This window comes from Haliotis cracherodii, unplaced genomic scaffold (genome assembly GCF_022045235.1).
Source record: "Haliotis cracherodii isolate W230 unplaced genomic scaffold, xgHalCrac1.p SCAF_15, whole genome shotgun sequence".
NCBI classification, from domain to species: Eukaryota; Metazoa; Mollusca; class Gastropoda; order Lepetellida; family Haliotidae; genus Haliotis; species Haliotis cracherodii.
The window spans coordinates 34,380,302-34,668,659 of record NW_027266270.1 but is presented as its reverse complement, the minus strand read 5'-3'; the positions used below and the strand labels follow the sequence as shown (position 1 = coordinate 34,668,659).

The 288,358-nt window shown below is 39.9% G+C and overlaps 7 protein-coding genes and 2 pseudogenes across 12 annotated transcripts; 6 read left to right on the top strand and 3 right to left on the bottom strand.

Annotated features, from left to right (window-relative positions):
* Positions 1-8,032: 8,032 nt before the first annotated feature.
* Positions 8,033-10,058, top strand: LOC139462086 (lengsin-like). The gene is made up of 2 exons (XM_071243587.1): positions 8,033-8,183; positions 8,575-10,058. The coding sequence occupies exons 1-2, from the start codon at positions 8,033-8,035 to the stop codon at positions 9,735-9,737; spliced, it is 1,314 nt and encodes a 437-aa protein (XP_071099688.1). The 3' UTR covers positions 9,738-10,058.
* A 6,246-nt stretch (positions 10,059-16,304) lies between these two features.
* On the top strand, positions 16,305-19,458 carry LOC139461663 (glutamine synthetase-like; annotated as a pseudogene).
* Positions 19,459-35,714: 16,256 nt separating this feature from the next.
* Positions 35,715-48,802, top strand: LOC139462085 (lengsin-like). Its single transcript, XM_071243586.1, has 2 exons — positions 35,715-35,865; positions 47,637-48,802. Exons 1-2 carry the CDS (start codon positions 35,715-35,717, stop codon positions 48,800-48,802), a joined length of 1,317 nt encoding a protein of 438 aa, XP_071099687.1.
* A 13,150-nt stretch (positions 48,803-61,952) lies between these two features.
* On the top strand, positions 61,953-64,270 carry LOC139462084 (glutamine synthetase-like; annotated as a pseudogene).
* Positions 64,271-71,812: 7,542 nt separating this feature from the next.
* Positions 71,813-79,326, bottom strand: LOC139462083 (lengsin-like). The gene is made up of 2 exons (XM_071243585.1): positions 79,134-79,326; positions 71,813-73,077 (listed from the first exon to the last, which is right to left on the bottom strand). Exons 1-2 carry the CDS (start codon positions 79,282-79,284, stop codon positions 71,915-71,917), a joined length of 1,314 nt encoding a protein of 437 aa, XP_071099686.1. The 5' UTR covers positions 79,285-79,326; the 3' UTR covers positions 71,813-71,914.
* A 28,653-nt stretch (positions 79,327-107,979) lies between these two features.
* Positions 107,980-111,526, top strand: LOC139462082 (succinate dehydrogenase assembly factor 2, mitochondrial-like). 2 transcript variants are annotated; one of them, XM_071243582.1, is made up of 4 exons: positions 107,980-108,049; positions 108,719-108,900; positions 109,550-109,659; positions 111,053-111,526. In XM_071243582.1, the coding sequence occupies exons 1-4, from the start codon at positions 107,987-107,989 to the stop codon at positions 111,163-111,165; spliced, it is 468 nt and encodes a 155-aa protein (XP_071099683.1). In that variant the 5' UTR covers positions 107,980-107,986; the 3' UTR covers positions 111,166-111,526. The 2 variants fall into 2 exon arrangements, with proteins under 2 accessions (XP_071099683.1, XP_071099684.1); XM_071243583.1 differs by having other exon boundaries at positions 107,980-108,037; positions 111,053-111,525.
* Positions 111,527-113,120: 1,594 nt separating this feature from the next.
* On the bottom strand, positions 113,121-137,368 carry LOC139462545 (lysosomal aspartic protease-like). Of its 2 annotated transcripts, none has more exons than XM_071244356.1 (9): positions 137,216-137,367; positions 132,943-133,078; positions 129,228-129,351; positions 128,383-128,501; positions 127,191-127,390; positions 126,390-126,512; positions 122,433-122,574; positions 121,684-121,782; positions 113,121-113,457 (listed from the first exon to the last, which is right to left on the bottom strand). In XM_071244356.1, exons 1-9 carry the CDS (start codon positions 137,269-137,271, stop codon positions 113,296-113,298), a joined length of 1,161 nt encoding a protein of 386 aa, XP_071100457.1. In that variant the 5' UTR covers positions 137,272-137,367; the 3' UTR covers positions 113,121-113,295. The 2 variants fall into 2 exon arrangements, with proteins under 2 accessions (XP_071100457.1, XP_071100456.1); XM_071244355.1 differs by lacking the exon at positions 113,121-113,457 and adding an exon at positions 115,300-115,680 and having other exon boundaries at positions 137,216-137,368.
* A 13,901-nt stretch (positions 137,369-151,269) lies between these two features.
* Positions 151,270-260,364, bottom strand: LOC139462544 (hemicentin-1-like). 4 transcript variants are annotated; one of them, XM_071244353.1, is made up of 26 exons: positions 260,296-260,316; positions 199,681-199,849; positions 198,380-198,751; positions 190,305-190,408; positions 188,126-188,306; positions 186,773-186,932; positions 185,212-185,423; positions 184,323-184,426; positions 181,910-182,078; positions 180,659-181,048; positions 179,856-179,959; positions 178,200-178,377; positions 176,696-177,121; positions 175,577-175,683; positions 174,345-174,522; positions 173,417-173,797; positions 172,776-172,879; positions 171,791-171,971; positions 168,353-168,535; positions 163,599-163,667; positions 162,111-162,213; positions 160,292-160,413; positions 159,631-159,742; positions 155,712-155,854; positions 154,350-154,424; positions 151,270-153,842 (listed from the first exon to the last, which is right to left on the bottom strand). In XM_071244353.1, the coding sequence occupies exons 2-26, from the start codon at positions 199,715-199,717 to the stop codon at positions 153,760-153,762; spliced, it is 4,278 nt and encodes a 1,425-aa protein (XP_071100454.1). In that variant the 5' UTR covers positions 199,718-199,849; positions 260,296-260,316; the 3' UTR covers positions 151,270-153,759. The 4 variants fall into 4 exon arrangements, with proteins under 4 accessions (XP_071100454.1, XP_071100451.1, XP_071100452.1 ...); XM_071244350.1 differs by lacking the exon at positions 260,296-260,316 and adding an exon at positions 253,342-253,573 and having other exon boundaries at positions 199,681-199,851; XM_071244351.1 differs by lacking the exon at positions 260,296-260,316 and adding an exon at positions 237,799-237,982 and having other exon boundaries at positions 199,681-199,851.
* A 20,307-nt stretch (positions 260,365-280,671) lies between these two features.
* Positions 280,672-283,038, top strand: LOC139461662 (uncharacterized). The gene has a single exon (XM_071243121.1). It carries the CDS (start codon positions 280,672-280,674, stop codon positions 283,036-283,038), a length of 2,367 nt encoding a protein of 788 aa, XP_071099222.1.
* Positions 283,039-288,358: the final 5,320 nt, after the last annotated feature.

Genomic DNA, 288,358 nt, shown 5'->3' with positions numbered 1-288,358 from the left:
CATAGACACCATAGGGAGTGCAGAGTCTATTGCAAGACAGAAACGTCAGTAACGTGTGTATGATCTACGGACATTGACCACAGCTTCAACCCTACGCCTCATACTAATTACAAGTCGTTGAATGCTTCTCTGAGGCATACGGATCGATTCTTCATCAAGTGCGGCTTCAAGTCCAGCGAGATTTTGAACTGCGGGATCACGATGTCTGATTTTCCGGCCAAGAATGTCCCACAGATGCTCAATCGGATTAAGATCCGGACTACAGGCCGACCAAGGAAGAGTGTCAATAGCTTCTTGGCGCAAATAAGCCAAAACTGCCCGAGATCTGTGTGGTCTAGCATTGTCGTCCATGTAAACAGGTCTTGTCTGAAGAGGATGGTTGTCAAAATGAGGGACTACCACTGGACGAAGAACGGCATCTTGGTATTGTTGGCCATTCAGGTTTCCACGAATTGTCACCAGCGGACGTTTGCAGCCGAAGGAAACACAGCCCCATATCATGACAGACCCCCCGCCACATGCTAAGGTCTTCTGGATGTTCCTTGGTGCAAAACGAGTGTTACGTTGCCTCCAAACACGTATTCGACCATCACCAGTTCGTAGCAGCATTCGACACTCGTCAGACCAATGGATCCTTCTCCAGTTGGCCAAGTTCCATCGACTACGGGCACGACATCATATCAGACGATTCCGCATGTGCCTCTCAGTCAGTTGAGGACGTTTTACTGGTTTTCTGGCGTTATAACCAGCCGCTCTGAGGCGAAGCCTCACGGTCATTGTCGAGAGTCTCTGATGGGTAATCCACTGCAGTCTTAAATCTGTTGAAGTGGCAAATGGATTTCGTCTGACTATCCTGAAAAGACGTCTATCCTCTCTGTTAGAGGTCTTTCTTGACCTACCAGACCTATGCCTGTCATTGACATCATTGGTTTGACAATGTTTGACAATCAAACGAGTGATAACACTGTGATGACGACCCATTTGTCTTGCAATGGCCCTGCATGACATGCCTGTCACTAGCCATCTTTCAGCGTTCGTTAACTTTCTCCTCACCATGGCTGATTTTCAACCTCTTTTGGAAGGGGAATAACACAAGAGCAAAATGCAACCAAGTGTCTGAAACTTGAATTTCACTATTTATAGGGTAGGGGAACTGCAGCAACACGTAAAGCACGCTTTCCTTGTGGTATCTGGACAAATTTGGGTTAATAAAACTACGGAAGCCTAATTCAGTCATACATCATCATATTTCGTATTTCTGATTCCAACACGTGAAATCGAGAGACTATGAATATGGTGGCGCTTAACTTTTGTGCATGTGTATATATTGAACAAAAAAGTTAAGGTTCATGAATAATTTTTTTATATATTTGTTTTTGTGAAGACCCGATCACACAATTTCATAATATATCCCTAAAATTATTCATGATCCTTAACATTTTCGTTCAGTATATATAAATTGGGTATTGGGTAGTTTGTTCAGTATAGTTTTACGGAAGTCATTACACACTCCTAATTTATCTATCTGGTGCCATTTCTAAAATTCATTCTGAACTGAACTTAATTACACTCATATCGCTATCAGTGGCAAGGGGGTACAGCATTGATAATATCAACATATGCATCACTGTATGCAAATATACAATATGTTACAGATTTACCGAGCAGTGGCTTCAGTACATAAAGATACAGGACAGGGTTCAGTTACTGGACATACTGATTGGGTTAAATGGCAGCATTATAATTTTACAAAAATTAGATAATTTTCTAAGTGTTCCTAATCCTTTACTATTAAAAAGCAAATTCATTTTGTACATATTCGGTGAAATGCCAAATATTTTCTAATTAGTTGTTTTCTCTCATTTTGAAATAGTGGACAGATAATATAATAGTGGAACTTATTACCGAAATCAAAAGATTTTTAAAATAGAAATTTTCTTTCAGTTAAAGATATTTTTTTCCATCTTCCAGTTTCAATTGGGAGATTGTGATGGGAGGTTCTATATTTTAATAAATCTCGGTAAATACTTACTTTCATATTAAAATTCTTTTCGAAATTCAGGGCTCCTTTGGAAGATTTATCTCGTGTGGCTTTCCAGCATTGTAAATTGATAAAATTTAATTTGGTCTCAACCATTTTAAGACGATTTGGACTTTGAAAACTATGTGATTTTCAAATGAAACTTAGGCCAGGATCGTCGAAGACTTGTTTTAGAAAGGTTATCCATTTTTGTTTGCGTCTTTCAAATAGGTTATCGTTATGTAATAGCTTGTAAATGAGTAAAGATAATTTTGAAGATTTTCCGGATAAGAGATTTGCCCAAAAAGAAACCATTCTGATCTTAACTACATTAAATTCAGAAGATCGTCCAAGTTCGCTATTAATACATAATTTGGGGTACTAGTCCCAAGCGATGTTGGATGTTTCAGAAAACGTAGCTGGATATGCTCTATATTTGATAAAGTTTTGAACCCCCATACTTCAAATCCATATAGAAGAATTGGTAAAACCCCCAAATTGGTTTTTAACCTCCAAAAATCACTACTTTTGTATTCGAAACATTAATCTTAAGGCTCAATCTATCACAAGACTTATTAAAAGAGTTTAACATGCTTTGCGTGTCCTGTATATTTGTAGCCATTTATTTTCAATTCTATCATTGAATTCATTTGGCCTCAACTGGACACCACAACGAGTCGTACAAAAGAGCTTCTTCTAAATCATTTACAAATATTGCAAACAAAAGGGGAGACAGGTTCTCTCCCTGTCTAACACCATTTTTACAAGAGAAGAGTCAAATACTGATATGTTTCATTGTGAATTAACCCAATTTACATTTTCATTAATTCTGTGTTGTTTATCTCAATATTGGCACTCATTTGTTAATAAGATACAAAATTCCCATTATGGTTGACTAACTGGATCTAGAGATGACTTCCAGATATGTATTACGTAAAGAATGAGTGAAATGTGATGGAAAACATAACAGAATGGTATAATTAAAAACAATTGTATTAAAACTTGGAATCCAGAGCAATGTCAATGCTCCAATACCTATCACTACAGACAATTTGCCACAGATGTTTCCTTAAATACAATGAAAACATACAGATATGACAGGGAGGGGGGGGGGGGGGGGTTGATAATGAACAGTTGAGCAGTCGCTGAAAGACACGCCTGGGTAAGGTACATGAATTAACCTAGTCATTCAGAAGTAAGCCTGTAACCCCTCCGAGTGTTTGGTTAAAAATGTAAACACAAGGGAGAGGCTGTTTCCTCTGGGTTATACACCGTCAAAAGAGTTTAATTAAAGCAGAAAATACAATTTACATTTGGCGCGATATAACGAGACAATCGTAAAGCCGAAGGGGAGTGTTTCATCCAACATATGAACCGTCTAAATGCAAAAATACCAGAAAAAATAAGAAAACATCGTGAAAACATTGAATGAAACAATACAGCGTGTCGCGATATAAAGGGAATTCGAGAGAAAGGCCACATGAAGCATGCAGCTCAAAATTACTTTTCATCACCTACCCCGGTGGCTCAGTGGGAAAACAGTGGGTTACAAATCCTTGTGAAAGCTCATTTCTTGTCTTAAAAAGTACAAATTTCATCTCCTACTCAACTGATCAGGTCTTACTAGGAAAAAGTAGCACCTCCTATCCGGTCTTACTGGAAAAACGTAAAACCTCCTACCAGGTCTTACTAGGAAAAAGTAGCACCTCCTATCCGGTCTTACTGGAAAAAAGTAAAACCTCCTACCAGGTCTTACTAGGAAACAGTAACACCTCCTACCAGGTCTTACGAGAAAAAAGTAAAACCTCCTACCAGGTCTTACTAGGAAAAAGTAGCACTTCCTATCCGGTCTTACTGGAAAAACGTAAAACCTCCTACCAAGTCTTACGAGAAAAAAGTAAAACCTCCTACCAGGTGTTACGAGGAAAAGGTAAAACCCCCTACCCGCTCTTACTAGGAAAAAGTAAAACCTCATACCCTGTATTATGAGGAAAATGTAGCACCCCCTACCTTTGCCTTTGAAGTCAAATGTACTTCAGACAATGGTAGTCGTAAATCAGTCGCTATGACAGCTACAATACAAGGGGAAAAGTGGCAGTAGGTTTACAACTGATGATTCTATTGTCTTTTTGATCAAATTATATTGGAAAGTTCTTACATGTACTCACGACAACAGGTCTTCTTCCACCATATGATTTAGAAACTTCAAGAACATTTCGATTATATTTTGTTTGTTGTATGTTTGTTTGTTTGTTAGTCGTCTAACTCGTAGGATTTCTCAGAACTCAGAAGTAAGCCATCATTGAAACTGATCAGGCCAAATTACACATTTTTCTAACACGAAACCCAACTAGAAAGTTCCTACTTGTTCTAAAGACCTCGTGCCTTCTGCTAGATTGTTGTAGTCTCCATTGTATGAAAGAAAATGTATCAAATAACCTTATACACGCATACATGTACAATCAAAATGCTACAAAGTATTGTTGTATTCGTTGTTAAATTCCTATAGGAAACAATGTCAGCATCCTGACATCCACCACACCATGGATGTATATTTCACCATTTCAAGCTGTATCACAGTGAGTGTTTGGGTGAGTGAGTGAATCTTCATCGACAATGTTTCAGCCACAAACTGACATACCTGGGAAAATAACCATTTCATATAAAAATATAAGCGAGAAATCAAACATGTTGATTCCTTATCCAGCTAAACAAAAAAAATGTTTATTCCTTATCAAACTCAATACAAAATGTTTATTCCTTATCCAGCTCAATACAAAATGTTTATTCCTTATCAAGCTAAATACAAAATGTTAATGCCTTATCAAGCTAAATACAAAATGTTTATTCCTTATCAAGCTAAATACAAAATGTTTATTCCTTATCAAGCTAAATACAAAATGTTTATTCCTTATCAAGCTCAATACAAAATGTTTATTCCTTATCCAGCTAAATACAAAATGTTAATTCCTTATCAAACTAAATACAAAATGTTTATTCCTTATCAAGCTCAATACAAAATGTTAATTCCTTATCAAACTAAATACAAAATGTTTATTCCTTATCCAGCTCAATACAAAATGTTTATTCCATATCAAACTCAATACAAAATGTTTATTCCTTATCCAGCTAAATACAAAATGTCAATTCTTATCAAACTAAATACAAAATGTTTATTCCTTATCAAGCTCAATAAATTTTTTTATTCCTTATCAAGTTCAATACAAAATGTTTATTCCTTATCAAGCTCAATACAAAATGTTTATTCCATATCAAGCTCAATACAAAATGTTTATTCCTTATCCAGCTAAACAAAAAAAATGTTTATTCCTTATCAAACTCAATACAAAATGTTTATTCCTTATCCAGCTCAATACAAAATGTTTATTCCTTATCAAGCTAAATACAAAATGTTAATGCCTTATCAAGCTAAATACAAAATGTTTATTCCTTATCAAGCTAAATACAAAATGTTTATTCCTTATCAAGCTAAATACAAAATGTTTATTCCTTATCAAGCTCAATACAAAATGTTTATTCCTTATCCAGCTAAATACAAAATGTTAATTCCTTATCAAACTAAATACAAAATGTTTATTCCTTATCAAGCTCAATACAAAATGTTAATTCCTTATCAAACTAAATACAAAATGTTTATTCCTTATCCAGCTCAATACAAAATGTTTATTCCATATCAAACTCAATACAAAATGTTTATTCCTTATCCAGCTAAATACAAAATGTCAATTCTTATCAAACTAAATACAAAATGTTTATTCCTTATCAAGCTCAATAAATTTTTTTATTCCTTATCAAGTTCAATACAAAATGTTTATTCCTTATCAAGCTCAATACAAAATGTTTATTCCATATCAAGCTCAATACAAAATGTTTATTCCTTATCAAGCTCAATACAAAATGTTTATTCCTTATCAAGCTCAATACAAAATGTTTATTCCATATCAAGCTCAATACAAAATGTTTATTCCTTATCCAGCTCAATACAAAATGTTTCTTCCTTATCCAGCTCAATACAAAATGTTTATTCCTTATCTAGCTCAATACAAAATGTTTATTCCTTATCAAGCTCAATACAAAAGGTTAATTCCTTATCAAGCTCAATACAAAATGTTTATTCCTTATCCAGCTCAATACAAATGTTTATTCCTTATCAAGCTAAATACAAAGTGTATATTCCTTATAGAATATATTTACCTCCCCAAAACGCTCAAGTGTGATAACCTCTCATCATGTCATTTATATAATGTTCAAGATATGTGCTGATCAGTTGACACGTGATGGGATTATAGATGAAGGGTGGCGAAGGCTGTATTATTTCTTCGGAAATTGTACACAACAGGGCGGCGCCATTGATACTCGCTCGCATGTGGTAGTTCCCAGAGTGGGTTGTGTTTAACGCCACTTTTAACAGTATTCCAGTTCTATCACGGCATGTCAGCTTAATGAGGGAGGAAATCCCGAGGTGATACAGGTCATAAACGTTTACCACTTCGGTGAAACCCATGAGCACGGGCATGGTGCTGACAAAACTAGAAACGTAATCGGGGCGAACCGGGATTCGAACCCACAATCACAGGTTTCTGGCATGCCCAAGGGACGCAACTCTGCACAGCGAATACCGGCGCCTTAGAACACTGGAACACCCGTGCCCCCGGTAGTTCTCAGAACGAGGCTATGAATTTGACCTTGTATTACGCATACCGTAATATATAATCAAAAAACACATCAGATTTTATGCATGGACACTACATTACCGAAAGACGGTATTTTCCCGGCAATTAATATTTTACGTTACACTATCAGTTATTAGTCAGTGAGAGTGACAACAGGTTATATAGTTCCAGTTAAAAGTTGTTTTTAGACAGTGGCTTAACTACCATGTAGGCAAAAAGACAATTGCTTTCACATAATTATTCAAGGTATGTTTGAAAGCACAAAACAGCTTTGTCACATGAACAATATTTTGAAAGTACATGAAGCCTCGGATTGAAACCGAATGGGGTACTTGTGATAATGAATATGTCTTGCATGCCTGCATCACTTAAAGATATAGAATCCTATGTAAAGCTTTCCCTGCGCCATCAATATACCATAACAAAAGGGTAAAAAAACCTCGGAATATCACCGATATCTATGGATACATACTGGGCTCTTATATTATTGAAAGGATCTCCACATATCTGATTGCCATCTATTGGTAACAATGTTATAAGGGTTGTGTGACTTTCAAATGTAAAATAAGTTCACTAATGTTCTTCGGCAATACGTAATGTTGTAAGGAACTCACTCTTGCCTAAAAGGACAATGTAAATAGCATGTAGAAGTGGATAATATACAGATTGTGGGGTCAATATAAATTTGTTTGTTTGTTGTTTGACGCCGCACTTAGCAATATGAAGGTGGTATGTAAATAATCGAGTCTGGACCAGACAATCCAGTGATTGACATTATGAGCATCAATCCACGCAATTTGGGTACAATGACATGCATCAACCAAGTCAGCGAGCCTGACCACCCGGTCACGTTAGTCTCCTCTTACGACAAGCATAGTCGCCTTTTACGGCAAGCATGGGTTGCTGAAGACCTATTCTAACCCGGATCTTCAAGGGTATAGGTAACGGGGGAAAATAAACATATGACAGATCCATTTGGTCGCCCCTTACGACCAGTATAAGTTGCTGGTGACATATTCTTACCCAGACTGCCCATAAACGTAGAAAGTGAATTTACAAATTTAATTGCGTACCTTGCTGCAATATTTATGTTCACGCTTTGACGTGTAAATGCCATGATCGATGTTAATGAAGCAAACAAATATATTGATGTACACATGTTGATGTTTCATTATATTAAGTTATGTAAATTGTGTAGAGAATTGATACTCGTCAACAAGACAAATATCATTGTGATGTTAATGAAGTACTTTCAGTTCAACAAATATATATATATCTGTCTGGGGCATACTGCCTTCAGAGTCTGAGGATAGTGACAATGTCGAAGCTGGAAAAAGTCAAGCAGGAGGTGGTGAAATACGACTATGTCCGTTTTTCACTTTGCGATTTGAATGGCACGAGTCGTGGCCACGTCATCAAAGGTCGTCATGCTGCTAAATATTTGGAACATGGTCTGGCTTTCTTTGAGGGTAACTACAATATAAAGCTGAAAATCAATTGATCTTATAATGTGGCGGCAGTGTGTTTATTTGACTGTAAGTCTCGTTGACTGACCTATATTGTAATCAAACTGTTTAGCTTTAGGAAAATTGAGTTGTACCAAGACTATGGTTTGATGTGTTATTTCCGATGACATGTCCATGAACATTAAGGAGATATATTTACATGTTGTCAAAATAAGGGGCGTATATCAAATACATGTCTATGCCAACTTCATTTAATACTGTTTGTTAAGAAATTATAAAATTTAACCTGTTTGTATAGTTAGGACTCTGCGTGTAAGAAACAAAAGCGAAAAGAAAAGATGATTATCTGTTATGTTTTGTACAATATCCTAAATTTAATTTGGTTTTATTGAAGGCACTTTGGCATTTGGTCCCCGAACAGAGGTAGTGATGTTGAACCATGAGAATAACCACTTCTTTGGCAACATGAATATCTTTCCTGACCCCGACACCCTCAGGCCAATTCCTTGGGCTCCAGGGTGTATGAAGGTTGCTGAAATGTTATGCGAGTCTAGGTGGATGAAAGACAACACTCCACAAATGGCATGTCCTCGGTATGCTGCAAGGAAACAATTTCAAAGATTAGCAGATCTTGGATATGATTTCTGCTCTGGTCATGAAATTGAATTTACACTCCTTGACGAAACATTGCAGCCAGTTAATGTTGTTCCTGATGGATACAGCCTAAGGCTAATGAACAAACACAGCAAAATCTTATTTCACTTTGATAAGAACTTTGAAGATTCCAATATTTCTGTTGAAAGATACCATCCTGAATTTAGTCGTGGGATGTTTGAAGCTGTAACAACACCAAAGTATGGAATCGATAGCCTCGATATGGCTTTCAATCTTCAGCAAGGACTTCTAGAAATGGCGGATCTAAAGGGTCTTACAGCCACCTTCATGTCTCAACCTTTTTATAATGAAAGTGGATTATGCGCGCATTTAAATTTTTCTCTCTGGACAAAATCTGGAGAAAACGTGTTCTACGATGCTGATGCTGCAGACAATCTGTCTGTAACTGCCAAACAGTGGATTGCTGGTATCCTGAAGCATAGTAAAGCTCTCCATGCATTCACATCCCCTACAGTCAATTGTTATAGGAACATGGGCTTTTTTTTATTCGCTTCGTCTATCAACTGGGGAATAGAAAATCGCGCCGCATGTATCCGCGTCAAGAACGACGGTCCTTTGAGAACTTACATTGAAAACAGACTTCCCAGTTCCAAAAGCAACGCATATCTCGTGGCTGCGTCTACTATTGCTGCCGGACTGGATGGGGTCATCAAGAAGATGGAATGCCCACCTCCAGGGATAACAGAGCACGATGAACCGCTACCTCGGTCTCTGGCTGAAGCTTTGGAAGAGCTGGAACAGGATGAAGTATTGTGTGATGCCTTAGGGAAGGAACTGGTGACATGGTTTGTCAAGAGCAAGAGAGATGCGGATATCACCATGTTTGAGGGTGTTGAGACTGATGAAGAAAGATTTGCTATTGAGAAAAAGGCCTACCTCTAATCAAATCTTGGTCATGCAACATGTATATTATATCCTCGTAGTTTGCCTTTATTTTGAAACGTTTATGATTTATGAAGATATATATGATTTGTGTGTATCCATGGTGTGGTTTCACAGTAGAGGAAATATGCTATACCGCAACTAATTATGTTTGGTAACCAAGATTAAAATGTATCCAACATACATTATATGAAGAAGATACAGATATAATTATTCAAGTGGCCATATTTCTTCTCGGGTTACGGATTTTATTACCGAATAATTTGGTAGGTTGAGTTATATCATGAAAAGATGCTTTTGTCTTTTATTTGGGTTGACAGGTGGAGGAAAGGAAAAGGCCTGGTATTCTGGTCTTTTCATATAATTAAATAAGTGATAGTTAGTTTTGTCTTTCTGTTTCCGTGCCCTCATTGCACTCATGACAGTGTTTTCATTGCAGTATTTCAGTAAATGCGTGTCACTGGATTTTATGTTCCATCGATCACTTGATTGTCTAGTTTCATTTTCACAGCTATTTTGCTCTCAATATCAAATGTAATCTGTTTCGGATGATATATTTAGAGTCTAATATTTAACAGTGCCTAAAAATAACTCCGTGAATGTAGGATATGAATTGTGTTGAATGTAGGAAACTGATTTTTTACGGTACCATAGGTAGAAGTCAAAAATGGAATGTTTAGTAAGTATGATATTTAAGCATAAATATGAAGACAAGATATTTTTATCTTGACCTTTATTCGACCTTTTCACTCACTGTAAGAAAAGTCCAACTACACAAGCATGTGTATCATTTGGATAGATGAGATTTCCAAAGCTTAAACAATTGTGTATAGATGAGATAGCCAACACCTGAACAATTTAGTATACATGATATATCCAGAAATTGTATTTGTATGTATTGGTAAAGGGGAATGATTGCTATATGTTGTTATATGAGTGTTCTGTAAGTGCAAAACGATATAGTGATATAGTGGAGTGTAACGAGACTGGAATTTGCTGAGTTTCAATTAGTACTCCACTCTGTGAGCGGGATTAATTACTCTTGCAATGATGTTGACAGGTAAGTGATTGAGGAGTCTGGTACTTTTCCTGGCGCGTTGCACGGTATGTGAGTGGACATTCTTGTCGAATGCACACATCGGAGTAGCAGACGGAGGTGATTGCACTGGCGGTGACATCTATTTTATAATCACTTGAAAGTGTTGAAATTGGTTTGTGCTGAGCTTGGTTTGGTTTGTATGCCACTGTCACCAAGTGGACAAGCTCTAGTGTATATAGCCGATTAGCCAACGGAGTGGATTCCACAGGCCTAGGAGGTGAAAGCTTTATCACAATCATTTGAAAGTGTTGAATTTGGTTTGTGCTGAACTGTCGATTTGTACGGAATACAATGTATATGAATAGTCATTATGATCTTATGCAATTCCCGTGGAATTGCGTATATTATTTCTATATTGAAATCATGTTGAGCTCAGCTTGATCTTGATGAGAAAGTCAGCAAACAACGACTGTAAATTTATTAAACAACAGACATAAGAAAATAAATAAAAATGTTACAAATACAAATTATTAACAAGAGGAATAGCAAATACGATGAAGTGAGTTTTTGGACGTGAAAAGCGACCGAGACCTATTCCTAGAGGGAGTGTACCGCATCTCAACATTGCAAGAGTGAGTGAGTGAGTGAGTATGGCTTTACGCCACTTTTAGCAATATTCCAGCAATATCACGGCGGGGGACACCAGAAATGGACTTCACACGTTGTATCCATGTCGGGAATCGAACCAGGGTTTTCGGCGTGACGAGCGAACGCTTGAACCACCGCCCCCAACTTTGCAAGAACTCTACGTTGATAACTATTGGTTGTAGATCGTACATAAGTTGAAATTTCAATTGTAGTTTTAAATAATCTAAACGTTCAAAGTTTATAACAATCTCTTTGTGCAATGTGAAACACGTCAATCGACGGCAAATTCAATGTATTGGTTAAATTAATAACTGTATTTTACCATGATTTACGGAATTTAGAAGACCAAAAGTTTACTAAATTTAGAGAGGGCACGGGTGGCCCACTTGTCTAAGGCACCGCGATTCACTGTGCACAGTTGCGTCCCTTTGGCACGCCAGGAACCTATGATTGTGGGTTCGAATCCCGGTTCGCCCCGATTATGTTTCTAGGTTTGTCAGCACCATACCTGTGCTCGTGGGTTTCACCGATGTGGTAAGTAAGTGAGTTGGGTTTAACGCCGCATTTAACAGTATCCCAGTTATATCGCGGCGTCTCAGCTTAATGTGGGAGGAAACCCCGAAGTGATGCAGGTCTCAGACGTTTACCACTTCGGTGAAACCCACGAGCACGGGCATGGTGCTGACAAACCTAGAAACGTAATTGGGGCGAACCGGGATTCGAACCCACAATCATAGGTTTCTGGCGTGCCCAAGGGACGCAACGCGAATTGCGGCGCCTTCGACAACGGGGCCACCCGTGCCATCCATCCGGTCCCTAAGGAAGATGAGGACAGTGATCCGCGTGACCAACTGTGGTACAGGCCCCTCACCATACTCTCCATCCCCTCCAAGATCTATGCTGACGTCATCAACCACAAGCTATGCAAACACCTCGAAGCCCAGAATATTCTTGTTGACGAACAGAACGGATTCAGAAAAGGAAGGTCTTGTCTCGACCATGTTCAATGTTTATATAGTATTGTTAATAATAGAAAAAATAAACATTTTCATGTTTCATTGATTTTAAAAAAGCGTTTGACTTTGTGAATAGGGAACTCATGTGGTTCAAACTCATGGAATATGGTATTTCAGGCAATATTCTCCAAGCTATCAGATCCCTGTATGGCAATGTACTTTTGCAGTGTCCAAGTCAACCAGTATGAAACTGATATCTTCCCTGTACAGTCAGATGTCAAACAAGGATTTGGGTTATCGCCCACTTTATTCTTGCTACGGAGTGGCACTTTAACGAGTTTACAAGACTGAATGACAGTGTAGTGCAACCTGTGTTATCATACTGCACCGGTCTGTGGGGAATATGTAAATGCCGGGAAGTATATGCTAGGCAGAACAGAACATGTCGTATATTTTGTAGAGCCAAGAAATACGTGTAACGTGGCTGTGCGGGGTGACATGGGATGGCTGGACCCTCAGTGGAAACTGTACATGGAAACTGCCCGTCTGTGGTCCAGCACATGCCTGAAGACAGACTTGTATATAAGATTCACATGTGGTCTCTCGCACGGGGGAAAGCCTGTTTAGATGCTGTTGAAGATAAAAACCAATTCCTACTTCAATGTTCTTTTTATAATGATATCTGCCGTGGTGAACGCCCGACCTTATTCAGTGATTGCTCTGCCACTAACTTGAACATATTGCTTAACGATAATACTGTAGCCCCTTCATTGCGTGAATCGATGCTCATGATGTCATTCACTGGATGGTCTGGCGAGACAACAATAAACCACATTGAACTGAATTTGAATTGAATTGAATTGAATTAAACTGTATTGGGTATTGAAAACATCATATGACATGCCACCAACTGAATTATATTTACATATTATTACACCTAAAGCCCTCCCGGCAGCTTTAGCTATTTTATTCGCAGCAAATGATAAACCTAAGTGCTCTTGTAGCCAAATATTTATAAGCGTGTACAATTTCAATGTTATCAACCTCCATGAAAATTTAAAAATAGATTTTACAGAAGACGGGGCTCTATAATGTACAATTTGTCTTCTTACTATTAATTTGGAGTCGCCACTTCCTGCACCACTGCACGACACAGTATAGCATCAACTGAAGTGAGTGTTCATCTGCCGAGATAAGGGTTATATCATCTGCATATAAACGTAGACTGAGTATAGTGCCGTCGATATCAATGCCACATTGTAAATCATATATTTCCTGAACCAAATCGTTTATATATAATGAGTGAGTGAGTGAGTATGGTTTTACGCCGCTTTTAGCAATATTCCAGCAATATCACGGCGGGGGACACCAGAAATGGGCTTCACACATTGTACCCATGTCGGGAATCGAACCCGGGTCTTCGGCGTGACGAGCGAACGCTTTAACCACTAGGCTACCCGACCGCCCCTTTATATATAATGAGAATAATGTCGGAGATAAGACGGAACCTTGTTTTACACCGATACTAACTGAGAACTTATCTGTATGACGGCCATTAACAGGTACACAAGACTGAGTATTTTCAGGCATAGTTATAACTGCTGTGTAAAATCTTCCATTAATGCCTAATCACAAAAGTTCTTACCACAAACAGTCCCCATTTACTCGTTCAAAGGCCTTCATTTCATCTACATAACAGACAAAAGTTGTAAGTCTCCCCAATTTCCTATTATTAATAATAGAATACAGGGTGTAGATGTGGTGAAAAGTACTTCTTTAGAAGCGAAATCCGTTCTGTTCCTTCGCCAAAATGTCTTCCCCTTCAAGCCATTTAGAAAATCTAGAGTTTAATATATCGGAGTAAATTTTACACGGTATAGATAGCAATGATACACCACGGTGATCCGTATCACATTTCTTAATAGGATAAATAATACTTTGTTTCCAAGCATCAGGACATGAGATATTTTCAAAACAGTATGTAAAAATCTTCAGCAGCATATCAATGGATGATTTATTTTTTAAAGCTTCAGCTGGGACGTAATCTAAACCCACTGCCTAATCACACTTAGCACGACTAACTGCCAACACCACCTCCTCAAGTGTTATCAATGCATCAAGGAAACTAGTGTCAATAGGTATAAAAGAAACTCCGCCGTGAGCAACATCATCTACAATTTTGTTGAAAATGTGTCTCATCCAATAAATTACTATGTTCAACATTATATAAAGACTTCACACTTCCAAGAATTGAGAACTTCATTCTTGTCTGTAATAATACCCCCCCCCCCTCACACACACACACACACACACACACACACACACACACACACACACACACACACACACACACACACACACACACACACACACACACACACACACACACACACACACACACACACACACACACACACACACACACACACACACACACACACACACACACACCTCTCATGAGCATGAATTACCTACCATAGAATAGGGCTACGTTTTTCACTAGCTATACCACGTTAACCTATAGTTTTCCAAAAATCACGGCTTTTGTCTGTTTGTTTACTTTAATCCAAATGTCGCTGCTGTTCTTGAGCCCGCCCACTTTTACGTAACAACTTCAGACACATAGTTCTGCTTTAACATCTTTTTGCTAATGGGCGATTTGCACTTTCGCCATTCCCGCTCAGAAGAAGTTGCCTTCTTTTGGTTCTTTTGTACAATTAGGAGCGACGTTTCAGTGTAGGTTCTAACACTGTTATCAATGGCAAGTAAGTGATAACGGTGTAAGAACCTACACCGAAACGTCGCTCCTAGTTGTAAGTTATTGTAAACAAGAAGTTGTTCATCTGTATATCTTATCCTCACTTACTTAACTTTTATATAATCTATGTCACAGAAGTTTTCGTAATTCGCATTTATTCGAAAAGTGAATGAAAAACGTTTGAAAAAAATAACGCTTTTGAGGAAAACAGTGAAATGTGTTTTGAGATGAAATTACCAAATATATACTAAAAATATATGGTCAAAGAATATCATTATATGAACCCTTTCTTGTATTTTTGCCAGACTACACACACACTGAAAAATCATACATCTATCTACACAGCTATATTTACATGCATGGTACAAAGATTCACATCAATTCTTAATGTTGATCATGTTTGTTTATTTGTACCTTTCGTAGTTATCGTTATCCTGAGGATGTTGTATATAATGTATGTGAGATGTAAAAAAACCAATAACTAATTCTACATGCGTTTATGCTTGATTGCAAACTCAATTTCTTCCTCTGATTAAAAAGGGTTTAAATCATACACATGAACAGGTAATAGGGGAAATATAATTGAAGTAAATGGAGTCAACGTTTTTGCATAATTGAAAACTAGTATCCGAGTGACAAAACGTTTTTCAAAATAATGTTAACCATACACATTTTATATATAATATTACATCGTTCTTATCTTAGTCCATATCAATTTTGAACCATGAAAGAATGATGCAGATTGAGTATATATACTACTCAAAATTTGATAAGGATCGTAGATATTTTTCTTAATAAAAAAACAAAATAACTGCATAACTGGCAATATTGTGTTCAAGTGAAATAAAAAACGTCTCCAACACACTTGCACGTGCATTTCATGCCATGGGAAATGCGTTTCACATCACAGTTCATGCTTTTGCTACCATTGCACGATTTCCAATCAGGCAACGGTGTCTGATTCATTCTGAAACTTTAAACTCAATTGAGTGTTTACACTACGTTTATCTACGCAATGCCCCCTCAACGTGTAAGGCGTCGCCTGACGACAGAACAACTGGGCAGATGTATTGGAATGCTTGATGCTGGCTATTCACAACGTGACGTTGCCAATGCACTAAACGTAAGCCAGAGCGTTGTAAGCAGGGCCTGGTCCCGACAGGAAAATGTTGGTACAGCAGCACACCGACATGGGGGTGGTCGTCAGAGGTCGACAACCCAACGCCAAGATCAGTTTGTAGCTCTTCAGGCACGACGTCATCCCTTCTGGACAGCAACCAGCCTACGTAACGACCTCCTGAACGCCTCGGGGGTGAATGTGTCCACTCAGACGATACGGAATCGTCTTCACAATGCAGGTCTCTACTCGAGAAGGGCATGTGTCCGAATCCTCCTGACTGTTCGACACCGGCGGGAGCGATTGGAATGGGCTGAAGATCATGTCACTTGGACACGGAACGATTGGGTTCCAGTTCTGTTCACCGATGAGTCCAGGTATTGTTTGGACTTTACAGACAGGAGGCAGCAGGTGTGGCGACGACAACGTGAACGTTTCCATGATGCCAACATCAGTGAACATGACCGTTATGGTGGTGGTTCCATCATGGTCTGGGGTGGAATCAACAGAGATGGAAGGACAGATCTGCATGTCCTGGAGAGAGGAACAATGACGGGGGTGAGGTACCGGGATGAGATGCTCGATGTGTACGTCAGACCCTACGCTGGTGCTGTTGGCCCTGAGTTCATCCTGATGGATGATAACGCCCGTCCTTATCGCGCCAGGGTGGTTGAGCAGTACCTTGAGCAGGAGACAATTGTCCGCATGGATTGGCCAGCGCGCTCGCCGGACTTGAACCCGATTGAGCATGTCTGGAACATGCTGCAGGTTGCCCTTTCACGCCGTAGAGCACAACCCACGACTTTGGCAGAGCTCGGACATGCCCTCGTGGAAGAGTGGAACAACCTTCCCATTGGGAACATCCGGGTGCTTATTGACAGCATATCTCGACGTTGTCAGGCCGTCATTGATGCAAGGGGAGGTCATACTCGATATTGACACTTCATCGACTAAGTGTAATGATGGACTTTCCCTCATAACTGTGTAATTCTTTCTCTTGTTTGCTGTTAACATTTTTTAATGAAATGCCCTTTGGTGTTTGCAGATTTCAAACATTCCATATTGATACAAGTTCATGCCGTTCATGAATTTTCATTCATAACATGATTAAACACGTTTCTGAGTCAGAGTCATGTCTTTTGTTATGTTTGTGGTAACTTACACACATATCACCTAGTGATCCTTATCAAATTTTAAGTAGTATATATTCATTCATTCCTAGTTGATCACAGAGGATCACAGAGGATCAGTGAAGAAGAGTGAGTGAGTTAACATTTAACATTTATAATATTTTCTTTGAGAGGCATGTAGAAGTTGGAGTACTAAGTAAGGATATATGGATGAACAACTTCTTCATTACAATTAGGAGCGACGTTTCGGTGTAGGTTCAAACATATTTATTCCATGTTAATTTTCAAAACTTTTCTATTAATTTTGAATTTGTAATATAGGAGTTAGATTATATGATAAATAATTTGATAAGGTAACAGAAAGGACAAATATAAATATACAGCGCACGTCAAACCCACCGAGAACTTTTCGGAGAATGTGAAGACTCCCCAACACTGCAGTCCATTCTGCATTACCCAGATTGTCAGAAGGGCTGTTTTCCTGGGAACAAACCTGGGTACTCTCCCAATGTCAGTCAGTCAGTTGGGAGGTATCAAACCTGAAGCCAGCTATATATCCCAGATATAATCCCATATATATATATATATATATATATATATATATATATATATATATATATATATATATATATATATATATATATATATATATATCTGGGATTGGCATAATGCCTTCAGAGTCTGAGGATTGTCAAAGCAGGAGGTGGTGAAATACGACTATGTCCGACTTTCACTTTGCGGTGTGAATGGCATGAGTTGTGGCCACGTCATCAAAGGTTGTCAAGCTACTTAGTATCTGGAAGAGGGTAACTACAATATAAAACTGAAAATCAATTGATCTTATGATGTGGCGGGAGTGTTGACTGATCTATATTTTAATCATACTGTTTAACGTTAGGAAAACAACAAAAGCGAAAAGAAAAGATGATTATCTGTTATGTTTTGTACAATATCCTAAATTTAATTTGGTTTTATTGAAGGCACTTTGGCAGTTGGTCCCCGAACAGAGCGAGTGAATTTGAACCATGAGAATAACCACGTCTTTGGCAACATGAATATCTTTCCTGACCCCGACACCCTCAGGCCAATTCCTTGGGCTCCAGGGTGTATGAAGATTGCTGAAATGTTATGCGAGTCTAGGTGGATGAAAGACAACACTCCACAAATGGCATGTCCTCGGTATGCTGCAATAAAACAATTTCAAAGATTAGCAGATCTTGGATTTGATCTGTATTCTGGTCATGAAATTAAATTTACACTCCTTGACAATACCATGCAGATAGTGGTTGATGGTATTGATATACTGCCAAAAGGCAATGAACAAACACCACAAAATCTTATTTCACTTTGATAAGAGCTTTTTGATTCCAATATTTCTGTTGAAAGATATCATTCTGAAACTGGTCGTGGGATGATTGATGCTGTGACAACACCAAAGTATATATGGCATAGAAATGGCGGATCTAGAAGGTCTTACACTCACCTTTATGTCTCGTCCTTTTTGTAATGAAAATGAAGTAAGCACACATTTTAATTGTCCTCTCTGGACAAAATCTGGAGAAAACGTGTTCTACGATGTTGATGCTGAGACAAACTGTCTGTAATTGCCAAACAGTGGATTGCTGGTATCCTGAAGCATAATAAATCTCTCTGTGTCCTAAAACACTTAAAGGAACATTGGCTGGGAGTATTTCCCTTTGTCTATTAACTGGGGAATAGAAAATCGCAACGCATGTATCCGCGGCGGTCCTTTGAGAACTTACATTGAAAACAGACTTCCCAGTTCCAAGAGCAACGTATATCTATATGTCTACTATTGCTGCCGGACTTGATGGAATCATCAAGAATATGGAGTGCCCACATCCAGGGATAACAGAGCACGATGATTCGCTCCCACTCTCTCTGGCTGATGCCCTGGAAAAGATGGAACAAGATGAGGTATTGTGTGATGCCTTAGGGAAGGAACTGGAGACATAGTTTGTCCAGAGCAAGAAGGATGTGGAACTCGCCAAGTATGAGGGTGTTGAGACTGATGAGGTAAGATTCGCTATTGAGAAAAAGCCCTACCTCTAATTTTAACTTGGGCATGCCACATGTATATTGTAGCCTTTTTTCGAATGTTGCTGTTCATTTTGAAACGTTTGTGGTTTTATGAAGAAAAATATCCTTTTTTTATGGAAGATACAGACATATAGTTTTTCGTATACAGATGTTACTGAATAATTTGGTCGGTGGGTCGAAACAAATTTAAAATAAAATGAGAACTAATTAGGTCGGTGTTTGGAGGGAATATAAAGGTCTGGTCTCTCTGATCTTGATTATCCACATGGATTTTACTGTGTCGGTGGAATAAACAAAGGTGATTGGGTCACCATTTTGAAAATTGTAATATCTGCGGAACTGCATGTCAAGTATAAGTACATTTAAGGCCTGTAGAGGCATGCGTGAAAGAGTGCGTACAAACGGCTCCGTGGATGTGGGGCAAAACGCCATTTGTAAATGTCAAATCCGACATTGTTCTAACATGCAATACCTCGTAAGTATGAAATTTTTGTAAAAAACGAAGAGAAGATAGGGCATTGCTGAAATGTTATATGATATTTAGAAGATATTCCATGTGTCGAGTTAAATATCTCCTTTTCCCAATTCACGAGATGAGAGAAACGTGATATTGCACTCGACACATGGAATATTCTATTTATTATATACTTTAGTGCAGTGGTCTACAGGAAAATTAAATTAGTTCCATATTTGCAAAATCTGAAAAACAAAAGCAACCAAAAATATTCGAGGTCAATAAAATTCTTTATCATACATTTGGCTATGGTTATACACAAATTCAACTTCAACTAAAAAATATAAACTAAAGTAAAAAAATATTTTGGGTCACAATATTCTTTATCATACAAATAGATATAATTTTATACACAAAATCTACATAAAAAGTAATATTCTTCAAAACAAGACCCCTGTTTGAAGCGAAAGAATACATGCTGGTCATGTAACAAAAAATGTATCCATTGACGAGTTAAATGAGAAATTTACAGTTTATAACATAGCAGTTTCAAGAGAATAACAAATGACAAAAAGCTATAGTAACTCCATAAATGACCATCTGTCGTTATTTTGCCTTGTCAATGTGGAACTAATGTAAATAGGAAGTCAACAGTTTGTATACAGGCGTACTCAGTCTTTCCCACTGAAGTATATATTAAATGATTTCACCGATGGTTTCTCTCGAAAGTGCTGACATAATTCCGATCCGATTTTTAACATGACAGCTACGGCAGCCATATTGTCATGTTTTGCCCATTTCAACAGTTATTCATGAACCACAAATCAACTGTGCTGATAGATCAATTCTTTACGTCTTTAACATTTGCCTCATTAATATTGAGGCTATGTTTTAGATAATTGATATGTCAGTTTCAACATTTGGACACTGCTGTACCGCACAAGATATACAATATTTTTTTCGAGGCTTAAGAGTTATACATCTCGTAGGGGGGGATAGCATGTTTGAAGAAGAAGAAGGAATCACTGCTATTCTCCACCAGAAATATCATTCATTTCCATGCCCCGGTTCCAGAATGGTTATAGGCGCTGCATTTGAATCCCGATCATATTCTAATCCATGATCATTGCTGTATGCATTCAGGATTTATCTTTGGAAATAAAATATCAACCAGGCGTTTTTTTCCCCCTGAGTGAATCATGCATTCAAACATTCTCTGCAAAGGAAACAACGGATTTTGCCTCACCAAAGATATGTAGCTAATACGTGTCATATGGTATTAAGAATTATTTTGACAGGCAGGAGTGAGCGAGTTTGGTTAAACGCCGCTTTTAACAGTACTCAAGTTGTATCAAGGCGGGTCAGCTTAAAGTGGGTCTTCGACGTTTACCAATTTGGTGAAATCCACAAGCACAGGTATGGTGCTGACAAACCTCGAAACATAATTGGGTCGAACAGGGGTTGGAACCCACAATCATAGGTTTCTAGCGTACCCAAGGGACGCAACTGCACAGCGAAAATGCCGCTCCTCAGAGGACTGGGCAACCTGTGCCCTTAATAGGCATGAACAACAGCTAATCACGAGGACAAGGGATTAATTCATGAGTGGGGAAAACATTTACAACTCATAAACTTGGCATATTTATAGAAAATACGTTTATGTCAAATGAATAATTGTTTGAGAACCTAAAACTATAGTGCCCTCTTGGGCAAGAGTGAAGATGTCAGAGTATTGGGTAGGACACCACGCAATAAAGAAATGTAAAAGGTAGGGATTTTGTTATAGTTCACACTAAGACTGTATATCATATAAAGTATATTCATTGAAATACGACACGATAAATGGGAGTGGGCGTGGGATCCGTGAAAAACTGTTGATCTCTAGCAATCTACATTGGACATTAAAACCTTAACACTAGCACCTTAACACTAGCAGGTCTCCAGCACCCCATCGTAATAGGCGACTTACAGGATCGAGTGGTCAGGCTCGCTGACTTTGTTGATGCATGTCATCGTATCCGAATTGCGTAAATCTATGCACATAATATCATTCATTGGATTGTCTGTTCATATAGCTGGAATATAGGTGAGAGCGGCGTTTAACAAACAAACAAACAATGAGCAGGGATATCCTGCACAAAGATGCTGGGACGATGATTACTCGTAAGATACCAACCAACATTCACACAGTGTTGAACTCGAAATCCGGACAGAAACCAAATTTTCTTTTTCAAGGCAACACGCCAGGTTTTTGATGCTGCTCGGAAATATCTGAAAGGAATTAAAGACTTTGGAGTCACTGAAGACCTCACTGAGAGAGTGAGAAAGATACTCTCACGATTGGCTCCCTTGATGATAATGGCACGCGAGGACAACAATGTATCTTATCTCAGCTATGATAAACTGATAATTTACGGCACTGTGTATACGTAGGATGAGGAGACTTCACATATGCACCAGGTTGGGAACCTAAATCAACTGGAAACAGCCGCCTTCTCCCGAACCTTTTTCTTCTCGCCTCTTGCCTTGATTGACAGCTACTATTAACATTGTTTTGATCCTACTCTCAGTTGATTGGCTACTGACTGTGTAGGTGTGTCAAGTTACGTGCATAAATTAAACGATCACCTGATTCATGTATGTATTCATCACTGTCCCGGAACGCCTTATGCACAACATGTAAACAATAAACAACAATTGCACAATGAGCGGAATAACTGCTCTGACAACACAAACACAGCGATGAGCGGACCTTCCAGCTCAGGCATACATGAGGTGAGCGGAGCTCCAGCTCACCTCAGGGGGTTTCCTACGAGCGGCACATCTTGCTCGAGGTCGTCCCTACATCAATACCAAGCTTGACTTACACCCTAGTAACAGTGTAATGGTAGCACATATATAGTAAAGTAATGACGTTGCTCTGGACATGGGACTTCGGGCTATGACAAATGTATTGGTAGAATATTTGAATAAATTTGTTTTGGATGAATGAAATATTCAAATACATGATGCACTTACATCAAATATATTTTTTTCAAAATAAAAATATATTCCATGATTTTGAATGATTAATTAATTTATTATCAATTTGTAAATGAATTTGGTTTTTTATAATTTAATATTCAAATATATAATACATTTACATAGAAATAATGTTTTCGAAAATAAAAATATATTCCATATTTTAAATAAATTTATCAACGTATTGCATGTTTAAATTAATTTGATTTTGTTGAATACCGACTTGTTAGGCTACCCCACTACCCCTGTCATTGGATAAGTATCACGTGAACATTATTTTGAAGATGATTACAGTGACTGTGTCTGATATTTGTCTCTTCATTCCAAGACTTAAATTTTAAGAACATGAAAGATGCATGTATGCCACATTCCAAACATTCCAAACAACAAAAGGTACCTATGTGGTTCAAAGTCAACAATTAAAGCGTGAAAAATATGCTTTTGACTATACATAGAAAAACTTTGCTGTTGATTTAAACTATATATGGACATTAAACACTATTTCCAGGCAGTTTGTAAACAAGCATATGACCTTAAAGTAGTAAAAGACATAATAAGCAGAGGCTGCTAAAAAAAGGATTATAGAGGTTTTTGGAAGTCTCAAAAATCCCTGTGGCATGGAAAAAACATGTCAGCTGAAAATGTAACATCTGCTTGGTCATTTTAAAAATCTGACGTTTCTTTTTTGGTTCACTCCGAGGCTTGGGAGAATGGAGACGTCATTCATGTTTATACATCAACAATTAAGAGTAATTAACTATTGGCTAAAAATATCAAACATGAATAGCAATAGATATGTTAAACATTGTTATTTTCTTATGAAACAATATGACATGGATTACGCAAACTGGGCATCTGCAGTCAAAATATTGTTATTTTCCCATGGTTTTAGTTTCGTTTGGATTTGCCAAGAAGTTGGAAAAAATTAATTGTTTGTGTCAGCATTTAAACAGCCTTTGTTGGATACATACAGCCAAAATGGCATCATGATCTTAACTATTCCACACTTGTATCCGCACATTGTACTTTCAAGTCCTTGTTCAATATTGAAAAATATGTAAAATGTATTAGATCTGTCCAGGTAAAAAGAGCTTTAAACCAGTTACTTTAAAATGACAACTATAAACATGTACAAAATGTTTACCCGATAGACATATTATGTCCATATTGTGAAGTAGGAGACGAATATCATATATTGTTTTCGTGTCCACATCATGCTTTAATTCGAGAACAATATCTACCTACTTATTACTATCAATATCAATGTTGACAAAATTCTGTCAGTTTATTAACAACAAAAAACACGAATGTTTTACTCCGTTTAGCGGTATATCTGTATAGGCACTCGTGAAGAGCAACCTCCCCCTGGTGAGTACTGGGTAACGCTAATAGCTCTTCCCCCGTGTGGACTCGGGGTAGAATTTGTCCACAGCACCCCATTGCTGGTCGTAAAAGGCGACCGAATTGGGCAACCTGTTTGCCGTGGGTTGCGGCCCTGTGTCGGTGGAGGACGGGATTCTGGTGGTTGAGGGCACTGGAGCCAGGAACAGAGTTCCTTTGCCCAACACACCACTTCGACCCTTACTTCACCTAGACGGGTAGTAGAATTGGTCCGTTTCTATCAATCGGCTGGTCACACCATGCCCTGTGCATGGAATACTTGAATGGATTAATTTCGATATATATCAACCAAATTTTGATCAGGATATATCATAAACTTGATCCTGTTAATTTCAATTTTGCCTAGAGTCCTATGCCAGATGGCGGTGGCTCATGGGCCAATCTGGCATTATAAACCTCTGAATTCTGTGTTTCTCCAGAAAAGTGTCATGGGCGAACCAGCCTGGCATTTCTTCTCTCAGATTCCATAGCTATTCACGTATCTATTTGATGGAGTATAACATCTCTGTAGCCCTGGTGGTGCAGGCGGGCTTCCAGTGCACCATCGTCCTTGTTGACACTCCATGGCGGGTGGGGAGCAGAGATGTCGAAACATTTACTTACACCATGGCTCTTCCCATTCCATCTGGTTCATCAAAGAATAAACGGAGACATGTTGAGTCTTTATCGTCTGAAATTGTTGACTCGTGGCCCAGGTTTCTTGTTATCTCATCTTCTGATGAAACACCTTTAAAACTAAACCAATTTGCTATCTCCTTGGGCATTAAAGGCCTCTGTGGAGAAGTGAAGAACGTAGCACGGCTCAGAAGCGGTTCACTGTTAGTGGAATGTGCACGGAGACAACAGTCTGACAATCTCTTGATATTAAAACAGTTTGTGAATATTCTAGTTGTTGTCTCAGTGCACCAGACACTGAACTCCAGCAGAGGCATAGTCAGAGAAAGGGCTCGTTGTCTTTCTGACATGAGTGAGGAGGACATTGCAGCTGAGCTGAAAAATCAAGGAGTAATTGCTGTAAAGCGATTTACGAAAAAGAAAGATGATGTCACAATTAGCAAACTGAACACTTATCTGTTTACATTTTCACTTTCATCAATTCCAAAGAATATAAAAGCTGGATACTTCAACATCAGAGTCGAGGTATACGTACCAAATCCACTCCGATGCTTCAAATGTCAAAGGTTTGGTCATGGGGCCAAGTTTTGCCGTAACAGCTCGGTATGTTCCCGTTGTGGTGGAGCCCATGAGGGCTCTGAGTGCTCCAACAGCATCAAGTGTGCTAACTGCAACGGAGAACACTTGGCCTCATCCAAATCCTGTCCCTTATCTGATCGTGAAGCAAATATTCAAAAAATCAAACACACCAGCAATATTTCATACTTTGAAGTTAAAAGGTTGGTGACTCATCCAACCAATTCTACCTTAACCTATTCAGCTGCAGTTTCCTCTCCTGCTACTGTTGTCAGGCCTACCATGAGAACAACATCGTCTCAAACAACGTTGTCTTGGGTGGATGAACAGATCAGTCCCGAGTCTGTTCATTCTCTATCAAATGTTTCAACATCAGCCTCACAGACAGACATTATAACCCCTTCAGAAGATCCATCATCTGAACATGAAATTGTCCCTGCAATAGTACAGGACGAAGCCCACTTGTCTTCAAAGAAAAAAAAGCAATTGAAAAAAAAGGCCAGGGCCCTCCAGCATTTGGAGGTGCCTTCTACATCTATAAAGGTTCACAATCAGTTTGAACCTTTGGAGATGGAGGTCAGTCCTTCACTCCCAGTTCATGGGGATGGACCTCCCTGCCGCTCACGATCTCCAGTTGAGCCACCATGAGTAGCTCTCCTAATTTAATCCAATGAAATTGTAGAGGTCTTCGGAACAATTTCAATGATCTTCAGCTATTAATTCAGGATTTCAAACCTTCTGCATTTTGCTTACAAGAAACTTTCCTTAAACCAACAGATAATTTTGATTTACGACAGTATGATTCTTACCATTGCTTTTCCCCTCCAGGGAATAAAGCAACTGGTGGGTCCTCTGTTATGGTGAGGCAGGGCGTCATTCACAGTCCTGTTCCTACTATTTTAAAAGTTGTGACACCATCTGCTGTTTCTCCGTCATCACGATGGAATTTTACTAAGGCAAACTGGCCGTTTTATGAAGTCCTTTGCACTGATCGTCTTAAACCTGATGGGTTTTTTTATGTTTCCGACCCTATCAAACTTTTTTCTGATAAACTAAATAAAATAGCTGATGAATGTATTCCGAAGTCCTCTTCAAATCCTCACACACGTAAACCATGGTTCAGCAATGATTGCAAACTAGCTAGGAAAGCGCGGAAAAAAGCTGAACAATATTTCCGTCGCCATCCTATGGTCCACTATTTAAATAAATTCAAAATATTAAACGCTAAAGCACGGCGTACATTTAAACAAAACAAGCGTCAGTCTTGGCAAAATTATGTCTCGAAGATAAATTCACGTACGCCGATATCGAAGGTATGGAACATGATTAAGAAAATAAAAGGTAAGGGTTCTAAATCTAGTGTCCACCACCTTAAAAATGGGAATGAATTATTAACCAATACTTCTGATATTGCTAACAAACTTGGTGAAACTCTGGCCCAACATTCTTCCTCCTCGAACTATGCCCCTAAATTCCAAAAAAATCAAAAGCTGCAGGAAAAGAAACTCTAAACTTGATTATGGCTCCATCATCTATGGTGGAGCCTGCAAAAGTAATCTTAAACTTTTGGACTCTATCCACCATCAAGGTCTGAGACTCTGTCTTGGATCTTTCCGAACTTCTCCTATTGACAGTCTGTACGTTGAGGCTGATGAACCATCCCTCAAACAACGACGAATTAAATTATCCTTACAATATGTCACTAAATTACGCTCTAATAACTCGAATCTAGCATATGACTGTGTTTTCCACCCCTTTTATGAAAATCTCATCGGTTCTCCCCCCACTTGGAATAAGACTTCAAGACTTCAATCTGATATTTCTGCCGCTAAAATTAATCTTGAAGCTATAGCCCCCACGCAGCTTTTGTCTTCTCCACCTTGGCAGTTGGTAAAGCCAGAGGTGGATCTGACATTACCTAAATTAAAGAAATCGGAAACAAATCAACTTATTTATCAACAAAAATACAATGAATTAAGAAACACTTATATTACTTACAAATCTATATTTACAGATGGATCCAAGGATAGTGGCGCTGTTGCCAGCGCCACTGTCATTGGATCCAGGACTATCTCCTCCAGATTACCCGATAATAGTTCTATTTTCACAGCAGAGGCCAATGCCATTTTAACAGTAAACAGTCAAAATATCAGAAGTTTATCCTATTTTCCGATTCTCTTTCTTGCCTGCAGGCTATCCATAACATATCATGTCAACATCCACTTTTAATCAAAATTATTGAATTATTTAATGAACTTGCTACTGGCCAATACGACATCGTCTTTTGTTGGTTGCCCAGTCATGTGGGCATCAAAGGCAACTCAATGGCTGATGCTGCTGCAAAAGCAGCACTCAACAAATCTGGGACACCACTTCTTATCCCATACACTGATTATAAACCTGTAATCAGATCTTATATTTGTGATCTGATGCAAAAGAAGTGGGACTCCCAAGTAGGTATCAATAAATTACATGAAATTAAACCAAATATTGGTTACACCTACTTGGGCTGTCAGTCCAGTTTTGAAGAGGTCATACTACGACGATGTCGTATTGGCCATAGCAGGTATACACATGAGTATTTGTTAAAGGGTGAGGATCCTCCATTTTGTATCCCTTGTGATGAGAGAATCACGGTCAAGCATGTCCTGCTTGACTGCATTGATTTTGCCATCACAAGGGATAACTATTTCAAAGTTTCATTCTTCAAGGATCTTTTTAATCTTAGTTCTCATTTAATCATCGTTTTTTTTAAAGGAAAGTGAATTGTTACATAAATTTTGAAAAATATCTTCTGTATATAATTTGTGTTTTTTAAAATTGGTTGAATAAAATTAAAAATTGTTAGTGGCTGTATCCTCAAAGGGTGTTGAAGTGGTGTAAAATTATTGTCCCCCTGAGAGGGTATGTAAGACCACGTCTTTCAAAGTATATTTATTTGTACCACACTTTTTATCGTAGTATATGTGTTATTTTAATGTACGCTAACTTTATCAATAATCGCCAACAGCTGAAGTGATGATGTAAATCCGGCTGAGGTCCATGCAGGTAGCAAAAGTACTGTAAGTCCCCATGGACCATAGCATGGTGGTTTACCTTCAGCTGCTGGCGATCTATAGCCTCTTTTTATCTTGTATCGTTATGTATAGTGCTCTTCTCTTTTATAATTCTGTACTAGTTTTATATCTCTTTCTGTGATGAATCTAGTAATTTTACTGTCCTTTGTTGACAGGTTTTTTATGAAAGTTTTCAGTATATATATATTGTGTTTAACTATTGATAGTCACGATATGGCTGAAATATTGCCCATGTGACTTAAAATTTAACTCACTCACTCACTCATATTTGTATAAAGTATTTAAGTTACGATAGCCCTATAATCTAATCATGTGCATCACGTTACAAATATTAACATATTTTAATATGCAATCTGCGTTGTTCTATGGAAATTAATGCTTAAATAACTGAATAAACTGGCTGTCTGTATACCCGCGGGACCACATTTTCATTCGCTTGCTATCTGCTTGAACAGCTGAGCCCCGCACGGACAGATACCTGAGGTAAGATACTGCTGCCAATTTACCAGTCGAGACAGAATAATTTGTATTTGTAACTTTGTTGCAACTGGGATTAAAGACTTTTAAAAAATAATTAAATCGATGCATATAGGAGTTGTCTATAATCATTAATACTGGACCAGTGAAGACGCTGTTAATCCGGACGGATCCGTTTACAGTCCGGATAATAAAATGTCCGCATTAACGAAGGGTTAATTAGAGTAAGGCCACTTTTGTTTTATTAAAGGTCGTCTAGAAGAAGGCATTTGAGAGTCAAACTGATCTGGAGTGCAAATAAATGGGTATTATTTGAAGTGGCAAACATGTACCCACATAGTTGTTTTACTAAATCTGGAAATATGTAATTCTTAAATAAATGTGACATAAAGTACAACGAGTGTGGAGTAAATAAACGTGTCAAAACCCTTTCCATTTTCAATCGAATATACGATTCCGACCGCATGAGCATGTGTTCATTATACACTACCAAATCGTGAGGATGCCAGGTGTTCGCGAAAAGGTAAGCGTATCCTGCTCCAAGGGCAAGATTGATAAAAAATTGACTGAAGACAGTTTAATGGATTAAGAGGCAGATGACATAATTGTTTTTTTCAAATGTTAAGGGCTTACACAGTTTCGGGTCAATACCCAAAATGTCAGTCAATACCTGGTGTGACCACCATTAGCATTGATCACTGCCACACATCTCCTGCACATTGAGTGGATCAGACGATTTGTGAAGGCCCTAGGGATCTTCCTGCACACATCCAGAGCAGCTGTGCGTAGTTCATCGGCAGTTGTAGGGACTGGGCGCACATTGTGCAGACGCCTTTGAACCTCATCCCATAAGTGTTCCTTGGGGTTCAGATCAGGGCTGAGGGCTGGCCACGGTAGAGCACGGATGTTTTGTTGTTGCAGAAAGGCCATGGTAGCTCATGCAACATGGGGACGAGCGTTGTCCTACTGGAAAATGTGTTGTTGATGTTGTTAAAAAAATGGAACAACGTGGGGTCTGATCACTTGGTCGATATAGCGCTGAGCAGTTACGCCGTGTCCCCGACCTTGACCAACATTCAGAAAGCACACGGGTCCAAGTCTCGCATTAAGTCCAATCCCTTCCCATATCATGACGCTAGGTCCACCCCATGGATCCCTTTCCACAACGTTTCTGTCAGCGAAACGATCAACTCGACGCCGCCAAATTCTGACTCATCCGTCTGCATGGGAGACACATTTTGGCGACTTTCATCAGAGAAGATGACAAGCCTCCACTCACGATGACGCCAATTGTGATGACCCAGTGCCCACTGAAGTCGTGCTTGTCGATGTCGTGGTTGGAGAACAGGACGGCGACATCTGAGGTTGATGGAGCGGAGACGTCGGATCACAGTGTCCCGGCTAATGTGTCGATTATGTGTTCCTATGGTCTGTCGAGCACTTTCACTAAAACTTAGTCTTGCAGTTAGGAACGGATGTCGCTGGTGTTGACGGGTAATCTGCCGATCGTGTCGAGGTGTTGTGACCCTAGGACGACCCAGGAGACGGTAAATTGTGGTTATGTTAACGTTGAAATGACGGGCAACATCTTGGACAGACTCTCCAGCTTGCAAACGTCCGGTAGCCTGTTTTCTCTGAATTTGAGTTAGATGTGGCATTGTTGACCAAGGAGTGGTAGGTCCAAGAATCGGCCACAGTTTTATACCCACTACAGTTCGTGACAGTTCGTGCATTTTTGATTTCGCAAGAAATGGGTGCACGATACCCCCGTATTCATTGAAATGGTGCGTTTTAGCGAGTATATATATAGCCCAGTATATTTGTACGGATTTTGATGTAGCTTTGGAATACAGTACAAAAGAGGATTTGACTTGTCTTCAGGTTTTAGAGTCAAATAAAACAATGATAGTACTTATGCATAGTTTTGGCAGATTTCTTCCTCAGGTAACATACTGGCCTTATATGTGTCATTAAGTGATATATCACTTATACCAGGGTCTTTGATAAACAAATTAATGTAGTGGTGCTTACATTTACAGTAAACTACGGTTAAAACGAACTCAAAGGGACCACTTATTTCAGTTCGTAATAACCGTAGTTCGTTATAAGCATATATACAGCATATATCAAACAAATGGCCGGGACTAAAAAGTAAGCTCGTTATATCGGTCAGTTCGTTATAAGCGTGTTCGTTATAACGTAGCTTACTGTAATGGTATGTTATTTGAGGCTTAATCAGTGGGAACAACAGCAACCATTTCATGAATGTTTGTTTGTTGTTTAAGGCAAAACTCAGCAATTACCCAGCTATATGACGGCGGTCTGTAAATAATCGTGTCTGGAAAGACAATCCAGTGATTGACATCATGAGCATCAATCTACGCAAATGAAATACGTTGACATGCATCAACCAAGTCAGCGAGTCTGACCACCCGATCCCGTTGGTTTCCTTTTACGGCAAAAATAGGTTGCTGAAGAACTTGTCCATATGCATGACACTACAGATCTGTACCAGATATAATAATGAACGTGGGCATGTATATAAATTGTATATCGTATTCACCATAACTATTCATCACAAAGGTTTAATAGGGCTTGAATCTGGTGAATAAGCTGGAAAACGATATTACTTTGACATTATTCTGAGCACGACACGTGTAACAGGTGTGGCCGAGGATTATCACGATGGAATGTCGTGTGAAGCGGAGAATGTGACAAATGGTGGTCACGTAGTGCGTGTAGTGCGTGTAGTGCGTGTAGTGAATTCTGCACAGCAGTGGTCTACCTGCCCGAGGACTGTCGTTCATTTGTAAGCCCTGCCCTGAAGTGTTGCTCATAACTCTCTCTCAACGTTAACGCTGTGCAACGCCACGCACATATCTTTCTGCATACCTCTCGCGCGTTCATTTAGTGACAGTTTCAAAGTGCCCTGTAGTGTAGCCAACACACACAACGTCACTCACTGTACTCAACATTGGACATTGTTGACAATTTTGCCAAATATAATATTATTGAATCTTTCATCTCTGAAATTGCTTTCCCTAATGTGACGATAATTTGCACTTTCTTACCATAAAAAGAAATACCATGTCAATAAAATAATGCTGACATCTCACATCAAACATATCTCCTCACATAACTAACTGCATCCACACTCGCCTCACACAACAACTCATAATCAATATTTTGGTGAGGATAGTAACCCACTTTTACTGCACATTTGAACTATTGATGAGCGATGACATATTGCCAACACGATAAAACAGTTTCCAGTATGAAGACATTGTACGGACAAATGCAAGGTGATTGGGTTTCACCACCATTATTCTTCCCCGCCCTGAAGGGAAGTATATGGGAAACGTTACCTTTGTAGCATGTATGTCGACATGTTGGTTTAATTGAAATGTCAAGCCACGCATTTACGGAAACAAAACAGACAAATCATGTGCGTTGAATGTTGATGCATTCTTTTCCAGCAATAAGAGATACTTCAAAATCGTCTTTATGTAGTTAATTGATGCATCTGACCATTTCTGGTCATTAGCTGACATTATGAAACCATTCATGTGTAATCCGATGTCCTTTTTTCCTCCAGGACTAATTTTCTGATTTTCACGGTGTATACAAAAGAAGAACTGTCTCCGGACATCGTAAATAACAGCATAATATAAAATATGTTCTGAATATGCTCATCTCAAAACAAATGTAATATGGCTGAATTCCACATTCGACATACCACACTTTTGATTGTTTGGATGCTCATGTTCACTGGAAATATTTGGAATAGTTATATTCCGTATTTTGAATTAACCCAGTCCCATGTGGTTTTTTTTAATCAGTGCACGCATACAGCCACATGTGAAACGTTTGGTAGCAAAGTCAAAGCAAAATCGGAGTATTGTGTCGGCGGATTTGCATCAAGGTTGTAGTATTTTCAACCGTTTATTGGAATTCAATGTACAGCTGTAGCTCTGGTCACTCATATATATTGTGTCCCATGGCTCAAATCTATTTGCGTCTGTACCTTGTTCCACTCACCTTGATAATCTGATGGATGAAGGCACAGCTCTCTACAGTCACATAGTTAACACCGAAGGCTATGAGGAGTATTTAGGTCATAATCAGCTCCAAGCAGCCACTGCCTCAAGCGATATTGTCTACATAACAGATCAGTTTTATGGCTCCGTCACAGGTGCTCCAAATATTTAAGCAGGGAAAACAAATTTCATAGAATCATTTCAACTCTCAGGGCCTGCTGCAATTCTTGTCAGTTGACGGGAGGCTGATGGCGTGCTTTAATCTGTCTGTCAAGATGGTCCCACAGATGCTCAATAGGATTCATATCGGGGCACGGGTGGCCCAGTCGTCTAAGGCGCCGCGGTTCGTTGTGCAGAGTTGCGCCCCTTGGGCACACCAGAAACCTATGATTGTGGGTTCGAATCCCGGTTCGCCCCGATTATGTTTCTAGGTTTGTCAGCACCATACCCGTGCTCGTGGGTTTCACCGAAGTGGTAAACGTCTGAAACCTGCATCACTTCGGGCTTTCCTCCCACATTAAGCTGACATGCCGCGATATGACTGGAATACTGTTAAAAGCGGCGTTAAACCCAACTCACTCACTCACTCACTCTGGCAATTTGGACCTGTGTTGCCCCCATTTCGGCCATACCGATGGCTCTCTTTCTCTGCTCCTGTGACAGTCGTGGCATTTCTTTTGTGTGCTTTCATCACGTGCGGTTATACCCTGCAGACGAACGCATTGATACAGCTAAAATGCACGTGCAGTTTATGCCATAGGCGGGAAACCCGTTTCACCATTTTTTTGTCACCGCACGAGCGCCGTCAAAGGTGGCGCGTTCGGGTGAGGGTTTTTTTGGTACCCGTTCCTGGGCAGTCATATTCCCAACACCCACTTTCCACTAGTTATTGCTGTTTTTAGGAAAATTACAAATTGCCAACCTATACTTTCTTTTGTCGCTTAGTTTATGTGTGTCTTTACTATAACTGTGCTCATGGCTTTCACCAAAGTGGTATACGTAGGAGGAAAGCCCGAATTTATACAGATCTTTGACTGCTTAGGAGGTGAAAAACCAAGCATAATAACCCAACGATCATAGTTGGTTGGCTGGTTGGTTGTTGTACGCCGCACTCAGCAATTTTCAAGCTATATGACAGCGGTCGTAAATAATCGAGTCTGGACCAAACAATCCTGTGTTATATGTCCTGCTTCAACTTGGTTGGATGGTTGGTTTGTTGTTTAACGCAGCACTCAGCAATATTCCAGCTATATGACGGCGTCGTGTAAATAATCGAGTCTGGACCATCAATCCAGTGACTGACATCATGAGCATAGATCCACGCAGTCAACCAAGTCAGCGAGCCTGACCAGCCGATCCCGATAGTCGCCTTTTTTTGCAAGCATGGGTTGCTGAAGACCTATTCTACCCCGGATCTTCACGGGTCCTATATTCTGCAATAAGTCAAATCGATATTAAAGCCGGCTTCAGGTTTTGGTTTAAAGTGTGCATCTATCAAGTCAGAAAGTCAGTGATGTACAAATATGTATAATAATTCTTTTTGACCGCAGTTTTACCATGTCTTGACCCTGTCAATTCTTTTGAAGTTTGCAACTGATAAATACGTTTTGTCACGCCATAAGTTGATAATACAGAGAAGTAAGAAGCTGTCGCGATATAGTAGGATTATTCCTGACTGTTACGTTAAACAGTAGACAACAAACATCATGTACTAGTAGGGCTATATGACCACACACGGTCCAGAATAACATGTCTATGACAGTGGGAATGACCTAACATGACATAACATTATTTCCATTGATAAAATACAGATGGGATTCCTATGTTTTAGTCGGAAGAGGTGATTAAAAAGTTGTGGTAGTTTGACACAGTTCATTTTGTGTCGTCCTACTCCGAATCTGTTTGGCGTTGATCATAATATGGTTTGTTTGTTTGCCACACTCCGCAATGTTCCAGCTATATGAGGGCGGTCTGTAAATAATCGAGTATGGACCAGACAATCCAGTGATTGACATGAGCATCGATTTACGCAAACGAGAAACGACGACATGCATGAAACAAGTCAGCGAGCGTGACCACCCAATCCCGTTAGTCGCCTCTTACGACAGGCATGGGTTGCCGAAGACCAATTCTAACCTGGATCTTCACGGGCATGTTCATAATAACAATAACAATCACTGGTTGTTCTGGTTTACACTTAATTACAGGCCATCGTGATATAATTGGAAAATTGTTGAATACACCGGTGCAAAATATTAAATATGTTATCGTGTGTATATGCACTCGGCAATATTCCATTTACATGAGAGCCTACCCGTGACGATCCGGGGTAGAACAGATCTTCAGCAAACCATACTTGGCGTAAACGGCGACCATGCTTGTTGTAAGAGGTGACTAACGGGATCGGGTGGTCAGGCTCACTGACTTGGTTGATCCATGCCATCGATGTCAGCTGCGTGGATCGATGCTTATGTCAATCACTGGATTGTCTGGTCCAGTCTCGATTATTTTACAGACCGCCGTCATATAGCTGGAATATTGCTGAGTTTTGCAATAATCTTTATCAGTTAATTATTTACTATTCACTTTCGCAGGTTGACCACAGTGACAATGTCGAATTTCGAGCAAGAACATAAGGAGATCTGTAAATACGACTATGTGCGGTTTGCACTCTGTGACCTGAATGGCATGAATCGTGGTCAAGTGATAGCTGGTCGCTATGCCGCCGAATACATGGACGGTGGGTTGGATATGTGCCAAGGTAAGTGCGCGTACATAAGCTTGGATTTAATATCTAAAATATAATATCTAAGCCGGGAGCACATTATACATTCATTACAAATATGTAATATGTAATTACACTATGTCGTCACTTATGGTCACACCTCTTTAAGAACACACTATGTCATCGATAATGGTCATACTTCTAGAAGAACACACTATGTCATCGCTAATGGTCACACCTCTAGAAGAACACACTATGTCGTCGCTAATGGTCATACTTCTACAAGAACACACTATGTCATCGCTAATGGTCATACTTCTAGAAGAACACACTATGTCATCGCTAATGATCATACTTCTACAAGAACACACTATGTTATCGCTAATTGTCATACTTCTACAAGAACACACTATGTCATCGCTAATGGTCATACTTCTACAAGAACACACTATGTCATCGCTAATGGTTTTCTTCTACAAGAACACACTATGTCAACGCTAATGGTCATACTTCTATAAGAACACACTATGTCGTCAATAATGGTCTTCTTCTACAAAAACACAACAAGTCATCGCTGATGGTCTTCTTCTAATAGAACAGACTGTGTCGTCACTTATGGTCACACATTTATAAAAACACACTATGTCGTCACTAATGGTCACACCTCTATAAGAACACACTATGTCGTCACTAATGGCCTTCTTCTACACGAACACACTATGTCATCCCTAATGGTCACACCTCTATAAGAACACACTATGTCGTCACTAATGGCCTTCTTCTACACGAACACACTATGTCATCCCTAATGGTCACACCTCTAGAAGAACACACTGTGTCATCGCTCATGGTCATACTTCTACAAAAACACACTATGTCATCGATAATGGTCATACTTCTAGAAGAACACACTATGTTATCGCTAATGATTACACCTCTACAAGAACACACTATGTCATCGCTAATGGTCACACGTCTACAAGAACACACCATGTCATCGCTTATGGTCACACCTCTATAATAATACACTTCGTCATCGCTTATGGTCATACTTCTACAAGAACCCACTTTGTCATCGCTAATGGTCACACCTGTATAAGAATACACTTTGTCATCGCTAATGGTCACACCTCTACAAGAACACACTTTGTCATCGCTTATGGTCACACCTCTATAAGAATACACTTTGTCATCGCTAATAGTCACATTTCTAGAAGAACACACTATGTCATCGCTGATGGTTACACCTCTACAAGAACACACTATGTCATAGCTAATGGTCATACTTCTATAAGAACACACTATGTCGTCAATAATGGTCATCTTCTACAAAAACACACTATGTCATCGCTAATGGTCAAACCTCCAGAAGAACGCACTATGTCATCGGTAATGGTCTTCTTCTACAAGAACACACCAAGTTATCGCTGATGGTCTTCTTCTTATAGAACACACTGTGTCATAGCTAATGGTCATACTTCTATAAGAACACACTATGTCGTCACTTATGGTCACACATTTATAAAAACACACTATGTCGTCACTAATGGTCTTCTTCTACAAGAACACACTATGTCATCACTAATGGTCACACCTCTATAAGAACACACTATGTCGTCACTAATGGCCTTCTTCTACACGAACACACTGTGTCATCGCTAATGGTCATACTTCTACAAAAACACACTATGTTATCGATAATGGTCATACTTCTAGAAGAACACACTATGTCATCGCTAATGGTTACACCTCTACAAGTACACACCGTGTCATCGCTAATGGTCATACTTCTACAAGAACACACTATGTCATCGCTAATGGTCACACCTCTACAAGAACACACTATGTCATCGCTAATGGTCATACTTCTATAAGAACACACTATGTCATATCTAATGGTCACACCTCTAGAAGAACACACTATATTATCGCTAATGGTCACACCTCTACAAGAACACACTATGTCATCGCTAATGGTCACACCTCTACAAGAACACGCTATGTCATCCCTAATGGTCTTACTTCTACAAGAACACACTATGTCATCGCTAATTGTCATACTTCTACAAGAACACACTATGTCATCGCTAATGATCATACATCTACGAGTGAGTGAGTGAGTGAGTGAGTGACTTTCGGTTTTCGCCGCCTTTAGCAATATTCTAATCAAATGTATATTTTAATCTAAGCGGGTTGGTTTTAACAACGTTTTTAACAGTAATCCAATTCCAGAACGGAATTACTGTTGCTGGAAAGATGGAAGTGATGTAGATCTGAGTGTTTCGCCAATCGAGAAACATAATCGTGACGAATTGGACTCGAACCCACTATTAATATAAGGGCCGATATGTTAATCATCATCAGAGGTGTCAAGAAGGATGTCTCTTACTCTGGCAACACTTGTCTTTGCTTGAACGTCCCTGTCTGTAAAAAGAAAATATAATACAGATGGAGCTAAACGTTACATTACGTGAGAACTGCACACCATACCCTCAAAGTATCTTATGCTTTAAAATATCGTTTATTTTTAAGAGATAGATCATTGTTAATTTTAACCGTCACCCCAACCCTTTAAGAAATATAAGAACCAGGAGGCAAATGCCAGTTGCAAAACATTTTCACAGTTATGGAAAACACTGTTATGTTGACACATTTTAAAATACTTCTTTGCATTGACACAATACTTATACAGAAGTTTTGGCATGTCGAAAAATTGTTTTAAGAATATAAACCATGAACTGTGGAATAAAATTAGCCTTACTGAAGATTTGCTTTAACGACATGTAAGTAAAAAGAAATGTTTGCGATTTATAACAATAAATTAAATAGACTTAGTATGACTAATGTGGAACAATTTAATCAGGCATGTGATATTTCCCTTATTTAATACACGTTGTCAAAATGATGTTTTCTAAGACAATTTTAGTGACAGAAATAGTCATTGGATCTATATGAGATTATTTGTATGAAAAAGAGCACAAAGCTATGAAATTCCCATTGAAGAGTAGTGACAATTCCAATACCTTTAATGCTGGGTTTATTTTCAATCTTAAATATTAAAATATTAAAGTATTAAATATTAAATATTAATTGACACCGTGAAAATCAGGATAGTTTAATACTAGAGTGAGTTGGGTTTAACGCCGCTTTTTACAGTATTCCGGTTATATCGCGACGTGTCAGTTTAATGTGGGAGGAAAGCCTGAAGTGATGCAGTTTACCACTTCGGTGAAACCCACGAGCACGGGTATGGTGCTGACAACCTAGAAACATGATCGGGCGAACCGGGATTCGAACCCATAATCATAGGTTTCTGGCGTGCCCAAGGGACGCAACTCTGCACAGCGAATTGCGGCGCCTTAGACGACTGGACTACCCGTGCCTCCCTTTAATACTAGACATCATAAATTGAATCATAAGGAATAGACGGATAGAACTCTTACAAGTGTAAGAAAAAAGAATGAAACAATATTGTGCTTGTGTTAAGCTTGCAATAAAACTATTTCACAGTCAATTGTTGAGGTAAACAATTAAACAAAAATAACCTACAGTGAACCAGCCAATACGAAAACTGACTTAACCCCGAAAGTCCAGGGAGAAAGTAAATCGTAAAATGATAACAGAATTTAGTTTCAAAAGATGACATTATGTTGTGTTTTTCCTCTCTTGATGATTCTTGAGGTTGGTATTTCATGCAGTGAAGTTGTTGCATATAGTTTTGGAAGAGTAATATTTAAAAAGATGTAACAATCTATATTAAACAAACGTTTAAAAGAAACCTTATTTTTAACTCTTACATGTATAATGATACGTGTACATGCGAAATACATAAATAATTATGAAAACATTTTTTAAAACATTCCAAACTGTAAGTTATTACACTAAACAAGTTTGTGTTAGTCGGCCATAATGATCGAAGGAGCCAAATTGATACGAGTGCTTACGTTCGATTTGAAAACCCGGGACGACCCAGGGGAACCCGTGTTGACTAAGGTATGACCCAAGTTAACCTTGGTTGGCCAATATTAGGTCATGTCAACTTCTTTACGTCACTCTGCGGTTGACCTTGGTTGCCAATACCTTCTGCACCCATGGGGTGCGGGACTTTGGTTTGTTGCCTCCCAAGTGACTGGTAAAGATATTAGTTTCATTTGTTGATTCAATCATGAAAAGAAGGATTTTAATTAATATGATTAACTATGTATTGATCATGTATCTTGGATTTTGTTCATTGTATTATATTTCGAACCATGAAATTATTACTCTGCAAAACACAATTATGAAAAAAATATTAATAACTTTACCACTGTAGAAACATTTTTATGCCATTTAGTCCACCCATTGTGTCTCTGCCAAAATTATGTGTTTAATTCAGGACATATGACGGGAAACAAAAGAGTTTTTATATAAAATAAACATATTCCTCGACTGATTTTAGAAAATAAAAAATATATGTAATATTTTCCTGTATGAATTTGGAAGCAGCTCAAATCAAAGGGAAACCACTCTTATGATAAAAATTTAGGGAGGAGTGTTTAATTATTAATTTGTGATAGTTTAAAGCCCAAAACACACTGCAAATACAAGTGAATATCCTGGCAAAACTGGTTAGAGTATTTATTACCTTGGCCGTGTATAAACATTGCGAAACATATGGACAGTTGTAAAATGGTCATTTTAGAATTAAAGTCAAAGGATGTAGACAAACTCAAATTTAGACATGGAATTTTCATAACAAGTGAAATAACAGGATCTAGTATGACCTTTTGCCTTGATATAGCAGCATCCGTGTGTGATTCCTAATTATACATAGATCCCGGGGCATCCGGAGTCTAGTTACACAGTAATGTTGTAATTTATATGCATAAGTGATGCTATGAACATGATACAACTATGATATTATATTTGAGAGTCCATGGTTGATCGTCACAGATTGTATGGAAATGATTAATTATCTTTTTATTCACGTCAGTCATTTTATTCACTTCAAACTATAGTATATGTTACATGGTGTGTTGCATTTGTGACCAACTCGTCCCATTCCGGGACAAGCCGAATGTAGACAAAGGTTTCCATATTGGCGTATGAACACAGGAACGACTTCAAACAAGGACGGTAACTCTTATTCTACCTGCATCTAATAGCAAAATTAATCATAGCTCGCATATTCCTGTTGTAAAATCATTTCTCCTTAATGATATAAATATATATTTGGAAAGCCATTCAATTCATTCGCTAACAAATGTTCATCTATTATATATATCAAAATTCAGATGACACAACTGACAAGACGAACGCGGTTTTCGGTTTAAAATAACTTCAACGAGCCATTCTGCGGACAAATTCAGTTAAGATTGGCGTCCTGATATTGTCTTTTCAATGGTTGAAACATAAATCTTTAAACAATCATTTATCTTATGACCGAATGTGTCTTTTCGTGCACAGCATTAACAAATGGTACACAAATTTTATATGAATTAATTACAATAACATTATAAAGGAATCCCATATCCTTCTTGTCTAGATATGTATAGAAGTATTTCTAAATATACACCAACAACATTGTGAGACCATGTTATTACTCGAATACCGTGGGGATTCCCAACTAGGCTACGCTTGCCGCAAGAGGCGTCTTAATTGATGGGTTGGTCAGACTCTCTCTCCTACCCAGAGTTCCATGCGGCCGGCAGCCAGCCAGTATTGTACTTGTGTTATGCTGAGTCACCACTGCGCCGGATCGTGGGTCAGACTCCGTAACTTGGCTGATTACGTACCATCATACCTGAACAGCGTGGATAGTTGCCTGCCATGTTAATTACTGGTTTGACTGGCCAAGTCTCGATTGTACGAAGAGCCGTTAAACAACAAAAAAGCTTTAATTTTCAAATAATTTCATACTTTAAAGTTTACACCGTTTCCTTCATGCTGATTGGCTAAATTGGTAGTCACGTGATCTGATATTTGGAGTTCACTGTCCCGTGAACGGACTGAAAAGTTCACACGATGTGAACATTTTTTGCGTGAAATTGATCGTTTGAACTTTTGCCGGAACTACTTTCCGGGGTCTCCCCGAATTCTCGATCGGTGTTTACGATCAACTCGTTTTTCTATTTTCTTTATAATCCCTGCATTTATCAGCAATATAATTAATTTAGTATTTATGCCTTGTCTCGTAACATTTCATCTGACTCATGAATAAATAAATGCTTTGGTCCTGGTGATTGATGTCGTCTAGCTGCTTAATGAAACATGTGGTGATTTGGATATGGAATGGCTATCTTTCAATACTAATAACGCAAGTGAAGAAAAATAATTCTGTAAAATTACTGAGGTGAACGAAATTGATTTGATGAGCGATATTGACTTTGATGCCTTGTTTTCGGAAATGACAGGAATCTAGCACCAGTGAAAACAATGTCGTACCCTGCTCGGATGTGGCCGCTGACACAGAGCAAACGCGACTGCTCCTGATCAATCCCAAACTAAAATTCTATTTACTATCGTATCGGGAAAAACATGTAAGATTTTGAGAAATCATAAAACATAAAAAGGTAAGGAAGAAACTTAAACTAAAGAAACCCCAAAACTTGCCTACCTGTTTTAACGATTGGTCATCGGAGACGAGAAAACGTCCGTAGACGGAATTAGATATCTACTATTCCGGTTTCTGAGTTGGCCGACCTTCTCCGTGCATTCTAGGCCGAGAAGCGGCGGCACATGAGGAGTGACGGAGCACAGTAATGAAGCTGGCGTCAGGTCATACAGCAGGTCCATCTCAGATGACAAGAAACGCCAGCTAAGCAAAGTATTACAGCACACGCGACAAATCCCTAACACCATATATAACACAACCTGACGTTGAAAATTAACACAAAACAGTTTCAGAGCACTCGGTCCAGTCCCCACCAGTCCATTCCGAATAGTCCGAATTGGTTTGCGATTATCCAAACACAAGCAACAATTCATAAATCGGTGATATTCCCAATTTAATAGTGCCACGAGAGGGTTCAGGCGTCGGGTGTTTTCCATAACTTTCCATAAACGTCATTTTCAACAGCAGTAACCTATAACCTATTTTTAGGATTTGACTTATCCCAAATATTGTTTGTAAGTTTGTTCAGAGAATGAAATGATGTTGACATATTTCTACTTTATGTTGTATATATTCAAAGAACTATTTTTCTTAGCGTAACTGAGTATGAGTGGGGAAACGTATGTGACCGAGTGCCGGCAAATACCGACAAAATAACATTGTTGCAATGTTCTTGCGAAACCAGAGGACTTCAAATTTAAGCAAACATAAGTTGCGATATTATTCGGCGAGACCAGTAAACTAAAAAGTATGACATTATAAGAATTGAACGTCAGTTTGGATGGGTTCATTGAAGTGTGAACGATTTAAAAGCGCTGGTTAAACTTTTGTGTGAACCTCCTCGCAAGCCCGGAGTTTACACAGTTTAACTAGCGCTTCAAGCGCACGACGTACACGACAAATGATGACAAATGTCCCGTCAATTCGCCAACTCCTTGAAACAAGTGACCCAAGTACACAATCGCTTTTTTCTCATTGTAACAAAGATGCACTTAGTTCCCCCGACACACACAACACTTGGTACACCTCAGCTTCTGTCAGATAAATATATTGTGAGTGCTAGGTGGTTTACAAAAGAAATTATACCCCTGAGCAATGCCCGACAAAGCCATATTTATAGTTTTTTAACAAGAGTCAGAAATCTGTCTGTAAAGTAACCACAAATAAATGTGCGATTCTGTATGTTATAAGTCAAGAGTTGAATGTTCTTGAAGAAGCATACATTGTTTACCGACAAAAGATCCACCATGGTCGCATCCATATGAAATGGAAAGTAAAACACATGTGTTTCTTTTGGGTTTAATGCAAACAAATGACAAATTACAAGAAACAATAACTAAACAAGCGTATAGTCAACGAAGTCATCTATATGTCCCGTCCGTTATGGTCCCAAACCAGGTAACTGACCCAACATTTCTCTTAGCCCATGTCCAAATAGCTGCAATGGAAATTCTAAATTAAACATTTCTAAAACTCCTTAATATCAAAGGGCACCAGTTCGGAATGTGCTTTATATATGGACATGCAATATTTGGCAAGGAAATTTTTAACAGTTTATTTGTTATACTCCATAAGTGAGCCCACCCTAAATTAAAACTTAAATCCAACTTGTTGCCATGGAAACGTAAAAAACAAAAAAATATAAAATTCCTAAATAGCAAAAGGTACCAGTTCAGTATGTGCCTGGTAGACATGCGAAGTCTTGTAAGAAAGTATTTCACGGTTTTTGAGTTACGCTCCGGAAACGAAATCCACGTGCACCCTTATAGAACCTAAGTCCATCTTGTTACCATGGAAACGTAAAGAATACAAATTTCTATAATTCCTACATAGGAAAAGGCACCAGCTCAGTATAAATTTGATAGACATGCAAAGTTTTGTTAGAAAGTATTGAATGGGTTTTGAGTTATGCTCCAGAAACGAACTATACCCCATAGAACCTAAGTCCAACTTGTTGCGATGGAAACATAAAAAATAATGTGATTTGCCAAGTTTCGATCAAATACACTGAATGATTTTCGAGTTCTGACCCGGAAAAGGAAATGATTACGGACGGACGGACGGACGGACGGACAGACAGACTGGCTGTTCGCTATATCCCCCCGCGTTATATGCCCGTGAAGATCCGGGGTAGAATAGGTCTTCAGCAACCCATGCTTGTCGTAAAAGGCGACTTTGCTTGTCGTAAGAGGCGACTAACGGGATCGGGTGGTCAGCCTCGATGACTTTGCGTGAATCGATGCTCATGATGTCAACTACTGGATTATCTAGACTCGCTTATTTAGAAACCGCCATCATAAATGCTGGAATATTGCTGAGTGCGGCGTTAAGCAACAAACAAACAAACCATTGCGTGGATCGAGGCTCATGATATTAATCACTGGATTGTCTGGTCCAGGCTTGATTATTTACATACCGCCGTCATATAGCTGGAATATTGCTGAGTGCGGCGTTAAACAACAAACAAACCAACCAAACCCATATAGACGTAACCGGAATTTCATGAAGATATTCTTATTATTGCATAATGTTGAACAAGTCTGAACTAATCACGAACACTTAGGGGGCGGTCGGGTAGCCTAGTGGTTAAAGCGTTCGCTCGTCACGCCGAAAAACCCGGGTTCAAATCCCGACATGGGCACAATGTGTGAAGTCCATTTCTGGTGTCCCCCGCCGTGATATTGCTGGAATATTGCTAAAAGCGGCGTAAAACCAAACTCACTCACTAACTCACGAACACTTAGGTCAATTTTGTTTTTTCGTCAAAGCACTGCTAATTCCATCGGGATTTTGTTCTCGGTTAAATAAATTCACGGGCAAATCCCAATTGATGCCTAATTCTACATAAACGTCTTATGTTTATCATCGTTAGGACGTACTTTCCAATGATATGAGTTTTTTTACATCTAGATTTCAAACAAGGGCGCTGACTTGACTTTAATTGGCACAACTTGGTGAATCTATATTACGATTAATGTTGATAAGTAGCAAACTCGATTACCGACACTTATAAATGTTAAATGTATACAAATAATTGAAAGTGACTATGTAATCAATCACTCTTAAATACAAAAAAAGATCGCACGTCAACTGTTTGGTGATCGAAAATTGAACGATCGATGTTGTTGACATCAGTGCTCAGTTTGATTGAAATATACAAAGACCATACTGATATTTGTATTGTTTATATGAGCTGCCACAAGAAAAGGCGAAGTTTTAGAGAATGAAAGCAATGTTCAATTTAAACTACAGCCATCAGTAGTTTTTATGTAGTTGGTGGTTCACTTACTGTCCGAAGACTCATCAACTGTTTCCAGGTGGCTCACAAACATGGTGTTTTCAATTTCTAGAAACAAATTTCTCGTGTTTGTATATCTGAATGTGTAATGGCTCTTTTTTCTCGGGTTCTGTTTGGAAATATACCTGAACATATACAAACACATTAATTGAACTCTTACCGATATATTTGATGAAAAACAGTACTCCGATGCCCGAGCTTGTGTGTCTGCTAATATCTTGTCGTCTGCTCGAAGAGAGGCACGAAAGTCACATTGCTCTCCAGGAAAAGCTGTCAATTAGAGTAGAATCCCTTGAATCACATTCCTGAAATGTTACCCAAATATTGGGCCAACGTAAAAAATCCGACGGCGAAATTGAGAACCATTGACAAGGTGAGGCCAACGTCTGCATGGACGTAGCTGGTGACGGTCGATGTGTGTTTTGAAAACGGCGGTCACTAAACAACACTGTTGTTGGCCTCTGTTTCGAATATCTGAATTTTATTTTCTTTTTACATTTGAAGACATGTTTCAGGTTTGTAAATATAATGTTTTTTCATAATAGGGACTGGATTTCTATGTAAATAATGATCATACAATAGTTTCTTGTTTACGAAACTAATTGTAACGATAATAGTGGTCGTAATACGACGTTGTTATAGCTACTAAACGCTATGTTACAATGTAAAATTTCCACAACTTATCAACAACGTTGTGATAATGTTCGATGGGGACTGCGACTGTGGTTAAAGCGTATATTGCAAAAAGCAACGTAAAACCCATACTCACTCACTCATGCACTCACTCACTTTGAGAAGTATGCCTATTAGAGATGACATAGTATGTACTTGTGGAAGTATGACCATTAGGTCTGACATTGTGAGTTCGTGTAGACGTATGACCATAGGGGATGTCATTGTGTATTCTTGTAGAAGTATGACCATTTGAGATGGCATAGTGCGTTCCAGGGATGACATTCAGTATTTTGATAAAGTATGACCATTAGGGATGTAATGATTTATCGATTTATCGATGTTTTGCAATTTGCCATGGTCGGATGGCACTACATCGATGTCGATACTAATGATAGAGGCATCTCGCTCCAAAAAATATAGCGCAGAAATACTTGTACGTGAAACATGTATATTGGGATTTGTCATAATATTTAGTCATATGCACTGGTTAAGGTAAAGGCACTCATGATATGATCGCAGTCCCCAATAGTCAAAGTAGTTGGAATACACCATTACAATACATGTATTGCTTTATGAGATAAGTATAATTTTAAAATGATTTTGTAACAGAATGTTTATTGAGTTCCTTTCTTGAGATTTTTTTTATCGCAGTGAATGTAACCATCCATTAAACTGCCATCATAATATATCGGTGAGGCAGCAATTTGGTTAATAAATGCCCTCTCCACACCCAGAAGAAATCTCGGCCAAAAGCAGTGTCAATTGAACGACTCCGATTACACCATGAACACTCGCCCACCTGCGTTCGCTTATCACACTGATGGCATTGATTCGTTTCCCAACATGGGTTATTGTACCAAGTCCGTTTCGGGTGTCCTCCTAATGTGATATTTCTGGAACATAAAAGCAGCGTAAAACTCCACACACTCTTCGTTATGTTAGGTCACATAAAACAAATGACCGGAATAACTTTGGGCTTGCCTCACTCAGAAACATGACATTGTATGATGTTACTGAACTATATATAACGTCAGGTCACTCACTCATTCTACGGTTATCATTATTTTAACAATCGCATATGTAATTGAATGTAATTGTAACATCTTTCGAAGTAACCGTCCCACAGAAAGAGTACGTAATGTTAAATTAACATGTTCAGTGTTCCTTTGAGGATCACAAGTGTCAGTCTGTGTCTCACGTTATTGCTTGGACAAATCATAATTTACATTGGTTTCATTGCAGACACTTTGTTACTTGGTCCTAGAACAGAAGTAGTTCCAGTATTTCATGAGAAGAACTATAATGTTGGCAATATGTTGATCTTTCCTGACCCTGACACACTGAGGTCGATTCCCTGGGCTCCGGGCGGAGTGAAGGTTGCTGAAGTCTTGTGTGAGTCTCGATGGAAGAAAGACAACTCTCCACAAGATGCGTGTCCTCGGTATGTAGCAAGACAGCAGCTTCAAAGGTTGGGTGATCTTGGATTTGATTTGTATTCCGGTCATGAGATTGAATTCAAACTCCTTGACAATAACACCATGGAGCCAGTGTTTGCAGGAAGAGATGTGTACAGCAACAGGGTATTTAACAAACATAGCAAATTGTTATTCCACTTTGATAGGCATTTTCAACAATCCAAGATAGATGTTGAAAGGTATTATGTTGAAATTGGACCTGGGCTTTTTGAAGCTGTGACAAAACCCAAATATGGAATCGAGAGCCCGGATATGGCTTTTAATCTGAAGGAAGGTCTCTTGGAAATGGCTGATTTGGAGGGTTTTAAAATCACCTTCATGTCCCAACATTCCTATGATCAGATGGGGATCGCCACACATTTCAATTTTTCGCTATGGAATAGATCTGGTGAAAGCATATTTTATGACGAATGTTCTCCAGACAAACTGTCTACAGTTGCAAAACAATGGATTGCTGGTATCCTGAAACACAGTAAAGCTCTCTGTGCCTTTGCAAACCCTACTGTCAACTGCTATAGGAACATGGGTAAATGTGCCTTTCCGTCACCGATCTATTGGGGAATAGAGGACCGATATGCATGCATTCGCGCAAAAAACGATGGACCTTCAAGAACATACCTTGAGAACAGACTACCTGGCGGAAAGAGCAATCTGTATCTCGTAGTGGCGTCTACCATTGCTGCTGGACTGGACGGCGTCATTAAAAAGATGGAGTGCCCACCCCCGGACAAAACAGAGGGCGTCGAATCTCTCCCGCGTTCCCTGGCAGAAGCTCTGGATGAGCTGGAAAAGGATGAGGATCTATGTAATGCCTTAGGAAAGGAACTGGTGACATGGTTTGTCAAGTGCAAGAGAGATATGGAGGTCGCTAAGTACAAATTGGTTGAGACAGACGAGCAACGCTTTGCTATGGAAACAGTGGCGTATTTGTAATATGACAACATGTTGGGCTTGTCAACAATGTATGATCGTTCAGCACTTTATTTCTGATACTTTATTTTGATTGACTTACCACATCCACGTGCCTCTGATGAGAACAGCCTAGTTGATGAAGCAAACATTTATGGTAAGGTGCTTCCTATCCAATTTAGGTTCAAAAAAGGGATATCAGCAAATGTGGGTTACAAATTGTGGAGAATTTGTGGCGATCTGCGACAGTGTGGACACAAAACGCCTGATGACTCGAACCTTTTTTAAATAGAACAATTTCCAAGTTTGGGATGGTCTTTTATATTTCCATGGCCAGTTGTATAGACGCTGAATGTATAGAGGTTGTTCTATATCATCAATGAACTGTTTTATATATGTTTATGAAAAGACAAAAAAAAGATGAGAAATGAAGTACATAAATGAGTCGGAAAATGTAAAGTTTGGCTACATATATTGTTACACAGTGGTTTTTGCCTGATAATATGATCTCCATTATCTGTCTTAAGATACACCACCTCAAGGCCCCTCTGCATAAGGACCAGCACTGAGCCTGTTAATGGAATGCCATTTTGTTATTTGAAACTCCACAATCTCTGCTCAGATCCGTGTACATTCTGCATATAGTATACAGGTATTAACAATTTCAACGAATTTGTTAGTCAGTCCAAGATTATATGGCATCATCAATAACTATGACAGGATTTTGCATTTGGCTTGATCCTATTTCTGCATAGTTAGTTTCTGAATTATAAAACCGTATGGTTACAACTGACATCAACATCCTCTTTCGTTTGAGCTTTGTACCTATAAACACCATGTGGAAATTATATTTATGTATAATTATAGACAAGAACCATATTTTACTTTGCTTTTATTACTTTCGAACAGAACTGTATTTTCATCAAATCCTTATGTTTACATTGCACATAATTAGATTCTCTAGTTCGACGCACCTCTTTTTCTTTGTCCTCACTCTTGAGTGATATCCGCTAAATAAAGTTTAAATATTTTTTCTTTGCAGCTTCGCCTTTTCTTTTACTTCACTGCTAGTGGTTAAATTTCTCTGCGATTTCACCACCTCCGTGGTCTAGTGGATAGAGTGCGCGTCTGCCCAGAGAGCGGAAGGTCCCCACGTCATACCAAAAGACATTATATGATGAAACTTGTTACCCTGCCTGACTTTTAGGGGGATAAAATAGGTAATAAAATCGGAGTCAGTATATTGTGTGATGTATCCAAGTGTGTTAGCACGATAAAACCAGCATAAGTCCGGACGAGTTCATACACACGCACGCACGTGCCACACAGACACACACGCACGTCTCACCTCAATGTTCATTTCGGCGTGTATTCTGATTTCGTTATGCCCCTAGTTTATAAAAAATATACTTAATACTCATTTATATTTTTTCCACAGTTGGCTGGTTGGTTTGTTGTTTAACGCCGCACTAAGGAATATTCCAGCTATATGACGGCGGTCTGTCTGGACCAGACAATCCAGTGATTGATATCGTAAGCATTGATCCACGCAATTGGGATCGATGACAAGCATCAACCAAATCAGCGAGCGTAGTCACCTTTTACGGCAAACATGCTACTTGCACTTTGCTTTAAGTGGAATCTGTTTCGGCAGAATATCTAAACGGGTTATTCTCGTTCATTTACAATTTATATTTACTTGAACTGGATCGATGTTTCAGCAGGTGGACTGAAGACCCCGAGTTCCATCATAAGCTCAGTCACATTTATCTATGCTGAGTCAACTACAAAAGAAATGTTTGCGCCGACTTTAAAACTGTGCCCAAAGGTGTTGCAAAACGAATATATTTCTTAACCTTTTTCTTTACTTATAAGGAGCAAGATCTCCGCACTTGTACACTGCTGACGTAAGTCAAACTTAACATACCGTTTTCATTTGTTTCAACAAAATCAGTAATGGTACGCTCGTGTCACTGAATTTTCTGGTTCTTCGATATCTGTTTAGCTCAGGACATGCTTACCCTTTTCGCGAGTGACATCACTGTGATCACTGATTTTACGTGGTTCATTAAATTAGTTTCCACAGCTATTTGTCGGACCGCCTCCGTGGTGTAGTGGTAGAGCGTCTGCCAGGAGAGCGGAAGGTTCGGGGTTCGATCCCCGGGCGCGTCTTACTAAAACTGTCTGGCGCTCGGCATTAAGGGGCTAAAACAAGGCCTGGTCGGCTCGGAGTCAGTATACTGTATCTGAGTGGGGTATTCATGTTAAATAAACTGCGGCATGGTATCTCAGTGGGCAAGCACTTTAAATCGGCAGCAGACACACACGCGCGTGCATGCACGTTGCTATGTAAGTGCATAAATGGATTTGAAAATCCTACCGAAATCATCAGAACGACCCTGGTTGTGGAAAGCGGATAACAGTAAAACATTTAAAGCCTTATAAAATCAAATGTTGGATAATACCAACAATAACAGAATCGAAGAAAATATACCAGCTGTCATCGAAGTACCGTCTGTTATTAGATACTGTTAATTTTTGTTGTTGTTTAACGCGGTACTCAGCAATATTCAAGCTACATGACGGCGGTCTGTAAAAAATCGAGCCTGGACTAGACAACCCAGTGACTGACATTATGAGCATCGATCCACGGAATTGGGATACGATGACATGCATCAACCAAGTCAGCGAGCCTGACAAGTCAGCGAGCCTTAGTCGCCTCTAACGACAAGCATTGTCGCCTTTCGCGGCAAGCATGGGAGGAAAATCCTAAATTACATGAAAATGAAATTTACTACAGTAACTCATCTGAGTTTTTCAGTATTTTGTAATGCAACCATTTTCCTAAAAGTACATGTCTCATTATCCTTGTCAAACTGGCATAATGTTTTTTTATGCACCACCATTTTGACAATGTTAAACTTCGAAGATGTCAAGCAAGACATCCTTAAATTGGACAAGGTTCGATTATCCCTCTGCGATCTGACCGGCTGGAATCGTGGACAAGTGGTTGGTCGACGCTATGCTGCGAAATATCTGGAAAATGGGTTGGACATGTTCAGGGGTAAGTTCAGGGGATCAACCAATCAAACATCGGTGTAGAAGCTATCCAGCTATATACAGTATAGATCGATGTATTGTTACCATGCTGAAAATAATGTATTAATTTGAAGTTTACACGATTCATAAGCGTATGAACGACATAATTTGACGTTCATACGTTTTACATGAGACTGTATGCTTGAAATGACATAAACACTGACGGACTACTTCCACATTCCTCGGGAAACCCCTGGGAATTACCTTGCAGGAATACATATAAAAGCGTTGTTTCTGATCATTTAGACCGTTTAATCTTGAACTCAGCGTTTTAGCATACATTGTGAAACCCCAGAGAGGTTGACTGCATGATCATACACTTGTATCCTCACAAGGAGCCCTCCTAGTGAACAAAACGTAGAAATGCACAACCGCTATCGTAGTATCGACTCGATCCGTGTCTGGACTGACAGCTCCAGTGCACAGCAATTAATTGAATTTACCATAGCATCTATTTGACATATGGCTGACTTACAGAGGTAGACCTTTCTCACCCAATGATTATATTATTTGAATACATTTCTTGTAAACAAACTGCAACAAATGTTCCTGTAAAGCAAGTTGAGCATATATACGCTCATGTCACCTCTCATTTTAAGGAACTATTCTATTTCAAGATACAGCTGGTGTGAGTGAGTGAGTTGGGTTTAACGCCGCTTTTAACAATATTCCAGTTATATCACGGCGTGTCAGCTTAATGTGGGAGGAAAGCCCGAAGTGATGCAGGTCTCAGACGTTTACAACTTCGGTGAACCCACGAGCACGGGTATGGTGCTGACAAACCTAGAAACATAATCGGGGCGACCCGGGATTCGAACCCACAATCATAGGTTTCTGGTGTACCCAAGGGACGCAACTCTGCACAGCGAATTGCGGCGCCTTAGACGACTGGGCCACCCGTGCCCGCTCAGCCGGTTGTTGTATGGCTGTCAGTGTAAACATAAAGTCACACGTATATGTCAAGCGCTACATCACCTCGAGGTATAAAATAGTGATATAAAAATTATAAAAATTGACTTTCACTCTGTGTGTGATCATTTAGTATGAACCTTCAAACCCCAATGAACTCACACAAATTAAATTTCAATTCCCAAATAACCACACTGCATAAATAGTGCATTTCTATAAGTCCATCAACGAAGGGTTGACAAAAGGGTCGATCTCTCACATCAGATGCCTGGACTTTATCGTGTGCTGAAGGTGATAGGAATGAATTTAAATCACTTCCACAACAGAATTTTGTCCGCCATGCCTATACAATTTCGGGGAGATGATTGAAAACAGGTAGAAAGGGGAGTCGAAATCATGTTGAACAGGGGTATTATTGAATAAATGTGTGCATGAAACACGAGAACTCATTTCTTTCTTTAAATAGTTATCTTTGATGTAAGGGGGGTTACTTTAAAAAATAGATTATGAAATATGGTCATAACGAATTGATATTTCAGCATATTTTATTTGGTAACTGTACCTTCCATCCTTCAATAGTTATAAGACATAATCATACCAAACAAAGGATGAGAGACAAGAGTCTCTACAGAGTTTGTTGTTTCTAATACAGTTGTTGTTTTTAATATACCAGTTTGAGTCTACATGTGAACACAATTGATGGTTGAAATGTTAGTCTAAGAACAAAACATGAACTAATTCTCAAGAACTCTGATGTATAAAGTTACCTTCATCTTTGACTGACTGATGTATTTTCAATCTTTATTCAGCATTGAAGAGGCCACAGACCTATGTTACGAAGCATTAAGTTTATGAATAATCAGCATTGGTTTTGACTCCATAAACTGTCATAAAGTTTTCATAAAGTATCAGGGGTCATTTCAACTTGCAAAATGATTGACATAGTCCTTTAAAGAGCGAGGATTGGATTATTTTCCTACCCGATTGACTGATATTACAACATTCACATGGTTTAGAATGGAACAATGAATGGTAAAGCATGCAAATTACACTAATACGCGATATTTCATAAGAAAATATCATATCTCCGTTGAAACATAAAACCAATATTTATGAATACACAATGCCATTTAGAAAGTGGTCAAATGTATCTAATGGTATAATTGGGATAACACTTTCTTAGTATAGTACAGATTCTAGTACTTTTTTGGGTTGAGTTCCGTCCGGGATTCGAACCCACACCTGTCAGGGTGAGGCACCTACTCGCCAGCACACAAAGTCAGCGATCTAACCCACTCAACCACCGAGGCTTCCACAAAAATGGAAGTTCGACAACTGGTAGTCTAGATCACGTACTTTGAGTACCCCCCTGACAAGTGTAAATTGGCACGGCTCCCATGGCCGAAAGCTATGAATACACAATGCCATTTAGAAAGTGGTCAAATGTATCTAATGGTATATTTGGGATAACACTTTCTTAGTAAAGTACAGATTCTAGTACTTTTTTGGGTTGAGCACCGTCCGGGATTCGAACCCACACCTGCCAGGGTGAGGCACCTAATCGCCAGCACACAAAGTCAGCGATCTAACCCACTCGGCCACATATACCATTAGATACATTTGACCACTTTCTAAATGGCATTGTGTTATTCATAGCTTTCGGCCATAGGAGCCGTGCCAATTTACACTTGTCAGGGGGGTACTCAAAGTACGTGATCTAGACTACCAGTTGTCGGACTTTCATTTCAGTGGAAGCCTCGGTGGCCGAGTGGGTTAGATCGCTGACTTTGTGTGCTGGCGAATAAGTGCCTCACCCTGGCAGGTGTGGGTTCGAATCCCGGACGGGACTCAACCCAAAAAAGTCCTAGAATCTGTACTTTACTAAGAAAGTGTTATCCCAAATATACCATTTGATACAATATTTATGAGTCTACATATTGATGTAAGACTTTATCACTGTATCCAATTCCATAATTTTAGATATAAACTTTCGGACAGTTCAGTTCAAAATTCTTCAACCTTTAATACATCACATGATTTGTAGCTAGACGACGGGAATCTACAGTCTTGACTGTGTGTTTTCTTTGATGAGAATGTTTCTCACCGACCTTAGCGTATGGGGGTGTGATGTCCTGGGCAGGAAATGACAACATTTTGACTACTCTTCTTTCAGTAATTAACGTGTTGGGCATCCCTAATTAACCTTTACTAATTCATGTTAAACCAACACAGGATGTTTTCTGGAAGTGGACAATCGCGAATGTCATAGGGCTGACACGACACGTGTTAATAACTGTCCTAGAACTTCTAAAGTTACTAAATTCTTTATATCTATACAACTTTATTGTCTCATATTGTGGTATTTAAAGAAAACACAGTGCTCAAAGTGAAGCCATTTTCATTCCACATTCTCAACATCGTCTCTATCAGAAGTGTTTGGCAACTATTGAACTGCATGGCAAGTATCTATAAAACGACCGGGGGAGGAAATATTCTGGGGGGAGACTTTATTTTGTAGGGTGTGGGAGAGTTTATTTCGAGAGGGGCGGAACTGTACCGGTATAAATTCCCCGAGTAGAGATTTTATTCTGGGGGCGAATATATTTCGTGACACCGGCACTCGCCGACCTAAAGAACATGGCACAACACTGATGCCGGTGCTGTGCCCAAGTCACAGACCTGGTGCTGATGTCGGTAACTACATTATCCTGCTACTAACAACAACGTCTCTGTTGGGCCGCGAAAGCAGCTTTTGTGAGTAACTTTAATTTCCTATCCTGTTTTGAGATGCCCCCTAAGGGATGTGCAGGGGAGCATGTGTTTTTATCAGAGTTCAAAATCTTAACTACAGTTTGTTTGGGAAGCTGTAACGCATGAATTGTTCTTTTCATGTACTTTGAAATGCCAAAGAAGGGCGAACGTCCTACACTTTCAGCCTTAAAGTATTTAAATATTTCAACAACGAAACCTTCCGTATCAGCGGAAAGATGCTTGCGCTGAGACGCCATGAAATCTAATGCTAACACCGTATTCGTGCGTGCGTGATTCCCGTGCAACCTTTCGAGTTGAGTTGATAGGTTTAACTGTGTCATATGGCCCTGTGACGCAGGGATAGCATTATGCAGATGGCTGTTACAATGAATGCTCGTGACGAACAGGTCTGGTTGTTGATGAAATATAGTGATAGCTAAATAGAAGAGCTGAAGAGCAATTCTAACCCGGATCTTCGCGTGTTCTTGTCGTAAGAGGCAACTGGTTCGAAGCATAACCCCATCACTGCTCAGTATGTCCTGGTTGAACTTTGTACGCACATCAGATATCCTAAGTCCTACAACGCCGCGGAGAGTCCTGGTTAGAAGAAGTCCGCAGCGAACCTGTGCTGGTTGAAAGAGATGAACTTAATAGATCGGCTTAGTCTCGGTGATAAAACGATCAAGTGTTTGTCTGTCTGATTGTAACAGGTTGGAATAGTGTTTAGCGCAGTGTTAATTGGCTTCACTTCGGGAATTGTTTTATATTGCTTAGGAAATAAGTGATATTGCTACCACATTGAATGTTTTGTTTATTGAAAGTAGTCCACCCTTCACAGGTTCTTGTAAGAGGCGATCAAACGGGAGTTGAGTCTCAGTGATTAGGTTTATAGCATGCGACCATGCCCCAAAGGTGTAGGTCGTTGCTCATGGCGATTGTTTCCAGACGGTCGTATAAAGCTAGAATATTGTTGAGTGAGAAATTCAAGAACAGCTCACACACACGCACGCACGCACGCACACACGCACACACGCACGCAGGCACACGCACACGCACACGAACACTCACGCACACGCACACACACACTAAATCTGAGAGTGAGTTGAACAAAGTACATTGAGCATTTAATGACAGCGAGCTGATTTTAAAGCCACTTTAAACAGTATTTTACTTATATGTCATCTTGGTAGGTGTTGAAAGCCAAGGGCACAGGTATGATGCGGACAAATACTACTGACAGAAATAAGAAGGACAGGCTCCTCGTTGATGATTATCAGTTGCAGTGCAATGTTGGTTGGTTGCTTGGTTTGTTGCTTTACGCCGCACTCAGCAATATTCCAGCTATATGATGGCGGTCTGTTAATAATCGAGTCTGGACCAGAGAATCCAGTGATTAATATCATTAGCATCGATCCACGCAATTGGGATCGATGACATGCATCAACCAAGTCAGCGAGCCTGACCAACCGATCACGTTAGTCGCCTTTTACGACAAGCATAGTCGCCTTTTTACGGCAAGCATGGGTTGCTGAAGACCTATTCTACCCAGGATCTTCACGGGTCGGCAGTGCAATGCGTAGGGAACATCATGAACTAGGATGCCGGGACTATGATTATTCGTGTGCGGTACAACGTCAAACTAGGTTACTGGTGCAGTTTCCAAGCCCCCGACGGTAATGCTTCATTCCCCCGTACCCGCATAACCACATTCCCGTCTTGTTTGTCCTTTCTTATTTATACGTTGTATTCCGCTTGCACAGCAGAGCACCACACGGACAGATCCTCAGGTAAGAAACTGTTGCTACTTTAATAGTCGAGACAGAATATTTTCAGATGTTTCAAATGGGTTTGAAGCTTACTGAATGTTTGAATTGATGCACATAAGAGTAGTTTGTAACTATTTTAGTGGGAAATATAGATCTATATCTGTACCCTGTGTAAAAGAAGATGAAATCGTGATAACAGTGTAGTGGGAAATATAATAAGTCTATAATCATTAATATTGGATACAGTGAAAACCCTGTTAATCCGGACGATACCGTGTCCAGTGAAACCGTCCAGATAATCAAATTTCCGAATTAATGAATCCTTAATTAGAGCACTTTAGTTCTTATTTGTTATATGACATCGTCTGGAAGAAGTCATAACCACGTTTAAGACGTGTCGCTGTATTTGAGAGTCAAAATGATCTGACGTGTAAAGCAATGTGCTATATCATGACGAGTGGTGAGCATGTACCCAAACATGTCGAGTGTTGTTTTACAAAATCTAGAATAATCAAAACACAATGGCATAGCATTAATAAATATGTGACAGTAATCAACACGATAAAACCCCTTCCATAGTCATGAGAAATCGATTTTTACGATTCTGATCCTACCATGAGCATGCTGCTCCACCGGTGGCGCCCGTCACAATCACATGCAAACGCAAGTAAAGTCAAACCAAGTGACAGATTTCCGAATGTGCATGTGCATGTGCATGTGCATGTGCATGAATTTATCTAGTATACATCATATGTCGTTCTCACTATATTTATTCATCACAAAGGTGTTCGATAGGGCATGAATCTGGTGAACATGCTGGCAAACGATATTACATTGACATCCAATACAGACACGAGTCACGTGTGGCCGAGCGTCATCGTGGTGGAATGTCGTGTCAAGGCCGCTGGGCCATGAATTGAACAAATGTTGGAGTAAGAATTTTATCGGTTACCGAACAGCTCTCAGTGGCAGTGTGAAGGTTAGCTCAGCCCAATCCATTGGTGGGGCGGTCGGGTAGACCTTATGTGAAGACCATTTCTGGTGTCCCCCGCCGTGATATTGCTGGAATATTGCTAAAAGCGGCGTAACACCATACACACACACTCACTCACTCCCCAAACCATAGGTGACGCTTCCTATCCTGTCATGTCTAGGTCGTTGAACCATGAATGTAACAAATATTGTAGCAAGAATTTCAAGGGATACCGAACAGCTGTCATGTTGCCATTGACAATGCCATGGTAAGATTGGCCAAGTCCAAAACATTTTGTTCGAACCATGACTCTTCCGCCTCCTATCCTATCCGCACCTGGGTCGCCACTGAAGAGAACGTTACGCACGCACGAATACGGTGTTAGCGTTGGGCTTCTCAACGTGCGTGATTCCCGTGCACCCTTTCGAGTTGAGTTGATTGCTTCAACTGTGTCATATGGCCCTGTGACGCAGGGGTAGCATTATGCAGATGGCTGTTTCAATGCTCGTTCCACCCGTGACGAACAGGTCTGGTTGTTGATGAAATATAGTGATAGCTAAATAGACAGATATTTTTTTCATGCACCGATTGCCTTTAAATGTAATATCCAGTTATGTATGACTGTTTAATAATCTCATACCAGCTTTGACTGGAGTAGGTCCAATAGTTTTTCAGATATTGTAGTAAACGTCGGTACCTTTAATTACCTTCCAGACTATAATTAAAGTGAGTCAGGCGTGACATGAATGTTGACATGAAAAACAGTCCAGATGAATGTATCTCCGGTCGACTGGTTACTGAGTTTTTACTCGGTTGGTTTCAACTTGAACATTACATTAGAGTTACGTTTTTATGGAATTGCTTGAACGGTGGATGGAATATTACGAAAAGCAGCGTAAAACCATACTCACTCAAAAAACAAACTGAGATGCAACGTTAAAATTGCGGAGTTAAACAAATGAGATATACATCAATTTGAAAGGGAAATCCGCGTGATATTTCTGGAATATTATCTAAAGCAGTGTAAAACTGCACACACTCACTTGAAAGGTAAAACAAACTGAGATGGAATGTTTAACCGCGGCGTTGAACAACATTCACTCACACATTTTTATTTTGTTATTGTTGCAATTCGGGCTTTTACATATCCAGTTCATAGACAATTTCAGCATAGTAATGATTACTTGTGAACTGGACAATTAGTAGCCAAAACAGGAAGACCAGATCTCGTAGTGCAGTTAATATTGCTGAACGTTGCGTAGTCATTGTTAATAAATGGTTAATTAAAACAATACTGATTCAAGATAAACTCTTCAAAAAGAAGGGGGATACTCGGAAATATATTAACATTTCCAAAATTGTATGACATATTAGTTTCTAGTAATTGTTATATGATACCAGTGAACGAATTTGGGACATACTGTAACCAGGAGAGACGTATGACAGTAGATGTGAAGACCGTCAACGATCTTGAAGGACGATCGGGGTAAGATAGGAAATTTGACGTCTTTGAATCAGTAGTGCGTTATGCACCACTATTTGTCAAACATTCAGTCATATCCGTATGAGTGTCCCAAATGGCGACTTAAGGGAGTCCCATTCCTTCTGCAGCTCATAGAAACGTGGTCGTTGTCGTTTTCAATGGGGGAAAGTCTGGGATCATTGCTGGCCATGGCATTCTGTGGATGTTGTGCTGCTGGTGAGCATGGACGATTCGGGAATGGTGAGCACGGGCGCTGTCTTCCTGAAAAACAACATGTCGACCCACATACGGTGCAAACGGGACAACAAAGGGTGTCGGTATGTTGTCCTGATAGTACAGTCCAGTAACTCTACCTTGCACAATATGGAGTGGGGTTTGTTTAGCCACAGTGATGCCACCCCACACCATAACCGATGCACCGCCAAATCTGTCATGAGGTCTCATGACGACATCGGTTTGACGCTCATTTGGACATCGCCAGACACGACAACGTCTATCAAGGAAGTGCAAAGAGAATCGAGAATCATCCCAGTTTCGACGTTGCGTACAACATTGGCGTTTACAACATATGACGATTTGCAAAGGGCGGCACAAAACGTGGACGTAGGGTGGAGCTGTGTGTATGCTGTCTGACCTGTGACTCGTACTCCAGTGGCCTGATAAAAGTTTGCAACAATTCGATTCGCTGTTTGAGTTCGATTTTGTTGAGCCTGGTTTCGGAACAGTCGACGCTGTACTTTTGTCGTAGACCTTGAACGCCCTGAACTCCCTGGCGTCGATCGCCTACATTTTGGATCCTTTGGGTACCTGTTCCATAGACTTCTGATCCTAGAGAGGCGATTGCCTTGTTTCTAGTATGCAAATAGCCTGTAGACGCTCCTCGCTTTGCAGACGCCCCATTGCTTATTCATACACAAAAAAATAAATGAAATCAAGTCAATCACAACTGTATGAAAAGCAGAATCAATAAGATTGACAGAACTAATGGTTTACGGAAATTAGTCGACCTTCCTTGAAAGTGTCAAAATCAGGAATGACGCAGGGCACGTAAAATCTATGGGATGTGTTTTGGTGTAAAGTTTTACAGACATAAACGTTCTTGTATAGCATTTTTGTTCTAATACTTGGTATTAACATATTTCATGATCCCCTACTTTTTGTGAAGAGTATGTATTCACATTTAGTCGCATCTCACAAGATGTGCAATAAATTCTTGTACAATTTGAGCACACATTTTATTGAAATATAGCAAATCGTTTCTATGCATGTATTTGTTGTTACTTTGGATGCAATGCGTTCATTTGATGTTGCGTCCCTTGGGCACACCAGGAACCTATGATTGCGGGGTCGAATTCTAGTTTCCCCGATTATGTTTCTAGGTTTGTCGGCACCATGCCCGTGCTCGTGGGTTTCGCCAAAGTGGAAAACGTCTGAGACCTGCATCCCTTTGGGCTTTCCTCACACATTAAGCTGACACACAGTGATATAACTGAAATACTGTTTAAAGCGATGCTAAAAGACCAGTTCACTTGCACGCTAGTCTTTTGAACTGAAACTGCATCAGTTTAATTTCTTATGTCGATAGATTTGGTGTTGTTGCATTCAATGACGGTTGAGCAAGCATGTTAAGTTTTATATGTCTCGGCCCAAACATTTGTTTTGTAATCGTCAATTGATACATGCGTTTTTTCAGGTCATTACTTGATAATACAGAGTAGAAGGAGCAGACTGTCGCGATATAGCTTGAATTGGACGTTGCTCACGACAACAGTCATTGGTGTGTCGGATCTAGACTAAATTACAGGCCTCTGTGATATAAATGGAATATTGTTGAATACAGATGAGCAATATATTCAATTTGTTATCGTGTGTGTATGCACTCATCAATATTCTAGTTAAATGAGGGTGGCCTGTAAATAATCGAATTTGGGCCAGACAAGCCAGCAGTTGATATCATGAACAACGACCAACCGATCCATTAAATAACTCCTTACGACCAGCGCATAGATTGTTTGGGAACCATTCAAACCCGGAATAACTCTTTTGACAAGAAAAGGGTGCTGGGGATACATTCTACCCATCATCCCACGGGTGAAATCTGTCATCAAATACTGATGTAAAAAACGTACATAATACATAATCTCCACCTTTTAATAATATATGATCCACTTTTGCAGGCTAGCCACAGTGGCAATGTCGAAATTTGAGGAAATACAAAAAGAGATTTGTAAATACGACTATGTGCAGTTTGCCCTCTGTGACCTGAATGGCATGAATCGTGGTCAAGTGATAGCTGGTCGCTATGCCACCGAATACATGGACGATGGGTTGGATTTGTGCCAAGGTAAGTACATAACTATGAACGAAAATGTAACGTTGCGTCGGCAATGTCTAAGACATATAGCGACGGGGACAAATTATATATTCATTACAAACATAAGCTGTAACATACTGGGGTTGAATTATGAGCTATGAGGATTGTACTGTTGCGGAGATATTGTGTGTTTGAAGAACAATGTCCATAAGGGATGACATCGTGTGTTCTGGTAGAAGTATGGCCATTAGGAATGACATCGTGTGTTCTGTTAGAAGACAGACCATTGGAGATGCATTGTGTGTTCTGGTAGAAGATAGACCACCGGGGATGACATCGTGTGTTCTTGTAGAAGTATTGTCATTTTGGAATGACATCGTGTGTTCTTGTAGAAGTATGAGTATAAGGGATGACACTGAGTGTTCTTGTAGAAGTATGACCATTAGGGATGAAATAGAATGTTCTTGTAGAAGTATGACCATTGGAGATGTCATTGAGTGTTCTTGTAAAAGTATGACCGTTAGACATGACGTTAAGTGATCTTGTAGAAGTATGATTATTAGGGATGTCATTGTGTGTTCTTGTAAAAGTATGACCATTGGGGATGACATTGTGTGTTCTTATAGAAATATGACCATTAGGGATGACATTGAGTATTCAAGGAAATGTATGACCATTAGGTATGTAATGATTTATCGCAATATCGTGTTTTGCAAATTTCCATGGCCGGATGGCAATACATCGATGTCGAAACTAAGGATAGAGGCACCTCATTCCAAAAGATATTGTGCAGAAATACATGTAAGTGACACATGAATATTGGAAATGATGTTGGGACTTGTCATCATGTTTAACAATGCAAGGAAATATTCATTGACTGTTTAAAGGTAAAGGCATCAATGATAATTATTATCTCAGTAAGCCCCACTCACTTCTAGCTATGCCAGGATACTTAATACTCGTTCAGTGTCCTTTTTAGGATCACAGGCGTTTTAGTCTTTATCGCACAATTCATGATGTACCTTCGTTTCTTTGCAGACACTTTGGTATTTGGCCCGAGAACAGAAATAACTACCATAGTGCATGAGAAGAACTATAATATTGGCAATATGTTGATCTTTCCTGACCCTGACACACTGAGGTCGATTCCCTGGGCTCCGGACGGAGTGAAGGTTGCTGAAGTCTTGTGTGAGTCTCGATGGAAGAAAGACAACTCCCCACAAGATGCGTGCCCTCGGTATGCTGCAAGACAGCAGCTTCAGAGGTTGGGTGATCTTGGATTTGATTTGTATTCCGGTCATGAGATTGAATTCAAACTCCTTGACAATAACACCATGGAGCCAGTGTTTGCAGGAAGAGATGTGTACAGCAACAGGGTATTTAACAAACATAGCAAATTGTTATTCCACTTTGATAGGCATTTTCAACAATCCAAGATAAATGTTGAAAGGTATCATGTCGAAATGGGATCTGGGCTTTATGAAGCTGTTACAAAACCCAAATATGGAATCGAGAGCCCGGATATGGCCTTTAGCCTGCGGGAAGGTCTCTTGGAAATGGCTGATTTGGAGGGTTTTAAAATCATCTTCATGTCCCATCCATACTATAATCGGATGGGGCTCTCCACACATTTCAATTTTTCGCTATGGAATAGATCTGGTGTAAACATATTTTATGACGAATGTTCTCCAGACAAGCTTTCTACAGTCGCCAAAAGATGGATTGCTGGTATCCTGAAACACAGTAAAGCTCTCTGTGCCTTTGCAAACCCAGCTGCTATAGGAACCTGGGTATATTTGGTTATCCGTCAACCATCTGTTGGGGAATAGAGGACCGATATGCATGCATTCGCGCAAAAAACGATGGACCTTCAAGAACATACCTTGAGAACAGTCTACCTGGCGGAAATAGCAATCTGTATCTCGTAGTGGCGTCTACCATTGCTGCTGGACTGGACGGCGTCATTAAAAAGATGGAGTGCCCACCCCCGGGGAAAACAAAGGACGACAAATCTCTCCCTCTTTCCCTGGCAGAAGCTCTGGATGAGCTGGAAAAGAATGAGGATCTATGCAATGCCTTAGGAAAGGAACTGGTGACATGGTTTGTAAAGTGCAAGAGAGATGTGGAGGTCGCTAAGTACAAATTGCTTAAGTCTGACGAGGAACGTTTTGCTATGGAAAGAGTGGAATACCTTTAATATGACAACATAATGGGCTTGTCAACAATGTATGATCGTTTAGCACTTTAGTTGTGATACTCTATTTTGGTTGGCCAACCACAACTACTTGTCTCTGATTTGACTACGGTATCTCCGCTGAAGTGAATGTTTATAGAGAGGTACTTCCTGCCCAATCAAGGCTTAAAATGAGGATTTCAGCAAACGTGGGTTATAAGTCGCGGATGATCTGCGGCTATCTGCGGCGATATGGACACGAAATTCCCGATATCACCCGAATCAAACTATTTGACATAGAACAATTCTGTATAGTTTGTTTGTATGGAGGCTGTCCTTTATATTTAATGAAATATTTTATGCAAGTTTATGAAAAGAAAATGAGAAAAGAAGTACACAGACGAGTGAAGCTCACAAAATGGAAAGATTAGCTGCATCTATTAACCATTTCAGCAAATTTGTCCGTCGGCCCAAGAATACATAGCATCCTAAATAACTATGACAGGATTTGCCAATTGGCTCAATCCTATTTCTGCAGGGTTAGATTCTTAATTAAAAAAACATTTAATTTATTCATTTATGCATGGATATAATTGACATAAATATCCTCTAGTTATTTAATATTTAGTTAGTTTGGATGACTAGTTTATTATAGTATGTAATAATCGGTATGGAATAACATCCTCTGTTACTTCTGGTTTCCATTAGTGAGTGAGTTGGTCAATATTGTTTTACGTTCTGCGGTATATTTGCTTTGTATTAGGTCCCTTTAGAAAACAACCACAGCATTATTTCAGGTACAGAAGATCACCTTTATAAGTGACATATAATTTGAAGAATACCGCAGTGAGCAGTGAGCCCGTAAGCAGTGAGCCCTTATATGGTTCGCTGTATTGTCGTTGTATTTTCTTTGTCAATTCATAACTTATGCAGAGTGTTGGGGTCTTACCTTATGCCCGTTACACCTTTAGCTTAGGAAACATAAGAAAGTTGGTTTACATAGATTCGCAATATCAAAGGTTAGGTCATTAGTTTGGTAACATTAGAACACATTTAGAAAAGATTGCCAGGGATAGAGTTTAAAGGAATTTAGCTTAGTGCTTAGTTGGATCATTTACTTATTTAAAACTACGTTGTCTGGATTGTCATACTACTATTAACCTGGGGAAAATGAACAAAGCTTGACAAATATTTTATCACGTTAAATGTCACATATTGAGAGTTGGGAATTGTGAACTAAGGTAATATTGCTACTACCGACCACGTTCTGTTATCTTTAGACTGCCAAGGGTAAGCCCGATAACGCATAACGGACAGGACCCGCATCTCTCATGGTGCTGGTCAGATAGAGTCAGACGTTAATATCTTTATCATCCACCCTTATCAAACCCTTACATTCGTTGCATACTAGAAACTGGTAATCTATTATTCTTACTATTCTTACTCATAAACACCTTTGTCATCAATGCCTCGGTCAAACTAAATTATATAATTCTGTCCAGATAGCGATACTAAAGTTCGCAATAACAACTTTATCGTCAGTTTTAATCAATCAATGAGATTATCTGTAGTTGCCAGAATAGGTATAAATACGGACAGACAGTCACCAATAATTCTGTGGCTGTCTAATAAACTGACTGTTTATTCACTCAGGTAAGAAACCTTACAATTTTGTACTATGTTAAATCTTAACTATATGCGATTACCCTTGGCAATACCTGCAAGTTTAATTAGTAACTGAGTGTATATCTTAGATATTCCCATTGTACTATTTCTGTGTATAGATTATGCCAACTCGGTTAACTGTACTACGTTGTTTACTGTTTGGACTATGTTTTGTGGCTGAACTGAATGTATCTTGTGTGAATGCTCACTAATGTATTAGCTAGAGTTTGTCGGGTTTACTTTATTCAATCATAGGTAAACTGTTGTATTACGTTGTGTGCCTTTAAATATGTATCGTGACTAACGTTGTACATACGAGGGGCGTTCAAAAAGTTTTGCAACTTGGGCATTTGTGTTACACAAACAATGTCAACTTGTGGCAGGTGTGACACTAGTCCTAACATCAGGTTGACACGTGTCATAACAAGTTCCAGACATAGCATTAAATTAGATGTGATGGCTTCATTCACCTGAGGGTGGTCGCAATCATGGATTCTCTCAAACATGAACAACGTGCTGTAATTAAATTCCTTACCAAGGAGAGATGCAAAGCAAACGAAATCCATGATCGCATGTGTAAAGTGATGGGTAAGGATGCTCCTGACTATTCCACAGTTTGACGTTGGTCTCTACTGTTTAAAAGGAGTAGGGAGTCCATAGGCGATGACCCAAGGTCAGGCAGGCCTTCAGATGCCACCCAACCGGAAACCATTGCTGGTATAGAAAGAAGAATTTTGCCTGACCGACGAGTGAAAGTGTCTGAACTTTCTAGGGAATTCCAAATATTAGTTGGAACAGTTGGAACCATTATTCATGAGCATCTTGGTATATCCAAGGTATCTGCAAGATGGGTACCTAGAAACTTCAGAGCTCAAGATCGCCATCAGTGAACTGAAAGTTGTCGAGACCTCCTGGATCTCTATACTGCTGATGAAGCTGGATTTCTTTCTCGTCCAGTGACAGGTGATGAAACATGGATCCACCACTGGGACCCAGAATCTAAATTGGAATCCATGTAATGGAAGCACGCCAATCCTCCGCCTCCGGGGAAGTTTCGCACTCAACCATCGGCTGGCAAGGTAATGACCACCATATTTTGGGATGCAAGAGGCATATTACTGATTGATTACATGCCACCAAACAATCAATGGACAGTATTATGCAAATGTAATGAAAGAATTGCGAAAATCTATTCGTCAGAAACGCCGTGTGATGTTAACATGTGGTATTCTACTGTTGCATGACAACGCTCTGGTTCACAAGTCGATAATTGCACAGGCCGCCATATGTGAATATGGATTCGAGCCCAGCCCAGATTAGCCCCCAGTGACTATTTCCTGTTGCGGCAAATGAAATCTGCCCTACGTGGAAGACGCTTCCAGGATGACGAGGACATACATGCTGCCACAGAGGCGTGGTTAGAGGGCCAATCTTCGGATTTCTATAAAAGTGGTATTAAAAGCATGTGACAAATGGAATAAGTGTATTGAGGTGAATGGAGATTATATTGAAAAATAAAAGTGCAAAAGATATTGTGCGACTTGGTCTTATATTGAAGTTGCAAAACTATTGAACGCTCCTCGTATCTTGTGTAATGGTTCCATATCATGTTCATCAAATGTTCTTCGCATACTAGTGTATGTACCTCTATAACTGATTGTAAATCTTCTCTAATAAGTGATTGTAAACATTCTATTGTTGACTTATTTTATATACGATTCTGTGGCTGTCTAATAAACGGTCTGTTTATTCACTCAGGTTTTGTGTTGTTGTGTGGGTTGGTCGTGTACAGTGGTACCACTGCTAAGCGAGCTGATTCCACAACTCTCGTTTTAATACTAGTATTTATAAAACTTGTTACACTTTCTGAACTTCAATACTTGTTATCTTGTTCTTGCCTACAATGTTATAGCCAGGAACCCTTATGGAGTTTGTGTGAGTGTCCAACCACATAAATTACAGTTTCATCTAAAAATTACACAACTCGAATTTGTAACTGTAATATTACATTGTAAAACAAACTCAACTGTCACTGGACAGAGGGCGCTTATTTCATACGAATACAATGTACCAGACTATGGTTTTCCTTGTCGTTTAACGCGTGACTAAGCAATACTCCATATATGCGGCGGCAGTCTGTCGACAGATCGATCCACAAACATCAATCTATCAAATCTTCATAGAAAGAGCATTCTCGATATTACCTCATAAGTGATAATATGTAGACACCAAAGTCTAGCGGCTGGAATATCCCTCGACATATAGGTAAAGTTGACAATTGAAACCTTAAAGCCATTCTTTATTGTCACTCCGAATCCTTATGCATAAATTTAAATAATTATAGAAACAGTTGATGAGGTTTCACTTGTTTCTTATATTATAGTTTAGGAAGGTAACCCAGAGGAAGGGAACTGGCTAGTTGACAATTATTGAACGATATCAGCTCATCAATATATATGAGATAACTAGGAGGAAGGGAACTGGCTAGTTGACCATTATTGAACGATATCAGCTCATCTATATATATCAGGTAACCAAAAGGAAGGGAACTGGCTAGTTGACCATTATTGAACGATATCAGCTCATCTCTATATATGAGGCAACCAAAAGAAAGGGAACTGGCTAGTTGACCATTATTGAACGATATCAGCTCATCTATATATATATATGAGGCTACCAAGAGGAAAGAAACTGGCTAGTTGACCATTATTGAACGATATCAGCTCATCTATATATATGAGGCAACCAAGAGGAAAGGAACTGACTAGTTGACCATTATTGAACGATATCAGCTCATATATATATATGAGATAACTCAGAGGAAGGGAACTGGCTAGATGACCGTTATTGAACGATATCAGCTCATATATATATATGAGATAACTCAGAGGAAGGGAACTGGCTAGCTGACCATTATTGAACGATATCAGCTCATCTATATATATGAGGCAACCAAGAGGAAAGGAACTGACTAGTTGACCATTATTGAACGATATCAGCTCATCTATATAAATGAGATAACTCAGGGGAAGGGAACTGGCTAGATGACCGTTATTGAACGATATCAGCTCATATATATATATGAGATAACTCAGAGGAAGGGAACTGGCTAGCTGACCATTATTGAACGATATCAGCTCATCTATATATATGAGGCAACCAAGAGGAAAGGAACTGACTAGTTGACCATTATTGAACGATATCAGCTCATCTATATATATGAGGTATCCCAGAGGAAGGGAACTGGCTAGTTGACCATTATTGAACGATATCAGCTCATCTATATATATGAAGTATCCCAGAGGAAGGGAACTGGCCAGTTGAACATTATTGAACGATATCAGCTCATCTATATATATGAGGCAACCAAGAGGAAGGGAACTGGCTAGTCGACCATTATTGAACGTTATCAGCTCATCTATATATATGCGATAACTAGGAGGAAGGGAACTGGCTAGTTGATCATTATTGAACGATATCAGCTCATCTATATATATGCGATAACTAGGAGGAAGGGAACTGGCTAGTTGACCATTATTGAACGATATCAGCTCATCTATATATATGTGAGATAACTAGAAGAAAGCGAACTGGCTAGTTGACCATTATTAAACGATATCAGCTCATCTATATATATATGGAGCTTAAGTTAAACCTGACTGAAAGTCAAGTGAGCTGATGTCGTGGCTTTTTTTGTAATCTGTCTTCACCTCAGAAAGCTTCACCTCAGAAGATAAACCTTCACAAGCTTGTTTTCACCAATGCTAACACCTCGATTTGTTCAAGAGGTTCAAATGTACATGTACTTCTCATGGAGACGTACGGTACAGCCTTCTGGTTTCTCTGTGTCCAGGCTTATCTTCACTCCTCTTTCAAAATGGAAACTGATGAATCAACGCCTGAATTCCTCCTATATAGGGCTTCAGTGGTAATTAAGTCATCATCAGTCTGCATCGTGCACAATGGCAGGCATGAGTAGCATGGAATAGTTCGCGCATCCGTGATTCAGTTAGAACACGTAGTCGCCATTAATTTGCATTGTGAAAAATGGTTTTGAATTTGTGCAGAATAAGCAGATTAATAGTCATGCACGTAGTTTAGTGCATGTCTATAAAAGAGCTACAGATTACCAGGTACCACTATATAAGATGTTCCCTCTCCTATCTAAATGGTAAATGTAAAATTAAGAATATTTGTGATCATGTGGTATCTGAGCTGTGTTTGTGCGAAAAGGACATTTTATTTATGTGAATTTTAAATTCTGGTCATCTGTGAATAACTGTGCGTGTTTCAGACATCTCGTCGAAAAAAGATGTTGCGTCGTAAAATCCTTAAGGTGCTGGCCCTATATGTCTATGCAGTCTTAGCTTTTTGGGGCACTCTATCACAATGCCTGGATGGCTAGATGGCTGTGACCTCTTGATTGGCTGTGGATTATATCTTGTTCCGAGAAGTTATAGGTACTCTAGTGTCTGTATGACATGTACTGGGTCTTTCACTGTGTCTTGTGTGTCCTGGCTTTAACCTTCCGTTGTCTAACTGTCACTTTCAGGCATTCCAAATATTATCACATTGTTACTGATGATCTATCCTTTTCTCAAGTTGACCAATGTATTCCCACGTCCTTCTGTGTTAACTTCTCCAAATCTAGCCTCACCACATTCAACTCTACCTTATTTACACTTCGTCTCTGTCAGATTAGCAATGGCACCTTCAATGCACAGCATCTTACTTTTCAAGGATTTGATCGCAGCAGAAACTCTTTCCTTTAAAAGATTTATTTGTTGAATCATTGCTGCCTTTCATTCTGCCATAGCATTATTTGTGGGTCCATGGTTTAACTGTAAGACGCCTGCTTGTAAGAGCACTAATTGTAAGTGTGGGTCGGAAAATAGACAGCTAATGTACATATTTCGATCTGTAAAGAAGGTCCAAAACTCTATAAAATGTTCATAAAACTCACTTTCTGCACACACTGGGGCATTTCCGGACTATATATTAATTGGGTTCGGCGTTAAACAAACAAACAAAGAAACAAGCACTGTATTTATGTGTACTAGAACCATGTATAACCATGCCCAGTGACAGTGGAGTGTACCATCTTATCAACCACCAAATTTGCCTGGCTTTGCGTTGTGGAAATTATTGATGACTCTGTAATCCAGGTGGTTGGATACTGACATAAACTCTATAAGGGTTCCTGGTAAAAACAGTGAATGAAAGGACAAGACAAGTACTGAAGTTCAGAAGGAGTAACACGTTTAATAAATAAAGACGGTGGAGCACTGCTGTATACAAAAACTGAAAGGTAGGAATCAAAGGTAAAGCTTACGTAAGAAAAGGTGCTATAAGCCAGCTGAGGAAATTACGTCCATACATGTATGTCTGTCGAAGTAATAGCGAAAGTGCGCTATGATATAAGAAAGCACTTATTATTTCGACTTGTTCCGTTACATGTGCAACTATATAACACAAGGTGACAGAGTCCCGATCCATGAAATGTTCGAATTTCTTAATCCTTTTAAGAACTATAGAGTTACGATATGTCAAACGGCTGCAAACTCAATTTTGGATCGGGACCCTGGTGGATGTAAAAGGTGAATATTTGACAATGAAAACAGGACCATTTCTGCAAACAATTGACATAATTGTCCATTATGTCACAATAGGAAATGTTTCCCTACATTATTTGCATCAATCTCATATCAGTGAATTCAGATGATAAATATATTTGATAGACTCTCGTTATTTAGCGTATATTTCTCTGTTTAAATGTCAAGCAACTTCAACAATATGCAGCTGACATTTCACTTTAAACAATACACTTTAATTACACACATGTGCAGATCAGGAGTATAAGAGTGAATATTGCTTCAGTTCACCAAAACGTAATTTTGACTACACAAATTAATATTTCTTACATAACATACAATGTTTTAGGAAATGATAAAACCTCCACCTCTGAGACAGTAACAATGTAGTTGCATTATGACAATTTTATTTTTAAAGGTAGTCTTCTTTCTCTATTGCAAAACTTTCCTCATCAGTCTCGATGCCTTCATACTTGGTGATTTCCGCATCTCTCTTGCTCTTGACGAACAATGTCACCAGTTCCTTTCCTAAGGCATTGCACAAATCCTCATCCCGTTCCAGTTCTTCCAGAGCCTCAGCCAGGGAACTGGGGAGCGATTCAGCATGGTCTTGTTTCCCCGGGACTTGGCACTCCATTTTCTTTTCAACGCCATCCAATCCAGCAGCAATGGTAGATGCCATCACAAGATATATGTTGCTCTTTCCTGTTGGAAGTCTGTTCTCGATGTATGTTTTCCATGGACCCTCGTTCTTGATGCGGAGACACGATTGTCGATCTTCTATTCCCCAGTTGGGAGTCACAGGTTTAAAAGGATTGATAAAGTTCCTGTAGCAGTTGACCGTTGGGTTCGTGAAAGCAGAGAGAGCTTTACTGTGCTTAAGGATACCGGCAATCCACTGTTTAGCAACTACAGAGAGTTTGTCCGGAGCACCCACTTCATAAAACACGTTTTCTCCAGTTTTGTTCCAGAGGGAAAAATTGAAATGTGTAGCTATTCCCGTTTTATCTTTAGAGGACAAATAAGACATGAAGGTTACTCTAAGACCTTTCTGATCCGCCATTTCCAGGAGACCTTCCTGCAAATTAAAAGCCATATCGGCGCTCTCAATTCCATATTTTGGTTTCGTCACAGCTTCAAAAAAACCTGGCCCTAGCTCAACATGGTATCTTTCAACATCAATATCAGATTCTTGAAAGTTTTTGTCGAAGTGAAATAAAACTTTGCTGTGCTTGTTCAATAACCTTTGGCTTAAGTCTGAATTGTAATCAAAAACTGGCTCCAAGGTATTATTTTCAAGGATTTTAAACTCAATTTCATGGCCAGAATACAAATTCAATCCAAGATTGTCCAACCTCTGCAGCTGTTTCCTTGCTGCGTACCGAGGACATGCTTCTTGTGGAGAGTTGTCTTTCTTCCACCGAGACTCGCACAGCATCTCAGCAACCTTCACCCCCTCTGGTGCCCAGGGAATGGACCTCAGTGTGTCAGAGTCAGGAACAATCAATACATTGCCAAAGTTCTCCTCGTGCTCTATTCCAACAAGCTCTGTTTGAGGGCCAAATGCCAAGACACCTGAAATGATTCCAACTCATGTTTACGATATTGTCCACCAAGCACAAGCATTCTTCTGCAGTGTAAAACTATATTCACTAGCTAATGCATTGAATTTCTTAATCTGACGCAAAGAATGTAATATGATATATTGTATTAAAATGCAATTCGCTGCAGTAAAAGTTACTTTACACAAAGATCACGCTTTAAAATATTAAATTTTCTCATACCACACATTTTTCAAATTTGGAGAAACATAATATGATTGGAATACTTCGTTCAGCTGTATCAAAGAAAATGTTTCCAGGGCCAAAAAAGAAAAAAAAAACATAACCTTAAAATCAATCCAGTGATTGATATCATGAACATCGATCCACATAATTGGGACACGATGACATGCATCAACTGAGCCAGTGAGTCTGACCACCCGATCCCAATAATCGCCTTTTACGGCAAGAATGTGTTGCTGAAGACCTATTCTATCCCGAATCTTCAAGGGTCTAGGAAGTTGTCATATTCAAATGAAAAGCTGTACACCAAATTTTGGTGACAACAATATTTCAACTTAAAGAGAAAATGTAACACAGTTTAGTGAGCAGCATATGTCGGGTGATGTTGAGTGAGTGAGTGAGTGAGTGAGTGAGTGAGTGAGTGAGTGAGTTGGGGTTAACGCCGCTTTTAACAATATTCCAGTCATATAGGAAATATAGGAATATTCCATATAGGAAAAAGATTGATATTTTTACAACAAATGTAGCTCATCAGGCTGACCTCTTGTTTCTCCCTCAAGGTAACACGCAACACATAAATATGCATTAACCGCAGTAGATGCAGCTAGTCGGTACAAAGAGGCTGAACCATTAACCTCAAAAGATTCGACTGAAGTAGCTAATGCACTTGGCCACATGTATAAACACAGACCACTTAAATGGTCTAAGTTATTTCAAGTAGATCCTGGTCGTGAGTTTATGGGATCAGTGACTAAACTATTAACAAAGCAGGATGTTGCAATCAGGCGTGCTGAAAAAGAGGCCCACCTTAGCCAAGCTATTGTTGAAAGATTCAACCAGACATTAGCCGAACGTTTGTTTGAGTATCAATATGGGATTGAAATGAAATCAGATCGATTAAGATCAAGGTAATGGGTGACACGATTATCAGCTCTGTATCAGCGCTAAATAATAAAGTAACAAGATTATTTGGAAAGAAACCATCCGATGCTATTAAAATGAAATCTGTGACTTCCGAATGTTCAGCACCACGAAGAGAACAAACACTTCTGGATAGAGTAAGCGTAAGATATTTATATCAGCCCCTGGACTCGAAGGAGGCCAACGTCATGCAACCGACCCGGTAAGTTCTCTTAAGATATATAACATTAACCGATTGGTTATGAAAGAAGGCGAGCCTTTTCTTTTTTATCTTAAAGATGGCCCGGGCAGGAGATTTGTAAGAGAAAAGTTGCTCATAGTTCCCAACGATACAGTATTACCCTCCTAAGTAACCATTAGCATAGGTAGTTACACCATCCTTATCAATCCACCTCTTTGTACCTAAGGAGAATATTGATGATACATCCTGTGATTGTCACGTCTTAAATTATTCATCTCATGTTTGAATGTTCTACCATTGAATAATGCTTCTTTATAATGTTCGTGTTTGATATGCTTTTTTACCACATACTTCTTAACACCTTTAGCTTTTCTTATCTCCTCATTATCAGACTTTGTTATAGAATACATCGCAGGTCCCAGCACATTCATCCTTCATCTTACCTAATACCTTTTTATTTACTGCGCTGTGCAATGGATTATCTTTTTGGGGTAATCACTAGTATCGTACATATCTATTTTTTCTGCCATATCTGTATACACATCCCTGGTTTGTATTTCTATTAACAAAGAATCTGTATCGGTATATAACACCTCGCATCTATCACTGTATTGCTTCTTAAGTTCATTTTAATAGAAGTCATACATTAAGTGTTTTGGCAAGTCAAGAATACTCATACTAAAGTATACTGGTCTGTTGAATTTAATATTACTCTTCCGCATATGTAATGCTACTAAGTCATTATCAAATATCTTACTTCTGTTAAAAGCTGGACTAGCTATAAGTTTCCTAAGTCTTTCTACCTAATAAGATCTGACCAATTTAACATCAACATGCTTCCTTAGATTTTCCATAGTTTTACCAAATACTGAGTTGCTCATGAGCTTGTATAGGTTCTTTTCAAAATCGCTAGTAGCAGTCTTTCTTAAATCTGTGTTCATCCTGATATAGGGCTCCATCCAAGGACTTTGATCAAACTTAAGAACTCTGTGTATTTTCTTTGGTTTCATGCCTAATGACGGATATAACTGGAGATTTCTATAGTGGACAACATATTTTGTCTTATCCGTCAAATTTGGTAAGAATTTTCTATGTTAGCTAACTTAGTCTTTCCCATCAAGTATTCTGACATCCAAACTGTATCAACCATTAATCTTTTGGGAGCTTGCAGATAACTGTTATGGTCTTTGTGTAACTCTGTTGGATATTCAAGGTCAACTTCTCGTATGTACCCTTTATCAGAATCTTCGGGAATATTATTCACATTGATATTGTTTACCCACTCAAAACCACCCGTGGGTAAAGGTTGACTCACAGCCAAACCGTACAAATTGTTGGCGTTGAGATATAATATGTGTGTAGTAGGTTTACTCGAATCATATCCTTCTACTAATTGATTATTGGCCTTAGAATACCTTTTCGCTGTCATTGATGTACCACATCTGAATCCTTTCTCAACAAACAAATGCATATCATAATCAGTGAGTAATTTTAGTTCTACACCTGTCTTCTTCAACAATGCAACCCACGAGAGTCTGAGACTGGAATAGTACCATGCCTGATCCAAGTCATATTGTCTTAAACATGTCTTTCTAAATATCTCAAATGCATCGTTGAGTAACAGTACATTTGTTTTTAAGTACAGATTATGATAATCGCCTAAATTCTTACAAACTAATTAATCCAAAACATTAAGACCGCTTTTATAATCAGCATCGGTTATTTTTCATTCTGTTTAGTTACTATAGAATGATTCAATGGGTGGTAATTTAGTTTCTTCAAATCTAAACAAATCATCCATATATTCGTAAGGATATACACCTTTTCTTAGCAACAAATGCTGAGTTATCTGATCAGTATATTAATTTTTTATAGCAAAGTCATCGTGATTGTTTGCATGAGCTAAATTGTCCGGAGACAAACATGACAACTCGTTGCCTTCGCATAGCCCCTCCAATCATCCTTTGTACCCATGTTGGGAATCGAATCCAGGTCTTCTGCGTAACAAGTGAACGCTTTAACCACTAGGCTACCCGACCGCCCCTATTTTTTAAGAAGTTATAAATATCGTCTACCTTAGAAACTATGTACCAATCATTTTTTACCATTTTTTATATTATTGTTGTTATACCTGTGATGACTGTACTAATGAACAAACTAAAGTATTGGAAAAAAATAAATAATCATATTTTCGCTTAATAAAAGCTATATACAGTTGTGGAACCACAACCGAAGTCAGCGACATCAAGCGAAACAGCGCGGCTTAACACGGATGCAACATATGGTGAGTGTAGCCCTCTCCCGATCATAACACAGTAGGATCAATCTCATTTAAATCAGATCTTAGTTCTCGCTACCGCTAAACAAAGATCTGAGGACATCCCATTACGGGTCACATCAGACCGACCTTGCGCGAACTTTGACCGACCAATTGAATGACCAATCAGAAGGCAGCTTTCTTGTCCTTTACATCACTAATTTCAAATTGGCGACTATGCTTCGAAACATATTTTGACAAATTCTCGATTACAAATTTGAAACCTGAACAAAAAATCCATTCTGGCCTAGATTGTAAGGATTCAGTCGTTAAACCCGTAACTATCATTCGGATTACCCCATGTTAAAGTTTTCGAGGTTGCATGATGAGAAATCACATTCCGACTGTCACTTTCATGATCTGGTAAGCGACGCTCTGATTGGTCGGATGAAAGGACGTTCTGACGTGACCCATAATGGGAGGTCTTCAGATCTTTGTTTAGCGGTAGCAAGAACTAAGGTCTGATTATAATGAGATTGCAGTAGGATCATCCCTGCGGGTGCAGGAGAAAATGGCCCCGAACAATTTGGAGAAAATGGTCCCAAATTTTGGAGGGAAAATGGCCCAAATTTGGGAGAAAGTAACAACAAATTTTGGCGAAAATGGACCCAATTGTTGGAGAAACAAAACTAACACAAATTTATTGATTGGAACTTTAGTTTATTGATTGATAGGATATTCTGGACTGATAATTATCCCAATGTCACAATGTCACATGGTTTCCACCTCCATCTCTAACTCTTCCTAACGTATAGTTTCATGGATGGCATTGCACTCGTCAGTAGTCGTGAAACCATTTAGCGTTTCGGGATATTTTAACCAGTGTGCGTTTCTCAACTGATCAGTAAGTTTGTTTCAGGTGTTTCAAACATATGTCAAATGTTACTGTTCAGATAGCAAATGTGACATTCATTTTCATGATGTGCACGGTCCTAAAAAAATCCATTGCGGTAGATAAGAATGAGTAATCAGTCAAAGTTTATATTGTAGTACATGTATGGAATCAAGTCACAAAAACGCAACTGCTACAGGAAACCATGCATTGCATGCAAAAGTTGACTTTTATGTAAGCCCCATGCATTTCACTACCCAAGAAAGGGTATAAAACCATGTGCGTTAACGGGATTCAATATGCATTGTTTAGCATCATGGTGACAACAACCACTCAGAAAAACAACAAAAGTACGCAATTACGAAATGCCACGCCTGTCCGAAAATGAGAGTCTGCGATCCATTGGTATGCTTGAAGCAGGATCGATTCAACGTGATGTTGCAAGACACCATTTGGTGTTTATGGCAACGTTGGCAACAGACGAATGCAGTCAGAGACCATCCTCGGAGTGGCAGGCCATGCGTAACCAATAATCGACAAGACAACTGTATTCGAACAACACACCTACAAAATCGATTCCAGCCAGCAACAGTGACTGCAAGAAGCATCCCTGGCCTAGCACGAATATCTTCACAAACCGTACGTCGTCGCCTCAGATGTGCAGGGATTGTCGTCAGAAGACCTGCCAGACGTCCCATTTTTACAGGAAACCACCGTCAAGCACGTCTACAGTGGTGCAGACAGCGTCTACGCTGGGCGGCCAGGCAGTGGGGACAAATTCTATTCATTGACGAGTCTCGTTTTCACCTCAGCCACAGCGATGGACGGATTCGAGTGTACCGACGTCGAGGTGAACGTTACGTCAATCATTGTGTCATGGAAGAGGATCGGTTTCGGGGGCGGCAGCGTTATGGTATGGGATGGGATTACAGCAAGACAGAGGACCCGTTTGATAGTGGTAGAGGGAAATCTCAATGGACAGCGCTACCGCGACGAGATCATCGGCCCTGTTGTTCTACCGTTTTTGCGTCGTCATCCTTTCAACATGACAGCACCAGGCCTCATATTACTTGACTTGTTCAGGATTCTCTTCAACAAAACAGCGTGAATGTCATCCCCTGGCCGGCTCGATCCCCTGATCTCTCACCAATCGAGCACATGCGGGATGAGATGGATCGGCGCCTTCAAAGTCAACCTTCAACGTCAAAATCTTATTCAATGTCACAGGAACGTTTGTTGTTCAGTATAGATACTGTTAGGCTAACAGTGTCTCATCTTTGGGTCCTCGCAGAGGCTATCTGCTACTGATATTGTTTTGCTGCATTAAAAACACTTATGCCTCGATAACAGGATTGGGTTGTCAGCCTCGCTGATGTATTTGATACATGTCATCATATCCCAGTTGCTTGGGTCGATGCTCAAGATATCAATCATTAGCTTGTCTGGTCAAGACTTATTTACAGACCCTCCGTCATACACCTGGAATGTTGCTGGGTGCGGCGAAAAGCAACAAAGAAACAAACACAAGATATGGTTTGCATTTGTTGCATCAATGTATCTGCTTGATAGGACTGGATCTGTAATTTCGATACTTACCCTGGAACATGTCCAGGCCTTTTTCCAGATAGGTCCTAACATGGCGTCTAGCAACCACTTGCCCACGACTGCTGCCGTTCAGGTCGCAGATGGAAAACCGGACATAGTCATATTTGGCGATTTTTTTCTCGACTTCTTCAAACTTATACATTTCTATACAGTGTTTTGGACAAGTGCTTCAATGCTGTCTCGCTATCAGATCGACTCGTTAAATGATTGCTTGAACGTGGGGACTTATAAACCGATTATTTTGTACAATGCATCAGGCGTCACTAATATAATTCTACTACAGCACAAATGAAATTGTTGGACGGGATTAAATTAGGCAGGTGTGGCTAATACATGTACGTCAAATGTCATACTTGATTACAGTTCTGCTCTAGGGTAAAAAGTGACTATATGCTTCATAAACATATGTAAAATTGTTGTTCAGGTTATAATTTATTGCTTAACTCATCCAAAAGTATATTTTATGTCATGCAGCTAATGACTTTCCAACATCTGGGTTCCCAATTATTGACCACGCACCATAACACATCAATCACGGTGTTGCTGGCGAGGAATGTTTAACTCATGACTAACGCGGTTTTAACTGGGCCACCCTTCACTAGGGGCATCACATCATCAAAACTACAGAGAAAGCAACATTCCATTGAACGATGTTTTTGTGCAACATGACAATAAATAATTTGTGCAAAACGTTTTCATATTCGTGTTACAGCTGCCATATCGCCAAGAGTTAACACGACTCATTATGGGGTTGTGATCGGTTTTAGTCAGAAATGAAGAAATGTAGAAACGTGGAAATATAGAAATTCGAAAATGGCCCTGAAACAATTACAACAGTATTGTAACAGCCATAAATTATATCAATTGTACATAAACATCACAAGTAGCTTCTATCAAAAAGGTGTATTGGTACTATGGCATCTTATGACAACACATGTAAATTGTCATTCCTCATAGCTATCAGGAATTATGATAAGATCATAAGATCATCAATGTATATCACACAGACTGATAAATGCAAATCACCTAGACAATCTTGCATGAGACGTTGAAATGTCGCCGGACTGTTGCAAAGTCCAAACCAAAGCCTATTATACTAAAAGAAACTCAAAGGGCCAACTGTAAAAGCAGTGCACTCATTTTGTTCTTCTGCAAGTTCGACTTGGTAATAGTCAGACTTCATATCCAACTTAGTGTTAAACTTACTGCCAGCTAGACAATCTAAAATTTCTTCTTTCCTTGGAAAAGCAAAACTGTCCTTAATAGTGGAACTGTTTAGTTGTCTGAAGTCCATGCACATTCTAAGTTGTCCATTCTTCTTCCTACACAGGACAATGTAAGAGGCCCAAGGACCATGTGATCTAAGTATAACTCCACATCCTAGCAACTGTCTAAGATGATCTTTCAACTCTTGAAACATGACTGGGGGAATACGTCATTAGTTTTATCCATTAACTCGATACGATGTTGTACTGCAGTTGAATGACCAAGATCTAATTCCCCACTTGTACTTTGAGATAAGTTTAACACCTTCATCCAATTCTTCAGGGGACAGTCCTTTATCATTTACATCAATAAGGCCCAAAATGGACTCAGTATTGGACGACTGACTAAGCTTGGACACTTCTACAGATACTGGTTGAATTTCACGGAGTACAGCTCTAGGTGGACCAACAACAGTACGAGTGGTAACATTTGACAAGTGTACCTGGATTGGATCCTGCTTCCTGTACTTGTACAACAAAAGTGAAGGAGAAACATCTATGTCTGATGGAATAGTTGAACTCTGACATGACTGTAATGTCAAATACCATGGGGTATGATGTGATGCTTTTTGAAGAAATCTTGTACCTACTGTTGCCTTATATCTTTCTATCATGGATGACAAGATAAAAGTACCCAGCAAGATTGGCACTGACTAGTTATATCTACTGTCTGTGACAACTAGTAGTAAACAAGGCAAAGTGTCCACTGATTCAAGGCCTGGGGCTAATAACTCGACATACCCCAGGTATGGCAATGTTCCACTATCTGCACACTATGTCCAAGATACGGTCAAGATGATGCCTAGAGAATTATTCAGTAACAGTAGACACTGTGTAGAAATTCGGAAATGGCACTGAAACAATTATTACAGTATTGTAACAGCCATAAATTATATCAATTGTACATAAATATCACAAGCAGCTTCTATCAAAAAGGTGTATAACGACAACACATGTAAATTTTTATACACATTTATCAATTAGTCAGTCATGATGACATATGCTATCACGCCAAGGGAGGTCATTTCCCGCCAAATACCACGTTTTGCCCACATACTCACAATTAAAACAATATTTACACATACCTAACATAGCAATCATTCCACACATAACATGATAAATATGTGGTAACCCTCAAAGGTTACACAAAATGTGTACATAAAGATAAAATATATTTAAACATGATAATAAGCCTTACCTATTTATGGAATTGAGCCATGTAATAAAACGTGGTGACTCACGTAAGATGAACATGGATTGCCTGTAATCATCATACAACATTGTGACAAAGCATTCACCATCACTTAAGGTCTCCACGCACACAATTCAAACAAAACTATTTCCTCTATATGCACACAGCCAACTGACAAAAGCTGACGTTTAATAATTATTTTAACTCCAATCAGAACATTTATTGCAACTTCCTACACTACCAAATGAACTATAGCTTGGACTTAGTTGACCAACATTATATACTTTCGATACTTTTTTCAACATTATCATATTTGACAAGTTACTTAATAACATTAATGTTTAAGAAACAACATATTTATTGAACATATAAAAGAACTAATAAAACTAAACACAATCTAGTGATTAAGTATTTAACTGACCTGTTTAACCCTGTTACCACCTTGTTGTTGCCTCATGAGTTGTGCTGTGATTGTGAGGTGGTTAGATTGGTGCAAAGGGGACTATCTTAGTTTTGAAATGAGCCAATGAGAAGATAAGAATTAGGGTCATGTGATAAACAAGTTTAATCCTGGTTCCAGAATGAGACAATACTCTTGATCCAGCATTATACTTTACCATAGCTCTGACTTCATAACCATTCAGATGAATGAAATTCATATGAAATAATAGATAAACATAACCAAATGTCAATATAATTGACATTCGCTTAAACCCACAAACGTTAGAATACTGCCACCTTTTTATGACTTATATATTACTTTATTCTTATTTTAACTTTAAACCATAAAATATAAAACACCATGATGCATGCAATATTTGTAAAATAGATATGTAAAAACAAAACAAATAAAGCCATTAAATTCCATGAAAATGGCACTTCTACATTCGCTTCATCAATACTTCTGAGAAATAGGGATTGCTACACGAGTGTCTGTCAGATACCATTTAAATACGTTTAGATAAATGGTATCTGACATACACGTGTAGTAATCTGTTTCTTACACAAAGGTCATAAATGACGTCACCCGGCTTACTGCTTACTACTAATAACATCATCTAGTGTGTCCCTCCACAAACAGATTTCAGCCAAATCTGTGCATTATCAAGGCGATCATGATCGTGAAAACTACATAACATCAAAGCACATTTATTGAACACCCCAAACCCATATGAAAGGTTCAACGCAGACGTATGTTGTGCCCTTAAACCTACAATGGTCTTAAGTCTACAATATTCATGAGTAGGCGTGGCTTGTGTATGCACGTGACACTATCTTCCTCAAAGCTGTTGATGTCTAACGAACGCACCGCTGTCTCGGCTGTCATTGCGCGATACGATGTTTCCCTCACAATCTGTACATCAGGTATATAACATGTAGTTTATGTGTCTTTGAATATTGTGCTGGACTATATTTGCGAGCCTCGACTTCGGACAGATCGAAAGTTCCGAGAATTACAGAGTCAACCCAATTCGCCTCACTCCGAAACATTCGGTGGTGTACATTAGCCCTGATCGAAACATTGACATGTCTTTGCTATTACTTGCAGATCCAACACATTAAAAACCTCTTGTCATCATGCTCCATACTTATACAATATACCTTTCTCTACTTGTTATATTCAAGAGCAAAGCAATCTCTGCGTGTGGCAAAAGTTAGTCAACTACAAGATGCAACTATATATTTTTTATTTCCGAAACCCTGTAAAGATTCCAGGGAGTATATTCACACGGTGTCCCAGAAAAAGAGTTATCATGCTTGTGATATAAATATATAAAATAAAATCCAAATAGTGCCTAGAACAATGTTTATTAATCAGGCCCATGGCTCAGGCAATTAGGACTTGCCAAATCAGTCTAGACTTGAGTTGGCTCCCTTTCTCCATTTATTCTAATGTGTCTGAGAGACAGGTTCATGAATGTGCAATCTTCTTTCTGGATAGAAATAACCATATGAACAGATTCTGAACAGAAAATAAAGTAAAAAGTATGAAATTCAATTCCATGTATTAAAGTGACACAACTTTAATCTCCAAACAAAAAATATATGATATGATGCCCTATTTGTATAAAATCTGTTTGGAATTTATTTTTCAAATTCAATATACATCTATGAATAACCATTTGGCAAATAATAAAATTAGATAAAATACATGATCAGTGATGATATTTTCCATTATTCCAGATAATAATAGATGAGCATCTAATTGGATCTAATTAGATATGAGCACATGCAGTTTAATGTTACTCAAGATGGAAGATCTGTCGAAAAGTATGAACAACATGAAATTAAAAAAACCCAGGTAAAATAGACATAACCGCATTGATCATGATCTGACATTTTCATCAGAAATAAAAACAGATTTGTTGGTATCAATCATTGCAGAAGTCTTTACTGGAACTTTCTAAGTCTCAAGTAACTTGAAATGCTTTGACATAAGTTTAGTCCCAGTCAAGACTACTATTTTTGTAAAGGTGCAATTTTTTCATCTAAATTGTTATTATGACATTCACTCTCTCTCCCATTTCAGCAAAAAATGGTGGCTTCCTTGGCGTATCAACGGAAACCCTTGAAGCTACAGAAGGTCTAAAGTCTACAATGATGGGGTGGCCCCTTAGTGGACCCCCCAGGCAGTCATGGGCTGTTGTATAGGCCCCTCCTGATCCCTTTGACCATGCAAAACCCCATCTTGGCTGAAAAATTTCATTCACTCTCTCTCCCATTTCAGAAAAAATGGGCGGCTTCCTCGACACGTCAAGGCGACAGTCAGTGTGCACCTCAGAGGTTCTTCCAGCTTGCCAGGTGAGCTTCAAACAGCCCAAGGCACCCTAGGAAACTGGTCAAAAATCAAATCCACCTTCTTTTGCTCTCTGTCTTTTTTTAAAGAGCTTGTGTAGACTTAAGACTTTCAGCAGGTTTAAGGGCAGCTATAGGAGCCCTTAAAGCTGCTGAAAGTCTTAAGTCTACAATGATGGGGTGGTCCCTTCCTGGACCCCCCAGGCAGTCATGGGCTGTTGCATAGGCCCCTCCTGATCCCTTTGACCATGCAAAACCCCATCTAGACTGAAAAATTTCATTCACTCTCTCTCCCATTTCAGAAAAAATGGGCGGCTTCCTCGACGCGTCAAGGCAACAGTCAGTGTGCACCTCAGAGGTTCTTCCAGCTTGCCAGGTGAGCTTCAAACAGCCCAAGGCACCCTAGGAAACTGGTCAAAAATCAAATCCACCTTCTTTTGCTCTCTGTCTTTTTTTAAAGAGCTTGTGTAGACTTAAGACTTTCAGCAGGTTTAAGGGCAGCTATAGGAGCCCTTAAAGCTGCTGAAAGTCTTAAGTCTACAATGATGGGGTGGTCCCTTCCTGGACCCCCCTGGCAGTCATGGGCTGTTGCATAGGCCCCTCCTGATCCCTTTGACCATGCAAAACCCCATCTTGGCTGAAAAATTTCATTCACTCTCTCTCCCATTTCAGAAAAAATGGGCGGCTTCCTCGACGCGTCAAGGCAACAGCCAGTGTACACCTCAGAGGTTCTTCCAGCTTGCCAGGTGAGCTTCAAACAGCCCAAGGCAACCTAGGAAACTGGTCAAAAATCAAATCCACCTTCTTTTTCTCTCTGTCTTTTTTTAAAGAGCTTGTGTAGACTTAAGACTTTCAGCAGGTTTAAGGGCAGCTATAGGAGCCCTTAAAGCTGCTGAAAGTCTTAAGTCTACAATGATGGGGTGGCCCCTTCCTGGACCCCCCTGGCAGTCATGGGCTGTTGCATAGGCCCCTCCTGATCCCTTTGACCATGCAAAACCCCATCTTGGCTAAAAAATTTCATTCACTCTCTCTCCCATTTCAGAAAGAATGGGCGGCTTCCTCGACGCGTCAAGGCAACAGCCAGTGTACACCTCAGAGGTTCTTCCAGCTTGCCAGGTGAGCTTCAAACAGCCCAAGGCACCCTAGGAAACTGGTCAAAAATCAAATCCACCTTCTTTTTCTCTCTGTCTTTTTTTAAAGAGCTTGTGTAGACTTAAGACTTTCAGCAGGTTTAAGGGCAGCTATAGGAGCCCTTAAAGCTGCTGAAAGTCTTAAGTCTACAATGATGGGGTGGCCCCTTCCTGGACCCCCCAGGCCGTCATGGGCTGTTGCATAGGCCCCTCCTGATCCCTTTGACCATGCAAAACCCCATCTTGGCTGAAAAATTTCATTCACTCTCTCTCCCATTTCAGAAAAAATGGGCGGCTTCCTCGACGCGTCAAGGCAACAGCCAGTGTGCACCTCAGAGGTTCTTCCAGCTTGCCAGGTGAGCTTCAAACAGCCCAAGGCAACCTAGGAAACTGGTCAAAAATCAAATCCACCTTCTTTTGCTCTCTGTCTTTTTTTAAAGAGCTTGTGTAGACTTAAGACTTTCAGCAGGTTTAAGGGCAGCTATAGGAGCCCTTAAAGCTGCTGAAAGTCTTAAGTCTACAATGATGGGGTGGTCCCTTCCTGGACCCCCCCAGGCAGTCATGGGCTGTTGCATAGGCCCCTCCTGATCCCTTTGACCATGCAAAACCCCATCTAGACTGAAAAATTTCATTCACTCTCTCTCCCATTTCAGAAAAAATGGGCGGCTTCCTCGACGCGTCAAGGCGACAGTCAGTGTGCACCTCAGAGGTTCTTCCAGCTTGCCAGGTGAGCTTCAAACAGCCCAAGGCACCCTAGGAAACTGGTCAAAAATCAAATCCACCTTCTTTTGCTCTCTGTCTTTTTTTAAAGAGCTTGTGTAGACTTAAGACTTTCAGCAGGTTTAAGGGCAGCTATAGGAGCCCTTAAAGCTGCTGAAAGTCTTAAGTCTACAATGATGGGGTGGTCCCTTCCTGGACCCCCCTGGCAGTCATGGGCTGTTGCATAGGCCCCTCCTGATCCCTTTGACCATGCAAAACCCCATCTTGGCTGAAAAATTTCATTCACTCTCTCTCCCATTTCAGAAAAAATGGGCGGCTTCCTCGACGCGTCAAGGCAACAGCCAGTGTACACCTCAGAGGTTCTTCCAGCTTGCCAGGTGAGCTTCAAACAGCCCAAGGCACCCTAGGAAACTGGTCAAAAATCAAATCCACCTTCTTTTGCTCTCTGTCCATTTTTAAAGAGCTTGTGTAGACTTAAGACTTTCAGCAGGTTTAAGGGCAGCTATAGGAGCCCTTAAAGCTGCTGAAAGTCTTAAGTCTACAATGATGGGGTGGCCCCTTCCTGGACCCCCCTGGCAGTCATGGGCTGTTGCATAGGCCCCTCCTGATCCCTTTGACCATGCAAAACCCCATCTTGGCTGAAAAATTTCATTCACTCTCTCTCCCATTTCAGAAAGAATGGGCGGCTTCCTCGACGCGTCAAGGCAACAGCCAGTGTACACCTCAGAGGTTCTTCCAGCTTGCCAGGTGAGCTTCAAACAGCCCAAGGCACCCTAGGAAACTGGTCAAAAATCAAATCCACCTTCTTTTTCTCTCTGTCTTTTTTTAAAGAGCTTGTGTAGACTTAAGACTTTCAGCAGGTTTAAGGGCAGCTATAGGAGCCCTTAAAGCTGCTGAAAGTCTTAAGTCTACAATGATGGGGTGGCCCCTTCCTGGACCCCCCAGGCAGTCATGGGCTGTTGCATAGGCCCCTCCTGATCCCTTTGACCATGCAAAACCCCATCTTGGCTGAAAAATTTCATTCACTCTCTCTCCCATTTCAGAAAAAATGGGCGGCTTCCTCGACGCGTCAAGGCAACAGCCAGTGTGCACCTCAGAGGTTCTTCCAGCTTGCCAGGTGAGCTTCAAACAGCCCAAGGCAACCTAGGAAACTGGTCAAAAATCAAATCCACCTTCTTTTGCTCTCTGTCTTTTTTTAAAGAGCTTGTGTAGACTTAAGACTTTCAGCAGGTTTAAGGGCAGCTATAGGAGCCCTTAAAGCTGCTGAAAGTCTTAAGTCTACAATGATGGGGTGGTCCCTTCCTGGACCCCCCAGGCAGTCATGGGCTGTTGCATAGGCCCCTCCTGATCCCTTTGACCATGCAAAACCCCATCTAGACTGAAAAATTTCATTCACTCTCTCTCCCATTTCAGAAAAAATGGGCGGCTTCCTCGACGCGTCAAGGCGACAGCCAGTGTGCACCTCAGAGGTTCTTCCAGCTTGCCAGGTGAGCTTCAAACAGCCCAAGGCACCCTAGGAAACTGGTCAAAAATCAAATCCACCTTCTTTTGCTCTCTGTCTTTTTTTAAAGAGCTTGTGTAGACTTAAGACTTTCAGCAGGTTTAAGGGCAGCTATAGGAGCCCTTAAAGCTGCTGAAAGTCTTAAGTCTACAATGATGGGGTGGTCCCTTCCTGGACCCCCCTGGCAGTCATGGGCTGTTGCATAGGCCCCTCCTGATCCCTTTGACCATGCAAAACCCCATCTTGGCTGAAAAATTTCATTCACTCTCTCTCCCATTTCAGAAAAAATGGGCGGCTTCCTCGACGCGTCAAGGCAACAGCCAGTGTGCACCTCAGAGGTTCTTCCAGCTTGCCAGGTGAGCTTCAAACAGCCCAAGGCAACCTAGGAAACTGGTCAAAAATCAAATCCACCTTCTTTTGCTCTCTGTCTTTTTTTAAAGAGCTTGTGTAGACTTAAGACTTTCAGCAGGTTTAAGGGCAGCTATAGGAGCCCTTAAAGCTGCTGAAAGTCTTAAGTCTACAATGATGGGGTGGTCCCTTCCTGGACCCCCCAGGCAGTCATGGGCTGTTGCATAGGCCCCTCCTGATCCCTTTGACCATGCAAAACCCCATCTAGACTGAAAAATTTCATTCACTCTCTCTCCCATTTCAGAAAAATGGGCGGCTTCCTCGACGCGTCAAGGCGACAGTCAGTGTGCACCTCAGAGGTTCTTCCAGCTTGCCAGGTGAGCTTCAAACAGCCCAAGGCACCCTAGGAAACTGGTCAAAAATCAAATCCACCTTCTTTTGCTCTCTGTCTTTTTTTAAAGAGCTTGTGTAGACTTAAGACTTTCAGCAGGTTTAAGGGCAGCTATAGGAGCCCTTAAAGCTGCTGAAAGTCTTAAGTCTACAATGATGGGGTGGTCCCTTCCTGGACCCCCCTGGCAGTCATGGGCTGTTGCATAGGCCCCTCCTGATCCCTTTGACCATGCAAAACCCCATCTTGGCTGAAAAATTTCATTCACTCTCTCTCCCATTTCAGAAAAAATGGGCGGCTTCCTCGACGCGTCAAGGCAACAGCCAGTGTACACCTCAGAGGTTCTTCCAGCTTGCCAGGTGAGCTTCAAACAGCCCAAGGCAACCTAGGAAACTGGTCAAAAATCAAATCCACCTTCTTTTTCTCTCTGTCTTTTTTTAAAGAGCTTGTGTAGACTTAAGACTTTCAGCAGGTTTAAGGGCAGCTATAGGAGCCCTTAAAGCTGCTGAAAGTCTTAAGTCTACAATGATGGGGTGGCCCCTTCCTGGACCCCCCTGGCAGTCATGGGCTGTTGCATAGGCCCCTCCTGATCCCTTTGACCATGCAAAACCCCATCTTGGCTGAAAAATTTCATTCACTCTCTCTCCCATTTCAGAAAAAATGGGCGGCTTCCTCGACGCGTCAAGGCAACAGCCAGTGTGCACCTCAGAGGTTCTTCCAGCTTGCCAGGTGAGCTTCAAACAGCCCAAGGCAACCTAGGAAACTGGTCAAAAATCAAATCCACCTTCTTTTGCTCTCTGTCTTTTTTTAAAGAGCTTGTGTAGACTTAAGACTTTCAGCAGGTTTAAGGGCAGCTATAGGAGCCCTTAAAGCTGCTGAAAGTCTTAAGTCTACAATGATGGGGTGGTCCCTTCCTGGACCCCCCTGGCAGTCATGGGCTGTTGCATAGGCCCCTCCTGATCCCTTTGACCATGCAAAACCCCATCTTGGCTGAAAAATTTCATTCACTCTCTCTCCCATTTCAGAAAAAATGGGCGGCTTCCTCGACGCGTCAAGGCAACAGCCAGTGTACACCTCAGAGGTTCTTCCAGCTTGCCAGGTGAGCTTCAAACAGCCCAAGGCACCCTAGGAAACTGGTCAAAAATCAAATCCACCTTCTTTTGCTCTCTGTCCATTTTTAAAGAGCTTGTGTAGACTTAAGACTTTCAGCAGGTTTAAGGGCAGCTATAGGAGCCCTTAAAGCTGCTGAAAGTCTTAAGTCTACAATGATGGGGTGGCCCCTTCCTGGACCCCCCTGGCAGTCATGGGCTGTTGCATAGGCCCCTCCTGATCCCTTTGACCATGCAAAACCCCATCTTGGCTGAAAAATTTCATTCACTCTCTCTCCCATTTCAGAAAGAATGGGCGGCTTCCTCGACGCGTCAAGGCAACAGCCAGTGTACACCTCAGAGGTTCTTCCAGCTTGCCAGGTGAGCTTCAAACAGCCCAAGGCACCCTAGGAAACTGGTCAAAAATCAAATCCACCTTCTTTTTCTCTCTGTCTTTTTTTAAAGAGCTTGTGTAGACTTAAGACTTTCAGCAGGTTTAAGGGCAGCTATAGGAGCCCTTAAAGCTGCTGAAAGTCTTAAGTCTACAATGATGGGGTGGCCCCTTCCTGGACCCCCCAGGCAGTCATGGGCTGTTGCATAGGCCCCTCCTGATCCCTTTGACCATGCAAAACCCCATCTTGGCTGAAAAATTTCATTCACTCTCTCTCCCATTTCAGAAAAAATGGGCGGCTTCCTCGACGCGTCAAGGCAACAGCCAGTGTGCACCTCAGAGGTTCTTCCAGCTTGCCAGGTGAGCTTCAAACAGCCCAAGGCAACCTAGGAAACTGGTCAAAAATCAAATCCACCTTCTTTTGCTCTCTGTCTTTTTTTAAAGAGCTTGTGTAGACTTAAGACTTTCAGCAGGTTTAAGGGCAGCTATAGGAGCCCTTAAAGCTGCTGAAAGTCTTAAGTCTACAATGATGGGGTGGTCCCTTCCTGGACCCCCCAGGCAGTCATGGGCTGTTGCATAGGCCCCTCCTGATCCCTTTGACCATGCAAAACCCCATCTAGACTGAAAAATTTCATTCACTCTCTCTCCCATTTCAGAAAAAATGGGCGGCTTCCTCGACGCGTCAAGGCGACAGCCAGTGTGCACCTCAGAGGTTCTTCCAGCTTGCCAGGTGAGCTTCAAACAGCCCAAGGCACCCTAGGAAACTGGTCAAAAATCAAATCCACCTTCTTTTGCTCTCTGTCTTTTTTTAAAGAGCTTGTGTAGACTTAAGACTTTCAGCAGGTTTAAGGGCAGCTATAGGAGCCCTTAAAGCTGCTGAAAGTCTTAAGTCTACAATGATGGGGTGGTCCCTTCCTGGACCCCCCTGGCAGTCATGGGCTGTTGCATAGGCCCCTCCTGATCCCTTTGACCATGCAAAACCCCATCTTGGCTGAAAAATTTCATTCACTCTCTCTCCCATTTCAGAAAAAATGGGCGGCTTCCTCGACGCGTCAAGGCAACAGCCAGTGTACACCTCAGAGGTTCTTCCAGCTTGCCAGGTGAGCTTCAAACAGCCCAAGGCACCCTAGGAAACTGGTCAAAAATCAAATCCACCTTCTTTTTCTCTCTGTCTTTTTTTAAAGAGCTTGTGTAGACTTAAGACTTTCAGCAGGTTTAAGGGCAGCTATAGGAGCCCTTAAAGCTGCTGAAAGTCTTAAGTCTACAATGATGGGGTGGCCCCTTCCTGGACCCCCCTGGCAGTCATGGGCTGTTGCATAGGCCCCTCCTGATCCCTTTGACCATGCAAAACCCCATCTTGGCTGAAAAATTTCATTCACTCTCTCTCCCATTTCAGAAAAAATGGGCGGCTTCCTCGACGCGTCAAGGCAACAGCCAGTGTGCACCTCAGAGGTTCTTCCAGCTTGCCAGGTGAGCTTCAAACAGCCCAAGGCAACCTAGGAAACTGGTCAAAAATCAAATCCACCTTCTTTTGCTCTCTGTCTTTTTTTAAAGAGCTTGTGTAGACTTAAGACTTTCAGCAGGTTTAAGGGCAGCTATAGGAGCCCTTAAAGCTGCTGAAAGTCTTAAGTCTACAATGATGGGGTGGTCCCTTCCTGGACCCCCCAGGCAGTCATGGGCTGTTGCATAGGCCCCTCCTGATCCCTTTGACCATGCAAAACCCCATCTAGACTGAGTGCTCGACAATAAGGGGCTAAAACAAGTACTAGTTGGGTCAGAGTCAGCAAACTGTATTAAAGGTTACACAATTTGCGTTAGCAATCTTTTAACGTCTTTTGGTATGACGCAGCCGGAGATCAAACCCTAATGTTCCTGCTCTCAGGGCAGACAATCTTCCTATAGTTAATGGAGGTGATCAGCTTTTTTTCTTTTACTCTCCAAAAACCTTATTAAGGTATTGATAAGGAACATAAACTGTCATAATATGTAATATTATAATGTCTTTCAACAATACACATGAGGAAGAGAATTTATGTATGTATGTATGTATCTACCTGTTAGAACAACAAAAGTAATAAGATAACAAAAGTGGTAACGTAACAAGGGTAGCCAACTGATAATTGGTGCTGATAGGGGAAGCCAACTGATAATTGGTGCTGATAGGGGAAGCCAACTGATAATTGGTGCTGATAGGGGAAGCCAACTGATAATTGGTGCTGATAGGTGATTAGCAAAGAAAAAATGGAAGCCAACACTTAACAGTAAATTGGCACTGACAGGTAAAAGAATAGAATGTTGCTCATGGGGTACACAGTTCCAGTGACTGTCATGTTCAAATAACAAAAGTCAGTATGAAATGGTCAAATATTTTTGCCTGTCATTGTACCCAGTTAATGTCATGGACTGGTTATCTGTCATCTGAGTAAACATCTTCTCCTAGGGCAGCCTACTGGTTAAGCATTCACCCATCAAGCTGAAGACCCGGATTCGATTCCCCACATGGGTACAATGTGCGAAGCCCCTTTCTGATGTCTCTCTTCTCCTTAGAAACCACATAAACAATGACACTGAAACATCACATACTTGTTCCAATGATGTCACGTGTTAACCAAATATTTCAGTAAGGCTGCAATTTCTGGATATATTCATTGCGTTTTCTTTAAATAGTTCTATGAAAATGAATGAATGACAATGCTTACAACAAATCCTGTTAGATGACTGGCTTTGTTGATATTTCAAACTGTTGCCTACATGTGTTGATGTCTTTGTGAGCTGCAGTGCTTAGTCAATTGTTTTTACATAAACATATGTTTTTTCACACTTCAGAGCTGCCACAGATTACCTGATGTATGTTGGGGTAAAGGAAGCTATAATTCATATTCTGATGGATGTGCTGAATAAACCCTATGAAGAAGTCAACTATGAATGTAAATCAACAGAATTTGATGCCAGTCAAGTTCCAGGGAGGGGTGTCCACATCACTGTGGATGACGAATAATGATGGCTTGGTTCACAGAGGGAGGATTAAAATGCCACTGTTATACAGGATGACTGACTTGCTGGATGTGTTGTGATGATTGTGCTTGCACACTGATATCAACACCAACATATATTATCTTTACAAGAAAAGTAATTTGATGTACATGAACCACAGTGACATGTCATTTTGTAACATTAGTATTTCTTTGTATGACAATGTGGGAATTTATTAGGGCTGCAACGGGTAACTCGGGTACCTGGGTCGGGTGGGTACTGAGTACCCACATGACTGCCTGGACTCATGGTTAGTCATGTGATATATTGTTTAATGACAAAAATTATCGCGAACTCTATGCTTACGCTAAAAGTTCGCATTTCTTTCTGACTATGCACCCATTCCTTCTGACTTAGGCTCTTCTTTTGGCAACTGACAGTAAATCCCATTTCTAAGTTGAGAGCAGAATATGAATGCTATGGGTCAATATTTCTAATTTTAAGAGATTTTTGACTATGTTATCACTCATGTCCCATCGACCATAAATGGGATAACACCTATAAACTCGACAAATAATGGAATCTGAAGATTTTGTTTTGACTACTGATAGTAAGTCCCATTTCTAAGTTGAGAGCAGAATATGAATGCTATGGGTCAATATTTCTAATTTTAAGAGATTTTTGACTATGTTATCACTCATGTCCCATCGACCATAAATGGGATAACACCTATAAACTCGACAAATAATGGAATCTGAAGATTTTGTTTTGACTACTGATAGTAAGTCCCATTTCTAAGTTGAGAGCAGAATATGAATGCTAGGGGTCAATATTTCTAATTTTAAGAGATTTTTGACTATGTTATCACTCATGTCCCATCGACCAGAAATGGGATAACGCCTATAAACTTGACATATAATGGAATCTGAAGATTTTGTTTTGGCTACTTATAGTATATACCATTTGTTACTTGAGAGCAGAATATGAATGCTATGGGACAATATTTATAATTTTAAGAGATTTTTGACCATATCATTACTCATGTCCCCTCGACCAGAAATGGGATAACACCTATAAACTCGACAAATAATGGAATCTTAAGATTTTGTTTTGACTACTGATAGTAAGTCCCATTTCTAAGTTGAGAGCAGAATATGAATGCTATCGGTCAATATTTCTAATTTTAAGAGATTTTTGACTATATTATAACTCATGTCCCCTCGACGATAAATGGGATAACGCCTATAAACTCGACAAATAATGGAATCTGAAGATTTTGTTTTGACTACTGATAGTAAGTCCCATTTCTAAGTTGAGAGCAGAATATGAATGCTATGGGTCAATATTTCTAATTTTAAGAGATTTTTGACTATATTATTACTCATGTCCCCTCGACCAGAAATGGGATAACGCCTATAAACTTGACATATAATGGAATCTGGAGATTTTGTTTTGACTACTTATAGTATATACCATTTGTTACTTGAGAGCAGAATATGAATGCTATGGGACAATATTTCTAATTTTAAGAGATTTTTGACTATGTTATCACTCATGTCCCCTCGACCAGAAATGGGATAACGCCTATAAACTCGACAAATAATGGAATCTGAAGATTTTGTTTTGGCTACTTATAGTAAATAACATTTCAAACCTGTCAGCAAAGCCTGAATGCCAAGGGTCAATATTTATAATGTTTAAGAGAGTTTTGACCATATCATTACTCATGTCCCCTCGACCAGAAATGGGATAACACCTATAAACTCGACAAATAATGGAATCTGAAGATTTTGCTTTGACTACTGATAGTAAGTCCCATTTCTAAGTTGAGAGCAGAATATGAATGCTATGGGTCAATATTTCTAATTTTAAGAGATTTTTGACTATATTATTACTCAAGTCCCCTCGACCATAAATGGGATAACACCTATAAACTCGACAAATAATGGAATCTTAAGATTTTGTTTTGACTACTGATAGTAAATACCATTTGTTACTTGTGAGCTGAATATGAATGCTATGGGTCAATATTTCTAATTTTAAGAGATTTTTGACTATATTATAACTCATGTCCCCTCGACCAGAAATGGGATAACGCCTATAAACTCGACAAATAATGGAATCTGAAGATTTTGTTTTGACTACTGATAGTAAGTCCCATTTCTAAGTTGAGAGCAGAATATGAATGCTATGGGTCAATATTTCTAATTTTAAGAGATTTTTGACTATGTTATCACTCATGTCCCCTCGACCAGAAATGGGATAACGTCTATAAACTTGACATATAATGGAATCTTAAGATTTTGTTTTGACTACTTATAGTATATACCATTTGTTACTTGAGAGCAGAATATGAATGCTATGGGGCAATATTTCTAATTTTAAGAGATTTTTGACTATGTTATCACTCATGTCCCATCGACCAGAAATGGGATAATGCCTATAAACTTGACATATAATGGAATCTTAAGATTTTGTTTTGACTACTTATAGTATATACCATTTGTTACTTGAGAGCAGAATATGAATGCTATGGGACAATATTTCTAATTTTAAGAGATTTTTGACTATGTTATCACTCATGTCCCATCGATCAGAAATGGGATAACGCCTATAAACTTGACATATAATGGAATCTGAAGATTTTGTTTTGACTACTTATAGTATATACCATTTGTTACTTGAGAGCAGAATATGAATGCTATGGGGCAATATTTCTAATTTTAAGAGATTTTTGACTATGTTATCACTCAAGTCCCCTCGACCATAAATGGGATAACACCTATAAACTTGACATATAATGGAATCTTAAGATTTTGTTTTGACTACTGATAGTAAGTCCCATTTCTAAGTTGAGAGCAGAATATGAATGCTATGGGTCAGTATTTCTAATTTTAAGAGATTTTTGACTATATTATTACTCATGTCCCCTCGACCAGAAATGGGATAACGCCTATAAACTTGACATATAATGGAATCTGGAGATTTTGTTTTGACTACTTCTAATAAATAACATTTTAAACCTGTCAGCAAAGCCTGAATGGTATGGGTCAATATTTCTAATTTTAAGAGATTTTTGACCATATTATTACTCATGTCCCCTCGACCAGAAATGGGATAACGCCTATAAACTTGACACATTATGGAATCTTAAGATTTTGTTTTGACTACTGATAGTAAATCCCATTTGTTACTTGAGAGCAGAATATGAATGCTATGGGACAATATTTCTAATTTTAAGAGATTTTTGACCATATTATTACTCATGTCCCCTCGACCAGAAATGGGATAACGCCTATAAACTTGACATATAATGGAATCTGGAGATTTTGTTTTGACTACTTATAGTATATACCATTTGTTACTTGAGAGCAGAATATGAATGCTATGGGGCAATATTTCTAATTTTAAGAGATTTTTGACTATGTTATCACTCATGTCCCCTCGACCAGAAATGGGATAATGCCTATAAACTCGACAAATAATGGAATCTGAAGATTTTGTTTTGACTACTGATAGTAAGTCCCATTTCTAAGTTGAGAGCAGAATATGAATGCTATGGGTCAATATTTCTAATTTTAAGAGATTTTTGACTATGTTATCACTCATGTCCCCTCGACCAGAAATGGGATCACGTCTATAAACTTGACATATAATGGAATCTTAAGATTTTGTTTTGACTACTTATAGTATATACCATTTGTTACTTGAGAGCAGAATATGAATGCTATTGGGCAATATTTCTAATTTTAAGAGATTTTTGACTATGTTATCACTCAAGTCCCCTCGACCATAAATGGGATAACACCTATAAACTCGACAAACAATGGAATCTTAAGATTTTGTTTTGACTACTTATAGTAAGTCCCATTTCTAAGTTGAGAACAGAATATGAATGCTATGGGTCAATATTTCTAATTTTAAGAGATTTTTGACTATGTTATCACTCATGTCCCCTCGACCAGAAATGGGATAACGCCTATAAACTTGACATATAATGGAATCTGAAGATTTTTTTTTGGCTACTTATAGTATATACCATTTGTTACTTGAGAGCAGAATATGAATGCTATGGGACAATATTTATAATTTTAAGAGATTTTTGACTATATCATTACTCATGTCCCCTCGACCAGAAATGGGATAACACCTATAAACTCGACAAATAATGGAATCTTAAGATTTTTTTTTGACTACTGATAGTAAGTCCCATTTCTAAGTTGAGAGCAGAATATGAATGCTATCGGTCAATATTTCTAATTTTAAGAGATTTTTGACTATATTATAACTCATGTCCCCTCGACGATAAATGGGATAACACCTATAAACTCGACAAATAATGGAATCTTAAGATTTTGTTTTGACTACTGATAGTAAGTCCCATTTCTAAGTTGAGAGCAGAATATGAATGCTATGGGTCAATATTTCTAATTTTAAGAGATTTTTGACCATATTATTACTCATGTCCCCTCGACCAGAAATGGGATAACGTCTATAAACTTGACATATAATGGAATCTTAAGATTTTGTTTTGACTACTTATAGTATATACCATTTGTTACTTGAGAGCAGAATATGAATGCTATGGGGCAATATTTCTAATTTTAAGAGATTTTTGACTATGTTATCACTCAAGTCCCCTCGACCATAAATGGGATAACACCTATAAACTCGACAAATAATGGAATCTTAAGATTTTGTTTTGACTACTGATAGTAAGTCCCATTTCTAAGTTGAGAGCAGAATATGAATGCTATGGGTCAGTATTTCTAATTTTAAGAGATTTTTGACTATATTATTACTCATGTCCCCTCGACCAGAAATGGGATAACGCCTATAAACTTGACATATAATGGAATCTGGAGATTTTGTTTTTGACTACTGATAGTAAGTCCCATTTCTAAGTTGAGAGCAGAATATGAATGCTATGGGTCAATATTTCTAATTTTAAGAGATTTTTGACTATGTTATCACTCATGTCCCCTCGACCAGAAATGGGATCACGTCTATAAACTTGACATATAATGGAATCTTAAGATTTTGTTTTGACTACTTATAGTATATACCATTTGTTACTTGAGAGCAGAATATGAATGCTATTGGGCAATATTTCTAATTTTAAGAGATTTTTGACTATGTTATCACTCAAGTCCCCTCGACCATAAATGGGATAACGCCTATAAACTTGACATATAATGGAATCTGGAGATTTTGTTTTTGACTACTGATAGTAAGTCCCATTTCTAAGTTGAGAGCAGAATATGAATGCTATGGGTCAATATTTCTAATTTTAAGAGATTTTTGACTATATTATTACTCATGTCCCCTCGACCAGAAATGGGATAACGCCTATAAACTTGACATATAATGGAATCTGGAGATTTTGTTTTGACTACTTATAGTATATACCATTTGTTACTTGAGAGCAGAATATGAATGCTATGGGACAATATTTCTAATTTTAAGAGATTTTTGACTATGTTATCACTCATGTCCCCTCGACCAGAAATGGGATAACGCCTATAAACTCGACAAATAATGGAATCTGAAGATTTTGTTTTGGCTACTTATAGTAAATAACATTTCAAACCTGTCAGCAAAGCCTGAATGCCAAGGGTCAATATTTCTAATGTTTAAGAGAGTTTTGACCATATCATTACTCATGTCCCCTCGACCAGAAATGGGATAACACCTATAAACTCGACAAATAATGGAATCTGAAGATTTTGCTTTGACTACTGATAGTAAGTCCCATTTCTAAGTTGAGAGCAGAATATGAATGCTATGGGTCAATATTTCTAATTTTAAGAGATTTTTGACTATATTATTACTCAAGTCCCCTCGACCATAAATGGGATAACACCTATAAACTCGACAAATAATGGAATCTTAAGATTTTGTTTTGACTACTGATAGTAAATACCATTTGTTACTTGTGAGCTGAATATGAATGCTATGGGTCAATATTTCTAATTTTAAGAGATTTTTTACTATATTATAACTCATGTCCCCTCGACCAGAAATGGGATAACGCCTATAAACTCGACAAATAATGGAATCTGAAGATTTTGTTTTGACTACTGATAGTAAGTCCCATTTCTAAGTTGAGAGCAGAATATGAATGCTATGGGTCAATATTTCTAATTTTAAGAGATTTTTGACTATGTTATCACTCATGTCCCCTCGACCAGAAATGGGATAACGTCTATAAACTTGACATATAATGGAATCTTAAGATTTTGTTTTGACTACTTATAGTATATACCATTTGTTACTTGAGAGCAGAATATGAATGCTATGGGTCAATATTTCTAATTTTAAGAGATTTTTGACTATGTTATCACTCAAGTCCCCTCGACCAGAAATGGGATAACGCCTATAAACTCGACAAACAATGGAATCTTAAAATTTTGTTTTGACTACTGATAGTAAGTCCCATTTCTAAGTTGAGAACAGAATATGAATGCTATGGGTCAATATTTCTAATTTTAAGAGATTTTTGACTATATTATTACTCATGTCCCCTCGACCAGAAATGGGATAACGTCTATAAACTTGACATATAATGGAATCTGAAGATTTTGTTTTGACTACTTATAGTATATACCATTTGTTACTTGAGAGCAGAATATGAATGCTATGGGTCAATATTTCTAATTTTAAGAGATTTTTGACTATGTTATCACTCAAGTCCCCTCGACCAGAAATGGGATAACGCCTATAAACTCGACAAACAATGGAATCTTAATATTTTGTTTTGACTACTGATAGTAAGTCCCATTTCTAAGTTGAGAACAGAATATGAATGCTATGGGTCAATATTTCTAATTTTAAGAGATTTTTGACTATATTATTACTCATGTCCCCTCGACCAGAAATGGGATAACGCCTATAAACTTGACATATAATGGAATCTGGAGATTTTGTTTTGACTACTTATAATAAATAACATTTTAAACCTGTCAGCAAAGCCTGAATGGTATGGGTCAATATTTCTAATTTTAAGAGATTTTTGACCATATTATTACTCATGTCCCCTCGACCAGAAATGGGATAACGCCTATAAACTTGACACATTATGGAATCTTAAGATTTTGTTTTGACTACTGATAGTAAATCCCATTTGTTACTTGAGAGCAGAATATGAATGCTATGGGACAATATTTCTAATTTTAAGAGATTTTTGACTATATTATTACTCATGTCCCCTCGACCAGAAATGGGATAACGCCTATAAACTTGACATATAATGGAATCTGGAGATTTTGTTTTGACTACTTATAGTATATGCCATTTGTTACTTGAGAGCAGAATATGAATGCTATGGGGCAATATTTCTAATTTTAAGAGATTTTTGACTATGTTATCACTCAAGTCCCCTCGACCAGAAATGGGATAACGCCTATAAACTTGACATATAATGGAATCTGGAGATTTTGTTTTGACTACTGATAATAAGTCCCATTTCTAAGTAGAGAGCAGAATATGAATGCTATGGGTCAATATTTCTAATTTTAAGAGATTTCTGACCATATTATTACTCATGTCCCCTCGACCAGAAATGGGATAACGCCTATAAACTTGACATATAATGGAATCTGGAGATTTTGTTTTGACTACTTATAGTATATGCCATTTGTTACTTGAGAGCAGAATATGAATGTTATGGGACAAGATTTCTCATTTTTAGAGATTTTTGACTATGTTATCACTCATGTCCCCTCGACCAGAAATGGGATAACGCCTATAAACTTGACATATAATGGAATCTGAAGATTTTGTTTTGGCTACTTATAGTAAATAACATTTCAAACCTGTCAGCAAAGCCTGAATGCTATGGGTCAATATTTATAATGTTTAAGAGATTTTTGACCATATCATTACTCATGTCCCCTCGACGATAAATGGGATAACACCTATAAACTCGACAAATAATGGAATCTGAAGATTTTGTTTTGACTACTGATAGTAAATGCCATTTCTAAGTTGAGAGCAGAATATGAATGCTATGGGTCAATATTTCTAATTTTAAGAGATTTTTTACTATATTATTACTCATGTCCCCTCGACCAGAAATGGGATAACGCCTATAAACTCGACAAATAAAGGAATCTTAAGATTTTGTTTTGACTACTGATAGTAAGCCATATTTCTAAGTTGAGAGCAGAATGTGAATGCTATGGGTATTCATGCATTTATCAAAATTGTATATGCCTTCTTTATTATGTGTACTTGCTTTGTTTAGGCTTTGGTTAAAATTATTAAAGGTTAAGGTCTGTGTTCTGATATTTGCAAAACACATTTTAATTATTGTATGAGGCATGGTTTTCTCTGTAGACATGAAACTATATATGTACATCTTTACAAATACTGCCACATTAAATGTTAGTGCTATATATGTCAATGTTCAAGGTGACATTTGAGGTTATTGGGACACATGGTTGTATTAACTGTATTACTTGTGTAATGCAGAGACTGGGTTATATTTGGACGAAGAAATTGTGTGATGGTTTGGACTTGAAATACATGGTAGTTTTTTTAAGACATTTTGAGTAAATGGAAATGTTTCTGATTTTGCAAGTATTTTTAAACATTTGCTAGTTACATTGGTTTGCATTCTGAAAACATTTAATTCCCATGAAAATGATGTGTATAATGGTCTTTGTCATATTTATGTAACCTCCAGGTTTATGTTCATTTGATGTTAAGGAGCCAATGGCTATCATTATTCATCTGGCATTTCTTGTGTGTTAGAATATTTGGCTGACTTATTTCAACAGCCATAAAAATATATTTGTGTCTACCAAATTAAGCGCTTGAATACCACATATGATTATATTTAACATAATAATCATTTAGTCTACCTTGTTGCAATATGGTTTAGACCAGGACCCCAGCAATCTATTCTTGTCATAACAGGCGACTAAATAGATCTGGTTGTTAGATTTGGTGACTTTATTGATTGTGTGTCATCGTACCCCGATGGTGTGGATCGTTGCTCATAATAGGAATGACTGATTTGTCTGGTCTGAATTTGCATACAGGTGGCTGGAACATGGCTGAATATAGCAATAAACAAGAGTGAAAAAAATATCAAAAATATATGATCATGTAGTTTGCATATGTTGTTGTTAGCTAACAATTTGTTATATGTTTGTTTGTTTGTTTCTTATGTGCCTCAGATTTGTCATCAATAATATACATAGGGTGTTTTGTATTTTTGTAATAAAACACCTTCAATGAACTTCATTTCTTTTGTCATGTGAAGTGAATACACCAACAACTAACCCCAGGAGGTGATGGATGTCTACAATCTGACTTCTCACACAATGTCAACCTTGACAAATGTACCTTGAACAGCTCATCTATGTTCAGCTACATACACTTTTTTCTGGTATTAAGTTATCATTGCATGAATGTCCAATCGTGTGTAACAAACTAAAAGCCAATGTGAAGCTTACACCATCTCTAATTACACAAACATTATTTAGTTCCTACATAGGAGTATCCTCTTCTTTCTTCAGATTTGAACACACAATTTAACAGCAGACAAAATGCATGTATAAGTTGATGTAAAGAAGGTGTTCTATTCATGGTAACACACGTGCTTCACATCCTATGTATAGATGTGAGTGTAAAACTAATAATATACACAGATGTAGGGCACAGGTCCTGCTGACTGGTATGTGACTTCACCCCACCCACATGCAAATGTGTACACTTGGTGCCCTCTACAGTGATGTGACTGGCATTATGCTTATAGCAGCATTAAAACAAACTACCTCACTGCTGCCACACTTTACTTTATGTTTTCACGGGACGTCCCAAACACTTACATTAACTAATGATGTCTTATAAACCAACTGAGACATTTGTACTGTTTAATTTGCCTAACCTGTACAATGGGTAGCCTGTTACATTTGCACAAGTCTCGAAGGCAAAACGTATTAGTTTTAAATAATAATTTCTAGATTATGTAAAGAGAAAGAACATTTTGACGTTGGATTCATCTAGACTTGCCCACAATGAGTATAGAATTACAAGGAGCCATACTAGTAGCCTGTATACAATACTTCTAATGCATACCAAAAATGCAAAACTAAATTCCAGTTTATTGATTAAAAAAAATATGCTTTATCTGACCCTAACATGAACACCAATATAAACACCAGTTCCAACTGGTAAAACCTGCAAACAAAACAAAAACGAATTCAATATAATTTTTATGAATATACAATACTGATATTGATCAATCATCTTGTGTGGGGGTGACACATCACTTTCTGGTCCTCTTCAAACTATCTGATGGGGAATGAAAACCACTGACATTTAACCATATATATGTAATGAATATGAACACTACCAGCCTGGATTAGAATTTGAATTTTGAATTTAATGTTATACTGGATATTTAGAAAGTTATCGTGTCCATATTTAGCCCATCCAAATACACCACATCTGAAAACGCTGAAGGAAACAGGGAGTGCACGAGAAGTAGTTGGTATGGAACTTGATATATACGTTGCTATACGGGAGTTATGACACACTGCTAACGAGAAGGAATATTTCCTATTTTAATGCCCATTTCCCAGTGTTTATTTTCCATGAGACAATGGCAAAGTGGAAGGTGATACTGGGAAGAAAATTCCTTAAAATTCCCCACTTGCTTACAAAATACACGAACGTTTTTTACAAACATTTTGATTTATTTCCTCTTAGTTTTGCATAAAATAATGATAGTTTACAGATTGATAAAAAGGAAAGTTTCTTCAGGTTCTGCTGTACCGCAAACAATGCAGTCTCACTGCACGCTGTGTGTTGTCACAACACGGCAGAAGTTCGATGCACTTCCGGGTTCAGTTGAGAAGCAGTGCGTACGAAATAAGTGTCGTGTGCATACACAAGCCACGCCCACTCATGAATATTGTAGACTTAAGACCATTGTAGGTTTAAGGGCACAACAGACGTAAACGATTGCTTCTGAAGCCTTGCAATGAAACTTGTAATCAGGAAAGTAGTAATCTGACCCTAGGTCATTACCCTGAAGTAGCCAATCATAGACCTCGAATTCGTAATTACACACATATGTTTGATACCAGTTACCTCAAATGGATTGCTCACCCATAGGTGTGTAAGAGGCAACGTTCCACTGAACAGCACGTTCCGTATTAATGTAATCGAACATTTCCCTTTCCTTGTCTTTTGTCATAGAGGAAACTAGTTCAATGGGTTTCTCTAAAACTTTCTAAAAAATATCTAATTGCTCAATATGTTTCCAAAGTGCTCAGAATGTTTATATCCTTTGTATTTTTTTAAATATTCGGCGTATGCCCTCTAAGTATAAGCCCCTTCGGACAGGACCCTTAATCATGGTCATAATCTGACCCTAGGTTAGAATAGATGTAAGAGGCGACTAACAGGATCGGATGGTCAGGATCAGTGACTTGCAATTGGTTGATGCATGTCCTCGTATCCCAATTGCATAGACTGATGTTTATGATGTGAGTCACTGGATTGTCTGGTCCAGACTCGATTATTTACAGAGCTCCGTCATATAGCTGGAATATTTCTGAGTGCGGACTTAAACAACAAACAAACAAACAAACAGCGCTATATATGCAGACAGAAAGACAGACGGACAAACAGACATAGACTTTAAACAAATATTTAGTACTCTAGGCTCTAGGCCCATAATAATACAAACAAGGTGGATTTTTATAAAAATGTACATGCTGAATAAACGGTTGGAGAAAAGTACACTTTTATGTACTTTATGTCACGGGGATAGCTGATTTGCTTCTTATCTTTAGTACTTGACAAAGGCATTTAATCATATACCGTATTCGACGTAATAAGCGCCCAGGGCGCTCTCAAAATTAGAAATAGGGGTCTCTTATAAGAATATTATTTTGGTGAAAAACAACAGAGTTGAAAGAGAAATTTCGTGGTTTATGCTGACAGCCTGAAATGTTTATATACGACATATATATTTTTCCAGCAATTTAATTGCCTATAATTAAGGGTGCATATAACACACGAGTGCGTTTTATACGCGAATAAATAAGTCGTGTGTACATTCGAAGGGGTGCTAATTGGGATTGTTCACTAGCCAATATATTAGCAAATATCGCCGTGGGCGCTTATTAGAGCGGGGCGCTTATTACGTCTAATACGGTACTCGTATTTAGATATATGGATATTTTTTACATAAGTCTTACGAAGGTTTTAGTTATTGAAGGATTGATGAGATGATTAGTGAAACATTCTCTTATCGGTTGGGAATAATTGTCACATATAAACAATACATGTACATTTACCCTAAACATAATCAAAGCCTCTAGCATTATGGCAGAAGCCTCCGGTATATGGGGTCTTTGTATGTCTGAAGTCTGAAGTCTGAAGTTATTACACCGAAACATGGTTAATATTTTCCGTTGATAAGTGAGGTCACAAGTGAAATAGGTTTCTACATTTAGTAAGGTTAAAACTGAGAAGAATAAATACTTTAAGATGAAGCTTCGAGAGAGTGGTGCCAATATTTAACGAAGCAGTCATAAAATCACCGTTGCAGATTATCATGAATGATGACTTGCAACTAATGTCTTGAGACAGCCATATTAATCTTATCTGAATAAAGTATTTCAAATATGACATGCCCAAGTATTTTACCATTATCATCAAGAGTTTTAATAATTGTATATGCTCGGTGGAGAATTCTATGCTGTTGTGGGTAAATCCGTATGCACCAGTATTAATTGCTCTGGATGTATAACTATATTGCATGGAGACTTCCACACTCTCCCAGGACAATATTGTAATGAGTATACTTGTTTACTCTCAGAATCTTGTTGTCACACTCTCAATGATGTTGCAATAAGGGGTTCCCCCATATCCCAGATGCATAACACAGAAATCAGCATAAAAAAAGGTTAAAAGATCATTATGACTAATGCATCCAAAATGTTTCTGGTAGTTGTTAATTGAAAATACTGCTTTTCTCGCCTGTGCTGCTAAACATAATTGAGCCTTTGTCCATGACAATTTAGGTGCAAAAACAATACCAAGATATCTTTAAAATGTTGACAACTACTATTTCCACTCCGTTTAGAAGCATTTTAAATTGTCATTTTTGCGGAGGGGACTTCCATTTCTAGATACCATAATTTTAGTTTTGTTGAGATTTACTTTCATCCTAGTTGCTTCACAAAACGTTCCAAAATATTTTATTTTTTTAAAGCATTTAATAATAAAGACACGTCAGACATATGGGATATATAAAACCACCTCTCCCACCTTCCTCGTCGAACAAGCAGGGTGATTGGTGAAAATGATGAAGAATTGGGGACTCAGGATACACCCTTGACGGGGGCCAATGTTACATTTGAGGTGAGGTGAAATTGGGTCGCGTCCAAGATTATTGCACGTATATAGAGACGTGCATGCACGTGTGTGTGTGTGTGTGTGTGGCTGCTTGTACTAGTCCGGACTGATGCCGATTTATAGTGCTAACCCACTGAGATACCATGCCGCAGTTTAACATGAATACCCCACTCAAACACAGTATACTGACTCCGAGCCGACCAGTCCTTGTTTAAGCCCCTTAATGCCGAGCGCCAGACAGGGTAACAACAAGTACCATCTTTTAACGTATTTTGGTATGACGCGTCCGTCATGATTTATGCAGTCAAAAGCTTTGGAGAAGTCAATAAAGAGTCAGGGCGACCGGGTAGCCTAGTGGTTAAAGCGTTCGCTCGTCACGCCGAAGACCCGGGTTCGATTCCCGACATGGGTACATTGTGTGAAGCCCATTTATGGTGTCCCCCGCCGTGAAAATGCTGAAATATTGCTAAAAGCGGCGTAAAACCTCACTCACTCAATAAGGAGACAATAACACTTTCCATTTTTCTTTGATAAATATTTGTTGATCAAAGCTTGCAAAGTAAATATATGGTCCGTGGTGGGATAATTTCGCTTAAATCCAACTTGTGATTCTGTTATTATATTTTTATTATCACCAATGTTGCAGTTTATTATTTATAACTGAAGTCAAAATCTTGCACATGGAGTTGACCAGTGAGATTCTTCTAACATCGAACACTCTGTTCATATGTGCGCCGTGTCACGTGATCACCATTACTTCGACCATTTTCATCCTGTAACAAATACACCTGACTGCTGTCCTCTAAGACTTCACACCTGAGGTTTTGTCTTCAGTGGTCTCAAAGCTACCAACCGAGGGCAAATGCGCAAAATAGTTCTTCTCCCAATATTCACGCTAAACCACAGCATGAATATGTACATACGTATATTAACATTGTGGAGAAATATCAAAACCATGTTTAACTAAATTTAACATATAAATAAGAACAATAAAATCTAAAATCACGTTTAATCAATACTGACGAATGAGGTGAGGTGAAATGGGGTTTAACGTCGCGTCCAAGATCTTTGCACTTATATAGTGACGTGCATGCACTTGTGTGTGTGTGTGGCTGATTGTACTAGTCCGGACTGATGCCGATTTATAGTGCTAGCCCACTGAGATACCATGCCGGAGTTTAACATGAATACCCCACTCAGGCACAGTATACTGACTCAGAGCTGTGTCTGAGTGGGGTATTCATGTTAAACTGCGGCATGGTATCTCAGTGAGCTAGCACTATAAATCGGCATCAGTCCGGACTAGTACAAGCAGCCACACACACACACGTACATGAACGTCGCTATATAAGTGCAATAATCTTGGAATTGTTATTCTATATTAAGGTACATTATTATCGTCATTGATGTTGTTGTAAATATAAACATTAAATAATAGGATGGATATCGGGAAAGAGAGATACTTTGTGTCACAAGGCGTTACACTAGTATCTAAATACTTGCCTTCGTCATTAAAACGTTTTTTCAGTCATATTCTCCAACACACTGAAATACAACGGATTGATCTTGCCTATGACGATCACTGACTCAGTTCGACATCGTTACTCATTCGAGCGGTATTACCTCCCCTTTCAAGGGCAAGTAACTCTAAATTTGTTACATAAAGATAAATATGGCAGGGCTTGCGAAAACATTTCTTGGGATAAGGTGTTTTATCTATCAGGTTCGTCAGCATGTACGTATTACTAGAAGCTACAATTAACACAGATATAAATGCAAATGTTGAGTGTATATATGTTGCCTGTCATAAGAATAGTTTGGACAGCAACTAAACAGCACATTTCTGGAAACAAGTTTGACATTGACATTGAAAATCGTCTTTCGGCTTCGGTATAATGGAGATGGTAAATTGAATTACGTCATTCATTTGGGGATCTTGTCGTTAACCAACGCACTTGAAGATACTCAAACGCGTTACACGTTGAGGAAAGATAACCTCATTAATATTACATCATCAATATTATCCTAGATCTATAATTCTAATAAACGGTGCGCTTGAGCTTAGATCTGCTGACATAGTAGACAGAGAAGCACTATGAGGGGCCGGCCTTAGTTGGGCAGCCATAGCTATGTACCAGTCCGCTTATATTATCGGAGATGTGCTAATTGCTAGCTCTTCAAACAATAGCGTTCTGAGTACACAAAATGTTTCCTTCCAAAATGTATTCTCTTAAAAGTTATGAACCCAAAAATCTGCAAACAAGTTGACTTTCCCAGCCTCAGTTACCATGGTTACTGCTTCTATTTTTAAATATGCTGTTAGGGAATTATCATCCATCAAGGCTTGTGTACTGTAAGACAAATTAGTTGATGCCACAGCATAGAGAATTGTTGCCTGTTTCAGAGATTGCCAACTCCAGTGTTTGGGCGGATGCTGAGTTCCGGCCCTATAGATGCTGGGTCCGACATGGATCCTCCAATACCTGCCTACGTGGAGAAGACCAATGAGGACATTGAACTGAAGAGAGCCAGGTTGTTGTATCAGAGTCGCAAAAGAGGCATGCTGGAGAATGGCCTCCTGCTCAGGTTTGTTAGTGGCTAAGGAGTATAATTTAGTTGATGAATTTTCAGCATTGAACAAATCTTTCATCACAATGGTCACTTTATTACCAGACTGGCAATGTGTGACATTTAGGACTCGTTCACTGGTAAGAGACTCGAATAATGGGTAATGAAAATCCCATGCACTCACATTATTATGACTATAAACATGATAAACCCATCAAGATTTACTGGCTGCTTTTTATGACTTGATGTAAAAGTATTGTCCTTTAGAATATTTAGTATGTTTAGTTGCTCTGGTATATTTTATCTATTCAAACTGCCACCGACTCTAGCTATCAGTTTATTACTGTCTGACATTATATGTGCAAACATGTCAAAGGTTGAAAGTTGTTTCTGCAGTAAAAATTGATGTTGATCAAGAGTCAGCTTGAGATTTTAGATCTTTGCTTGTAGCAAGGGCGTCACAGCTGTCTAAGACGCCAGGGGCGTCACAGAAGTCTAAGACCCTGCAGTTTGCAGTGCAACATTACGTTCCTCAGGCCTGACACAAGCCCGTGACCATAGGTCCGAATCCTGGTTCACTCTTAGTCATTGTTGTGGAATTCACCAACGTAGTAAACATATAAAACCTGCATCACTTTGTTGCAATTATCGTAATACTTTTTTCCAGTACTTTTGCTGCCAAGCATCTGGACAGTCTGAATGAATCCCAGCTCCTACTGTACGACCGACTCATCAACCAACCCACCAATGACTGGGAGATCTACTACTGGGTCACCGGTAAGTCGTGGTATAATTACATGGGTGATCAGAATGGAAACTAAATTGGTCACCTATTAATGTGAACCTGATCTCTTAAGATTGTGTGAGGTTAAAAAAGAATCATGATGATTGAAACATTCTTTGAGAAATGCTTCCCTTCCATCCTGTCCATATGTATATTTTTTCTTTACCACTTTGAGGGGGAATGAAACTCTTCCCAAAACGTTCATTTTATGCCTCTCTTTTGAAAGAGACAGGATTTGTAAACAGATGAACACAAAACAGAAATGATATGAAATTGTAAGAATGAAGTTTTATTGGGTGGTCAGGGCTAGTAGAAACACATTGTCGTCACTCGTGCTTGTGATGATATACAAGAGAAACCCTTACCAATTTCTGTAATTTTTCAACTAATCCTATGTATTCCTTGCGATTCGCTGTGCGTCCCTTGGGCATGCCAGAAACCTATGATTGTGGGTTCAAATCCTGGTTCACCTCAATTATGTTTCTAGGTTTGTCAGCACCATACCCGTGCTCGTGGGTTTCACAAAGTGGTAAACATCTGAGACTTTGTGAATTATTTTATTCAAATTGGGAGTCTTCGTTGTCGTTTACTTGACTTGGGGCCGAATATTGGCCTCTGATAAATTCCCAACTACCATGACTACTTCCTTAAACAATAAGTGCACGGTTTGAACCTGTTTAGTATTTTCAGGGCACTCTTAGCATGATCAGGCCAGACAGGCCAATCGTTTTCTATTTTAAAAAGAAATAATGAAGGTGGTAATAATGCAGGTTAAATGTTATTTCAGATTTGTTTTTTTATTCTTTAAAGTTTAATTTGTGCATATGTTGCCATATGTGAAGTGTTATTAAAGCTTGTCATAACCTTTAACCCATTGTAATCTATTGCCTTGCAGATTTAATGTTGGCAGAATCTTAACCACCATAGATGAGGAATATCCTTCACTTTAGAATAGAACAGCCTAACACATTAGATGATACCACTTGTGAAGTCAATGAAATCCTTTAAAAGTGATTGACGAAATACTTTATTATCCTGAAGACAATCAGTGTATGGAATGAATAGGGCACTTGTTAATGATTGCCATTCGAGTGTCAGTACCCCTGAAGTTCAAGTCCCAATAAACATGATGAAAGACCTGTGAAGATCCGGGTTAGAATAGGTTTGATACAAGTCATCGTGTCCTAATTTCGTGGATCGATGCTCATGATATCCATCTCTGGATTGTCTGGTCCAGACTCAATTATTTATACAGATCACTGCCATATAGCTATAATATTGCTGAGTGTAGAGTTAAACAACAAACCAAAACCAAAATCAAAACGTGATAGAGTGCTTGAATTTTTCATCAGAAGATCTGTATGAAATCTCCTGTTACTGTTTCAGGTGCCAAGCCTACGCCAGAAGAGTTTGACAGTGAAGTTATGACTATGTTGAAAGAACATGCACGAAACAAAGACAAAGCTTCTCGGATACGCCAGCCAGACTTGTACACATAATATACAAGTCTTGCATGAAGACAGTTGAGGTCTACTATCAAGCTGCCAATCCTTTGTATTGTCTTCAAAACAAATCTCCAGAAGAGATTGGATTGTATAAACAATTCATAGCTGTCAACTAGGCCCTAGTCTATTGTACAGGGTGTCCGTCTTTGGTACAAAATCTCCAACAGGTATAAACAGTGACAGGTTGAGATGATATATCTGTAACCCAGTGTCTCTGAAAATTGGTTTTGTTGGAAGGAATATCCTTCCCTTGTGTATATAATGGAACTGTGTGTGGATGAATTTTGTAAAGGATTATATACAACACACTGATAGTCACATGAAGACGTATTTGTCATGCTTGTATGCATGTGCATTGCTACACACAATAAAGTGTTTTGTTAATATATTGATTTTTGGGTGTCTTTTTTAATAACGTTCTTGTCAAAACTGCCACGACAAAGGTTGAACATAAGCAGAATTGCAGTCCAGTAGTCGGACAGAGTGATGTGGTGGTGCAATGGACAGGGAATTCATCCATCACTGTGAATTTGTTTGTTGTTTTATGCTGCAATAAGCAATATTGCAGCGAGATGTCGACAGGCTGTAAATGATCAAGTCTCGACCAGATAATCTAGTGATGGACATCATTTGAATTTTGTTTTCCTTTGACATGTCTGCTTTTCCTTCCTTTGCCAAAAACCAAGGTCAAGCACAACATTATCTTATACTTCATTAAGCTGCACAAACACTGCATCTAGGCTGCACATTTACAGAGCTGCGCCTTGAAGCTTCAAGGATTTATTTAGTTGATGGTTAGAATCCATAGTAACCTATGTGTTATTTAATGATAGCTTACTTTATTCTCAACAAATTTCACCTCAACTGATCGTTGATGCCAACAGTGTGGGAGGTCAAAGCAGCCCAACTGCTTAAAAGAACCCCCACCATTGGTAGCTCATTCAAATACTTTCCAAACGTTGATCTAATAGAGAATCCATTTGGCTTGTTGAAAGGTCCTCCATATCATGTATATATTAATGTTTGTGTTTGATTGTTCAATTTGAATGTATCACTCCGCCATATGACGGACATCTGTATATAATCAAGTCAACAATCCAGTGATTCACATCAGCTTCGATCTATGCAATTGGCTTATGATGACATGTATCAACCAAGTCAGCGAGTCTGAACACCTGATCCCATAAGTCGCCTCCAATAAGCATAGTCACCTCATAAGACAAGCATAAGTTGCTGAAGACCTGTTCTAAACCTGATCTTCTTGGGCTGTAAATGCTCATGGGTGTTCTCCCGTCATCTTATGAATAACCAGGTCTCAGCCTTACAAACAAGATAGAAATGGTTAGAACAATGATCTGCATCGTCTCCGGGATGCGACGGCACGCAATCAGCCGTGTCCCAATGTAAGCACCTAATCCCCATTTTAGTTCCATGCACTGGGGTTTAAATCAATACTAGTCAAGTGGGGTTTTATATTTCTTTTATTGATTTAAACCCCTCTGACTCCATCAGGTGCAGTAGAACCTGAACAATTTCAACTTATCCGGAGGCCCAGTCATCTGAGGCACTGCGATTTGCTGAGCAGAGTTGCATCCATTGGGCACACCAAAAACCAATGATTGTGGGTTCGAATCATGATCAGTCTACCCATTTACTCCTCCAATTTGTTGCATATTTAATCCGTTTAAAGACTGTATTCGCTCTATGAAGCGCCCTCAAACCATCAGCCTTCCTCTCTCCAGATATAAGCTCTATCCACTACACTAAGCTTAAGGAGGCGGTAATATTCAACAGTGTACGGAGGTACATGGATGACTTGGGAGACGGCAAAGGATTTTCACTTCTCTGTCCTTCGTCCTTGGATTAAGTCATCAGTTCCACAAACACTTAATGAAATTAATTACCTACTTGCACAACAATGTGACCAATAAGACATAACAGAAACTTGCTTTTTGTAGAGAAAGTTTATTCCATTCACGCAACATTTTACAAAATATACAAATGCCAAAATCTACACTCGCACAATGTTTGTAAACCACAATGAAAGACTTCCACTCATGTATATTTCCACGACATAATTTACAATTTGATATCGTTACCTCTACCTTTAAGTAGTGGAATAACTTATTTGCTTGTTGCAAATCCAACTCTGTTATTTCCGAGATCAAATTCAGTGTACTGAGGCCCAATAAAGACATCTCCCAGGATCCACAGGGGTCCCCGGGGTGGTGGCACATCAATAGGGGTGAAGCCACTGAGGCAGATGGTGGTACCCCCCTGAGACACCTGGAACAAACACCCACACAGTGTAGGGACAGACAGACAGACAGGAAAGACCACAACCACAAGCAGCCACTAGATGGCTAGTGCTGATCCATTAAGCATGTAGAGATGCATAAGGAAATTTATACTACTCAACATTTGACAGGCTTCCGGGATATTTCATGTGACGTAATGCAACAACTGATTGAACTGTGTGCTTATGAAAGGTTGCACATGCTTCAGTTCCATGGCAATATTGTATACTATTTGTATGACAACATGTCCGATATATCAGTCACATTCAGACCCCACCTGGACACTCCCTATCAAAAGTTGAGTAGTGTATTTTCAAAGTACCTGGTAACCTGAAATAATCACCAAAATTACTTCAAATTGAACCATAATTTCAAAATGTTCAATCCTGTATTAATACTTTTCTGAAATATTAAAAAAAAATATCACTTTGTGAGAACATTTTCATTTTGCAATATAGAATGAACCCTTTTCTCCCTTTTGAATATTGAGGAGTACACAATTTCATTTGAGCTTCCCTCACAATATCAATATGGACTCTTAAGAAATACACTAAAGCTTAATGGATCAAGATGCACAAGGATTAGTACAGTACGTCCAAGGTCTCCGATCATGCTTTTTGACGAGGAAGAGGCTGAAAACATCAAGCTACTGTTGGAGAGAGAGAAAGTGCAAGACAAATGAGTGCTGGACAGTTACGTAGTATGGCAGCTTTGTGCTATTTGTGCCTCACATACTTATTAAGTTGAGTTTAAAACAAGTATCGAGCCAAAGTCATTCCATCTAACACACATGTACTTTGGGCATCATCATTGCAGACTCTCAATCATGTAGGTATTTATCACTAAGTTGTTTAGTCTGAAACTTTACTAGATGGCACAAGCTGCACAATGGAAACCAATGTGAATGTTAATGTTTCAAACCATCCTCCTGCTCCAAGAATGGATGAAAGAAAGAACTGCAACACAAAAGATATTAGCCAAGCCAAGCAGAAACGACAAGCAACTCCCCATGCCAAATGCAGGAACAAGACAAATAGACAGTCAAGGCTCTTTTTAAAAGGCATTCATGCATAGAATCCTCAAACCAGGTCTCAGTCTGCTGCAGGGTTTACCTCTTAAGCAAGACCAAGGCCACAACCAAACGATTATAATGTCTCAACAAGCTCTGGCTGGAGAGAGTTTGTAAATATTCCCTGCAGTTGTTAGTAAGCCATGAAAACAACTCACAACCCAAATATCTACAGTGAGGACTATGTCCCCCGACTTCCTCAAGGAGTCAGTTTGTCATGTGTACAGCTAACATTCCTGACAGTCATGTAAAATTGGATGCAAAGATGGAAGGCATAAAGGAGTGTAGTCTGTCTCTTCATTCTGGTAGTTGACATCCAGACTATGAAAATAGTAACTAAACTTTGGTTTTGTATACATTTTGTGTACCATTATATTTAACATGCATAATTATCAGACAAGGCGGTAGAAACTTAAGCCAACGGTTATGATTAGTGAGTTTCTAGCCAAGCAGTGTTAGTGGACGTCATGTCAAGATTTCATCTTCTAAAAGATGACGATGCTAATTGAAAAACCTCAAACATTCAAAGAGATACACTTGCCAGGTTCATCCTCGGTTCCGATTAGTACATTTTCAGTTTAAACCCCTTCACTGAGACACATAATACCATAATCTGGGCTACACTGCATCAAGATAACTACCAACAACAAACACTCTGATTAACAGGATTAAACCATACAATGTAGTCATTACACCGAGATTCAAATATTTACAAGTGGAATTAACTGAATTGCCTTTAAAATTAAAGACAAGATTTCACATTGATCATCACAAATCGCAGCAGAATAGCTTGTAGATTTATTCCTTCTGTAGCTTGCTCACTTACTCACTCACTGGTCGATATAGCACTATAGGAATTCAAGTTTACCACTGTTTTGATGGTAAATGTGTAAAAACATCTATCATTAAGATCTAAATTTATTTAAAGTATCAATCATTATTCATCTTGATTGCACAGTGTTTTATATATGGAAACAACTAATTTCTTGACGGTGCAAATCCAACACGATTTTTGCCCAAATCAAATTCAGTGTAGTACGGTCCAATGAAAACATCTCCCAAAATCCACAGAGGCCCCCTGGGAGGTGGCACGTCCAGAGCAATGAAGCCACTCAGACAGATGCTCACCCCGCCCTCAGAAACCTGAAAAAGTACATGGCATTATGGGTAATCTTACAGTAAGGATGTAGTTAAGTAAGGGGAGGTAACCAGGGACAATTAAGCAATACATATGAGGGCATGAGCAAAGGTGAAAGCACACATACAGCATACAGAAACATATTGTCTAGTTAACACAATATAACAGTTACAGTGTAGTCATAACACCAAAAGCAGCATTGAGAACATATTAGTAGAATTTACCTATTCGGAATATTCTATAAGTAATACGTTACCACTGTTATACCGAGGCTGTAGTCCCCCACAACTGCTCTTATAGCGAAATCTTCCACAGAGATCTCAATTACCTCATGCAGCACGTGCGTAGCCACCTAGCTGCCATGTGACACCCTTCACTCTTGTCTCTTGCGAGAGCAAGTGCTCGGGGGACGGACGGGCGGGCAGCAGCCTAGTGGTAACGTATTACTTATAGAATATTCCGAATAGGAAAATTCTACAAATTACATTAAGTAATACGTTACCACTGTTATACCGAGGCTGACTACCACAGTAGGCGGTGGGGAGCACCGACAACCCGAAACCTGACTGCTCGTGTTCCTTCCAGCCAGCGGAAGTAAACAACAAGGCGGATGCACTCGATGCGCATGCTCCCAGCTTGGCGTTACCATATAGGGATACCAAAGCACTGTCAAGCGCATACCGTAAGGCTCAATCGTCATTGCCAAAACGATTGGTGACTCCAAACGGCCCCACTGGATAGGTATTTCATCGCCGCAGCGGATGAGAACACAGTATCCGTGTGAGCTAAATCTTAGATCAGGTTAAACAGTCGAAAAGAGGGAAATTAATTTCATTCGGACCGTATATCCCGAGAACAAGCCTACTTAAGCGTGTGTAATAGGCGCGTGACCTAAATTCAATATTGGAAAGCATGTATTACAAGGTTGCAATACACGACAGACAATTAGGTTAATAATTGTCAAATCCAAATAAAGAAACACACAGAAAGCCGCACTCACCTGTGGATGAGCGCGCTGGCTTGTGGGACCCCTACTCCTGTACCCACGGCTGTGGGAACGTTGGAGTAGACCCAGATTGACCACCGTGAAAGGTCTGAAGCCTGAGGAGTTTGGAAATGCGACGGGCACACCCCTTCGATGACCGCTTGTGCCGCGATCAGCGGCCCAAGACGGTGCACACCCTCCACGTCTTCATCAGAGACCTGTCTGAGGTAATGATTGGCAAAAACCGAGTCAGAACGCCAGTAACAATCCCGCAATATTCTGTGAACAGATATATTGGAGTGTAGGGCAAATGTTGCCGCTAGCGCCCTAATCTCGTGCGGGTGTGACCCCGCTACCGGTAACCCCCGAGACCGGTACGCCAGATTGATGACAGAACGAAGCCATAACGCAATCGAGTTGCGAGTTATGTCAACCGTGCGATTAGGGTTACACGATATGAACAGACGGTCACGCCCTTGTCTGCGATCATTCGAAGCCTTAAGATAATACTTAAGGGCCCTAACGGGACACAGCGATCTGTCCTCGGTATCAGCAGGAGGTAAGATTTCTTTGAGGGATCTTACAGTGAATTCTCTCTCCGTTTGGCCAAATTTCTGATTCTTAGCGACGAAGCCCATGAGCAAGCCCAGGCGGACCGCTCCTTCGTCGCCCCTATCGAATCGTACTTTGGTGACATCGAGTGCATGTATTTCCGACACTCGTGCCGCCGTGGCAAAGGAGAGAAGAAATGCTGTTTTCCAAGTCACATGCCGGAACGAAGCACTACCCAAGGGTTCATACGGAGCCTCCGTAAGTGATTGTAACACTAAGGAGAGATCCCAGGCCGGTGCCCGAAGGCGGCCCTTTTTAAGATCTTGCTGTTTGAAACCCTTGATAATACCCCGAATCACCGGCTCTTTTGAGAGACTGGTACCCATAGCAACGTCCCGTACCGTAGCAACGGACGAGACATAGTTGGCAATGGAACCCCCGGAGAGTTTCCGGGTCTCTCGTAAGTGAGACATGAAACGAGCAATATCCTGCACAGATACCTTATCTGGCGAATGAATGTGATGTTTGCAACACCACTTCGTGAAAATAGCCCAACGTGCATTATACACCTTCTGGGTAGAATCACGATGCATACTAACGTATGCCCGAGACGCCCGACGAGAAAAACCTTTACTCCTCAGACGCTCGGTGACAACATCCACGCGTGCAGATTGAACTGCCCTGCGTTTGGCTGAAGCTGACGGGTGTGAGGGTGGATCAGCAGATCCGGTCTCACAGGCAGTGGAAGTGGCGACTGCGTGGCCTGGGCCAGCAAGTCGGGGTACCACGATCTGTTCGGCCACATGGGCGCGATCAGTAACATTCGACAGCGAACTCCTCGGAGCCGGCTGAGAATGAGTGGTATTAACGCCGTCGGCGGGTAAGCATAAGCGTCCATGCCCGTCCAGTCTAACGCGATAGCATCGTGATCGATGGCCCTCGGGTCCGGGACTGGTGATACAAACAACGGGAGTTGATTGTTGGACCTGGTTGCGAACAGGTCGACCATCGGATGACCCAAACGTTCGCACAGCCACTGAAACACCACTGGGTTTAGCATCCACTCCGTGGGGCTCGGATCCCGAGGCCTCGATAGAGCGTCGGCCAGTACGTTCCGCACACCTGGGATGTGACGGGCGCGTACCTGGCACGGGACACTGTCCACCAGAGCGTAAAACTCGAACGCGAGATCGAGTAGCGAGTGACTGTGGGTTCCCCCCAGTTTGTTCACATAGGACACTACCGTCGTGTTGTCGGTCGCCAGCATGAGCCGGGCGTCGACGAGACGATGCTTCCAGTGATTGACTGCGTTTATCACTGCCTTGAACTCGAGGCAATTGATGTGAAGACCTTGTTCGTCTACGCACCACAGCCCCGTGCTCCCCTCCCCCTCTAGATGGGCGCCCCAGCCCATTAGAGAGGCGTCTGTATACAGGTTCAACGTGGCGCGGAAGGGCCGCATAGAGACACCTGATAAGACGTTGCAAGGGAGCGTCCACCACTCCAGATGCGGTCGGAGCCGATCCGGGAGGGCGACGGTCGCACTGTTCTCCTCCTGTGCTAACAACTGGATTAGAAACCGTTGCAGCGGGCGGAGTTGGAGACGACCCCGTTCGGTGCAGTCCTGGGCTGACACAAGTAGCCCTAACAGCTGTTCCTAAAAGTGAACAGTCTGTTGCACTGCTAAGACTTTGGCAATCATCGCCTGAATCTTGTGCCACCGGTCTGGGGGGACAAAGAGGCAATGGGTCACCGTGTCGAACCGACCTCCGATGAACTGCAAGTTCTGTGAGGGGGTTAACTCGCTCTTGGGGAGATTAATAATCCACCCCAATTGCTCCAAGAGCCGACGTGCGAAATCGAGATGGCGTGACAGGGCCTCAGTCATTCGATTGGCCACTAGCGAGTTGTCCAGGTACGCGAAGTACCTGATACCCCTCTTGTGGAGGAACCCCACTATGGGGGTGGTTAAGCGGGTGAACAGCCAGGGAGCGGACGAAAGACCGAATGGGAGTACAACCCACTCGTAGTGCCTGCCTTGAAAGACAAACCTGAGATACTTGTGATGATCCGAGTGAATCGGAACATGCAGATAAGCATCCTTCAGGTCGATCGAAGCGAGCCAGTCGGCCGGCATGATCAGAGCTTTCAGGTCCGCCAAGGTCAACATTCTGAACTTGGGCGGCTTGTGCAGGTAAAACTCGTTGAACGGTTTCAGATTGTGAATCATTCGGCACTGTCTTTCGGCACTCTCTTTCTTGGGAACAAGAAATATCCTGGAGTAAAACCCCGGTGTTATTTCTGGTAGGACTAACTCCCGTACCGCCCTCTTCTCCACCAAACTGCCGATGGCATCGGCGAGGATGGGAAGATTGGCTTCCGAATAGAAACCTTCCAATGGGGCGACGGTGAGCGGCGGATCCGCTTTGAGATCTAGCCGATAGCCGTACCGAATCGTGTTCACCAGAGACCCAACCAGATCCAACGTATGCTGCGAAGCCGCGGCAGACGAAGCAGACTGCTGTTCTTTTAGAACACCAGGGATCTGATTATTAAAAAGGGTCTGCGCAGACCAAGGCTGCGAAAGTAACACCTCCTGGTTGGCGGCGTCCAACCCAGAGGAGGCAAGGTACGCTTGCCGCCTCAAAAAATGGCACGTGCCGGAAAGAAAGGCCGAAGCCCCGGCAACGTACTCAAGGGTCGCATTCAAACCGATCAAACAGTTGTCCGTGGGGGAACCTTCGACCAGACTGGCCGCCGCCGCCAAGTAGGTGTCGCCATGTGACATAGCGAGCATGGAGTGCCGAGAGAGGGTGTCCATCTGCTGTAAAGTCGCTTGAGTGACTGTAGCAGCAGGCGGGGCACGGACACCCAACCTCTCCACATGGGCCTCCGCGGTGGGACTTGATTCCGGGAAGGCCAAGTCATGCACCGGGAACGAACCCTTTCTCCACGACGGAGGAGGTAACGGGAGTCCCCGACCGGAGGCCGCCGCGAAGGCTTTCTCCAGAGGCGGCTTGATCCCGCGCAACAAAGTTGACGCGGGAAAAGCCTTGTCGGCGGACTCGTCAAAAACCTCGGAGGAACCCACCGAGCCGTGGATTCCCCGGGGTACCAGCTGGGGCCGTGGCATGTCCTCAAAGAGGTCATACACCATGACCACACGGTCCTTAGTCGATAACGGGAGTATCGGCTCCGGGGAAGGACCGGTGACTACGGTAGCCGCCGCTGTACCCGTAGACCCCGCGTCCGAACCCGCAGCCACCGAAGGGGCCGGGGACGGAACAACCAGGGCCTTATCCTGAGATAAGGCCGCCAGTTTGGAGTCCACCAATTGCGACAACAAAGCCGCGACGGAATCCCCGGACAGCCCAAGGGCCGCCAAGGGAACCGCCGCCGAGGAGGTAGTGCCCGCAACGGGCGCCCGACCGGACGAACCGGCCACCTCAGGGGTGATAGCAGAACGCACGTAGCGCCTGTATCGCCCAAAATCCTCAGGCCCCAGACCCTCGCACAGGGTGCACCGGGTGTCCTCGCAAGGGACCCGGCACCGCGGGCATCGATCGTGGGGATCCCGGGACGACAAAAACTTCTGACAAGCGCCGCAGCGCCTGGCAGCAGGAGTAGTCGGGGTGCTGGAGAAATCCAATTCCATGTCAGACATTGTTCTTTGAACAAAAAGCAAAACATGGTTACAACACACACACCAAACATATTCACAAACGTAGATTTTCCGAAGAAAAACAAACGATAATAGCGAATACAAAAAATACATATATTATAGATATATATATACTCATAGGTGATGCAAAAAAACACCCCACAATATACCACTAAAGGTAGACGGAAAACACAAAGTGCCGCCGCCACACCCCGTAAGTAGCGAAAAAAAGAAAAGGCGCGAAAATTTAGGCGGGAAAATTTTCTAAGCGCCGTATAACAAACACCCTGTAAATTACAGTTTACTTAGGACTAAGAAACAGTAATAAATATCACCAAGGATAGCAGGTAGAACGCAGAGCAGTCTATGGATACGTCTTGCGAAGGCAAGCGAAGAGACAAGAGTGAAGGGTGTCACATGGCAGCTAGGTGGCTACGCACGTGCTGCATGAGGTAATTGAGATCTCTGTGGAAGATTTCGCTATAAGAGCAGTTGTGGGGGACAACAGCCTCGGTATAACAGTGGTAACGTATTACTTAATGTAATTTAACCAGTTTTGTGACATTCCAATCAAGGTCCCTCTCCGTCAGGGTACAACCAAGTCACTGTAAGTCACCTTCAGATCCAGTCTAGTTACCTGTCATCACAACAGTGCTGCGGACCCCGTCTAACCGCAGGTAATCAGCCTGTCATCCACGAGGAGATGTGCCCAATACTCATCCTGGGATTCCACAGCCCTCCCTAGTCATTTGAAGACTTTACTGGCCACAGTAGGCTGGTGTTAAAAGGCCGACCTATGACAAGACTTACCGTGAGAACATACTGCTGTCCTGTCAGAGGGAATGCTTTTCCTCCAATCGTGAACGTGATAACAGGCAGGCTGGGGATCTTGTTACAGTCGACCATGTACTGTGTATAGAACATACGTCATGTAGCCAACAGTTTTAAGAAACAAACAAGAATTAGTTTTTGTTAAAGCAGCTGTTGCAGCATGGCTGGCGTCATCCTTGACTATCCAGTCCTGGAGAGATGGAGAGAGTGACATCACCTCCCACATGAAGCAATGGGTCCAGGGTATTTATCATAATACAATGGCAAAAACAAACAATATGCTGGATAATCAAGGATGGCCGGCTGGTGGCTGGCTAAAATGACCTTTATCAAACTGAACTAGTATACTTTATAGCATGAAAGTTAATTACACAGAACCTAACTCAGAACAGTAACATAGCAAACATGGCGAAAAAAAATAATAGTGTTGGTTCTCAGGCACCACCTGCATCATCATAAAGTCTGCCGCACGATTTGTTTTTATTTCCATTTTCCAAAATATATAAAAATCCTAATACTTAAACACAATGCACAAAAGAGATGGAAAATGGAAAAAAAAACCCTGCAAAAACGAAACGTGCCATGAACTTTATGATGATGTTGGCAGTGCCTGAGAACCAAGACTATTATTTGTTTTAGCCTTAGTCTCCTCTTAAACATGGAAGAGGACAGTTAGAATCATTTTAACATATTTTATAACTCCAATCCTTCATGTAAGTCTAGTGTACCTCTCCTTTGGCGAGTGGTGTTGCTCCGATGGCCTGGTTCAGCTTGGTGACCTCCGATGTGGGTCCAGCCAGGAGAGAAGTGCCAGTGTCAGCAATAGCCTTGCATCCTCCTTCACAGAATTTTGATGATCCCAGAGTGATCCTGAAATATTCAGCAATAATCAAGCTACATCAATCTGTAACAATGTAAGTACCGTATTCGACATAATAAGCGCCCCGCTCTAATAAGTGCCCACTGCCATATTTGCTAATATATTGGCTGGTGAACAATCCCAATTAGCACCCCTTCCGATTGATCAATGTACACAAGTCCTATTTATTCGTGTATAATACACACTTTTGTGTAATATGCATCCTCAATTTTGGGGAATTAAACGCTGAATAAATATATCTGTCGTATATAAACATTTCAGGCTGTCAGCATAAACCACATAATTTATCTTTCAACTCTGTTTTTTTCACCAAAATAATATTCTAATAAGAGCCCCCTATTTCTAATTTTGAGAGCGCCCTGGGCGCTTATTACGCCGAATACAGTAATTGAGTCTGGACCAAATAAACCAATAACTGAAAGCATGAGTGAGTGAGCATCTTCCAGAGGCAAGGGAATATACTGACTATAGGCTTTCCTCCCACATCAAGCTGACATGCTGTGATATAACTGGAATACTATTCCCAAGTCAATCCGGTGTTACACCACTCACTCACAATCTTCCCGAGGCAAGGGAGTTAACTGACCAATGGCGAATGAGTGGTTTAACAACCAATTTGAATTAGGAATAGTATTCCAGTTATAACATAACATGTCAGCTTGATGTGGGAGGAAAGACGAAAGTGATGCAGGGCTTAGATATTTATGACTTTGGTGAAATCCACTAGAATGGGTATGGTGCTGACAAATGTAGAATCATAATCAGGCAAACCGTACAATGACACAAAATCAGCCAAATCAGTGAGTGAGTATGGTTTTACGCTCCATTTAGCAATATTTCAGCCATACCACAGCAAGGAAAATGAGCTTCACACACTATACCCATTTAATAATCAAACTCCGGTTTTCGGCATGATGTGCGAACCCCAACGCCCCTCCCTGCCAAATCTGACCATCCAATCCTCATGAGTAGCTCTTATAACAAGAACAGGACACTGCCGAACTATTGTTCCCCAGGAAACACGAGCAACAGACCACATCATAAGGACACACAGTCTCACCACATGATCCATGCTATGGGGTGCACTGATACACAATCAGCAACAGACCACATCATCAAGACACACAGTCTCACCACATGATCCATGCTATGGGGTACACTGATACACAATCAGCAACAGACCACATCATAAGGACACACAGTCTCACCACATGATCCATGCTATGGGGTACACTGATACACAATCAGCAACAGACCACATCATCAAGACACACAGTCTCACCACATGATCCTTGCTATGGGGTACACTGATACACAATCAGCAACAGACCACATCATCAAGACACACAGTCTCACCACATGATCCATGCTATGGGATAAACTGATACATAATCAGCAACAGACCAACAGACCACATCATCAAGACACACAGTCTCACCACATGATCCATGCTATGGGGTGCACTGATACACAATCAGCAACAGACCACATCATCAAGACACACAGTCTCACCACATGATCCATGCTATGGGGTGCACTGATACACAATCAGCAACAGACCACATCATAAGGACACACAGTCTCACCACATGATCCATGCTATGGGGTAAACTGATACACAATCAGCAACAGACCACATCATCAAGACACACAGTCTCACCACATGATCCATGCTATGGGGTACACTGATACACAATCAGCAACAGACCACATCAAAAGGACACACAGTCTCACCACATGATCCATGCTATGGGGTACACTGATACACAATCAGCAACAGACCACATCATCAAGACACACAGTCTCACCACATGATCCATGCTTTGGGGTAAACTGATACACAATCAGCAACAGACCACATCATAAGGACACACAGTCTCACCACATGATCCATGCTATGGGGTGCACTGATACACAATCAGCAACAGACCACATCATCAAGACACACAGTCTCACCACATGATCCATGCTATGGGGTACACTGATACACAATCAGCAACAGACCACATCATCAAGACACACAGTCTCACCACATGATCCATGCTATGGGGTGCACTGATACACAATCAGCAACAGACCACATCATCAAGACACACAGTCTCACCACATGATCCATGCTATGGGGTGCACTGATACACAATCAGCAACAGACCACATCATAAGGACACACAGTCTCACCACATGATCCATGCTATGGGGTTCACTGATACACAATCAGCAACAGACCACATCATCAAGACACACAGTCTCACCACATGATCCATGCTATGGGGTACACTGATACACAATCAGCAACAGACCACATCATCAAGACACACAGTCTCACCACATGATCCATGCTATGGGGTGCACTGATACACAATCAGCAACAGACCACATCATCAAGACACACAGTCTCACCACATGATCCATGCTATGGGGTGCACTGATACACAATCAGCAACAGACCACATCATAAGGACACACAGTCTCACCACATGATCCATGCTATGGGGTGCACTGATACACAATCAGCAACAGACCACATCATCAAGACACACAGTCTCACCACATGATCCATGCTATGGGGTACACTGATACACAATCAGCAACAGACCACATCATAAGGACACACAGTCTCACCACATGATCCATGCTATGGGTTACACTGATACACAATCAGCAACAGACCACATCATAAGGACACACAGTCTCACCACATGATCCATGCTATGGGGTACACTAATACACAATCAGCAACAGACCACATCATCAAGACACACAGTCTCACCACATGATCCATGCTATGGGGTGAACTGATACACAATCAGCAACAGACCACATCATCAAGACACACAGTCTCACCACATGATCCATGCTATTGGTAACACTGATACACAATCAGCAACAGACCACATCATAAGGACACACAGTCTCACCACATGATCCATGCTATGGGGTACACTGATACACAATCAGCAACAGACCACATCATAAGGACACACAGTCTCACCACATGATCCATGCTATGGGGTGCACTGATACACAATCAGCAACAGACCACATCATAAGGACACACAGTCTCACCACATGATCCATGCTATGAGGTACACTGATACACAATCAGCAACAGACCACATCATCAAGACACACAGTCTCACCACATGATCCATGCTATGGGGTGCACTGATACACAATCAGCAACAGACCACATCATAAGGACACACAGTCTCACCACATGATCCATGCTATGGGGTGCACTGATACACAATCAGCAACAGACCACATCATCAAGACACACAGTCTCACCACATGATCCATGCTATGGGGTGCACTGATACACAATCAGCAACAGACCACATCATAAGGACACACAGTCTCACCACATGATCCATGCTATGGGGTGCACTGATACACAATCAGCAACAGACCAACAGACCACATCATCACGACACACAGTCTCACCACATGATCCATGCTATGGGGTGCACTGATACACAATCAGCAACAGACCACATCATCAAGACACACAGTCTCACCACATGATCCATGCTATGGGGTGCACTGATACACAATCAGCCAGGTCAGACATTGTGACCAACAAATCTTCACTTGAGAGCTCTTGTAACCAGTATTGGGATCACCATGATGAGACCAATATGGTTCACAAGTTTCCTCAGTTGCCAGTTTGAAAGAGCATCAACAGATTTATTACTAAAAATCTTGTAAAAGTCTTAATAAATGTTAAAAAGTTGTTGTTTTTATATATTAGATTCAAAGAATTTGCAAAATCAGTTCAAAAGTGCAAAATGAAGGTGCTACATACCCGTCCATTTTGAACTCCCAATAGCCCTGCTCTGAGACTGGGACATAGGTGAAGTTCCCACTGTACTTGGCTGGATCACTTCCTCCGAAGATCAGCTCACCCCCTTCCTTTGCCTTAGGGTCCCTGAAAACATAGCAAGTAGCCATGTGGGAAGATGTCTTGCAGCATTACAACATGAGGACATAGAATATCTTTTCCTGAAAGGTACCAAATCTCATTATACTACTGCAAAACAAAAATCTGAGGACATCTCCTTATGGGTCATGTGAGAATGACCTTTCATCTGACCAATCAGAGCGTAGCCTACCAGATCAGGAAAGTGACAGTCGGAATGTGCTTTCTAACCTCAAAAAGTTTCACATGGGGTATTTTGAATGACAGTTACGGGCTTTACGATTGAATCCATACAACCGAGGCCATCTATTAGCCTTTCCAGAAGATTCATTTGCTCAGTTTTCAAATCTTAAATCAAGAATTTGTCAAAATATGTTTCAAAGCGTAGTCAGCAGTTTGAAATTAGTGCAATAAACACGAGAAAGCTGTCTTCTGATTGGCGAATGTCAACTTCTTGTCAGTCATTCCATAGGTCAGTCAAAGTTCACGAAAGGTCAATCTGAAATGACCCATAATGGGATGTCCTGAGATCTTTGTTTAGCAGAAGCGAGAACTAAGATCTAATTTTAATGAGATTGGAAATGTACTAACTGTAGATTATACTGTGTTGGTTGCTGTCCTACTTTTATGTCAAACTGTAGTAAGTGAACTCAGGTAGGAGGAGAAGACGGACTGGGGGACACCTACCGACTCAGGTAGAAGGAAAAGATGGACTGGGGAACAAGTGACTGCTGCACCATGTTGTAGAAGACGGGGACGACCTGATCCACCGAGATGGAAGAATAGCCCAGTCCAAGGATTCCGTCAAACTTGGCAGCAACAAATGTGATCCCAGGCTGTTTTGTGGCCTCAGCAAATGTCTGTTTCTTCACCGTCACTGTGCCAATCTGCAAAAGGTTTCATGGAAAACATTGGTACGAAGGAAATGGCTCTACTGAACCGATCTATGCATTGACCACACAAGCCAGATATCTCAGGACTGTCTCACTAATGATAAATGTATAATGTCTGGAGTGAAATAAATCAATATTCATGTTACTACCTTTCTGGCCGACATTACAGTTTACTTTCTATACAATTCAGGCCTACATTACAACATAATTTCCAACCAATTCATTCTGATATTACAGTTTAATTTCTATCCAAAGTACAGTGTTAACTTTCTGGTTACCTGGGTCACCTGGTACTTTTGTTTGATCTCAGTAACCAAATAGCATAAATGCTTGGCCAGAGGAATTTATTATCATGTATCATGCTACTGGTCAGCTGTTGACACCATAACTAGACTGTCCTGACGATGTGTGAAGTAAACAAACCACAACACACTAGCCTTAGCTTGTTGAGGTGTGGCACATTTTGTTTGTATATTGTTTAACCCCACACTCAGCAATATCGTAGCTATATGATGGCGGTCTGTAAATAATCAAATCTGGGCCCGTCAAATCAGTGATCAACATAGTCAAAAACAATCTATGTCGTCAGGGCACAGGGACACGCTATCAACCAAGTCAGCCTGACCACCCAATCCATTTGTTCGCCTCTTACTGCCATCATAAAATGCAGAGGACCAACCTAACCCAGAAACCCCACGAAGTGTGAAACTGTACTTACTGTAACATCATCAGTGCTGAGGACCAACCTAACCCAGAAACCCCACAAAGTGTGAAACTGTACTTACTGTAACATCATCAGTGCTGAGGACCAATCTAACCCAGAAACCCCACGAAGTGTGAAACTGTACTTACTGTAACATCATCAGTGCTGAGGACCAACCTAACCCAGAAACCCCACGAAGTGTGAAACTGTACTTACTGTAACATCATCAGTGCTGAGGACCAACCTAACCCAGAAACCCCACGAAGTGTGAAACTGTACTTACTGTAACATCATCAGTGCTGAGGAATCCACTGAGTTCACCAGTGCCGTACTGGATGGCGAACTTTGTGCCATTGGCGATATATGTGCTGGACTTGGTGCTGTCATACTTGTTGTGGAGCACTGTGGAAGACAACAAAACAATGTCAGAAACACAGCTGGGCCCGTCAACATATCTCCAAGATTCAAACAAGATTCATATCAGGAGATCCCAACCATTTCATCAAGTATTATCCTCAAAACTACTTTCCTTTACACTTGTTACACAAAATGAGTGAGTTTGGTTTAAGGCCGCTTTTAACATTATTCCAGTTATATCGCGGCATGTCAGCTTAATGTGGGAGGAAAGCTCGAAGTGACGCAGACCTCAGACATTTACCACTTTGGTGAAACCCACGAGCATGGGTATGGTGCTGACAAACCTAGAAACATAACTGGGGCGAACCCGGATTTGAACCCACAATCATAGGTTTCTGGCGTGCCCAAGGGATGTAACTCTGCACAGCAAATCGCGGTGCCTTAGACAACTGGGTCACCCATTCCTCCTACACAAAATGAAGTCCTTACAGAACATATGTAAAGTCAAAATAACCTGTCACTTTTCAAAAACAAAAAGATAACCAAACAAAACAATTATACCTACCTAACAGTTAACAACAGGATTAAACTTCCATTGGATAAACTGTATAGTCACTGAACATGTTACAGAATCCACAATATCATCACATGCTCAACAGCCTCAAAATACACATGTCAGATACCTATCCATGCATGAAAACATTGAAACATGAAGTGACCCTGAAAATGTGCATATATCATCCAGCCCCTCTTCCAGCAATGGCTACTTACAGCAGGCAATATCAGTTAGAGAACATTTCTTGGACGGAACCCACAAGTTGGAGGATCCAGTATCAAAGATAACCTTGAAGTCCTGGGCTGGTGTCCCGATACTGATGGGGCCATAGTACTGGGCCTGGAAGAGAAACACACTTGTCAGCACTGGTAAACAACATCATAGCAACATACAACATGATAGCAACATACAACATGATAGCAACACACAACATCATAGCAACATACAACATCACAGCAACACACAACATCATAGCAACATACAACATCACAGCAACACACAACATCATAGCAACATACAACATCATAGCAACATACAACATCATAGCAACACACAACATCATAGCAACATACAACATCATAGCAACATACAACATCACAGCAACACACAACATCATAGCAACATACAACTTCATAGCAACACACAACATCACAGCAACATACAACATCATAGCAACATACAACTTCATAGCAACACACAACATCACAGCAACATACAACTTCATAGCAACATACAACATCACAGCAACACACAACATCACAGCAACATACAACATCACAGCAACACACAACATCACAGCAACACACAACATCATAGCAACATACAACATCACAGCAACACACAACATCATAGCAACATACAACATCACAGCAACACACAACATCATAGCAACATACAACATCATAGCAACATACAACATCACAGCAACACACAACATCACAGCAACATACAACTTCATAGCAACACACAACATCACAGCAACATACAACTTCATAGCAACATACAACATCACAGCAACACACAACATCACAGCAACATACAACATCACAGCAACACACAACATCACAGCAACATACAACATCATAGCAACATACAACTTCATAGCAACACACAACATCACAGCAACATACAACATCATAGCAAAACTCAACATCAAAGCAACAGACAACATCAAAGCCACAAGTTAGTGACCAGTATATCATGGCTCTTTAGCATGTTAAGCAAATTAGTTTTCATGAAAGCTGAAATATCTTTCAATGGCCTATCTAGGTGTCCTATGTTAACATTGTCAAGGATGGTGACTGTTTAAAGTAAATCCCTCACCTGCAATGTCTTACTGAGAAGAGAACATAATATAATATATAATAAAATAAAATAAAATTCTTAAAAAATGCTTAGCCTTTTATGACAGTTTTTGTTTTACTTCTTACACAACATGCAAAATCTATCTGAACATTCTTGATGGTCGCTTTGTGGAGAGCACCCGGTCATCTACCCGAGTTATCATCAGTCATGACAATTATATACCATGACAATGTTGAAGGACTTTCACAATTGTGAGACTAAAGGAAAGTGATATAACTATCCATATTTACAAAAACAACATTTTGGCTCTGTGGTCACCATGTTCACCAAGCTTGCCGCCTTTACAAGTGTGTCTGCCATAGAATCTTTAACACCACAATCCCATTAGCTGTTTTGAAAATTTGCCAAGGTAAACAGGGTAAAGCTATCATCATGATCATATCAATTAAGGCAATTAATTGAATTCAGAGTAGCCTCCCTTACTTCAAAGACTAAAAACATTGGGGCAAATTGGATTAATTTATTTTTCTATCGGGAACGCAAATTGGGTTTTACCTTGTTTCAAATTTGGAAAAAACTTGATCACAGTCTGAGTTTTTTAACATAGTATTAAAAGATTGCATTCCATGCAATATCATAAAAGTAGGAATTAAACCTTTTACTCTTTATTTATCCTGCGACGGTTGAAATACAGGTTACCTGACTAAGGCCATAAAATTAGTTACTAGTTATTACATGAATTTGGAAATTCATAATTCAAATTTGGGAATTCATAATGACATTTGCTACAGACTTGGGGTCGAAAATCGGCCTCTGAGCAGGTCTAGATAAATCCGTGGGAACGGCCACAGCATGAGTGTATCTCAATACACCAGAACAAAAACAACAAAGGCCATGAACTGAAATACTAGGATGGTTCAGACAAGTGGCAAAGTTCCTTGTTAACTGGGGTTATTATTGTCACAAAAATTAACAAGGAAGTCAAACACCTGATATGTAGGACATGGGCAGTTTTCCTTTAACTTGGGGTGAACGATACAGGAAGGTCTCGATATGATACGTATAGTGATACTCATAAAAGGAGTAGTGAGTACTTTATTTTAGCAAGTGTATCATCTTGTATTGATACCTTAAAAGATGTATCATGTGTCATATTGTCGTGTGAAACTAATGATGCTCTGGTGCATCACTTCACCCCTACTTCAACTCACATTTAACATGTTTCTCCCAATGAGATAGTAATCTTTCGTAAATAAGTAACAAATAAATTTGTTTGTTAGTTTGTTGTTTAACGCCGCACTCAGCAATATTCAAGCTATATTACCGCGGTCTGTAAATAATCGAGTCTGGATCAGACAATCCAATGATTGATTGATATGGGCATCTATCCACGCAATTGGGATACGATACAACCAAGTCAGCGACCCTGACCAACTGATCCCGTTAGTCGCCTGTTATGACAAGCAATGTCGCCTTTTAGGGCAAGAATGGGTTGCTGAAGACCTATTCTACCCCGGATCTTGACGGGTAACAAATAAGTAAATAAAGTGTGTATGTATCGTATGTATCGTATTGAAGACCACATATCATTGTACATCAGTGTATCATTTCACCCTTAGTCTCCACAAAGTACTGGAGATAAAGCAACTGCCAGATTGCGTTTCTGTTATCACAAGAAACACTTGATCCCATCATATCTATGTTTGAGTGTTCTGATACGAACCAAGGACATGTACTTGAAACACTGCAAGATCAGCAAACTTGTGTGGCCACTGATGTACATACTGAAATAACTTCTAAATGCATCTTCCCAAGGCAAATGTGTTAACAGACTATTAAAGTCCAGTTTCCACCCTTGCCGAACAAGGCTGCAACTATGGAATTATATTTTGGCTAGAAGAATGAGTCTATGCTTAGTCCAATTGAGATTGCATAATGAAATCAACATCTAGTTCTTAAGCTATCATGCAGATTTTGGTCGATCGCAGGATTTGCAAAGCATGTGTAAATCCAACTCGACATCAAAAGACATTTTCCAAATCTTTCCATGTTTTTAATCAAGGTGCTCAAGTGATTGGATGCACTTTGAAAAATAAGACCCTTTATGTAACAACAACAATTTTGATTATCGATCGAATCATCTTCACTGAGCATACCTTTTTGATTGAAACAAATGCAAATGATAAGAGAGGTGGAATCTGATTGGTCAATAGGAGGGATCTAGAAGGGACATGACTTGTAATGAACTGATGTTTATCCGAGTGCATTGGGCTAAGGGTAGTAACTCGGTTCATTTGCATCTAGGAGTTTTGCAAACGCCGTGAAACTGCGGACATATGTTCCAGATCTGTTAATTATTGGTTTAAATGAATGTTGGTAAGATACATTCATTGTCAACCCACCCCGCTGGGCATACAGTGTGATGTACCCCGTGTGAGAGCACACAGGTAGGTCACACCATATACAGGAACTCCTCAAGATCTGTTGAAAACATGTTATGTCACACTATTACTTTTAAAATTGGATTGGAATGGAGAGGTTAGGCAGTGTCTGTAGCAGTAGCTCACATGGCTTATTAACCATGGTGTGTGATGGGCCAAGTTACCCCGACAAACAGTGACTCACATCAAGGTAGTTGCTGAGAGGCTCAGGGTCCGGTCCTGTCAACTTGCCGACGTTGTACTTCCTTGACAGACTCTCGATAGACATGCCATGTTCCTTCAAAGTTTGACGGGCAGTCTTGAACTTGGTTAGTGGAATTCTGCAAAGGAAGGTTCATATTATAGTGACATAAGTAACTGACACATCCTGAATATTCTGAGTTATTTATCACACATGCCCATCCACAATGTTCTAAGTTATTTATTACACAATGTTCTAACACACATGCCAATCAACAATGTCCTTTGTTATTTACCATACAAGCTCACCCACAATGTTCTAAATTCTTAATCACACATGCCCATCAACTATGTCCTAAGTTATTCAACATACAAGCTCATCCACATTGTCCTAAGTTACTTACCATACACGCCCATCTACAATGTCATAAGTTATTTACCATACATGTCCATGTACTGAAATGGTCAAAAACTCCAAACCATGCTGACCAAAAAGGCTTCAAAGACAAGTGAGCGAATGCCATGTAAGCTGCAGATATTCCACCTGAATGTTGGCAGCATGTAAAGGGTTAATCACAAGGCAAACCAGTGGCTGAAGGCAGCAAGTTCCATTCAATCGGGGGACACAATGACTGATCCTCATTATCATGGAAAGTCAGCAACAAACTTTAATCTGTATTTACCAATTTACAAAAAGTATGGGGTACTGGGACCTATTCTGACCCAGACTCCTCAAAAGCTTCAAATGCATTTATGCATTCTTGAAAAGCACATTTCATCACTATTCCTTTTGATATTGGAAACTACATATACAAATAGGACTTGTGACATGATCATCACATCAAAGATACTGCATCAAAACATTGAAATAAAAGTGCACTCCCAGCTCAGATATATTTAAAAAAAATAGATCATGCATAGAGGCTACCTTTAAAATATATATATATTATATATTTGAATCACAAGGGGCCCCAGAACCAGCAGATGAAGAAATATCAAGCTTAATGCTTTCATAAACAATCATCAAATACTCAGGGTGATTGCGATAGTTGGCAATTCAGTGCACACTTTTGTTTAATATGTCCTTCTAGAAGTATTGTATACAATCAAATGTTAATAAAAACAGTGTGGGCACTGTACAAAAGCTGCAATTTTAAATTAAATATGCAATGCAGCAGGTAGAAACTAACATTTTTAGTATTCTAGTCCTTATGATGATAACATGTAGCAAAACCCTTATAAAGGGCAATTTTTACTAGTCTTACTGCCAATTTCGAAAGCTGCAATGATATTTTGCAAATGTTTGTCAATTTGAATGCCAGGATGTTCTGCATACTGGATTTTTCCTACCAATTTGAACCTTTTCGCGTACAACTCATTTCTGTCTTTCAATAAATATGCCTATATGTGCGAGGTACATTTTATTTGACTCTGTTTCTAATTGAGAAGGTTTTACTTTAAGCAAATAGGTTTAAAGAGGCACTTGTCTGGAATCACTGGAATATAGTGTTCATTGATATGACTCGAATAGGTCGTGACACACTGCCCCACAGATAGGAAAGCGGGTATATTAACATGATTAATATGATAATGTCTTATAATGTGCATGTGCGCCATTTGAACATGTTGAAAACTTACCTTAAACAGTGTTAAAGAGAGAATTGTGCAATGGTGTGGCCCACTATGGTTATGAAAGGGTGATTATGATACAATCAATACCTTTTAAAGAAAAGTTTGTATGCCTGACCACAAAAAAAACTTTCAAAATGAAATGCATCCAATCCCTACTGGGTATAATTCATGCTAGCTTCATAAACATCTATACCTCAGCTGTAAGTTATACTGTAAGTGTTGATAGAAAGAAAAAAAGTTTCCAAATATTCAGTATTGTGCTAGACATGATGCACATCACAAATACGTACCATCATGTGTATGCCCTGCAATTTAGATCTAGATCATAATGATGACGCCCCAGTCGTTGAAGACGGTCGTGTTTTGCATTACAGTAAGCATGCCTTGCAACCATAAACAAAACAAATATTCAGAAAAATACTAACTACAGTGGTACCTCGCTACAATGCTACCAATGGGGTCCAAATAATTGGTGGGCGTTATAGACGATGAGCCGTTTAACCGAGGCCGAGGCGGGGGAGCGCGCTCGGCAAATCTCAAATCATCAATACATATTTATCTCACGTCACGTCAAAATAGTATATATTTTTATGGACCTAGATCTTCCTGTAATATCATTCATTTATTAAATCTGTCACATTTCACAATGTCTGAAATACGTATTCCATTTCAATTTATCATTTTTTATCTATAAATTATTATTTTTATTGAAAAATTATTCACTATTTCCCGCAATGTTATTGAAAATAAAATTCTCGGACACACATTTCGACAACGGGTCCGCATCGAACATGTCAAAGAGCAAAATAAAGACGTTTTAAGCAAATCTTTAAATTTATTATACAAAGTGATAAATAAAATCAACAAAAATATATCTAAAAGTAATCAAACTTACATCTAAGTTATTATTTCCATCGTTTCGTGCGATCGCGTGTAATGTAAGTCAAATGACATCTCGGCTTTCGTCGTCAGTGGGTTGGACTTTACGCGCTTTTAGTAATACTCCAGCAACACCACAGCGGGGAATACCAGAAATTGGCTTCACTTGTACCCATGTGGGGAATTGAACTCGGGTTTCGGTGCGAACAAGTAAACACTTTAACCACAAGGCTACCCTACAGCCTACAAAATCCAGAAATATATTATCATTATTATCATATTTTATCCTATTTTTTGCTGTTGCTTTTACAATGTTTACATGGAAAGACTACCGTATATTCCCCGAACCTAAACTTCATATATATTTACTTATATAGCTGATTAAAAGTGTGTAAGTACTGTTGTCCTTTCAGATATGAATTTCTCTCAAACATAACCATTGTTCATGCATAGAAACAAGTCAAGACAATAAACAGGCATATAGATCCCAATTTGGACGAGTGAGGTGTTTGTTGGTTGTTTAAGTGCACACCCAGCAATATTCCAGCTGTATGTGCAGACAATCCAGAGATTGACATCATGAGTATCAATCCACGCAATTAGGATACGATGATATGCCTTAACCAAATCAGTGAGTCAGACCACCTGATCCCACTAGTTGCCTCTTATGACAAACATTGGTTGTCTAGTCCAGACTATTTACAGACCTCCGTTACACAAACAACAAACAAACAAAGCAGCCAGCCAGTAAACATGGTAAACATTTTAGCTTGGAACAAGCTATGGCTGACAGCTCCGCCAAGTCATGGCAATATAAACCACTACGTCACACATTTTAACTACCAGATCCTTAGTCAGTGTTTAGTCATCTCTCTTGACAAGCATGGATGCTAAGGGCCTTTTCTGTCCTGGAATTCCCTTTGGGTATTCTTTGTATTTGAACTGAAGACTTTGAGAGATAGAGAATGGGCATGGATGAAGGTGAAGTGAAATGAAATGGGGTTTCACATTGCATTATTGCACTTATATAGCGACATGCATGTGTGTGTGCTTGAACTAGTGAACCATTTCTTTCTTCAGCCCCTGGATGCTGAGCACCAACAACAAGTAGTATCTTTTAATGTCTTTTGGTATGACACGGCCGGGTTCAAAACCCTGACCCACCACTAGTGTAGGGAGGTGGTTGAATGAGGAGCTTGGTTGGGTTCAAACACATTTGGATATTGTTTCAACACTTTGTTGTTCAACACAGCACTCGGCGAGATTGACCACCTGATCCCATTAGTCGCCTCTTACGACAATCACACTCGCCGTTTAAAAAGGCAAGCATGGGTTGCTGAAGACCTACTATACCACGGATCTTCACGGGGCCTTTGGATATTGAGTCATTGACATTGTCAGGTCATTACGTGATTACGTCAGAGAGCCAAAATATAAACCCACGAGCTCATGTTTACTTTTGACAGATCAAGGCAAATAACTGGGACGTATGATAGTTGGATCCCGTCATGTCAAAGGGAAGCAATTCTGCAGCTACATTGATGGGAAAGACTTCCCCCATTCGGGCGGAAGTCCTATCATTGCTTACAACTGTTGACCTCAAAATATGAATTTTGATCATATTCGTTTCTTCACCGTTTGCATATTAGTTGCGCACCAGGACAAATGCTTGACCGGCACAAAAATAACAAATGTCCGTGGACAGTAGGCCAACATATTCTGATTACTCTTCACTTACTACGGCGTGAAATGATAAGTTGTATTACCTGACAAGTCCATAGCAAGTGGCCAATAAGGCCAGGCAGACGATAAATGTCTTCATCACAGTTTTGCTTCGCACTTCGCTCCACAAGACAAGATACTGATGAAAGTTACAAGCAGTCGGCGAGCTTTATGTGTGAGCCCCGGAACAGGTATTTTAGAACGCAATCGACGTATATATACTATCAGAGGCACAACTATCTATCATGACACGTGACGTTCATGCGGACAGTCAGACGAATCGTGTGACATTCCCCACTACATTTAAACATATACATTTCCAGTTGTAATCCAGTGGGTATGTCATACATTTACAGTGTGACAGAAGAGATTAGATCTGACAATAAGCCAGGTTTTCTAAAGACATTATTAAGATGATTATTGAATTCTCACATCCTTGCTTCCTTGCACAGGGTCACGGATAGCCATACTATACTGACTGTACTGATTACATTAACAAAAGACAACAGCTTTTTTTAATGTAATCAGTACAGTCAGTATAGTATGGCTATCCGTGGCCCTGTGCTTCCTTGTATTTGCGTTCTACTGCTGTTGTCAGTGTCGATTGCTATCAACCAAGGAAGTTAAACATATGTTTCAGACTGAAAAGCAATAGAAAAGCCTGACATTAACCTTCTTTCTTGCTTCATATCCCCCTCCTTCATTCTATGGGAAGGTATCCTGTGAACCATATAACCCACAAGGTTATCGAGTCTTTTGTTTGTTGTTCAACGCCATACTCTATTCCATCTGTGACGTCGGTCTGAAATTATCGAGCCTGGACCAGACAATCTAATGATTAATATTGTGAGCACCGATCCACGCAGTGTGTGTGTGTGTGTGTGTGTGTGTGTGTGTGTGTGTGTGTGTGTGTGTGTGTGTGTGTGTGTGTGTGTGTGTGTGTGTGTGTGTGTGTGAACGGTGCTATCAGACCATGCATTATAGACACAATTTTGGGAATCGAACCCACGACCAACACATCGTGCTCTCCGTCGTGCCATAATTTCCCCAGCCTTTACATCGTGGCGGGTTCTATGTGTGGAACAGGTGTTGAATTTATTATTTATCAAGATGTAACGTTAATGCTTTACCGTACTCGACTTTACATTTTAGTTGGCAGATAATAGGTTTTGCCCTCCACCGATATTGGGAACATTTATGTGGAGGTGTATCCAGAATACCACAGTGAAGTCAGTTGGATATTCGACACTTGCCTCTCAATGTTTCTTGGTGCAGTCTCCGTCCATTAAACAAAAGTTGGATAAAAACACGTGCTTCTAATGATTTAGTTACAGCGTGGAAATAAATACACATCTATAAATGTCAATATGACCTTTTGTTATACTGCAGCAAGACGAAGTTACACTTTAAGATGAGTGATAAAGAGACGACGGTGCTAAAATCCCTAAGGTAAAATAAATTGTCTTAATCCAGCTATTTTGCAGAATAACAAAAATAAATGTTTCACATTCAGAACTAGGTTTATATCGTTCATGCTTTTATTTTTATCTATTAAGATAGTATTGCCGTTTATTCACCATGGCATGTAGTCAAAGCCCGCTTATCAGCTTAAGACAAGCAGGAGACGTCGGCTGCTGCGCAATTGCATAGAAAATAAACAGTTGTACTCCATGTAGCACATTTCACACTTCCGGCTGTAGTTTCATTACTAACAGCTGTTTGGGGCTCATGATCTGAAGCATCATGTGACTCTCATGAGTTTTCTCACGTGATCATCTGCATTAATAAACAACCCTCGGGATAATGATATTGAATTTTGCATCTGCAAACGCATGACAAGCCCTGGCATGGACGGGTGTGGTTACTTATTTGAAGTCGTTGACTCACGTGCTGACTGAAACCAATCCAATGTCTTTTTCATATCCGGGGTTCAGAATCAATTGTTATGGATACCATGCATATATAGTAGTTTATCAGTGAGTGAATGTTCGTTATTCCACATTGGCTCAGTAAGATCAAGCCTGGACCAGACAAGCCAATAAACACATCATCACTATAATCATGTAAATAGTGGATCGATTCAAAGACGGGCCTATATATATGTACGTCCGGGGGTCGATTGAATTCTGTATTTATAAGTGCGCCAACAGAATGGATATATGTAGTATGTTCGTTGTTAAACGCCACACTCAGCAATATTCCAGATATATATGACGGCGGTCGGTAAATAATCGAGTCTGGACCAGACAATCCAGTGATTGACATCGTGAGCATCAATCCACGCAACTGGGATATATGTTTGTTTGTTTGTTTCATATAGCTGGAATGTTGCTGAGTGCGGTGTTAAACAACAAACAAACAAAGATAAGGTGTGTCAAACACCCATGTAATGTCCTATATTGTTAATATCTGAGAAGGGGCGGTGTATTCCATACTTAACTCTGGACCAGGCCATTCATAACAATACGTATACATTGGCTTACACGATTTCTTAACTGATGTTGTACATGAGTTGTCGGGGGGAGAGGGTAGGCACTTAAAATGTACACAATACTTAGAAGGGAGGGGGGGGGGGGGGGGGGGGGGGTGTGTGATCCCTACCCCACCCTCCCCACCCTCCCCCCCCACACCCACACCCACCCCACCCCACCCCACCCCAAGCCATACATTGTGTACGGTCCCTTATCGTGGTCAATGTTGTACAGACGCTAATATATCAGCTTGTATTAACAGTGTGATGTCCTGAATTGGAGGAAATAGAAACCTAAGGTCTGGACGTTCCGTCCGTGAAGATTCCATCAAGGAGACTAATACTAATACTGTCAGATAGACGTATTACCAGTGCTGAACTTGAGGAAGACACAGGTCATGGATCCATTGAAACTATTATCCATGAACATTTACAGATGAAGAAGATAACTGCTCGCTGTGTGCCAGCGTCTGAATTCTGATCTTAAGGAAAAAAGAACTGACAGTGCCAGAGAAAATTTAGAGATAATTAAGGAGGATTTATTTCAAATTCAAAAAAAGATGAAACATGAGTGATGAAACATGGGTCTACTACTATGATCCCGAGTCAAAACGTGAATCCACAGAATGACACCATTCCACTTCTTCGGCACCAAAGAAATTCAAGTTTTCAAGATCAGTGAAGAAAGTTATGGCCACTGTATTCTGGGATGCAAAAGGCGTGGCCCGTGTTGATTTCTTAGAAAGTCAAAAGACTATTACCGGTGCCTACTATGCTGATTTGCTGCCTCGCCTGAGAGATTCTATCAAAGTGGCGAGGAACGCTGACCGCTGGAGTTCTACTTCATGACAATGCCTCTTCTCACACCTCTCGACTTCAAAGGCTGCTGTGCGACAATGTGGGTTCGAAGAGCTTCCTCACCCTCCATACTCGCCAGACCTGGCCCCAAGTGATTTCCACCTGTTTCCTAAACTGAAAGAACACCTTCGTGAATAGCGCTATGACGACAGCAATGGCCTCTAAGTTGCCATGTATGGGTTTTTCAGGGTGGCTTCGGGAAACTTCTTCCTGGATGGAATTGAAAAGATTCACTATCGATATGAGAAGTGTATTGAAAAGCAGAGAGATTATGTTGAAAAATAAAATTAGCAACACTTTCACAATTGTTGGTTTTGTTGTTTAGGCTTCGATTTTTTTTTACCAGCCCTCGTATTTGTATGGGAACACCATTGCAAAGTTATGAGTGAGCTGCATGGGTTTAAACCTATTCGCCTGTGTTTCAGTAATTCTACGACCTGTCAGCTTGGATCGGGTGATCAAACACAGTGACTTGGTTGATTGCCTGTCATCACACCTGTTTGCATGGGACGTTACTCATAATATCAACCACTGGTTTGTCTGAGCAAAAACTCCACTGTGTACGCGGATCGTGTTTTAAGAACACCGATATAGCCTATATTTTGGTTTCAATGCAAACAATTTATTTTATCTCGTAGAGTTGTTTTACCTGTATAAATATTTTTCATCTAAAATAATTTATATACACTGAATGTGGGACAGCGGGGTAACTACTTACATAGTGTAGTGAATTCCCACCTGTCGACATGGCATGTTTTGTTTGTTCATTTGTTCGTTTGTTTGTTGTTTAGCGCAGCACTCCGCAGGGTTCGATTCTTATATGACTGCAGTCTGTAAAGAAATTTCAGTGACATTTTGAGCATCGATAAACGCAACTGGGATACGAGGACATGCATCTATGAAGTCAGCGAGTCTGACCACCCGGACCCGTCAGTTACCTCTCACGACAAGCATGGCCTGAATGCAAATTCCAATCCTGATTTTAACGAGGACCAAGCATGGGTTGCTGAAGACCAATTCTAACTCGGATCTTAACTGTGATTAAGCATGGGTTGCTGAAGACCAATTCTAACTCGGATCTCAACGGAGGACAAGCATGGGTTGCTGAAGACCAATTTTAACTCGGATCTTAACTCGTGGACAAGCATGGGTTGCTGAATACCAATCTTAACTAGGATCTTAACAGAGGACAAGCATGGGTTGCTGAAGACCAATTTTAACTCGGGTCTTAACAGAGGACAAGCGTGGGTTGTTGAAGACCAATTCCAAACCGGATCTTAACAGGGGACAAGCATGGGTTGCAGAAGACCAATTTTAACCCGGATAATGACTTGGAGACAATCGTTGGTTGCTTTAGACAAATTCTAACCCGTATATCTACGGGGAATATGGCACATGTGAGTCAACCAGTTAATTTGCGAGGCACAGGTAATTAGAGTCATAGAAAAGTCATATTGTACGAATTAACATGACCAGCCACATTCATTGAAAAATTCAATCAATGGCTTTCTGTTTCAATGTGTTTGTTTGTTTGTTTGTTTGTTTGTTTAAAGTCCCGGCTATATGATAACGGTCTGTAAATGATCGCGTCTGGACAAAACAATCCAATTAATGACATCCTGAACATCGATCCATGCAATTAGGAAACGAGGATATGAAATCAGCCAAGTCACCGAACCTGACCACCCTCAGTGAAAGAGTTTAAACAAAACAGCTTGTGTCAAATATTTGACGTCCCATTCACACTGACAACCTTGCTAATTATACAGTGAGTGAGTGAGTGACTTTTATTTAACACCGCTTTAAACAGTGTTCCAGTTTTTTTACTGCGTGTTAGCTTGATGTGGGAGGAAATCCCGAATTGGAGGTCTTAGACGTTTACCACTTAAATTAAACCCACGAGCACTGGTATGGCGCTTACAAACCTGGAAATATAATTGGATTCGAACCCACAGTCATAGGTTTCTCTGTCACATCTAACGGACGCAACTCTGCACAGCGAATTAAGACGACTTGGGCCCTAGCCCTTTATTATTTGTGACTTATTTGTTCTGAATAATATAAGTGATGCGTGTGTCAAAGACAATGTTTCCATATGTCGCTATTACCATTACGAAACGCGTATTATTTGTGCTAGTCGTTGGTTGATTGGTTTGTTGTTTAACGTCGCACTCAGCAATATTCCAGCTATATGACGGCGGTCTGTAAATAATCGAGTCTGGACCAGACAATCCAGTGATTGATATCATGAGCATCGATCCACGAAATTCGGGTCGATGACCTGCATCAATCCAAGTCAGCGAGTCTGACCACCCGATCCCGTTAGTCGCCTCTTACGACAAGCACAGTCTCCTTTTACGGCAAGCATGGGTTGCTGTAGACCTATTCTACCCCGGATCTTCACGGGTCACTTGTGCTAGTCATGATATGTATATATAATTAACTCACTCACTTTAAAACTTGTATGGGGTAACTGGTGTAGTATTTCTTGTTAGAAGCAGAATATTTTCTCTGTCACCACTTAAAAGTACTGTTTTTGCTCTGAAAAGTGGAGATAAACATCTTAACGCCCTCGATGTATTCCAATATTTTATATTTCTTTTTTTTTCCATAAAAAACCCTCTATCTTAGACAACAATAATTTTTGTGTGTGTGTGTGTGTGTGTGTGTGTGTGTGTGTGTGTGTGTGTTCAGGCCTTTTCCTCCAGCAGTGACAGTCATAGTACTCTAATTTTGCTACCAATATATTTCCCAGCATGGACCCCAGCAATATTCTCCCTCACTAAATTATCACAGTGTTCACGTGAAGCCAGCAAGGCCACTTTTCAATTGTCTGTAATGAAGTTTATGAATTCGGGCGCGGCAACCTGGTTTCAGCGACCAAATGGACCAGATAGTCAGTCGCTAACATGGTTGAGGGCGTGTCATCGTTCGTCGATTGCGTAGATCGTTGTTCGCAATATCAATCACTTGATTATCTGGTCCAGATTCGATTATTTACAGGCCGCCGTCCTACAGCTGGAATATTGCTGAGTGCGGCACTAAACAACAAACAAATACACAGAAAGAATTAGGAGAGTCGTTTTTCAAAGGGCTCCAGAGTAGTCAAGTAGTTACTTCGCTCGTCGAGACATTAAACGTCCTACGTCTTGATGGATCATATTCAGTCAATTGGTAAATATGGGGAGACAAAATGCCAACCTCTATACACAGGAATCTTGATACTTTCTCCTCAGAATACGCTGATGAAGATTAGTTTTCCAATCTATCTGATGGCGACACAGATAACGAAAGCAGTGACTCAGACATTCATTGAGGAACATGAACAAAGACATACTGTAAATTGCTGTGTGCATGACGAACAGTGATATCATTGAAAAGAATTGTGAAATTTAACATAGAATTTGACCACTATAGGTAAAACATACATATCTCTGAAAGCATTCTGTCATCTTCAGAAAAAAAGTGCTGAGTCATGCCTTTAACGCCCCCTACTGGCAAAATGGTCAAGACGTATTTCGTAAGAAATATGTTTTTGAATAGCCCAGACATAATACAAACGTTACAAGTAATCAACCATATGGACCTTTCGGGGTAAATAAACATACCCTATCTCTTAGACTATTGATTTTGATGGAACGGCTGTTGCTGAACGTACTCATTGACCCTTGAGATTACAGTGCAGTGTTAAATCTGTCGCAATTTCAACATTTTAAATGGAAGCTCGTTATTTCTTTTGTTTGCATTGGTTTTAATGACAGAGCGCTTTGTTTTTATTATCCCAGCGCCGTCGTGTACGATGGCACGTGATCAACGTGATCATCCGATGTATATCATCTGTTTCGCTGCTTATTCTATCTATGTAACGGCGGAAATGGTCGTTTCAAACTCTTGCAGATCCGGGTTAGAATTGGTCAACAGAATCCCACGTTTGCCGTCTCCAGCAACCCAGACCGTCGTCACATAGCCAGAAATGTTTAGCTGAGTGCGGCGTCAAACAAACAAACAAACAAACAAAAACCTTTCAACAGCGGTTACTACTATAGGAGCAACGTCGACGCCCATGCACTTGGTACGATAACACGACATCCACCAAGTCAGCGAGCCTGACCACCGATCCATTGAGTCGCATCGTCAAACACGTACAGCTTGCTGGGGCCCGATTCTATCCTGGAATGTCCACGGGACATATTCTATCATAATAATATGCAATTAATATCTGATTGTACCTTAAACTACTGAACAAACAAAATGTAACAACATATGAAAAAACATGTGTTAATGCATTCAGAACAAACTAATGACAGATTCCTAATCATATTTTATTTTTGACGGAACATCAAATCTTTCGTACCAGTCTATATCACTTACAGTGAAATCCTCCGGATTAACAAGTGTCCGCATTAACGAATATTGGCTCGGACGTGATTCCCGCGGTACATATGTACACATTCTCAACAATAACCTGTCGTCCGTTTTAAGGAGGTTTCCCTGTACTGAATCATGATCAATTGCACCAGCAGTGGTTCATCAAAACGCCAGACTTAATCTTTGCACTGTGTGATACTGCGTGAAGCTGTGGGGGCTCGTTGTCACATGAATCAACCACAACCACAGGCTTGTCACAGGGGGCGTCACAGGACATCACACGTGTTCATGGGTCCCCGGATCAGAGGTCAAGGTGTTAATCTCGCTTTGTGTTGTGTGACACGAAGTTGATGTGGAAACGTGGCCTGTTCAAGACGTTTACTGTACTAATAATTGAAAATACAAAAGCTGCATGTTATCATTGGTAGAAATTCGATGTGCAAAACTGAAATACTGTTTAAAGCGGTGCTCAACCAAACTCACTCACTCTCTCTACTGCTACTGCCACTACTACTACTACTACTACTACTACTACTACTATGACGACGTCTATCACTACCAGTAATACTACTACTACGACGACAAAGTACAACTACTACTACTACTACTACTACTACTACTACTATGACGACGACTATCACTACCAGTAATACTACTACTACGATGACGAAGTACAACTACTACTACTACTACTACTACTACTGCTGCTGCTACTACTACTACTACTACGACTACAACTACTACTACTATGACGACGTCTATCTCTACCAGTAATACTACTACTACGACGACGTCTATCACTACCAGTAATACTACTACTACGACGACGTCTACCACTATCACTACAAGTACAACAACTACTACTACTGCTGCTACTACTACTACGACTACTACTGCTACCAACATTACTACTACATATACGTTGCTGCTAGTGCTGTAGCTAAACCACCACCACTACTAGTAGTGGTACAACTACAACAACAACTACTATTACTACTACTGCTACTACTACTACTGCTGCTGCCACTGTTACTACTACTGTGACTACGACTAGCTACTCCTACTACTGCCACTGCTACTGCAACTGCTTCTGCTACAACTACGACTACGACTACTACTACTACTACTACTACTACTACTAATAATAATACTTCTACTACTTCTGCTGCTACAACTACCATAACTACTACTATATATACGTTGCTGCTACTGTTATTACTTAAACCGCCACAACTATATTGTTGCTGCTGATGTCGATGATGAGGCTTCTACAGATGATCTAATATTCGTCACATGATGAACCTTGGTTGGAAGGCACACGTCACAGGTGCTTTAATGAATTAATGAGGCGGGCTTTAGGTCGTTTTGAACAGTGTTTCAATTGTATCAGGTGTCTGAGCTCAATGTAGCACGGAACGTTAATCTCAAATAGCCGTTTACCATTTGTGTAAATACCACGCCTACTGGCACAAATTCTGAATCTGAATTTCAACAACATATGCAGTACCACCAAGATTGTAACTGAAATCTTCCTAGATACATTGCGCATTTGACAACTTGACCACCCATTCTAAGATGCTTCGCTTTACATCAAAGGCGCCGATTCTATTCTGCGATAAAGTCTCCACGTGTCCCTTATTAATCTCGAACTTTGTCCTATAAATATCATAAGTGTACATGTATTTGTATTCAGCTACCATAAGCTGTAATAAAGTCTGGAGCCGCCGCAGGGTCGTACACCACTTGACTGAATGGACAGTGTTGTTCCGCCTAGAGTTTCCGTGTCTGTTTCAGGAGAAATCCTATACACACACGAGCAGGGGATGGACGTTGGAAGACACATGATATGACATACTATATTCTTATAATGGATGAACTTATGAAGTCCAATGGACAATGTATTGTATGCAAACCATGTAAACACTGCATTCATTATACTAAGTCTTGTCAAGCCATTGTTGGTCTTTAGTCTCTAAGGGTATGTTGTTATTGTCAGGGTAATTCAGTAATTAGATAATTACAATCTGAAATCTTCTTTGGGAAGCATTTAGAAGTTGGAGGTTGGTTGGTTGGTTTGTTGTTTAACGCCGCACTCAGCAATATTCCAGCGGTCTGTAAATAATCGAGTCTGGACCAGACAATCCAGTCATTGATATCATGAGCATCGATCCACGCAATTGGGATCGATGACATGCATCAACCAAGTCAGCGAGCCTGACCACCCGATCTCGTTAGTCGCCTCTTACGACAAGCATAGCCGCCTTTTACGGCAAGCATCGGTTGCTGAAGTCCTATTCTACCCCGGATCGTCACGGGTCTGACTAAGTAAGGACAATGTATATGGATGAACAACTTCTTTATTTATAATAAGGGTTTCCTTTGTGGTGATCTGTATTGTCTGGTGCACTAGATGTTCGGGGAAGCGGCTGTACAATCCTGCACAATGACTGTGGAATAGATGCATTTTATTGATAGCAAAACCAGTCTCGATTTATAACAACAAGTCCAGCCAGGTCTATTCCACATCAGCGTCAGGAAAATTACTTGTTTTAATTTTAAAGAGAAATGTATTTTATAATGAAAGATTTCACACGTTACGGCAGTACGGTTGTACTGTGTGAAACATTATTTGAGATGATTTTGTTCAGTGGTAAGGTACGTGTTGTTTAGTAGTGTAGATGTTGCGTCTCGTTTTGCTAGGGTTGAGATTATTCCTTTCTTGTGTTGAGGTGGATCACTGGAGGTATACTGAAGGTACTGTGTGGGTTGGTTTGTGTGGTATACAGTTGGGGTGGTCTAGTTGGGGGTGAGGGTGTAGGGTGACAATGGTACCTTGTGGAGCCAGCAGAGGAGGGATGTGGGGGTTGGTTCCAGGGTTGTTTCTTCTATGTGGATGATGAAGACCTAGGTGATTAAGGTGATAGTGGGGTTGCTGATGGATATGGTATCTAGGGGTATCTCTATGTGGTACTGATACAGGAGTGAGACACCCGGAACAGCTAGAGCAACAGACAATACAGAGCATCACTGAGAAATACCAGAAAAAAAACAGAAATCTCCCGCCAACAATCTGTGCCCCTTGACATCAGCCTCTCCTTCTTTGGAACTGTTAGCCACTAAGTTCAGAAACTCCTTAAGTGAGTGAGTATAGTTTTACGACGCGTTTAGCAATACTCCATAAATATCACGGCGGGGGAACAACAGAAATATGGGCTTCACACATTGTACCCATGTGGGGAATCTAACCCAGGTCTTCGGCGTGGCGAGCGAACGCTTTAACCACTGGGCTACACCAAAGCCCCGAGACCCCTAAAAATGTAAAATAGGCCCTGGGAAAACAGGAAACTTCAAGAAACTATGGAAGTTCAAAGAAAGAAGCCAGCCATTGACAAAGACCGGGGATCTATCTACCAGCGTATACTCTACTATGCGATTAACCGCAAATGAACATATTCAGGTGTCACATGTTACCAGTATAAGGTATATAGTAATAGAAGCTAATAATATCAAACAGTATAGGTCAGTATATCAAACCCTGTACAGAATCCCTTAATGTACTGGTTATCAGACGCAGATCCCTTTTGAGATTATATTAAGTGGGTGAGGGGGAGTAAATACATGATGTTTAAGGCCACTTTTAGTAATACTACTTTGGTGTGACGAGCTGACGCGTTGCAAGTAGAAACCCCCGCCGCCATTGCCCCCTGCACGAAGGCTTTTCATATGTGACGTATTCCACATGCTTTCATCCCTGGCGCTGACAGAATATTAGATATTATCTTGTGGATAAGACATGCATCGTGGGTTCGGATCTCGCTGATGACACACGTTTTTATCAACTTCAAATATCATGAAATAAAATAATAGAAATATAGATATTCCGTCATTGTCTTGTAGTCTTTTACTAGCGATTCCGTTAGTTAAAGTGTGGACAAATGAGTCTTGGTTTAACAGTTGGTTGTACACTTCACAGCAAAGGTACGAGGGCCATTCAATATATAACTCCTCACTTCTTCTTTTTCCACATAATCACCATTGAGGTCTATGCACCTTGTCCAGCGATGGGTGAGAGTTAAAAGCCCGTTGTGATAGAAACCATGGGGTTGTTCGTGTAACCACCCCTCCACTGCTGTCGTGAGTTCATCATCGGACCGAACATGACGTCCACGCAGTTCTTTCTTCAATTTTGGGAAGAGAAAGTAGTCGTTTGGTGCCAGGTCTGGTGAGTAAGGTGGATGAGGCAATACTTTGAACCCGTTCCGCTTCACTGCGACAACCGCAAGCCGACAGGTGTGCACTCTGGCATTATCATGTTGGAGCAGCACACCTTTTGTGTTCTTTCCACGACGTTTGGCAAGAATAGCAGTTCGCAAACGGTCCAGGATATCGGAGTATTACTCTCCAGTAATAGTCTGGCCACGTGGCAAGTAGTCAATGACGAGACCCCTTTGGTATCCCAAAAGATGGTTGCCATGACTTTGCCAGCCGATGGTTGAGTCTTAAACTTTTTGGGACGGGTTGAAGCAAAGCCAGTCCACTGCTTACTCTGTTCTTTGGTTTCTGGGTCATAGTGGTGTAACCAGGTTTCATCACCAGTGACAATTTTCTCCATAAAGTTGTCTGCATCCCGACTGCTTTGCGTCAAAAGTACCTGACACATTGACGCACGTACAGCCTTCTGATCATCACTCAGACATTTCGGGACCCATCGGGCAGACAGCTTCCTCATACCCAGACGATCATGTAAAATGGTATGGACACTTCCCTCTGAAATGTCCAAGGCCTTGGCAATTTCTGACACCTTCATTCGTCTGTCTTTGACAACCAGTTGTCTCACAGCTTCACTGGTTTGGTCACTGGTCACCTCTACAGGCCTGCCAGGGCGTGGCAACCCAGAATTTGACCTGTGCATACGAAGGTGCACTGTCACCATAAACATCTGACAATTCATCATGTATCTCCTTTCCCGGTTTCCCTTTTAAGTAGAGGTACCTAATAACAGCCCTGTACTCAACCTTTGACGAAAATTTGGCAGAATCTACCCTTGCCATCTTCATAGATCACGTGTGTGACTTCAAATACAATTTCCTCAGTGAAACTTTGTCTATGCACGTGACATTCATTGGTGCACAGCACGTGACAAACATGCAACCGTTAAGATCTGATAAATAGCTTAGGCTGGTTATTTATTGATTGGCCCTCGTAAGCTAACGAAAGGCGACAGGTACGTTATAGAGTTTGGACCAGACAAACCAGCGTCGGAGAGAGATACCAACAATCACGGGTCACAGTTCAAGGCCCATTCTTTCGCTTTGCTTATTCGTGGCTGCATTGTCTCTAAATTACAATACAGGTGAGGTGGGGTGAGATGGGGTCGCGGGTTCAAGGTCATTTCACTTACCGTATAACGACGTATAGAATCATACAAGGGACATTGTCCCGTTGTTGCATTGTTGCGATGACGCCTTACAAAAACAAGCAAAAACTTTCAAAATTAATCAAAGAGCGACAAGGGAACATTTTGTGACCATTGCGACAATGTCCATTCTAGGATTTCATATCGACGTACATGTACGTGTGTTGACTGCTTGTTCTAGTTCGGACTAATGCCTTTTTCATAGTGACAAGCGCCTGAGATACCATGTCACAGTTTAACATTGATATCCCACTCAGCCACAATTTTCTCACTCGACCAGATTTGTTTTATTCCCTTAATACCAAGCGCTAGGCAGGGTAACAACAAGTACAATGCGTTCCTATGACGCATCTTCCCGAGGCAAGAGAGTTAACTGACAATAAAAGTCCAGTCTCCACCCTTGCCAAACTAGGCTGGTATTGTGGAGTTACATTTTGGCTGGACTATCGAGTGTATGCATAGTCCAATCAAATTCGCACACCGAAATCGAAATCCGGTTCGTAAACTGTCATGCAGATTTCGGTCGATTGCAGGATTTGCAAAACATGTGCACCGCCAACTCGTTGTCAGCAGATATTTTTCCAATCTTTTCATGTTTTTAATCAAGATGCTCACGTGATTTGATGCATTTCGCGATGTAATACCCGTTTTATCACAATATAGATCTTGATTATCGATCAGATCGTTTTGACTGGGTGCCACCATTTTGTGTGAAGCAAATGCAAGTGATACGACAGGTAGAATCTGATTGGTACATGTACATAGGAGAGGCTTAGAAGAGACAAAACTGGTAATAGCCACTGGTGGCGCTACGATCGAACCCAGTAATTCCAGCCTAGTTCGGCAAGGGTGGAAACTGGACTTTTACTCGTAGAGTAAGTTAACTCCCTTGCCTCGGGAAGATGTCATGACGTGACCGGGGATTGAACACCGACCTTCCGCTCTCAGGGCAAAAACTGTATTCACTACAGACAACACACAAACACTTTGTACACAAAATTTTATTATAAAAACACCTAAATGGAAGACAGTAGGATCTCAAACAGTTTTAGTATAAAGAAGTATAGTAATTTCTCTATCCTCTCTGGCACAAACGATTCTGATTGGCTAATCACAGATACTAGCTTCCTAGGCACTGATTCTTATGTGAAATCTGGGGCACAAACATTTCATGATCTCAATCCATTTTATGAATCTTTGAAAAAAATCTACGATGTTGGCAGCCACCAACGTGGACACGAATGAAATATACAAACATAAATGCTACATCCTTTTGCAAGAAACAATGAGTGTATGAATAATAATATAACATAATAGTAATAAAATTAGTTATCTTGGTGGTACAAAAAATTAAATATGATCAGTCTCTTGAATGTGCATGGAGAATAAATAACAACAAAATCATTTAAGCAGAATATTAAAACAGAGACTGTTTCATTTCTGATCGTAATACACAAAAAACAATCAACTAATTTTCAAAGACCAAGTTTCTTTTGTCTCCTATTTTACAAGATGTACAACATTGTGATACAAAATCTACAAAAATCATGAAATATATCAAACGCATACTGAAATGTACCTTCATGAACAGTTATTCATTTTGTGCAAGCCTTTGTATTTCCAAACATCAAGAAACTGCCTTCTTGGAAAAAAAATAGTTTCAAAATTATATTCTTAAACCAATGTACAACAAAATGAAAGTATGTACAGTTTCTCTGCAACAGAAAGCGAATGTTATTGAAATAACAACAAGACTCTCAGACAAAATTAAGAATTTCAAAAACCAAACTTTTAAGAGTGTACACATGATGGGTAAATATGTACAATGGTATCTAACTGATTTACTGAGAGGATAGGAAAATCTGTTGATTAATATTGAGGGGATATACGGAAACTATACACCTCACAAACACAACCATATACCACACAGCTTTGAGATCGTTGCAACACAGGTCAATTAAACAGGCACAAATTTGCAAATACTCCCTAAAATGGACATTTGTGGTCTTATCAACTGATTCCAAACCTAAGAACAGACTCCGGTTTCTAAAAAATATTTAATTCTGTTTAATGTGTGTTTTAACAAAAGATGGTCATTTTAATAAATAAATTATGAAATTCAATGGTAAGGAGCGTATCCTGTTTAAAAATGACACCTTGCATCCAATTTAGACTCAGTTACAAATATTTACTCCTTGAATAATAGTTGAAAGTGCCTGCTTAATCAATTCATCATATAGGAACAATGAACAATATGAAAAACATGCCCAAACCATATTTTGAAAATGTTACATCAACAAAATATTTATTGAGTTTCAGAATTAAGTTTCCTGTTCAAAGATCACATATGATGGCATGTTACTTCGGATCAAAAGGCACCATGCACATTGAAGAGACTGGAGTTATCCTGTTGCTATGGTAACTACAAAATCTACCATTGATGATAACTAGAAGACCCAACCTCCCCAACAGGTATCTCCCTTTTTTCGGCTGCCATATGAAGTTTGCTCTGGCACACAGTGTCTAAATGTCGTCTATCAGCACAAACACATTTATTGACAAATATGGCACACTTTGTTGGGGAAGTTTCGTATAACTGGGAGCATCTGTATACACAAAACCTTAAATGTCATACAATATCATCAAGTCAAGCAGTCAGAGATTGTGTTCTGATTGTGACACTTATTTGGCACAAAGAATTCAAGCATAAGTTAATCCATGTTATAATAAGTTATGGCACTTTTGGATGACAAATCTATAGATTTACATAGCCATATTATCTTAATATAATCTTACTTCTGTGTCTGATAATATAACCACAGAGATACCTTGATATCAATAATTTTAAAATGTATGTGTTTGGAATATTGTACAAGAGATTTATAAAAGAAATATTACATAAAAATTTGAATAGTTCATTACAATTAGTTTAAATTTATAACTTTTAATTAAAAAGAATTTTTCAGATATTTACCTACTCAGTATGAATGAATACACATATTGAATACTAGTAACGGGACAACTCAGAGTGACGAAGTAGTTGTCGGTTATCAGGGTTACAGCATCAATGATCATACCTACATTTTAGGCACATAGTCAGTATGACTCTTTGTAATATCATTTATGACTCTTGTGGCTGGAGTCATATCAACACAACAGCCATTTGTGGTACAAGCTATAATCTAAGTGGTCTTATGGTCTTTCTAGATAGAATGATGAATTAATTCATCTTGTATTAATTCACTATAACTCAACAAAATGATATTTTTGCAAAAATAGAGAAAATCCAAAATGGCGACAATCTACAAAAGGGAGATAACCACAAGTACTCTCCAAAGGACTACTGCTAAAAATTTTGATGAACATAAGATGCTGTACAGTAGAAAGAATTCTTACAACACATAGATTTCAAATAGCTGTGACCACATGAACAAACTGATGTTAAATTGAAATATGGGCTAGAATTTGTAGGAGTTCTACCTAAAGCTTATTACTAAGATAGCAAGGACTTGGATAATGGTTGACACTAGGACAGAGGCGGTTGTCATACTGGCAGCACCTGAAACAACAAGAGTGAGTGAGTGAGCTGGGTTCATTGCCAATTGAACAGGGAGTATTTCATAGTGTGACAGTTTAATGCAAGAGGACCTCGGACAAGACAGACCCTTTGATATTTGGGTGTTGGCTCTTGTTTTTTTTGTTTCGGGTGTCAGGATGATATTGTTATAAAAAACAATTCCTGAGGGTTTACAAAAAACATCCTATTGTTCACTGGACATTTGGGATGTCCTGCAAAATTGAATGGTGAAAAGATCGAAATTGTTCAACTCCCCTTAACTACCTTATCTGTCAGAGCAGAGTTTGTTCCCTCTATTACAGGACACTATGATTTTGATAAATCAACACTTAATTGAAAATTTTTTTCGAGTTGTCGTTAACAAGAAAACTGACAAGCAGGGGCAAAAATATTTCCATTTAATTTTTGTCAACATAAAGCTTGTGCGAAAATGAAATGCTGACACTAAGAGTTATCAGCTGGAGATTGATTTGAATGCAATTGCCTTACCATTTGGTTCTTCCTTCTCAACTTTACCAACATTGATGCCAGTCACAGGAGCCTGAGTCACTTCTGCTTCATTGTCTGAGAAAACACGACAAAAGCAATGTTAACATCCAGACTGAGAAATAATGGTGATTACAAAAATGCAAGCAATCCATGAATAGACATGTAAATAAGAATTCATTTAAAGAGATCTTTACTTGCTAGTACCTTATCATACTATAGATAAGCGCCATAACATGTGATACACCCTACAACACCAACATATTGCATGGGAGTGTAACGATGTATCAAACTATCAATGTATTGAAATTGCTTTCCCTATGACTCTGCACTCTGTATAACAATTGCATAACATACTGCATGTAGTGAATAAACTATATAACATACTGCACACTGTATAGCATATATATTACATTCTGCACCCTGTATAACACTTGCATAACATACTTCATGTAGTGAATAAACTATACAACATACTGCACACTGTATAGCATATATATTACATTCTGCACCCTGTAGAACATTTGTATAACATACTGCACCTAGTGAATAAACTATATAACATACTGCACACTGTATAGCATATATATTACATTCTGCACCCTGTAGAACATTTGTATAACATACTGCACCTCTTGAATAAACTATATAACATATTGCACCCTGTATAACATATATATTACATCCTGCACCTTGTATAACATACTGCACCTAGTGGATAATCTACATAACATACTACACCCTGTATAACATATATATATGACATTCTGCACCCTGTATAACATCAATATAACATACTGTGCCCTGCATAACACCTATATAACATATCACACACCCTCTGTAACATCTAGATATCATACCACAGCCTGTGTAACACCTATTAAATATACTTTACCTTGTATAACACCTACATAACACATTGTATAACACCTATATAACACACTATATTGTGTATAACACCTGTATAACATACTTTGTCATATATAACATCTACATAACATACTATGTCGTGTATGACATCTCTATAACATACTGTCATATATTTTTGTTTTTGTTTGTTTGTTTGTTTAACACCACACTCAGCAATATTCCAACTATATGATGGCTGTCTGTAAATAGTCAAGTCTGGACCAGACAATCCAGTGACTGATATCATGGGACAAGCATAGTCGCCTTTTAAGGCAAGCATGGGTTGCTGAGAACCTATTTTACACCGGATCTTCACGGGTCCTATGTCAGATGTTATACATGACATAGGATGTTATATAAATGCTATGTCGATATAACATCTATATAGCATACTATGTCATGTGTAACATCTATATAACATTATAGTCGTATATACCATCTGTATAACATACACACCTTTAGTTGTGCCTGTGGGACAGTATTTTTGTGCCTGTGTCTCGAGATAGTGGAGATCATTCTTCATCTTGTTCTTCTTCATCACCATGCACTCGGAATCTGCCAGCGCAAGCTGTCTGCATTCTGTTGTTTTATGGATATAGCTGCAAGAAAATAAACATTGTATTAAACTGATTGTGTTATAGGCTCCTCCCATTGTTTCCATAGGATCATAGCCAAGCGTATCTCCATCAGAGTTTTACTGAAATATTTCCGGATACTATTTAACAGCAAAACAGCAAATCAAGTCATGAAAAAGGCCAAAGAAAACTGTGAATAAACGTTATAAATTTCTCTACAGTTCAGCTTCCATGTGTCATGCAATCCAAATTAAATTTCATAAAGAGAAAATGACATTTATTTCAGTATATGAGGTACATAACATGACACTTTGGACAATATCCCAGTAGAACTATAAGATATACATGATCCCAGTTGTTTCAATATCCCGTGTTACCAAACACTAATTACAGAGACAACAAGAAGTACGTCTGACTTCACACACTTACTCTCGGATCCATGATCTTAAAAGCCCGGATGTACGGGGATCAGTTATTGTACTGGACAGTGATATGATAGGGAGCAGTCATTGCTTTATGTTGCAACAACAGTGACCCTGTGACTGGCCAGAAACTAGGAAATACATGTCTGCTTGGAATGAACAATGTTTTACTAAAATGTGGCATTAAGCATTCTTGAAAATCAGGCAACTAAGCATAATACGGTTTTCCATGAACTGCTGATATCTGATGAAACAGTTTTTGAATTCATGCATTACTCTACATCAGCTTTACTCAGTGTTTGCAATGGAGTGATTGTACATGTCACTGGTATTGCATCTATTTGACAAACATTAATCCATCTTTCAGCAGGTGGAATAAAACAGTTTCTGGGGTTGAAGTTACAAAAAGACATCCCAGGTGATAGATACACCGGGACTAAGAACCATTTGCTGTATACATGTATTTCTAAATCCAATAGACATTGAATTTTTTTTTATTTATTTGCTGACAAAATACATTTGTTTTCATCTATAAAGTCTCTGACATTGAAACATATCTATAATTTCCTGGGGTAATAGTTGTTTTACTCCCCTTTCAGCAGGTACTGTTTTTTGTTGTTGTTATGTTTAATGCTGCACCCAGTAATATGGCGGTGGCCTGTAAATAATCAAGTTTGAACCAGACAATCCAGAGATTGTTATTATGAGCGACGATCAATGTTGACCACCTAATCTGATTCATTTGGTCGACAATAAGATCAACACAGGTTGCTGGGGATCACCAATCCAATCAGTCAGGTATTTCAGGCTTTGTATTCTCTGATTTGGTTGGATGAAAACTAGTTCTTGAAAACTAAATTTTGTCAAATGAACATAATTTCAAGTGGAACACTGTATCTCGTGTTTTGTTTCTCCTGCTGTTCTTATGTGATTTTATGTGTGCTTCATGGTGTCTGAGTGTTGACCTAGAGAGGAGTGTTATGTCAGTGATTACACCCCGGGGTCTAATCTATTTAAACCATGACCAACATTCAAAGAACCCTGGCACCTAAAAGTTTAAAAAACATTGTTTTGATAGCCATATTTAAAAAGATATTCAAGAAATCATTCCAGAATCCTCATCTGTGAGATCACTGTGTGAGACGGGTCTGTGTGATGCACGTGATGAATGTACCCTGTGAGATCACTGAGTGAGTCGGGTCTGTGTGATGCACGTGATGAATGTACCCTGTGAGATAACTGTGTGAGACGGGTCTGTGTGATACACGTGATGAATGTACCCTGTGAGATCACTGTGTGAAACGGGTCTATGTGATGCACGTGATGAATGTACCCTGTGAGATCACTGTGTGAGATGGGTCTGTGTGATGCACATGATTAATGTACCCTGTGAGATCACTGTGTGAGACGGGTCTGTGTGATGCAAGTGATTAATGTACCCTGTGAGATAACTGTGTGAGATCTGTGTGATGCACGTGATGAATGTACCCTGTGAGATCACTGTGTGAGATGGGTCTGTGTGATGCACGTGATGAATGTACCCTGTGAGATCACTGTGTGAGACGGGTCTGTGTGATGCACGTGATTAATGTACCCTGTGAGATAACTGTTTGAGATCTGTGCGATGCACGTGATGAATGTACCCTGTGAGATAACTGTGTGAGACGGGTCTGTGTGATGCAAGTGATGAATGTACCCTCTGAGATTACTGTGTGAGACAGGTCTGTGTGATGCAAGTGATGAATGTACCCTGTGAGATAACTGTGTGAGACGGGTCTGTATGATGCATGTGATGAATGTACCCGGTGAGATCACTGTGTGAGATGGGTCTGTGTGATGCACATGATGAATGGAACCTGTGAGATCACTGTGTGAGACGGGTCTGTGTGATCCATGTGATGAATGTACCCTGTGAGATCACTGTGTGAGACGGGTCTGTGTGATGAATGTACCCTGTGAGATCACTGTGTGAGTCAGGTCTGTGTGATGCACGTGATGAATGTACCCTGTGAGATCACTGTGTGAGTCGGGTCTGTGTGATGCACGTGATGAATGTACCCTGTGAGATCACTGTGTGAGTCGGGTCTGTGTGATGCACGTGATGAATGTACCCTGTGAGATCACTGTGTGAGATGGGTCTGTGTGATGCACGTGATGAATGTACCCTGTGAGATCACTGTGTGAGTCGGGTCTGTGTGATGCACGTGATGAATGTACCCTGTGAGATCACTGTGTGAGACAGGTCTGTGTGATGCACGTGATGAATGTACCCTGTGAGATCACTGTGTGAGACAGGTCTGTGTGATGCACGTGATGAATGTGCCCTGTGAGATCACTGTGTGATATGGGTCTGTGTGATGCACGTGATGAATGTACCCTGTGAGATAACTGTGTGAGACGGGTCTATGTGATGCACGTGATGAATGTACCCTGTGAGATAACTGTGTGAGACGGGTCTATGTGATGCACGTGATGAATGTACCCTGTGAGATCACTGTGTATGTCGGGTCTATGTGATGCACGTGATGAATGTACCCTGTGAGATCACTGTGTGAGATCTGTGTGATGCACGTGATGAATGTACCATGTGAGATCACTGTGTGAGACGGGTCTGTGTGATTCATGTGATGAATGTACCCTGTTCCTGGGTCACATCAACCTCACTCATGCCCTGGAACAAGTATACAATTAATATTGGACTAACCCCAGAACATTTATGAGTCACCTAAACTAGGAATGGGAGCACCATTGCTCTGTTTTGGTTGTTTTTTTTTAATCAAACTTATGAATCAAGGAGGTAAAGATATGACACTGAATTGTTTCAAAAAGCTGACATCTGATTGGATCAAGCACTCTTTCATCCTTAATTACGATTGGGTGGTGAAACTCACTGATGATTCACCTGTGAATGGTCTCATGCAGAGGTGTGTGTGTGTGTGTGTTTGTGTGTGTGTGTGTGTGTGCGTGTGCGTGCGTGCGTGCGTGCGTGCGTGCGTGCGTGCGTGCGTGCGTGAGTGCTTGCGTGCGTGCTAGTCCGGACTAACACTGATGTTATAGTGGTAGCACACATTTAACACATATACCCCATTCAGACACAATACACTGACTCTGAGCTGACCAATCCTTGTTGCAGCCCCATAATGCTGAGCGCCAGACAGGGTAACAACAAGTACCATCTTTTAACATCTTTTAGTATGACGTGGCCGAGGATCAAACTCCCGACCTTCCTCTCTCCGGATTGACGCTCCACCACTAGACCAGGGAGGCGGGCAGTATCGCCTCAGGGTATAAAGGATCCGATGTTAACAAGCTTGATATGGTGCTAGGCAGGAACTGATCCCAGCCTGGCAAGGGACGGAACACAATAACCCAACTCACTTGCACAACATGGGGACGTCAATGAGATCCTTTGGCTGGGTCTGCACTGTAACCGGAGGACGGCAGGTGCCATAGGACCCACACTTCATGGAGACCTTGTCATCACGGGGCACTGGGGGCAGAAAACATCCTTATCATACTGCGTTGGTAAACATGTTTTTGTACCGCCCAAATCTAGTTCCTAACCCGGAAAAATATCAGGATTTATTACATAAAATTGTAGTGAAAATGTTTCGACCCTGCAGTGAAAGGTTCTATCGTCTCTTATGACAAGCATTATAACAGACCTAATCTGACCCGACAAGCATTATGACTGACCTATTCTGACCCGACAAGCATTATGACAGACCTATTCGGACTCGACAAGCATTATGACAGACCTATTCGGACCCGACAAGCATTATGACAGACCTATTTTGACCCGACAAGCATTACGACAGACCTATTCCGACAGAACGAACATTATGACAGACCTATTCTGATCCGAAACCGGGATGTTGTTCCAGATGAAATATACTTAAGATTACATTTTCTTTTTGCTTCCTGTTTTATTTTTTTTATTAAAAAGCATAGAAATTCATATCAAGCGAGACCCTTACATTTGCACTACAATATAATTAAAAATTGCAGAGAAATTCCCGAGATTTCTTGCTAAACTTACATCTTGTACAATACTCGTCAAACCAGCCTGCCATGTCGGCCAGCGTTGCCTGCTGTTGGTCAGTGTTGATGCCGCACATCATCAAAGCATCATGTGCACATGTGAAAAACTGTTGCAGTTGGCTGAAATATGAATTTTGAGGTAGCTATACATTCACACATTCAAGCTATAAATTGACCCATAAATTATCAATTTTAGGCTTAACAAAACCAGTGATTAATATAATGAGCAATGTCCCATGACAATGGGGTACGAGGACACAAAATGTCACAGAGACTGACCCTCCAATATGAGTGAGTGAGTGAGTAAGAATAGTTTTACGCCGCTTTTAGCAATATTCCAGCAATATCACGGCGGGGGACACCAGAAATGGGGTTCACACATTTTATCCATGTCTGGAATCAAACCCAGGTCTTCGGCGTGACGAGCGAACGCTTTAACCACTAGGCTACCCGACCACCCCCCACCCCCCTCATCCAATATGACAATTATAGGTTTCTGGGGACATGTATATATATGTTCTAACTGTTGGGGGGTTAACCCGAATTCCATAAGTCCAATACAAATTTGTGGATTATCTGCCCCTTATGAACATAGATGTGAAGGTCAGGAAAGGGTCACTTCATTCATTCATAATGGACAAATCAATATTATCATCAAGATCAGACAATCTTTTAATTCGCTTTCTCATATGGTGTATAAAAAGCTTATTTCATTTTGCTGTTGCAAGCACAAATGTGACGTTATTGCTGGAGTGTATGGGCTGATCAGGCAGTCTAGGCACACTAATGCTTAAGGGCCGGTCAGGTAGCCTAGTGGTTAAAGCGTTCGCTCGTCACGCCAAAAACCCAGGTTCGATTCCCGACATGGGTACAATGTGTGAAGCCCTATTCTGGAGTCCCCCGCCGTGATATTGCTGGAATATTGCTAAAATCAGCGTAACGCCATACTCGCTCACTCACTAATGTTTCTTTTTACTAACGTTTTTGCTTCTTCATTTGTTGTTTGCGCTGGGCTCATCAATACTACAGCAATATGATGGTGAAATGTAAATAACTGGGCCCTGACTATACAATACAGTGATCGATATACTGAGCAACGATCCATGTCATCGGAGGACGATGAGGCGCAAGTAACCAAATCACAGAGTCCGACCACCGATCAATATGGTGGCATCTTACAACCAGTATTGTTTGCTTGGTCCTATTGTAATCCCCTTGAGAATTTACTAATGTAGGAGCATATATATATAGAGGATAGTTAATGTGTTTTCTCAAATACCACTTTTATCTCATCGAGTGAAGTGGGGAGAGTCTAATATTTTCACGAGTGAAGCAGTCACGAGTGAAAATATTAGACTCTCCCCAATTCACGAGATGAGATGAAAGTGGTATTTGAAAAAACACATTTTATTATATACATGTTTTATTTTTATTACTTGCAATTTATATATTTTTTCGAAAACAGTGTCTGATAAATTACTAAGTTCTCCCTGTCGCCCCTTTACTGCGCCGTATAAAAGGGGTTTGCGTAAAGAATACAGTTCGTGAATAAAACTAGCCCTGTTAATATATGTTATGCGAAATATATTATTTCATATCGAGTATTAAGTTCCGTGGACATTTTTGTTTGTCATAATTAAACATTCCTGTTTAAAATGGATAACTCTTTAATGTTTTGATTCAGGAGAAAGTAGTTCCGGCACCTTGTTTATATCAGTCACTAGTGACTGATATAACTTTTTTATCTATCTTGATCTATCGTCACTGATAAATTCCAGTATTTCATTCATATGTATATAATAAAATGTTATACTTACTCGCAAGATTTATGAGTTTTGAAATTATTGGGACTAAAGGTTGGAAGGAATGATTGATAGCAAGCCTGCAGTTTGCCACACTCAGGATGCGGGAACATTATTCCTGAAACACAAAAATATCATCACTATCATCCTGAAATGAATACATAAACGTCTGAAATGTGTACTACTTGATGTTAAAGTTACAGCAGCAGTGTTCAGTGTTGACGTTCCATACAGGTGAGGAAAGGTGAAATGTGTAAGAGTGAATATTATCCTACCCTATTTTTTATCCCGGGGATGAAATTCTCTAGTGTCAGGATGATTCTCCCCAGTGAATTTGAACCCATACCAGTGTGGCACTAGGGTAGGATACTATAATCTAGAGTAAAACTTCCCCCGGGATAATATTTAGGTAGGATATAATCCTTGCTTACACAAGCACCCCCAACCCACCCTTTCTACTCGGCCCTTTACCCACTAGACCACATAGATGGTCCATGTTTTATACACTAGGCTTTAGTTCAGTGGGTTCAGAAGGGGGAGTTGTTGTTTTCTGAATTATGTAGCAATACCACAACAATAATTCCTTGTGAATAACATCAAACCCAGCTGACTCGAATATTCAGACAATTAAAGCTTACACAATTCCATGTTTCTGTTCAACACAGCAATCTTAGAACTATGCCCGTCGATGTCGATGTTGAAGTATGTGTATTACAATCATCTTGGAATAGGGGCAGAACATTTCAGGGACTAAATTTTAAATAAATTTGTCAAGTATTTGTAAATGTAAATCTCCTTGGCCCCATTATACAAAGTGATCTTAGTGTTGAGACAATCCATACCATAACATGGATTTAAAACAAATCTAGCTCTAAGATCGCTTTGTAGAACAGGGTGCTGGTCCCCAATTGATGCAGTGATCTAAGCGCCAAGACAGTGGGAACTTCCAACACTTCATCCTAGGCTTATGATCAACATAGTGCTAAGATCGCTTTGTGGAACAGGGTGCTGGTCCCCAATTGATGCAATGATCTAAGCACCAAGACAATGGGAACTTCCAACACTTCATCCTAGGCTTATGATTAACATCTAAGATCGCTTTGAGAATAGAGGACTGGTCCCCAATCCATGCAGCGATCTTAGATCTGAGACAATAGGAACTTCAACACTTCATCCTAGACTAATGATTAACAAAGTGCTAAGATCGCTTTGTGGAATAGAGGACTGGTCCCCAATCCATGCAGCGATCTTAGATCTGAGACAATAGGAACTTCAACACTTCATCCTAGACTAATGATTAACATAATGCTAAGATCGCTTTGTGGAATAGAGGACTGGTCCCCAATCAATGCAGCGATCTTAGATCTGAGACAATAGGAACTTCAACACTTAATCCTAGACTAATGATTAAGATAGTGCTAAGACTGCTTTGTGGAATAGATCCCAGGTTAGAATAATCCATACCATTTTCTTTTACCAGTGTGACGGGTATAAAAATCTTACCTTGATTGTTGCCGTTTCCTTCTGGCTCTGGCTCGGGTGTGCCTTCATCAGTGATATGACCATCGGTTCCTGATTACAAGGAAGAATTACTTTACAAAACTGAAAATATGTTCTTTTTTCTTTCCTTGACGGAGACATATACCTTCAACAAAAAATCGTTATTCAAAACGACAATATTCATTTTTGAAATCCATTTCATGACTATGACCCCTCATGGTGGCCATGCATTAGACTCTGGTACAGAATGCCCAAATGTGTAGCAGTGGGAAGTCAGTGAGTGGCCCTGGACTGGAGCAATCTCCATCTTATTATAATAAAATGTAAATAATGTCTCACTTTTCCAAAACAAGTAAACAAACAAAATGCAAAAAATATTTTAAAAATTGAAAGACTGTTCCAAATAAATGTTCCAGAATTGTTTATTTCATTTGGAACACAGCAATATACATAAGTTATTATTAAATTATATTTTCAATTCATATTGGAAACAGTCTAATTCTACCCAATATTTTGTAAAAATATGAATGGAATTTAAATGAAAATATGCATATGCTTATGTCAAACACATAAGCATCCTCTTATAAAGGAATAATATTGGCTAATTTTCCAACCAAGATTTCAAAACATTTAAGTTTTCCCTCATATACTGAAACACAGCACCCAACATTCATTCTTAGGAATCAGCCAGACATGAATAGACAGCTAAAAATTATCAAATTGTAACTTTGTTTAGAAAACATACAGGAACATACATAAATACAAACATTGTGAAAATAAAAATAAATAATGAAAAAAATAATTGTTTCAATTTCTGAATGAGAAATATAAAAAAAATGAGTCCATCACTTTAAGGTCATCTGCTATGATAGGAATACTACCCAGTAATATTGTCTCTTCCCTCCCTTTCCCCCACCCACAACCAATCTAGTTATCAATATGTCCTTGGCAGCCAATACAAGCTTCAGTAATTGCACCAAAAGATAAAAGATCCATATTTCGTATTTATGAAAACGCAAAAATATAGAGAATCTACGCAAGTCGATAGATGTTTAAAATTCTGAGGCTTGCTGAGGCATTTTAAACTTTATTGATGAGTGTTGATATATTTGAAGATAAAAGATAAAATGGTAAGATTTTATCTACCACCAAAATCATTCTTCCAATACTTTTAGTTTGCAAGCAGTAATAACCAGTGTCTTGCGGGTAACAAGTACAGCTAACCAGCTTCAGAGACAGACATGTGATTTTCTGCATGGCATTGTGATGCAATTTCAATGAAGCTGTCCCAGGAGATATTGCTTGATCTCACCCAAGTGATATCTCCTGTGGAAGCCAGTGTTGGATGATAACACTGTAGGTCTTAAAGTGAAAATTAGAAAAGAACAAACTTTAGCCTGCTCTGTGGGAACCTCACATCCGAATCCGTGACGATCCGGGTTTTAATAGGTCTTCAGCAACCCATGCCATAAGAGGCGATTAACGGGATAGGCTGGTTAGGCACACTGACTTGGTTGATGCATGTCATTGTATCACAATTGTGTAGATCAATGCTCACGATATCAATCACTGGATTGTCTGGTCCAGACTCGATTGTGTACAGACCACTGTTCTATAGCTGGAATATTGCTGAGTGTGGCGTTAAACAAAGAAAGAAAGAGACAAAATAAAACCTCACATCCTTGATCACTTCATTCCTTTCTCCGACATCAAGATGTCATTCTTTGATATTACTGATATACTGGTCAAAGTGGAGTTAACCCAACTCACTCACTCACACACCACAGGGCATTTATTGGTTCAAATACGGTACCCAGTCGACGTACCATGTAAGAACATGTATAATGACATTAATATGGGAAACAAAGACAACACCTATACTGTAGGAATACCACAAAGGAGAGACACATCTAACAGCGATTGAGTGACCTTGAGAATAGATGACTCTCGTAATCTTAACATTTCCTTCTTTGATGAAACTAATAATTAATACACATTTGGAATCAAAGATAAATGCAAAAAGATTATGAAAAGATCATATTTTCAATCAAAAATAGCATTTTAATTTTTGTTATTTATTTTTTCACTTTTGAACAGTCAAATATACACTTGTCTGTTACACAGATTCTTTAAATTTCCTGAACCTTAATTTAGGTGTGATGCAGGTCTTAGAAGTTTACCACTCTGGTGAAGACTGGCCATGATGCAGATAAACCAAGGATTATAATAAGCATGATAATGCCACTTAGGATTCAGCCCCATGATCAGTGGATCCTGCGAAAATAAGGGAGACAACTCTATTTCTAGAACCGTACACCACAGGCTGCATCTTTCCACTTCTAACAAAGATGGCCAATTGCAGGAACAAGTAATCAATTTGCTGTAGCCTCTTAATTTAATCAGGACATGGCTGTCATGGAACTTTGCCTTAGGTGCCACAATTCATTATGCAGTTGAACCCGTGAAGATCCGGGGTAGAACAGGTCTTCAGCAACCCAAATAGCAACTATCCTTGTTGTAAGAGGCGACTACTGGGATCATGTTGTCAGGCTCGCTGACTTGGTTGATACATGTCATCTTATCCCAATTGCGTAGATCAATGAGCGTGATTCACTGGCTTGTCAGGTTCAGACTCGATTATTTACAGATTGCCATCATATAGATGGAATACTGCTAAGTGCAGCGTTAAACAACAAACAAATAAACAAATATGGTGTCCCTTGCATTGCTAGGAACCTGTGATCGTGGCTTCAAATCCCAGTTCACCCTGATAATGTTTCTAAACAGCACCATACACATGTTCATGGGTTTCGCCAAAGTGGTAAACATTGCAGACCTGCATCAATTTGGGCTTTCTCCCACATCAAGACAAGCTGACACACACATCATCATAAATTGAAGCACTGTTGAAAATGGTGTTAAAATCCAACTCACTCACTCACTCACTCAATGAACTGAATCATACTTCAAGAGTGCAACTGGTGTTACTCAATCCATGTTAAGTATGAATATCACAAGACAATGGCTTTTAGAAAGTGGCCAAATGTAATATATGTAACATTTGTTACAACTGAACACTATCTAAAAGCCATTGTCTTTTCATATCTTTTGGCCATGGGAGCCATGCCAATTAACACTTATCAGAAGGGTACACAACATATGTGACTAGACTACCAGTTGTCGTACTTCCATTTGGGTGGAAGGCTTAGTGGCTGAGTGGGTTAGATCGCTGACTTTGTGTACTGGCTATCAGGTGCCTTACTTTGAGAGTGTGGGTTCGAATCCCGGATGGGTCGCACCCCAAAGAGGTGAAAGTGTAAACCCAAATATATTCATCATGTATTCATCATGTCAATCCTAACATAGAATCTAAATCAGTGGAAGATTCAAGATATGATTTGTGTGTTTTAAAAAGAGATTTAGTGTGTCTTTTTCTACGGCGATACCTTTGTGTACATTTATATTTTGAGACAGAAAATATTAGATATTAAAATAATTTCAAAAGAGAAAGTTGTTATAAATCACTCCAAGAATGCAATAAGCAGCACTGTAGTGAATCATCATGGCGTCTAAAAGCTTCACTCGAACAGAAGACCCCAGAACAACAACAGTAAACAAACAAACACACACAGAGGAATCAGAGTGTGAAAGTTGAGAGATGATATGTAGGAATATCACATATAGAGATATATATATGTACATGGAACTTCACATTTAGTATGCACATATTTCTATACACATCACGTGGAACTGGAATATATATAACTATACATATGGAAGATATACAACTATACATATGGAAGATATACAACTATACATATGGAAGATATACAACTATACATATGGAAGATATACAACTATACATATGGAAGATATACAACTATACATATGGAAGATATACAACTATACATATGGAAGATATACAACCATACATATGGAAGATATACAACTATACATATGGAAGATATACAACTATACATATGGAAGATATACAACTATACATATGGAAGATATACAACTATACATATGGAAGATATTCTGGTTGGTACAACATTAATGTATTATTAAGTTGAAAGATAAATATTTTGTTTATTTATTTGTTAGTACTTATGAAATTAATATACTCTAATTGGTTGTCGCTGAATACTGTATTTGTGTCATAAACTATTCTTGTATGTTGTAGTTAGTTATGAGAAGTATTTATTTGTAACTGTTTACCAGAAACAAATTGTAAAGTCTCTGCAAACTAAGGAAACAGTTATTTCAACAGGTTTTTCAATACTTGGGATATTTTTACATAGTAATTACCATTAAATCTAATTATATGCATTGTAAGTAGTATGCAATCATTTTGATTATTTTTCATTTCATTTACATGTACTTTTTTTCTGTCCAAAAATAATGTTACATTGTATAGGTTTGTTTAAAAAAAGTATCTAAAATTTCAAAAAATGGTTTCTTTCTTGTTTTTTTTGCAATGTAGCAAATCACAGTCCCCATTCAAAGAGATTCCCGGTTTCAACAGCAAAGTCAGGTATTCATGGCATGTTCTGGGATTTCGGAACATGATATATAACCACAGTTTTCCCAGGAATTTCTAGGATAAATATCCTAGCACCACTCATCATTTAAAACATAAATATTCTTTCTGTGGAGTTCGGCATTTTTACCGGCATAAAAATTCCTTTCATTTGAAACCAATGTTTATCAAATTTGTTTCAAATGATTGTTGACAGGCAAATGTAATGCGATCCTACCTATTTCATAATACATGGTAGTATTTTCTACCATATTTCCTTCTTGTATACTCTCGGTCGTATATTCCGCAGATGGCATAATGTCCGACGTGACATATGTCGCGTCTTCCGTAGTAAAATTTCCCTCAAATATTTCGGCAGTTGTCTCGGGTTCAGGTTCGGGCATGCTTGTTGTGCTGTCTCCTGATAGTGGAAATGTAAAATCGGGATGATAAAATGTTGTCATCTCCTTGGAGACGCAATGATGTTAGTGTGCCAAGCGCCCCGATTAGCATGATGCTCATTCCACTGACCACCGATTTGTTGAGAGTGTTTTTGTCAAATTTGAACAATAAAATAGAATGTTAAAACCTACAATAAATAAATAAAAATAGATAATTAAAAAAGTAAATAAATAAATATTTTAAATAAATAAATAAATAAATAAATAAATAAATAAATAAATAAATAAATAAATAAATAAATAAATAAATAAATAAATAAATAATATAGATATTTTTAATAAATAAATAAATAATATAGATATTTTTAATAAATAAATAAATAAATATTTTAAATGAATAAATAAATAAATAAATAAATAAATAAATAAATAAATAAATAAATAAATATATAAATTTGTACCCATTTTATAATAAAAATCAAAAGTGAATACATAAATATGGCCTTAGAACAGAATGAGTACCATTAAGGGTCATGTTTTGGTTAGTAATGAAATTATGAAATGTTTTGTGTCTGTATGAATGGAGGAAGGTGCTGTTGATAACAGAGTTCCTTCAAACAAAACAAAACCTCTGTGTGTTAGAGAACGTATTTGTCAGGGTTGTTTTAGTCAACAAGTGCAATTCATATTTCTTTCTTCATTCCTAGGTTAGGTTTTGGTAAAAAGTTTTTAAAAGTTTAAGAGATTGTGCAGATCCTCCAGCCTCCGGCTTCAGTTTGGTTATCGGAGGATGAGGATGGGGAAGTACAAACAAAACAAAATATCAGTTGGTAGAGTAAGAGACAGACCATCCATAGGTATCACAGAAAGTTTCACAGAGGTTTCACAGAAGTGTCACAGAAGTTTCACACAACGTCACATCACGAACTGACACCTAGATGGTTGGCAAGCAGGAAACATGTACAATGTGTTTGTGACTGAATCATACACGTCACGACAGCCTCTTAGATGCATTTTTTCAACTTGACCTTGAAATTCAATACAGTAAAACAACATCAAATCTATTTCTTCTTTAATTGATTTTCTAGGCCATTTAACACAATGTGTCTACTTGATCAATCTTCCGGAAATTTTAACTAATTAAATATTCTCATTTCTAGGCTTTTAAAAAAGTCATAGTTTAATCAGAAAAATATTTTCTTATTTTATGGCTTTTGTAAAAGTTTAAGATCATCAGTAAAAATGTGGAGCAAATGTGACTGACCTATAGAAATATGAAATATAGAAATGTGAAATATAGAAATATGATTACATGTCTGGATAAGTTTATGCATTTAGACATACATTAGGTTCAAAGTGGTTTTCTGACTGCAGTTTGGGAATATATATTACATCATATCACATTATATAACATTAATACACATTCTTAGAATAATGTGAAAAGTGGAGATTATCTCTGAATATCTGTTCGTGATATGACGTACGACAAGATGATAATTATTGAGAGGTAAAGAAGACAGGATGAAGGTGAGGTTATATTATACAGAGCCATGCACAAGTAAAGACAAATAGATACTGTATACACATGGTTTGGAAGATTGTAAACACAGTGAGTGCAAAAAACTTTGAAGTCTTCCTCAGACGCCATCTTCCTCTCCATCTTGTTCCAATGAACTTCCCTGGGAGGCAAGCGCCATTGTAGCATTACTGTACATCTAACAATAAATACTTGTTCTATCTACCAGGGGTAGTTCAAGGATTTAGCTAGGATTCTAAACTAAGTGCCTTTGGCAAGTAATTTGGGATATAATCGTGATATTGTTCAAAATTTGATTATTTTTATGTTCTTAAATTTGTATATTCTTAGGAACTAGGAAATTTTAAATTCAAATTGGGAATTTTGACTGACATTTGCTGCAGACTTGGGGCTGAATATATGTTTAGGTCTAGATAAACCCCTGTATATATTTCTGAAGTTTCACAAACTTTTACAAAAACAGAAGCTTATGTTCCATATTGTAAAAGTTATTCCTTTCAAATTTGGAGATAACTGTCAGCTTAAATCACTTTTCCAAACTGGACTAATTAAAAAATGTTTGAATTGAAATAAATAGATATTTGGTTGGTAAAGTGAATTTCTTTAAGACTAGAAGACTTGTGTCTTAAACCATTTCAAAACATTTGACCTATGCAAAAACAATCTGAATAACCATGGCTTCATGAATATTTTGGGGGAATTTTTAATGAAATTGTGTGCTCAGTCCTCACTACGAAATTATCCCCCAAATTATTCATGATCCCAAACTGTTTTGGTTCAGTATATTTAAGGTTTCAGTTATATAGTGATCTTTGATGTTAAACACTTAAACTTACAAAGTAGGATGTAGGATTACATGAACCAAAAGTCACATAGATTTGAGTCAAACGTTTTCAGCATAGGGGATGTGTGGGTTGTCTAGTGGTTAAAGCATTTGCTTGTCACGCCAAAGGCACCAGTTTGATACCCCACATGGGTACAATGTGTGAAGCCCACTTCTGGTGTCCCCACCCGTGATATTGCTGGAACATTGCTGAAAGCGGTGTAAAACTATACTCAAGCAATCAATTTTCTGCATAGTGAAATTATATTTTCAAAGAGGTATTCTTGCTTATCTCTTTCAATAAGAGATGAGGTGGCAATTTCAATGTTGATATTGAAAGTTTGGTTGACACCTTCCTATTTGAATCCTATCTGTCATTGTCATGACAGGTTAACAATAGTCATATGAAAATATTGGGTGTTCTTTAACTTCTTTTGAGTAGAATACACTGACAGCACATGATCATGCAACAGAACATCTGTGCCTTGTTTCTGATTGGTTAATGGTCAAGTCGATACTGATGTTATGCCCAGGGTGTTTACTGGAACATTGGAGAGGAGATCATCTTTGGACAATGAAGATTGTGCTTAGGAGAATTTATTAAAGGAACACAGAACCAAATCTTATAAAACTTGGGAATATAAACATTCAACGAGATCATAATGTGCCACAACACTCAAAAGAAATACACAAAATAATCTTAAGTTCAAAATTGTCTGTGGCTTACAAAATGTTGGAAAAACTTAATATAGCATTTAAACATTATCAAAGTCTACTAAGAAACGTTAACTTAAAGGTATCCAAATAATTAATGTATTTGAAAGAAGGTTTCATGAAAAAATGCCAAGGAATTTGTTAAAATAGCTTCAAAACAGAAAACACATTCAGAGTGAAGGACACACGACAGAGTCTTACCAACAACGGTCAATGTCGCTTCGCCACTTCTTCGCGTCCCGGCAATATTTGAGGCCTCACATGAATATGATCCGGCATCCTTTTCCCCTACTTGCAAAATGACAATTGATTGTTCACGGGAGTACAGGAGGTTGTCATTGGCATTGAAATCCAACAGCTTTCCATTAAAAAACCATGATATCTGCAAATGATAAAATGAAATGATGAAATGTGTGATGGTTGAATGCGGGGGATGGAGTCATCCTTGACACACAAATACAGGCATCAAAGTTTCATTTGTTCCTAAGAAGCCATTGGCTCCTAATAATTGTTTTCAGGGAGCCAATGTGAAATTCAAGAAGCCAGGTGAAAAATTAAGGAATGGTCAGTGATATATAATACTGTTAAAGCAAATCTAATCTGACAAACAGCAGCGATACCGATTCATATGTTTGGTGTATCAAGATTTATTCTTCATAATTATGTTGTTGTATATACTTGACAAGATTATTGATAAATTTTTACCTCTTTTGACTTTTAGATTTTTTACAATGAAATTTTAGTTCAGTTGATCAATATTTATTAATGTATCACATTTCTGTCTCTAATATTAATTAAGGAGTTAGTAATATCAGGTCACAGGCCTGATGTTTCCAAGTAGCCAAGTTTGAGCAGTCGTCAAGTGGAAATTTCAATCGCCAACTTATGGCCTGGCTATACAAGTTAGTATATCATTCAGTTATTCATATTCTAAGGTTTCCATATTTCTGAGATATTTTTTTTAAGTTGGTCAATAATTGTTGTGTTCATCATAGAAAACATATCATCAATAAGATGAAAATGAAACAAGATTTAATATTCTCTCTTTTTCATTTGTAATTTTTGGGTAATGTATCCAAGCAGAATTTTATTTCCCCCACTTTTCTATAGGGTTGGAGGATATAATATTTAAGTAATAAAACATATGAATAACATTAAAAGGAAGGGTACATAGAACTGCACCTACCACTGGTCGGGGAAAGCCATCGGGTGACACACATTGCAAGGTGACCATTGTATCCATTTTTACTGTCTTGCTTGAGGGCTCTAACACAAAGTCGTCCTGGAGGTCTGCAACAGGTTGATTATATAATGTAACAAGTAGTTACAGTAGTGTGTGTGAGTATATATATGTGTGTGTGTGAGAGTGTGTGTGTGGTGTGTGTGAGAGAGTGTGTGTGTGAGAGAGAGAGAGTGTGTGTGTGTGGTGTGGTGTGTGTATGTGTGTGTGTGAGAGAGAAAGTGTGTGTGTGGTGTGAGTGTGTGAGAGAGAGAGAGTGTGTGTGGTGTGTGTGTGAGAGAGAGTGTGTGTGTGTGTGTGTGTGTTACATATAGCTGGAGGAGAGACGTACGTGTGTGCATGCATGTAATAAGACAGCCACTGGAACTGAATATTATAATGTCTATTTCAATTCAGTGCTGTCATTTACAATCGGTATAATTGCCATACAAATATAAATATAATTCAAACAACTGTCGATAACCACAATAATCCACCAACAATAAAGCCATGTTGTTGTTTTTTGTTTTTTGGATGATCAACTTCTTTATTGTTATTTTTTATATTAGGTGTAGATTACAAACTAGATTACAAAGATTTAAACTTACATGCAATTTCCACACGTCCACGGCGACTGTTTACAGACTGCTCTGGTTCGTTATCACTTAGTTTGTACCAAGCCAAGCATTCACAAGCATATTCCTCCGATATGTCAATGATACTGTCTGCCATAACGTCCATTGATGCTACTAAAACCATTTCCCCATCATCTGATTTCTCATTTCTGTATGTTATACGTTCTTCTGCTACTTCTTCGTTATTGCACAAGAAGGTTATCTTCCCAGTTTGCATAGCTGCACAGGTAAGTGTTGCCTTTTCATCCACAACGAAGATGGTCTCATTCAGCTCCTGTGTAAAGGTTGGAACTTCCGATGATATGAACACTCCAACATCAGTACCATCAGTTGGCTCTGGCGTAGGTTCATCTCCTGCATTGTGGGAAAATTGTTCGAATTAGAATCAAGGCCACCTTATATTTAATCATTTGGACTGTTGATTGTTGAAACAATAGTATAAATCTAATTGAATTGTTTTGAAAGTAAAACAAATAAGAAGGAAATGAAAAAAAATGTATTTTGTAACTAAAAGTCAAAGGGCTACACCCCTTCTTAGTTAGAATTTTCTTCATGAAATAAAAAGTAGCTATCAGACTGGATGGAAAAAAAATAGACTATTCTAAAAAAGTTGATACTGTTTTATGTTTGTGTAATTGTGTGTTGGTTGATCTGTAACCCAAGCATTAAATATAATTACCTATCATCTAAACGAAAAACCTGTGCATTGCTTCTAGATTTGATATCAGACCCAAATTTTGTGCTATTGGTTTATCAAATGTTGAAGTACAACTTCTGTCTAGGTGAGCTAAAATGAAGATCAATACCAATGGGGTAGATCCATTAAGACATACATTTTGTACTTGATGATTAAACACAGCACAGAATTAATGACAGGAAGATTTTACATGAAAAATCATACCCATGACTCGAATGACCCCAGACTTTGAATATCTTTTTCCGTAAACATTTTCAGCAACACAAGTATAGTTGCCGTCATTTGTCATTTGAGCTTCATTGATGATCAAACTTCCTTCACTGGACACTATGATGTTTTCATCCTCAGCATCAACAGCATCACCATCGAAGAGCCAGCTTACCTACACACACAACAACAACCTGTACTACAACTGGTTATATCAACAAAAACTGGCTTCAACAGGAGATATCGCTAAGGTGAAATAAAAAAACATGACCCATCTGGAGAAAGGGGAAGTTATGGGTGCAAGGATATGGTTATGCTGTGACGTCATATAATTAAAACAAACCATTTCAAGCCATTTCAGCACACATATCTACTTTCAATTAATCAGGCATTACATAAAAAAATGCAATTATTACACAATCAGTTATTTAGAAGTCTGAAAATGGTACTTTGTGGAAAATGAGTCCAAATGTTTGATGCCATGTATCTCTCTAATAAAAATGAACTGATGCTCGTGAATTGTATTTTTGTGTTCATAAGATACTGTAGTTTTAAAATATAATAAAGAGTCGAAATGTGATATTTCACCCATAAGGTCCCTTATCTCATGGTTGGTCACAAATATCTTTCAAGGGATATGAGACAAAGAAATTGCATCACATAAGTTACCATGATGTCACACTCAAATGACATCACAAATCTCTCTGCCACTGTCGCTGTACTATGTACACTCAAGACACTGCTTAAAGTGAGTGAAAGAGTTTGGCTTAACGCCTCTTTTAACAGTATTCCAGTTATATCACGGCATGTCAGCTTAATGAGGGAGGCAAGCCCAGAATGATGCAGGTCTCAGACATTTATCACTTCGGTGAAACCCACGAGCACATATAGTGCTGACAAACCTAGAAACACAATTGATGCGATCCTGGATGCGAACCCACACCATGGGCCAATTGTGGCGCCTCAGATCACTTGGAAACCAGAACATCTGATTATAAAATAATTTTTTTTATTTTGCTGATAAATACAATCTCACCCTTGTGTTAATTCATTAACAAAGTCAGTGAATCTAACCACCCGCTCCAGTTATTCGCCTTTTATGACAAGCATTGGTTGCTGAAGACCAATTCTAACTTTGATTTTCACAGGGACCATAATAAGAGGATTGTACAGCTGAAGACAGAGAATGACTGTCTCAGCTTGCAGGGACTAAATGCTGGGACACTCACTGTTGGGGTGGGGTTGCCCACGGGGGGCATGCAGGCAAGCTCAACGGTGGAACCAGCATCTACTTTCTGTGACTTCGGGGGATCTTTCTGGAAACGCTTCTTCAGGTCTGGAAACAGGAACAAACCAGAGCTACTACCACAGCTGGACATGCATGACAAGTTGAAAATATCTAAATCCTTTAAATTAATAACAAAGTGATTTTAGAGTTAAGATGATCACACTTTTCATACTCTAACTTGAATTATGACAGTATTAACACTGAGATAATTTTGTTGACCCCAGCCCTGGCATTGTAGCACTAAGATCAGAGGGCCCAGGAGCAAACGTCAAATGTACTTTATTTCTTTGCATTGACATAGATATTACGTTGGAAATCAGTCAAGACTTTCAATAAAATCTATGTTCATTATAGCCATGTTTTACTTTTTAAAACTTTAATAATAAGTGAATTAGTTCAGATTCACTTTTAAAACTTCAAAATTAAAACTTTATTAGCCCACTCAGAAAAAGAGGTAACATAATAAATAAAATTCATCAGCAGATGACATATCAGTTTGTTCCAGTGCAATTCAGAAATAAAGTTTGGCTACCTCTACCCCACTTTTGGTGCATTGTTATTAGATACCTTCAGTTCAGGGAAGAAAAAAATAACGCTGTTCAGTATTTCTTAATATAACTCAAATCATCAAAAGACACCATTTCACCACTAGACTGATCTGCATAGCAAGTTTCATCCAGAAATATGTAACACGTTTGGAGCTCTGCTCCACAATGAGCACTACCCTCGTTTTCAAGTCCAACTTGTTGTCATGAAAATAAATTTAAAAAATTGAAATCACAAATCATCAAAAGCACCACTTTTCCACTTGACCGATCTGTGGGAAGTTTCAATAAGAAATTTTCAATGATTTAGGGGGGGGGGGGGGGGGGGGGTTGTGTGTGCAAATATTTGTACAATTATCACTTGTCCCCAACTTGTATTTTCATGATTCAAATAAAAATGTTTTCTATAAAAAAATCCACAGGGGCGACTTGCTACGGCACTGCTATATCACAACGTTTTGATAATAAAACTAACGAAAACAGATATGCAATGTAGTGCACCTGAATGTACTTACAAGCAATCTCAACTCTTGTAGGCATATTTAGCATAGACCAGCCTTGCTTGACGGCGTCGGCGTACCAAGCACTACACTGGCATGTGTAGTTGTCTACTGCGTCCACTGTCTTGCGATCGATGTTGACTGTTCTCTCAAGAATCTTTTTCCTGGTTTCAGGATCAATAGCAGAGTAGGTTTCGTTAAACTTTTCTGGGAGTCTGGCTCCGTTGCATTCAAAGATGAGGTATTCGGCGCCAAGGGTGCGGCAGGTGATGCTGGCGGGGCGTTCGCGGACAATGTAGTAGACTGGTTCTGGTTTTCGGATAAAGATTGGGATCGGTGAGCTGAGATCTACTTCTGTGGTTGTCTCTTCCATCATTTCTTCGGTTGTTTCTGGTTGAGGTGTGATGGTTGTCTCTGGCTCCATGACATCAGTAGAATCTCCTGAATCAGCATAAAGAGAGTTTATTTTAACTGACCTAGGTAATCAAGTTTCATAATCTTGATCCCGATGGGAGGAGCAAGATGGAAGATAGTGGTAATATTCATAAAACCAGATTTTGAACAAAGCATTATTGCTAAACACACTTGCTTTTTCAGTTGAACAACTGACTTGCCTTTGCATGTGTTTGTGATGGGTGCTGCAGGTAGAGAAGGATACCTTTAGTGCCAACATCTATATCATGCCTATTTGATAGTGATTCATAAACACATGCTCATAATACACAATGCACTCTGCTTTTGACAGATTTCTGGGATGAGTTTTTTGCTATTTAAGAAAATTAATTGAATAATTGACAACTTAACCAGGAGATCTGCATAATCCATGCAGAGGGCTGGAGGTGTTGCTTGTGGGCTACAGTGCATGTTGGTGCGACAGCTTTATGAATACACGTAGAGCATGAACTCTTCATGAACAGAGACCCACTCCAACGCCATCCCTGGCACAGCGGCTATGGATTCCAGTGCATGAGGAACACCTACTGTCCCAGAATGGGGTACTGACACTGATTTGTCTCATTTGGTTTAAACATATTTTTATTCATTGAAATGATTTGGGATTGGTGAGCAAGCTTTACAGCTTATGTTAACACTGCTCCCAGACAACATATATTACATATTGAAATGAAGGATTTGTCTCATTTAAGCATGCATTCATCCCACTGGTTCTTGGCCTGATAGCATACATCAATACCAAGTTAAAATGTCAACAGTTAACATCAAAGTTGTCCGATCTTAGGGGTTTATGGTGTGGTGTGCCTTGTGTGAGAGGCAATGTACATATATATACACCATATACCCCGAGTGATCGGTTGACAATGAATGTTTCTCACCGACATTCATCCATAATTTTGTCTGCAGTTTAACCAAGTTAGCAAAACTTGTGGCAGACGCCGAAAACAAAATGAGTTACTTCCCCTTACCCAATGCATTTGGATAAACAAAAAGGTGTCACTGTTACAGTTGAAATACTGTTACATGTAACATTAAACCCAACTCACTCACTCACTCCACCACTCACCTATCACAGACAGTAGAGCTGCTGATGATGCAGTGGCTGAAGCAGTGTTTTCAGCAACACAGGTGTAGGCACCGATGTCCTCTTTCCGAACAGTGAAGATTGTCAGGCTGCCGTCGGCAACAAGCTCATAATTTTCATTGGACGTGTCCACCCTCTGGCCATCTTTTGTCCAGTACACCTGTCAAAAGAAAGCACTCTTTTGCTGACCAAAGGAAATAAATACTTTTTGATAGATCAAATAATAAATCCTATTAAAAAAATAATAAATTAAATGGGTACTATTTCCCTATTTTCCCAGCCTCTTAAATATATGCTCTCTGTGGTGACGCTGGTGAACAGGTTCTCAGTGTTCTATTGCTGGTCGTAAGAGGCAACTCATTTGTACAGGGTGGTCAGACCCTGTAGGCGGTTGCTTCATGAAAAAAGCAAAGTACATGTATAAGGCTTAAAAAGATAAAAGAATAGGTCTCAGGCAATGTTTTTTGAAAATATAGTGCAGGCGGGCAGAGTCTTTTTTTTTTTAGGTTGTACAAACTGGTATGTAACCACTAAACAGCTGTGTAATCAATAAAACAATTCTGTACAATCAACCTGGGAAAGGGCCTCCTACATAAATGTATTCCTTGATGAGTAAAATACTGGAATACAAGTTGGACTTGGAATATTTAAGAATTTTTTATATAGTTATTTTAAAAATTGAAATAAAAACGAAATGTACTTTATGATGATGTGGGCGGTGCCTGAGAACCAAGACTATTATTCTTTTTAGCCTAGCTGATCATTCATTATGGCTGCCTTGAACTAGAATTATACTACTCAAAAGAATATAAGGACCACCCGATTCTGAATAGTTAATCTGTCATAGCATGAATAGTATATGTATAGATGACTGTGGCATAAAGCAACAAACAAAGACAAGAAATAAATCACAATGGTCATTAGGGAGGAAAAAACAACATTTTGCTTTCAGAACATGGGCACATATACTGTTTATGACAAGGACTTTCACAAGTAACAATATGTCAGTGCTGCTCCTTGCCGCGTCATTGGTGAATACGGATAGTCTATTTTTGGTTATTGGAGGTATTGTTCCAGGTTGAACACTATATAGGGTGAACACTGCTTGAGGGAGCATGAACAGTGTTCTTCTAAGGCAACACTGTTTCAGAGTAAAAACTGCTTTAGGATGAATACTGCTATAGAACAAAACTGTTCTAGGGTAAACACTGTTCTAGGGAAAACACTGTTCTAGAGTGAAAACTGTTCTAGGGTGAAAACGGTTCTAGCGTAAACACTGTTCTAGGGTAAACACTGTTCTAGGGTGAATACTGTTCTAAGGTGAAAACTGTTCCAGGGTAAAAACTGTTCTGGGGTAAGCACTGTTCTAGGCTGGCTAACTACTGTTCTAGGGTGAAAACTGTTCTAGGGTAAACACTGCTCTAGGCTGGCTAACTACTGTTCTAGGGTGAAAACTGTTCTAGGGTAAACACTGTTCTAGGGTAAACACTGTTCTAGGGTGAAAACTGTTCTAGGATGAATACTGTTCGAGGATGAATACTGTTCTAGGGTGAAAACTGTTCTAGGGTAAACACTGTTCTTGGGTGAATACTGTTCTAGGGTAAACACTATTCTCAGTTAGAAGTAATGCCACCTCACCTGGGGGTCAGGCCCTCCTTGAGGGGGTACACAGTCAAACACGGCTGTGCGTCCCACCATCACTTCGACGTTCTGTGGCTCAACAAGGAAGGCTTTGTCTAAGACTGAAAGGAAAATCAGGTCATAAGTCAGCTTGAATAACAAGGCAGTCCCAAATATTCCAGCTCTCTCACAGCAGCCTGTCTATATTTGAGTATGGAACAAACAAACCAGTGGTCGACAGCATGAACAATGCTCACTGTAGACACACAATCAGTCATGTCCCTGTAACCATCTGATCCTCAATAGACGGCTTGTGTGACACATAAATCTCTATGGGCATTATAAGGTAAACCCCAGAGTGAGTGAGTTAGTGAGTATTGTTTTCAGTCACATTTTGCAATATTCCAGCAATATCATGACATTTTAGTTTTTTATTACTTGGTTTAAAAAATGTTCAAAGTAAATGATCTAAATCTCTTGTTATTAAATTTTCACTAAGTACTGCTTATAATAAATGACAAACACTATCCCGGAAGTAAGACTGTGAAAATGATACCGAAAGATAACTGATTGGTTTCTTTTATCAGAATAAAGATTGGTTATATGAATGATATTATTGGTATTAATCACCATTTCTTGTGAACAGAGGTGTTTAAATCTTGTGTGTATTTTTCCCATTTCACCTAAATGTAAAACACCTTTTTGTTGTGTCAAAACTCATTTTAATTTCTTTTAATTTTATCTTTCTTCTATTGTAAACCAACTTTGAAGAATATAAGTCATTTGAACTTTCTAATTAAGTGAAATACTGTATTACTTACATGCTTCTTTGATTACTGATCTTTGGCCTTCAGTGGTTGACCACGAACCACCCTTTGCCACCCATGCCACACACATACAAGAGAAGTCTGCAGAAGCTCCGCGGACTTCTTGCAGTCGGACCTGGACAGTGCCTGTGATGCTTTTTTCGCCATTGATCACATCCTCCTTAGTGGTGACTCGGTCTGCAGCTAGGCGGTTGCCGTTGCAGCGCACAGTGAGGAGATTGGCGCCGATGTAGGTGCAGGAGAGCTCTGCTGGGCGTCGCCTTGCTGCGTAGTACACTTCTTCCAGGTCCTGGTTGAAGTAGCCGGTACCAGATGGAGGGGTTGTCATCAGGGTCGTGGGGAAGTCGGTGGTTTCTTTACTGCTGTCAACCATCTCGGCATCCTCTGAAACACATACAGATCCTAGTGAAGTATATGACTTATTCACCTGAAACAGTCCGGCCCGTCATTGCCCATGAAGGAATGAGTGTGAGTGGGATGTCTTACTGATTGATAGATGCCTATATTCCAGGTAATGGCCGAAACAACAAATCATTCCCACAGAAGACTGATTTGAAACTGATGGAGATTCTTTGTCAATGCTTCTGTAAGCTTTAAGGGACAAATCATTTGATATTGTGTGTGTGGGGGTGGTGTGGGGGTGACAAGATAGACACAATTTTAATGGATAACAACTTCTTTAATACTGTAAAAAGTGACGTTTCGGTATAGATCCTTATACCGTTGTCAAGCAAGACTGAATGAGGGACATAGTGCAGAATATATATAGCAAGTGGAGGATTAACAGTAGAGGATATCTATACTGAAATGTCGCTTTTTACAGTATTAAAGAAGTTGTTATCCATAAAAATTGTGTCCATCTTGTCATCCACCAACTTCTAAGTAATGCCTATCAAACAAGGTGTGGGGGTGGTTAACCATACTATTCAGATGACCTTCAGGCACATACTAATGCATACACTGTACCTCTGTATCATGGTAATGATACATATTCATTGCTACTTGATACACACCAACTCTGTACAGCATTCTAACAAACACAAAATACAATCAATACATAGAATAGGTTTTCGACAATGTCCCAAAATAGTGCTGGCTATATACCCGTATTCAACTGTCTAAGAAACAAAGACAGGTACTGAACAAAAGTTCCTGTCAGCACAGGCATTCAAATATGTTCTGCATAAATACTACACTCAATCTACACTCAGCCAGGTGAGCTGAACATTTGATAGGGAATGTTACCTGACAATTTCAAGGTAGCGGTTGTTCTCCGGGTGCCGGCAACATTTTGTGCTACACAGCTTATCTGCCCCTCGTATCGGGAGGACACTTGTTTAATCATAAGAGAATTGTCAGTAATCTCTACAGAAGCGCTGGCACCAAGCTGTTGGTTGTTTAGTGTCCAGATAATCTGAAATGAACAGGTATATACAAATTAATGATCATTATCAGGGCTCCGTGCCGAAATTCTTGAAACCCTATTGTCATCGGCCGATTTATTTTTTATCATTATTCCGCCGATTTTGGTTATAAGGGCTCCGAGCCGAAAGGCTTGAAGCCCTATTGTAATCGGCCGATTTATTTATTATTATTATTCCGCTGCCGATTGGCTCGATTTACTTGAAAATTTGTATGTGCATGTAGACGGTTGAGTTCTAGATACGAAAAAAAAAATCCCAACGCAATAGGCCCAAAGACCAAGGGCAGATAACTTTTACAGAGCTGAGCAATATTAGGAATAAAACTTGGTATGGTTTCCTGAAGCAACCATAAAATAATCTGAAGTGAACACAATGAGTGCGACTTGATCATGTGTTCATCAAAAGCCATGAAGGCATACCAAGGGTTACGTAACAGGGCTGGGATGGGTAACTCGGGTACCCGGGTCGGGTGGGTACTGAGTAGGACCTGGGTACCCAGAGGACTACCCGGACCCGTGGTTAGTCATGTGATATATAGTTTAATGACAAAAACTATCTAGAACTATATGGTTACACTACAAGTCAATAATGTTCTCATTTCTTTCTGACTATGCACCCATTCCTTCTGACTTTTCATATGGTTGAATAAAGATATAACTTAAGTCAACTTCAGTGTATGCATGACCAGATGTGTTATTAGGAAAGGGAATTAATTAAAATATTTGGGTATTTGAACGTCATAATGGGCGTTAAAATTAATGCCAGATCTTAGAGACTGACACTGACAATCAACATCTGACAAGGGAGCCCCTAACCACATATCCATATACAATATATATAAGGCTAAACCCAATCTCATTAAAATCAGATCTTAGTTCTCGCTACCGCTAAACAAAGATCTGAGGACATCCCATAAGGGGTCACGTCAGAACAACCTTTCGTCCGACCAATCCGAGCGTCGCTTACCAGATCATGAAAGTGACAGTCGGAATGTGATTTCTTATCATGCAACCTCGAAAACTTTAACACAGGGTATTCCGAATGATAGTTACGGGCTTAACGACTGAATCCATCTATTAGCCATTCCAGAATGTTCTTTTGTTCAGGTTTCAATTTTGTTATCGAGAATTTGTCAAAATATGTTTCGAAGCGTAGTCGCCAAATTGAAATTAGTGCCGTAAAGCACGAGAAAGCTGCCTTCTGATTGGTTAATGTTGACTTCTTTTCAGTCATTCCATTGGTCGGTCAAAGTTCGCGCAAGGTCGGTCTGAAGTGACCCGTAATGGGATGTCCTCAGATCTTTGTTTAGCGGTAGCGAGAACTGAGATTTGATTTTAGTGAGATTTGGCTAAACCAGAAATAATTTATCATCTTTTATACTGAATCCTTAATTGCCTGAGTTGTACTATGTTATCCACAACTTATAAATGTTGTATGGTAGATATTTCCAAGCAACTCAATGCCAACATAAATATTTCATAACCAATCATCCACATCTGCCAGGAAAAGTTACTTACACAAGTTTATACAGTATATCGGTTACAGTATATCGCTGTGTATAAGGCGAGTTTTTCATACCTAAAATGAGTCGAAGATCTCACATTTTTTTCAGTTGTTTCACTTTCAGATGTCAACCTGTGTCCAATAGCCAGCCCAGCATTTGACAATAAAACTTCGAATTTCGTCCTAAAAAACTGTTCCAATAACTATTTCCATACATAAACATGATTTGTATCTGTTTTCCTTGGATAAAGTTTCATAATTTCTGCAAATAAAGTTGAAATGACCCTCGCCTCGATGCAGATTGTCAAACCAGCTGACACGGTAAAACAATCAACATCCGTGAGTAGAGAGCCGGCAGTACCAGTAAGCATTTGCATATTGCACATTTGACCTAACATGTGATAACCGGTGAAGCTGAAATCAATTCCCGCATTAAGTTTATTAATTAATTGATTAATACCAGCTAATCAGAGTTAATGACAAAGTGCAGCTTAATTCTGCCAATTCTTAAACAAACCATATCCCAATGATGTGTAAACAACCAAATCTGGACCAGACAAACCAGTGATAAAAAGCATGAACAAAAACAAGCAAGCTACCAAACAGAGTCTGACTACCCGATCTATCCTAGCTGACTCATACAAGAGGAACAGGCTACTGGGACCAATTCTTCCCAGGAATACCAATGAGGACCAACCTCACGCTCTGCATGTTTGTGACAGAGTACTGACCCTTGGTGCTGGGACTCCTCTGGGCGCCTGACAGCGGAATGTAACAGTTGAACCTGGCGCCACCGTCATGTCCTGGAGCTCGGAGCCAAATCGTTCATCAAGTTCTGAAATTGATTACCGAAACTTCTATACTGTTCACAAGTAATACCTGCATAATAAATACCATAGTAAGCTACAAAATGTACATTTTCACAGGAGCTATACCACACCCATCAACCAATAAATGCTTCGGCGGATGCAACTTATCCTCTATCATTTTGGGGCAGACAAGACCGAATCTAGTTGATGGTGGGTTGTTAGAACAGTTCATTAAAAGAGTTTTAGGCATTAAATTTAGGACACACTGAAGCAGTATTACACATATGATAGTCAAGCATACACCAGAATTCTGATCATGTCCGACCAAATAACCTGAAGATATATACAATCAAGTTTTTACTTCAAGTGCAATTTTCAGCCCTTTTGCTCTTTAAATACTATTGCATTATTTACTACTGAAGCTAAGGATAAACAGATATAAAATAGTTTCATATAAATGCTTCATAAACAGATAATCCCATCAACATCACTCAAAATAAGTTTAGAACAGATGTTTTCTCTACTTATATCAAGGCACTGGTATAAAATTTGAGAACAAATTGGCCACAAAAACTACATCATTGTACAACATAGCTATACTGTCCACAAAACCTACATCATTGATCATATATACAGCACAATTCTTTTTATAAAAAGGAAAATTTGTTTTAAGAAATCAATAGCAGGATATATACTCAAATGGCCATGGGTGGACTTGAAAGCACCTCAGTGATTTAGGACTGGCAGGAGATGACAAATGCAAAACAATGCAGATGGCCCTATAACAACATCACTTATATCCGTCCATTACCTCCCAACATTACATTTCCAGGAGTTGTTTCTTTGCCGGACCAGCCAGCATCGGTCATGAACCAGGCATAACACAGGCAGGTGTAGTCTCTTCCCTTGGTGACAGCATCTGCTGGGACCTTGTAGATGGACGTGATGAGCCTCTCAGGGCCTCCCCGAGGGTTGGTCACATCCTTTTCTATCAGCTTCTCATCAATCCGGGCACCATTACACCTGTCAAAGGATGTCGAATATGTCAAAAATACAAATTATTATTTAGGAACAGATTCGATATTGTAATGTTCAGTGAATGTGTCAATCCCAAACCGGCATGTTTTCCAAGTTTGTTGTCTGACCCTGGGACGTTCCACATGGTGATCTTAGTTCTACGTAAGTCTATAATCTTGGACGTGATGTTAAACCTCATTTCATCTCACCAATGTTAAAGTCCGCCAGTTACTATCGTCTTAGCACTCAGATCACTTTGTGGAAGGAGGCCCTGGTCATTTTGGGCATAATCCTGTGAATCTTACCAATTTCTAGTAAATTTTTGGTATGAACTTGACATTTTCAGTAGTATAATCCTGTTAATATTGGGAATGGTTCTATCGAATGGGCAGCATGATCATGCCAAATTTGTTGACTCAACACAATCCTGTCATAGTATTATCAAGAGGGTATTGTGGTCCTTTGATGAAACATAGGACATCCACACAATATATTGTGGAATGAACACAAACAAAGTCATATTACAGGAGCTATCTGTGTGATTACCGTATTTGACGTAATAAGTGCCCAAGGCTCTCTCAAAATAGGAAATATGGGGATCTTATTAGAATATATTTTTGGTGAGAGAAAAAAAGTTGGAAGATTTCGTGGTTTATGCTGACAGCCTGAAATGATACAAAAGAAGAATCTGTGCGTATTATACACAATAGATATAGTTTCCAGAATTTAATTGCCCAGAATTAAGGGTGCATATAACACACGTGTGCATATTGTACACAAATAAATAAGTCTTGTGTACATTGATCAATCGGAAAGGGTGCTAATTGGGATTGTTCACTAGCCAATATATAAGCAAATATCGCCCTGGGCGGTTATTACGTGGAATACGGTACTTGTTATCAATACACTGATTGTGTGACACGCTCAAGGTGAACATGTGGATCTGACAGGATCATGATTGACGCTAGGCATTATCCAACACCTCTCATGCACATTGGCAAAGTTTTATGTAATCTTTGCTGAATACCAACAAACATTATGAAAAATGTTAACATTGTCCTTTTATTCGATTTGTGTAGTCGTATCTGGTTATATTTTTCTATTTCATGAAAGATGGAAGGTCAAACATAATAACTTTTAAACTGGACTGGCAAATAAATTTATAAAAAACAACAATCTTTATTTATTTTTTTCATGGCTTTGTATAGTCAAATTAATAATATGAAAAATTGATAAAGCATTGCTTGAGCAATTAAAGTAATATTATGGTATCTTGTCTTTTAAAATAAGCCAAGTTTTTTTGCAATCCTTGTGTTTTCAACATTGATATTCACTGCATAATCAACTTAGTTCACCTGAACTCCAGAAGCTCTGCTCCTTTGACAGAACAAGTAACGGCTGCTGGTGTGTCCTTCGTTGTGTAGTACTCAGCTTCTGGGACCTGGAGGAAGGAAGCTATCTCTTCATCTGCCTCATCAGCCATCAGCAGATTTGTCTCCCCTGCCACAATGTAGTCTGAAAGGAAGGTACAGTTCCAGTGCTGAATCTGGTATGCTGACAATGAAGCTTTGCAGATTCCTCTTGCCTACATCTTCCAAAGACAAGAGAATTAACTGACTTTAAAAGTCCGATTTCCACTCTTGCCAAGAGTGGTCGGGTAGCCTAGTGGTTGAAATGTTCGCTCGTCACGCCGAAGACCCGGGTTCGATTCCCGACATGGGTACAATGTGTAAAGCCCATTTCTGGTGTCCCCCGCCGTGATATTGCTGGAATATTGCTAAAAGCGGCGTAAAACCATACTCACTCACTCTTGCCAAACTAGGCTGTAATTCCTGGGCTCGATTGTAGCGCCACCAGTGGCTGTTACGAGCTATGTCCCTTCTATGCCTTTCCTATGGACCAATCAGATTCCACCTCTCGTATCACTTGTCTCGCAATTGTTTCAAACAAAATGGCGGCACCCAGACAAGACGATCTGATTAACAATCAAGATCTATTTTGTGATAAAACATGTTTGACATCGCGAAGTGCATCAAATCACGTGAGCATCTTGATTAAAAACTTGAAAAGATTTGGAAAATATCTGTTGACAACGAGTTGGCGATGCACATGTTTTGCAAATCCTGCAATCGACAGAACTCTGCATGACAGTTTACGAACCGGATTTCGATTTTAGTTCGCGATGTTGATTGGACTATGCACAGACTCGTTGTCCAGCCAAAATGTAAATCCATAATGCCAGCCTAGTTTGGCAAGGGTGGAAACTGGACTTTTATAGTCAGTTAACTCTCTTGCCTCGGGAAGATGTCTTGCCTATATCATTCTATGAGACAGTTGTCTCTTCCCTGACATCTTGAACTCTGTTGAATAGCCTATACATATGACCTTTAACGTTAGCCAATTCTGTAGGGAAGTTAAATTCATAACCAATATGCATATACTGAGCAAAAGAAGGTCCGGATCATAATGTTTTTGTGGATATCTTTGTTTGTTGAAGACTGAGCACACAATGTCATAAAAATATCCCCTAAATATTCAGGATAACCTTTTTTTGTTGAGGATACATCAACAAAATAGCCCATAAGTAGTTGCCCTGCCATGGATTGTGTGGAATAATTCCAAATGTGACATTAAACCTAACTTACCCACTCACTTCAACAAAACTTCTATATATATGTCACTTGATCTGACCTTGAACTTTGACTTACCTTGAAGAGTAAGTGAAGCAACATTGCTTTCAACTTTGCCAGCCAGATTCTTAGCTACACAAGAATAATCGCCTTCGTCTGTCATCTGGAAGTTCTGTATGACTAGTGACCTTGACTCTGTGATGAGCAAGTTGTCATCCTTGTCAGGGTGAAGGCGATGGCCATTCTTTTTCCATATGATCTGAATGTAAGAAATGCAAGTTGCATCATAAACATCAACACAGAATGAGTCTTGAAACATTGTTATTTCTTCATAAAGAAAATAACAACATTTAGTCTTATGAAACAATTTGAATACGTTTCCATTCTTGTAATGCTATATTTTGGTTGGTTGTTTGTTGTTTAACGCCGCACTCAGCAATATTCCAGCTATATGACGGCAGTCCGTAAATAATCAAGTCTGGACCAAACAATCCAGTGATAAATATCATGAGCATCGATCCACACAATTGGGATCGATGACATGCATAAACCAAGCCAGTGAGTCTGACTACCCGATCCCGTTAGTAGCCTCTTACGACAAGCATAGTCGCCTTTAACAGCAAGCATGGGTTGCTGAAGACCTATTCTATTCACGGGTCTAATGCTGTATAGATGGATATAGCCTTAACATATATTGTAGTCAGATATAATACAATACTCGGCCATGATGGTGTCACTCATGACCATCACTTATTAATTGACAAGGTTTTTTTGTTACTTGGCAAATTAACACACCTACGAAGGTTGATTAATAAGTTCTGAGCCCACATGGATTTGACTGAAAGATTTGATATAATTTTGCCAATGATGTTGGAGAGATTTTATCACAGCTTCATTCTACTGGCTGTCCAACAATGTCGACAATTGCTATTAAGTCAATGTTTGAATCAAAATGATTTATGGCTGGAGCTTTCTTCATGTTTAGGAACAGACGGAACTCTGGCGGAGCTCTGGCGGAGCTCTGATGGAGCTCTGGCGGAGCTAGATCAGTAAAATAAGGTGGTGATGAAGGAGTTCAAAGACACAATCGAGGATTGTAGACATGGCAGTGATAATTTGTGCATTGGCACATCGTCCTGATAGAAGAGCACACATTTTCTCAGCTTCTACGTCTCTTAGTCTTAATGTCATCCTGTAATTGCCTAAAAAGTGCAGCATGCTATGTCTTTGCCTTCTTTTGTGGTGGTAATGTCAAATGCTTCCATTGTTTTAATTGTTGATTGGCTTGGAATTGGTGAACATCCAGAGTCACAAATAGTTGCAAGAACCTTTGTGGATCAGCTCCATACAGAGCTAGATTATCATTCGACATGTTGTTTCCGGTGTGTTTTTGATCAAATTTCAGAAGCTTTGGAACTTTGAATACTTTCTTCATTGGCAAAGTTTCTATGATAATTGAATGTACACCTGGGAAATGATTACTGAACTAGCAATATAATGCTCAGTCATCCGTTGGTCATAACCACAACATCATGGATTCTCTGGATTATTTCTGGTGTTGCTGGCGTCTTCATGACTCTCCCTGCCTTCCTAAAACCCTGCTGCCCACCTCTTAATGGTGGCATAGGACGAGGCATCTTTCCCTAGTTTTGTTCTGATATCGTCATGGATGGCTTTTGGTGTTATGTCCTTTTCTCCAAGTACATGCTCACTGTGTGATCCACAACTTTGTCCATTTTCCAAAGGTCACAGACCCCGGCATATTTTACTGACTTGTACCAGCAAAACAATTTGCTCAGTTGACTCAAGTGTTTGTGGATATACCTCTATGACAGCATGTAATGTCCACAACACAAAATATTTCTCTTTTATTCAATTCATTCTATGTAGACTCAGAACTTATCAAAACGTATGATAACCTACCTTTCAAGGTATACAAGTTGTTTGGTGAATAACGATAACTTATAAAGGTTAATTGTTACATGGTGAATTAACTCACCTTACAATGTAGTCACATTACATTACAAGAAGGTATACATATTACATGGTGAATAAACTCACCCAAGAAGGCATACACATTGCATGAGGAAAAAACTCACCTAAGAAGGTTATATACACATGACATGGTGAATAAACTCACCTAAGAAGGGTATACACATTACATGGTGTATAAACTCACATAAGAAGGGTATACACATTACATGGTGAATAAACTCACCTAAGAAGGGTATACACATTACATGGTGAATAAACTGACCTTTGGTTCTGGGTGACCTTCAGGGGGAATGCAGATCAACTCAACAGAAGAATCCTCTTCCACAGACTGACTTAGGGGTTCTTCAACAAAATATTTTCCTAAATCTGAAAAGTAATGTCATTTAAAATAAATCATCACATAATAAATAATAATGAAATCATGAAAACAAACCTGGCCACAAAATCATTGTGAAACCACAAGTAATATCTGTTACCCCAAGTGATGATGTTGGAAGCACCTCAACAGGTACAGCATGGGATACAGAGGGAAGTGAGTGAGTGAGTGAGTGAGTGAGTGGGTGGGTGGGTGGGTGAGTGAGTGAGTGAGTGAGTGAGTGAGTGAGTGAGTGAGTGAGTGAGGTTTAACATGCTGCTTTTACCAATTTTCCAACAATATCACGGTGGGGTACACCAGAAATGGGCTTCACACGTTGTACCCAGGTGTAATCAGTGTGATGAGCAAACACAGTAACCACTAGCCTACCCCACCTCCCGCTTATCCTTGCATAGGCCATGATGCAACCACTTTGAGTTTGTTTAACATAGTTTTGAATAGTATTTCAATTACAGCTTTGAGTGTTAGCTTAATGGGATGAAGCCAGAAGTGATGCAGGTCAAAAACATAAGTAAGAAGCTGACATACCTAGAAACACAATCACAGGGATTCAAACCCATGGTCACTGGATTCTTGTAAACTTAGGGACAAAACTCAGCAAATTGTGGCACAATAGAGGACTACAAATGGTGAAAAGTCAAAATATAAATTTGATCATAACACGACTTGAGTAGCTTCTCCCAAAATGAGAAAAGAAGTTTTCCATTTTATTAGAGTTAGACAAAAAAAATGAAAAAAAGCCTTTTAAAACAAACATGCCCGGATAAAAGTGCTTGACCTGACTGATGACCATTAACCCTGTTTCCCAAGCCTTTCACTCGTCCATGACAATATTAAGACATTAGTGCTGTTATATACAAAGGCATGGTTGAAGGAGATGGTTCCTTTGACCCAGAAAATTGGTTCACCAGGTCGGGCAACCAAAACCTAAGCTCCCGTAAACGCCTTACCATAAACTGACTACCTGTGCAAGTGATATGACAGAACTCCTTTGAAATCTGACCATTGGCATTATGAGTTTCCACCCCATCAAATAATAACACTGGCGCCTAAGTGTTGCTAAACTGGTACTTAGTGTGCCGTGCGCTGGATGTCGGTTGATGGTAAGACTTATACGAGCTGCTCGTCCGTCAATATTTGTTTTGCTTGCAGATAATGTTAAAACGTTGTACAGAGTGTTGACTGCATCGCAGTGTTAGGGCGACATCAATTGTGTCCGCTTATTTCTCTTGAATATTGATTATATGAACACGATTATATGGCCAGACTTACGAAGATTTTTGTATCTTGAGCTGAATAGATTCAGACATGCATCAAACTCGGCTTTATGTCACCGGACAAATATCCGTTAAATTACGGCTGGAGCTGATAATTTGTATAGGACTAGACAGCGGATAACGTTCTATAGACAGAACCTAGTACATATTGCGTGGTGGAAACATAGAACACGAATTGTTGGAAATTGTTAAATTTGTAACCATTTGTTGAACTTATTTCACCCAGCTGTATATTAAGTATAACATAAGATACACATATTCAAAATATGTTTTTATATATGCTTATCATTGTTTACTAATATTTTTGTAAATTTGATTTTTCTACTTTGGCACCCATCAAAGTATTCATACTCTACATCCACCACCGTGTGTATCCACAATATTGTCCAGTTCATCTTGTCCACACTTGATTACATACAGGCCGCTGTGTTTGTTTGTTTGTTGCTTAACGCCGTAATATTCCGGCTATATGACGGCGGTCTCTAAATAATTGAGTCTGGACCAGACAATCGAGTGATTTACACAAATCTACGCATTTGGGATACGATGTCATGCATCAACCAAGTCAGCGAGCGTGTCTGGTCCAGACTCGATTATTTACAGACCGCCGTCATATAGCTGGAATATTGCTGAGTGCGGCGTTAAACAACAAACAACAAACAACAAACAAAACCTATCCATCAAAACTTCAGGAGTAAAAATTATGTACTCGCTAACGTGTGTGGCCATTGTTCATCACGGAGCATAGCAATGTTTTGGAAATAGGAGTAAACATCAGTTTTGCAGATTCTATATGAGTTCAGTTTTTCTGATACCAGCAGTAGCTGCCAGATAGAACCCGTATAAACCATGACTAACTGTGGCATATGCCCGAGCCAGCAGGTATGAGGGAGTACTGTGAGATGGAGTCACACGTACACTGTGTTCCGACTACTCGCAATACCTAAGCGTGTTGATGCAGTGCCGACATTCAAGAACTGACGAGATCCTGATGCGAGGTGAAGACAGCTGGCAATGGAACCAGCTGTAGATTGTTCTGCCAACTGTATTGATAAAGGATTAAGAATTACACTAGTCTTAAATTCTTTTTTTTATAGTGGTGGAAATTCTTGAAAGTAGTATTAGGAGCATCTTCGGTCAAGGGGCAATCCTTGAAAGGAATTGTATTACAGAAAGGTCTTACTTGTCAGGTCCTGCTGGCAACACTGATGCCATAGCTATGACAGAATGTCCTAATGATAATGCCAAGACTTATTAATATCAGCGTTTTCTTAGTATCGACTCAGATAATCACAAATACGAACGCACCCTACAGATCAAGAGCATAATATTTCACAGTCATCCACGATCTTAGCACTCTATCATCATATCTGAACTCATTATTCGGATTGACAAAGTGCTGTATGCCGTTACGAAACCATAACCATTTATTATCATGTTGCAAGGACTAAAATACCCTGGCAAATTACAGCAACACAAGTAGAGGCAGAATGCTGAGGGGGAGATTGTACCTGGCAGTTCGCCATGCTGACAGAAGTATTTTGCCACAGGTCTACATGCCATACTGACGGGTTTGCCTTCACGAACGAGACTAACAGGGATCATTATTGTTGAAACGGCACACGGCCGCATGGTTATGATATCAAACGCGGCCATGTTGGTATCCGAGTCGGGCATGTCAGTCCTGTACAAAGGCAGATCCGTGGAATGGCCAATGGCAACCACTTCTGGTCGTCTGCTCATCGCGTCAGCTACATTTGAGAATCCAGCCTAGTCTACACCGACCCTGAAGCTACATGCCACCACGTGGTGTTGTTGATCCCCAACCGTGTATTTGCACCACCTAAGCACGATTTCTGCTTAGCTTGTACACGTCCACATTGCCTACACACCTGATGTACATCTACGTTTCTGGATACCTACAGTGTGCCAATGACATTTCAGAAAATTGGCTAATCTTAGGACTACTTCCTATAGTCGACCGTCTCAAGGTTACACCTGTCACTTAACCTTATGGCCTGCGACGTCATTGTCAATATAATTGAGAGAAAACATTTTTCATGACGTTCATGTAAATTTTCTAAGGCCAACTGTATGGTGACCTTGACCTTCGATCACTACGAGTGCATGTTTATGAACTTGTGGTTTCCATTTCTTTGATCTGTGATTTTTCTCTTGGTATTATATCCACGTAAAAGACGTTTTCATGGATATCCAAGCCCCTTCATCCAACCTGCATCTATATCACCTATATCAGAGGAGTTTCCTCTACAGTGACAACACCAGGTGTTCGCCAGCATGACCTGATAGCTCCTTTAGTTGGCCTTAGAAAACTAACACGAGCGTCAAGAAAAACGTTTTTCTCTCAAGTAACTTGACAGTGTTTCGGTGCTAATATGGCAAGGCTTAACCAGGATATGTTTTATAATAAAGATTATTTTTCAATGCTTATCCGATAACTTCCCTTTATCGGGTATTATTTATGTGCTTCTCATTCAAACCGTAGCAGTGTAGGTCTGTGTATATGAGTCAGAATGCACATGTAGTTCCCATCCAGAAATTTTGAACACATGGCAAAACATAAGTTCTGCAGGCTTCGAATCACTTTTTGGCTACGTTTATGTACCTTACTTCACGGTAAAGCACACAGATGAAGAAGATTGGGCGTGAGATATTTTGTCATGTTCAAGCCATATATTTACTTAAACAGTTTCTTGTGTTCTGTGCATCAGAGAGTTCTAACAGCAGATTCGGCCCTCTAGACTAGACCTCTAGTCAAAATAAATAGGTGTTTCAACTGAATCTGAAACTTCATGAAACATGAAGTGCGGAGACATCATCGTTTCTTTCATTAACTGCGTAATGTATACATGCCCAAGTCGGATTGAAAATGAAAACCGATTCTTCTGTTTACAAACACACATACTTCTGCAAAGCATCTGAGTAAACATTGCATATTAAGTTCGTGGGTTCCATGTAGAATGTGTAAGTCAGCCGTGCTGTGTTACTTATAACTGCGAGGAACATGCAGGTAATTGCAGTTCAGAGACACAGAGGCGGCCCATGGCTATCCTTATTTCCTTATGCACTTGAGCCATAACCACGGCAGATGTAAACCTAATCTCCTTTTTGTAACAAAGAATGTTACCATAATGAATGGATGAGACATGGTCTTTGGCCTTTCTCCAGATGGTCAGTCATACCACGGGGAGCTGTCTCGCACAGGCGAGGTCCTACACACTGGATTTCAATGAGTGAATGAATGTTGTTTTACACCGTAGACAGGAGTTATCAATCAAGATGAGGTACGAGTCGAGACTGGCCGAGGCAAACCAGTAGCTAGCTGCGACCGACACTGTGGTCCCAGATCATATTGTGACCAACCAATCCTCATAAGCACTTTGGACATATTATGCCCTTCAGTTCCCAATAATAATACATCATGTCTAGTGCAGATAACCTGTGGCCGAGGGCTTAAGATACTCGAATGAATATAAAACGTCAACGCAAGAGAACAACCATTTTGGATTATCAAACGAAACAGATCCCAAAAGGCGTAAGAGGCAAAATAGCGGTGACAATAATCTATGAATAGTTCACTTAAAATCAGTGATGACACCACGACAAGGGTAAGCATGTACTGTAAGAATATGTTTAAGAAAGATGTTGTAGTGCAGAAGTGTGCCGAAGTTTATTGTATGTGTGTGTGTATTTTAGCCATGTGTTACTTTTGTGTTACTGCCAGTCTTTTAGTCTGACTCGATGACTATCTCTGAAAGGGGAAACTAACTTTCCAACGACAAGCAGTACGCGGTCACCTGACTGTCAGCTGCATGTTTACCAACGTGGGATGATGATGGTTAAGTGTTGTTTGTTTGTTTGTTGTTTAATGCCACACAGCACTATTACAGCTATATGTCGGCTATAAGTAAATAATCGAGTCTCGACCAGACAATCCAATTCACATCGATCTACACAATTGGGATACGATGACATGCATCAACCACTTCAGCGAGCATAACCACCCGATCCCGTTAGTCGCCTCTTACGACAAGCATGGGTTGCTAAAGATCAATTTTAACTGGGATCTTCACAGGTCTTGTGATAAATAGCACATTTTCTCAGTGGGTACTTTTTACATGAAAAATCGCCGTTCATTCCAAGTCTGTTTTGAATGTAATCAAATATCAGATCTGTATGCAAAATACGGGATGCCTTTACACGTGCAAGAAGATAATGTATGTAAAATTGATGCTTGAGATTTTATGCTGCTTTCAGCAACATTTCAGCAATATCACGGCGGGTATTCAGAACGTAGACGTTAGGGGAACAAACTGCCCTCCCATGAAATATTAAACGTCAACGCCAGAGAATAATCAGTCTAAATTATCTGCCGAAACAGATTCCACTGGGCGAATGAGACAAAATAGTGTTGAAAATCAGTGATGCAGGTGTTCGCCTAAAACACTGAGACTTGTCGGGAGCATGGATAAATATGCACTGATTACGAAAAGGACCGAATGTGATATATGAGTGGGGCCGAGGTGCAAACTCGGGTCGAAGGTAAACCATTCCGGTTCACTGTGCAAGAATGCACGCAAAGAATCCTCAGTACTCATACTGGGATGGGTTGTGTTACCACACTACTCCGGTTGTTGTTCATAAGTCAGATATCTTATTTCAGGACCTTCTGCTTTCCGAAGCCCATGTATTGTCGAGATTGCATATGCCCCTGTTCAAAGACACATACACAATAAGACCATATACATCATAAGGGCCAAAATGCCTGTCTCCTACGCCCTTGCCATGTCTCTGCAAACCGCATGTGCATGCTAAGAATGTTCCAATGTTCCACGTGGTCTAGCCCGCCATTATGAAGGCAGACTGAGTTACTGTCTACAGATATCAAGTATCCACACGTGCGGTCGCGCATACCGAGAGTGGTACCAGTTACTGATGAATGTGACAGCAAGTGATACCACGTGCTTAGGGTATACCGGAAGATAGCTGAAAGATGATTTGACTGTAGCTGTTCAGGTAAGTACGACTTAAATTCTCCAGGGGAGAAGGATATTTCGACACGACAACCCTGTTGATGCACACGGGAGCAGATCAAAAGCGTAGCCTTACTGAGTTTCGACAGTCATTGGACTTGGACATTGCGCGGATGAAAAGATTGCCTGACCTTTGAATAAACCTTTATAGATTATTCATCAAAGAAAGCTACGTGTTTTACAACGCTTTAGTCACTAGCCTTTGGGTTTCAGTGAGTGAGTGAGTGAGTCATATTACAGTAACATTTCGGCAGGTCAGCTTAAAATAGGAGGAAGCTCCAAATAAGGCAGTTCTTAGACGTTTACCATATGGAGCCGCCTCCTTGGTCTAGTGGATAGAGCGTCTGCCTCGAGAGCGGAAAGTAGGTGGGTCGCGTCTACCAAAAGACGTTATAAAATGGTTCTTGCTGCCTCCTGGTCTGGCGCTCGGCATTAAGGGTATGAAACAGACTCCTGGCTCGGTCAGTATACTGTGTCTGAGGTGGGTATCCATGTTAATCTCATGACATCTCAGTTGCATTAGCTCGGATTAGTACAAGCAGACTACCTGATATAGGAACATGTCATGTGACACAAAACAGTGACAGCGGATGTCTCACATGATGAATAAAAAAACCCTAGAATTACTGAATTACTTGATCATTTAACAACTACGATTCTCTTTGAACCCATAAAGACATACCACAACCACTAAACTGTCACAGATCCAAGTTTCCCAACACCCCAGGCCAACAAATATCATTTGCATGGGTGGACAAAGCGAACAGTTCTAGGCTGGAGATCGATAGGCAGGAAGTCATGGGCGGGAATGAAACTTATAGAATCCTCACAATCGCTCCTCATTCCATGGCCATGGCATGAGATTGAGCTAAATAAACTCTGAAATAGAGACCTTATCTGTATCCGAGCTACCGGCCTTCTGGTCTCATCCCCTTGCATAATCGGCAGATTTATAGCAAAAACGACCATCTCATAGCTGGAGGGGTTTGGGCAGATTGGCAACAGGAATGCAGGCGCGTTTGAAAAGTCTTTTCCTGTCATTTGCTTGACATAACCTCAGCGTTCAAATCACGAAAGATGCTAATTGGTGAATGTTGCTTTAAGATCTTGTAGTATGTGTGTTTGGTGTATGGGAGCTGTGTCATAAAACACATAGCTATTGCATCAAAGCATATAAATCGAGGCTGTATAACTGTGGTGTCAAAGCTGAAATAATTTGGTACAATGACATAAAATAGACCAGAATTTTTTTAAGTCAGTACACATGATCATAGCCAATAAGAGAGAGTGATTGAGTGAGTGAATGTCGTTGACAGTACATTTCACAGGGTACATGACAGACTGAGAGACCGATAAGTCTGGGCAGGTTATCAAGTCGTTGATAGCATGAGCAACATCAAGTGATGCAGGTTTCAGACGTTTACCACTTCGGCGACACCCACGCACATGGGTATGGTGCTGATAAACCTAGATATATGATCAGGTCAAACCGGGATTCGGACCCACAATCAAAGGTTTATGGCTCTCCCAAGGGACGCAACTCTGCACACCGAATTGCAACTGGGCCATCTGTATCCCGAGCGTCAACCAAACGAAAGAAGACCAATGACAATTCAAATAAACTACTTACAGGGAGACATGACGAAGCCTCTCCGGCTGACGGTGAACTGCTGTGCTGCCTCTCCTCCTTCAACCAGACCATTCCAGGCCTGGCACTCGCACCAGTAATCCTCCATGCCTCTGACGTCATTCTCGGTTACGTCGAACGTAGCTTTAATTAAAATCCGGCCCGATTCAGGCTCAAAGCTTTCATACGTCTTCATACGTTCGGTATCCATTTTCATTCCCAGGCAGTTAAAGGTAATTTCCATGGCATCGTAGGCCTCGCATGTGAGGGTGACGGGCTGGTGCTTCACGATATACGAATATTCCTGGGGGTGAGTCACAAACTCCGGAAGCGCCATTGAGGTATCTTGTCCAACACAGGACATCAGGAATGTACCTGAGAGAGAGGTAGACTTTGTTCATGGTTCATATTCTAGCATTTGTCATTCACAGCATTTCATAATACACAAGAACATTCTTAGATATCATCATCATAATAAAATAACAGTTTACGAAATGGACATTGTCGAATTAGAAACCTTATAAAGTGGTACCAAAATTGTCAATTATTCACAAATAACAGTGTAAGTGGATGAGTATGGTTTTACGCCGTTTTTTAGCCATATTCTAGCAATATCACGGCGGGGACACCAGAAATGGGGTCCACACATTGTACCCATGTCGGGAATCGAACCCGGGTCTTCGGCGTGACGGGCGAACGCTTTAACCACCAGGCTACCCGATCGCCCCTCACCAATTAACAGACGTGACCGTATGAATTAAGAGATGAGGTGAGGTAAAATGGGGCTTAACGTCGCGTCCAAGATTATTGCACTTATATAGCGACGTGTGTGTGAGTGTGTGTGGCTGCTTGTATTAGTCAGGACTAATACTGATTTTAAAATCCAATGTCGCAGGACACCAGTCCTTGTTTTAGTCCCTTAATGCCGAGCGCAAGAGAGGGTAAAATTAAGTACCATATTTTTACGTCTTTTGGTTCTATGCGGCCGTGGATCGAACCCCGGACCTTCCGCTCTCCGGACGGACGCTCTACCACAAGACCACGGAGACGGTCGAGTGAATAAAGAAGTGACAAGTGGCTACTGCAAAAGCTCCATCACATCTTTAATAATATTTTGATAAAGCATTTAACGTCTTCAAACCGCAATATTTTGGAAGCGATAGGTACCAAAGGGTAAAAGGTGAGAAGTCCTTTCAACGCGCTGAATGTGTGTAGAACGTCATCGTTTATCGTGTGCTAATGATGTAATCTCCATGAAAACATGTCAGTTAAATATCTTCAAATCCCTTATGAATTATACTTACAGAGTGTGGAGAGGAGAAACGCTGTAGTCATCTCCATCTCTGCTGTGACTATTGATGGTAGTTGTTTTTGACTAGTATGGTACTGGTGTTACACGATATGTCCTTGTACCGGTCTCTTCTGCTGCCTTAGTATGTCCTATACAGCGTCCTGGGCTGACTCTCTCTCTCTCTCTGAAAAAGAAAGCAACCGTCAGTATCCAATGGCACTTACTTTTGATCAATACGGTACACTGCTCATCAGACATAACCTATCTATGAAACTTTACTTTGCAAAATATAGTACCCCACGTAGGTCGAATAATGTAACCATTTATGTATGTTTTATTTGATTAGCACCGTATCTCGTCCATGGCCTTGTTCCAGCATGTTGTACGATCAGCTGATATCAACTATATTACATTCAACAATTGATGGCTTATCATAGCGACTTTCCCTCGGTCCTCCTGTTACAACGAATATTTACAATAAGACATGACATGCAGGTTACGGTTAATAGGAATTGCAGGTTGCACATTGTTGAGAACCATATAACAAGACCACATCTTGCAGCCAGAGGCATTGTACGGTGACTCATGAATCGGATTTAACTTTGTGGGTTGAGTGTGCAGAGTGCATTTCATGGAACTTGTATTTGTGGCTTGCACGCATATGACCTTCAGCCAAATGACACGAAACTGAAAATGTCTTGTTTCAAACAAAAACAGTTATATTTATACACACTTCATTGTCAAACGATGTCAAGCTTTGTCTGGCACCAACAACCTGGTATCAATTGTCTCCAGTGACATGCCTGATGAAGATTTATAACATGCATCAACAGAGAACTCAGTATCAAGTAGGGGGACTCTTAGTCTGTCTCACAGTCCCCGAGCCATATTATTCCCCTTCCGCCCAACCCTTACTATAATGCTATAGCTCTAAATGAAGCAAGTCTAGATTTTCCCAAGGATCTGGATCTCCAATATATATCTCAATGGAGCTCCTTTTCAATTTAAATGTTGTTGTTTGTTTCCATGAAAATGTTATATTTTTCGGAAGGGGATCTCGGGGAATATAGCCTGTCTATTTTTCAAAGCCTGGTTGGCCATGTATCAACTCCTATTTTCAAAACCAACCTTACCTCAGACAAGTTGTCGTTATTGGAAAATACAGCAACAAAGAGACAACCAAATTGTTGCATTGCTTTGAAAAAGGCCAAAATGCTCATGGAATTGTAGCACAATGACAATTATGAAAAGATTTATTACCATAACTGTTTTATTCATTTACTAATATTTCTCCCCTACCGTTCGATTAATCCGTTCAAACATGAAACAGAACGACAGCCACCTTGTCTGGAAACGTTATTGTAAGCTATTGTATCACTGATATCTATTGTTAACGGCTTCTAACCATTTGCGCTGTACACAGGTCATTATTTGTGCCAAGAAAATGCTTGCGACTCGGAGAGCGGAAATAATTGACGTTAGTTCTATTCAGCTGCAGAACTGGTTTTATCATTGGTTTTCTTAAACGCTCGCCGTCACTTCAAACGCTTACTTCATTTCCGTAGGCTGTGTTGCACTTAAGAACTAAGGTTTTTATAGATGACAACTTCATCATTGTCGATTGGAAAAACGTTTCAGAGGGTTGTGCTATTCCTTCATCGGGTGACTGGCCACATTGCTAAACGAGTTTTACTATCATTAACTGATTGCGCTTTACACAACGACATCTCTCTCAGCCCTTCGCTGTCCCTTAGGTTCTCTCGGACAGAATAGTGTGGAATCCATTTTTAAATAGTTTCGTGGACGTGATTATCGCGTGACGCAACCACGCGGCGAGGTGATTCTCATATTGAAGTACAAAGTGTTACTGTTTGTTGTTTCCTTCAAATCAGAATTCATGAATCATTTTTGGAATGCATTAAACACATGTAACCTGTTTTAGATCCTGTCGCCATATTTTACGTACATGTACATTATGCTGCCGATACTGTGACATTGTGCTATATCTCGCCTGAGGTATTATGGACAAGTAGTTAGCGGCATTAGTCGAGTTGATCCGAGCGGATCCGAGTGGATTCCAACCATGAAGACTGCTTCAACCAGACATTTAATATGAAACTTCCATTAGTTAGGGAAAAGTAAGTGAGTATGGTTTTAGGACGCTAATATTTAGGAGCAATATTCCAGCAATATCACGGCGGGGGAGACCAGAAATGGGCTTCATACGTTGAACCCATGTTGGAAATCGAACCCGGGTCTTCGGCGTGACGAGCGAACGCTTTCACCACAAGGCTACCCTACCACCCCTCGTGTATGAACATATTCTACACTTCAGCAGATTATCTTAAAAATGTGACAAACTTGCGTTTGCTATGTTACATTTCAAGAACACTGCGCTTGGACCTGTCTCTGTAGGACGAGGTAGGAGCACAAGCTACGCCTATCCACATCTCTGAAGGTTATTTAAACGGGTTTTGACTGATATTCTCGGGTCGCTGTTTACGCTATCCCGGGAGGCTGGTAACAGCGAAGCATAACACCTTTCCCCGGTATCACTGCGGGTATTTATAATCGCTGGCTGTCGGAGAGACATTCAAGGTGAGAAAGCGCCCAGTGTTTGGCAATGATGGTGCAAAGACGAGAGGATGTGCTGCCTGGTTCTCTGGTTCTTGTGCGCTGCGATCTAGCGTAGAGGACAATGCACAGCACCCAGAGATCAAGGCTGAGTGTACTAGGAGCACACAGCACAAACAGGACAAGATCACCGTGACATACATGGGTATGTGACTGGGAACATCCTCACAGCACAAATAATTTCTGTCACTGCAAGAAACCACTAAACATTGCACAATGGTATCTATACCGCTAAGAACTACAATGTTTTTCAAATAAGAACTTTTGTGATAATAAAACATCCATGGTTCAGCCTGATATTTTTCTAACTTGTGGTCGGGGTTCTATCTGCCAACTAGTCCTATTTGTTTTCGCATCTACCGTGGTTGTTGTGCACGTGATGTTTTCAAGACAGGTTAATCGATAAAATCCGGCTAATATCCTTCTCAAAATGCCTTACGAAAGAAACCATATTTCTTAGTTTCGCACATGTGTACGAAACTATCGAATACGTTTCTTTAACAACTCTTACCGGAAGTACTATAATAGGCATTGTGGGTAAAACAATTCGGCTGCTTGTCTCTGGTTATAAAGGTAAATTCTCAGCTTACAAGTCATTAGCACTTGCTTGTCTTCAGTAGCTAAAATAGAATTGTGAATTCAGTTGCAGCCCAATTAGGTGTTTGATAAGACCAGGGGTAATTCTACTCCCATTTGCCATTCTTGTTGAAAGCTGTTCGTCAGAAAACACCCGCCGAAGCAGAAATCTAGATTCGGAGGTGCACTAGCACCATGTGATTAACTACATAGGAATATACGCATGGTCGTGTATATTGTTTGAATCAGCTTTTATGCAAGGTTGAACCTATGGTGGAACGACATCTAAGAGATATATCGCCTTGAATAGATCTGAGAGAGAAAATACCCATTAGTTAAGGAAACACGTAGCGTCGCTTTGATTATCCAACAATTAGGTCATCTTGTGGAAGACTTTTCAGTTGCGAATATTACTATTGAATCACACTGTCTTAACTATATAAATAAGATGAAAACTAAATATATTTGATAAAAATGCACACATCTAACATTGGAACATAAACTTGCCACGCCTAACGAACAAACACGTGTTTATTACTGAACTTGAATCACATGTCTGTTTGAATCTGCAGCAATACACACCAACACAAATCCCTCAACGTCACTCCAACACACGTGTTCAGGCTTTGGTGAAGCCGCTCGCCTCAACACACCTACTCCAGCCGTCTTCGTCTGTACAACCTATTTCCCTGGTTTTCTATCTTTTACGCAATAAATCATATCCGATATCTCTTAAGTCAACGAAAGCATTATCGGGAATTCCCTCAAATAGGTCAAAAATAGCGATAAAAGAACATGTACATGGAAAGTTCATAAAGACCCCACGTCCATGTAATCTTAACAGATTAACCCCGTCAGTTGTATTTTCTGGTTGAAGGTCATACATGATGTTACATCATATTAAATTTCATAGGTTTTGCCAGTTGACTTAATATTGTTAATGAATAGCTCACTGACAGGAAGGTCCCTTCGCTATTCGTTATGACATAACAAAGCTCTGAACCTTTTCCCGCATCGTTTCATTTTTAAACAAGGATGATTCATCCTTTACGTTTGGGGCCACTATGATCTCCTAACCAGCCCTGATCGAGCACCTCGCTCTGGTACTAGTGTGAGAAACACCACACACAAATTCCTTCTTTTTAAAACGGAAAGGACACGCCAGACTAATACAAACCATGACCCCTTTGTGTTATTATATAGCCACAGACCTGAATGAAACAATGCAGGTTTAATGTTTGACACACTGGCAGAAAAACATTTCCATCATATTTTGTTTATAAAACACGATAAGGTTAAACAATATGAAATCGGTAAGAGAACTGACGTGACCCACATGTTCGCCGGTCTGCCCCCTGCCCCCCTGCCCCACCCCAAACCAGTTCCCCCTTCCCAAACCTTTCTGACCTATTGGAATTTGAAACCTTGCAAGAAACCCGATTCAGCCATTTTCCTTGGTTGTTGAATACCTTTCCGGTGTTGCTAGGCAACCGTCTTAACTACAATGCCGAGGGCGGCATGGTACGCCTTGAGAAGCCGGAGTCTTTGCTTGTATATATATAACACTTACCACGGTGTTTGTGTAACACGCGCGTCTAGAACCCACACAGAGAGTCTTGCAGAAGTTCGCCCGCGGCTGGCTATCTTCACTTGAGGTTTCTCAGAATCCCCAAGCGTATGATTGGGATTTGAGACCGTTGAAGAATCCTTATAACCAAGCATTGGTGTTTGTATAACATTTCATTACAGAGCTGTTGCGCTAGGATGGAATGGTGTTTTAAACGTAGCCGATGCTGTGCACATGGAGAAGGGTGGAGGCATGGATTCCCCTTGCAGAAGACGAATCTGCACGATATTATCAGTTTTCTCAACTGGAGCGTCTGGGTGTATATTTAGCCTGCCGCCCACCACACCCTGATACCCCCATCTTGTCGCCCACCGCACCCTGATACACCCACCTTGTCACACACCACACCTTGATACACTCACCTTGTCGCCCACTACACCTTGATACACTAACCTTGTCACCCACCGCACCCTGATACCCCCATCTTGTCGCCCACCGCACCCTGATACACCCACCTTGTCACCCACCACACCTTGATACACTCACCTTGTCGCCCACTACACCTTGATACACCCACCTTGTCACCCACCGCACCCTGATACACCCACCTTGTCACCCACCGCACCCTGATACACCCACCTTGTCGCCTACCGCACCCTGATACATCCACCTTGTCGCCCACCGCACCCTGATACACCCACCTTGTCGCCCACCGCACCCTGATACACCCACCTTGTCGCCTACCGCACCCTGATACACCCACCTTGTCACCCATCATACCCTGATACACCCACCATACCCTGATACACCCACCTTGTCACCCATCATACCCTGATACACCCACGATACCCTGATACACCCACCTTGTCGCCTACCGCACCCTGATACACCCACCTTGTCGCCTACCGCACCCTGATACATCCACCTTGTCGCCCACCGCACCCTGATACACCCACCTTGTCGCCCACCGCACCCTGATACACCCACCTTGTCGCCTACCGCACCCTGATACACCCACCTTGTCGCCCACCGCACCCTTATACACCCACCTTGTCACCCACCATACCCTGATAAACCCACACTTGTCACCCACCATACCCTGATACACCCACCATACCCTGATACACCCACCATACCCTGATACACCCACCTTGTCGCTCACCGCACCCTTATACACCCACCTTGTCACCTATCGCACCCTGATACGCCCATTTTGCCCCCATCGCACCCCGATACACCCACCTTGTCGCCCACCGCGCCCCGATATGTTTCCTACAACAACTACTTATAATTACTATTACTGCTACCCTACTTCTACTACTACCACCCTCACCGCCGATGCTCACGATATAAATCACTGGTTTGTCTGGTCAATCATTTACATAGGTCAATATTACAGCCATATTACGGCGGTCTGTAAATAATCGAGTCTGGGCCAGACAATCCAGTGATTGACATGATGGGTACGATCCACGCAATCAACCAGGTCAGCGAGCCTGATCACTCGATCCCGTTAGTCGCCTCTTATGAGAAGCATAGTCGCTTTTCACAACAAGCATGCGTTGCTGATGACCTATTCTATCCCCGATTCCTCACGGGTCTACATTACAAGTATGACGATTTCTTATGATTATCGAAATGATTTTGTCCGTTACTTGAAGGTTGTATCTCCTCACTTCACACAGCACTATTACCCAGACTAAAATAACCATGTTTGGGAATGAAAAAGATTCTTTATGACAATAAACAACTTTGGAAAAGCAAATAAAAGGCCATTATATGATTAACGGGGAAACGCTATATACCGCTACGCCCGGCAAGGGACAAGATCCCCGCTGGTTCCATGTTGCAGCATGTGAAAGTCCAGACTAATTATACCACACGGTAGAATATAACTCAACATAAATCACAACAAATCACGAACAAATGTTTTTCACGAGACACAGGATCATATACTTAGCTAGCAAGGAAACAACTTAACTCGCTGATATGCCCCCGCAGAACATCCAACGACCTTGAACAAACTACCACACTCCAATATGAAGAAGATATGAGATGTTGAGATGAAAAACACTGACATCCTTTTAAGTTATCTCAGCTTATGAGCCTACGCTGGTTCTGTGTGGCAGATGTGACTCGGTTTAATTTAGAAAAGCGATAGCTTTACTCCAGAACTCTACCTTAATACTGATGCACCTTCGTCCCCGGTTGGGCAAGATATTCGAGTCAGACGCACATCAAACGCCTCCGACGTGATGGGGGTGAGCTACAGAACGCCCTATTTATTCACAGTTTGAAATTTAGGTCGACTCACAGGGTTACTTGGTGCAAGAACTTTGTGTGATAATTTCAATTCCTCTGCGATAAGTTATAACCTTTTTTAAAGCGTTCAATGAGACAGCCGTGTTTCTGAATTCATTGCGAAGGACGCGCGAGGTGTAATGATATGAATTCCCTGAAGATTAAAATGTCTATAAAAATCAAATTTCATTTCTATTTGAATTAAGTTTAACACATGCATTTAACCTTCAAGGTAGCATGGTCATGTTTATTCAAATGGCAATGGTTTGGGAACAAGTTTTCCAACTTAGAACTCCCTATCCATGGTCATGTTTGTGTTTATTGAACATGGTTTGTTCGAATGGAAGTGGCTTGGGAAGAGGTTATCCAACTCAGAACTCCCTATCCATGGTCATGGCACGTAAAGACCAACGAATAACGTGTCACAGTGACCGTTAATACTGTTTCAATGCAAATGGTGTGCACCTCTGCGACAGTACTGTTTTACGTTGCACATGTAATCATACCCGTCTGGGAAAATCGAAATGAAGTTAAAAATTAAACGAGAAAAAACATACTCTGAAACATTGAATAACTATTTACTATAACCATCCACATCTCCAGTTTACTCATTGCCTGCTGCAGGCCTATTAATAAGACCAATGTAAACGTTTCTCCCTAAACAGCAAAAGGCAGTGAAACAGGATCTCGGAACTGCCTTATACATTATTGCTTCAACATAAAATGTTCTTCTTAGCAACTGTTTCAACCACATGATAATCCAGAGTCTTGGGTGTATGCTGATTACGCAAGGGGAAGTGAATGCTAGGGTGATTACTGCTTGAACAGATCCTAGGACAGCCAGGACGAGCTTCAGCAGCTTGAACTTCCCGGAATTCTAACAATAAAACACACGAATTATCTTATCATGGAAACTATCATACTTTCATTACAGAACCTGGGTAGCCAATGGTGTGATTATTTTATTGGTGTGTTTTTTCTTGTGAAAGGGAAAAATGTCATCATAATTTGTGTATGTGTATTATTGCTTTCTGTCACATTCTTGACCCTGAAAAGCATTGTTGACACTTATTTATGTATTTACTATGACGCCATAGTATCATGATTAATTAACATAGATTATTTCCCGTGAGTCGTTTGTGTTTTCGTTGTCATCACCTGATGCAACTGTTCCTAATGATGCAATAAGCAAATACAGGGGGGTACCTGTTCCTGTGTTACACTTTAAAGGCTATGCTTGACTTAGAGGCGACAAACTGGATCGGGTGGTCAGGCTCGCTGACTTCGTTCATGCGTGTCATCGTATACCGATTGCGAGGATCGATGCCCCTGATGTCAACCACTGGATCATCTGGTCCAGACTCGATTATTTACAGACCGCCGTCATATAGCTGGAATATTGCTGGGTGCGGCGTTAAACAACAAACAAACAAACTTTAAAGGCAAACATTACCCCGTGACCTTGGCCTACAACAACGTCACCAGCTACACTACTGCCTAGAAGTTCATTCCCCTTACACGCATGGGCAACGCGTTACGCAACCAGTGTGCATCGGGTTGGTCACGCGTGTGATACCCGTGTGCAACGCGTTGCACACGGGTGTGCACCCCGTCCGCCACTCGTGTGCAACGCGTGACACACTCATTAGAGGGGGAACAAACTTTTGACCAAAGGAGGACCCGTCTTAAGCTGAACCTGGAGGTGGTAACAAGGAGAGAAAAAATTGTTCTCCTGACGAAAAATGATAATACACATGAATTTGCTAATGTCTCCTTTCTTTATGTGATTTTGTGGGAATAACATGAATACTGTTGTGTTTAAATAGATCTGTCTTGTTTTATACGACCATTGCTTCTAAATCCGATTGTGTTAAGAGAATACATGGTCCTGGAACATGTTATTGCAATTGAAATGATTTTATTGTGATTTGACATTAACCGTCTGTAGTACGACTTTCAGTGATAATATGTATGAGGTTTGGCGGCGCATTGTTTTTATTGGACCCTAATTACTTTATGATAACTTGGACTCTTTAGACTCTCAGCTCCATAGCCGTGAGGCTGGAAAAGAGAAGCAGGTAATTAATGAGGGTGGGTTATATAATTGAGGATACACTTGAGGGAGAGAATACTAATTACCGTACTACAGGAAGAGACCTGTAGACGTAAGCGCGGGGTTGTGTTTTAGCTGGCCGTTCGATAATGGCCGCCAGGAGAAGTGAGCTTTGACTGCGTCATCTAAAATAAATAATAAGATACAGCAGTGTTATTTTCACGGGCCTGTTGAATAAACTCCCAGCGCTGCGGTCAATGTATCTTCTACTTGATCCTTGATACATCATTTTGGCATTCACAATATATAGTATTTCAACGTACAAAAGAGCACTGTTCTAAAGCAATTCCGCGGGAGTAGTTGTTACCTGTGCATTACTGTATTTTCCCAGTGAGCACCCGGATGATAGAGCAGAAATCTAGACTTGTTCGCGACCTGTGCTCGCCATTCGTAAGCGCATTTTTATTGAAAGTAGAAGGACGTATGGTCACATTGATCAACAAAAATGAAATACAGTTTTGGAAATGTAGGTATATTTGTGGGGAGCATCGGTAATAGTGATGCAGTTTTTGTAAGTCACTTGCATGGTAATTGTGCGATCTTTGTGTACACTATTTTGACTTGCAACACAAAGTAAATATTTCATCTGAACATTGCTTATTTTACCGTGTGTATATGTTTACATTCAAAATGTAAACAGATTTCACTAAGGAAATGTATTAAACGCCTAAATATTCAGTTCATTTTACAAATTAACTGAAAAATATGTCCATCTTTATTAATATGATAACGAATTCCAAATATTTGTTTATGTTTAATATCATCACCAAGTACAGTTCTGTATTGTTTGGCTTCTTTTCTTAGCATAATTAATATATTGTGATATGTATAAGCTCTTTTTGCTCGTCTTTATCATTTTTAGTCAGTCGGTTAAATAAATGAATGGACTATTCAGTCAATTTGTAAAATGACTGAAATATTTAGATATTTAATAAATTGCCTGAGAGAATCATATTTTACACATTGACTGTAACATATACACGCTTACAAAAGAAAACACTTGCGAAAACAACGTCTATCGCGCATCGAAAAAGTTCCCAACCAAACGGAAAGGAACAAGAATGATTCTGTTCAAAGCTGCAGCGAATGAATGAAAACAAAATGCAAATATCATTATTACAACCTAACAAAGTTATAATGTATCCGGGAATATCAACATAAAGGAACAATATCCATTGCGTCTGCAGCTGTACAAAAATACTTATTCGATGTCAAATGTCTATGTGAGAATCAAATACTTTAATAATAATTATTTGGAAACAATATTTGGAATATATATGAAATATATTAAAATATTTAAATATATCGTTTTTAAACGTTATTTAAATGTATCGAATATTATAACCCGTGTTTGTTTCTTAACTGATCACCTAGTTTGTTTCAATTGTTTCACATAGGTGCCAAGTTAGCTGAGAAAGCTCACGTGACAACTATTTTTATAATGTCCACGGTTCTTTAAAACATACATTGAGTTAGATAACAACGAACAACCAGTCAGTGTATTATCGGTTACCCTTTGAACAAAGTATGTTGTTTTTACATCTGTACTTCACGCCATGATATGAGTGTATTGCCTAGGTTTAGTAAACCTACCTTCACATGTAAACACTTACTTTTGACATATCCACTCTGCAAGATAACAGTAATTAATCAATCAACGTATTTCCTGTTGATCCTTTGATGTCTGGGAATGATCAGTTGATTTACAAAAAAAGTAAAGCAACTGACCATACATCTCTTGCTGGGCTGCCGCGTGCATATCACATAACTCACATTCCACCTCACTTCAAACCTGGATTTAGATTGAATAATTACCCCAGGTACAAGAAAGACCAAATTTGAACCTTTATAATCTGAGTGGTGCTACAACTAAGTATACATGTTATAAATTCATTAACTGAACAGCAAGTGAATTACGACAAATACACAAGTGTAGGGTTATACCAGAAAATGTAGATGACAACAAGGGAGTAGTAATTATATCATCCACGCAATCCGAAATCCGCAAATGCTTTCACTCATGGATACTTTTTTATTATTAAACTGTAACCATCAGGGGTATTTCAAAATAACGACACCCGATGAGCTTTCGCCGTTATTTGTCTGTTTGTTTAGGCTGAAGAAATTAATTACCATGCGCCCTTTGTTGAAATCTTCAGAGATCATGGATAACCAATCAGTTTTCAAAAATGCTTAAGCTTATTTAGCTGTCCTTGCAGACTGGTAGCCCAGTCTCTTGTCACGCTCGGTTGCGTTAACGAGCAAATTGACTCACGGCAGCTAGAAAGCCCAAGCGGAAATCCAAAGGTCGTATTACCCGAAGAATCAACCTTCATTTGCGAAATATCTACTGCTCTCAAAATTAAAGTCATAACTTTCTAACCAATGATTACCAGTTGAAACAGGTCGGTGCCTGAACATTCCCAGGGAAGACAGCCAGTGTCCACTCTGTGAATCTATCGCTGTGGGAGATGAATTGCATTATTTATTTCAATGTGAAGTTTTCACCAATGGCGATATGAACATCTTAAATAAGCAATATCTTAAGTTTCCAAACATTTAAGAAAATTATGACCACTAACAGTGTAAGAAATCTAAAAGGCCTATCTAAATTCCTTAACAATGGGTACAATACAATTGGTAAATTGTATTAGTATCCACGTATCCTATTTTTATTATTTTTGTTAAATTGTACATAATAAAAATTGTAGATAACTGTATGTCATGTTATTCTAAGAATAAATGAGTTTGAGTTTGAGTCCGACACCCGAGAAGAAGCCAGAGATTAGTGCCCCTTTTTGAATAGTTTACAATCATGTGTTTTAGGGTTAGCCGTGTTGCCTTAAACGTATTTTTATTTCAAAAGAAATCTGGATCGGTAAACAAGCAAAACTTGCTTATGTAATACCTCTCCAGGTAACAACTTAACAACAGCTGGATATATATAAGAGAGTGATGAACATAAACATACAAAATGCACAAATGAAATACACGAAGCCAATACACTGAAGCAAATGGTGTCTGTGAAATAAGGTAATGCAGTTTTCCTTTACTATATGCATAACATTAGGCTACTCAAACCTTTTGCTTTTGACAATGATGTCGTGAACTGATTTAAGAAGAGTCATGTTTGTAGAACTGATTAACTACTGCCACGTAATATCATTTTTAGACCATACCCATGTGTGTAGAAATACACAGTGTTTCTGATATTATCGTATTTTTTAACAGTTATAGAAAAAGTGAATTGCATCTTCAAGGTGATATCCACGAGTGCAGTCTGGTATGTCTGATACATGTCGTCTAAACTTATCAGCGTTTAAGTCACTGCATCCGAGCCTAAGGCGACAGTGGACAATTTGGAATGATCTATGAAAATATTTGAAGTCAAAATTTTTATTAGTAATTGCATCAGAACGATTTATTAATGATTTGATTTCTTTTAATGAGCGAGCATTAGTTACTTTATCGGATAGAGGGTTCCGCAGGTTGATCATATCCAGAAGAAATTATTATTAAGCATAGGTCTGTGTTCTACATTTGATTGTTGGTATGTTGAATCTATTTCTAAGGTTATATTTGCTGTTATCAGAGAATTGAATATACACTTTTCAAATATTTTGGCTGAGCAACTTGTGAGTGCTACAGGTCTATAATTTGAGCATTCATGTTCATCGCTGACACTGACACCGCATCAGCCCGGCAGTGGACTTGACACAGTTATTTGCGCACCGATTATATAACTCCTACAGACAGGGTGGGGTGGTTGTTTAAAGCGAAACGGACGACCCCGTCTGTTATCTAACAAATGCTGTGCGGCGCCTTTGATCTTGCCTCAAAACATACACCTTATAGTAGTAAAACATACACCTTATAGTAGTAAACGACGATCAGGATGGCCTGGAAATAAACACAATTCTGTCTGCCCAGTGTATCCACAATTAACTAGAATGCTTCATATCCACAAATATATATATAGAAAATAGATATTTGCCCACAGCAAATATTCATTTGCTTAATTGCATCAGTGTGGTTTATCAGAACATGTACAATGCTTACGCTTGGTGAGGCAGACTGAAATTGAACATTAGGATAACGTCAGCAGGGATAAAAGAGGTCATACCAAAGAACTTTAATTACTAGTGGAAAAGTCAGACATTCCGATCAACCACTACAAGGCCCGGCCGGATCTCAAGGTTGACCAGATCAACACCCCAAAGGAACATCTCTACGTCAAACAAGGAGTCCCTCTCGTCATGGTGCACAAGAAGGGGGGACAGGACATCGAGTACGACATCACAAACTACACAGACTTGAACCACTTCTTCCAGAGTAGTGGCGTACCGACCTCAAACCACTTCGTCGCCAATACCGCCGCCCTCCTTGTCAAGAGTCTCTACCAGAATCCCAACCCCCAGGATGAGAAGCTGACCAAGAGACTACTAAGACTACTAGAAGGATACCGCCGTTAGACTTCTAGCCACACATGCTCGCCAGCCGACGCCGTGCCTTCCCACGCTTGTCCCCCCACCCCCACCCCCACCCCCACCCCCGCCCAAACTTTACCTTTACCATATTATTGAATATTCTTTTATCACCCACTCCAACCCAGCCAAACCCCAACCCCCTTAACTTTAATGGAATAGGCTGCAAACTTATATTTTTTTTTGGGGTGGGGTGGGGGGTGGGGGGTGCATTTAATCATTACGTTTTTTTACCCTAATAGTATAAGTGCTTCCCCGTGTGCGAGATAGGCTTAAGTCGGAAAGCGCACGTTAAATCTCCGAGGTACTTATCTACCAGAACTTTATTTGTTGTTCTGGTCATACATAAATATATGTAAGTTACGTACATGGGGAGGCTAGATTATTTACAGCTAACAGCAATATAGTGCAAATATTATGTTCAATAAAAGAAAACGTTGATAGATCTATAACACACTTTTTGTACTATTAAGCAAACTGTGGACTTTTAAGACATTTTCGCTTATTGTAATAACATCTAGCTAACAAATCATGTCTATCTCTGAAATCCACAAGCATAGTTGCTGTCAAACCTATAAAACATATTCAGGCAGGTCAGTTTTGACATTGGGCAAATGTAAAAATCACAAACCCTAACGAGATTATGTCTACATGGTCACACCCGGTGATTGTGAAGATCTCAAATTCTATCAACAGTCAGACAGCATGGCTGTTCATATTCATTTACAACATCCTCTTATAATTAGTATAAAAGTGTCCCACACAAAACCTTCTTTTATTTATTCTTTCAAAATACAAAACAGAAAGTGGGGTGTGGGGAAATGGGACATATTCCTACGTGAAATAATGAGACATTAGTAGTGGTGACGGCTATATCATAATTGTACTGTCTAAAGCATAAATTTGGCGAACGAAAAACGTTATATTTGCAATCAAATGAAATGACTCGTGTGGGCAAATGAATATGTTCGTAATCCACAAACCATCATTTTAGTAATGGCGAACATTTACCAACCCGCGACAATCGTGTCAACACGGGGGTTCCCCTAGCAATAAACTCGCATCTAAATTCACTACTGTTCTACTGTCGGCTAGCCACAATGACGGGACCCTAGTGGAATGGTTCATGCCATAAAAGTCTAACAACCGAACACTAATTAAGACGGGCCGACCTTGTATTTACGGTCTGGTGAACACAGCTCAATGGCCGCTCATTAACTCAAATTTCACATCTCACTGTTTTGTTTTATCTCACTATTCATTTGATAATTTTGTCAACTTCAACTGGAACCCGGTCCCGTGTTACACGCGTGGTACACGCGTGTGCAACGGGTTGCACACGCGATGCACACCCGTTGCACACCCGTGTGCAACGGGTGCTCACCCCGTGTGCAACCCGTTGAGCACCCGTGTCACATGCGTGTTACACGCGTTCTCAACGCGTGTTAGGGGAATGAACTTTTAGGCAGTAGTGTAGGCCGTTTCGCGAACACCAGATGCTTTCATTGGATCTCTACATGCTTTATGAGCGCAGGGTTATAAAACTGTCTCTTCCGTTTGAACACTTTCCGTTTTCTTGTGAATTAGATACACATCATATTACTTACATAAACCCACATACACGAATACCGGTACGTGTGAATTCAGGCTGTTATTATTTATAATATGAATATCAACAATAAATTATACAGAATGTACATTGTCCGCAATATGAACTCTAGATTTACTGACCACCAAAAGGTCACAGTCATTAGAGACGTATTTGCCAGGAAGTCGACTCTGACAATTACACTGGAACCTCTTCCTCTGGCTAACTTGGTCAACAGCTCCACATTCCTGCAGAGCGTTTTTGGTTTCCAGCATTAAACAAACATATTTAGCGTCGTTGATAGTAGGAAATAGAAAGCACCTGTTTCATAGACTAATCCGAACCTCGATGGGTTGGCTTGAATTACGAGACTTTCATAATCATATACATGTTGTAAGACCTGACACAAATTATACGACCCCCCGCTTATTAGCATTTGTCATGTTGTATTACCTAGAAAACAGATCATACAACATTGTGCTGAACGTAAAGAGCCCCCGAAACCAACTACGAGGCATTAATGGAAGACGATTATATTGTACATAATAACCCACAGGAGGCAGGGGACAAAACATGAACCTGACTAGTTACAAAGGAAGTTGTAAACTTTTGATATACACGATGTAACAGAATTATTGCTATTTTAAGGTCTAGAGAGAATATGCTGATTTTCTTTGCATGAACATTTTTGCAGAAGGCGCTGGTGGAAATGGGAACGTTAAAAGTGGTATTAGGTGCATAGCAAGTAAACTACGCCTATAACGAAATCAAAAGTCCATTAATATTAGTTCGTTATAACCGTAGTTTATAAAACGCATATAAACAGCATATACAAGAAATGGCCGTCACTTAAAATAAGTTCGTTGTTTTGGTCAGTTCGTTATAACCGTGTTAGTTATAAACGTAGTTTACTGTATGTTGTCAAATTATGAGCGATCTATATGCGGTCGGTTAAAGTGTATATTAATCAAAGGATGGCCTCATTCCGATAAAAAACGTCCCTTAATGCAAATAAAAGCGACAAAAACATTTCCATTATCATAAGAAATCTAAATATGAAACAGATGAGATAGTTTCACTGGTGTCTTTTATTTCTAGTTCAAATGGGTAAAACAGTGGAAGGGAATTGGTTAATTGGCCATTATAAAACGATATCAGATGATCCTAAAATCTGAAACTTAAGTAGCATTGACGTTTTATGTATTGTAACTTCTTGGCCAAATTGCCTTGTTTTCGTTTTGCCAAATGCCGACTCCTATGCACATAGATGCTGACAAGGAAGGAGGGCAGCAAGATTGGTGCCCATCGGGTTGTCGACAATAATGCATGACTGTTATTTTTGAATTAGTAATTACTGTACGTCCTATCTCTGATTCTAATTAAAATCTACTGATATTGAAGATGAATGAGATGTTGATTATAGTGGCTTCTGATGATGGACATTGCTTCTTCGTCTACCACGCATGATTCCCTGGGATAAACGACCTGACAACGTTACAAAGTTTCCAGCAATCAAATTACACACTATTTGTCAATATTTAACCATGGTACCGGAATCGATGAAGGATCTAACAACAAATATTCTACATATGGACACACGCTGTCCGCTTGTGTACCATTCCTATTTATCATGCAGATCTGCACTTGACCATTTGAACACTTGACCAAGGCAACAAACACCACACCCGATGACCAGCCACAACGGCAGCGCGGAAACACGCCGAAGACGTTTTGATTGGCTGGTGGGGAGGATCCTCACCAGGGGATCATAAATCAGCTGACGGACAGCTGAGAAAACGTACAGCTATGATGCCCACTGGTCAAGGACTAGTCTTGTCCCTTGACGTCTCTGTCAGACACATGTTTTACACCAGTGAAAATTGGCACTTAAAATGTGACTTATTGCTACTAGACTCTTAATTGCGCCGCTTAGGGCTTTGAAGAACGGTGGGAAGCGTCCTAACATCATTACAAAGAGTCCCTCGGAGCTGAACTGAGAGTTTAAAATTCTTTCGACAAATTCATCATGCCCTCGACCCAAAGTGTTCTTGTAGACTGATGTTCCGGAATCATTCATCTCCTTGAATCTCATGATATGAGAGTAGTGTTGAATTCTAAGGGAAAGACCTGATCGCTAACAGCTCTTTTGGAAATACTTAAATATTCCAACGAGTAATATACCGTCACGTTTTCTATCACTTAATCTATTGTCAATACGAGACTAAATAGCCTTCGGTTGCTACCACCAGTAATGTTTAATGCACTTAAAATGCCAATGACCATGTTTAGTTGCATTTTGTAACCAGTATGATGTACCGTATTCTACATAATAAGCGCCCAGGGCGCTCTCAAAATTAGAGATAGGGGGCTCCTATTAGAATATCATTTCGGTGAAAAAAAGATGTTGAAAGGTCGTTAATTTTGTGGTTTATGCTGACAGCCTGAAATGTTTATATACGACAGATATATTTTTCCAGGATTTAATTGCCTATAATTAAGTGTGTATATAACACACGAGTGCGTATTATACACGAATAAATTTAAGTCTTCTGTACATTGATCAATCGGAAGGGGTGCTAATTGGGATTGTTCACATGCCAATATATTAGCAAATATCGCCGTGGGCGCTTATTACGTCGAATACGGTTTTAATATCACTAATATTTATCAAGACCTTTATAGCATTCGCTCTTCTTCATCATCATCATCATCATCATCATCATCATCATCACCACTCACCTCAAACAACACCAAGGCAACATTAACCCGCCTATGGTTCTCCAGGACACCACTGAAGCACACACTGTGACAGTGTTCTGGTTAAATTAAAATTCTTCGAGAAAATACAAGCTCGGTGGTCGTCTGAGTCTGACTCGGCTCGTTGTGATAAGCAAAAGGATTGATAACACCGAGTGAGACCGCACAAAACACAGCCAGTCAAAGAAACAAGCTCCCCTTGCAAGATTCCCTTATTTCCAACCACAGCCATGAGTTCGTGCTTGAATGGCGGGTGTCAGCTCATACGAGGTCAAGGGCTATATGTCAAGGATGCATTGAGTATTCTGGGATGACGAACGTTTTACATAAAACTCCATGCCAACACATGAGAACCTGCCTTCGAGTGATTCTCATGAATCCAACAGAAATAACAAGGAAGTCTTTTGTGAGTGACGGGTACTGAAGGTAGGGAAGGGCATGCTTGGCCTTTTAGCACATACCTTGTGTCATCACAGATTTGCAGTGATCTATTCACATAATTTTCACAACTAATTTGCCTTTTACGCCCAATGGAATCTGATTCGTCGGATAATCGAGACTGGTTCTCTGGAGTTGACGTTTTGCATTTACCCTTCCAAAGACCTAAAGAAGCATTATTTCCGCTGTACAAACCAGGGTCAATACGAGGTTCTATAGTTCACCCCAACCCGGGAAGCCATTCCCTTCATAATCTAAACCTTTTAACACAACTGTGACACTGGAGTGATAACCACGCCGCGAACAAACTATTTAATCTTCTTTCGCGGCACTGGTTTTGTTTCTGAGAATAATCCAGCCAAAGGAAATTGAAGAACCGTTTTTCGTCTTTTTTTATTTAAAGGCATTTCCAGATGAGAAGTTCTTCTTTTACAACATGCAACCAGTTATTTATTTCCTCAAACAAACACAAAGGTCGGTCTGATCTTGCAATAACCCTAATACAACCTTGAAAGTAACCGACCACCATTACCTTGAACACTAGCCATACATCAAGAATGTTTATTTTAAATGTATGTATTTCACGAAGTGAAAACCCATGTTCCTTAGCTTTATATCAAGATATCGGCACACACATAATGACCCATGGCCCCAAACAATCTCTATTCATATTAGTCTGAATATTAGCTATCTGGGATGCCATCACGCCCAATTAAGCATTCTGGACAATTCAATAACGTCTAGACCACAGTGAAATGACCTTCGTGAAGCGCTAATGTTCTCGCGGTATCTCACCAACCAATCGTCCTATTGAAATGAATTAATGGGAGCTACAGGAACGAGAATCGTCAAAACAAACGAATGATGATTCAAGCAATCCGCGTCGGTGGTATGTTCACTGGCAGTGTGGATGCTGCGCCCATTTGAGGTCTTTCAACAGCATGAGGGTAATGCGGTCTTCCTTGGCTCTGGGTGAGATAGATGGTATCTTGTGGTGGATGTTGAAGGCTAAAGGCGTTGAGGGATGGCCGTTAATGTCGCCGCAGATACATAGAAGTGTTGGTAATCGGTTCTAAATATGCAAAACTGCTGTACCACAGATATTTATAGTTTTGGATCTGTTTTAGGACTTGAACCACCTCGGCGGTGAAACACGCCCAACCAGTGGTCATCATATCTTAGGGTGTGTTTGGGCGATCAAGACACATATGTGTTTAAAACCACATACGTTAATGCCTTATCGTGGAACAGGTCGCGAATGATAGCCAAAAATACACACAGGTAACAAATTGTGTATGATAGATATTTTGGAGAACCACGGTTCACGTTTGCGTTACGATACAGGATAAGGATTCACGAAGTACATTTCCTATCCACGTGTCAAGACAATGATGCATGAATCGGCAAATTCAAACATTGCCATTTCATGGCACTTGAGACACGTTCATCTATTCCCCTGGTCCAATGTCCAGTATCTAAGGTTGAATACCACTGTCATGACAGCTGCTGTAGAAACAGTTATTAGAAGAAATTCAACACTCAGGTTCTATCACCAAACACAACCCGTAATCTGTGATGAACCTGAGCGATTTCAGAGCACATCTCGCGAACATCTCGGACTCCTGCGAAGAGCAGACGAGATGTCCATCTGAGTAAACATGCCTGGCTGGTTCCCGTCAGGTCACCCTCGATCCCATCTGGTGGGAAGGGGAGGGGGGACCAGGACGCGGATGGGTGATTTTCGAAAGGAAGATAAGACAGATGAGGGACTCTGGACTGATGTGTGAGGAGGAGTAAGGAAGCAGAGTGGAGGGAGGCAGATATCGCTGCATCAGCATGTTATCATCCATTGGCGGCAAACACAGGGAGGAAAGGCTATCACTTAGTCTACCAGTCGTGTTGTCTCTGTGTCAGTATAACAGGTCACACGTAGCTAATGCAAATTAGTGTCGTGCAGTGATGTTAATGAAACTTAGATAAGAAAGATTTATCTTTTCAAATATAGACTAGTTTTGGAAATATCTACATAGTAACAGTCTGACCGTGTGTGTGTGTGTGTGTGTGTGTGTGTGTGTGTGTGTGTGTGTGTGTGTGTGTGTGTGTGTGTGTTTGTTTGTGTGTACGTGTTTGTGTCTGTGTATTTGTTTGTGTGTATGCGTGTGTGTGTGAGAGAGAGAAAGAAAGAGAGAGAGAGAGAGGGGGGGGGGGGGGGGGGCCTTGTGTATAATATTGTACCATAACGATGAGGACACCGGGTGATTACTCACCGGTGAACGTACCTGGCTACCCACAGTTCCTTCATGCGGGAACGTCGTTGATCATCATCATACTTAAATACAAAATGTATTTGGTTTTCAAAATATTATTTGACAAATCAACACAATGACACCTGGCGTTCGCCAACCAAAAGAACTTCTCCTGTCCCCCCTTTAGTTACCGCCAAATACAATCGAACCCCCCCACTCTCGTCACGGCTTAACTTAAAGATATATGTCATCACAATCCACACATTCCCATATTACCCTAACATATACGTATGTTGTATTAGCTGAACAGGAGCTAATTATCTGTGGTTCCCATCTGAGTGCAAGCAGCTTCAGGGTTACGACTCCCCTAAACACAATCTAAAACCAGCCATAGTTACATGTGACTGGAATGTTTTGGTTTCTGAAGATTAGATCCGACAAAGCTCAGCTTGTAATCACAAACAAGGTTACGGAAGAGAATATATGAAGGAAACTTTGCTATGACTGGTGGAATGAGCTAAACTTGTCTCACGTGTCTAGCTAATGCTGGAATCATTTGAATCTCGCCTAAGACAGAGCTTGTCTCAGTGGAGTGTTGGGTTGATAGAGAAAGCCATATAACAAGGTAATGATCTGAAACCGAACGTTCGAATTCATTTTGTTTCGAACATGGACTTTACAAAACCCCAATCACCATGATCCTATCATTACAGATGGAAAAGTTATTCATATGCACCATTGCCTTACTATTGAATCATGATCTGGGGATGTCTCCCTTTCACCGAAAAAAGGTCGCACCATCGTTTGCTCTTTACTGACTACAAGTTCTGAACTCCTCTCAACCTCTCAACCTAGCTAACATTTTGGTTAGCATAATCTTTCGTAGTGACATCAGTGTGTTGGCATAACTGTTCAGCTAAATGGCAACATACCCTCCTTGCCAGACAACAATAAAGCAACAATTAATGGAGGTTTGGCATGATATAACAGTATATTCCTAAATATATTGTCAAGGATCTGGATAATGTCATGCCGTTCAGGAAGAGTGATGACCTGGCACCTTGGAGCTCTAAGAGGTGATGTGAATATGCCTCTACCCTTTGAGAAGGATCTGATTGTCGGTCAAAATCCTATGTCATTTGAACTCCCAAGTTACTCCAGCTACACGCACTTGATGTTCACACATGGGGCAGACTACATAAATAACTGTACCTTTATATTTCAACCTCAAGGTAACCTTCATAACATGTTATGTTTGAAGCTACCCACCCTACCAAGCATATCTTAATCACCAAATGGTCCATGGTATCTGAGAAAGAGAGTAACCTGTTTATAGCATCTTGTGATAACATAAACTATACGTCACTCTAAATACCCCTGGTCCCGAGATTCAAGAAACCTGGTTTAAATCTTATTAAAAAAAGTTTAAACAATATAAAATGATCCCCATGGCAACTCACCAATAGGCCTAAGTGGCTGATAGTGTTAGGTATCCTCATAAAATCCTTGGCATCGTCAACCTACATTTCTTTTTAAATTTAACATAGACAGACAAGGGCAAAGAAGATCACCCTGTCTCACCCACTGTCTGATCCAACCAAGATGAGTGCTGTGGAATGGTATAGGCCGGACAAAGAGGAGGAAAAGCCCATCTAAACTGGTTTTACTGTCGGTATGTGCTGCCACCTGGTATGTATAGATGGTATCCTAGTCTAAAAGTGTGGTCAACTCTGACCGGCATGCTGTTACCACCTGAACGGTCAAGCGAATTCCGACCTGCTGTGTTTGTTGATTATTGGTCAATCGGACAGAGCTTGATGCACCCTAACATCTGTAGTAAAATATCTAGGGGGCGGGGGAATAACAGCCATTGTAACAGATACTCTTGGATCAGGGAAACTCCTATTAGAGCACGCGCGTACTACAGGCCGCAATGGTTTGATACACTTGACAGAACGCGGAAAATTTCATCAAACAAATTTTCTGTTAAGTAAATAAGTCCAATATGTAACGATGCGTATTTTGGTTTTATCACAGTCTGATAAACCCTATTTGTGGTATACATGTATGTAAATATAGTTAATGACCAAAATGTTACAAAGGTATAAATATAATCAAACCAGACTGAGATCTACCAATTATCGATATAAAAATATCTAAATAACTTTATGTAAACAGTAAACTACGTTTATAACGAACACACTTCTAACGAGCTGACGACATAACGAACTGTGTTGTTGGTCTCGGCCATTTGCTGTATATATGGTGTGTGTATGCTACTAACGAACTACGGTTATAACGAACTAACATTAGTGGTCCTCTTAGTTAGTCATAACCGTAGTTTACTGTAAGCATATTGCATTTTCCGATGCACTCGAGTCCAATATTGTATCTGAGTGCAAAATACATGTATGTATACCTATTAGGGATACAATCCCAATATAAATAAAACCAAATTAACTAAACTGAGTATTTGTGGCAAAGGGCATCCGTGATTAGGAGAAGATTATAAATCATGACATGCACTTTGCATGTTCTATGTTAAACGACTAACGAACAAGAAACTCAAAAATACTCTCTATACATGCCCAGAGAGCGTTTTAAGTTCCACAACTCCACGAATGAAATCCCCACATTCAGAATTCAAATTATTGCAAAGAGTTAACGTCTCGGCTCCAATATCACGGAACATGTGCGCCGTATGTCCATGCTCCCCTTAAAACCATTAACACCCGGGCCTCTAAACATTCCCTACCCCTTCCCCTTTCCCTTCCCATATCCTTCCTCTCCCTGAGATCACAGCCTGTAATGTTTGAAGCTTGGGCAACAATGCCATTCAACGGCCATGTCTACCGTATGCGTAACGTCACATGCACACCATATTGCGAACATGGTATTTCCGTACTTTAACCTTACATAATGAAACACGTTGCTCTCTGAGGGAATAAAAAAATGTTCAGAGCATTCGTAGAAGGAGCACATTTATTCAACTATTAACGTAATTATTGAGTGTTAATGAGTTTCCAAATTTGACGCATCAGTGACAAAATTGATGTCTGATACAATTCCCTATTTTCACTTGTATCCCATGTTCCCGTGTTTTTTCAGGTGAACGATTGACTTGACTTTGCATGTGTGTGTGACAAGTGTTACCGTTGGGGCGGATACGCTCACCTTTTCGCGAACACCTGGTATCATCACTATTGGATCGTGATTCATAAGCGCATGCTCATGATATAGTCGGAATCGTATAATCGACTCCTCTTTAAAATTAAGCAGTGATTTCTTGTGACCATAGAAAGGGCTTTGTCGTATTTAATTATATATGGTGAACCTAGAGGAACAATGGCTTTGTGGCTGTAATGGTTCCATCATGTGTAACCGGCACAATTCTATTTCGCATCGAAAGTTTTGAAAGACGTGAAAATGTAATGTTTATCCATTGTAATGTACACTCAAATGTAGTCGTTCACGGATGCTATAAAACATATTAGACAAAATCATACACGTTTTGGAGGAATGACTGCAACTGGGTGAAGGCACATTAAGCAAATTCTTTTATGCTCTCATTATTTTTGTTTGCCATGAAAGCAATACTAGTTTGAAAAAAATAACATTGTCAGCCTACTATTTACACAGAATAAAACGTAATCCATCAAAAGTAATACTAGACTACGCTTAGTCTCTAAAAATATATAATTTTGACAGAAATAAGCAACTACATTAAAATTTAAAGGGCATCCTTGTTAGACGAAAAAATCAAGACTTGCTTGATTAAGGGCTATATATATAGCATCATAGTTAGGGCTGGGCGGAAGGGGAAAATATGGTTCAGGACTGTGTTAGTGGTAATCCCATACCACGGGGGACGAGAATTGATACAAAATGGCTGATGCAGAATTAATCAACGCAAATGCACAATGTTGAAAACATATTTGCAAAGGTACTTGCAAAGGTACATGCACATACTGAAGCAGATAAAATCAAAGTTATGGCTACTTCTTTGCATGATGATGTAATCAGCTATCTATGAGGAACATTCGGCGAGTTTAGCAGATCTACCAACTGTCACGTCAATAATGCTGCCTCATTGTATTCTTGCACGTTGCATTGTGGGAAATAACATCCTGGTACGTTAATACTACTGTCTTGACATTGATAGCAGTGTCATGGCGACACCCTGACGCACAGATGGTGCTCGTAAATATCAGTCCACCAGGGTAGGTATGTTGCAGAGATTCTGTCACCAATGTCGCTGGGCAAATGCTAGCATTCGTCACTCGTGACTTCAAAGACCTTGAGAAGGCCTCTGTGGTATAGTGGTGGAGCGTCCGCCCGGGGAGCGGAAGGTCGGGGATCGAATCCCGGCGGTTTATACCAAACACCATTAAAAGATGGTCCTTGTTTTTACCCTGCTCGAAATAAAGGGGCTAAACGACAAGGACTCGTCAACTTGGAGTCAGTGTACTGTGTTTGAGTGGTATATCCTTGTTACACTGCGGCATGGTATCTTAGTGGGATAGCACTATAAAATCGCCATTAGTCCGGACTAGTACAAGCTGCCACACACAGGTGCATGCACGTCGCTATGTAAGTGCAATATTCCTGTACGCGACGTTAACCCCATTTTTCCTGACCTCAAAGACATTGAAAGTCTGTATGGTGGTGGTCAGTTTGTTGAAGGTAACCAAAGCCTATAGTTTGATATGATAAGGGGGGACTCAGGGAGTGATTCTCTTTTCAAGTAATCAATACCTCGTTTATACAAAGAATAATAACAGCACTAATGATGTAGGGGTTTACTGCATTTTTTAAGATTTTTTTTATAAACTGCAGGACAAAGGACAGTAAACACTTGAAAATTGGATGTGAAAAAAAATCACGAACACTATCAAAAGGTTACTCGGCTGAAAACAGTCACAAACATCTCAAACTTAAGGTATACAATATCAAATACATCACCATGGAATAAACATTTCTTGTTTGTTTCATTTCAGCCACCATGAAACTTTTCACATGACACTGAATTGGCATTTTCGTATTCGAATCTTACAATAATGTATCAAATACCATTAACCATTAATGATCCACAGTCCACATCTATCTAGCATTTGACAACAGAACCATACATTACTGACATGTCTAGAATCTATCTGGGTCATCAATCACCCCAAGACATTGCACTCCCTTCAACAAATGCAGCTGGTTTTTGGTACCGGATGTGTAGTAATTATATCCTCCTAATAAGCAAGTCTAGACATGTGGGCAGTCTAAGGACTCCAGTCTCTTAAAAGGACAAATTTTTCTTATTATTTACACATCTAGAAATTATGATTTAAACTAATAAGTATTGCCTTAGAGTCTTGTGCAAGTCTACTCGTATAACATCGTACGTCAAACAGTTGTGTGAACTCTGGCAGTAACGTTATATACCACACGTCAACAGTTAAAGATGTGACTGGTGAGCGGTGATCAATCTTGCAGTGACGGATGTCCTCCCATTTGACCAGAGTACCACCGGATTCTTGTTTTTTCCGATCCGCCATCAGTGAACAGTCGACATCAAACACAAACACCAAATAGATAACAGTCATCAGCCAGCTCCAGCAAATACACCTTTGACACAATTCTCAGAAGACAGGTTACTGAACAGTCGATGGCGCCCTTCGACTATAGCACTTCCGTCTGCTTGTACAACCCGATGTACCAACAACATTAGTCAACACCACATACCAAATGCAACACGTTTGACAAATAAATCGTAAGATACATGTATGTTAATGACATGTCCCCTCCGACAACCGTACCGTCCAACATCTGACAAGAGCAAAACTTGGAGATCTCAGGAACCTGGGCGATTCAAAGAGTTAGTGAGTTGGGTTTAACGCTGCTTTTAACATTATTCAAGTTATATCAGGGCGTGTCAGCTTAATGTGGGAGGAAAGCCCGAAGTGATGCAGGTCTAAGACGTTTACCACTTCGGTGAAACCCACGAGCACGGGTATGGTTCTGACAAACCTAGAAACATAATTGGGGCGAAACGGGATTCAAACCCACAATCATAGGTTTCTGGCGTGCCCAAGGGATGAAACTCTACACAGCGAATCGCGGCGCCTTAGACGACTGGGCCACCCGTGCCCCCCGATTCAAAGAAACCATCAGGCAATACAAAATCCCACAGATTTCTATTCTACCTATTCTACCACCTACACATTATTCTGAAGTAATGTTACTGGATACGTATATGTCGACGTATTGTCTCAAACATATGACAAGAACATTCCCAAACCTCACACCTCATCCAGCCCTCAGCACCGATCCACCCACTCTACGCATTAATCAGCAGGAAATGTACTGCGACATCCAACCCATGCCCTAACGCCCTGAATGCATCAAGACATTTTATCATATACAGTTACAACATTATCCTATCCCGAGTGCAAGTCTCCACAGTCTGACATCTTAAGTCATCCCACGCTGAGAGCAGGATAAGCATGGAAGGATAAGAAAACGAAACAGATTCGTGACATCATGAGCGCAGATAAAATGTCTCCCTTCACAATTTTCTGTGACGTATTTATAAGTTCAGATGAGAGGATTTCTTAGGACTATAAATGCATCTGAGGTTTTTTGATTCACGTCATGAAGAATATATTCTGCAGAGTAAAACATTTCTGTACTTAAAGTTTCATTGTATTTCAGTGTCATTTTTTGCTTCAGTTTGTTCATAAGCATGCGGTCCTGTGAAGATTCCGGGTTAGAATTGGTCTTCAGCAACCCAGGCGTCTAACGGGATAGGGTGGATACGCTCCCTGACTTGGTTGACGCTTATCATCGTATCCCAATTTTGTGGATCGATCGATGTTCATGAAATCAATCAGTGGACTGTCTGGTGCAGACTCGATTATTTACAGACCGACGTGTTATAGCTGCAACATTGCTGAGTGCGGCGTTAAACAACAAACGATCAAAAGCCTTTGTGTAGTTAAACAATACACGTTACATTGAACCTGTAGTTTAAGCATGTTCTAAATATATCACACTATAATTGCCAGGATGGCAAGGAACAGAAATACGATGTTCTGGTAAAAATGACAGCCACAAAAATGTTACGGAACATCTGTATATTTTGACACACATTGGCAACTGCCATCAGTTGACGTCAAGTATGGAATCAGGAATACGCCAAGGCAGCAGTGTCAAGGCTATACGTGACTCTAACTGGAAGATATCTTCAATCTCAGCTTTCAGCTGTGTCATGGCTGAGTGTGCGTTATCACAAATGAACGGAGAATATGTTGCTCTTACCGTTGACCCTATATTGTATAGTTATGGCTATATAAAAAAAATTAACAAATCTAACAGCTAGCAACGATAAGATTCATTTCGAATAATCACATGGTCTGAAAAATATTCAAATTATGTCTGAATAACTGACAACCATTTGCTCATTCTTGATAATCAATGGATCGATTGAACAAAATAGTGACGTCACAGATGAAAACATACACTTGAAGTGAGTGAGTGAGTTTGGTTTTACGCCGCTTTTAGCAATATTCCAGCAATACCACGGCGGGGGACACCAGAAATGGGCTTCACACATTGTACCCATGTCGGGATTCGAACCCGGGTCTTCGGCGTGACGAGCGAACGCTTTAACCACTAGGCTACCCGACCGCCCCACACTTGAAGTGAAAATCTGAAGAATGTATTGTCCGTATTACATGAACAACGTATAACGATTTTTACATACGGCGATGTAAGCAATTGACGTCATAATGAGGGCAGAGCGCATGATTTCATGACATAATGTCTATATTTTGTTCTGCTATGTACATATGGCATCGATTGCCACACGAAGGCCATTGTTATCAAAATACATTTTCCTCTCATGAAATATTGCCAAACCCAATGACGCCATTGTCAGTAATGCCAAAGATAAGAATCGTGTTGTGTTCTTGGAAATATGGCAGGTATCTTGGTTCCTTAATACTGATGGATACAATGCATTATGGCGTGACTGTAAACCCAAATATACATTATGATACATTTCAATGTTTCCTGTGTTGCTCTGTCAACCTCACAAATGACGCAATCGCTAAGAGCTCGAATGATCTAAGCTTCCTATATCTGACGTCACATTATGAAAGCGCATGCTCACAACATGTGTCACTCCCCCTAGTGAACAAGGGCGGGTAACTCCCACATAACTTCCTCACGCGGTTCCAATTAACCTTTACCATTTGATAAAGCCAATGAGAAACAGTGGTCTACTTATAGGGTTATCCAACTGTAGGAAGTGACAAAAGGCTAGGGACCATAAAACACTCTCTCGCGAGACTAACACTATGGTCACGAGATCATGGCGCGTGGGCGGGCTCGGATTGGTTGTATCTCGGTGGCCACCTGGACATATCACGAAGTACCGGTGGCCATACTGCTACAAACAGACGGTGACCTTTGTGTGTTTGTGGTGGTGTATTCAGACTGTTGAGAGTATTTGTTGAGAACCCTGGTCTGTGTTGAAACGATAGGAGCGATTAAGGATAAATGTATATGTATAAAGTAAACTGTAAGCTACACCACTGACTCACTGATCGCTGCGAGTTTTGGAAAGGCGAGGAATACGTCTGTAGAATCGTCGTTACAAATAGGGAGGATACACACTGAAATAATTGACTCTGTGACTGAAACTTTCGACACCCTTGTTATTAAATATGACATCATGGCTTTGTAGGAAATGTACACAAACCCATGGATCTTTCCAGCCATCACCTTTCTGTCTCCCTATCTGGAACTCACATATATCGGACCCTATATCCATCAGGCACCTCTTCTCTTTACCCATCACTCCCCCCGTTCTTCTCTAACACACATGACCCCGCCCATCGTGACATCAACACATCCCTTCTTTAGCCATCTATATACTTCTCTAACATACATGGCTCCGCCCATCTTGACATCAACAAACCCCTCCTTTACCCATCAATGTCCACTGTCCTTCTCTCACACACACGACCCCGCCCATCTCGACATCTACACGCCCCTTCTGTACCCATCAATGTCCACTGTCCTTCTCTAATATACATAACCCCGCCCATCTTGACATCAACACGCCCCTTCTTTACCCATCACTGTCCACTGTCCTTCTCTAATATACATAACCCCGCCCATCTTGACATCAACAAACCCCTCCTTTACCCATCAATGTCCACTGTCCTTCTCTCACACATAAGACCCCGCCCATCTCGACATCTACACGCCCCTTCTTTACCCATCACTACCTCCTGTCCTTCCCCAACACATATGACCCCGCCCACCTTGACATCAACGCATTTTTTCTCAGACCAGTTGTCTCTTCCTCCCTGAGAGAGGGGTATGACCATGCCCAAATATTCGTTACCCCCCTCCTTGTAACTAATATCACCCAACAATATTGTTAACTGCAGTGTTAAATACATTAATCTTTGCATTATGGCATGTGCTCTAAACACCTTGGTTTAGTTTGGGTATAGTTTGTAAATATATAAGGTCAGTTTATGGTTAAATCTAAATCATTCACATATAGCAGCCATATGTGAATGCAAAAACATATCCCATACAACTAATTGCGATTCTTTTTCCAAATTTGGTCACAACATCTGCTCCAAGATTAACTAGGTTTATAGCTTTTTCTGTCACATATATCGGTCATGACCTCTTTTCAACCAATGAAAACAATGGCTGACCTTTATGATAATGGTGACGTGAGGTGCCCAATGGAAGATGCAAGTGGTCGTACAGGCGTGTTCCGAGCGCAGCGGAAGTTAAGCCAACTAACTAACTAACAGTGTTGCATGTGGTCAGTATTGTCGAGGTTCTTGAGGAACGGCGACTACTTGGAATTGACAGCGAGCTTTGTTGCATGTCGGTAGAAGTAGGCTCGGAAATGACCACAGTGGGTATTTTTTATAGCACTACATCTTACACACTCTCAATGGTTTTGACTACTTCTTCAAACTACCTTGGGAGCAGTGTTGCGATGCGTTAGCAGGGAAACCCAAGAGGAGTCATCTTGCAATAAAAGCGACAAAATCGTTTCCATGGCCCGAGAAATCTAGCAGAATCGATTCATTTTGACGATTCCGACTGTATCTTGAGCTTGTGTCTGTGAATTACTATCAAATAGTGATAATACCAAATGTTCGCGAAATGATGAGCGCATCCTGCTTCGCCTGTAGCACGTCACAAACACTTGCAAAGGCAAGTCAACTATTCTCCTGAAAATGACACGGGAACATATGATACAAGTCAGAATATGGAAACCCAAGAACGGAATCACTCATTGTGTCCCGGCAAGAATCAAACACAGCGACCCTAATAACCATTTCACAATCCACGGATCAGAATAAAAATAGATTGCATATCTAAAAACATCAAATGACACGACATCAATGAAAGCTGGTCAAATCTGACCTATTGGCATAATATTATCTGGTGATCAGCACATGTCTTCATTCCTAACTCCCTTCGCATCTTCATTACATTTCAAAATGGCATTTCTTACGGGAGAGGCCAAGAATTTGGGCTTGTGTTACCTATACAGCTTAAAAATAGCAAACACTTCAATAGCTGAAGTCATGGCATACATACAAAGCCGCTGAAGGAACAACAATAAACAACACGGTAGGCAGCTCCAGCCAAGGCAAGTGCCAAGTCATCAAAATCTATCCAACGGAGGCTTCATTCTTGAGCTCGCACAAGGCGGTAGCTTGAGCCCGAATATTCTAGAGTGCGCCGATGACATTATTGCTATCTTGTAAGATATTGTTGAGAAATGTTTTGATGGATGTTTCTTTCGGGAAATAGGTCACCTTCTTCAGACAGTGTTCCAGACACTGCCCATCGCCAAGGGTGGTCCTGCGGGCCCTTCTTCACAGTCACATGACCGTCGTGACCTTTCCACTGTCTGGACCTCCATCTGTGACCTTATTACGTTGTGTGTGTATTCACCGATGTAACGCTCAACAACATTTGTTCAAATGTCAAGGAGGACGTCTTACTTTAGGAAATCTATGTTAACACAACCAACGACCATAACGTAGCAGTCTCACCGTCATTCTTCACATCAAACATTTTAAACACCTGCTGAAAAAAATCCTTTTTTACATATGACAGGAAACGAATGCCTTTTCCATATAACAATATATATATTTGTGTTGTATTTTTAGTTTGTCAGTTCCTTTCTATCGTAGGGCATACACACATTAATTTAATGATTTAAATTATGTGGGTATGAGCTGCATAAATATGATGGATGAAAAGAGAAGATTGCCCCGACAAAAAAAATGATCTGCGATTTTAAGATACCTTCTCCGTCGAGAGTATTTACGATGACAGAGGGCACAATAGGTCCACTTACTAAAGTTGCGTCCCTTTGGCGTGCCGGATATTAGTCCTGGTTACGCTTCTAGATGTTTCATCACCATGCTCGTGTTCATGTGTTTCCTCAGAATGGAAAACGTCTAAGGCCTGCATGACTTAGTGTTCCACTTCCCCTTCCATATATAGCTTACACGCCGATCTAGGACTGAAATACTCTTCAACGGGGCGATAAACCCAACTTACTCACTTACTCATGATCACGTGTGAGTGAGTGGTTTTTACGCCGCTTTTAGCAATATTTTAGCAATATCACGACGGGAGACCCAGAAATGGGCTTCACACATTGTACCCATGTTGGGAATCGAACCCGGGTCTTCGGCGTGACGAGCGAACGTTTGAACCACTAGGCTACCCGACCGCCCCTGATCACGTGTGCTATGACATGACCTTTGGAACACATGAAAATGGAATATGAAACACATGACGCATGATACAGTATCAAAGTTCATTGACATATGTACTGACAAAATAAATTACAGTATCTACTTATTAGCTATTTACTCCACCTTATCTCCAATACAATAAGGATTCAACGATATTCTGATTCGTTCTAGGGTGTGCCATATTCCCGAATAGTGGGTTAATTTAATTAATTCTGTTTATTTTAGATACTACTTGCCCTCGGCAGCTGTTGAAGTCTGTTACAGTATCCCCTGTCGCCGAGTCAGTAGGAATACAAAATGTACGTGCTGATTGAGATTTCCGAGCGGCATTCTCCATTATCGGAACACATCGGATCTGCCCGTAGAGATGAATCATTCTGCAAGGCTCACGAAACATACCGACTGGCAACCGCTGAACTTCCTACATCCCCGGATGTAACCTTGTGAAGCAGCGGTTAAGATGCTCACTTTAAATGTTTTGATAACATAAACTGATCAATCAAATTAATAGTGTGAACAATTTATCGTCCACCTTATGTAATTTCAGTGGTGACGGTGGTAACATCATTAGTTAAATAATCGGCGCATGTGCTAGAAGGGGCCTACGGCTCAACCAGTTATAACTGTGTACTCTATCGCGCTGGAGATATTGCGCGGCCTCACTTAGACTTGCAGAAGTCTCTTGGGAAATGATTTGAAGATTAAATCTGTACTGTCAACTTATGAAGACTTGCCTATAGAATAAATAAGTTATCATTCATTACAGCCTTGGAGCAAGGCTAGGTTTCACTGTTATCGGAGGATCGCACAACTGATTCGCGTCTTTAAAAAATGATAAAATCCCTGTCACTTAAAACATTAAACAGGTTTCATTTCAAATCATTCAAGAACTGCCTGGATATGCCAATACAGGTTTAACGATATACCGAAAAGTCGGTGCATCGGGATGAGATCATCGCGGTGAGATCAAGCATCAATACATGAATATATCTATTAATTGCGTTTGTGGTGTTGCCCGAAGTGATACGGCTGACTGTTGCTAACAGCGGCATCACACCACACCCTCTCTCTTACGTGTATTGCATAGCCTTGCCTTTAAAGTGCTGCCTCGTCGCGCCAAAATCCGGGTTCGAGCGCCTGCCTTGGTGCAATTTGTGCAGGCGATTGTCCAGACACCATTAATATTGCAAAAGCGGTGTAAAATCATAATCGCTCCAACATGTTTCTAAACAGAATTGGAGCGGTAAGGTAGCATAGTGGCCAAAGCGTTCGCTCGTCACGCCGAAGGCCGGTGTTCCAATTCCCCACATCGATGTGTAGTCCCATTTCTGATGGCCCCAGCTGCCAAGTTGCTGGAATATTGGTATAGGTGGAGCAAAGTCAAAATCACTTACTCCAAACAAGAATTACCGCCTCCGTAGCCTAGTCCGCAAGGAGTGAGAAAGGTTCGGGGTTCAATCCCCGGCCGTGTCATACCAAAAGACGTTAAAGTTGGTACTGGTTAACCTACCGGGCGCTCGGCATTAAGGAGCTAAAACAAGGGCTTGTCGGCTTGAAGTCAGTGTATTGTGTCTGAATGGGGTATTCATGTTAAACTGCGGCATGGTATCTCGGTGGGCCTTCACTATAAAATCGGAATCAGTCCGGGGTAAGTCAAAGCAGCCAGATACATACACACGTGTATGCTCGCCGCTGTGTAATCTTGGACGCGACGTTAAACCCCATTTCACCTCATCTCACCCCAAAAAAGAATTACGTCAATTGATTGTGGTCGCACACACCATCAACTGTGAATGAACTCAGGGAATGCCTGCTGACAGAGCCAACCTTTCATTGAGTCAACCTCTACCGGCACAAACAAGGCACATGTGTTCTGGTGGTGTCAACGCAGCAGGTCGAGCAATCAGCAGTCGGATCATGGAAAACTAAAAGCCATGCACGGTGTGTGGAGGCCACTAGCTGCACTTTACTTTAAAAGCCGTTTGTTTGCCCCGCCTCGCCGCAGATGGATAGCCGGCAAGGCATTCTGGTAACCATGACAACGGTTCCCTTTGTACAACAGAAGGGTGTTGTGCCAAGAAACTCCACCGTGGCTGAGAGGATTGCATCTGATGAAGGCACATGTATGAAGCTTGATGGCTGACACATACAGAGCATGTCTTAGTTAATGAGCAGGATCTCGGATATGCAGGCCACTCTGTGTCAGGATCACGTTAAGCTTCTGAAGAGCTCCTACGTTTGACACAGGCCTGAGAGATGGCTTCATTTAATTAAAGTTCTTATAACCGGAGAGGTTATTATTGATATGAGGCATTTGATATTCAGTTGAAACAGACCCAGCATGGATACAGCTGTTTGGGAATGGGGGTGCATTCATAGTACAACGTGCTAGACGTATGCAAATTATTCGGAAACAAATTTTGTTCGGTAATCGTGTTTGTTGTTCAAATTATACTATAATATACTTATAAAATTATTCTGTATGTGTTTACATGCTTAGTATGCGTCAAAAGAGGATGGGACACACACACACACACACATCCTGCCAGACGAAGGCAAAATATTCGTTTGGTAGTCGTGTTTACATACGATTTAATAACATTGAAAAATGATGCCATATGCAATTCCGTATTTTGACATGAACCATATGTTCCCTTGTGTTTTTTACGCGAACAATTGACATGCCTTTGCATGTGTTTGTGACGGGTGCCACCGGTGGGGCAGGATAGCTTACCTTTTCGCGAACTATTTCATAGTGATTCATAAACACATGCTTAAGTCGGAATCGTACTATCGACTCCATGCTTTATTTGACATGGAAAGGGTTTTGTCGCTGTATTTGTACGCTTCACAATTCGTGGCATGGGTGCGATTCTACACACACCCTCTGGATCGGCATGTGTTGGTTACTGTGAACCAGAGTATGTCAAGAATGTAGCTGGTGCATGTGGGTCAAGTCTTCAACAGATAGACACTTCAGCCATAAAGTTGAACATTCAACAGATTTCAGCTCAAAACAACATCACTCAAATCAGCTGTCATAAACATGACACATTAAGCACAACCAGTTCCATTATTGGTGATATATCACTAGTCCCCTTGAGAAATTCCGATATCAATATGAGGCATGTACATACTTCGGCCCCCTGTGGATGTGACATTTACATGTTTACAAGCGTTTTACACACCCATGGCAGACAGGTCGGGGGAGGGGAGGGGAGGGGGGTGGGGAGGCGTGGATTCCTCGAGGCATGAGGGACGAGATGCGCGGATATTGACAGAGTTTGTCTGATACACCCGGGTGAACAAGTACACAGAACTGATTAGGCACTTTAGCTTCACGTTTGGTCGGGTTCTGCAAGGTCGAGTTAACTCTGGCGATGTCTGTTTCAATATTGGTATCTGTAATCAGACTGGAGTCTCTATATCTCTATAATCACAGCGGCAGATCACAAACAGCAATCAGGACGCTGTCTATCCTGACAACTATAGCGAGGAGGGGTATTATTGTTCACGAACAAATGCACCGTCCAATTCTGCAAGTCAGCCCTGGTCAGAATCGGGATCCTCGTATGTCGTATTGATTCCGGTCTAAAAAGGCAATGGTCGTTAGGTTTATCGTTCATATTGGATATATGAATATTTTATGAATATATTGTTATACAGTTTGACCATTCGGGACTGTCAGAACAACGTACTTTAGCACAATTATGATATCTAAAAATAGCTCAATGATGGGAGTTTAGTGGGGCGGGTTGAGATATAGATTATTTACGGTACACCTAAATTGGCTATGTCGTGATAGTATCAATTTTCTCTTGAAAAGAGGAATAATTCATAATGCATAATGATAATATAACATTTCTCAACGTCATCTCCTTACATGCTAGTCATCTTGAAATGGAGGGGAACTTGACGTTCATGTCTAACCCTATAACCTGTCTTATATCCAATAGAAGAGATAATCAAAGACTTGAGAGACTGACATATACAGGCCGGGAAACCCATAGGCAAGGGAGGTCGTGCCACAGAAATATCAAATAGTCAAAACTCAGGCAATGACGTAGACCATACGTAAATGCTTTGGCAAATTTCCTCACTCGTCATCTCTGAAACTACAATGTTCATAAAGTCTAGCAACAGTGATCACAAAGTCTAATTACGCTGTTTACAAAGTCACAAACCAGCGATCCAGATAAGAAGGGAGCACGTTTTTTTGTGGGCGACAGTTGGTTGTGTTGTTGCGCTCCTGACAAGCAATTATCGTAAACATGCTGTTTTCCAACCAAATGCCAATAAACTATCTGTGATAGAGGCAATCTGTGGTTTAAGAGGCTCCGTCTATCTTTTATAGCGTGGCGTGTAGTGTCAACACTAGAGAGAAATCACTCTATGACAACATAAATATTGCTAGCTGACAGAACATGTTATTTAGTACACTGCACGCAGCGGAAATTCGTAAGAACGACGCTATATTCGACGGCAGAAACCGAGACGAGTTTTTGTATGTATTTCTTCTTAAGATTTGTACGTGTGGAATGAGCGGTGCGATATTCCTGCGAAAGGAACAGGTGAGTGAGTAGCTTTTTATGCCGCTTTTCGCCCATTATACCAAGATTGGGAATCGAACCAGGGTTGGTGGCAACGCTAGACTACCCTACACTAGACCACTAGACTACCCTACACTATGAATTTATGGTTTTGCGATTTTCACGGCTGACTACGGTCGCCACACAACGTATCGATATGATAAATCGAACAGGTCATCGGAGTGACAACGTAATAGTTTATCCACTAGGCTATCACAGCTTCCTGACACCAAGAAGCTGTTTTAATCACACACACAACCGTGAATATTTCAAATTGCATCAATGCGGTGGGGCAGCCATGTGTTCAAAGCCTTCGGTCGTCACGCCGAAGACCCGGGTTCGATTCCCCACATGGGTACAATGTGTGAAGCCCATTTCTGGTGTCCCTCGTCGTGCTAAATGCGGCGTAAAACTCACTCCATAACAGCAAAGAACAGTGAACCCCCGTTAATCCGGACTGTTAGTAGCCAGTGAAATCGTTCGGATTAACGAATTTCCAGATTTACATTTGGTTGCTCATGTCCCGCCAAACAATAATCGTCCGGAAGACGGGGTCCGGATTAACGAGGTATAAAACATTACTGCACATGCCTCACGTCTCATCAAATCATCCGGGTATGCCGAAGTTTGGATATCCTGAACCCTAATGTGAATAACTACACGTGATCCAGATATTATAAATGCGACGTGTTCATTTTAATACCGATTTCAACACGTGTGACATGAGGCATTATCAGTTCTTGATATACATTTGAAAAGGTGTTACACTTATGACAACAAATTCGTTGTATGTCGGACATAAATATCTATCGAATCAACCATTAGACCTTCCTCTGTCGAATGCTGTGTATATAAATGCTGTTTAGCTAGTCTGTATATCGAACAGAATCACAGGTAACTGCATACATAGGAATTCCTGGTAAGAGAGGAGTGGGCAAAAACACGCTACAACAACAGAACACATCTGCTGAGTCGACTTAATGACTAAGTGTTATATAGTTTCTCCGCCTCCAAGAACACTGCGTACCTACCTTAGTTATACAAAACACAGCGCTGTGTATTTTCTTTCATAAAACCAATCTTTTAAAGAAGTATGTCATATCCCACGTGATAACGGTGCTAATGGCGAAACAGCTGCATCGGCATCGCCACCACGGGATGAGATGAAGGCAAGGGATATATGCCAATGGGCAAAAACTTCTACCGAGCCTCAACAGGATGGCTTCGTAGAGAAAGGCAGCATTGTTGGGTCGGCGAGAACAGCGACAGCCAGGAGCACGTTGGAATGCAGCTTGGATTTCAGTATACCGCCCAGTTACCATTGGAAACGAGAGAAAAACAACTAAGAGTATTGCCAAACAGACATTTGGTACTTGTTTCTGATATGCCCAAATCATCAAAAATGCTTTAACATTCTCAGTAAACGCTGAGCAAACAATGGCGGCCTGGAGAGTTAGATAGAGGACATAAATTGATAGATGTAATAATTCCACCGTTTCTTCCACTGCGCTCTGGTGGCTTGTCTCGAGGAAGATAGTGTTTTGATCATAGATGAATGATTATCTAATGGATATTTCATAATATGCTTATGGCACCAGATGATATTTCCGTTTCAGTAAGAACAATATATTGTGAGACTTAGAAACGACTAGGTTTTTAATAGATATAAATGAGCTATGAAAGGGAAATTTATTTTTATCCTAAGATTTGCCTTACCTCATCGAGAAATTTGATAATTTATTGATATTAAATAATAAATTCTTTATGAAAAAGTCGTGTGTATGGATATTCTAGACAGAATTCTTTTCGTGGTTTGAAAACGTTCACCACGGTATGGTGCTGACAAACCTAGAAACAATCTGGGCTATCCTGGATTTGAACCCACAATCAAAAGGTGTCTGGTGCGCGTAAAGGACACAACTCTGCACAGCGACGAATGTGCCACCCTTACTCCCTCAAATGACCGCATCGTGGAGGAACCGAGGTCATGATGACACAAGGAAACATACCAAGTTTCAGTGCGGAGTGCGGTACACACTTAAATATGAACCTGGTTACCTATTGTAACATATCAGGAATTGTGCACGGAGTGCATGTGCTTAACGCAGCCAGTATCTGCACAAGAACAAATCTGAGATGCTTCTTAATCATAAACATCATGGCGTCTGTGTCCGCATCAATGTGCAGTAGATGTACCAGCGCTGTGAAGACTACCGGTACCCCTGAACTGAAGAGATGTTCAGACATCCGGGGCCTTTAGACATAAATGAAAAACACTATATCTTCATGTGAAATCTGTTTTTGATATTCCCCAAGAGGAAGCAAATCCGGACATCCCTTCTTTCACCGTCTGTACATAATTACAAAACCGATATTTTTATGTGTGAATACGCATGTATGATTTGATAACTTCTGTCCTTCGATTTTAGTTGTAATGACAACTGAAACGTTATTTCTACACAATCGGTACTGATCGCCCGTATTTTATTTCATAAACGGACCCTGTTAAAGTACTCCGGGTTCAGCTGTTTCTGTTTGGAGAAGAGCAAGTATGCTAACACTCCAACAAAACAAAACACAGGAATGCAGTCTACTTGAAACGTTGCCATAAACGAAAGACGAACACACTCAGTCACTCCCAAACCATTTTTTAAGTGTCCTTCACAAATACTGACTTTTTACTGCCAAAACACCTTTGCTAAAATACTGAGCACTGGTCGCACGCCATCAAATTCTTTGCCGGATGTGACACGAAGAGTGTCCGGATATGGACGGTGTCAAAAGAAAAAGTATCTATTTAATTATCATTTTGAGTTATTGGCGAAGCGTTAACGTATTTAGGTGTATTATCAACATGCGTACAGGAATCCGACCTGTGATTTTTATTCAAAGAGTTGTAAAATATCTGACATTTTTTCTGCGATAAGCATCAATATGCAGCAAAGAAGGGATTCCGTTTTCTGTCGATAGCCACTTTTAACAAGATCGCTTTTGTGTTAAATTTGTCACCACGACGTGAAAGTTTTAGAGATGTGAAATCTAACAACAGCATTATTTCACAGAATAAAATCAGGAAATAGCGATATGACAGAAAAAAACACACACGTGATAAAATACCAACCATAAACCATAGAGACGGACATATTTTACTTATCGCCCCTTGCACGTGCTCACTTGAGCAGCTGCGCGAGTTCTCGCGAGAGTTTTCGTGCCTTGATCCATAATCCTGATGTGGACGAACAGTAGTTACACACTTCGTCCGTCTCATCCCCTTCCAAACTCCACATTTTCTCAATTCATCTTCCCCAGCACGGTAGTCTCTTTGTGGTTTGGTTATGTCTTCGGACCATCCACACAGATGCGTGATATATGAAGCACACGTATCAATCAACCAAAGGCATAAAATAGTATTTAACGGCATGTTTACTCCTCTTACGCGTTATCTGTAAGCGATAACACGTCTCATCTGGGGCAGATTATTTCACGTTTTGTGAATGTATCAATGAGAGGTATTTTTAATTCAATTTTCGAAACATGACTTACAATAAAACTGACTATGCCATGTCGTAGAAAGAAGGTAATTGAGAGCAATCAAGATGTCATCGTTTTAATCATTGTTCGTAACTATCCGTTCTGCATACGTCCCCATCACCCTTGAATGTAATGTGTTTAAGTGGAATTTTAGAGTGTGAGTGAGTCAGTGAGTATGGTTTTACGCCGCTTTTAGCAATATCCCATCAATATCATGGCGGGGGACACCAGAAATGGGCTTCACACATTATACCTATGTTGGAAATAGAACCCGGGTTTTCGGCGTGACGAGCGAACGCTTTAACCACTAGGCTACCCGACCACCCCTAGAGGCATTTTAGAAGTTGCCGTGTCAGTGAAGACCGAGTTGGTGTATGGATTTCAATTTCTGTATTCTTTCACTGCGATACCTTTATCAAACAGATGTACCGAAACGCCACATTGAAATCTATATACGTCACACTCACAGTTGAACGTATCTCAGTATGTGTCCAGATCGGATTTACGATCGCAATTGAAAAGGTCATCAAGGTCATCACTGATGCGCATATTTATTTTCGCAACACGCCGAAATTGAAACCTTTACGACATCTCGCTGGTCTATTTAAATCAGACTACAGTCGGACACTGTCATAATAAACAGTGGTAGGAAAATATGGCCGTCAATCCCAGAACGAGGCTGCTGAGTTGTTACAAGAAATACCCTGCAGGTGTGAGTAATGGTAGGAATGAAACAGGAATGTCGACAGTCCCTCCTTGTGGGTTGAATGAAAAAGTAAAATTGAGTGAGTGTGGTTTTACGCCGCTTTTAGCAATATTTCAGCAATATCACGGCGGGGGTACCAGAAATGGGCTTCACACATTGTATCCATGTCGTGAATCGAACCAGGGTCTTCGGCATGACCAACGAACGCTTTAACCACTAGGGTACCCGACCGCCCCAAAAGTTGTGAAAAGGTGAAAACTTGAATGAATTTTCGTAACAAAGTACGATAATACGTCAATACTGCATCCTTTTTCACATGAGTACAGTAAAGAGAGTAGTTCTTAATATAATATAATATTACGTCGTATCTCGTTTTCGGTAATGCGTTTAATGAGATGAGGTTTCGAAACGTGTAATATTGCGTCCGATGTAAGACTTGTCCATCATATATAATATTGCACACTGGCTGCGTGTATACACTTGAGACAGGCCATACAAACATTCGCCTTTATTTGCGCACATGTAGCCTATACGAAGGGTAACGTGAACGACATTCTGACCATCTGTTTCTTAACATGTACTGCTGGTGTTAGAAATAATATGAAATAGGGGACTGATGACTCAGTGATCTCAATGACATAAGACACTTTCTCTTAGCCGTACCAGAATCCGCTGAGCGTTGGTTACAGATTCCTCCTGATAACGTTCCTCAGTATGTTAACGTCGAACCCGCTGTCGTTGTTTTCACGTCACATTTGACCTTTTTCAAACAATATTCAAACACAACTTGACATAAACTGGGGAGAAATAGAAACTATACCTTTGATTTTATTATACGTTTGATTTTAAAAAAATTAGCGATATTATATAAAAAAATTAAGTGTATTGGTGCTTAGTCAGCACTCAAAAACTTTTATACATGGTTTCATTAAAATAAGTAATTTGAAATACCCTCTCCAATACCTCATGGTATCACAGATTAATTATAGTAATGTGCAAGAATCAGGTGTTTTTTTACTTCTTTTGAGTAGCAATACTGATATACTGTCAGGGCGGCGTTAGGCCCAACTCACTCACTCACACAAGAAATTACATCTGGACACGTATAAAGTAAAAATAGTTCTTCAAGTCGGAGAAAACCTTGGTGACTGGCAAACATTCCATAGGACAATCGACAATATTTTGGTTTGCAAACAACGGAAATTATGCAGCTTCCAACTGGCAATTATACAAAGTGTATCCTCTCAAGGGACGATGTCATATAGCCGCATGCATAAGAACAAAGCTTCCAATAAAAACAGTTTGAAATCACATAATGGCATGTAACTGTAATAATTAGTTACGCGACACGCCCGTTCCACCAGCGACATGCCATAAACCTTGTACATCGAGGAGGCACACTTCCGAGGAGTGCTTCACACTCGAGTGACACTAGACGCTTTAAAGCGCCCTCTTCCGACAGAGATCTTGCAACAAGTGCGAGAACCCGGGACTTGGGTCAATAGGAGATAGCCTTTAGAAGTGGTACATGCACCACTAGATACTCTGTGCAAGTTCCGCTATCTTTGTTGACGAAAAGGTATGTGAGTGGGTAACATTTGTAGGGAGTGCCTAATACTAACCAGACTCTGTCGTCTTGGAACGTTCGAGACTGTTATGAAGAATTGATGGAGGTACAAACGTGAAACCGGTGTGCTTCACAGACGCTTCACAGACTGTTAATTTAATCATTAACACACACACATTAAATTGTGGACAACAATACGAAATCAGTGACATCTTTCAGCGCAAAGATGTAACACAAGCCCCGCCCATTCTATGATCAGCCAATCAGGAAAGAGCAGTCCGTTAGTGTGTGTGTCCCATATTTTTGTTTTTATGGCAACATAAACGTAAAAATTGCTTTGCTATCCAATCAAATACCACGGAATCGCTTGCAATTTATGTATTAATGTTGGTCTTCTTATAGAGTAAATACATGAATTGTAAGGCGAGATATATAGACGTCCCAAAAGTAAACATGAGGTAAAATATAATGTGAATTGTACTATACTTTAATTCCGCCGAATGCAAATGCAGTGTATGACCATTGATTGGTTCCTGTCTTGGGTGATGTCTGGGTATTCAAAAGTCGTAATCAAGGTTGATCCCCATAAACGTCAAATGCCGTTACTGTGGATGTGAATGTGGTTCGACGTTATCGGTGGTTCCCTATCCGGCCTCGATATATCCATGCTCACAGGTCTAGTGAATCAACGGTGAAGAAATATTTGGCAGGAATACGGCATTTTTCGGCAAAGAACGCACGTATGCCATTACTGATACACCCAGTATATCATCTGAAAGTGACCGTGCAGGCGAACCCTGATAAGAGGTATATGTCGGAAGCGGCATTACGTAAGTATGTATCTTTGCCAATGCACTGATTGGGATGCACATGAATTGCATAATGTGCAGGAAACCTGAATATGCCATGTATATGGCACCATGGTGCACAATTCACCAGGGAATGCACCTGCAGGTCTCAAGCCTTCACACAGACCGTACAGAGGTCGATCCAGAACTTTTACCAAAAAAATTGTCTGCTCATAATAATCAGTTACAAAGAACACACCCCCCCCCCCCCCCTCCCTCACCCCTCCGATCGGCATGTGCCATAAATACCCTAAATCGATCTACTGTTCCATCGACCCCACAATCTCGTTCTCGTGTATTCACGTAACATGATTTTCGAGACTCTACGATACTTCAGAGTCAATTCGACTATAGGATCAAGCAATTCATCACAATTTGTAAAGTCATCGCAGCAGTTTGTGGTCCATATGGAAGATTGCCAGATTCAAGCAACGGGATTTCATTCTTTAAAAAAACGCAGGTACATCGTGTTTCATGTAAACATTTAAGTATCGGCTCGAGAAGCATAACTGAGTCTCTCACGCAGCAGATACTATTTATCAAGCCCCAACACATTACCAATAAATATTCTAGTAAAGAGGGTATACAAGGCCTGTCTGTATAACATATCCCTCCCTCCTGCCTGCTGAGGTAGCAATGGCCGCGAGCCAAAGCCGAAAGAGGAAGCAAATATTATGTGAGGCGTGAAAATCCTGATAAACTGACGGATAACTCTCGTCTGTTCGCGTCGAGGTGTACCTGTAAGGTTGTTAGGGCGTGTCAAAAGCTTGTGTTTGACAAAATATATTACACCGCATTTGATGCTTATCAACGTGTTTCACTCTCTCTGTTCCATGAAATGTTGTTTGACAGGTGTTACCCCGATATTGATCAAATGAGGAGAGATTGGAAGTGAAATTGGAAAATATACATAATTATTACTTTTGAGATGGTTCCCAATATGGAGGCGATTCTCATCTCGTTTCGTCTCGTATCTTCCGGATACCGGAATGGTGACGAAAATAAGTCTTAGAAAGTAGAGAATGATTTCGGGAATTCAATTTGGGTTATTAGATTTAGGATATGAGAATTTGTTTGCAGTTGTTCAAATTGCAATAAAGTCTCGCACCGAATTGAAATGGGAACACAAACTTGGTTATTCATACTATACGAGTAGTAGCAATCGTAGTGCATAAGACCGCCTCCGTGGTCTAATGCTAGAGCGTCCGCCCGGAGAGCTGAAGGTCCGGGATTCGATCCCCAGCCGCGTCATACCAAAAGACGTTAAAAGATGGTACTTGTTGTTACCCTGTCAGGCGCTCGGCATCAAGGGGCTAAAACATGGACTGGTCGGCTCGGAGTCAGTATACTGTGTCTAAGTGGGGTATTCATGTTAAACTGCGGCATGGTATCTCAGTGTGCTTGCACTATAAATCGGCATCAGTCCGGACCAGTACAAGCAGCCACGCACACACGTGCATGCACGTCGCTATATAAATGCAGTAATCTTGGACGCAACGTTAAACCAAATTTCACCTCACCTTAGTGCATAAATAAAACATTCGTCGGTGCTTGGACATGCGATGGCTCATTAATAAGCGTTCAGTGTTTTGAGTGAGCTGAAACTTCAGCAATATGTCACCATACAACGATGCGACCATGTTATACACTATATATCCGAATATCACAGATATATTTTCAAACACACCATATCGCTAAAAGTAAAACATGTCTAGACAGCCGCATGAACGCACACTTCAGTGCCGTGGTGACAGAGCATAACACCACTGCCCCAGGCTAATTTGCATATCACGTGACCGGACTTTTCTCTTGTTTGTAAACAAACGCGCTATTTCAGAAATCAGAATAGAACGGACTAATGCAAGTAATTTAGGGCGCTTTACATATTGTTTTCGTAATCATATAAATATGCCACGACAACTGCGACAGTGAGTTGCATGACATTGCATTTTTACACATCAAAGTGACCGTATCGCTCGCTCTCTGTAGGGCTTCGGTGACAGCACGTGGAGCGCCGTACAACCAATGTAAACAGGATAACTACGCAAATGGAAATAATTTTTCACGATTGAGGATATTTTCTCAATGAAAATTAACCATTCCATGACATATGTTTATCTAGATATGGAGACTTGTCAAAATAGATGAAAAACATGATTATGCAATATCTTGAATGGACTGTGTAAGATATGACGAATCGTCACATGGCGCTGGTCGCATGGAACTCTGGGTAGGAGAGTTGCATGAACTACAACAAAAGCATGTGATTTCAACACTGTTTACGATAGATCAATTTCATTTAAATATTTTGAAATCCTCAATGTAAATATCCTCATTTTTTAATCCTTCTGATAGTTGTAAATGTCTGGAGTAAACAGTTTCTGCTGCTGTATAATAAGGATCTGTTGCAATAGCAGTCCACACAAAATCATACATGCACATGAGAAACGCATTCTGTAATTGTAAGCGATGGTTATCTACCGAAACGTTTAAACACGATTAAATAATTATGTGTTTATTCCAATGCGATGTCTATAACAAACTATGCTTGTACTTTACTGACATTAATTAAATATACCATTTATCTCGATAACTGCTCAATTAGCTAACTCGTGACCGCTCAACATTGCAGACAGTTAACCTTTGTAACCTTTTGTGCCTACATAATATTTATATTTGCATTTGGAATTACTAGACAACGATACGAACCAAGTTAAAAAACATGTTTTCGTCCCAGGTGACATGTCACGTGACATATACTGCAGAGGTCATGTGATCAACAGTAGCGTATTATATCTATGCTTTGGATGATGTCTCTTGTGGATTATATAAATAAGGCTGCTTTGGCTGAGGGCATAGTGCCGCTGTAGTTATTGTGGACGGCTTTCCCTGGGGTGATTGCTGTGATACAATATTACCTTTAACGATTTAATCTCGTCTAGGCAAACCCCAATAGCATTTATCAAAGTATGTATTGCTATTACTACGTAACCTAAACTACCAGGTAAAAAGGAAGTATACACCCATGTTTAACGGTGGCTAAAAAATGGTGATCCATTTGACTGATTTCAGCCGAGTAATTTTTTTTTGATAACGTTTGTAAAGTTTTGGTCAAATCCAACTTTCAACTTTCTTTTGCCCGGAAATATATGTATACAACAGCGTATATTGTTACAGCTACTACCGCTGTTTCTGCTGCTACTACTACTACAACTACTACTGATGCTGCTACTACTACTACTACTACTACTACTACTGCTGCTGCCGTTGCTGCTACTACTATTACTGCTGCTGTTACTACTACTGCTGCTGCTGCTACTAGTAGTACTCCGGCTGCTGCCACTCGTATCCCAATTGTGTGGATCGATGCTCATGATGTCAATCACTGGATTGTCTGGTCCACACTCGATTATTTGCAGACCACCGTCATATAGCTTGAATATTGCGCATTGTGGCGTTAAACAACTAATAAACAAAACAAGCAAACTACTACTACTTCTGCTGCCACTTGTTATTGTTCTATAATAACGTAATAACGTGGCTAAAGATTGACTTGCGACGGACAGCGGACCGGCACGTTTTTCAAACTCTTCTGCTAATGCCTCTCACACCTCATCACCAGCATTAACCCTGCTATGGCAATACCACGCTCTCTTAACAAGTTTACTAACCTATTTGAATAATCTAAACCATTAATTTTCACAAGAACGACCTGAAGTGGCATTCGATTAACCAACCATTCCACATCCAACAATCTCTTTAAACGCCAATTTGACGCTGTTATCATAATCATGGCCATTTCTGCCTGATAAGGAAGGTCATCGGATACACTCTGAGGACGAGAAGCAGCATCCAGGTCAACTGGCCCGGGGTCACCCCGACAGGTCAGGTCAAATCAATATCATCCTTCGACCTCATCGAATGATCAGTTTGTACGCGATGAGATACATGTGGGCCTCGTCTGTATTTTCATTAATTAACACTGGCTGACCATTTCCGCGTCTCCGGATCTAGCGACTCTATGTCGTGGTTGATGCTTTCAATCGGAGAAAACATCATGTATCATAATAACCTCAAGGGGCTGTTATCAAGGACGAGCAAATGTCGACCGTGAATCAATACTTTTAAGATGGCAGTCAACACCAGTTCAATAGTAATAACGGAAAGTAATATCCAGGCAACAGTAGTCTTTCCGGTCCAACTATCACCCATGGGGATCTGAGAAAACCATTGTTCGCCTTTGGGTTCGGCGGACATCTGTTTCCAAATGGTTGGAAGTGAGGTCAATTTCATCAGTGATGAAGCAACGGTTAATCCTTGCAGACACAAATCACGATATTGTATACAAAAAAACAGCCCTGTCTGAACTTTTGTCGTGCGTCTTCAATCAGGTTTGCCGCACATAGCTTAGGGAAATTGAATTGGGTGGTCAATACCCCGCGTACAACATGAAGATGGATAGATAGACAGTCAGCATAATAATTATGAAAGAACTGTATGTTCCATCGTTTCCATATGTTAACATACGAACTGCATTTTTGAAAGGTGAGTGAGTAGAGTTGGTTTAAAGCAGCTTCGGACAATATTCATGTTATATCGCGGCGACTAGACGACAATACGAGCACGGGTATGGTGCTAACAAACCTAGTAACACAATCAAGACAACTCTTGGATTCAACCCCCGCGAGCTTAGGTTTCTGTGTGTTTTAGTAACAATAGTCGGGTTGTAGTGAGTGAGTGAGTGAGTATGTTTTACGCGGCCTTTAGCAATATTCCAGCAATACCACGGCGGGGACACCAAAAATGGGCTTCACACATTTTACCCATAAGGGAAATCGAATCCAGGTCCTCGGCGTGACGAGCCAACGTCTCATCCACAAGGCTACCCACGTCTCTGATGTATTTTGAAATATACACGGTTGTATGTTTCATTAAAACTGTTTTATACAGCGGTGAGGGGCAGAAGAAAGTATATTGAGTTTGTTTTGTATGCAGTTGAACATTGAAAGAACTGTTGTAGAGTTTGATTATGTCTATTTAACCATCACTCATTCCTGCTAAAGTCCGTAAAATGTAATCGGTGACTGGGTGATTTTGTGTAAAAAATTTGGTTAAAAAAAGACCGGGACAAGAAATAAATCTGCTACCACATGACCCCTACCATGTTTGAAATGTTGTAAGTTTGTGCCGAAAAAAGAACATGTATTGATTTTCAAAGATAAGACGTCTAAGATACCCAGCAGCAGTTGTGTAAAAGTTTTATATTAAATTATATTTTTTAAAATAGAATTACACCACGAAGAAAAAAAATTTGAGTGCTGACTAAGCGTCAGTACAATTTAGATTTTGGATATAAACATCGCCAACTCAAGACATTTTCACTTCAAAAAAAAAACTTGATGTATTCAACTGAGAGGCATAGTTTCTTTGGCTCCTTTCTTAAACTTATTCCATGGCGTGTCGCACTTTCAGCAAATTAACTGCAGCCGTTGTCATTGGTCATCATATTCCCTGTTCAGATATTATACAATTTCGTCAGGCTGGGGTTAAGTGATTTTCAATATACGCATGTGATAACCTCTATAAAATCAATGAAACGTCTATTGAGGCATTTTCTCGGCGTCTTGAAACTGGCGTCCGCGCTAGCAAGAGCTGGCAATTGTCAGACCGGTACAATAGCCTATCTGAGATGCAGAGAGTGGTAAGGCGGATTTCGTTCCGGTGTGGAGAGGTCCTTTGAGACGGGAGGCGAAAAGGTCATTCTTGGACACCGTATCATAGGAAAAGACATCCGGCCAAGCTTTCAAAGATGGTTTGAACGAGAATGGATTTCGCATTAAGGACTGTGTAGACAACCCCCTCGCGAAAAGAAACAAATTGCAACTCTCATGAATGTCATTTCTATCTAAACATTCCATCATTGTAGAGCGTTATCGAAATGGAACCATAAGCCGAATTAATTTCCTTGAGGATAAATGAATGGTGGTAAATAAATGTGGTAATAAAACATAATGCCAAAGGAGATTGTAGTGGAATATTATATTTCAGAGGCTAAATTCAGTTTCATGATAATACCATGAGGAGTTGCTACAAGGTTGACTGGATTAGCTTTTGTGATGCGCGATTGCCAACACACATCTAGCATATTATATCCATTATTGTATTGACATTGTTATTAGTACTGGTAGTAGACGTAATAGTACTAGTAGCAGCAGCAGCAGCAGTTGTAGTGGTAGTAGTAGTAGTACAAGTAGTAGCAGCAGCAGGAACAGTAGTAGTAACAGTGGTAATAGTAGTAGTAGCAGCAGCAGCAACAGTAGTAGTAGTCGTGGTGGTAGCAGTTGTGGTGGTGGCAGTAATATCTTCATGAATGGTGTGTAACAAGATTGATTATTCTTTTCATCGATGTGCGTTATTCCATACGGCATGAGTGAGGTATCGCAATGACAATATCATTTAGAAATATTTTTCCCTAAACGCTGGACACAATAATCTCCTATCACCGTCCACATACTGATCAAAAATCGCCCCGCGTTTCAAACCACAAGCTTTTTGAAACTAAATTTACTCATGTTCCACAAAACATCACGTGCAGGATATAAGGATAAACTTATCTCCCTATAACAGAAGATGAGTCAGTGTATATATACACAAGACATCCCTTGTTATTTGACATCAGGAAACTAGTACCACCGTCAGCGAATGTTTATATATGAACAGCAGAGCTGACAAGCCGGAGACTTCGGGGCATATCACTGTTATGATTAATAAGTTTCTACTTGTACTCAGCGACATCCCCTCAGCGTAAAGTATGCAACAAATAGTCCAAATGAAAAGATGAGTTGTGGGGGGGCACTGAGGTTAACTACCGCGTGTCATGTGCTGTCATAACGGCTGAGGCTAACTGATAGCATTATACATGATTGGGGCATTATAAACAGAACCTGCGTTTAGGAACATCCGATACTGTTGGGTGTGATGGTGATGGATTCTACTGCCTTAACAACTACAAATGATTGTATTAATGATGGGTGTCATTCTGCTGACACGATCATCATCTACTTCTGGTGATGTTGTCAACGATAGCTCTTAATGATGCTACTATTACTGCTGCTACTACGATGCTTCGGTTGCTATGTCTATTGCTGCTGCTTCTACAGCTGCTGCTACTACCACTACTACTACTTCTACTACTACTACTACTACTACTGTTGCTACAGTAATTGCTACTTCTACCACTACTGCTGCCTCTACCATTACTACTACTACTACTACTACTACTACTTCTGCCAGTAATGCTGCTATTTCTTCTACGCTCGCTTTCACACATTACGACATCTGTTGTAAATACATCACCTACTTCGACTGCTGCCACATCCACAACAAAATAACTACTACAATTACAGATGTGCCGACAAGAGCCACCCAGGTTTCGACACCCACGACAAGAGCCACCAAGGCTGCGACACCCCACAAGGTCCATCAAGGCTACGTCACGCCACAACTACCACACCAACTCCAACTTCAACGACTACCACCAGCACCACCACGACAACAGTATCCCGGCAGAGGTCAAGCCGGGTGAACATCATGTAAGGTCACATAACAGGAAACGCCTAATTCCCCACAGATAATTGTCCACCAACCGTACATCAAGCAACCTTGATATTCCTCCACAATATCGCCCTGACTTAAAGCAATAACAGAAAATCTATATAAATTCCACAATGCGAAAACCCAAACGGAATTCTGCTTCATCACGCGAAACCAAGTCCGGCTATGGACAGCCCAGCTGTGTTGAAATAACTCTCCAAATAGGTTCAGTACTCGGGATGCTTCTGAAGATACCGTGAAGGGGGAGAGAAGGCGGGGTGGGGTGGGGGGGGGGGGGGGGGGGGGGGGGGGGTGCACAGCCTGTTCCCCATTCCGGGGATACGAGGTAAGGTTTGACCTCTCAAATGTCAAAGTGGTCGGCCTACACGTCCGGTCGCATCTGGAAATCAGCCGCTTCCAACTCCAACCCCTTATAAACAATGCGTAACTTACGATGTGAACGCGGCCTGCTGCCTTGGCTACACGTTCACGATCTGAGTAAATTAACACCAGGCGAACACAAGACCCACATTGGGCTAACACATTGTGCTTGGTAACTTCTAATCCGATTGTGTAGTCGGTGGAAAAATACGAACACCCTGGTGGATACTATTGTAGTCAGGGGTAAGGGGATTCTCCACCCCGGGAAATATTTCCTCAACTTTCTGTTGCCATATTAACCACAAATCGTGAAGGTAAGGCTTGAACATGTTCAAGGATGTGCGTGCTGGATACATGCCCAAATAGTATTGGTATTTTTTCAAATGTGATTTATTTCATAAAATCATGTTTTGAGGTTTTTTATGGATTTTTAAAAAAAAAATATTTGAAACGTGCAATTTGTTCTAATTCTTTAGGGATCTGCTGTTGACCTAACGATGAGCCACAACTGCTGATGACCTAACCAGTCGAATATAATGAAACATGATTTCAAATTTAAGTAACAGAAACACTTTGAAATAATGATTTTTTTAAATGAATTTAACACAGAAGAAAATAACCCCACGAAAGAGTAAAATCTGTTTATAAGTAGGACCCATACAAACTTAAAACCAACAAATACGAAATAAGATTGAAGTTGGTTTAAAAATAGGATTTATAAAAAACTTAAAACCAACAAATACGAAATAAGATTGAAGTTGGTTTGAAAATAGTATTTATAAAAAAAACTTTAAAAAAACATTCATAAACGTTAACAAGCACAAGTAATAAAGAACTGTTCACATTCTGCAGGCCTCGAGCAGTGACCTGTTTCATCTGACCTATATTTGTCACATTTCTTCAACATCATTGACAGAAAATAGGCACTAACAAGACGACTGAAGCAACAAGTAACGCGAAAGAACATCTACAATGAAACAATCAGAAGCTACTCGACCAACCTCGTTATCCCGTCAGTCCCATGTGATTGTGTTGGGGTCAAGAGTGGAGGGAGAGGTATGGGTGTGATGAGCTCTGTCAGATGGTCAGATACTGGACATGTGGAACAGACTGACCCCCTGGAGCGACTGACCAGGCTTGTAACGTAATGACAACACGGTAATTGCAACATCACGGCATCTGTTTCAACGGAGATGTATGTACAAGCTAATTGGTCTGTGGTTCGGATGCCTTGCGGAATTAAGGAACAAGACTGATGCGAGATAATTGGTCGCAGATTTGGTAATTGTTCTTAATCGTCGAAATATGTCTCTGATTTAAAAATATTTGGTAGAAATATAAAGGTTACATGAGTATTTGATGAGTATTGTTTACATTTTTGAAAGTTCTAACACTTGACGGTGCAGTTTATAACCCGGATAGAAAAAAGGCGCTGCTGACGAAATAAACGACTTTTGGGTCTGAAATAATATTCCTTGTAAACATAATGTTTAAACATTGCGTAAAAGGATAATACTCTCTTGGCTATTTCATTAGAAGTATTACACTGCGGCATAATCTGATGGTTGGTGTGATATACAAGACGCAGACATGAAAACTTAGTTAATCCCAGTGCATATAATTCTCAGCATGTCTATAAACGTCTGCACGTTCAACCTGAGAACTGATTAACATCAAACAGCATATCAATATTTAGGTAGTTCTAGATCTTCTAGACGCCAGGCATGACAAATCCTTGTTCTTTCCTCTCAGGACACTCTTACATATGCTAAGTTCAAGGTAATCAGTTCTGTATAAAAGTTTCGTTATTTATAGGAATATATATATCGTCATAAATCGAGTTATAAAATCTGAAAAGAAATCCAATAATCCACCAAAATTGTGTAAAGTTCACAAAAAACAATATTTCTCAACGAAAGAGAAGCCAGTGGGATCCAACGGCACTTACCACGTCAGCGTACTCCACAGCAATGCCTAACACATCTAACACTGCACGGAGCTCCAAGGGCAATGCAACAGTGGGTTGTCTACAGTCCTTGGACGTCTGCTGCTTCGCTCTCGGTGGTACTCCCAAATAATACTGTATCTATTTTCGGTCAGGGTTAATCAATTTAAAGCAAACTTTCATATTCTCAAATCATTTCCTGTCTGACTCCGACGTCTGGTATTTATCACTCCTTCGCATCGAGATTTCACAATTCACTATGATGGGAACATACACACAATTCGTTATTCATATTCGGGGCGTAACGACATAATCATATGCAATCGGAACATGTGTAATCTTACGCAATATATTCCATCTGGCTCATTTTTAGCACGTGACTCTGGTTATGTAATTAATTAAATGTAACTTATCTGGTTTACAAAACAGAGATATTGTTGATATTATATTCATTAAAACCACGGTATAATGATATTTCATTTAGAACTGTTCAAGTATTTATTTCCTCTTTTTCTTTCCTTTTCCCCTATAGATATATCCCAGAATTCCATTTGATACGAGTCAGATTGTGGAACATACAATTAGGCATGGTTTGCAGTTTCCGGTTTTTAACATCAAATGGTTTACATCTCGGAGCAACAACGAAGCATGTGTCTCCATGTCCCAGGCCTCGCCACAACCAGCCTCCTTGTCAATGAATATTCTCATATCATACGTATACCATGTGAGAAAAAGTCGTCCTACTTTCATTTTTAATAAAATGAAATTATATGTTACGGAATGATATTTGTTTAGAAGCAGAGATAATACACATATGTTAAAAAATCAATTGAATAAATAGTATGACGGAGGATGATTTGATTCCTTAGAATTGATTTTTTTTTAAACTAAAAGTTGATTTATTTGATTTATTTTAGGGAAGGAAGAGGTTTACAGTTCGTAAATGACCCACATCCATCTCTGGTCAACTAGAATGAGTGTTTTCGGTATAGAGTTTCTGTTATTCGCTTTTAGTTTATGTACATATTGGATTTGATGTCTCATGACATAGAAATGGTACATATATGTGTCTTTATGGCATATGTATGACAGGTGAGGTGAAATGTGGTTTAATCGCGTTAAAGATTTTTGCAATGGTATAGCGACGTGCATGCACGTACGTGTGTCTGTTTGTACCGGTCCGAACTAAGGTCAGTTTTATAGTGCTAGCCCACTGAGATGCCATTCCGCAACTTAACATGGATCCCACTCAGACACCATGTACTGACTCCGAGCTCACCAATCCTCGCATTGTCCCCTTAATGCCGAGCGCCGGGCGGGGTAACAACAAATACCATCTTTTAATCTACTTTGGTAGGACGCGGCGGGGAACGAACCACCGACCTTCCGCTCTCGGACAGACGCTTTATCCACTAGACCACGGAGCGGGTCCTATATATCATGGCGTAGTTATGACACACACATGTGTGTTTATGACAAGGTATGTTCATCGGGAATGAACTTGGAACTATATCCCATTTTAGTTTCACGACAATGTTCCAGGCCGTCAACCACAAATTAAAAACAGAAATTAGTAACGGACGTATAATTGTAATGCCATACTCTTTACAGATTGCGTACATTTTTCCATTGGAAGAATGGAACTCAACTTATTATCTTTCCTGGCACAAACCATTTGTATTATTTACATAAGGAAGAAATCCGCTGAAACAATATGATAATGTTATGACTATGTCCTATACCGCCCTGCTGTGTCACGATGACGTCACAAACAACGCCCCCTGGTGGGGCCCCATAGGCGTGGTTGAGAACGTATGTTCTTCATCACAATCAAGACATACGTCTACCCCCGCAGCTCAACAAAACCTGCGACAAAACTCCTTTCTCTTGTGCGACCTAACATGCCCCTTTCAAAGATCATTTGGTCATGTTTCCTATGTCGGTTAATTTTAGGCCACATGACCTACTTAACTTCCGGTGACATGCATAGAGCGCTAATAAGCGGATTTGGAATTATGATAATGATCCCCGCTAGGAAATGACCGCATGTGAATGGAATGGGCATTTGCTGACCATTCGAAGGTTAAAGAGATAATTATACAGAAAAGATCATAAATGCATTTGAAATTGCCTCGAAAGTGTGTAAGTGAATGTGAAGTACGTGTCCTCTCAGTGTTTCAACAAATAGGATTATCAATGTTGTCATTGTCAAAATTATCATATTACACTGATTTGTCATATTACATTGACTATAGTAGTAGTAACTACAAAGAAATACATTTATCTGAATAGGTTTTTACGTTTAATTCAAAATGTCCGTTAACATGAACGTGACGTCATGTATACAGTAAGCTATAGCTATTTCTGCAACCATAGATATATGGATATATACAGACATGAACATTATATACACAGCTCTGACCTCATGCTTTTGATTTATTATCAATAATGATAATTTTAGGGTTTTGAACATCGTTATGCTTAAAACGTGAACCAGTATATCTAGCTACATATGTAAAACAGACTGTGATTTCCTGTCAAGTAAATGAATCACAAGTCTACATTGTCTTTATTTATGAAAGTTGGGTATTTCGGACTTAATGAGGTCTATGGTTTCTTTTCTGTTCTAATCGGAAATCATACGCATCTTCTATCTGGCTCACTGGACATTCTTTACAAAGTTTATTTAACACCAACCGAGATAATGAGCCATAATATACGATGCTTATCAGACTGAATTTCATGAATTCACTTCCGTGAGTAACATACGTCCCTCACAGCAAGAATGGCATTTACACCAATGCAGATTAATAAAAAACAAGCTTACTTTAATCTAAAAACATATTTATGAAAATATGTGACTGCTGCTCTGTGTCGAACACTATCTGTGACTTTCACGGTCGTTGATTTTTTGTGTGTGTTATAGTATAACAAGCGACGGCAGACATGGCCGAACCAACAAAACACATGTTATGTGTTAGGATTTCTCTCTCGATAGCTTAGCACAGCATTTCTGATAAGGCTTACCGAGTGACCCCATCACTGAAACCCATTTATACTTAAATAGAGTGCCTACATAAATGTGTTAATGGTTGATGTGACCTTGTTTTACCACGCTATTCTTCCATTATCAACATTTTGTGTTACTGAGTATGAATCTATAAACCGTCACCACGAGTTTAAATTTTATAAGTAAATGATGTTTTGAGCAAGAAAAGGTCTGGTATATCACGTGACAACCTATTGTTTAGAAAGGTTTTCAAACGAGAGATCACGTGTTCGTGTTCAAACTATCGACAATACACTAGTTTCTCTGGAGCTGTTATACTTGCTTGTAAAGTTACCAGCTTTTGAATATAATTAGAACTACATATCCATCGTTACCACCCGGATATTCACATTCAACCCTCGTTAAAGAACCATCCCGACAATCTTTTGGCATGACACCGAGTTAAGCACAGTGTGGATGTTGTTTAAACAGTTTAAGACCGGGAAAGAATATCAGTGTAACTTGTGAGGTATTATACAACAGGGCTGCGCTATGATGAGGTATATGTTTTAATATATATCCTTTAAGTACATAGTTACACTATTTAAAAGGCAGGTTGGATAAACTAGGTAGTGTTTGCTGAACGCAGCGATTTCTTTTCTATTTTCAAGCCGAAGGATGAAATCATTTTTGGTACCAGAAGCAAATATCACCGCCTACTACTACTACTACTACTACTACTACTACTACTACTACTACTACTAGACTAACCTGCTTGCCGTAAAAGGTGACTATGCTTGTCGTAAAAGGCGACTAACGGGATCGGGTGGTCAGGCTCGCTGACTTGGTTGATGCATGTCATCGATCCCAATTGAATGGATCGATGCTCATATTATTAATCACTCGATTGTCTGGTCCAGACTCGATTATTTACAGACCGCCGTCATATAGCTGGAATATTGCTGAGTGCGGCGTTAAACAACAAACCAACTAGACTAACCTATAATACATTATTTTTTTATACACAATACAATTATCTCCTCTATATATGTTTTTGATGCTGTGGAATAGAGCTGGCTAGACTTTCTTTTTTCAGTATCTAGATTGATTTCATAAAACGCACACATTCTATTCACAGTGTGGGACTACTACTATATTTATACAGACTTTACAACCCAAAAAATTCACGATTCATGGCACTATAATTTAGACCATTCCCCACTGGCGCCTATAACACATCATCCCTATCTATGTGATGAGTTTAGACTATCGGCGCAAAAAACAGGTGACTCGGGGGATGTGAAGACGCGCCGTATTGCTACTGGTGCCGACCACAGAGCCCCCTCGCTCCCCCCAAAAGGCGTGACGACACCCCAGAGACAAGACTCCTAGAGCCATCATAGACATGACCACACGGTAATACCAGTCAACAAACTATTGATATCCAACACCTAATGTAGTTAGGAGTGGTCGTGGAAAATGAAATTGACATGCAATCAACAACATCAATATCATAGTTTGAGTGGGCGAACGAAACACATATAAATGATATTGATATTTTGTTCTTTGCTGTTGCGTAAGGTTGCACTAGCTGTATAGCTGTCTTGGATAACTTAAAGAATATTTCGAGGGTGAAAGAAACAATGGCGGAGCAAGAGGATCCACTTCGAGTATTATTGTGTGCACCCCCAACATTCCCCAAACTCCACCCTACCCACCCTCCTTGATCAGTCTATGTATGAACATAATCAAAAACACACCTTCACCATAGTGATGGTGACATGAACACGCCATGTACAAGTGTAAATCACGATCAGAACTCTCACTTTGCGCGTTCAGTTTCCTGATGACAGAACAGCCATCGAAAATGGACCAAGGGCGGATTGAGCGCCGACAATAAACTGTTCGTCATAGCTTATGCCTCTTACTCAAGATCAGCATAAAGCCTGTCCCCCGAGAACAGAGCCGTGGACGATAATCCTCATACTAAAATAGACAAGCAACAAATTGCTTCTATACCACACATTGGATGGGCGAGAGACGAATTAACGCGTTATACACATCGTGGTCAATGATCCTAAACGGGCATCTGTCGTGAGACTGTGCAATCGACACACGGACGGCGAAACCACAATTCATGATTGTTGGGAATCAATTGTGAAACGTTTTACGAAGTCATATCGCAGATGTTTATTTATAAGTTTACTTAACGTGATGGGGACGGCTTCATGAAGGAATAACAGGATACGTATTCAAAACAGTAGCGAGTGTAATAGTATTTAATGGACGTAAATGCTCATTTTAAAAATAATGCTTTATTTCATATGCAGCCTGTACAATGGTAAATATTGACCGCATCCACTAACGCTACACGACGCGATGAAAGTCAGAAACCCCATTCAAAGCAACATCTAGCATGACCCGTTGTCAAAACGACAGAGGTTTCGGGAGTATTGCCTATTATATAACCACGGCATCATTTAGATACATTGCAGGAGCCCTACACTCTCATTCAACAGCTGCAATAAGATGGCGGGCATAACGCTGCAAATAGCTTCCTAATATCCCAGAAGGTCACATGAGCGACACGGAATACCGTACTCTAAGCTCCAACCATCTTAGGTTTCAGTTTTACAACCGGTCGCCTCACGATCATATGGTTTGGCTAAAAAACATTCATACATTGCGTTTTGGAAGCATGAATTATTGCTGGACATGATAAATGGAACCACCCTCTCGTCTCTTTAATGTAGTTCAAAAGAAGTCCGATAGTTTTTTCAGTGAAGTTATTTCAAAATTTGGAGCAACTCGCTCTTTTAGCACAGATTTGGAACAATGTTCTTTTACAGACACCATAGACGTTAAAGCAGATAAGGAAACATATACTTTGTGAAGTCCTATCGGTTTACGTCTCCGCCCGAGAGAAAACCCCGGGGGAGGGTCTCAGGGGTTGGGGGCGCCTTATCTCGGGGATAAGAAGGGCTGGGTAAGAAAATAACATCTTTGGTTACCACAATTCTGTTTCAATCATTTAACCTAATAACTTTGACGTGAATCAAACTAACACTGGCTGATTTGGAAGGAGTTAAGTAACACGTTTTGATGGCAGTGGGATTATTTTGAAATAGGCAACGTTTGGGATTAAAATTCAAAACTGAACAAAGGTTAAAAAGAAAGTCAGAAAAAGTAGAGCCGGAATCCGTATTCGGTTCCGTGTTTGTTTCTATAGACCTGGGCGTTACAATGAAGAACGCCAAACTAAACTACGACACCCGGCAATAGAAATGATTTGATCTGAAAGGGCAAATGTGGTGGAGGATCTCATAAGAGAAAATCTCCCGACATTTCCCCAAGAAATTCCTCAAGGGCGTGCCTGATATTTTCCCAATCTGCGTACCCCGACCATCCCCAGTGAATCGTACTCCCAGTCTATACCACTTCCAAAAGTAACTCACTATTTCGAAAGTCATAGCTTTCTACTTCTGAAAAAATGACCCAAGGAAAATCGGAACCTGACTTCAGCTCAGAGCGGCAGTTAAAACACATTCCACAGTAGCGTATAACCGGTGGTTTGAAAAAAAGCGGTTTCTCGCAGCAGAATCTTTCCAAGTATTTCAACTTGTTGAAACTGACGGTAAAAACTGAAAGTTGAGGTTAGAGGTTGTAACTTCACACAACCCCACCAAAACCTGCATGGTTTTTTACTTTTCAGAAAACATGGTGCCCGCGAGGCATCCAAGGGGGACAGAGGCTGTGCAAGTATTTTGTAGGGAGGGAAAGAGGCTGTCGACAGTGGGTGATAAGAAGCCGGTTCCCCCAACCCCCGCAGACAATCAAACACTGACAAGAAACATACGGAAAGCTTGGAAAACCACGTCATACTTTCACAACAACCACACCAGCAAAGCATAAGCTTCAAACGCAATATTGCGCAGTTATTTCCGCAAGAAATGTTAATTTTGACCTACCGTAGCGGTTCCCTGCTTTTCGCTACTCCGCCATGTCTAAGAGTAAGACCGATGTGGAAACGACATGAATCTAAAAATAGCATGGGGTAACCCTGTGGAGACTCTATGGCTGTATTTGGCTATCGGAGCGCGGCTTGGAACGGATCGCGCCGGCATAGTAGCGGATAAGTGCGCGGGGGTCCTTCAAGCACACTCGTTCTTCCCCAGGGGTCGGGCTACCGGCCCGGGGGTTACGACTAACATAGTTTTAATGAAAGTTTATTACACTCAGAAGCAATGTTTTATCTAAAGTGGTAAACGAATGATGACGATGATTTCTATTTCAAGAGCTCGGCAATGAAATTGATACAGCGAGCAATGATACGAATCATGGCCGACATGACGGTATCGGTGAATGGTGATAATGTGCCTCTCTCGACGATGACTCTTTTTTTGTATTGCGTCTTGTCTATCGATTTGAAAAACGTTCAAACAAACGCCCTACAACAGTGTCGCTGTTGTACATTGTAGATGTGGAAACAGTGACGGGGTTGGTCGTGGTGGAAGTAGCAATGTAGTCCTGGTTGAAGTGCCACCAGTGTACAAGTAGAAGTAGTAGAGTCACAAGTAGCAGTTAAAAGCATCGGTAACGACTCGAGTAAGAATAGTAGCGATTAACAATTGTGTTTCAGACAGCAATAAAGTGAGGTCAAGTGTATTGGTTCAAGTGAAAACAGTAGTGGTTCAAGTGACAAAAGTTGTGGTTCAAGTGACAATAGTAGTGGTTCAAGGGGCAATAGTGGTTCAAGAGGCAATAGTTGTGGTTCAAGTGGCAATAGGTGTGGTTCAAGTGACAATAGTTGTGGCTCAAGTGATAATAGTAGTGGTTCAAGTGACAATAGTTGTGGCTCAAGTGATAATAGTAGTGGTTCAAGGGGCAATAGTAGTGGTTCAAGAGGCAATAGTAGAGGTTCAACGGGCAATAGTAGTGGTTCAAGTGGCTATAGTAGGGGTTCAAGTGACAAAAGTAGTGGTTCAAGTTCCAACAGTAGTGGTTCAAGTGACAATTGTTGTGGTTCAAGTGACAGTAGCTATAGGAGTAGTTCAAGTGACAATAGTAGTGGTTCAAGTGATAATAGCAGTGGTTCAAGTGACAATAGTAGTGGTTCAAGTGACAACAGTAGTGGTTCAAGTGATAATAGTTGTGGTTCAAGGGGCAATAGTAGTGGTTCAAGGGGCAATAGTTGTGGCTCAAGTGATAATAGTAGTGGTTCAAGTGATAATAGTTGTGGCTCAAGTGATAATAGTAGTGATTCAAGTGACAATAGTTGTGGCTCAAGTGACAACAGTAGTGGCTCAAGTGATAATAGTAGTGGTTCAAGTGATAATAGTTGTGGCTCAAGTGATAATAGTAGTGGTTCAAGTGACAATAGTAGTGGTTCAAGTGATAATAGCTGTGGCTCAAGTGATAATAGAAGTGGTTCAAGTGACAATAGTTGTGGCTCAAGTGACAACAGTAGTGGTTCAAGTGAAAACAGTTGTGGATCAAGTGACAACAGTTGTGGTTCAAGGGGCAATAGTAGTGGTTCAAAAGGCAATAGTAGTGGTTCAAGAGGCAATAGTAGTGGTTCAAGTGATAATAGTTGTGGTTTAAGAGAAAACAGTAGTGGTTCAAGTGCCAACAGTAGTGGATCAAGTGAAAACAGCGGTGGTTCAAGTGAAAATAGTAGTGGATCAAGTGATTATAGTAGTGGTTCAAGCGGAATAGTAGTGGTTCAAGTGACACGAGTTGTGGTTCAGGTAGCAATAGTAGTGGTTCAAGTGGCAATAGTTGTGGTTCAAGTGGCAATAGTTGTGGTTCAAGTGACAGTAGCTATAGGAGTAGTTCAAGTGGCAATAGAAGTGGTTCAAGAGGCAATAGTAGTGGTTCAAGAGGCAATAGTAGTTGTTCAAGAGGCAATAGTAGTTGTTCAAGAGGCAATAGTAGTTGTTCAAGAGGCAATAGTAGTTGTTCAAGAGGCAATAGTAGTGGTTCAAGAGGCAATAGTTGTGGTTCAAGAGGCAATAGTAGTTGTTCAAGAGGCAATAGTAGTTGTTCAAGAGGCAATAGTAGTGGTTCAAGAGGCAATAGTTGTGGTTCAAGAGGCAATAGTAGTTGTTCAAGAGGCAATAGTAGTGGTTCAAGAGGCAATAGTTGTGGTTCAAGAGGCAATAGTAGTGGTTCAAGAGGCAATAGTAGTGGTTCAAGAGGCAATAGTAGTGGTTCAAGAGGCAGGAGTCGTGACAGAAGTAACAATAGTCGTGACAGAAGTAACAATAGTCTATCACAACCACCACCACTACTACTATAACAACTACTACTACTACCACCACTGCTACAACTACCATTGCCAATACTTTATTGTATTGACCTGTTTCACACTTCGCTACTTCCGGTTTGAAAGCGAGGCTTGGAGAGCAGAAGGTGAAGGCTGGATAGCCCATGAAACACATGGAGATGTCAACAAGGCACGCAATCGGGACAAACTTTGACAATTTAACCATCCCAGTACATTTATCGTAAGTATTGAACATTATTCTTATCCTTACCGATATAAATTTGAGTCTGTTGTGATTTCAATTTAAAATATCCATGACCACCTGGTAACCCCCAGTGCAGTTTATGGTAGCTAAACAGACTTAATACAAATGCTACTGAGATCTTGTAAAGAATAATTCATTGTTTACACACCATTAAGCCAAACTATTTGTTGTGAGTTTAAATAACTTTGCGGGTTGTATTTGAAGTCGAAATATTGACCTTTTGACCATATCTAGATATCTGTCAGAAACTAACTAAATTGATATGTTGATATGATGTATCAAATTGTAACCTACTGAAAATTTACAATTGTAACAAATCAGAATTTTGCATCAGTTGCGTATTTGATTTGTAATGGACTCAAATGCATTCCAATAAAATATTAGACCTCTAGATCTACTTGTGCTGTTGTGATTGTGAACAATTGTTATTTTGATTGTCAATGTTGATAGATTAGATAGCATGAGGAGTAATATTTCAACTGAATTATTACATAAAGGGTATGTAAATATTTGAAGTACAGTACAGTTTGATCTGCAATTTTGTAAACAATATTTCTACCAAAATTATATTTACTTACTGTACCAAATTAATCATGTCATGAAACGAAAAAAAACCCAACTAATTAATGGCCAGTAAATGTTCAATCTACATGTGATCTTTATATAATTTACAGAAACAGATAACTCTTTAACAATTTGTATTCAAATATTCCAAATGCATAAATTGATATTAACATTACAATAAACTTAAAGTGTAAACAGAATTATTTTTAATTCCCATGCGTATTGAAATCATTACTCATTTATTCCCTTTGTTTAATTGTGAAACCCATCTGGTTTTATGTCCACAAACATGTTTTGAAACTTTTATAACAAAATTATTTCTTTTGTGCAAGCAATTGCCATGTATTATTGATTATTAATCAAATCAATTTATACGTAAGAATATAGTTGTGCTTACTGTGACATTTTGCAATAATTATATTGTTATGATGTAATATTTTGCTATTGTTAACAATCTTTAGAGCTAGATAATTTTTATAATTCAATCAAAACGAGAAATATAAAACAATTAATACATAGAAGAAATTTGTTTTCCTTGTCAAATAACGATGATAGCATGAATTTATCTCATCTTGTGATCTGACAAAGTTAATATTGTGAAGTCAAGATATCAACTTTAGTAAACCACAAGAAGGGATAAACATTTCATTTGATGAAATAAATTCAAGTCTTATATTTTCTTTGTGATCTTCATGACCTTATTCAGAAAACCATAGTGTCAATGAGGCAGACTGACTGTAGGTGTGACAAAACGTGATATTTCACCTGATTTTAACAAAAATCTTATTTATTTCACTCTAGCGAAAGTATGTTTTCAGCATGGTCAGGCTACACAAAGTATTTCATGATTAATACATACCGGTAATACAAATATCAAAACGTGTTTCATTAGAACAAGAGTGAATTTCTGTGTGACATTGATAAAAAGAGCTGTAGTACGCTGTCATTAAATTGCTGCTTCTGTTGAGTTTACTGTTTACACAGAATATACTGTTTGAGTTTTAGACATATCAGATGAATTGATGCCTTCAAGATTGTTCTAAAGTAGCATGTAATGTTACACACTGTGATTAATTTTCCTTAAATTTCTCTATTTCAGAAGAATGTTGTTTTCTAAATAAGCAATATTTTGAGAAAAGGTGAATATGCATTGGTGCATCCAGCTATACATGCTTCAGCCATGTCAGTAAGCCTGACCACCCTGTCCCGTTAGTCACATCTTATGACAAGCACGGGAAGACCTTTTCTAACTCGGATGTTCACGGGTACTACTACTACTGCTACTTCTACTACCACTGCTACTATTACTACTACTACTACTACTACTACTACTACTACTACTACTACTACTACCACAACTACACTACCATGACGACTACTACTACTCCTACTACTACCACCACTGCTACAACTACCATTGCCATTACGTTGTTGTACAACGCCGCAATGTTCTAGCTATATGTCGGCGTTCTGTAAATAATCCAGTGATTGACAACATGAGCACAAATTAGATACGATGACATGCTTCAGCCATGTCAGCACTACTACTACTACTACTACTACTACTACTGCTGCTGCTGCTGCTGCTGCTGCTACTTCCACTCTACTTTTACTCCTACTTCGGGTGCTTCACCAGCACTACGTCCAGTTAGAAATAACTCTGCATCCAGTCACTTGTATCCAAACCAATCACTGCACACAAATAAACACTTATGACGGCAGCAGCCACATCTCCCCTAAACATGTGCCTAACACAAACAACTACCACATTTACATAAATGAGCGACAGCTAGACACAGGCCTTTCTCTGTGTTTACATGCCAGTGACACGGAACACCCCATCCACTTACCATATCGCTAGACATGTACTACACTTGATAACTTGCACGTGAAAGTACTCGCGAGAGATGTGCGCATGACATGCGAAGTGAATTAACGATGACAGAAGGAAATCAGCTTAGATAATCGCGTCGTTAATAACATTGATAAGGACATCAGAGAACAGAAATATGAATTGCGGGGTCGTCTCAACAGTATTTGAGGAATAAGTGTAATGAATGATAATCATTTGTCTCCTTTATTGAAATATTATTTACCGAAACTCGTGGAGAATATGAACTAACGCTTACTATCTGAAAATGTATAATTTTGACAGAAACAAACAACTCCATTTAATTGAAAAGGTGCCCCGGTGAGATGGGAGATTCAGAACCGGTAGAAAATCTAGACTTGCTTCATTTAGGGCTATGTACACCATTACAGTTAGGGCTGGGAAGGGAAAATAATATAGTTTAGGGGCCGTGAGACAGACAAGAGAAAAAGTTTAAAGGTTGTTTATTTGTATTGACATAATAGGTAAGCTGAACCAGTTTTCATTTCAGAATGCTACATTATCAGAATAAAGTTTCGTTTCCTTCAGAAAGTACGTTTTGATGTGGATATATTTTGTATTTTCTATGACGGATTCTCTTAATATGCAAAGTGTTACATTAAAAGTATTTAAATAGAATACCATATACATGTATGATTATCCCTTGAGTTGGGTGGCATATTATTTCATATGAATATATATTTTAAGAACTAACGTAAATACATTTACAAGGTAATCATTTAATCCCTGGCTAAATTACTTCCAAGAATATTACAAACTACGTTACTTGTTTTAGTTTGTCATAGGATGTATTTTGCCTCAAACGTAATGACGCTAAATATAGTATTCCTGGACAAAGACACCTCGTTTGGGTCACAATCTTGGCTCATCTGGGAAATATATATGCTGCAGTCAGGATAGATTAATAAAATGCAAGAGAATTGCACAGATTACTCGGAAATAATGAATCTGAATCATGCGATACTGTGCTACAGACCCCTTTTTTGGGATACTACTCACGGGGATCTGAGCAGGGTTTTTTTTTGTATAAAATCTATTCTGAACCAAAGCGAAGAAATCCGATGCCAGTTGTTTAAAAAGTGCATACCGCATGTCAGTCAGCTATTTCCATCAGTAATTGGATCCAGTGATTTAAAAAGTATACACGTGCTTTTCGTGTTGTTTACGCGAATCAACAACAAGTGAGGTGAGCGTTTGCATGGTTAGAAAAACATTCAGTCGGCACAGAACCTTGGTTGTGAGTGATGGGAGTGGGGTGGTGGTGGTGGGGTGGGGGTTGTTGGGGCATGGGTGAGTTTTAAGTGAGTGGATGGGTGAGTTGGTGGTAGTTGGGTGATTGAGTGAGTGAGAGGTAGCCATGGGGGCCAATATCTTAATACCACGATACTGCATATTCGTTTTTAATTCAATTTGAGTGAGTATAGTTTTACGTCGCTTTTGGCACTAGTTCAGCAATATCACGGCGGGGGACACCAGAACTGGGCTTCACACATTGTACCCATGTTGGGAATCGAACCCGGTCTTCGGCGTGACGAGCGAACACTAGTGAACCACTTGGCGACCCCGCCGCCCCTAATTCAGTCTGAAAGCAATAAACCAATGTCTCAAAGAAATTGTGCTTCGTATCTCAATTACCATCAAGCTTGTAAGTCTTTTCCATTTATTTAGAAGGCGAGGCAGGTTACCTTAACATCAATCATCGTTAATCATACTTTATGCTCTATAAACATCCCACAAAGCTCAAACAAAATGCGAGAATTATTAACGTATTTGGAAAGAAAATAAACCTTCTTCTGGAATTCTATTGGCAATTACGTAATGATTACAAAACTTATTATATAATAACAGTCGTTATTGCATCAGTGCTAAAACTTTATTGTCAGATCAAAGCAAGGTTGTAATGCACACTCACGGATCAACGTTACAACTGACTGTGTGATACAAAGAAAATATGCACTTGAAAATTGAGTTTGACAATATTACAAACGTTATCAAAACGCCACAGGAATGACTTATTGTGACATCCTCATTGATATGACGCATGTTAATCACCAATGATACCAGTATCCAATACATCGCACTGGAATGGCCTTGTTGTTTTCATATTTAGCCACCATCAAACAAACATGGGTGTACGTTCCTTTGTCCAGCAGTTTATATGACAAGATACCCGTGAAAAGTCACGGTTAGAATTGTTGCAAGAGACGTCCAACCGGATCAGGTGGTCAGGCTCGTTGACTTGGTTGATGCATGTAATCGTATTAAATTACGTAGATCGTTGCTCATGATATCAATCACTGGATTGTCTGGTCCAGATTCGATAATTTACAGAACGCCGTCATATGGCTGGGATATTGCTGAGTGCGGCTTAAAACAACAAACCAATAGTACTGACAATATTTGTCCACACGTCCGGGGGGTAGTCGGGTAGCCAAGCGGTTAAAGCGTTCGCCCATCACGCCGAAGACCCGGGTTCGATTCCCTACATGAGTACAATGTGTGAAGCCCATTTCTGGTGTCCCCCGCCGTGATATTGCTGGAATATTGCTAGTCACTCACTCACTCACTCACTCACTCCACACGTCCGTGTTTTTTCCACGATTACCAATGCTGCAACCAAGCCAGAAATACCCGTGATAATATAACATATCAACCACTGGTAACTGTACAGCACAGCTGATGAAGATTGTGACGAAATGGACCACATCCGTGTATATAGCTTCAGCGAGTGATCGATCTTTTAATAGATGGGTACACGACAAACTACTAGTGTAATAGATGCTCATATGACAATAAGATGACTAAGAACATTGATCATGTTTATTTTTACCTTAGTATAAATGCGGTTAACCCATAGTTATGGAAGAGTTAGCCACCCTGGTGTGTGCTAAAACCATACATGAGGGGTGAAATATTAGGCGAGGGGGGTTGAAACAAACGAAAGTTTTTTTCAGTTAATAAGGCTTTGATGTTACAAAATTGTCTGCCTTGTCATAACTCATCACTCATCCTATCGCTCCTCAGTGTTAGTGCACTCTCAGCACAGCATAATGGATCAATGCAACATTGAAGAGAGATCCGTGGAAGAATAAATACTACAAGAGACCACAGGATCACGACAGTATGAATCAAACATTTTTTCATATTGTTCTTCCCGAGTATTGTTCTTATTGTTGTTGTTGTTGTTGTTCTTATTGTTGTTGTTGTTGTTCTTGTTGTTGTTGTTGTTGTTGTTGTTCTTATTGTTGTTGTTGTTGTTCTTATTGTTGTTGTTGTTGTTGTTGTTGTTACCGAGTCAGGTGTGAATATTTCTGCTGCTGCGTGTGTACACATGTTACAGAATTAAGTTATGAGAACTTTTATTTTGTAAGGTCATCAAATTATTCCTGGTTTATGGTGACCCTCCACACCTGCCCCCTGGCTCAGCGTTCCAGGCCCCTTTATCATAAATATAGCTCCATCTTATAACGTCAGTGAGTGAGAGCTTCTAGCAATATTCCAGCAATATTCCATGTCAGGAATCGAACCCGGGTCTTCGGCGTGACGAGCGAACGCTTTAACCACTAGGCTACCCGACCGCCCCCCATCTTATAACGTCTTATGATATGACGGACCCGTGAAGATCCGGGGAAGATTGGATTTTAAGCAACCAATGCTTGCCGTAAAAGGCGACCATGATTGTCGTAAGAGGCGACTAACGGGATCGGGTGGTCAGGCTCGCTGACTTGGTTGATGCCCGTCATCGTATCAATATTGCGCGGATCGATGCTCATGATGTTAATCACTGGATTGTCTGGTCCAGACTCGAATATTTACAGACCGCCGTCATACAGATAAAATATTGCTGAGTGTGGCGTTAAACAACAAACAAACAAACAAACATGGTATGACGCGCCTGGATTCGAACCATCGACCTTCTCTCCGGGCAGACACTCTATCCACTAGACCACGGTGGTGAGGTTTCTTTTCTTAATAAAGTTCTTTAAGGCTTCCCAAACAGAAGGATCGCTTGTGGAAAAATGGTTTTAACGTGTGTTTTAAAAATATGAACTAATGAACAATTGTCTGTTTGTGTCATATCAATAAATGCACGCATTTTTTTCGTTTGGAAGCAATGTCAAATGGTTACCTCCCTTTATAGGCTGACACCCCATGGAAATGCCAGATTTGAATATATTTCTATTTAACTATGTTTATCGCATGGAGCGACTAGATTCGGTGACTTTGGTGATAGCGTGTCGCATGATCGTTCACATAAGGCGTAGGACGATGCTCAAAACATCAGTCACTGGGTTGCCTGGTCTAGGTTCGATTATTTGCAGGTCGCAATGATATCACTAGAATATTGCTGAGTTAAAAAACAAACAAGTGCTACATGGACCTACTTCGAAATTTGGGTAACAAATATAATCAATAAATTGACTCTGTGGGATAAAAAAAATTCAATTTAAGTAAACAAACTTTTGGAAAGTTTGGTACATCGAATCTAAAAAAACAAATCATAACACTTTGAAAATAATAAGTCAGGCACGGCGTTACTGTTCCGGTGAGGTTTCAAATCAATTAACATATAACATTTACCGATGCTATATATATATAATAATTATATATTTATATGCATTGATAAGAAAGTTCTTATATTTGCCACTAGGTCGACTATTAATACCAAATCAGCTGATCGAAAGAGTAAATTACACTTGTATGCTATTCTTTGCCAACAATCACCCCGGAAGAGGATTTACAATACGATATTCCTGAGTAACACATCCGTGGTGAATGTTAACAGATCGACGGATAACAATAACCCCTCTGAAAAGGACGAAAGGTTACGGGATATACAAATGTAGAGCACGTTCGTAATATGATGTGCTTTATTAGTTTTAAAGTTCAAATTTGATAGGAGGATCGTGCTACGCAAATATTTGAACCATTTACAGGGAAAGAAAACATCTGAGGTAAATAAAGTTTAGTTACCACTCTCATAAATCAAACAGAAGGTTTATATGATGAATAGTAAGTCAGAGTATGGTTGTCAAACGACATCATTGTGTAAATAGCTGAAGAAGAAGGAGAGAGAGAGAGAGAGAGGAGAGAGAGAGAGAGGGAGAGAGAGAGAGAAATGTTTATATATGTGCCACGCTGTGTATATAAGACTTACAACACACAAAAAGACAGTAAATACATAAAACATATAAACATTAAACATAAGAAGAATACTGTTCGTATCCTGTACAAACAATATTATACATAGTAATATATATAATGCATAACATAAAGGATCACATTCAAACTCTCTGCCAGAAACCTATGATTGTGGGTTCGAATCCCGGTTCGTCCCGATTATGTTTCTAGTTTTGTCAGCACCATGCCCGTGCTTGTGGGTTTCACCAAAGTGGTAAACGTCTGAGACCTGCATCACATCGGGCTTTCCTCCTACATTAAGCTGACACGCCGTGATATAACTGGAATACTGTTAAAAGCGGCGTTAAACCCAACTCACTCTCTCACTAACTCACTCACTCTCTCTTACTGCAAGTTAACGGAAACAGTTAACTAAAAAAGTCTGTTTTGCAGTTAGTGTATTTCCACGGATGATAATATCACCTAATTTGTACCACAAACAATGTCTATTTACAGTACCAAACGCCTCGTTAAGGTCAACAAATCATACAAAAGTGGAGTGACTTTTAATTTTTTTGTTTTTATATTTACGTTGACAAAATCAACGAGTGACCGAAAACTTCAATGTTATACTCAGTCTACTATCACTTGGCTGCCTATTTACGAAGCTGTCTTGGCGTTAAGATTGGCGTTAAGATTGGCGTAAAGGTGTCGTAGCGAAGAGAAATCATTGCTTAGTCTATTCTCGAAGCTATCTCAGCGCCAAGATATCTTAGTTTACGACAAATATTAGGACAGGGTCGGACTGTCTTTGGAGCTTACGACCGACAAGATGGCGGACATCTGATGGCGTGTTGAAGAAAACGATTCGGCAATATATGGGTCAACTGTATCAGTCCTGACTATACAAGACAAGACAAAACCTTCGAAGAATTATTTGTATGGTGAAAAAAGATGGCGAGTCGCTTTAGAAATGTGACATCTGACTTGACCCTTCATTTAGTGTGGGCGGGGTTCAAATGACGCAACCTGCTGTGACGGAATAAAAGATCATTCTGATTTTATTGAGATTGCATTTTGAAATACATAATTTGTCATTATATATTCAAGGATGTTTCTTCAATGTGTTTGTTGTAGTGTATTCGTTTTTGACATGTGACCATACCGGTATAATGCATATGTTCCCCGTCCTTGTTGACATGTTCCTTTTTGGTTGATGTAAGATGCTACATAGTGACAGTTTACAGGCTATTGATTACAAAAAGTTTCAATAAAATCCTGGGTATGTCACGAGGAAACATCGCAAGGGAATCTTACCAATGCAGTATGAAGAAATATTGTCACTTGTGTATCATCTTCCCGAGGCAGGGGAGTTATCTGACAATAAAACTCCAGTTTTCACCCTTGCCGAAATAGGCTGGAATTTCCAAGCTCGATCGTATCCCATCAGTGGCTATGACGAGTTATGTCCCTTCTATGTCGCTCCTATTGACCAATCGGATTCCATCTCTCATATTGCTTCAAACAAAATGGCGGCGCCCGGTCAAGACGATCTGATCGATAATCAAAACCTCTATTGTAATAAAACGGGTCTTACCCCGCGCATTGTATCAAATGACTTGAGCACCTTGATTACAAACATGAAAAGATTTGAAAAATATCTGTCGACGCCCAGTTGGCTGTACACGTGCTTTGCAAATCCTGTAGTCGACCAAAATCTGCACATTGAAATCCATGTTGTTTACATTATCTAGTTCGTTACGCTATTTTGTTTGGACCATGCATAGACTCGTTAATCCAGCCAAATGTAACTCCAGACTCTTTCGGCAAGGGTGGGAACAGGACGTTTATAGTCAGTCAACGTTTAAATGACGGTGGTGTGTATGAATAAAGTATTTCGAAGTATTACAACTTACATTTATTGTACACTGATATTGCCATAATGCTGGTGTCTATCAATTAAGTATTGCCATTTCTATGCCAACATTGCCGCGACAGTGAAAAAAAATAGTGAAAAAGCCCCACAGTGTTGTGTACGAATGCAGAATTTGGAAGTACAGTAAACTACGTTTATGACGAACACTCTTATAACGAACTGACCGATATAACGAACTTATGTTTTAGTCACGGGAATTTGTTGAAAAATTATATATATAACGAACTACGGTTATTGCGAACTAAAATTAGTGGTCCCTTTGGGTTCGTTATAACCGTAGTTTATTGTAGTTTACTGAGTGTGTACTACCGCTCACATGTGGGTCTTAGTTACTTTTAGGTTGGGACCTGGCTATAGATTCACTTCATCGCGTGGAGATTTCGCGGTATAACAGGTCCCAAGAAAAAAATGCTTGTGCGAGGCGACTTAATGGATCGGTGTCCAGGCACGGACATTTGGTTGACAACGTATCATCGTACCCCGAAGGTATGAGGCGTTGCTCATAATATTAATCACTAATTTGCTCGATCATATATCGGTCGCCGTCACATAGTTGGAAAACTGCCGAGTGTGGCGTTAAACAGCAAACAAGTAAATTAATACAATGCACAAATAAGACCACACCCAGAACAACCGAGACTTCAAACAGTTGTTATGTACTATTTATGACTAATTACCATATATAACATAAGTCACAAATGTCAAAGTTCGTTATCCAAGATAAACACACTAGATACGTTTTCGCAATTACCAGTAAACACAATTTCCTTCTATAGATGTTTTTTCGCTTATGTGTTCAGAGTTTGACATTAACCTCATCAGATGGAATTTCGTCGCCTGTGTTTGACAACTACCCAGTCGATTATTATATTCACTTAAACATATTATAGTAATGTATATAGTTCATGCTGAAACGCATGCTGTCTTCGCATGTGAGTCTCTTGCAACTCAAGTCGTCTAAGGCGCCGCGATTCGCTGTGCAGAGTGGCGTCCCTTGGGCACGCCAGAAACCTATGATAGTGGGTTCGAATCCCGGTTAGCCCCAATTATGTTTCTAGGTTTGTCAGCACCATACCCGTGCTCGTGGGTTTCACCGAAGTGGTAAAACGTCTTAGACCTGCATCGCTTCGGGCTTTCCTCCCACATTAAGCTGACACGCCGTGATATAACTGGAATAATGTTAAAACCGGCGTTAAACCCAACTCACTCACTCACTCTTGCAACGACTGTCGTAACATACGCGTACTTTAAAAAGGCCTTGTTCGGGCTTGTTCCATGAAGGACCACAGCTACAACTGTCGTTACATCAAAACCATTTTCACTCGTCGCGGTAATACCACGCTTTGTGTGAATTGAATAACAAGGCCGCCAGTGTTGACACAGAAACGGAGAATAACTTATGATTGCTAATTACGCAGACCGTGTAGGTCGTTATAGTTGTTGTCTCCTCCCAAACATTGCTCATAGGGGGCATGGTTGGCCCAGTCGTCTAAGGCGCCGACATTCGCTGTGCAGAGTTGCGTCCCTTGGGTACGCCAAAAACCTTTGATCCGGGGTTCGAATCCCGGGTCGCCCCGATTATGTTTTTAGTTTTGTCAGCACCATGCCCGTGCTTGTGGGTTTCACCGAAGTGGTAAACGTCCGAGACCTGCATCACTTCGGGCTTTCCTCCTACATTAAGCTGACACGCCGCGATATAACTGGAATAATGTTAAAAGCGGCGTTAAACCCAACTCACTCACTCACTCCTCCCACATTAAGCTGATACGCTGTGATATGACTGGAATACAGCTTTAACTAGGAAACTAAATGATCCATTGCACCCCTTTCCTCTTACCTGTTATCTTTAAAATGGATAGGTCTGATTATATCCAATAATTTCTACATATTATATGCTAACATAACAAATGTTATAATTGGGATAACACTTTCTTCGTACAGTACAGCTTCTTGTACTTTTGGGGGTTCAGTCCCGTCCGGGATTCGAACCTACACTGCCAGAGTGAGCCACCAAATCGCCAGCACACAAAGTCAGCTATCTAACCCTCTCAGACAACGAGGCTTCCACAAAAATGAAAGTCCGACATTTGGTAGTCTCGATCACGTACTTTGTGTACCCCTCTGACAAGTGTATATTGGCACGGGATAGACTAACGGAAAAGAGTATCTGTGCTTCATATACAGTTCAGTAAACATATATGTATTCTGAAATTACAGACTGCGTCTTTCAATACATATTCATGAAGATATATCCTCTCTACTTTACGGTCGTGATTCACAATTGCACCTGCATGTTCATGCACGGCGCACAATTTGGATTTTTGCGTGTTGGTTGGGAGCATGACATACAAGTGAGTTTTTATTGCGAACACCACACAATGATTATTCAACCATCAGGTGCTCATGAACGTCACGTCAACCGAACATCCATATTCGGTTGGTGCATCTACGGAATGGATACCAAACTGCCACATTAGCAGCTCAACGTGTTCAGTTTTGGGGTCACGCCGCGACGTGTAATGTTAGGCGGTGGCATCACACTTAACTCATCTTTGTTAGTGGCAATTTGGATGGTGTGCGCTACCAGGACACAATCGGTCGAGATCATGTTCTACCCTTTGTGTAGCAGGATAATGCCGGCCCATATGTTGCACGTGTTGTAACAGAAATTTTAGGCAGCATAACATTACTGTACTGCCATTCTCGGCTGAGAACATGTCAGGAATGGGATGGTGCGACGCATATGACAGGACCAGAACCAGCCGGTAATGCTAGCTCAGTTGGAACAATCTTATTTTGACATGACAAATATCAACCCCAGGCTGTTTCAGTCATCTGTTTTAATGCGACGCCGCTGCCTCGCCTGTATCAACGCAAATGGTGGTCACACCCGATATTGGTATTATTAATTGAGTAGCAACACCACCTCTCCTGTTACCAGGTAAGGGTTTCGTCAATAAATTCGTAACGATAACAGATTGATCAGACGAATGACCAAATATCATGTTGTTAGTTTCCAGATCATAACATTTACACCACTTTATATGAAGCTTAGTTACTTTTTTCCGTTAGTATATAGCACGTGTTAACACGTGTTTTAAAGACGATGTCTCGAAATATGGCGCAACGCGTCGAGGGAAAGATGGGAGGATGTGCGCTTCTGCTGGGTTGCTAACTCCCCTCTGTACAAGGTGTTCATTATAATTTTGATTATTCGTTTTAATGATTATCCGCTTGGCTAACTGCTGATATGAATGTCAGTGTGATGTAAGGACATTTTGACACGTAACGTGGGCGGGACTTCCTGTGTGTTAACTACTCGGACGTGATGACAAGTCCACACAATCAGTCTATGTGTCACTGACTCTTTAAACTGATAACTTAGGGTGCTATTTCAAAACTATTTCATCATCATCATCATCATCATCATCATCGTCGTCGTCGTCGTCGTCGTCACCACAACCATCAGCAGCTTAACTTCTAACAGCAACGGCGCCATCAACTGCAGCATTATCACTATATGCAGCTCCAGCGCCATGAGCATCCTCCTCCTCCTCCTCCTCCTCCTCCTCATCATCATCATCATCATCCTCATCCTCATCATCATCACCGGGTCACTCCAGATTGTCAGACGCTCCAATCGTCAGACAGATGAACCAGATTATGATTGTGTTGTGTTTGATCTGTGCCCGGTTACTTGTTTTCTATAAACAAGTCTTTGGAGTAGTTTTTTCAACGATACAAAACATGGGGCTCAGCGTATGTTAATAAAATCGTTTGACCTTTTATAGAGAATACCTTGCATTCTTATCAAGGGTATTAATGCTAGAAAGAATAAGAACGCATTAAAATGATTAACTTCTCCACACCATGAACAGAATATGAACAGAACAGAACGGTACAGAAGTTGATTCCAAAAGAAAACTTGGCCTACAGACCTTCGTCTTACGATTTACAGCTACATGGCGGAGGAAGCGTTATCTTCACATGGGTTTTGCCAGTAATATTCAGTAATATATTTAACTCTATAAATTATTACACTTTGGACATATTACAAAAAAATGATACTCATCCTCGATAACATCAGTGTTAGATTGTTTAGACAAATTACAGTATCTACAATCTCAATTTCAGGTGCACTTTTAACACCCAACACTTCACACACGTAACTCGTCGTGGAAGTTACAAATGAATCAAATAATTGACATCATGTCTTTGGCGTAAAATTAAACGACTTTATATTTGATACAAGGTATTCATGGCCTTTAGACCATTACCCGCTAACGCATTTTGGCATACAGAAGAGTAACAAAATTAATTTACCCCTTCTATCTCTTTACCATTTAAAAAACACTTTGGAATGTGTTCTGACCAACATTGTTTTTTCACGCTATGTTTGATGTTTTTAAGTCGCTGTATAAGTGCAATAGTCTTTGACGCGACGTTGAACCCCATTTCACCTCACCTCACCTTGATGTTTTAGCGTAACATAAATAGCCGGGCAAAATAAAAGTATACACTTGAAATTGGATTGTACATTGAAATAACAAACGGTATCAAAACAGGCTGAAGACAGTGGTCGAAACATTGGACTCATGTCCAAAAACACAACTGTGATACCTGTATCAAATACATCACCATCGAATAATGTTTCATTTTTAGCCGCCATCAGTTTTATCCCGGCAGTTTAGTATAATTAATTGTACAAACGATTTACTGGGTACAGCGGACTGGGTTGTTAATAAGTGGAGCCAATATATACTATATATCATTATTGATATTCAGTGGGTGCAGCGGAGAACAGCTGAGTGCGCTCGGCTAGGTCCATCATCCTATCCGCCATCACATCTCCACAAGCTTCCAGCCGAGACCACGTAATTGCCATTATAGGTCTAGCTAATTAGTATAAACAAAGGCTAAGTAGACATATACTTGATCCCCGGATATAGACACACACATCCTCCCCCATCGAGAGCACCCCCGAGGATTTGTCACAGTTTGCCCGAATCAAAGGGCAATCAGGGTTACATGCTAACGAGGCTCGCGTCGCACGTGCAATGACGTCATGTCACCGCATCACTTAGTTGCCGGAGCCCGCGTTAATGTGTGTTTGGTCCTAACTCTACTTTGACATTGGTGTGTTGAATTTGACGATTGTCTTACGGTGCATAATATTATCATAACGTCTCTTGTTTCAGGATTTGGTTGACTTACGTGTAGAAGGTAGATTCTTTGACATAGGACAGATGGTGGGGAGATGGGGTCGGGGGTCACTCACAGGGGATGGCGATTGAATAAAATGTATCGTATATCATCATTCAATATTAATGTGATCAAAATCAATGTCAAGCTTAACAGCCTTTTGTTTAACGGCTTATTCTGACGCGAAAAACGTTATGCAATATAACGTTTGAGGAACGAAATGACTTTGGCTTTTATCTCTATTATATTTTTTTTGTCCGTATACTTACATTCAACAATACTCATTTCCGAAGTAATGAATGTTTTAATACATGATCAAAAACTCATAAAATACGTAACAAGAAAAAAATGTAAAGTTTCTTCCAAAACATCAATAATTGTAAAACTAATAATAACATCATAAAAAAGCTTAATGAAATCAAATACTGGACCCAATTCATGGTAATGAGGACAATACAGATCACGTGCGATGATACGCGATTTCAAAAAACTGCCATGACGTCATTGGCGCATCACGTACTATTCCACGAGACAGTAATCGCATAATGTTCCATCATCTCAGCACCGATATAACCTGATAGTCATAGCAGCATAATTCCTAAACATTGCGTGATGAATATAAATCCCCTGGGTCCCGGGGTTAATGGGGGTTATAATTTAATATAAGCATCAATGGTTCCTGTAGAAGCGTAGATGCCAACCCTGATAGTCCGGGACGAGAAGCGGCGGTCCTATGAGACGACCAAGTGGTTATTCCAACATAAACTATGCTATAATCAATACTACCAAGCACACTGGAGAAATGTGTCGTATTTAATAATACCCTTGACATTTGTCTACGATGTTTGGATAAACATCTCGTTTGAATTAGAGAATTTTTATTGACACAGGGCGGTTGACCTTTTGGTGTGTGTCTTTGCACTAAATACTGTATAGAACCATACAGGATCGGATTTTTTGGTGTTGCAGATACTTTCACAGCATGGCATATAGATCCTGTTAGACAGCCAGACGTTTTGCGGTGGTCGAATTGATAACAAATTTGTATTGCATTGAGTGGATTTATTCAGTCTTCACTGTGATGTTTTGAGGATCTGAATTGCGTCCCCGTGGAAAAATAGCATTATTCTATTCAGACTAACAGTCTGCAGGGCACCTTGTCAGAAAGACGGAGTCATCCCATGTTTACGCGTACATTTCCTCGTTACCATATTCTGAAATTTTGTTTGTTCGTTGTTTAACGCCGCAGGCAGTTATATCAGGATTTCAAGATTCAAGATTCTTTATTTCAGTATTGGAGGCCTCGTGGCCCAGAGTACAATACATTTATATCTAACTTATTTGTGGATCTCACACAGTTGATTTACAATGTTTCCATAATATGTGACGTAATACATACTACATAATTATGTTTGTTTGTTTCTTGTGTTTTTCAAATTTCTCTTTAGGTACAAAGCAAGACCTTTGATTGTTGAATGTGTTGTAGAGGACATTAGTTCAATTAATTTTTGACGAGAAGGATGTTTATGGTAATACTGTGGAATAAATGTGTTTCTACTTTGCTTATAGTATGAACAGACTAGTACAAAATGGTACTCGTCCTCTACAACTAATTCATCACACTGGTCACAGTATAGCATCAGCTGATCAACATTTGTTTTCGCATTATTTTTACTATAACGCAGTTTTTGTATTTTCAAACTATGCGAAAGAGTGCGGAACTTAGCTAATACACAGATCAAGTCTTTATCTAAAACACCCGATGTGATATACATCTCTGGCGCTAGTAATGACTTGTATGAATTATAATGTGACAGGAAATGTGAGCTGGTAATCTTTTGAAACCATTTCTGTATCTCCATATCTACACATCTCTGTTTAAACATAGTTATGAAACCCTTCGTGTTTCCACAATCTTGAGCAATCCAGACATAACCAAAACCTGTTTGAAATAACAACATCCTGACATGTGAAACCCAGTTCAAAGCCCCAATCGCATCGTGTGACTGTAACATTTTATAACAGGCATAGTGGTAACGCTTCGGATTCATACGAATAAGTCTACACCAATATTTTAGACACCTGCTAAAATAATTTATACATAGTGTCATAGTTGTAAAATTGGTCATGTTTTCCTCAATATTTATGTAATAGTTAACTGTGGTAATAGTCTTTATTGTGTTATATTAAGTTAAATGTAAGGTGCTGTTTTCAATCAGTCTCACATGTGAAGGTCGCAGCTATCTAGAAAATTACATAACATCCTTGGAGCATGGTCAGTATTATCTATCTGTACGTGTCTCAGCCTCTATCGCAATGAGCGCTTGTCACACGTTTGCTGATACGTCCAACTCATATCAATATTTTCGGACTACTTCATCAATTATTATTCAACTTATGTGGACATCACTTGGTCAAACTTCTTAGGCAAGCCTTAATCCCTATTCTCGACGCACGAACTCAAATTTTCTTATCAAGCTGATAATTGAACATGCAGTAAATTCGTGACCATTCAAGGTGTCTAGAGTATATATACTGGCTAGCCCCGGGGGTACCTCACTGTCGAGAAATCCCCAATAAAGGAGCTGGCCATAGACACTTTGTTTGGTTTCTTTGAAGGTAAGTCATGTTCACCTTACTATTTCTCTAAAGTTATAAGTTAAATTGTTTTATAATTTGTATCGTATATGGAGCAATATTACCAGCTGTAAAGGTGTTTAATCTTAGGTTATTGACCGTGTATAAGTGCAAATATATTAAGTGAGTTGTATCTATTTAACGGACTTATCTGTCAAATATACGTGCGTTAGGTTTAGACAAAACTATCGTTTAAGTATTAACTCCACAGTATGGCATATATTGAATATCAAACATGTTCCGAGTCGGAAATAAGATGTTAACATTCGGGTGTCGTGGTAGCAAGCTGTGTATTTTATCTGCTTATTGATATTTTAGTGTGATTCAGTTATTTTGTATATGTGAAAATGTCTGCGTTCTTTAAGTGCTAGGATTTGCTAATGTTCTGCAGGCATTTTGCATCTCCAGGTCATCTTTCTTATGGTTTCCTATTTCGTTTCTCTAAGGGTCTACGTGGAGTCTGATGATACTATGGCTTCTGACAGTCTTCGCCCATCCAGTTTTTTGTGCCAGTCCTGTACAACGTCTTAATTATGGAATTGTGTACCAGCCAACCTCAAAAGTTCACTTCGCTACAGAATACTGGGTCCACACCTATGAGGTTAAAATCCCAGCAGTACCAGGCATCCCCACAAGGAGCGGCTGCCATCAGGGCAATAGTACATGTGCTCTCCTCAATCAAATACAAATGCATTTGAATGTTATTAAAACGAAATGTGTTTCACAACTAACTGAAACGCGACAACAACTAATGCAATTAATTCCTGAATCGAAAACTCCTTCATCAACCCGTACAAAGCGTGCTGTTCTAAGTTTTGTTGGTTCCTTATCAAAAACATTGTTTGGAACAGCCACAACAAATGATGTTAATATTTTAGCCCAACATATAAATGCCCTCACCAAACAGGATATTAATGTTGCACATACTCTACAACAGCACTCAGAACATTTGTCCTCCTTTATGAAGCTAGTTGATACCAGATTTAAAAATGCTATCAAAGGTGTAAAAGCAAATCATGAGGCCATCCGTTTAACAGCCCGTGCTATGGAGCAAAATGTTAAATCCATTCAATCCACATTTGTTACATTAACTTCTCTCTTGATAGATCAGATACAGAAAGCATATATTGTTGAACACCAACTGGAGGAACTTAAATTAGGTATTCTTGATCTCGCCAAGAATAAATTATCACCCCTTCTTATTCCTCCACAAATCTTGCAACAAACAATTCATCATCTCAGTACCCTTCTCTCAAAAAAATATCCAAGCTTTAGACTTTTGCAAACAACACCTGCCTTCTACTACTCTAATGCCAAATTCATATATGCTCGTGCTAAATCCTACGTTTTTATTTCTATAAAGTTTCCAATTTCCTCTATCATTCACTCCCTCCAATTGTATAAAATTATCTCCCTGCCTCTTCCTATCAATGGTACATCTGCTCATACAACTCAACTGTTGGATATGCCTGATTATCTGGCACTTTCTCAGGAAACTCAACATTATGTTAACTTGGATAGTTCCACTTTAGCTTCATGCAATGGGGATGAAAATATCCTGCACTGTCCTTTTCATATAGCTCTTCAATCGTTTACGAAACCTTCCTGTCCTCTGGCATTATTCCAAAATGACAAAATTGCAGTTAAAACGCTCTGTGATTTCCGTTACATAACTAAGCCTCAACCTCCCCAGCTCATTCCTGTTGATGCCTCTCATGTTCTTGTCTATCGCATTCCCTTTCTGAAACTTCACTGTCCTAATAGTCATCGTATGATTCCTGGTTGTACATTTTGTGTGATCGTCGCTCCTTGTTACTGTTCACTGTCGACTGAGGAATTCTTCTATCCAGCATCCTTTGGGTCCTGTGAGAACACTACCAAACACATCACCCATCTGTATCCTGTCAACCTGGCTCTGCTTCAGCATTTCTTTGATTCATCTGTCCTCTCTACCATTGCTGGAGATACCCATTTTAAGACAAATGTTAACTTTACCATTCCAAATTTTAACATATATTCACATGAATATTCAACTATTTTGGCTAACGACAATAAAGCTCATCTTAGTTTGAAGCTCATTGCAGAAAGTGCAAAGAAAGATGAAACTATTTTCAAAACAATTGCAGAACCCCTTATAGATGGCCAAATTCCCATTCAAACTTCCTGGCTTGACACTAGTTCTGTTCTTGCTGTCACAGCTGCTGCTGTCTCAGGTGTCGCCATTATACTGGTTTGTTGTATGTTCTTCAAAATCCGCACACTCTCAGCAGCGCTTACACTTGTAACCTGTGTTGGCCCTGTTAAAGCTGTGTTACCTCCTGCTCTTAATTATAATGATCACACTCCACCCAATTCAGGTACAGCTAGCTTTGTCCTTACTGATCTTGCTGACTACCATGTTTCTATTCTCCTAGGCCTTATAACCTTAGCTATTGCTTCTATCCTTCTTCTTCTTCTCTATCAACAGCGTTCAGGTCCTCGGAATGGTCTAGTTCTTGAACTCACATCAGGTTCTGAATGTGTGGCAATCCCAGTCATATCTCTGACACTCTGTCCTTCTTACTGGGATATTCAATCACCCTTAACTGTGGAAAACCTCCACATTGCTGGTTACTTCTTCCCCACCCTCTCTGTTAACTGGCCAGGCTTCATTGTAACTAACCAGCTTACTAAAACCTCCATCACTATTCCCAATACCATTAGGATTTCGTACTTCAATGCCCGTCAACTCCAAAAGATCTTCAAGCAACCTTTCAGCGCCTACCTCCTACTTGTCCACAATAATTTGTATACGATTCTTGAACCACCTACCTCAGTGCAATCATTTTAGTGTGTGGGCAGCAATATTTGAGCAATGCATCATGTATCATTTGTTTCAGCTAGTGTATTCACATTTCATGATTGATATTGTGTTTTGTTTATTTGATTGATTGTCATTTTGTGTACGTTCTCAATCTTGAAGCTTTTGAGGACAAAAGCTCCACGACGCCCAGGGGTATTGTCATAGTTGTAAAATTGGTCATGTTTTCCTCAATATTTATGTAATAGTTAACTGTGGTAATAGTCTTTATTGTGTTATATTAAGTTAAATGTAAGGTGCTGTTTTCAATCAGTCTCACATGTGAAGGTCGCAGCTATCTAGAAAATTACATAACATCCTTGGAGCATGGTCAGTATTATCTATCTGTACGTGTCTCAGCCTCTATCGCAATGAGCGCTTGTCACACGTTTGCTGATACGTCCAACTCATATCAATATTTTCGGACTACTTCATCAATTATTATTCAACTTATGTGGACATCACTTGGTCAAACTTCTTAGGCAAGCCTTAATCCCTATTCTCGACGCACGAACTCAAATTTTCTTATCAAGCTGATAATTGAACATGCAGTAAATTCGTGACCATTCAAGGTGTCTAGAGTATATATACTGGCTAGCCCCGGGGGTACCTCACTGTCGAGAAATCCCCAATAAAGGAGCTGGCCATAGACACTTTGTTTGGTTTCTTTGAAGGTAAGTCATGTTCACCTTACTATTTCTCTAAAGTTATAAGTTAAATTGTTTTATAATTTGTATCGTATATGGAGCAATATTACCAGCTGTAAAGGTGTTTAATCTTAGGTTATTGACCGTGTATAAGTGCAAATATATTAAGTGAGTTGTATCTATTTAACGGACTTATCTGTCAAATATACGTGCGTTAGGTTTAGACAAAACTATCGTTTAAGTATTAACTCCACAGTATGGCATATATTGAATATCAAACATGTTCCGAGTCGGAAATAAGATGTTAACATTCGGGTGTCGTGGTAGCAAGCTGTGTATTTTATCTGCTTATTGATATTTTAGTGTGATTCAGTTATTTTGTATATGTGAAAATGTCGCGTAAATGCAGACGAACTATTTCACTTTGATCAGACCTTTTATATCACACGAGGTATGTACATATCTTTTAATGTAAGGATTCTATGATGAACCATACATTGCATGTATTACTTGTTCATAAACAGAATCCAGACTGTTTTAAATAATTTTTATATGAGTTATTTGATGGATCTAGCCTGGCAGAAAACGTTAATTTCTGTAGCTAATATATGATGTATTCACATCACACATATTTATGCTAATAGCACAACTAAGCCAGAGCTAAAATCAGTAATAATATCCATGTAATCATTTAGCTAATCTGTTAGCGATGTACAAATAAGATAGGTAACTCTCTTGTATTTACATAGGTCTGAGCATAATACATTTGTAACACAGCTTCAGCAAACATGTCTACGTTACGAGCAATGCCTAAAATGTACATATATCCATATATTATACCATTCAGTAATGTGAATGGACATTTGTTAATGGGCCCGTTAACTCAGTGTATGTGGATGCTATCAGATATAGTTTGTTTGTTCCGGTAGTTTAGATGAATTATAGATATGGCCTTCAAGTATAACATATACCAGCATAAAACAATGAATGATATTCGCTCAGAAGTACAGCCAACGCATGTTGTTATTTATATTTAAATCTGCGTACATTCGATACCGATATTGGGTTTAACTAGGTTTATACGTAAATAAGACATACCTTATGGCAGTCCCATTTAGCAAGGCGTAATCATAATTAGGAGTGGCTGAAAATAAGTATCACATAAGATCATGTAAGCTTTGTTCACAGGTATCTTTGTAGACTGACTTTAATATTGTTATTTGTAATTGGTTATTTTATCAATAAGCCCATGATACATTTGTATATCATGACATTTACACTCTTATGTATAATCATTGTTTAATATCACGCACTATTGTGATAACTGCTTCTTTTATGGAAACTGTAAATGTTCTATATGACTTTGTACTTTATATGTAAAAATATTTCTTATTTTAAATGTGAAATGACTGTCGAGAAATCCCCAATAAAGGAGCTGGCCATAGACACTTTGTTTGGTTTCTTTGAAGGTGGTGCCCGATCCCGAGCTAATTCCCCAAGGCTAATTCTAGATATTGTGACGGTTTGCATACGAAAGTGTCAAACCATCATAATAGGTTAGAACGGCCAACTTCGCCCAAAACGGCACTTGAAGACGCTTGTTTTCCCAGTTTCAAAAATCTTTTAAAGTATAAACTTTGTACTCTTTCTATAGATCCTCTGTATGTATATCCCCAAATTTCACTGCCATAATATAGAATAGGTGCAATTTTTGAATCAAACAAAGCAACAATTGTCTTCAAAGATATATCTGGATAAGTTTTCATAAGTTGAAATAACGGAAAACATGACTTTCTAGCTTGTAATGAAATAGTCTCACAAGCTTTAGACCAGATTAACCTGGAAGAAAATATAATGCCCAGGTATTTATAATGTGAAGTTACTTGCATTTCCATAGATTTATAAAACCATTTTTCCACTTTTTTTAGATAACCCCCGTTTCTGAAAACAATAATATTTGATTTTTCCATATTTACCTCCATTGCCCATTTATTGCAAAATTATTCTAATATATCTAATTTTCTTTGCAATTCTATCACGGAGTCTGCAAGTAGGACAACATCATCTGCAAAGAGCAGCAGCTTAATTGTTTCAATAACTTCATTTACAAAAATGCCCCGGCATTCACTTGCCTCAATTTCAGACACTAATTGATTAATAAAGAGGATAAACAATAATGGGCTCAACATACAGCCCTGTCTTACACCACAAGAGGTGTTAAAAACATCCGATCTGCTATTACTTATCTTCACACATGCACAAACATGTTTGTACATATTTTCAATAACTTTATACATTTTACCATGAACGCCTTTTTGGAGAAGTACAAACAATAGTTTCTTTCTATCAACAAAATCGAACGCCTTTCTAAAATCTATAAAGGCGGCATAAAAACGATGTTTTGGTTTTCTTAAATACTTTTGACACAACGCCTGCAAAACAAAAATATTATCAGTTGTTGAATGATCCTCTCTAAATCCAGCTTGGGATTCCGATAACATCTCATTGATTTCAGCCCAGTATCTAAGTCTATGTTCAACAACAGAAGTAAATATTTTTCCCATTACATTTAGGAGGGATATTCCTCTGTAATTGTTAGGATTTGTTGACTCACCAGATTTATACAAAGGAATTATAAGGCCAATATTCCCGGCACAAGGGAAAGTCCCTGTCTTTAAAATGGCATTGAAAAGTGTATTTAGGTATGGGACGATATTCATGCAATATTTATAAAACTCGGGTGGTATTCCATCCGATCCAAGCGCCTTACCTAATTTTAAAGTTTTCAATACTTGTTTTATTTCCTCATCTGTTATGATATCTGAAAGCACCTCAGTATCGTTACATTTCTCACAATTCAGAGGATCATGATGTCTGATAAAATCTGCCACAGATTTATCAAACTCATTATCAGAAACTTGTTCAGGATTTAAAAGTTCATGAAAGTAAGTAACCCATACAGACGGTGGCACCCCAGATTTTCGACTGCGGTACTGTAATAAACGTTTAACACTACTCCAGAAAGTTTGGCAGTTTTTATTTAGTAGGGCAGAATTTATTGTTTTTCATGACATAATTTTCTAAATTTTCTTTTAGACTCAAGGTACAACCTCAAAATTAGGGGACTTTTTGTTGTTCGAAGAAGGTGCAAACGGTTGTATTTCAACTTCTTTAATACATTACATTCATTATCGAACCACTGAGGTTGATTATGAACCTGAAATGCATCTGATTGTACTTTCCTTACTTTCTCAAAATGAGATCCTGCAACATAAAATAGATTTGTTAATTCATCTGCAGCTTCATCTATGTTCTCATTTACTAAGTTAGAGAATTTCTGAATAATTGATTGTACTTTATCCGAAGAGAAATTGGCGTTAAATTGTTGTTTTCCACCTTCTTCCCAAATATATCTTGGGATACTTGTTGTGTGTACGTTATCTTTGGGATACTGAGGGATTTGATTTGGACAATAACTAAAATGGCATGATATTGGTAAGTGATCACTCTCTGTACGACTATGCACAAACATGTTGGTAATATGAGCAAATATAGTAGTTGATGCTATAAAATAGTCTATCAAGCTCATTCCATTAAAGCCGATAAACGTAAAACACCCCTCACTGTCCCCAAGCTTTCTTCCATTAACTATATGGATACCCCAAAGTTTACAGATGTAAAGAAGTGATAAACCAAACTTATTTATTTTTTCATCCTGAGAAGTTCTAGGCATACAGAATACATCAGAGCTATACATTTCCCCTAGATTCAGCAAGTCTACATCTTCTTCACTTTCAATAATAATAAAATCATCCTGCTGTGCAACTCGAGCGTGCAGTTATATCCCAGCTATATGATGGCTTCGTTTTCTTAGAGGTGAGCTGAGATGGGGATTAACGTCGCGCTTAAGAATGGGGTTTAACTTTGCGTTTAAGATTATTGAAGTGTGTGTGTGACGCTCTATCCACTAGACCAGATTTGCTTCGTGAATTGTGGAATGTGTTACGTATTCGGTCCAAAGCCCAATGCGATATCAATTTCAATTCGGTTTATTTCGTAAATGTGGGCCATCGGCCCATGGTTACATTTGTATTACAATGGACGTGATGTACACAGCTGTTATTGTTGTGACAATAATGTACTACGAAGTGACATCGCTTGATAGATATAGATAGCTAGACGTTCAATTAATTTACAGTCAGTTGTAGACATAATGATAATTTATATTAATTTTTGTATGGTCGGATATTCATTAAATGTTTGTGGTAAGTGATCCTCGCGTAGCTTGTTATAACCAGAGCAAACTAACAAAATATGTACATATGGATTGTCACAGAAATTCATCAGCGAGAGTGTATTTTCATCATACGTCATTTATGAGAACATATTTTATGACTTGCCCTCAAACTCTCGACATTTCGTCAGAGGCCCACGCATGTCCTACAGGAAGTAATGAGACTGAAAAATTGTATAACAAGACATGAATATTAAATTTATATTGTTTGGTTTACCGATTCACAAACCGACAAGTAGTGTGTTACCATGGGTACTTGCATTTATGGACCAACCCATTCTGTTATCAATGCTCAACAGTTGAATACCGTTGCTGTGGAGACGTCCACATATAAAAGAAAAGGTTATTTTCATCACAATTTACGTTGGAA

Excerpts from the sequence above, each read along its gene's own strand:
- LOC139462544 (XM_071244353.1), bottom strand. The coding sequence starts at position 199,717 with ATGGAGATGACTACAGCGTTTCTCCTCTCCACACTCT. Across the intron at positions 186,933-188,125 it reads TGCTTCACTTACTCTTCAAG|ACTACATTGTGGCAGGGGAG; the intron begins GTAAGTCAAAGT and ends CCTTCCTTTCAG. Across the intron at positions 173,798-174,344 it reads TGGGGTCATTCGAGTCATGG|GAGATGAACCTACGCCAGAG; the intron begins GTATGATTTTTC and ends CCCACAATGCAG.
- LOC139462082 (XM_071243582.1), top strand. The coding sequence starts at position 107,987 with ATGGCAGGGCTTGCGAAAACATTTCTTGGGATAAGGTGTTTTATCTAT. Across the intron at positions 108,901-109,549 it reads GAGAATGGCCTCCTGCTCAG|TACTTTTGCTGCCAAGCATC; the intron begins GTTTGTTAGTGG and ends ACTTTTTTCCAG. Across the intron at positions 109,660-111,052 it reads GATCTACTACTGGGTCACCG|GTGCCAAGCCTACGCCAGAA; the intron begins GTAAGTCGTGGT and ends TTACTGTTTCAG.
- LOC139462545 (XM_071244355.1), bottom strand. The coding sequence starts at position 137,271 with ATGAAGACATTTATCGTCTGCCTGGCCTTATTGGCCACTTGCTATGGA. Across the intron at positions 122,575-126,389 it reads TGGGAGTTCAAAATGGACGG|GATCACTCTGGGATCATCAA; the intron begins GTATGTAGCACC and ends TGAATATTTCAG. Across the intron at positions 115,681-121,683 it reads GACAGCAGTATGTTCTCACG|GTTTCTGAGGGCGGGGTGAG; the intron begins GTAAGTCTTGTC and ends GTACTTTTTCAG.
- LOC139461662 (XM_071243121.1), top strand. The coding sequence starts at position 280,672 with ATGATACTATGGCTTCTGACAGTCTTCGCCCATCCAGTTTTTTGTGCC.
- LOC139462086 (XM_071243587.1), top strand. The coding sequence starts at position 8,033 with ATGTCGAAGCTGGAAAAAGTCAAGCAGGAGGTGGTGAAATACGACTAT. Across the intron at positions 8,184-8,574 it reads TGGTCTGGCTTTCTTTGAGG|GCACTTTGGCATTTGGTCCC; the intron begins GTAACTACAATA and ends GTTTTATTGAAG.
- LOC139462085 (XM_071243586.1), top strand. The coding sequence starts at position 35,715 with ATGTCGAATTTCGAGCAAGAACATAAGGAGATCTGTAAATACGACTAT. Across the intron at positions 35,866-47,636 it reads TGGGTTGGATATGTGCCAAG|ACACTTTGTTACTTGGTCCT; the intron begins GTAAGTGCGCGT and ends GTTTCATTGCAG.
- LOC139462083 (XM_071243585.1), bottom strand. The coding sequence starts at position 79,284 with ATGTATAAGTTTGAAGAAGTCGAGAAAAAAATCGCCAAATATGACTAT. Across the intron at positions 73,078-79,133 it reads AGGCCTGGACATGTTCCAGG|GTGTCTTGGCATTTGGCCCT; the intron begins GTAAGTATCGAA and ends GAATCATTTCAG.